Below are 214947 nucleotides of genomic sequence, written 5' to 3'. Positions count from 1 at the left end.
TTGTCACCCAACGGCCGAGAGGGGAGGCAGAGCTGGCCCCGGCGGGAGCCGGGCCGAAGCCTCCGCCCGTGAGCGGCAGGGCCGGGGCGGCAGCGGGCTGGCGGAGGAGCTGGTGGGGCTGAAGGTGCCCGACGGGATTCCCGCCTCCCCGGGTTCTCCCCGGGGCCCGGTCGTGGGCCCAGCCGCCATCTGGCCTGTGCCCAGGGCCTCGGCCTTGCCTGCGGTCCCGGCCGGTCTCCAGGCCCGGGGAGACATCCCTGGGTCTGCGCTCTGCTAGGCTAGCCTAAAACTAGAGTTAGTATTTATTATTCAGGGAATGAGTATAAGTGACACCAACAAAATAGTATTCTGCTGTATAATGCCGAATTATACACACAGGAAGCAGGTGTGACCAGGATGGGTGGTGGAAGGAGCCTGTCCCCACTGAAGGATCTCTTCCCCACTGAAAGCCAGGAGAGCCTTGGTGCCTTGGTCTGTGTTGATGGAGGAGGGTGTTTAATTCTTCCATCTAACTGGGAGATCGTGTCTAAACTCGGGTTTTTACCAATAAAAAAGTAGATTTACATCCTCTTGAGTGCATGTAAAATCACAGAAAGCAGAACTGGAGTGGACAGTAGGATACTAAGTCCCATCAAGGGCAGGATCTGTTATAGCTCGCCTTTCTTATGGCGTGCATACCCTAAAAATCAGTCATTTTTAAACTGGATCGCAGTTGTTGCCACAGTTTTTCAGGCCTTGCTATCAAAATACATGGTATGGCAAGGCATGGGATTCTGCATTTTGTATTGAATTACAAACTTGAAATAGGGAGTCTTTGAAAAGTATTCATTTACATTTTGCCCATTTTGATCAGTTAAGGTAAATCTTCTCAGTCTTTGCTGTTGTAAAAAGCAGGCTTAAACAAAAGACTTAACTTTTCAGCATTCCCAGCTTGAGACATTTAGGGCTTTCTTTTCATGGGTATTTGGAGAACCCAGAACTGCCGATTGCTTACAGAATTGCTGTCTTAGTGAAAAAATTATCAAAGGACTAACTATCACTCAAGGTACTTTTCCAAATTTTTTAGCTCCTGCTTAGGCTCTTTTAGAAGTAACTGGATAATATAAGCATACAACGCATAAATCCTTTTGAAAATCTAGTCCTAACTGTGGGAACTGAGCTCTTGAAACTCTGTCCTTGTGTGTCTTCCTATGAGTACCCCAAACTACCCATATAAACAGCTACTTTCATCTTGTTCATGTCAAGGCAAAACTCTCACGTGTTTTGATCGGTCTGGGATCAAACCCTTATGCATCACTCCTGCTGCAAACAGAAAGTAAGATAATATCAAGCTTCATATCTGTTGTACCTATTATTAAGGGATGAATATCATATCACTTCCATAGCCAAAATATTGACTATTGGAATCGCAACATTTCAAAATCTTTGTCAGAACTCCTGGGCTTAAATATTGAACGGATTTTAGACAGTAGTTTGAAGAATAGAAAAACTCTCAAGGGGCTCATACTTTTTTTTTTCCTTCTTGTTCTGCAATTTAAAGCTGTACTGGCTTTAGAGGTATGATTCTTACTTAATCATTCCTTCTTCTTCTGAACGGTAATTGGACTTGACATTTGCAAAGGTTTATGTATTATCTAGTCACAATGTCTTGGAACCTGGAACAATTGGGTAACTTCCTCTGTGCCTCCCAAAATGTCCTGTTTAATTCTAATCACTTGTAGTTCTTAGAGCCTTGATCTCAAAGGATTTTCCAACATGACTTGGCTAAGCATTAAAAGAGGTTTAACAGTGGTTTGCCATCATAGAAACAGGTCTATTGCAGTGGCAGAACCAGCAGAGACCAGAAGTCCTGAATTCCAATCCCCATGCTGTAATTGTTAGACAAGAGCAGTATTAATGAGTCAGCGAGGCATGGGTCAGACCTAGAGAGCTGCAGGTGGGCAAAGACTACTTCTGAAATAAGTTTCTCCAGAAATAATAACACTCCTAGAATCCCATGTGTTTTTATCAAATGTATTTGGCCTAAAAGTCTTAACACAGGTGTTTTCAGCACCAGTACCACAAGCAGCAGACACAAAAGTTAACGGAAGATGCATCTTCCTGGAGAGTGTGTGCTGTGTTAGTACAAGCTGGAGGAGTAGCTGTTCAGCTTGCACTCTGCCTGAAATGTAATCTTGCAGGCTTACTGAAAAAGCTAAGTTTGCAGCTTTTGTTTAAACAGTAACATCCAGTAACAAGCAGTAAGTGTGTACACTGTGTGGTTGTCTTGAGACCAGGAGTAAACTGAGGGGGACTGTGGTTACTTTTTTGCAAAGAGTATAGTGAAGTAATAGACATAGCACATCTTGGAGAGAAGTATTTTCTTTTTGCCTGAGGAAAATAAAATAAACAAGTAGCCAAAGAGCTAATTAAATCTGTTTTCCTAATAGATCTGTCTTGTGGTTGACTGACTTCAATGCTTATGAATGTTCAAGTTCCAAATGAAACTTTTCCTACTTTTTTTTTGAGCATGTAGAAATATTTTTCTTTGTGTGCCTTAGCTTTTTCTTTTTTCCTTTAGTTTGAAAACTGAAGCATCTATTTTCATTAGGCCTTGAAGAATGTAATGATCACTGTCTTTATCCGTGAAACTAGTCCCAGATCCTAGGTCTGGTTGATTTACCCTGTCTATGTCCCAACTCCCTGTCAGGGCAAGACCACATTACATACACTGTACTACCACTTTTAGCGAAGTACACAGCTTTGGGGGAAGTCACTGCATACTCCAGCAAGTCCCTTGATAAGGATGATCAGAGGGCCAGGGCTGTGATCAGATTGATGAAGAGTGTGATCACAAAAGCTTTGTATTCATAGGAAGTGAGATTAATAAAATACAGAGCTAATTTCTTTAGTTTTGAATGGTACAAGTTACTATTGTTTTATTCAACAGCTAATCCACTTCTACAAAAAACAGAGTCTTTAAAAAGATAAACTAAAGTTCTGGACTTGCAAGGCCAAGTCTACATCTGGTGTGAATTCTGTGGAAACAGGCTGATGTGTGGGAAATGAGAAGCTGGCCTGTAGCGAAGAATAAAAATGGAGATCAAAAAGGCCCTCTGAAGTGTGCTGTTTCCCATTTATGTTGCTTTACTGGTCTACTGGCCACAAAAAAGTTTGATTCCATTGTGCCCCATACGGTAGGAGTATGCAGTGAATTACAGGCCCTGCTCCCCAGTGTAGTTCACCTCATAAACCACCCACTGTTTAATTCAACTCATCCAAGAAAGCTGAGTAACAAGGTAGATTTGGGAAGCGTCTTTGTGGGTTGCCAAGACTAGACTCCACTGAACTTGTAGAGGAAGAAAATTGCAGAACTTAGGACCTTCTGCCTGACCAAGTAGGAGAACTAATTTCAAAAGCAAGAGCTTATCTATCCCAGATGATGCTACCTATAGGTGTTACACAGTGAAGATTTTGGTAATAGTCTGCTTCATTGAACAAACCATGAAATCGCATTGTCTTTAGACGAATGCAACAAGAATGGTTTGAATGTGGAGAGTAAACATATGACGAGGAAAATCGTGTGTTCTTAACTCCAGGTGAAGCCCAGGGAAACAGAAGTTGCACACATCTTTAAGGAGGGACTTGGCTGCTTATGACAGCAAACCGTGGGTTCATTCAAAAGGCAAGTAATGGACTTGTCCTTCTAGGAAAAGAAAAGAGGAAAGCCAGAATTTATTGCTTGTACTTATATATTTATAGGTTTGCCGGAGTTTGTCTACTGTTTTTCTCACTTTTTTAATTGTTTAAAATAAAACTGTTCAGAGTTTCCTAATGTTTAAACACTTTTGTTGAGATTGATGGGTCATTAACATTAATTCTGCAGATACGAGTGTTTGTAGGCTTTGGTCCTTTCTTTTTAATGCAAAGCTTTTGGAGAAAATTTACATTCATCTAAGTATTACCATAAAGAGATTGGTTAAAAATCCCAAACCAGTCATGCTCTTTGCTTCAAAAGTTATTTTGGAATGCAAGGAATTCAGTCTGGAACAATTACATTATTTGCAATGGTAACTTCTTAGCGAACCCTGGAATAGTTTATGTGGTTAAAAACCTTTTCAAGAGCAATTGAAAAATTATGTTATCCCATCTATTGTTTAAAGAATTCCATGTGGTATAGTTCTTTGAATATATAGGAAACAAATGAAGCCAAAAATGAAAATTTGGCAGGCAAAAATCGAAGTGCTTGCATTGGCCCTACATCTAGATATATGCACATTAATGATCTCATTTGAAAGATGTCTATATTAAGATTTGAAAGCTCTCTGGGTTCCCAAGGGGCAAGCTCATTGAATCAATATCATGATGTACCATGAACCTAAACAATTTTTCTTGCTGCAAAATAACCAAGGAATCAGAAACTCATTCTGTATGCATAACAAAAGACACATTAAGAACATAGTCTTTTGGGTAACCTTGCTCAGCAATACTTCATTACAATTATCATTGCAGGGTGGCACAAAACCAACACTGCTTTGTACTTACACAGTCCTTCATTGGGAGATATAAAAACATGCCATAACCCATTCAGACTCACTATACCTGTATTAACAAAGTTACCTGCATCTGTCTACAGACACACAGAGAAGGATGCAAAGGTGCTCAGCAAATATTCTGGCAAACCTTCCCATAATGGTTTCAACTGCTGGTGCCCTATAGCCTGTTCTGCTTTTGTGTTAGGGATAACTGTTGTGGTGAAGTGGAGAGGATGGTGCGTAGGATTGTGCTTAGCCATGCAGTGTTTAGCCTTAGCCCAAATCTGCCTTCATCAGTGATTTAAGTAGAGATGCTGGACTTCGTATTGTAGTAGTTGAAGTGTAGACACACACAATCCCTCCTGCCAGCTCTGTTATGGTAGCAGGATTTTATAATAGAGGCGAGCGGGCACTAGCAAGGCCCATGTCAGTCACCACACACTCATCAGACCTCATGAGGCAAAGCCCAACATGATCCAGCAGCAGGAACAACAAGGCTAATGGGACCCCAGAGAGAACTCTCTTGTTTTTCACTCTGTTAATGAGATTATACTTTTCTTAAAAAAAAAACTAAAATAGCAATAGGGGGCTCTGCTTTTTGAGGCTGTTTTGCATGTAAGTATTGCATATTGTAGTATTTTTCAAAACAGACCATGTTAGCAGTAGCATCTCATGCATTCAACTTCCTAATCTTGACAAGACCAGTTCATTAACATCAATAAGATGAGTCACGTCAGATGTGCAGGATTGGGCCATTTATCCCATTTTCTTCCTCTGAGGCATAAGCAGATCAGATATCCCATAAATTCTAATGATTGCAATGCCCACTTGCCAAGAGAAGGAGGGAGTGTTGCAAGTACCGTAAAATTCATTATCCCATGTGTGTTGTATTAAATGGTGTAGCCAAAAGATTTCTGTGTTAAAACTTCAAGAGCAGTACTCATTTTGGAGTGTTTTATTAATCCAACCACTGTTAACTCTCAGCATGTCCCTTTCAGAACTGTCTTTGGAGATATTTAGAAGAACATGATACCTAAGAAGACTGAGAAGTCTTTCTATAAAAAATGGACCAGGCAGCTGAAGAGATGCAATAGGATTTCAGAGGATCACCAAATCTTTGCAAATCCTTCAGCTGAACAAGCTCATGCTCCTGAACACTTTAATCCAGATAGGATTGCTCGAAGCTCCAAAAGCGTAGCTCGAGGCCTTCCTCCAAGTGGGACTCTTCAGCGATTCCCAAGCCTCTTCTGGGGCTCTGCCTATGCCCATATGTCCAGAAGTGGACCACCCAAAATACTTGTTAATACAAACTTACATCACACATCTTAGGTCAGTGGGTAGACCCAGCTAATCCAACTGTTTCTCATAAATGCCATCCCATCCTTACCTATCCTTTTATTCCCTATTTTCCCTGATTTCTCCTAGGTGTTACAGTGGTCTCTGTTTGCCTCTTTATTTTACTGGAGTGCTTTTTCCAGAGCTATGTCCCTTAGATGCAGACACACAAAACATTTTGTACTTCTATGGCACCTTTCACTGGAGAAAGAACCTTTTAGTAGAGCCAGAAGAGAAGGAATTATCTCTGATTTATAGGCTGGGAAGACCCAGAGAGATAACCTGATTTGCCTGGGAATACACAAAGGTCAGCAATAGGCGGGGAAAACCGAACATGTATCTCCTATCTCCCTGTAGCTTTTTTGCCATAAAGTGTATTTCCTTTGCTTCTTCATCATACCTTTAAAAATATCAAAAAGCTTCTAACCTTCTTTGAAAAACAGCTGAAGACAAACATCTGTTGTAAAATGAATATTTCTTAGCAGGTAAAAAGATCAAATGAACCCATTTTCTATAGAGTTTCAGTTTAATTCTCTCAAAAATGTTTGCTGCTGAGATATGCTTTCCTGCCTTACACTTTCACCGTTCATGCAGCATTAAGAAGCTCCCTTCTCCTCTGAGACCACAGGAGGTTTCCCATTAAGTTGTTAACCTCCTTCAGATCATCTCCATGCACAGGCCAAGTTACATTTACATGCAGACGTAATGTCATTCAGCCCACTTTGTGCCACTTCCATCTCTCTTGTTGCTATGGGGAACACTGATAAGGAACCAATTAGCAAATAAAATATTTGAGGAGGAATGTGAATGTGAAAGCCACTACCTGGTGGATTTGTGTGTAATAGGCAGTGACATTTTATTTGGCATTTTTCCATACCTAGCTGAGCTTCTTCCACTGTAGCTTCAGCTACATTCTGTGTAGTCAAAACATGCTCTTCCCACAGGATTTAGAGGCTTAGACATGTAACTGTATCTGACCCTGGGGAATTTTTACAATTCCTGTAAGAAGAGGGAGTTTGCTTGCTTTGGAAGTGCTTCTGCTCGTATGAAAGTGCAAAGAGCACCATCCAGTGTCTAATCAGAGTAAATACAGAAAAACTCGATGGCATTGACACAAAGGCATCTCTGCACATCTCATAGTCAAGCTGGTGGGGTGCATGATGATCTAAATAAAAAGAAGCTACAGTCAGTTATAGAAGAAACTTCTAAGAGAAGACTGGCAAAGTTGGAAGACCACCTCATTTAAAGAAGAGCTGTATTCTGAGTTGGTATAATTGATGATTGAGGGAGCAAAAGACACAAGCAGGAGGAAGTGGAGGTGGCAATAGATGGGGCTGGTGAAGAAAAGGATGCAAATTAAATCCATGAAGGGAAGGAGCTATGGCAGAGAGAGAAAATTGGTCCAGATCCTTATTCTGTAATCCTTCCCCTTTGCAGAGTATCATCAGCAAAAAGAGGCTAGGAAGTTTCACCAGCAGCTGAGAAAATAAGGCAGAAGTGACTTCATCTGCCACTGCCCAGTCTCAACAGCCTTGTATCGCTTGACGAATGTAGGTAGTCCTGGATTTCAAGAAGGAAAATTATTTGGAAAAAGATTTTGTACAGAAGCGTGCAATAAGTAGTAATTCCTCTTATTACCTATGGCTACAGGCTTTTGGTGGGCTAGAGAGAAGGAACTAATAGGAAAACAGGGAGGCTAAAAATGGGCACAGGCAAAAATTGATATTATCTGCAAAGAAGCGATACCCAAATAGATGTCGCAGAAAATGCATGGAACTTTTCCATGGACCAGTAGTTGCGCAACAATCTGTCAAACTCTAGGTAAACAAGGAAGCAGGAACATTTGGTATATTATGAACAGTATATTTATTAATAAAAGATGCAGAGTGCTCCAGTTTAGCACAATGTTTGTAGTAACATATCACTAATATATTGTCCCTAAAATCAGACTTTGGGCTGGCATAGTTTAGAAATGCTGTAATCCAAGACAGCTCCTCTGTTGTGTTCAGTGTTCCCAGGAACAACTTAGCATGTGTTTGCTCTTACTCATTTTATATTGAACTTGCAGAGCAGAACTCACTTCTTTGATTAATACTAAGCAGTGTTTTGTTTGTGCCCTGTGGCAGAAGTGCCCAGATGGAGTGGTTTGAACACTGAAAACATGAGAAGCTTTTGATGTTCTATGGAGCTCTGTTAAAGTTGTCTGAATAGGACATCTGGTATCAAATCTTTGGCTAAATCAGTTTCTGCAAGTATTTGGACCTGCTCTGGGTCTGTGCTTTGTTCCAGCTTTACATTCCCTCTCTTGCTTCCCTGTTTCTAGAGCCGGTAGAGGATGGTTTATTGCCTGGTGCAACCCATTAAAGTCCCTTTGTTGGGGTTTGGCAATTAGTTGAGCAGAAAGAGTATAAAAATCACTTTGGCATCTGTGGGGTTGAAATGGCAACAGTGACTTCAGATCTCCCTGAAAGGCTTTTTATCTGTCCTCAAGGTGAAGGAGAGAGAAGAAGGAGTCATTATCCAGATGCTTCTATCAGGGAAGATACTGCCTGATGTGTCTGCAAGAGTGTAGCCCTTTTGGAGAGTTTTTGTATAAAACCTCTCTGCCCCACATAGGGAATGGGGGATGTGTGGATATATCCCTGCAAGACCTCCCTGCCAGGGGAAATGAACAGTATCCCACTGCTCAGCACTGACAGATCCCACTGCCAGTCCTGTGTTATGTGCAGGAAAAGCTCCTGCAGAGTTGAAGAGTGAGAAGGGGAAATGGGAGCTGTTGTCATGTTGTATGACTGAAGCTGTACAACAGATGGAAATGTCCGTGCTTAGGAGATCCACAGCCGCAGTCTTCCAAAATACATGCCACTGCTGGGCACAATGGGGGAGGGTAGGCTCACATGTTTTTCACTTCAATAACTGAGACAGCAGAGGTAAATCAAGGGCTGATGCATATGGACCGCCTAATTTAGAGGTGTTTGAGATCAGCTCCTTTCACTTTAGGAAATGTTTCAGCTAAGAAGGGCTGAGCACACAGAGCTCCCATTACCCTTCCCGGGACTTAGGACACTTGGCTCCATTCCTGGGCAGATTTTCAGATGAGTGGTGGTGTGAATCTCCCAAATTTACCTGTGCAGAGGCTCTGACTCCTGAAGCTATTACCAAAGCCATGAAAGAGCATCAAATGTGAATTCCTAAGTTGCATTCAGAACATTGTGAAGCAACTGTTTCATGAGTAGTAACCAAGAAAAACATCTCACAATGTAACATTTTGTGCTATTGAGGATGTAAGATATTTTGAATTATATTCCTTTACGATGTCTTGCTATGTTTAAAGGGCTGATTTTCTTCTCTTTTGTCTTGTTTTTAGGCTTGATACATCAAGCAAACTTCAGCAGAGTTATTCTTGCCTCTTACCAATGGTAAGAGGAAAGAGAAGCAAGTTATTCATGTGTAATGCTATTTTGTGCCAGATGTTTTGCTGGTAGAAATCCATAGCTCCACAGGCACCAATTTCTTCAGGATCTGGAATGTCTGGTCCAATTTCTTTCTCTATTCTGGATGGTCTGTGAAGGAAACTGCTTTATTTTGCAATATTGAATATTCATGCTGGGAAGTTACAAGCAAAAACAAAATAATGAGAGACAGGGTCTCTAATAAGCTTCCTGTCACATGAGGCTCTGTTTCTGTTGAAGCAGATGTGGTTGCTGACTTGTTTCCAAAATGTTTGTTGAGTGGTGATTAGATTCTGTCATACTGATGTTATCTCTCTGTGATCTCATTCAATACAAGTAGTTCTGCAAACAGTGAAATCTTTTTTCCTATGGATTTATATCTTGGATTGTGTTTCGGCATGGATTCTCTGATGTTTAATGGGGATTGAGTTCATTTTAGCCTGTTTCTTCAATGAGGGATGAATAATCTGTCTTCTTTATGTGGCCATCTACTTTCACAAAACTTGCAGGAATTAAATATCTCAAGTATGTCAAATTTGAGTGGGAATTTTGAACCAGTTCCAAAGTTATTTGGGGCCAAATCATGTAAACAAACATGAACATGAGTCTCATTTTCTTACAGAAGCAAAAGGTAAGAATAAATTTTTTAGTATTTTGTCCTTGTATGTTACCTGCTTGATTATATTCTGTTTATTTGTGATCAATCATATAAGATATGCTTTACTTGTAAAGCTGTATGAAATATGGGAATTTTTTGCCACATTGAAATGCATCATTAATTTATACTTGTTACGGGTCACACAAGATAACTACATTCTTTTTTATTGTCCTTGCTGGAGCATGGGAAAGAAGTGACATGCATTTCAACTTACATGTTTGCACAGGCAAGTGCAGAGAAAGAACAGATTGTTTTTCTTTTAGAATCAGACCTCACTAGTTCTGGTTTGGAAAGGAAGAAAGGAAACCTGGAATTGAAAATTACCTTTTGGGTTGCTGAGTCCAGTCTTCTGCTTCTGCAGTGAGATGAGTTCCCAAGCTTTTTCATAAATTGTTTGTGCTATTCAAAAATATGCTCTTTCCTCCTTGTTTTCTCTCCTATCCTCCCAGTTTCCTACTTTATTTGGGTGTTTGCTCCAGAATTTCCTTCTTTTGATAGGAAGAAACCTTCTAACTTCCATGGTCAGTTTATGCATGTTTGTTCTTGTTCCAGGAACATCTCTTAGATTTCTTAGTTCTTTTCTACACCATCTAACTAAACTGAGACTGTGCACATGCTCTGCTGTGCCAAGTCCAGTAAAGTTAGTCTTCATAGCCAGCCTTTCAGTTATTTCCCTCATCTTTAGCCGCTTAGAGCAAATTCTTCATGCATTTTTCATAATATGGCACATTAAGCAAAGAGAAAGTTCCTGTGGATCGTAGATAACTTGAGGATCTGGCCAAGTGAGAATGGTGGTAGGAAGGTTGGCAGCAGTCTCAGTTCACTGACTGTAGGAGGATGATCTGTTGCACATCCTAAGGGAGTCATATGAAAATTAAGGATACCATGAAAAAAGTGAGGAAATCATAGCCATTTTAGCTTGTTTGTACTAAATAAGAGGCCTGAAATCTTTCCCTGTTCCTTCCATGTTGATCTTTCAGATGTTGATAACATCCAGTAAAGGCTTCATGTGGTTTGTCAGGGGTTCCTTGGGGCCTGACCTGGGAAACTGTAAGCTGCCTTGAGTTTCATGTGAAGGGTCAGGGTTCTGTACCTTCAGCAAAGCTAACTTTTCTTTCACGTCCTTCTCAGTGATAACAGAGGTCCATCTTGATTTTATTCATTTTACTAACACCTCTGATTGACCTTATCATCATCTCTCCAATGAGAAACCCTACTAGCCATTCAAACTCTCTGCTTATTTTTTATATTGGAAATGTAACTTTTGCTTCTTCTAGATTAAGAAATGCTTAAATGGCTATTGCAAAACGACAGCAGGATTTAAGAAAAAAACTTCAAAAAATCACAGTTGCATCTTTCAAACCTCCCTGATACATTTTAAGTTACAAAGAGTAAAGAAAAATGACACCTCTCCAATTTTCTGCTTACATCTTGAGAACAGTCCTGTAAGAAAGACACTCTGGAAGTCTCTCTCACTGTCTTTTTAAACTTCTGCAATGATAGTTTAGTTTGCTTAATGTAAATTACAATTAATTTAAAAATGAAAAGCATGAAGAGGGAATGCAAGAAAGAAGAAAAGCATGAATAATTCAAGAAGTAGAAGAATTAGATGACACAAGAAGGTAAGAAGTAGATCAGACACCATTTTATGTGTTCAGCTTCACTTGTGCCAATGTAAAAGGCAGCATATGTTTATGGTTAAAGAGGAGTTGTCATGTGGAAACAGAGCAAGAGCTAGAGATCAGGGCTCACTCATCTTCAATTGCAAAGTAGCCATATTTCTTTATTATATTTAATAATGGTAGATTAAGCCCTTGAACCCAAGTTGGATCTTGGCAAGGTCCCAAGAAAGATGGCACTGGAAATTTTAAACCCAAATTTTGGGACTGTCCTTGTTCTTGCTGTCGAGCTTTTCCTTCACGAGACCTTGTCAGCTGGAACCGGTTGTCTGTATCATGAAGTGACCCACATGTCAGTGCTAAGCCGCCATGCTTGGACACTGGGTGCAGAGGCCTTCTTCAGATTCTTTAGATGCAAGTGATTTATGAACAATGCTCATCCTGGTCCCCAGGAAAACATATCAGCAGCCAAAGATAACTGGAGTGGAATCTGGCTAGACTCACCACCTTCCACATTGGTCCCCTTCCTCCTCTGAGCCTCACCGCGTCCCAGGGGACTGCAAGGGTGTGTGTGGCAGGCAGCCATCACCCAGGAATCTCCCCTGTGCCTGGCAGGTTAAGATTGGGAGGGATCTTTCCTGTTTTCTGGCCCTTCTCAGGACTGACAAAAGGAAGTCATACACAGCCTGGAACTTGTGCCAAAGTCTTCCAAGTCTTTGTTAACTGGCAGGATGATGGATATTGGCCAGTGGTGTCTGGGTGTAAAAGAAAAAGGAAATCAGATGGAGTCTCGAGTCTAAGAGGAGCAGCAGATGGTTGGGGACGAGTGTCTCAACTTCCTTTTTTTCTTTTAATATTAAACTTCAACAAATGATGTAACAAAGTGCAATCCACAGCCACGTAGCCTATGCTCATATCACCAGAACAGAAGCACACACACATTCCTGTTCACCACAGTGATCTGTAAGCTGCTAGTGATCTCTTTGCCATTATTCCACCTTCATACTTAACTTTGATTGTTAGGCTGGCTATAAGAATATACTGTCTACCTGTGTGTCAGTTTGTTTCTCTCACCTGTCCCTTCTTAAGCTATTGACCATTTTCAACCACATCTGATAGAATGAGAGAAGTCTCAAACTTACGAAATTCCTAAAAACTTCATTAGTATAGGTAGCCAGGTCTGTACAGAGAATAAGGGAGGAAGACCCTTTTAAGAGGATAGAAAATCTACACTTGGGTAAATCCTTAAGACACAAGTCTGTTGGAAACTGGGCTTCAACAGCACTTAGCATAAAATATTTGTTTATCTAATACTACTAGGTTTTTCTGGGACTGGCAAATGAATTATTTAGTAATGGAAACTCCATGTGTATCTGTTTGGCTTCTACAGGTTCCTGTTATAGAAAACTGTAGGAGTGTCTGTAGGGATCACAACTGCCCAACTTTGTGTCATAAGACCCTGTGTCTTAACAGGACACAGAAATTCCCATTTAGCTGAGTAGAGAAGAGAGCACGGAGTGGTAAGTCTTAGCTTTTATTGCTAATGCTTCATAGAATAACCTTTATGGTCTGCAGACTCAGACCTGTGCAGATCCGTGTGACCTGAGATTTATTACATCACTACCATATTTGTACATCTCTCTCCAGTTCCTGGATATAAGGTACAAAAGTTCAGCTTTATGTTAACAGATCCACATATACCCAATATTTAACTTTCCTGGACAAAGGAACTGCATCAAGGGTTGGCTTGTCCTGTTACGTTGTGAAGGTGTCAGCACTGTGTGCTGCAAAGCTTCATGCAACCTTAGGGGAAAAAAAGAAAAAAAAGCCAAGTGTATGCTCAATGGAAAACAGATGGAGTTTTTATTAGATACTACTTTTAATGATCTGCTTTAAAAGTAAAGATACACCATTCCGAGCAGAAGGAGGGCCTCCTAATAGCTTTGTTTAGGTCCTAGGCTCATTATCTTAGCTACAAATAGGATCACAAGATCTTTGTATCATTAAGAGTTCCAGTCAAACTTGCCTACCATTATTAGAATTCCAAACACAGCAAAAAATTTTGGGGCCTTAACAATATTTTTCCGTAAGACATATCTTTATTTAATGATTCAGAGTTATTATTATGGGCCTGGCAGTTGGTTGCTCAGTTTCTGGAGTACTACCATTTAACCTAGGTCAGAATAAAAATCCTGGCATGTTCATTGCAGGGCAGACCTTTTGCTTCTTTGATGGCCTGGTCTTCACAGTCAACTTGGGTGTGACTCCTCCAAGTGGTCTTACTGGCTGTGAGAGCTGACCCCAGCAGTCTAGAAAGCCCGAAGATCCTTCCTAAAAAGATGAACCCTGCAATCTGTGCCTGTAGGTACTAAATCAGCTTTTGACAACTAAAGAACAATGCAGTCCCAGGGTTTTAGGAATAGATGGTTGCTGCCAAACCACAATAAATGCTTTTGTCTGGAACTCATGGAACAGTAACATAGCAATGGAGGGTGTACCCTTGTCTATTATTCCCTCTGAGCAAATTCTCAGAGACATGTTACCAGGATTCAGATAGATTTCATGGAACTGGTAGAGAAATAGACTTTCATTGCCTTACAAAGGGTGGAAGAGACAATGGAACTCAGCAAAACATATGGCATTTTTTTTGTTCCTGTCTGAGAGTTATGCAAGCAAAAGCCAGTGCCCATCCTAAGACAGTACTCTCTAAAGTGAGACTCACGTGAGAAAATTTGTGTTACTTTTCTTCTGTTATGACTTGACAAAATTGTTTTAATTCCTCTGCATATGTATTAACACAACCTCTGTCTTCAACTGATCTCCAGATGGAGACCATGAATCAGAATCCAAGCTTCTCAAAGTTTAAGGATGTTTGGAGCTGATGTTCTTGTTCGTTGTCACCTCTGTAGAAAATACCTACATAAATAAAAAGTACTTGCATTAATAAAAAAGAAATAAGCCCCTTGTTTTCATAAAAGAGGGACTAGAATGATCAAGTCCAGTGATACTCTATCACAAGCTATTAATTAAGCACCATTCTGAAACCAGGTAGGTTTTTCCCAGTCCTAGGCAGAATGGTCTAGCCTGTTAGCAACATCATCCCTGCTGATGATTGCTTCTGTTATCTTGTGTCCAGGTAAATACAGTAACTTTTCTTTCTTTGTGATATATTTCCAGAAGTCAAGCATGTGCCCTCTCTCCTTTGTTGCTAGAGTGAAAAAAACTGAAACACTTCTCATACAATTGTTTCTTTCTTCTTCAGCCAGTCCTTTTCTGAGTCAGTGTAGCTTCCTGAACATGGGTGACCAAACCTGTACACCATTTGCACAAAGCCAGTTCCATCAGACTTCTGATTATAGCAAGAGTTAGGAGGTTTCCAGATACTATTGTTTATAAAGAGGACTGATTTTCTGAGGATGAATTCTCAGCAAATTCTAAGCAGGTGCCTTCACAAGGTCTCTAGTTATGTAAGCCTCAGTCACTCAGTGGGGAATCTTGTCCTAAGTAAATAACATAAGATGGATCAATGCAAAAATATACACTTGAACTGACGACGGGCCTGCTTCGTACATGTGAATTAACTCCCTGAACTGCTTGGAGTAGTAGGATATCTTTTATTCACAAGTGCAATAGTGTCTGTGTGTGCATGAAGAGCGCTGACTAAAGCTATGTGAGTTACTGTTGGGGTTCTTCTAGCATCTCAGGAAAGGCAACTTCTCAACAAGGTAAATTGATCTGTCGGGGAATCTTTGCTGCACCATTGAAGTATTCCATCAGTTAAGACTTCTGGAGAAGCGGTAAGAGGAAATACTCACAAATGACCTCCAGAGCAAGATACTCCTGTTGAGAAGTTGAGTAATTTAAGATCTGATTTTAAGAGGTCCTGGATACCTTCTGGAAGTTGCTTTCTTAAAGTGTCTGCACATCAGCACCCTACATACTTTAAACTGAGCACGCAAAAATACAGCATGGATGGGCACTCTTAAATGTGGCAGCCTGCGTGACTTCCTCATAGTCGCTTGGCAGTTCAAGAATAGAAATAGGAACACAGGGTCTCTTATGTCTATTGTGTCCATTAGAACAATACTGCTGAGAGCAACTGAGACCAAAGGCCTGGCCTTCAAAATATAAGACTTGAAAGGAAAGCTGCATTTTTTTGGTAAGGTCCAAATGTATTTCATTCGGTTTTGCTGCTACTCCCAAAGTTTGGTTGTAAACAAGTATGATTTTTACCCTGGAAGCCACACATCTGGATTGCAGTGCCTGTAACTGTTTTCATCATCAGAAGTAGTTATTTGCTTCATAATGTTCTGTGTGTGCAGAAAACAGCTTGTAAGAGGTAACCTGAGCAAATGCTATTTTGTAATTGAAGAGCTTAATTGTTTCAAATCACCAGTCTGCAAAGATAGTCACAGCCATTAATTTTCTATATATGATCCTGAAGTCTTAAAATTCTGCATTTCTAGCCCTGCAGAGTTCTTCCGATTCTGACTATTCCTTATCAAATTTCCATGCTGACTCTTTGTCCAACTGTCCAAAGCAATGATGTACCACCTACTTTTGTGGGAGAAGAGCGTGAACTTGAGTAGAGCTCACCTATAGTTATAAAACTTTTTGTAGCTACACAGCAATAAAACTTTGAAAATAGTTTCTGTACATCATAAATATGGTCATGTAAGCTGTCTGGATTATCAATACTCAATGCCAAGTGACAAAATAATGTTGCAGCTGAATAACTTCTGGTTAAGTAACAGGTTGTCTTCTCACTGCACAGTTGGTGTATCCTAGAGTCTTTGGAATCTGCACTGTGGAGTCTCAATGTATTTGAATTAACTAATATTTGAAATGTTCTGTGTCCCTGATTCCAGCCTTAGTTTCCCAAACTGTGCCAATGCAGGTGATCACAGAAAAGCTGCTGGAGCAAATAACCACTAAATTCCAGTATGGAAAAGGAACCACAGAAAGGGACAGGGAGCTTGGAGGCTTCCAATTTGTGCACAGTTCATACAAAGCAGGAGTTGGGGGGTACATGGCTGCTGACAGAATGAGAAGAGGACATGCACTGTTCACTTTAAGGGACTGAGGACACCCAGAGAAGCCTACATTTGTTTGGAGGAATTGGCAGACTTCACTGGTTCTCTGCCTTCCCTTACACTTCTTGGAAAGGTCATCCAAAAAGCCTTTCATAGAATAGAATCATAGAATAGTTTGGGTTGGAAGGGACCTTTAAAGGCCATCTAGTCCAACCCCCGTGCAGTAAGCAGGAACATCTTCAGCCAGATCAGGTTGCTCAGAGCCCCGTCCAACCCAACCTGGAATGTTTCCAGGGATGGGGCATCTGCCACCTCTCTGGGCAACCTGGGCCAGTGGTTCACTATCCTTGTTGTAAAGAAATTCTTCCTTATATCTAGCCTAAATCTGCCCTCTTTTAGCTTAAAACTGTTATCCCTTGTCCTGTCGCTACAGGCCGTGCTAAAAAGTCTGTCCCCATCTTTCCTATATGCCCCCTTTAAGTACTGACCGGCTGCAGTAAAGTCTCCCCTTGGAGCCTTCTCTGCTCCAGGCTGAGTCCCCCCAGCTCTCCCAGCCTGTCCTCCCAGCAGAGCTGTTCCAGCCCTCGGAGCATTGCTGGGGCCTCCTCTGGCCCCGCTCCAGCAGGTCCATGTCTCTCCTGTGCCGAGGGCTCCAGAGCTGGACGCAGCACTGCAGGGGTGTCTTCCCAGAGCGGGGCAGAGGGGCAGAATCCCCTCCCTCACCCTGCTGGCCACGCGGCTTTGGGTGTAGCCCAGGATACAGTTGGCCTTCTGGGCTGCGAGTGCAAACTTCCACGCGTTGTGGTAAGGTCCTCAGTGTGGAAGAGTAAAATAGAGTGCTTTTGCTGCAAACTTCCTGTTATCTTCTGGTCCTAAATTGTTCCTACTCCTAGTTAAACCTGTGGCTTGACAACTGACTTCCATGTAACTTGTGGCTGATTGCCTCACGTTCCCAGTTTCCTTTACACTTGTCTGGGCAATTCTTTGCTCTCACAAGCAGAAGTATGGACAGAGCTGTAGACCAGTCACTTATTAACTACATTGCTTCAAGCAAGCACTCGACTGTGCAGCCCCAATCTGTGTAACGCCGTGATGTGGCGTTGTTTGAAGCTCTGCAGTTACTGATAGCACAGCAAAGGCAGGCTGCAAAGGGCAGAGACAGAGACCTAACGTATGTTCATCTGGCATTCTTATACCCCTCTTGTAACTTGGTGTCTCTGTTCACCTGTTTCATAAATCATTAATAAATGATACTTCTGAATAAATACTTTCTCTGTATCTTCTCCAATACTAAGGATTAATTTTGCATGGGTCTATGCATTTACTCTGTTCTTCAGCAGTCACAGACATTAATCTCTTGGCCAGATTTTATGAACAATATTCCACATTTATTACATATTATGACCCTTCTAGATGATATAAAGTCAAGTCTAGGGATCTGTCTTTGGTTCTCTCTAACAGTATTTTTCTTCTCTAATGAACAATATATTGCAGTAAATAGGTACCTGTACTTTACATCCCTTTTTTGAGTTTAAATAAGATCATGATTAACTTTTTATATGGAGCAAGGTGGTGAATAGGAGAGTTCATTGACTTTTCAACCCTGGAATCACACAAACACTGGTTTACATTCCACATAAAATATTTGGTGGGTTTCACACCAGTCTTTACCAGTGCACATCACAATGTTGCTGTTGGGAAAACCTGAATTTATTAAGGCAGTATATTTTAAAAATTGGCTCCAGCACCACACAGCTGGCAACAAGGAAAAAATAATCTAAGGCAGCATGTAAAAAACTTGTTCTCTAGTTAGACTGTGAATTTTCCAATAACTGCATCCAACAGACCACCCTGTGACACTGATTGCAAACATATAAAGCCTAATCGTTTCAAAAATTATATAAATAATATGTAGATGTTGAAATGCCAACCTCCTGCTATTCACCTCCAACCTTTTCATCTCTTACTGCTTATTTTGCTTTTTTCTTTCCTGGTGTCCTTCCTCTCACTGATGTTTTCTTTCAGTACTCCCCCTCTTTTCCTCTCAGAACCGAGCGGAGCTTTTAGCTGTAATGGCGAAATAGGAGCCAGCAGACAATGAAAAGAAGCTGGGGCAGCAAATTCTGTGAGCACACCAAGCACCCTAGAAAAGAACAATACAGGTTATTTGTGTGTGCACACAACTTCACATGCCTGGTACCAACCTGAGCAAACCAGCATATCACGGGAATAGTAATCCTCTAAAAAATGAGCCTAGCAGAGAGTGTTTTGTTTGCAGCCATTAGTTTTACAACTTGGAACTGTTCTAAGATCTTCTTTTAATCTTTCACCTCACATGCCTTTGTTTTAAATAAAAAGGGGTTAATAATCAAAGAGAAAAATACCTGGGAAAGTACAAAAAACTGGAATGAAGAGGCTTTCAAACTAGCAATTGTTTATTGATTTTGAGCATGATGATGTAGAAGTGCTTCAAGCAGGATATGAAAATAATTGAAAAATCTTCTCCTACCTGAAAGCAACAGTAAAAGGAACTTATTTTGAGCTGCTACAGCCGCTCATTGTTACACCACTACAGTGAATCCCATTGAAGGGGACTGAAAGAAGAAAGCGAGTGCCAATTTTTTGCCTTGAGACCTGTGGGCATTTTCAGGAGGCCAGAGCAAGTCCTGCACTACAGCTAACAGCAGCCTGTGACAGTGGACCACACCCTGACTGCTCTCGGCTCTCACTGAAGCTTGCCAGAGAAAACCCTGGAGAAAGCCCCAATGGCACACGGTTTGAAGGCCAGGAGAAAGATATGTCAACAACTGAATAGATTTTTGAGGCATCTCATCATCTTGGAAAACAGAGTATTTGCGCACGGACAGGCTACTCATTACTCAGAAAAGACCAAACTATGAAAATAGGAAAAATAGTAGGCTAATTAACCTGGATCACTGAAGAAGCCAAGATGCTCTCACTCCTGTTATCTTGAACTAAAACAGATCAAGTACTTCCTGTTTTATAAAATACTTTCTGTAAGGGATGTTTACTAAAAGACAATATTGGTGAGAGGACAAGGCAGTTCTAACAAATATATTTGTAAAACAGCTGCAGCTCAAATGCAGCTGCATGGCATGAATATGCAATGAAAAAAAAAGTAAAACTTAGTGCTGTGGGTCAGACATAGTTCTGACAGGCCACTGTTTTCACACTTTACAAGGTGAGCTGCAGCACAAGGTGAAATGGGATCCCCAAGGATTTCTGCAGTTCCTGCTCCCAGTCCCTCTCTCCTTTAAATTAGCTTCTGAAAAAAAGAAGCGTGTGTCAGTATGGATACAGGCTTCTGTTTTTCATTTGTCATTTCTTTGGCTATTTGGGTCAGTGACAAGTTTTGTAAACGTCTCTTGTTGGAGCTAATTAGCATAAAATGTACTACAAATTTATCACTGTTTTCCTCACTAAAAATTAAGCAACTTGATAAGAGTTCCACAAACCGATAATTAACTTTCCCTTTGAGAACAAAAGGGATGTATTTTTAAAATATTTTTATTGCTTTAGTACTGCATGTTACAAAAAAATGTCTGCCACAGCAAAACACACTAAGAACAGGGATGAGTGCAAACCAAACAAATCAGAAAGTAAATTATCTATGAAACCACTTATTTCAATGCACCAAGGAACAGTGATACAAGTTTGGAAACAACTTTTCCTCCTCTGGAGAATGCAGAACTTTTTTTTCCTCTACTGGCACTCCTGACATAGGTCAAAGTATTGCACTACACTGAGATTTCAGTTCTTTTCCTCCCAGAGAGACCTAAGCATTGTCCCCACCACCACGTTTATTTTGCTGGAATACAAGACGAACGTAGTCCTGAGAAAGACTGAAACCTACTCTGTCTTGCCAAGGCAATAGCTGTGAAATGTGCTCTCTTCAGATGCTGGAGAGAAAGATAAGGAGAACTTGGAACATAAAAATGTGGATTCCACACCATGACTACTTCTCAGATCTCTATTCCAATCAGTTTGTACTGACTTCCAAAAGCATAACTTCCCAGGAACACAGCACTTTACTCGGATGCTTCAGCAGAACTCCACAAATCTTATTTTCTGTCAGGCTTCCTTCTCTTAGCACCTCTACAAAAAGGGATTCTGAAGTGAAGGGATGACCTTTACCTTTTGGTCCACTCTGACATATTAAACAATACCTTCCTGTACCTCTGATACCAAACGAAACCAAAAGGCAGCTAAAGTTACCCAAGTTCCTGGACGTGCAGCCATCTCTTTGGCACCACAGTTCATCTGATGTCAGCACTTCTTTTTTTCTGGTTTAGTCACAAATTGTGCATTATTTTCTCTGAAGTGTTTATAGGCTGGCAAATTCTTGTTGTGAGGACCTGTTCACAGGTTAGTATAGCTTACAAAGTGAAAAAAATCCTTTTTCTTCCCTGTTCAGTATTTCTTTTGATGTTATGAGATAATTGACATTTCTTCTCTCTCTCTGCTCTCATTTATTAAGGTGATAATGCTTCTGAAGTATTTCATAAATTCCATCCGAACGTCTTCAGGATCTTCTTCTAAGTTGGAATGTATTAGTTTCAGCTTGTTCAGCGGATAAGCTTTGAAGGTAAATAAAAAATAATTAGGTATATTCCTTTTATAAAAGAAATATTCACCATCAAGCTCATGGGACAGCTCATGCTGAAGTCAGTTGGAATTCAGTAGTATCTGGTGTTTGATACCCCAGATAACACTCGTGAAGAAGAAATACATCATAGCTTGTTAGCATTACAAACAAGTACAACTTGTTGCTAGATTAGATTTTTCGAACATTATTATTGAAACTTGGTTTTGGTCTTAAATTCAGTTAGGCAAAATCAAACAATTCAGCACTGAATTGCAATTTTAGTATTGAAGTGATATGATATTCTTTCATTATTTCAAAATTATGGAACAATACTGTTAATAATAATTTATTATAATAAATATTATAATAAATATGTATTTGTTTGAACACTGGAACAGCTTACCCAGAGGCAGTGTGTGTTCTCATTTGTATAAACAGCCACAAATAATTTTGCAATATATAAAGTACCTATTACTAATTTTAAAAGGAAGATCATTAGATGTTTATTTCAAAGGGCTCCTATTCTTTCGATTGACGAAATGCAGGCTTAAATGGCCTCAAACATGTCAGTTAACAAAAGATAAAATTCAACGTAAGAAACAAACTACTAGGGATGATGACATACAGCTACAGACATCATGAGTTCTAATTCCTGGCTCAGCTACATACTCACTGTGTGATCTTAGAGAAGTCAAACGTTTCTTGCTTTTACTTTTCCTTTTGTGAAACAGGAATATTGCTCACCTTCTAGACGACCTTTGAAATTCATTATTTGTTTTTGCAAAGCACTCTGATATTCTTTGATTGGCAGATTTAAATGAAAAATGCAAGCCATAAGGTATGAACTATTTCAGAGATAAATAGATCAATAAAAAAACCTCTGAGTTAGAGGTTTTTTTCCATCTTCTTACCCAAGGACAGATTTTCTGTGTCCCCCTCACTGCCTGGCTTGTGATGGGCAACTAGGAGACACTGGCTGTCAAGCAGTGGCTGCTGCTGCACGAAACAGGAGTACCACATTTCAATTTCTTTCAGGTGACTGGGCAGCTCAGGATTGAAGATTATTATTATGCCGTGAGAGTCCTTCATCAGAGCTGGCCAGCATGTTTCAAACCTTGAAAAACAGGTGCATGGAACATGGTAAGATTGATAGCTGGAAAACAGAAACATGCATGCAAACTCCCTCAAGTTTTTTCTCCCTCCTCAAGAACACTTCTCAGTACTTTTTCTTTATTATAACATCAGTAATGTTGACAGTGATCTATCATATTACAAATATTTTGACTTACCTATTATGTTAGTTGGTCCCACGATTTGCTGACAATGTAGTATTTGGTCAAATGCTTATTTAAATTTTTTTCCATAAAATGGATCTGTCCAGTTCTCAGTTGTATCTTTTGGAAATTAAGGCCCAAATCATATATATACATTGTTTGAAGTCCACTCACATAATAACTTCAAGGAGATAAAGTCAATTACAGAGTGGGCCTCTGTCTCCTGTCCCCGTAGCTTCATTCTATGAGTGACAGACTTTACTATTATACTCAGTCAGCTGGGGTCATGGCAGAGAGTACCTAATATCACATGCTTTACAGCAGAAGTTATAAAACAATATAATGGGGTAAAGAGGCAGCAATATTCCTCATCTCAAAAAGATCATTGGTTTTACGCTGTAAGTATGAATATTTTGTGTAAATAGAACTATTATTAATTAAGTAGCCTGGAGGAAGTAACGACAACGCTGGCTTACTTTTGATCACCACTGCAATCCCACAACTCAAATCGACACCCAGCTCCCTTGCTGTTACCGTTCAAGTTCGGCTTCTCATACTCCAGGATCCTGTGAAAATGAGTGCATATACAATGTGGTATCACTCTACACACCACCACAACCAGAAAGTGGGACTTTCTGAGGGGCAGAGAGCTGTCAGGGGGTTGGTTCAGTCAGCATGCCATGAGGTTTCACTCACCTTACACCTTGTGTTGGGCTGTAGCTGCCAATCCCTTCTATGGTCTCCGAAACAAAGTTTGCCAACACCGATTTTCCAGACTGACAGAAAGCGGGAATGAAAGACACCCATAGGAATTTAATGTGCCAAAGCCATAATGCAGAGAAGAGCACGGTGTTTATCCAAGCACCGTCTTTTCCCTCCAGCTAAGGCCCCTGTGCATGCAGGCCTGTCCCCTCCGCCCTCCCGCCTCCAGGGACCCTCCCAGCCTCCACAGCCGCATCCTCTGTATGGCGATGCCGCCTAAGGCAGGCCGCTGGGCCCGCGGGCCTTGGGGAGGGCAGTCAAAGGGCCAGGACGGAGGTAAATACGGCCTCGGAGGCGGGCGGGCGGGCGGACGGCCGGGGGAGCCTCCCGCGGGCCCGGGCCACGCTCACCTCGCGGGGCCCCACCAGCAGCACCTTCGCCTTCAGCATGGCGGCCGCTTCCCCCCCGCCCCCGCCCGTTGCCCAGCAACGCGGCCGCGCTGCCCGCGCGGGGCGGGAACAAGCAGACGGCGCGCTGCGATTGGCGTTGCCGCCGTCACGTGCTGGGGGGCGGTGCGCGCGCGGGGCCGGTCACCGCCCGGCCGTGGTGAGATGGTGTCCCGCCAGGCCGGCGGGGGGCGCTGCTGGGTCCCCGCGGCGCTCGGCCGAGCTGCCCGCGGCAACTGGTCTTTCTCGCCGCTCGAGCGCGCGGCCTGGTGGCGGGTTTGCCTCGGGCCCCTCTGAGGGAGCCGGCGCTGTGGCAGCGGTGGGCGCGGGCCCTGTGCGCACGCAGGGACTCCCACAGGCTGCCCGCAGTGGGGCTCGCAGCGCCTGTACGGCTTTAAACTCCAACCAGTGTGCCCTGGTTGTGTGTCAGGCACTCCTGGCGTTTGTGTCCATCGGGCGGGACTGGATCCTCCCGCCTGCCCTGTTTTGGGGGAGGCGTCCCCTTGGCCTTTCTGTCCTCCAGAAAGCAAGAGTCAGGCTAACGGATACTAAACAGGCTTAAAAACTGGGCTCATGCACTGCTCTCGCGTCCCTCACTAGCTTGTGAAGTGCCGTCCTTCCCTGAAGTTTCACTGCGATTTGAACTGCAGATGCGCCTTGAACGGACGGTGAAGCAGGCTCTTGAAGATTCTTGTTAAGGTTTGTTAGGGGAAGCAAGAGGCTTTTTTAAATTGCAGCTTCTAAGAAAAAAACATCTGGCAGACAGATGTACTGCTTCAGAGCTGTTTAGTGCCCAGGTACAATAGCAGTTTTAGACAAGCTTTCAAATAGGGCCTCTAGGCGCTACCATAATGTAAATGTTTATTACTAGTACTACTAATAAATGTGAACCAGAATTGCTCTGCTCTCACTGAGTGGGTAGAGTCTTTTCCTTCACACTGTAGACTTATTTGCAGTTTTACTCCTTACATAGGGGTAGTTTAGGATGGTTCAATGTGGCAGTGGCATCACAGCATTCACACAGTATTTTAACCTTTGGAAAACCCTTTGTTTTCAGGCTGGTGGGACAAAGACAATGAAAAAAATGGTAGTTGCACCTAGCACTGGATTTGATTCTGCCGTAGCAGACGGGCTGTGTATTTTCTGTTTGTGAAGATCCACGTGTGATTCAGGACCGAATTCACAATGAACTGGAACAACTTGTAGGTAATCCTTCCTGCAGCTATATTGTTTTCCACATTTCAGCCTTACTGACTTCCGAAGAAAAGACAGGGTGACCCAGAGAGAAGAGATTAGGACAAACTCTCTTATTGACTGGCATATGTTATTAGCTGCCACTAGGCATGAAGAAAAAAGTGTTATAAAGGGTCCTATTGTGGATAGAGCACAGAAGAAGGAGGGGAAAAAAAGAGTAAGAGGTAACAGAAACTGGGTAAAACTGACTGTTTGTGCAGCTGCCCTGAAAGCAATTAGGATTAATTTTTAGATGAAGTGTCAGATGGGGTCTTTGTGTGTTTATATTAGCCACTGAAAAGTAAGGAGAGCACAGCTGACTAAGGCTGCAATTTTTGGATTTATCCGCGTGATTTAGGGTTTTAAGTCACTTTAGAAAGCGGGAATTAAGCTGCCAAGCCACTTAGGGTGATGTTTTCAAAGGCATCTAAGGCAAGTATATTTGATGTTATCAGCATCTGCTTCAGGTGTATGGGTAAAGTTACGTTAGTTACTGATGTATTGTTTGCTGAGACTACACGTGTACAAATCGGCAAGGCCATTTTGTTTCACTTATTTAAAACTCTTTGTTAGACTGCAGCAGAGAGAAAACTCCAGCAGTAAGTGAACTACTTCCAGACTATACTGGTAATGGTCTATAAGTCTTGCATTTATTAGATGGCTGGTTTTCCACCATAATGTTTTGGTAGCAAGCAGAAGTGATCGTCTCCAGATGATTCTCCGTGGACAGATCTTCCTCCTTCCTTCAGAAGCCAAAGGCAATTGCAGGCTATCAATAATATTTCAATAAAACTGTTCTTCACTCTAGAAATGTCTGTGAGAACTCAAACTGAGAGACACATTGATTGATGTATCAAGGCATGTGATGCTTGTTGCCTGAATTGCAGATAAGAGGACTTTGCCTCCAAGTTAGAGGCCCGCAGGGTTTACTGGAAGCAGCAGTAAAATGTAGTGCCAGTCACCTTTCAGATAATACTTTAGCACTTGCAAATCATTCAGTCTTTTGGAGAACAGTATCTTAAGTTTGCATTATACTTCATTTAATGTGGCATATAAAAATTTTCCTATGAAAACAACTCAAGAAACCTTTCATAAGATTTTGTGGCTCAGTACTGGTACTTCGTTTAATGTACTGTAACGATGTTTCCAAACTTTGGAAAACATACCCTAGAGCACTCACATCAAGTTGTGTGTGAAAATAATGCCTTGGTTAGAAGTATAACCACATGGCAAGACTCACCATGAGAATGAATGCTCTGCCTGTTTGTTATGTGTCGCATGACATTTATTGTGTGTGTTCAGAAGCAGCTTTCTAGTGGGTGCAGGCAGAGACCTGCATTACATCCTCTGTTTATTTATACAGGTTCATTTGGGGGCAAGGCATAGAACAGAATAATTGGAAGGAAGAAACACCTATTTTTGTGCGCTGAAGCCTGTTATTAAAAATTAAGGAGAAAATCAATATTGTTGTAAACTTGAAGCTTATTGCTTAAGAAGCTCAGAGAAGGAGTATCTATTTGAGGTTCAAAGCCTAGCTGATTAAGTAACTGATGAAGGTGTGGATGAAGTGTGGCTTTCCTCTGGGTAAAGTTTTGGTAGAGCTATGAAACAGGACCAAACGGAAACAGGACATTAAGGTGCATTGACAGCGCAGCTCTTTATCATGAGTCTGTTTCACTGAAAGTGGCTACTAAGGAGGTGTAAGCACTCCATTCAGTCATTCTCAGAAAAGCTATTCTGGAATTGATAGGAAATGGTCATGCAAAACCTGTTACTTGGTTCATGCCAACAGGTCATCAAGGACTACAGCTCTGATTTATCTGTGGCCTCAAAGTCCTTCCCAGAGGAGATCAGGATCTTTATTTCCATTTTATAGATGGAAAAACAAAAGCAGAGAAAGGTTAAATGACTTGCCTGAGGAACGCATCTGGCTGACAACAGATCTAGGATTAATGAAAATGCCTCTAAGTATCAGTGCAGGCTGTGGCCTGTCACAGAGGAGGCAGGGAGGCAGACAACTCAGTGGCCAATGTATTTTCCTGACCAGTGGACATAAGCTCAGTGACACCTTAAGCAGCCCAGTTCTCCCTATGTACCTTCATCAAAGTCAGTGGAAGTTCCCAAGGGATGAATTTGAGTTGCTCCATTGATGCAGTGATATATAAACAAAACGCAACAGTCTACCTCCGTGACACTCCCCTCCCCAAAGAAAACACACCAAAGTGCTCTGATTTTTGAGTCAAAAGAAGTAGGATTTAGTTCCTACAGTTTAAATCTTAAGGTGCAGATGATGTCTCATAAATACTTATTCTGAAGTGGTTGCTCTGATCACATTCTGTGGAGCAACAGTAACACCTAGTGGCTAAACATGCCAGTCCATTGCCTCCTCTCTTCCTTTCAAGAAGTACGATTTGGAGGGGACATGGTGTGATTGACAGTTTTGACTTGCAAGGCCAATACTTAGGATCTCCAGGGATTTGCCATTTTTCTTCCCCCCCCCCCCGCCATGTTCTGTTTTCTATTAAAAGTGGTAGATGAAATATGAAACTCTTCCTCCCACCTCCCAACCCCCTCCACTTTTCTGGCTCATGGAGGAGGTTCTTCCAGTCCATCTTGATCTGTAAGTGGGTGGGCTGTGAGTGGCCGAGCCTACTGCTTCCAGCTTGGAACACTCAGATTTCTGTAAGGAATCCAAGCTTTTTTCTTTTTCTTTTCTTGTCTGAAAAGGATCAAGCAGATCATCTGATGGAGGTTGGTGACCTCAGTGCATTTGATAATGTGGTGTTAACTTGCCTGCGTTAAGGCAGACCAAACCGATCTGTTCCAAGAAGTACCATTTCTTAAGATGTGGTATGCAGGGTTGTTTGCCATGATCTACTGGGACTGCTAATTCATCAGAGAGGGACCCCATAGAAAAATAGCATTTGAGAGGAAAGAACCCACAGATGTTTATTGTGTTAGCAGGAGAGCCCTTCAGAGGGTCTTCTTTCCCCCCTCAGAGGGGAAAGTTTCAATTTTTCCATGGAAAAAAACATTAAGCAAAAGTATTTCTGCTAAAGCCCAGATCATTTGCATTTATAAATAGAGACTCAACTCTCTGTGAGAATTGCAGTACTGAGACATTATGGTCTCATCATATTGATACTGTCTAATTTTAGGCTTCTGGTTTAGGTGTTCTGAGTTACTTGTTGGAAGCATCTATTTAGGAGAGTCTCCACTGCCTGTTGACAGAGCCTGGAGTCTTAATTTATGCTGTGGATGCATGCTCTTTTACATATGACATAAACTTGTATCACCACCCACTCAAAGAAGTAGTATTGCCTCCATCCACAACCCCAGCTCTCTGTCTAGCTTCCTTCCAATTACCTATTGAGATGGAACTGATTCAATTGAAAACTAGTCTGATGCCTCGGGGTGCAAAAAAATCAGCTCCCTGGACCTGTTCACTGTATAACTGCACAAAAACCTGGTGCTAACAGAAAGAAGGTAATGAGGACCAGTGGGGTTGTGGCCAAGTGGGACAAGGATGGGACCATTTCTTTCAGCTACTGTGCAGATGTACACTGAATTAAAGCATGCATATAGTCATACCATTAGTCAGACCTCTTAAATCTGGTGTTTTCAATACCTGTTTGTGAGAGTGGTCAAAGAGAAACACAGCCTGATGGTGAAAAATGAGAAATATTGTGCTGGGATGTGTTGGGCACCCTTTACTCTTAGAAGAGAGCATTGCAGCCTTGTTGGGCTAGGTGAAAAACCATTCTTTATGTTTGGTAAAAATGGTTTCATGGGTGGTAGATTAGAAGGTACTGAAACAAGACAATCAAAGGAAAACTGTTATTTATGATTCACGAGGGCTCATGGAACCTTTTCTGTTAGGCCAGTATGCTCTTTGTTTTGAATATAAAATTTCAAAGTAAGTTTTGTTTCTAACTGACAGCTGTGGTGTCTGCCACCCCTGTTGGTCTGGAAAGAGCCTGCATTTATTAACATTGTCTGATCTATTTATTCACTCAAGGCCAGACCTTCAGTGACTTCATAGAAAGCAAGCAAAAAAGCTAGAGGGACTGCCATGTGGTCCTATAGGGGAGGAGATCTTGCTGACAGGAAGATTTTTTTTCCTCTCATTTTCATCCTCTGATTTGACTTATGTGTTACTTTGGAGTTTATGGCCAAACATGGGAGTTCCTTAACCCTGCAGTCCTTCCAGGCATTATGTTTCTGCTAACATCCTGGGCCAAATCAGCTGTGTTTTCAGATGTCTCACATTCATTTTCATTTAAGGATCAATTACCTCTTGGCAGTATGCCATGAGAGACAACAAATTTATACCAGTCATTAGTATGTTTTGAGGAGTCTGGAACAAGATCTGAAACTTGCTCCTTTGCTTAGGTACCTGGATACAGTGATGAATGCTTGACTCTACACCCTCAGCTTAAAAATCTGTAGCCTTGATAATTTTGCCTCGATTCCCTTTAAAACCGGGGAAAAGTAGTACATTGGTTTCTGATGCTTGACTCACTTGCAGACTCCTCATCTGAAAGGTCCCTGTTAATGTCTTACGGCTACAAATATACGTATGTGTGAGACCGGCACTTTGAATGTGGCCTGCCGCTGTGGACTTGCTGCAATTGAAGATCCTTTCATTTATGCAGGTAGGGCTAGAGTTAGAAGCAGGGTGTTGTACTATGTATTTTAAACACCATGAGGAATTTCTTAGAAACATAAAAAGCAAAGTAGACTGAGTACTATGAAAGAGTTCATATTTGGTACAGATTGTTGATGATGTAGTACTAAGTGGTTCGTTATTTTATTGTTCCTCAAAAATTTGAAAACTTAAATCATCTCCTTTTGGCTTGGCTAGTGATGTTGTCTTGAGCTGGGTTATAAAAATACTATGCTTCACCTAAGCACAGATTGTTATAGTTTTCATCTTAATTAGCAAGCTCCAGATTTAGATGGATTAATACAATCACTCTTTCTTTTGCCGTAGAAGTTCAGAAGTATAATCTGTCACTTGCGAGAACATAAAGAATTGGACTGGAAGCATTCCAAACTCTTTACTGTAAGTGTTCAAAGATTTAATGGAGTCCTCAGTCATAAAATCTTTAATTTGAACTAGACCTTTATATTCTCCATTCTTAAATTTACTATTTTTACATCCAGGGGATTTCCTGTTATCCAAGTACGTACGGAGGCCCTTTATTTCCCTCTGTGTGTGTTTTTTAATTCAAATCAAATGTAAATGTCAGTGGTTGATTACACTTAACCTCCTTAGGTTCATATTTCTTATTTAATTGCATTACATTTTAAGGTTTAAGGCTATATATTTACTGCTGTTAATAGCACACCATATTTTAATGAAGCTGTTATCTTCTGCAAATATATACAGAACAATGGAGATTGATTATACAGGATCTTTTGAAGAAACTGTATCTCGAAGCTGTTTAAAATTAATAAACACAGTGGAGAGTTTCAGTTAATGTAGTTCTTTACCTAACACAGCTTCGAAACTAAGGAAATGAATGGTTGGGTTATCAAGACCATTTGGTCTCCTATTCCCCAGTCAGAGACTGCACCTCAGTAGGTCGCTAGCTGTAACTGCAGTGTGCCAGGGCATATGTTACAAGCTGTGGTTGTTCTCAGAGATGCTCCAGAATTGCAGCACTGCTTTTTCCAAAGTCCACTCACCTCCTCTGTAAGCTGGCCAGGCTCCGTCTCTGCCTAGCCTACAACTCAGCTCTGTAAATCTATTGTCAGTCAGTTCAGGGAAGGCTCAGAACATGGAAAATAATTATCTAATTTTCTTGAAACATCTAAAAAAAAGGCAAGTATTACCTAGAGATCATGTACAGAAAATCTGGGACAAATCTACTGTGCTCCAGTACAAAGCCAGCCAGCTGAACACCTGTTTTCAATGCAAAATAGTGCATCGCCCTACAGTTGGGGCACTGCACTCACAACAATCTTAGAGTTAAATACTCAAGATGTGAATTGAGCCAAAAAATGTTTTGCTGTGAGCCACTTCTTTCCAGGCACACAGTGAGGCTGATAGTCTTGTCCTACCATTCCATCACATACCAAAAATCTCCTTAGTCTGGTCAAAAGCTTTTATTTCTTTTTTTGGGCAACAATCAGTTTAAACATTTCATAGTATCTTGCAGACTTTATAATTTCCTTTCTGCCAAAAAAGAACAATTTATCTTTCTCTTTAGATTACATCTCATCTTGCTGCTTTTATTTTTTTCTTCTCTTCTTTCATTATTTTTACTATTTATACCATATCATTTTTATTCCATTTCTATTATCCTTACAAGAGCCATGATATATAACAAAGCACTAAACCCTGTGTTATAAAGGGAGGTACTGAGAGATTGCCTGATGGCTCTGGCAGGGCAGGGACTTCAACCAGACTCTTTCTGGGTGTAGACTGACAGCCCATGTACCCTTCCTGCCTGAGACCCAGTGGCATGAGGGGTTGTGAGCAAGTGCAACCCCAGAGGATTATTTTGGGATTGGTGAGATTGATCTCGCTTAGGCAGAACAGAAAAGAGAGAGAGATTAAGAGTATTTCTTATGGTGAAAGAGAGATCTGCATTCTATGTGAGGAGGTGGGTATTTGCAAAGTACAATTTAGTAGTTCCAGTTTGGGTCATTTAGAAATGGAAGCGAGGAGGGGACGGAAATCTGCGTACAACCAGTTCAAGAAGGTGCTCAGACTAAGCTTGTTTAACAAAACCACCCAGAGGCCCTGGAAGAGGGGTGGATGTTGGATACCAAGCCCATTAGGTCTGGTATCCATTGGTGACAAATAGAGTATACTGTCACCTAAGTGACAAATAGAGTATACTAACACCTAAGCTAGCATTACTGTACATGTGCATAGCCAAGAAATACTTGGATCAAATTGCCTTGCAGTGACTTTAGTCTTTAATGCCTACAATGATTCTTTCTTATTTAGCACCTTAGTTGCCTTTTTATTGATTCCATAGAGGAGTCTGTAAGAGAGGAGATTAGGTAGAGAGCCAGCTAAAGAGCAAGACAGTGCCACTGAACAGTGTTAGGGTTTACTTATGTGATTGCTCCCCTTAGAATGAATAGAGCAAAATGTTCATAAAGGTAAATTGATAAATCTGGAGAATATTCTCTTTAAATAATCCCCAGAGCTCTCAGCCTAACACACAGCTGTACAAAAAAGACCCCAACAACCGAACCGGATGTTGGATTGCATTACTGTAAGAACAGAGTATATATCAAAAAGGTGTTATTGTTATTACATAAAACACTGGTGAGTTCTTGTTGAGAGTGCTCTTTTCAGTACAGCTCACTCTACCTAAGAAGGATATGATTAAGGGGATAAAGCAGGGAAAATGAGAATAATACTGTGCCTTTCAGCTCTGAGTTATAAAGCAAGACTGAAGAGCTTTGGTATTATCTTGTTTAAAAAGAGATCTTGCTGTGATTCAGTCAGTGATTTTAAAATAATGAAGGGTATTAATCACATTGAAACAGACAAAGTCTATGAAAACAAGGACCCTTAATTTGAAAAACAGAATCTTGGGAAAAGAATGAAGACAGAGAAGGGAGAGGCTCATGTGAATGCTTCAAGAAATATGCAATGTCAGTTATCAGTGGGGTCCTGTGAATCCAGATGCACAGTGCTTTAGAGCACAATAAGGTGAAGATAGAACTGTAAGGAAAATAGCGGTATGACAGTTGGATTGTGGCTGACTGTTTACCAGTAACACACAGGCAAAGATGGTGCAGGAGGGCACTGACTGGCAAGAAGTTTGCAGTGTGAAGACAGATGGCTGGTAGGTAAGGAGTTTGTGGAACAAGGTAGAGCAGAGAAGAGGGAGAAAGCATATGGGCTAAGATATGAAAACTAGCTTAGAATTATGCTGTGGATGGTGGTCCATGTACAATGGTTACAGTGCAGCAATTTTCAGCTTGCAGCCCACAAACTTTTGAAGGACCACAGCCAACTTCTAGGAGGCCTGTGAAAGCCAGCTAAGAAAAGCAGACTATTGTGGTTAGGCCTCATTGTCCTGGCCCACAGGGAAACTTCCTAGGAGATTTGGAAAAAATCAATAAAAGCTGGAAAAATATGGATGGAACATACATATTTGCTGTGTGGAGGAGAGGGGACTTCAGTCTCCCCACGTGCATCCCCCTTAGTTCTGCCTGCCTCAAGTCAGGCAACCTGGGCCCATGGGGAAATTGAGAAAAGTAGGAGGATTTCAGCACCAGAGCCCAAAACTGAGACATTCTTTGGTCATGAAAGTCCTTGCTTCTCGGAGATTCAAAGAGATTCTGTGATTCTGGATGGATTTTCAAATCAGCTAAGCATTCAGTTACCACTGAATCTGGATATCCTATAGTCAGTGACTCCATTGAAAATTGCAGCCTGGTACTGGTAGCTCCTTCCACCGCATGTTTTAAAATACTTTGTTTTGTCGTAGAAGTTCAAGACCATCTGTGGTTTGGAGAGTTTAAAAGTTCAGTGTTTATGTCCTGTACAGCATCAAGCAAGTAGGCAGCCCTCAGTGACTGAATAATGTTTAATGAACAGTTAATGAACAGGAACATAGTTTGAGGATACAGACATGGAGACAAACCTCCCAATGTTTTCTTTAGTGACCTCAGTGATGGAAGAGGGAGCATGCTTATTGAATCTGTAGATGAGGCAAAGCTGGAACCAAATGCAAGAACACTGGAAGACAGGATTAAAATTTCAAGTGATCTTGACAAATCGGTGATACGATCTGAATAAAAGAAGATGAAACTCATTAAGGACAACTGCAGGGCACTATGCTTTGGCAGGAATTATTTTAACGAGCAAATACAGGATGGGGGAAAGTCAAGCTAGCAGTTCTGCAGAAAAGGTAGAGAAACCCAAACTAAACGTGGATTAACAACAATGTACAGATGTCAAAAAGGTAAATCCTCGGCAGGGCAGAGGTACTGCACAGAGGTATAGGTTATGGGTACCATAGTATGAGATAGATGTACACCAGCTGGAAAGTCCAGAGGAGAGTACCAAAAAGGATCAGAAGTATGTAACACATGACCTACAGGGAAAGTCTGAAGAAGTTGGCAGTTTTTTGCTTCTAGAAGGCAAGGAGAGGTGTTAAAACATTTTTAAAAGTACTTTGAGGAGTTAGAAGTCTGTTCAAAGAGAGGAGGAATAGTTTTCCACATCCATAGTGGAGCAAGGAAGACATTAAGAGCTTAAATTGCAACAAAACAAACTGAGGTTGGATGTTAAGAAAAACTACCAGTACAGAGTGCAAAGCATTGGAGTATGTTTTCAGAAAAGCATGGGAAATTTCTCTCTTGAGGTCTTTGAGAACAAAGCAGGAAGATTTGTGTCAACAATAATCTCTGTGTAATAGATCCTGCCTTCTAGCAGAGAGAAGGAAAGGGGATTAAATAACTCTTGCAGTCCTTCCTGGCTACTTCTGAATGTATTTCTACTCTGGCACATTTGAGTGCAAAAAGACCTGGTGCTATTTGTACCTTGGTTTTATCACACCTGTGTGAATCCTTGCTTTGTTGCATTCTTGATGAGTCTGATGGATCAAAGGTGTGTCCAAAAACTCTCTGTGCTTGTGCAGATCAGTCTTCAGTGCATGTCCAGTTGGGAGAATTTTTGCCTGGCATCAAAGGTGACAAATTATTCTTCACAGGACACAGAGTATGTGTAATTCCACTGGATGTAGTGATTGTCTCGCTGATCACTTGAGTCATCACATTTTGCATCTGCTGAATTATGTTTCAATCTGAGTTATTTTATCCAGTATATTACTTTATAATACCCACACAAGTGTTTCACTGAGGGAAAGTTCTCATTTAAGGTTAGAGAGTTTTGCCAAAGTCATAACTTCTGGATCATTTCTTGTGCTTCATACAATATCCCTGTCTATCATGTTTACTGTATGCTAAACTGCTTGCGTGTGTGATGTTTTTTCAGTTCTCTTCCACTTTGAGTTCAGCTGTGATTGATTTATTCCAGGTCAAATTCAAGAAATTTTCACACACTAGCTACCTCCTAGCTTAAAAGAAAAAACACCACAGTCCCCTAAAATTTTCGGTTTGGCTCAGGTTTGGTTTGACTCCCCAGTAATAGACGTGTTACAATAACCTTAGTAATCTTATAATTTAATTTATAATAGAGGTCTTGAACTCTTTCTGTTACTAACCTCTTATCCATCTCTTCTAATTTTCCAAGGTTCCTTGACTGCTTTGTTATATCACAATGAAATAATCTAGGTGTCTTAGGAAGTTAGAAGGGGGTTATCCAAATTATTTTTGGTTTTAGATGGTCTTATCAATGACTTCATTCTGACTTCATTATAACTTCAAAAGGACACTTCATAAATTCTAAAGCTCCACAAGGTTTTATCAACTAGAACAAAGCTGCTTTTCCTTTGGTCTCATCTTAGTATCCACATGAAAAGTGCACTCACAAAATCCAAGGGATGGGCCTTTCAAAATTTGTTTGCCGTGATTCTAAAACTATGACTTTTTTTCAGCTAACTAATGACATTTTAAATGGTGCTGAACAGTTGAGATGGCATTGCAATTCTGGAGCTGGACTCTGCTTACAGGTATGACAGTGCTTTTCTGCCTTTTTGAGCCACCTTTCCAACTGAAAATATTGTAGAAAACAAATCCCTCTTTTGCTGTATCGTTCCAGTTTTTTCCTTTGCAAATGAAGAAAAATCAGACTAAACTTTGAATATTCCTTTTATTGTCTGTGTTTTGCCCCACTTCATTTATTGTCTGGCTTGCATGAGATGTATATGTTTAAAGACATTATGGATGTTTTCACAGAACAGTTTCTGATGTCTTACATCTCAGGTATGCCCAGTGGACTAGGAAGCTGAAAAACACTCCAGACCATGTGAAACCCCATGTGCCCACACACGTCCAATGGATTAGTCTCCTGACATGACAGTGTAAGGCTGTCACTTGCGTGGAAGGTGAGCAGTGTGTGGGAAGAAGGCCCTCCAGAGACTGCTTTTTCATGATAGCAAAGTCAATAGGATTGGTAAATTGAAAACCTGGCCTTGAAACTGCTTACTATTTCCCTCTCTGCTTCCATCCATTGTGGCTTTCAGTATGTACCCTGCCTCTTCCATCTTGAACTGAATTGGTGAAATGCATCCAAATAATTTATTTAGCCCTGATTGCCTGGGCAAATCGTTAATTAACATGCTTATGCACAAGCATAAAAAGTGTAGCTTTATATTTTGAAATATATTATGTCTGGTTTATAAGAATAGGACTGGTCAGATTTCAAGGGTTCTCTTCTCAGAGCTAGTCCCTCTGATAAATTGAATGGATTATGCTTTTTTTGGCTGCCTTTGTTACCTCCATCATTGTGTTTCCAATTTATCAACATAGTTTTGAGAAATTGTTAGAATATGTTGCACTCGTAAGCACCGTGGGGAGAAAAAATATTCATTTATTACTGCTATTGTGTTTGATTATATTATGCATATCCAAAGGACTAAAATGAAATGTCATCTTTAATTCTCCCCTTACGGTAGACAATATCACCCTTTCTTCTCTCTTTCCAAAACTAGCTTGGAAGTTAATTCTTCATTTTCATTTTACATCAGTGATACAGAGTAGAAGCAAGTTTGCATTAGGGACAGGGCAGAAGTAATGGGAGCCTGGAGATCTGAGTTCTATTTCTGGCTCTGCCTTTTAGCTCTTTGCAGTCTTGAGCAAAGTCATTTGACCTCTGGTCTCTAGTCTCTCAGTTCATGAAATAGGACGAACGTTAGCTTCCTACAGATGTCTCTAATAATTTGCCAGAATCATGTCTTGTCTAATCACCTGTGTTTAATATCTCCTAGGGTCTTGCAAAGTCACTGAAGGCTGAAGCAGCAAATTTTGCACGCAACTGAAAAGAAAATGCTCTTAGACAGTGAAGACTTGAAGACTATGAAGGGCTTCTGAAGGGGCTAACCCAAGCCAGGAGAATAGGTCAGAAAGCCACTGGTGCCCTTCAGTGCTGTTAAATACTGATAAATGATCTATCCCAGCCTCTCAGAAGCAGGAACTTTGTGTGTTTGGGACAAAAGGCCCTCAGCACACAGCCTGGGGTGGGATGCAGTTGCAGGTGCACCCAGTTTGGCTGTATACACACAGCTGAGGGTGATCACTCAGATTAAAGGGCAGGGGAGCCTCAAAGCCCTGCTCAGTTTTTTAGGTGTGTAGCAGCTTCTGAATGTTTTTTCCAGGAGGGTGAATTTGGGGCAGTTTGTAGCCCTGTGAGAAGGGAGACCAGAGAGCAAGCCTCTTTTTTGTTATCCTGCCAGGCTGAGCAGAGGTTTCCCAAGGGCTGACTGAGCAAAATGGCTGAGTAGCTGAGCGTCCTCAGGTGAGTTGCTGGGAACTGTGTGTTTTCTTGGGGGTGGGAGATAGGCAGGGAACAAGTTCCCCTGCTGAGGGTGAGGGGAGGCTGAAGGGAAGGGTGCTCAAGCTGACCTGAGCCAGACCTGGGTACAGAGGGCCTGTTATGTCCCAGCTCCAGGCACTGAGGGCTTTTTGTAAATACATAGTGGTTGTTTCTGAGCAGGCTTGGCAGCTCAGTGCTGCTGGACCAGACCTTTTGAGCTCCCTTTGAGCTCAGAGAGTGCTGATCCATTGCCTGCTCTAGCTCTAGGTCTGGAACACCCTAAGGGAAGCCATGCTGAGCTGCAGTGCCGGCTGCACCCCTGCCTCCTTGTGTGATTTGCTCCAGTGATTAATGACAGTGGCTGTTTAAAAACCTGGTGCCTCATTTGCAGTCTAAACTTGTCTGGTTACAGGCTCCAGCCAGGGGCTATTTATCTCTATGGGCAGGCTCTGGAGGTGGGCACTGTGGGGGAAGGGGTAGGTGCACACTTGTGGGTGGGGGGTGAACCTAGCCATTTTCCCAGTATCTTGTAGGACTATGTAGCTGCAGAATTTTCCAGCTGCAGAATCTCACAGGGATTGTGTTGCCCTTGAGGGCAAGAGGTCTCTGCCTTTGTGGAGCCCCACAAGAAAGCCCCAGGCTCCAAGGATACACAGCAAGATTTGTTTTCAATGGTAAATCGGGGCTGTCTTTGGATGGCCCCATAAACAGCAAAGGTGCAAAGGGGGTTCTGTGAGTTTGCAGGATCTGAGGGTAAAAAAACCCCAAAATCCACAACTTAAACAACTTGGAAACACAGTTGGGTAGTCTTAGAAATCAAATTCCTCCTTGTGGTTGGTTCAGAGCTGTTTGCCCAGTCAGTGAGCTGCAGCAGTCTGGGTTCCTCTGGAGCTGGGAAGGGGACACTGAAAGGCCAACAAATGGGGTCTGTGACACTGTCACCAAATGGGGGATGTACAAGGGTTTTAAGCACAGACTCAGCAGCTGTACAGAGAGGGAGCCATTCTGCTGGCTTCCTTCTTGGGGTACAGCCCTTGCGAAACACCCTCATCCTTCCACAACTGCAAAAATGTTCGTGGGGGCTGGGCTGAGTGTGTGATTCTCCAAGCTCGGGGCCATCCTGGGTGCTAGGCAAGAGGGGTGTACATGAGGCGGTGGCAAAGGGAGCGCTTGCATGTGATGCCAAAATGAGCAAAGATGCACATACTGAAGCAGGGATTACTTTTGCACTGCTTAGCTTGCAAATGAAGCGTCTTAAAAAATACTTATTTCCTACTTTATCTGTGCAACTTCTGCAGCAGAAACGTGGCAGCAGGCACCAGCTTTTGGGTTTTTGGGGCATGCTGCTGAAGCGCAGCAGGTTTCCCTTGAAGCGGCTGTTGGAGATGCGGGGCCTGGTGATGGGTGTTGGCAATGTTTCGGGTTTGGGAGCAGTGCTCCGCGGGTGTGCTCCCTGCCTGCTGGCGGGGGTGGCTGGAGCCCAAAGCTGCTGCTGAGCCTGGGCTTCCTGCCGCGATGCTGCCAGCTCTGCCCGGGTGTGAGCCCGCTCCCCCGGCGTGTTTCGTGCCCACGGGTGGACCGCGCTCGGCTCGGCCAGGGGTCCCGGGGTGCCCGGCCGCCTTCACCGACGGGGAGCCCCTTCGCAGCGGGGTCTGCTGCGAGGCCTGGCAAGGGTTAACGCCGAAACCCCACGCCCCCTTTGACGGAGTCGGACCAACCTCGCCAAATTTGAAAAGGCATCCGGGGCCGAGTGTGCGCCCTGGGCGCAGACAGCCGCGCCGGCCCCGGACCCCCTGCGTGGGCAGCAGCCGGGGCTCGGTTCGCCGAGGGACGGGGCTTCCCTGTGGGAGCCGGCGCAGCGGTCCCGGTGCCCCGGGCACCCCGACCCCGCCGTCCCCGCTCCCGGGGCGCCTCCGCGCCGTGGGATCGCGCCGTGACCCGGGCTGGGGGAGGCACGGCAGGGCCCCGCGCCGTGTAAGGGGAGAAAAGGGTGGGCGGGAGGAAAGCCCCGGCCTCGCAAAAATGCGGTTCGCTCTGTTCTTGTCCTGGTGCTGCTGCCTGCATGGATGTGCGCTGGGGACTGGCTTCCTCTATCAATTCCCAGCATCAACCCTGCAGCACAACTACCCAGAGCAGAGCTCGGGCTCGCCGGGCAGCGGCTTCGCCAGTCGCCGGTGAGTAAGTCCGGGTCCGCCTCCCGGGGGGAGCAACGGGCACGGCGAGCCCGCGGGCAGCAGTCCCCGCGGAGGCGGCTGCCCCTCGGGGGGGGGCGGGGGAAGCTCCCTACCTGCCTGCAGCAGCGTCCCTCTCCAGGGCAGGGAGCAACTGGGGGGCCTGAGCTTCATCACTTGCAGCCCGCTAGCCCTCTGCTCCTTGCCTCCCCCGACCCCGCGGGGAGGGGAAGTCGGCTGTGCCAGGCCCACGGGGCAGCGTGTCCCGCGTGGTGCGCAGCTGAGCCCGGGACACGGATGATGCCGGCAGAGGGAACTGTTACAGCCCTCGGCTGCGGGGAAAAACTTGTTCAGCTCAACAAAGACCCTAATTACAGAGCTCTGTTCAAGAGCTGCAGCTTTCAAATAGCTGTTTAGAACCAAACCTCCCACTCTTCTACTCCCCCAACTCCCCCCAACCCAATTTCTTATAGACTTAATGTAAATCAGTTTTGATGTACTGTGTCTTGCTGCTTCTGCAGAGCAAACAGTTTAGGCTTCTCTCCCTCCCCTCTGTTTTCTCTGGGTATTTCTCTAGAGGTGAAACAGCTGTTGAGATGAATGAGCCGCACTGTATAAAGTGAGTGAGTGGCTTAACCTGATTCCAGTTGTTCTTGAATTTCACGATTTTTTCTTTTTTTCCTGCGATTCCCTTAAATGGGGTCTTGGGAATTTAATATTCAGGGCTCGTCCATCCTGTCTCTACTCCTTTTTCCTCCTCCCCTTGCTAATACCTCATATGCATGAGTTATGCTGCTGTGGAGGAGGGCTTAGGTAAGCACTGCTTATTTGGGCTAGGAATTGGGATAAGGCATCTACGCCGCACGCTCACATTGGCGTGTCACAGAAGTACAAGAGTGGGTGCTACCCTTGTGCCTTGCACGGTTCTCACATATGGTGCATATTTCATCTCCAAGTGGGGGTGGTTTTGTTTGCTGGCCTGTCAAACAGGCCTCAGTCTGTAGGGGGTGTGATGTTAAACTACAGTAACTGTCAAAGGGTTTGAAATGGCAGAAAATTATAGGAGAGTAATGGGATAAACCTATCCCAGCTGGATCTGTTCCAAGGTACCCCCTCCCCAAAGCATGAGCTGCAATGAGAACCACATGTCATTTGTCTTACATATCTATTAGCCTGCAGATCTTTGTTCAGAGCTACCATGCTTACATGAGCGCTGACTGTATCTCTGCTCACCAAAGACCTTCCCCCGTTCACACTCTTGCATGATTTTCCCATGCCTCAGTTGTTTGGATAGCTGATGCTTTGTCAGGGGAACGTGTCCCTCTCCAAGTCTATAAAGTGTTGTATAAAACCATCTAAAGCTGATTTAAACAATGATGTTGGGAAAGATGGTAATTTTTTTTTTTTTTCCTAGTGGAACTTTGCCATGTGAGAATCTCCCATTCTAGTTTAAAGCAGAGGGGGAAAGAAAAAGTTGAAGGGAGGGAAAAATCACGGGTGGATGTTTTGAAATAAGAATTCAAGTGCTTAGTCAAATGTCACACGTTGAAGCAATCTTTGTACATTTTAATTTCCCCTTGAGTGGTGGAGTTTTGTTGTTGGCAAACGTCTAACAGCTTCACTTTCTGATGGGAAAATTTGTGTGGGAAAACTTTACCCAGCCACAATGTTGGACCGTCGGGAGGAGCCTCCTGCAGGGTGCAGCTTCAGGTTGGGATAGCTGTGCTTTCCAGGATTGAATGTGGTACTGGATAAGAATGAGGCTTTTTGCTCTAAAGTCTAATGTTGATCTATGTGGGTGTGAAGCCTTTTTTTTCAGGGGACTCAATCAGACTGGTACAAACTGTTGTTACTCGCTCAATGTCCCTTTTGTCATCTAAACAAGGGATCTTAGTAGCACCTCAATTATGTGAAGCAATAGCAGCTCCCTCACAGCAGAGCTTGCTGGCCTCTGCCCTGAAGAGGCTGTGGAGGACACAAGATGGTGGGTAGGCGATTACTATTAATGGCACTACATGGCCATTCTCACTTTCTCTTCTGTAACCTCCCCCTGAGTGCTTTGTCCAGTGACTTCTGACACTTCTCCCAGGTACCATCAGCCAAGTATAAGCAGGCTGAAGCCCTGACAGTTACTGCTGCAGCTCCAGGTTTTTGTACTTTGCAGCACATACTGATGTGATGGTCTGCAGCTGCCAAGTTTCCTTGACATAAGACACACGGTGTTCCTGCAGTTGTCTCTTCCTGTCCTTGATCAACAAGTGAAGACATGATTGAACTGAGAATCCCTCTTTTTTTTTTTTTTTTTTTTTTTTTAGCTGACTTGTCATAAAAGGTGTGTTTCTCCAACGGGAGGAAAAAAACCAAAAAACCCATGACCCCAAATTGCTGGAATCTTTTGTCTTCCACCTAGAAAACTATTCTAAACTCAATAGCTGATATGGTCCTTGGTATCCAGGTTGCAGGCTGTTTCAGAAATGGGCTTCTGAGGCCTGCTTAACATTTTTTCTGCCAGAAAATTAAGGTGTTGGGCAGTGTAAAAAAAACTTGGGGGATGGTGGTAGTGGAGGGGAATTTGGAGGGGGGAAAAAAATTCTTCGCATCCTTCAAAATGAAATTGTGGAATACTTGTTCTGGTGGGATATTGCTTGTTTTGTTTCCTTTTTTAAAATTAAGATTCTAGCTTCTGGTTGGCTTCAGTTGGACAGATCTTAGTTATTAGACCAAAGACACTTGCAGTCTATCTCTGCATGTGCTTGAATTGCTTTGAACTTCTGTAGGGGCATGCGCAAGTACTAATGACTGAAGTCCAAGCAGCAGCGTTTGTTGGTGTTACATATATTGTAGCAGCCTCACTTTTTTGTTCAAAATTCACATTTGGCACGTGCATTTCTAACTTGCTACTGTGTGAAGGCAATGAGAATGTGAAGTAGGTCTTACCCAAAGCATAAGAATGGAGAGGCTGTCTGCCAAGCAGAAACTGTTGTCGTCCAGCCTTGGACATGAGAAGCTTTGCTAGCTGAGTTAAGGGAAGCTTATTCCTATGCTGGAAGTAGCTTGGTTCTCAAAGAACTCCTGCATCTGTGTTAGTTGTCTTTGGAAATGGTGTTCTCCCAGCTTAACTTCTCATCCTATTTTCCTGTAGTTTCAAATTAGTCATGCATCAAGTCCTTGTGAACTCAAGTGTGGGAGTTAGAAACTTCTGAGCCTAGATGCAGTGCTTAGACTGGAAACCTCTTTGGATCTGAGGTGGAGATAGCTGAAAGAAAAACCCATAAACACGAACCGGAGAGCAACGTAGGATAACAACTGTTTTGTTACTGCTAACTCTACAGTAGCATCACAGAAGTCAGCTGGGGTGGATACAAAGGACAGACAGACCTTACAAATGCTTACACCTCAGCCTGAAAATTTCTTCCTGTGAATGAACATTAGAACCACAATGTTACAAATAACAGGACTGTCCAAGTAGGTGTTCTTATCCAGACTATAGAGGTAATTACAAATGAGTACTTATTTTGGTCACATAGTAATTCCTCATGCTTGCTACAGCAGTGATGTTTCTTGAGGATGGATATGGAGAGGAAAGTAGTATCAGTAAATTGAAGTCTGTAAGTGCAACTTCCGATTGCTAGAGGCACAGGTTTCAACGTGGAAGGACAGGTTGCTCCGTCCATTTCTTGTTGCCACATCCATGCCTCGGAGCACAGCCCAGGAGAGAGACTGGAGTTCCAGCTGTGCCTCTACTAATGGTTTACTCCATGTCAGAGGGCAAATCACTTTGCCCTGGATTCGGTGGACCAATTAAACTTGTTTGGTGTGCTTTGACGTGGGGAAAATATTTAAACCGACACAAGCTATAGTACAGGAAAGCTGATACTACTTCCTCCCCCTGAAAAACCTGAAGTGTTGAGGCTTTCAGATGTTGGTGATGCTTTAAATGTGTTGTTGATTTATTCTTTGAGGCTAGCAGTCTCCTAATAAGTCACTTGAATGGCTGGCTTTTAAGATCAAGTCTGGGTGGACCTGTTAGAGGTAGATATGTTCTTTTCAAAATAGCTGCCTGCATTGTGCCTGATCCTACAGCTACATATTTGATAGCATGGAATTGCCCCTTCCCAGCCCCATTTGAAGGACTGTGCACAACTGTGCTGTAGTACAATGACCTCCAGCCTCCTAGGTGAGGTTTTAGTACTTTTAAGTAAGCATGGATCTCTTTATGCGATAGAAGCCTGTTCTAGATATTAAAAGGTGACCTATAAATCAGTATCCTGATTTATGCAGTCTGTCAGGGCACTTTCAGAACATGTATCTGGAGTTTTCCTACCGGTTGTCTGTTAATTGTGTCTTTACAAGAGAAGGATGGTTTGAACCTGATTTCAGCCCCAAATTCTAAACCTCTTGTGGCTCTTAAGTGGGTGTGGAATATAAAATTATACATATTGGAGAAATGTGGTTCTTTTTCCTTTTACTGACATGATCTTGCTTTGAGTCATTCCCTCCATCACCTAATAGTCTGTTCATTGCCTGAGGTCGCTGGTTTTCTATGGTTTGCTATGGACTGTGTGAGGATGTCAAGCAAACAAACTGGGATTTGTGTCATGCTGAGTCTTCTGTGCTCATTCCCCTTTGGAGTGCCCTACCCAGGTAACCAAGAGGTCAGAAGGTCTTAAGCTCATCACCAAACCCTTGAACTATCCGGTGTTTGTTTTCTGGACTCTGCAGCCATATGATCTTCATCTGGCTTGTGAGGTTCAGTGCTGTAACTTTGCAATTCAATTAACAGTGAAGCCAATGGTACTGTAAGGACTTAGCAAACTGGAATGACTTTGAAATACCAGACGTGACTCTAGTTACTGCAGTAAATAGTATTCGTTTAGGAAATCTCCTACTGTCTTGCCTTTCCAGCTGCTTGTGTGAATCATTTCCTCTCATGTAGGTTTCATTTACCAGCTCTAGGAAGAAAAAGGGAGTGGAAAGGCAAAGCAATGGGTGGCAGTGAACTTGTGCTCCCCTTGGATAAATTAACAAATGTGTCTCTCAATAACCCTTATTTGTTCAGTTTCTCAAAGCTGAGCTTGTTAGTGTGCTTAACTCCTAGTTGAAACATGTCAGGTTAGAAACTTGACAGCTTTGCTTGGGGGGAGTGGTTCTGTGACACTTGGATCATTGAATATTTACTTACATCTTTGTTTTACTGGGCTGGGCCTTGATACAGGGGGGAAAAATAAATAATGGCTTTGAGGTAACAATGAAAGCCTCAAAGCATAGAGAGCTTTAGGTCTGCCAGATTAGAATAATGGAGCAGCTACTCATGCTCTTTCCTGCATTAGACCTCTAGCATGTCTGGAAACGTTATTGTTTTGTAAAGCATAGACTTTACAAACCTACAACCTGCTCTTGTAGGTTAATACTAAAATTCATCCAACCTCATTTCTGAAATGTGCTCAAAGCTCTGAACTCACTTTTAATTAGAGAGACATAGACAGTGCTTGAATTCGCTTTCACTGAGGCATAATGTTTATTTTGAGGCTTTGAGCATAAAGCTAGCCTGTGCCAACTTAGATACCACAAAGACTCTATTAAGGGTTATAGCTGCAAAAGTTAAAAAAAAAAAGCATAATGCTACTAATTGGGTTACTGTCCTGCAATTTTTCAACTTTTTTATAGTTGAATAATACCAAAGCTGCTGCTTTGTGCATGAATACACTATGTGGCCCTCATCTGAATTGGAGTCCTTAATGCAGAAAGGAATGAGGGTGGGAACTGTGATATTGTTCCTTATTGGTTTTGTTCCTTACCTCCTTTTTAGGAAGAAACAATTATTTCTTGACTTGTAATTTATTGCATGGAATAACATGGTTTAGATGTTTTGACTGTTTTTGACAAATCTAACATTTTCCTCCTGGAAATGGACATATGTGTAAGTAAAGAGTGCGCTTGGGTGAAAGTGTTGCCTGTAACCTTTAGGCTTGGATATTTGAAAATAGTTGACTCTTTTTGAGAGGACCAACAAATAGGAAACTACTTCAGGTTTGAGACTCCTTTTCAGCTTCCAAAGCAGAGGAATTGCAGCTCTGGCAAAGAAAAAAAGCTTTCCTTATCTGTTTAGAAATGGCTTCTGCCCAGAGGCCCACACAATGGATGCTACTGAGACAAAAGCTGAAGGCAGCTTCAGCATGTTTCATGTTTGGGACAGATCAGTGTCCTCTTCCATAGATATGTGGTTTATCTGGAAAAGAGAACCTGCCACTTAAAATCATAGTAGCTGATTTTGAAACCTCTTTGAAGCTGAGAAGAGCAGGTATCTGTGATCTTCTTTTATGAAGGACTCTTCCCTTTACTTCTCTGTAGCCTGCTGTGTGTCTCCTGTCTCTCCTGTGAGATCTGAGTAAGGCTGCCGTTATCCAGCCACCTTCCTTTGCGCTAAGCAAACAAACCATCTGTCAAAACTTTAAAGCTAATTGTGAGGTACCACTACATAGAATTGCATCTAGTCATGTCCAATCTTGACATCAGGTTATGTCGTCAGATGTCTTTTTAACCAGTTCCAACTTTTTCTGCCCCTAGGAACTGGGTGGAAGTGATGTTCCTTGCAGTATTTGCATTAGATAGAGGCATGTGTTTGCTCAGAGCATCTCAGAAATGCCAGTGCAATGAAATCATGAGGCAAGGGAATATCCCCCTGGACATGGTCGTGTAACCAAGCTATACTGAGTCTGTAGACTTAAGAACAGGTCTGGTCCGGTTTCTTCTGGGTGTCCCTCCCTGCCTTTTTTTTGTGTGTATGTGCGCTCTAGCAGGGAGTTGGTTTTGACTTTGCAGATGAACAAGACTCTGGATTCATAATTTTCACTTCTCAGTAGACTAAGAAAACCAAGTACATGTGGTGGGAAGAGAGTGCTTCATGAAGGTTGCGTAGGCAAAAGTGTTTTATGAAAGATACCTGTTTCATGTGAGGACAGTTTTGGGGATGGGCCCTGCAGAGGTGAGGAAAGGGGTGCAGCGAATGTGATTGCAGGATCCGAGTACTAAGGTTACTGGTCCTCTGTTGTTCGTGAAAAAACGGAATAGGATGTTCCTTACCCTGTGCATGTTGGATGTTAGAGCTGTTCAGGACTAAGAAAAAGCAGCAGCATAGGTGCTAAATGAGCTAAATACTCCTTTTGCCCTGTTGTGATGACCTTGTGAGCTGGAGTTGCTCATTTAAGGCACTGCACAAACACTTCCCTTCTGTCCTTGGCTTGTTTTGTGCCGGGGGTCAATCAACATCTGCTTTTTCCCCACAGGACTTTTCTTATTTAGCCATTCAAAAGTGTGGTGCTGGGAGCTCTCAGCTTGGTTTGAAATGCTTCTTCTCATCGTGAAAAGGCTTGGGGCAGATGGGCTGCTGCGGCTGTTGGGATGACATAACGTCTCCGTGCTGAGTCTCCCATTGGCCTGGTGCTGCGGTGCTTGGTGGGGTGTGGTAGCCCTGAACGGAAGGGCAGACATTTCTTTTTTGCTGTGTGCTGCTTAGCCCTTATTAAACTCAGATGTTTCTAACCCCTTCCTCCAGGCTCTCATTATTGCTGTAAACACAGCAGAGCACAGGGAGCTTTTTCAAATCCTGATTTGAGGCAGCAATGGGTGACAGCTCTCCCAACAGCTCTCCAGCGTGCCTGTGTGTGAAGGGGGTTGACATGAATTTAACACTCCAAGCCAAGGGAGATTCTGCTTGTGTTTTCCCTAAAGAAAAAGACTTTTTTTTTTTTTTTTTTTTCATCTGATGCCACTTCTCTTCCTCCTGCCTCAGGTTGCTTGGCTTCCTGGCTTTCTTCTTGGCTGTTTCCCTCTTCTGCTTCCCCAGAACTGGTCTGGTTTCTGCCACCCTGCTCAATGTGGGCTGTCTGGCTGCTTGTCTCATCACTGTATCTTGTGCAACCTTTGAGTTGTTTGTATTTTCCGGATACGGTGGAAGTGATACCAGCTAAAATAAGGTTTCTGTTGCTGTACTAGGATGGCTAAAAAAGGCTCTCCTTGAAAACATCTAGGTCTGGCTGACAGCAGCTCTGTATCTCAGCTGTACTTGTTACTGTGTGGGTCTGACAGAAATTTATTTTTCAGCCTTTTGTGAAGGGAGAAAGAGAGGAGAGACTGCCATGGTAACAGGGTTTTAGATGCTTCCTACCTATAAACCCCACTTCACACAGTGTGAGCTACCATACCCCCTCAGGGGAACATATGAATCCTTTGTTTCTCTAAATATAAGCCATTAACTTTAAGGTTAACCAGGCTATTGATAAACTTCTTAAGCATAGTTCTGCAAGGACTATATCCTTTGCAAATCTACTTACGAATCTCAAATATCTGTCTAATATTCTTTTTTGACCTGAGAAATTCTTGGCTCAGTGAGGTATCAGAACTGCTTTGTGCATGGCATCTGACTTGGTAAAAATTGTGTTCCTGCAAGAACTCTGAAGATCTCTGTAAGATCATCTGTATGACATGTTCTTGTCATGGCTTTGCATCTGGCTCTAGTCTTGTGTACCTTGTTGTAAAGTGAGCTAACAATCCTGGTTCTGAACTGTCAGGAGCCAAGTCAGATGTTGGGAAGATCATGGCCATTTTGATGCTGTACCTAGTTGCTGGATGCTAGATTTCCTTTTGGAAATCTAGGCTATCTTAAGACATTTGAAGATGAGCTACCCTGTTGCAAGGTTCTCAGAATCTGGTCCCTTGAGTCTCTGGCTTGATTTAAATTGACCTTCAAGAGTTTCTGGTGCATGTGAGGTACAGAGAGCTTTTCTCATTTGGTACTCTAGAGCTGTTCAGGACTAAGAAAAAGCAGCAGCATAGGTGCTAAATGAGCTAAATACTCCTTTTGCCCTGTTGTGATGACCTTGTGAGCTGGAGTTGCTCATTTAAGGCACTGCACAAACACTTTTTCCCCAAGAAAACTCTGATTTAATTAGTGGTCATTGCAGCTTTGAGGTGAACTTTTTATGTTGCTCTTAATAAACTTAAAGCTAAAATGGCAGTGATCCTGAGAACTGAGCTGTCAGCTTGTGCCTGTTGCTGGCACTAGCAGTACAGGACAGAGAAAATCTGATATGCTCAAGCTTCAGTATTTCAACGTGGCAAACCCCACTAACCTAAACACTGAGGGGGGAGCCGCATTCTTTGCTATGCCTAATCTCTGTATTTTGTTAAACATGCATTCCTGCCAGAACTTTATTGGACAGAACAATAGTGACCAGCTGGGCAAGTGACCCTGGCTTTTCTGGTCGGCAGAGGAATTTGGCATCTGAGGACTTCAGATTCTGATGTGCAGCTTAAAGTGATCTGGATTTAGTTGCTTTTAATTATCAACTGGCTGATTCATAAGGATTTGTTTTCCACCCTCTTTCCCAAGAAAAAGACCATTCCCTTAAATGCTCAGTTGTATATTCTATAGAGCAGCACAGAGTCTGGGAACTGAGACTTGCAAGTTCTGTCTCTTTTTCTTTCCTCTAAATAAAATGGGAATAGCAATACTTGCCTTCATGTAAGAGAAGGCTCTGGAGAGTATTTCATGAGGGTGTGGTTAGATATTAGAGTAAAAACTGCAAAATCCAAAGTATTGTATACGAATATATGCAGAAGTTTATAATAAGTCTATGAATGATAATACTTGGCACTTGTATAAACTTCCACTCTTACAGAATAGAGGTCATTGTGCTCCCTTTTTACTGCACCTCTCTGAGCCTGGATGACTGAAATTAGTCTTCAGGAGCTAGTCTTTCCCTGATCTTTGCAGAGAAGTTTTTAGTTTGGAGGGCAAGCTGAAAGGTGGGAGAGGGAGGTACTGATAGGGCAGGCTGGACTGAACAGCAGCGGAGGATTGGGTGATGGCACAGGCTGTGGTGCTTTCCTTTCCCCAGCTGCAGTGAAAGGTTTGTGGGAGGCTGAATGTGTAACATACCTATAGAAGCAGCACTGACCGACAGGGTTAGTGCAGAAATGCCTGCAACGACTGGTGCTACCGAGCGGTACCAGCCTTTGAGCAAAGGCAGGTCTGGACTGTGATGCTGCAAGCTTTCTCTTTTCCTGTGCGCTGTCTGAAGTATAGTAGAGAGCAAAAAGGCAAATTGGCTCGGTAGGATGTTACAGCACTTGGCTTAATACTGCTGTAAATCAGTGTAACCTGCAGCAAAATATATAGTCTCCCTGCAGTATATTTCAGGATACAGCACTGAGCCAAATGGTTTAAACTATCGCATAGTAAAATGCTGTCTCTTGGGCCACTGTTACTGGAAGTCACTAATGTATATCACAAATGATACAAAAATTTTGGATTACAAAGTTGTAGGAATTCTTAGGCTGTAGACCTGTGGATAAGCTTTGAATGAGTGTGCATTGCAAGCAGAAATAATAGGATCCCATTGTGCCAAGCACCAGAAAAAATACTTGAGTCCTGATAGTGTAATTAAGTCTGCTAAAACCCTTTCAAGACCTTTGCAACCAAACCCATTGGAAATTTATTGCAAGGACCGCAGCAACATATTCATTTTCTTGGGCAATGTCCTTTGAAACAATCAAGCTCTCTAATTATGTCTGTCAGGCCCAGCCAAGTGGTTATTGGCGTCTGAACTAGAAGGTCTTCAAAGAAGCTTCTACAAATGACTATAGAATTTTGCTGAAAGTAAACTTTCAGCTCCCAGATACCTTTTGGAAGAGTTGCTGCATTCTGCTTTTGGGAAAGTAAGGATGAAGCTGTATCTGCCTGCACTGGATGGGAAGAGAGGGGAGAAGTGGGTATGTAGAAATGATAGGAATCATCGCAACTTTTCTCTTGAACTGAATGCAACTAAAAACTGGATTGGTTTGTATTGGACACTTCAGCTGGTGTCCGGTTGAGCCTGGGAGTTGCCTTGTGCTACTAACGTCTGGGTTATTGATTTGTGTCTGAGCATCTCTGTGGCCTGTGGAGGCAAGACTTGCTTTGCAGGTCACATCCGTGAGCTCTGATGTGTGTGGTTGTGTTTTGTTGTTTTTTTTAAAAACAAACAAACAAACAACCCAACCAGCCAACACCACCTCCACCCCCCCAACCCAACATCAAACCCTGTGCAAGCATTTGACTGGAATTGCATCTTCCCCGCATAGTTATGGCTCAAATATTGCCAGTAATAATTGAATAAGTGAATAGGCGGCCCCCGTTGACGTACCGACAGCAAGGGGAAACAGTTCAATAGTTGTTGTTCTGCCACTCCCTGCTGCATGCTCTGAGGGTCAACCAGCCTTTCTGATTTGTGTTTGCAAGAGTGGTTTCAACTGAAACTCATACCAGGGATTTTTTTGCTGCAAGAAGTACGTGACACAAGTCTGTCACAGACATTTCCTTTGGCACTCAGCACTGATGTGTACGGTGACGTGGCTGTTGTATGACATCCCTATATGCTTGCTGTATTTGGCATCATCCTTTGCTGAGACACTGCATGTAAAAATTTCTCCAAGGTGAACTGAAAGGTGTAAAGGAAAAATCTCATGTGTATATGAGGGAGAAAAGCACAAACAAGTTTTAGCTGTGGTGTGTGAAGGCTGTTTGCATATGTACTCAGTGTAATAATAAACCATAGACTGTTGCTGAGCAGCCGCGTGTCATTCCCAGTTTTACTGGCTTGCCTGCAGTAAGTAAAGCAACAGTATGGTGTTCTTCCCAAACTACAAAAAAGGTAGCAGAAATACAGAATAACTGTCACCCGTCAATAACATTCAGGCCATAACTCCTTGTTTTAATCAAACTTGTATCTTCTACGTTGTTCTTTGTATTGTTCTTCATCCTCTGAATGTTCTGGTTTTGAAGAAGTCTGTGTAAATAGGAGAGGCAGGGAAAAAGGTTATTTGTCTTTAATGGCTTTGCCTTGAATTTGTCACAAGCTTTTGCAAGTAGTATGTGTCTAAAATGGGATGTGAGTTTATCTAGTGTCAGTCGCTGCTGCTTTGCACACGTAGACTGAGACCCTTCTCACCAATAACTCTAGACATTCCCATTCCCAGCAGAGCGGTGAGGAATGCTTGTGAAGCCTTTGCTTTAGGAGGTTGGGTTGTTTGTGTGCATCAGTTTGCACCCTTACCAAATCTGTGGTTAAAATACTGTTGTGGCGTTTTCCACTTTGCCTTGGTGGAGACAGCTAGGTTGCACTGCCCTTTTGCACTGGCAGGTAATTTTACACTTCAACAACAACCAAAAAAAACCCTACAAACCCCATCTAATGGAGTTTGCCATACTTATAATTCCTCACAGAACAGGGCAGGAATTTTTCTGGCCAAATGTCTGTATGTCTCCTTCGGACCTCCTGCTGTCCCCTCTCTTGCTCAGTGCTGCTTTCTCTCCATCCGGTTTCCCACGTGTGTACTCGGGATTGTTTCAAGGCAGTGTTATCATTCCTAAGGAATCTACTGTGCGTGCACAGGCTATGGAGTTTCTTTTTCGGCTGTTATTACTTGGCCAAATCAAACCCATTTTCCACCTGGATACTGAAATGTAGATCTCCTCCCTCAAGACCATCTCCCTTCCAAATAGAGGCTTCCAAAGCACCGAGGCACTAAAGCAGTTTCTTAGATTGCTCAAGAATTTTTTAATAATAAGGAAAGGTGTTAGTGTTTCTGTTCACAAGAGAAAGGCTTTTTTTTAAGATTTTTTTCTTTTTCCTAATGAACAAACTGGATTGCAGCAAGGTTTAAAAGGAGAATACAAATAATTGTTCTTGGCTAGAAATGAGGTATGGAGACTGCTTCCAAAACCAGTGAAAGCTTAGGAAGATGTGTTAAAAGCAGAATAACCTTTTAAATTGAAAATAGGTAGTTAGAGCACTTTGTTTCTAGATGTATTAGTCCAGTCTATCTATAAATAGATGTCAAAGTGCAGTGGATTCTGTGTGATTGAAACGTATACCATCTGCTTAAGAGTGAGTTTAAAACTTGATGAGGCAATACTGAGTGTTTGCTAGCAGGGGTTTGAGACTACTGTGTGCAGAAGAGCTGATCTACAGGAAATGCTCCGTAGTTACTTCTTACGGCATTGGACAGATGCGGTCGGCAGAGTGTAAGAGTGGGAGTCTGGAGAAAGGTGAAAAGGAGGTTGCTGGAAGAGCAGGTTATTGCGCGCCTGTAACTACTGCATCCAAACTGTATTATAGTCACATGGAGCTTTGAGTGAGGCTTCCACTTTGTGTGGGGAAAGCACTTTGAAAGGGCCTGTGACCGGCAACTGGGAAGTGTTTTAGGGCAATTCATTGCTGCATTTAGATGGGCACTGGGAATGACTGACTTGACAGGGAGGCAAGGAAGGGAAAGATGTGATCACCTAACCACCCATGGGTGTGGACGTGTGCTTGTAAAGGGTATGGCTAGTTTACTATACTAAAGATGATTTTTGAGAGTTTTAGGCTGTGCAAGGAGGAATTTATTAACCTTAAAGCTATTGAGACATCCTCCTGCCTTAGCTCACTGCCTCTGATCTCTCTCCCAACGTGCACTTGAATCAAAACTGCCTCTTGTAAAGGGCAAACTTAGCTCTCTGATCACACAACAGATCTCAGTTTTGATGTTCCTACTTCCCTACACATGAAACTCCCATGGGTGTGACTGGAACAATAGGATTATTTTCCAAATTATTTTTTATTGTAGTAACGCCCAGGACAGCCTTGTGCCAGACATGGCAGACATGGAATAAAAAGTTTTCAATTTAAATAGCAAATTAACACACAGGCTTTGGGTTTTGTTTTTCAGACTGATTAACACTTTGGATACCCAGGCAGAGAGGTTTTGTAAGGCTTTGTTTTTATTGAACTGGGGCCTTGTGTGGTTCATCTTGGGGATCTCTGAGCAGGGCAAGAGAAAGAGAGCCTGCTTTATCTACTCCACACAACACAGCCTGGTATTCGGAATACTGACCTAGCGTATCAGTAAAGTGGTTACTAGAGAAAAGCTCTTTACTGGAGTACAGTTACGTTGGTAGGGTACAGCTGTCCCTAAAAAAAAAAGTCTTCCTGGAGCACCAGCAGTAGTCTTGTCTCAGGCCTAATGCAAATGCTGGCTGATGGGTACCTGAACTTCAGTTGCTTCACTGAATGCAAGTGGATAACCTGACAAATCAAAAAGGGAAAAGAGAAATTGTTGTTCTCAAAGCAATATAAGTAGATTTGTCTAGACTGGCTTATTTCTAATCACCTCCTCCAGCGCTGGAAACATGAGCAAGCAGTAGGGTTTTCTTGCATTTGAGGAAAGGTTGTTTCTTTAGCAGTTTCAATGAGGATGTTGTCACATCTGGCTCTTTGCATGGCAAAAGTCACCTGAAACAGAAGTGATGTGGAATAAAGCTGAGCCTGCACGTTTATTGCAACTTCACTTGAGAAGGAGGTCGCCTTGGCTCATGACATCTAGTTCCCAACAATGACGGGCAACCACACAGTAGATAACAACTCTAGAAAGGTCTGCTGCATAGTCCCTTGTATACCAGAGCCCACAAACTCCTTTACAAGTTTCTGAGCAAATTGAAGACGTAGACTGAATGAAATGATTGTTACATGCCACAGGAAAAGAGGAGGGAGGGCAGGTGGGAGAAATCTTGCTAGAAGAATTCTGGGTTCTGTTTACCTGACACAGCTGTCAATATAGGTATTTCCAGTTGCATCCCAACACTTGTGAATCTGAAGCTGATGCTCTAAGCTGCTTCTCAATGTCTATTTGGGCCTAGAGGACACTGCTCGGAGTGTTGAAAACAAATCTGTATTCCCTTAAAGAGGAAAAAGCAATGTTTTGTTTGTGGGATCTCCTTCAATATATTTTTTTCTTTAGCTATCAAAAGGGTGTACCTGATTCCAATGACAGAAATATCTCTACTGTTCAGCTTCAGGAAAAAATTGAAACATGGATGTTACATGGGCAGATTAACATCATGCAATTAATAGGAAGCAATGACGTGTTCATGCCATCCTAATTTTTTTCTGATATGCTCAGTGCTCTCCTTTTGACATTGCCTTTTGTTCTTGTTGCAATTTGTGGGTTTTGGTGCCAGTATAATGCTAATGAAAAACACTGCTTCATTTAGTCAAAGTCCCTGTGTTCCTGTCGTGCATGTGGCTTTCATTGCTGCTGGTAAGTGCTGTGAGTTTGGCAACAGAGGGCTGAATGCGAGGCACAAGGATACACTGTTGTCCATACAGAGATCTATAAGGGAAAAATAAAACAACCAAAATTGAGGAGTAGACCCTGTTCAATCCTTGAGGACTGGCTCTTGATGCATGCAGATACAGGCCCTGTAGGGCTAGGTATGTGATTTGAAGGGATGCTGAAAACCAGCAGGAGCCTGACTTGTCCCTTTTGGAGGACTTAAATTGTGCAAAGTGTTGTTTTGTTATGATGTAATATAGTGAGGGGAATTAAAGACAGCAATGGGTACTGACTTCATGGATGGTGGAGGAGACTCTGTAGCCACAGCAGCAGTGCTAGTAGAGCACAGGATGCTGTTAAAGGGTTGCTGACTCCTTATGCTGGTTTTCTTAACGTTTTTCTCTCCACAAAAGTTTTGAGGACAAGTAGGCATGTGTGTGTTCTGGTTTTCTACTTACAATTCCCCTTCCACCTACTGCTAGTTCAGAGTTAGAGTTAAATTCTGAATTAATTTATGTTGGCATAAACTTAGAGGTACTGACTTTGATAAAACTTAATATTGTACTTTAATGAAGATCTGGGCCACTGCCTGCAGCTTAAGGAGTTCTAGATTAGATGTGGCAAATGTCATCTTTGAACACGAGGGTCTATTTCAGACAACTAGTTGGTGTTCTAAATCCTCAGCTCTATACTTTGAATCAAGGTCTTAAGGATATTTTTTTTTTTTTAACCTCACCCCTCCCTTCAGGGTCAGGCTTTCTAGGAATGAACTAACCAGTACTACAGATGTAATGGCAATATGAAGGCAGGAGACCTATGTACAACCAGGTTATCTGGCTGTGCAAAAATGTTTAGACTCAAGTTTTTCTTTTGAAAGGCTCTAATTCAAGGAGCTTTTATGTTGCAAAAATTACATACTTGGTTGTAATTGGGCATGATTTCCACGCTGCATGGATATTGAATGCCAAATTCCATCAAGTCAGTCTAATTTAACAAAGAGTGATTCCATGGATATTTTTGTACGTTTCCTCTTTCCTCCCTGTGTGAACACTGGAAGCTACTGTCTTCTCATTGATTGTGATAAGCTTGGGGGAGGGAGCAGTAAAACCGTTCAGTGCATAGAAGAATGCCTGTAAAAGCAAAGCACTTCAAAGGAGTGAACCCCCCTTTTATTTCTGAGCACTCAGTCATGGACTAAGTCCTTTCATTTTCACGATGAAGGTAATTATGGTTCTGGTCAACCATATTTATTTGATTCAGTTGGAACATGCCACCAGCAAATTGAGAGGAGTTGGGTAGTAGTTATAAATCGGAGGGACTTTCTCCTAGAGAAATACTCCTTGTGCCTTCTCACCTCTTTCCCCTTATGCATGCAGTCAGGTACGTAGGCACAGAGGTGCATGTGTTAAAGATGATTAATTTATTTCTGATACTACCTGCCTGCTCAACTATTTTTAAGTCCTCATCTGCCTCTGTTATATTCTGCATTTGTATTACTGCTGATATACAGGGTGGATCTACTGTATGAATGTGTAATAGACGAGTGCTGTCACCTTCAGAGGCCCTCCTTCATTAGTTACAGCAGTTGGAAGGTGCCCTGTGAATGAGGTGGGGGGGGGGGGTTGGAAGGGAAGAGTAATGGTCTCATGGCTGAGGAAGCTGAATGTTGCTCTGGGGAGCTGGATTCCCTCTTTGTCTCTGAAAAAGAGTTGCACTTGTGGCTCCATACCATTTGGCTATTCTGCTTCTAGGCTTTTAATAATTCCAGTAGGAAGAGGTTTTTCCCTTAACCCCTGTAACTTCAATGGCTGAAGAAGGATAAGGCAAAGTTTTGTGCAGTTGCCTATGAATTGAAGCGAGTTCAGCCCTCGAGGTAATGCTGTGTGGAAGGTCAACCATGCACGCAACAAAGCAAGGAAAGTACAGTTAAATGTGCTTGGCTGCAGAACTTGCTGAAGATGAAAGCTGTTGTGCAGACTGAACTGTGTTTTCTTCCTAAGGTAAAGATTCCTCTAGGACTCTACTCCCTCCAGCAGTCTCTAATAATCCACTTTGTGTAGGAGAACTTAAGACTAATGGGCAACGGAGTATTTGAAGTGCACTTAAGTACAGAATATATGCCCCCTGGGGAAGGGTTATGCTATTGGGAGGTACCTAGATAAATTGTCCCATCTTACTCTGCTAGCCAGAACTTATTTTTATGGCCACTTTCTTCAAACTCTCGTCGGGGGGGCAAGGGGGATGGTGGAGGGTGGTGGTGTGTGCAGAAAGATTGGAGTTCCTTCCAATCTTTGTCTGCCCAACATAGCGGAGTGGGAGATCTGGAACTTACCTTGTTCCTGTTTGTGTTTCTGGCTCTCTGCTGCTTCAAATGGCTGCTGCTGTCTGGCTTCAGAAACACCAGCAGTCTTCCAGTTTTATTCGTTTGCCAAAATGAATGGGCTGTTACAAAGATTTTTCTCTGTTTTTCACAGGAGTCAGGGTAACCTCTATTAGTGACTATGAAGTACTCAGTGGGAGTAAGGCATGCATAAAACATCAATATTGACAACAAGATTACTGTGGCTTGTCCTGTCTTCTGACTTGCAGACCTCTTAAAACTTTGTAATGGAAGAGAAGACTCTGCTTTGAACTGAACACCTTGCCATCATAAGCTTGTGTGCAGCCACTCCCTTGCCCCTGCCAGGTGGTCTTTCATGGATTCCTTGCAATGGCCCACCAATCTACAGGCCTGAATCAATCCATCAAATCTGAACATCCTAATATTGTGGAGACTGGTGCTTGCAATTGAATTTTGTAGCTGGCTCTTTGCTGGACAATGAGCCTTGGATTCTAAAAAAAGTAGTTACCTGGGAAGAGCACAAATATGGTCAAGAACAGGAGAAACTTAAGCCCAGCTTGGTTTTTTATCTGAGCTTTCTGTTAACATGTAACGGGACTGTTTCCTTTTTAGCCAGGTCACAGCAGTAAAGAGTAATCTGGTCACAGCCAACTGAATTAGCTGGTAAACTTGATCCTGAAGGGAATAATGTACTTATGTAGAACAGGACAGTTCAGGAAGAGATACCCCAGAGAGCCTGGCAGCCTTTGAATTTGGATTTCTTGGCATGTAGAGGGCAACTTCTGCTCCTGGCCTCAGTGGAGCATATAAGATAACTAACCCCTCCTAATGATGGGCTCTAGCACACAGCTTATGGATTACTGTTCTGGCAAAGCAAGTGGGATGCTGTACTATTTATACAGAGAAAAGGGCACAGTTTGCTTTCATGGAGTCAGAGTGGCAACTTTTTCCCAGTGAAAGTCAGTGACCTTCTGATTTTATTGAAATTCTTCTCTAGGATTGCAGGGAAATTGATAGCTCCAGTGAAAAATGTTATGAGGAAACTTGGGGAAATCTATCTAGCTATCAAAACACTCCTACTGTTTTCTGTGCCCTAAATGTTGATCTCTGCTAAGTATAATACACAGTGTGTCATCCTTATGGAAACAAAACGATAATTCAGTGCAGTTGTTTACACAGAACAAAGCTTTAGGGCAAATCACAAGCATCAGAAATGCCAACCTTATTGAGAGACTTCTGTAGCATTTATTGGGAGTGGGGAGGGTCAATTCATGCCCAGACACATGCAACAGGTGCTGATGAAACAATCCTGCATATAAAGTCTTTTTTTTGCTTGTTTGTTTTTCCCCTCCCAGAAGGATGTTTCTTGCTTCTGTCTTGACCAGTTAAATCTTGGTGATTTGAACTTTTGTGTTGTACTGTGTGGCATGTGCTTTCATCAGAAGTACTAAAACCACACTAAATCTCCATTTTACTTAGCTCTACAACAGCATAAATGGCTTTGCTCAGAGTCTTAACTTGTGGGATTGTCTCTGCTGAAAACACAGCATTTCGTGGTGGGAGGAGCATGGTGTGCTATAAGGCCACATATATCAGGGGTTGTAGCCATATCCTTCACTCCAGGCGAACACATAAGCCAGAAAGTCCTGTGTGTGGTAGGTGTTGCCTGCTGTAGGCCTGTCCTTAACAGGGCATGACAGCAAGTCAGTTTTGTGTGTGGAGCTCAACTGTGGTCCCACTGGAAGAAGTGATTAGGCAAGAATGTAGCTGCTTTCATTTTCATGTTGCATGCTCCTGATTAAACAGGCTACGTGCCGAGTCCTGATCAGTTCAGCCCAGTGGTTTCTGACATTGTTCAGTTTGTGATCACTTGTCCGATGAAATAAAGCCTACTAACAACCAGTTGGCTTTCCTCTTGCAAAACCCCTCAGAGGTCCTCTAGGGACCCCCAGGAGTCTGAGAAGCTTGGATAAAAGCCAGCAGTTTGGATTAGGAAAGAAGCAAACATTGCTTTTGGGGATGGCTCTAAGTTTATTGTGGCATGAGTCTTTCTAAGCATTCACAGTGGGCGAATGGGTGGAGGGATCCCTTACGTACCTTTTGAGTGGTGGGTGAGCTTAGGAAACAGTACTGTGCAAATCCAAATGGTGAGAAGGGGGGAAGAGGAAGCTTGCTGTCTGTCATTGTCTTCTCATCTGTGAAATGACTGCTCTAAGCTAAGTATTTGTTACCTTACACTTCTCCGCTGTCTGCAGTCCCTTCTCTCTCTTGGTGTAGGATGAGACATCCAGCATCTCCAGGGGATGAACTGTGCATCCAGATAAGGCTTCTGACGAGGTCTGCCACAGATTCAGAAAGCTGGTGGGGTGCAGAATATGGTTTCCTCCCTGGTGTCTGCCTACAGAAGCAAAATGTAGCTCAAGCTCCCTGTGTAAGTCCAGCTGCCCTTTGAGGTCCTCTCAGCCTGTCCTGTGCATGCCCTGGAAAGTTAGGTTTTCTTGTCTCCTCCGGTGTCCATGAGCCTGAAGCTGTGCATCGCTGCTCTTGCTGAATCAGCAGAGAGTGGGCAGCTCCCTCCCAGTATCTGCTGAGGGAAGGATCTGTTTAAGATCAGAATAGTAGTTTTCAGAGTATCTCCAAATGGAAGCAAACTATTGAGTTTGCTCTAGTTAGCCTGAAATATCCACAGTAACATCCTGAACCTTCACAGTAAATAAGAATGCGTATCTGCTGGCATCAACACTCTTATTCCCTCTGGAATGACATGTTGTCAGCTGTGATAAAGATGTGAGATCTTGGTCTGTAGCCCTGGACTGAAATGGTCTAAAACAGTAGCTTGCAGGCCATGGTCTGCAGATTCTCAGTTGTCCATCAAAGTCTTCCAAGAATTAAATAGGGTGGGAGAGGCGGGTGCCTCTTTAGAATGGAGCAAGTCTCTTTGCTTCTCTAAGCAAAGCAGTGGAAGACCAATTCCACAAGATGCTGCAGGGCATCGTGCTAAATATGCTGGTGATGAGCATGCATGAGATCTGACAGACCCAGCCCTAAAGGAGCTGCTATTTTGATTATTTTGTCTGCTTGATTGGAATATTCTTTTTGAATAAGCAGCAATATATTCTCTAGCATCCCGGATACACGCCAGTAAAAGTCCTAAACTTTTCTTACTAGTATCTGTATATAATATAAAGGGTCATTTGTAATCCCTGTAAGCTATTATGGGGCCTTCTGTCACTTTGAAGGCTGCTTGCATTCTGGAGACTGTTCTTGCTGACTTTTGGCTTGCAAAGAGAAATCTTTGGGGTGGTTTTGTCTGTCACTGTTCTATTGTATCTACAGTGAGTCCCAGCCTATATATCCTAATGCATCTTACAATGAGCTACGTTCCTGCTTTTGTCTCACCTGCTTCTATGCCGCAGTAAAAACCAAACACCTAAAAGTTGCATCTGTACAAAAATTATACTGTTTATGGGAAGCCAAGAGTGTGATGTTTTGCAAATGGGAGCGTACCTTTCACTCCTGGGTGGGTACCTTTGTAACCAAGTTCTTCCTTTTGTTGGTAAAGAGAGAAGTTGGAGAAATCTGTGTCCATGTTGGATTATCTGAGTATCTTTGGGGTCTGACCTTTTTTTTTTTTTGCCCTTGTGATCCATGGTGTGGTGGTTCTGCTTGTAGAGAAGGCTGAGAGTGATAAGGTGACAAGTGGTGTGATACTTTATCACTGTCACTGCACTCTCAGTGCTCCTGCTGAGGAAGGTGGAAGGTTGCCCCTAGATTTGAGCAAAGCATCTGTTGTTTTGCCACGGGCTATCAGTCTTGTTCAACCTGGCAAACCCAGGTGGTGGCTTCAGGCAAGGAAAGCCATGCATGGAGAGCCTCAGGGAAGCTTCTCACTTCCTGCAATGATTGCTTCCTTTTATAACAGGTCCCTGAGCAGGTCATTTGAAGAAATGAACCTGGGAAAGTGTTGGGTTTCTCTCCCCAGCAATGTGCACTGCAGTGCGGGAGCAGCCTTTACCTCCAGCCGCTGCTTAAGGCTCTGATACTAGATTGTAACAAGGGCTGTCCAGCATGTTTCACTTCTAAAAAAAAAAAAAGGCTTTTCCAAGGCAGAAGTGACAACTTAACTGTCAAATTCCTTGGACTTGTGAGGGGATACGTATAGCCGAACAGCTTATTCCAAGTATCAGGCAGAGCAAAAGTGGAGACCTACTTGAACCGCAGCAGTTTTGGACTTGCTTGGAAAGAAAATCTGTGTGCATGCCGGCAGCACCCACTGAACTAAAGCCTTGGGAAAATCGGGTTTGTAGGTAGCTTAAAACTATCAACCTTTCTTGCAGTTTTTGACAGGCAGCCAGCACAGTGCCACCTGTTTATCTCCAGATCCACAAATGTAGTGCTAGACTCCCAAGCTGGTTAAAAATAATCCTTGAAGGAGCAAGACTACGTTAAATTTGGGTCTATGCAAGGGAAAGCTAAAGAGAATGAGGGCTCGATTTGCAATGTGGTGCTGCCGTTGTATTTTAACCAGAACAGATAGGCTGCCAGATTCCCTTTAGCATGTGCAGGGTCTGCCTCCAACACCTGCCTTTCTCTTCTGCATTGTCCCGGGGTGTGTGGTGGTGTTTGTCTTTGTTCACCTTCCCACCTCATTTGCCTTCAGCAATATGAAGCTCTCTAGTTTCAGCATCAGGTATGGAAGATTTTTCTTGGAGTACATTGAATTTTTTTTTTTTTTTTTTTAATTTGAAACAGAGGTGCTTTGTGCATACCCAAGAAAGCGGGACAGGTTGTCTCAGAAGCCCACCAAAATCAGTATTAGGGTGGAAGAATCAGTGTGGGGTAATCCCGCTCCACACCATGGAGACAGTACTTCATCCCAGATGGCTGTGATGGGAGAAGGCCAGAAAGACATGTATGCAAGCTACATAAATCAAATATTTATTTACACATTCTGTGCTCTAACTGTTATTTGGATTTCATTGACAAGCTAGCAGAATGGTCTTAACATGAGGGGAGACACTCGAGTCCTTGATAATATGCTCTGGTTTAAAATGTTCAGTAACTTTATTCTGGATTTGTTAGTATCCATGTCCCTTCATGCTCTGTTACATGTTGCTAGTGTGAATACTACTACTTCATTCCACTCCTGTGGTGGGACCAACTCCTTTCCTCATTGCTTATTAATGAGAAGTTTTGTTTTTCATAGTTTTAGGACATATGCTTCTGCCATTATCCTGTCAGGTTCTGTATATGTGCAGTTTGTTTTGCCTGACATGAAATGCTTCTGCCCTGAGGCTTGTGCAGAAGTATTGTATTGTCCTTCTGATGGCTGTAAGCACTGCACTAAAAACATGCTCAAGGTAAATCATACAGAGCTGTGGTTTCCCTAACCGCTCTCATACGTGCCCTTTCTCCTGGCTGCTTTTCTTTCCATGCTCAACTGGCTGTTCCCATGGCATGAGGAGATCTTATCCAGCAATACCTATCTGAACAAACGCCATGGCTAAGGCTTGGAGAGATGAAATGGCTGACTGCGCCATGTGTGCATGTGAAATTAGAAAGAAAACTTTACTTTGAATTATCACATTTCTGGTCTTTAGCTCCTGTCTTTGTTTCTTCTGGTTTTGCTCCCTAAACTTTGTGCAGAAGTTGTGTTAAGTCTGTTAAAGGCTCTGCTGTCATCAGGTGATCTGAACCTTCATTAATCTTATCTCCTCTTCCCCGCCCCCCCCCCCCTCCTTTTGCCCTTTGGCTCTGTGATGTAGATGTTAGACGCATTTGGGTACTAGGGTGTCTGATCCCTACACCACAGATCCTCAATAAATCTGAGAGAAGTAGTTCTGTAAGACCTCCCCACCAGCCTGAGGGTCACCTGAGATGTGACTGTAGTCCATGCTTCCTGATGAGGAATCGCAAGCGGGTTTACAGCAAGCAGGAGCAGTGTCGGCAGGGAAAGCTGCATAGCTCTGCCGTGGCACAACTGACGGGGCCCAAAGGTACTGGGTAGAAAACCACCCTCTCTCTGGGTGCCCCAGCTTGCCTGTCTGGCCATAGCCAAAGGTTCGGTGAGCAGCCTGCTGGCCCCAGCTTGCCCATTGTGGTCTGCAGGGCTCGGCTCAGCCGCTGGCACGCGTACCTCCTATTCATGGAAATGAGAGTTATCCAGAGAGCAGGGAGCCTCCTGCAGAGATAGGAGGGGAATCCAAAAAGGAAACAAAAAGCAACAAATACTGTAAATGGCAAATACTGGAAAAATTAAACTGCCATAGGGGAAGGTGGGTTAGGGAAGGAGAAGGGGATGTGCAGGTGCCTGTTTACACTGTGAAAGTAATTTGATTTTTGGTATGCGAGGTTGGGGAGCCGCTGTGATACTGGAGAAGAAATCAACTGTACTGGGGACTCTGGATGGATGAGGAGCAGGACCCCTCTGCACGTGCAGGGAATGCTTACACAAGTGCTTTATGTGTTTTGGAGCATAAGCTGGTATCTCCACGTCCCATTAGTGACCCCAGTTCTGATCCCTGATCAGTAGGAAAGCAGCTCTCAAACCTGTTAACTACGCTAAGGGACAAAAGCAAAACTGTGAACCAGTATTTGGCAAATATGAATGATGCTTGCAAGGGGAAAATAACAGCATCCTTTTTTCCCTGCCCCAAGCATGATACTGGAACCTAAAAACATAGTTTTCAGAGAAGGTGGAAGGGGTCTGTGGGTGTCTGTTCCCAGGGTTGACATTGCAGTTCCTGCCTTCTCATATGCTTTATGGTGAGGAGGTGTCTCTCACTCTTGTTTTCTTAGGAGACAGCATAAGACACTAGTCCCTCTCTGCCGTGCATTTACTTTTGCCCATTTTTAGACTGTAACCTCACCGGGACAGCAATAGGACTTGTTCAGCACCCAGCTTGTTTTAAGCCCTGCTGACAATGAGCTCCACCACACCAAAAAGCGGAATTTTCCAACTCGGATGTTCAGAATGGTAGGAGGCTGGGGAATGATACCATAACGAGCAGGATGAAATTAAGACCAGTACAATGGGAACTGACTATCAGGAGATTTGGAACAATTTTCCCCCCCCTTTTTTTTTTTCCCTGAAGTCCTATTGTTTATGATAACTAACAGAAGTAAATTATGTACTATAAAACTCCAGCCTCTGAGGACCAAGCAAGAGGCGTTACTGGATCTCTTGTGGTTCAGGTTGGCAGAAGCAGGGAATCTTTCTGCAGCTATTGGGAGGAGAGGGTGGGGTGAGAAATGAAGACTGCAAGTTAGGTTAGCTATGGCTGGCAGAAGAAACAACCCTACCCCCACGTACTTTGCCTGTTTTTACTGCAGTCTGATATGTGTTGGTTCAGCTTGCTGTCTTACTGGAGCTAACAGTGTCCTTTTCTCTGCAGGCATTGGTGTCACTATACGGTTACACGGACAGTTTCCTGCCAAGTGCAGAATGGGTCAGAAACGGTGATCCAGCGAGTTTATCAGAGCTGCCGGTGGCCAGGACCTTGTGCCAACTTAGTGAGGTAAAAACCTTCATGTCTCATGGTGCCCATATTTTCTTTCATTTCTTGTTAAACTGGTTACTTATAGGTACTGCATAGAGGGTTGAGATCAATGGGTCAGTCTAGCTTGGGTAATGCCAGTTTATACTTTTCCACACAGGAGGCTGCTGCTAGTCAGGCATGAAGTTAAATACATATAAAGTCCAACCTTGTGGAGTGTGACTGAACAGGGTTAGCAGAGATGCTTGACCAATGGCACTATGGGGCTTATTGGTATTGAGTCCTCATGCTTGGGTCTTTAATGGGAATAGTGATCACATACACTGGAAAGCTTTGATCAAATTCCTTGCAGCTGATGGACAAAGGTAATGTGCCCTGTACCTTTCAGAGTGGAATTTCCTTACAGCACCTCTTACTCCTGCAACTCAATATCCTTTAGAGACATGCATGAAAGCACAATGTTCCCTCTCCCCAGATGAGAAACTAAGCTTAGAGACAGTGGCTTGTCAAAAACTTGCCCTGAGTCTGCTGTTAGCCTGCTTTGCCTTTCAATCACTTACAGTCTTGGGACCCACCTACATTTAGGAAAAAAACCCAACAATAGCTATCTCCAGCTACCACCTTTCAGTACGCAAAGTGTCTTTGTATTGTTGAGCTTTGCCTTCTCTGAAAGACATTCTCAGAGCAGGATAGTGTTACCCACCCATCTGGGAATTGGTGCAAAAATGCCATTATGCTCTAAATTTACACCTAGCTTCTATAACAATTTCCTGCGTAGACAAACCCATAATTTAGCTCACAAAGCTTAGTCATTTTATTGCTATTGTTACCAGTTCACCCACAGGGCACTGATTGAGGTCCTCTTGTAGTTGATAACCTGGCCAGAATGTGGTTGAAGTACCCAGAGATCCACCTTCCCAATCTATTCTTGGGACTCTTCATCTGGAATTCACATTTTCCATGTGGCAGTTACCACAGTTGGTTCTCCAGTTTCTACTTGGCCACTGGTCAGTCTAAGTTTTTTCACTTGTAATATATCTGCTTTGGTGTCTCTTTGGTCTTGTTTTATGCAAGGCTGTGGTTGAAACACTTAATATTTTATGCTGCCGTGGCCAAACTTCTGTTGAAGCTTTTTAATTTCCCAGACTTCTTACACACATAATTGTCGTTACAAACTTGTGAGCTTTCACCTTGTCTCCTAAACTTGCCAAAAATCTTGCTTATTTTTCCTTGTTAACAGAACTGTAGTTTTGTAAGTACCAAACAATTGATCATGTTACTAGTAAAATCCTTTTTGTGGGCTCCTGCAGTTACTCATATACATTGATTCTTACACTGTTAACCCAGAGACTTTAGGAGTAGTGTGTGCTGTTGTGACATTGTTATTGATGGAACGTTTTCAGTTTCAAATGTAGTTCGGTTCATTTGCCTGACGAGTCCAATTGTTTGGAGACAATGCAGAATGGCAGCAGGCTTCTCAATTTTTCTTGCTATGTGAAAATATCATGGAAAGCAGCTGGGGTTATTGATATTTAAGATCTCAGCTGGTGAAAGCTCAGCTGACAGAAGCTGCGTTTCTGGAAGATGATCACCATGAAGAAACCTACCAGAAAAGATGGGAGGATACCAATGCAATTGGGAGGAAGCACAAATGAAGTGAATGTGACCCTTCTAAAGAAATGACTATACTGTCTGTCCTGTAATCGTGCATTGTGGGACATTCTTGAATGAAGTAGAGAAAGACGCTGAACCTCTCTTTCCCAAGGACCTCCAGAAAGCTGCTGACAAATGCTGGATTACCCCCCAGTTATTGACCCCCCAGTTACCCCCCAAATGTAAAGCAGGAGCGGCATGTGCTCGTTCCTGATCGTTTCCTGTGCTGCCACTGTACAAACAGGAGAGCCCCAAGAACAAGTAGGAGTGAAATCAAAGTCACTGAGGTCCCGAGAGTTGAGTGGGTTGTGGGATGTTACCCCCATCCCAGACATCTTTTACAAGTGGTTGCTTGTTTTCAGCAGTGCATCTGACTTCTGATAACAGAATGAGAAACAGCCACTGAAAATTATGGATCTTGTGATACATAACTACTGTGGGCAACATTTGGTAGCCCTGAGTCATGTTGTATGGTTGAAGTCTTATTTCCTGGGCCTTTGTGGCAGCCTAGCAATGTCACATTGCCAGCACTTAGGTATGTGTGAATAACTGGCTTTCTCTATCTCGGAGTCAAGCTGAGGTTTTAAAAAAAAATTTTTTTAATGATGTTTATCCCCTTCTTTCACCAAAATTAATATTGACTCTTTAGGAAACACCAGTCTCTCCCCTAATCCTCTTTTCAGATGAAAACTCCCAAAGAGAGCAATGAGAAAGACAGTCTCCAAAGTCACAGGGCGGTTGAGCCCCTCTTCTTTTCAGCACCTCACTTGCTAGTGCAGTTCCTTGCAAGTTATACTCATTTTGCTTATTTTTCTGCTAAGGAACTGGCTTTGAAAGGGCTTGTAAGCTTATACTAGCCACCATGCTGCACAAGGTCCAACAGGTCTCTGAAAATTCCTACAAAAGATGAACAGAGCAGAAAACTCAGGTGCTCTACTTTTATTTTTTTCCCCTTCTCCTCCACCCTTTACTTTTTCAAACAAAAAACCCAGCTGAAACCCCAAAAGTTATCTTAGCATGTCTCAAAGCTTTGGGTGACACTGCTGTTTGCCTGGGAGCTGTCCTGGTTTACTTGGGAATCTCTGTTTTCTTGTGATGAGCATGCTGTCTGTGGTGCAGGGTGAAGACAACTGCTCTGTGGTTAGGGTAGATGTTGCCTCTTTTGTGTTTCAAACTAACTCTCCCAAAAAGAGAATGATGGATGTGGCATGGCAGAACTTGAGCCCATGGGATTGCCACTTTGCCACCATGGCCCTCGCTAATCTCTATCCATGTTTCCTCTAATCCGGCTACTGCAGGATTGAAGTCCAGAAATGCTGCAAGCCCTGATACCCTGCGACATCAAGGGATTCCTCTCTTGGGGGTATCCTAAGTAAGGATATCTTCAGTAGATACCTTCAACAGGGAAAAGCAGTATGACTGATCGTGTCCTGTCCCAATGCTTTGCAAAATACAGGAGAGGGATTAAGCCATCTTTCTGAAAGGGGAAGCAGAGAATCCCCTGTGTCACTAAACATCTTCTCTAGGTCATCAGTCCTTGAGTGTGTTCCTGTAATATGAAGGAGTTTCTCTATTTTGTCTATGGCCTTTAATGATTGCCTGCTTGACTTTAGCTGCTCTACATGACATGTCCAGCAAGAATGCTTCACAGGGCTAATGCTTCACAGGGCTAATGCTTCATTTCCAAACAACGTAGTATCTGTTTCTTCCTTAACTTCTCTGTACCAGCACTTCTGTCTCTTCAGGTTTTCTGAAAGTCTAGCTTCTGGGGACATTGGGCTTACTCCAGGTCTGATAGTGGCTAGCAATGTTTATGCTCTCTATATCCCTGTGGTTGTTCAGGTAATATAGATACATCTGCTTTCCTTTTGCCAAAACGACAATCTTAAAGATACTCTGGCCTTCTCCTGTTCTTCTCTAGTGAGATTTCTGGTGCCTGAGCTTGAAGGGGGTGGCACAGCCAGATTCATATGGTGTTACGCTTGACTGTAAGCCGTGCAAAATGTCAGTAAGCCCTTGGCATTATTTTGGTTTTATAATATTTTTCCCAGCTGCAACTTGAAGCAAACTGTTTTCATCCCCTTGTTTACAGGGAGTCAACCAGATCTGGGAGAGCTTTCATTCTGCCAGCGCCCATTATCAGGCTGCTCGCTAGCAAAAGGGACGCCAGCCAAAAAAAGGCATCTCAACCTCATGGTGACAGCTGAGAGGGGCTTTCTGTTAGAGAGACTGCTTACAAGCAGACATCAGTGTGGCCAGACACGGATTTAATCCATTTCCTGTCTCCCATTCATTGGTGTTATGTTTCTTTCCCTTATTGCACAAACTGCAGCTCAGGGTCAAGCCTTTGACAGAGGAGTATCTGTGAGTCCCCCAGCCTAGCAGCTTCAGTTGTGTGTCGTCCTTGCTGTCTGTTCACTTGCTCTTGGGAAGCTGGCAGCTGTACTTCTTTTGTAGGCGTGTTGTCATCTTGGCTGGGCTGGGATGAGCTACTCTGTTCTTGCCCTCCACCCCAGACTCTATTTAGCCTGGATGCCGAGTTGCTTTGGAGCAGTCTTGGCTGGAGACTTTCCCTCAGCAGATCTGTTCTTGAACTCTCTCCATTTGTGAAGTGAAGGCTTCAGCTTCTGCGTGCCATAGGATATGCCTTTGCTTTGTCACGGTACGAAGTGAACAGGCAACTTTCCAGCAGTCTGGCTGAAGCTCCTAGTGTACTTACAAAAATTGCATGCCATTTATCTGTCTGAAGGAAGGGATAAAGTCTCTAGCTTAGTGTTTCAAAGGCAACTTAATCTTTGTGTGTCTGCTGCCTGGATGGTTGCACCCAGCTCCCGTTAAACCCAGGCATCTGAATTGTAACCCTTCTCCCGAGCAATCCTTTTGCTGCAGCAGCTGCAGGCTAATGCATGATCCTAACATGCTTAGGACACTAAGCTCCTTGAGGCTCACAGAGGAGGGTGGTCTCACAGGCCAGGCAAGGATTTAAGACCTGCAATCAGTTGCTGGAGCTTTCATGACTTCCTGTGCCTTTGGTCAAGCGATGCCACTCACCTCTAAGATGAAAACAATACAACTTTTGTCTGACTGTGTTTTATGACTTTGAGTATAGGACAACATCTTGCTATACGCTAATTGGCTGAAATCAGCCTAATTTTGATTAGGGTATTTGTGTATGACTTGTGGTCAGTAAATCTGTATCCCAGGAGGTAAATGAATGTGATGAACAGCCTGGCAGATTATGCACTGTTACAGTCTTCAGAAGACAAACGCGTTCTGCTTCAAACTATTGTTGCTGTGAAAATCCCTATCTCATCTCTGGAAGTATGCCGCTTCCGATTGTGGCAGGATATTCTGACTCCTCTCCTACTTATTTTATTCTAGAAAAATGAATGTTCCCATCAAAGTTTTGTGAGGTTTTTATCCAGCTTTTTTTTTGCTGTACTCAGTGGTCATGTCACTGTGTCACTCTAGCCTTTGAGCATGCTGTCTCTGCAGCACTTTCTGGCTTCAGAGAATCTGGAGATTCCCCTGGAAACCCATAGCTGGCTTGTACAGGCATGGGCTTACCTGGCCTCTGTACTTTAGCAAGAGCCATTGAAACCCCACCCGTGAAGCCGCTCATCTGTCAGCTTCAAATATCACTCAAAGGGGAGAGAGATGGAAGGGCAGAGCACTCTTGCAACACAGTAAATCTGGGCTGTGATGCCCTTTCCAACTGCTAGTCACTGCATCTTTTTTCCTTTTGGTATTCTAGCCTGTTTGGCTTATCACAAATGCTTTGTGCTTTTAATGACAATTTTAATGTAAGCAGGCTGCACATCTTGCATGGATCATTCTTGCTGTTTGGTGTGTTTGATTGTTGGGTTTTCTTTTTTTGCTGTTTCGTTTAAACTGCGCACATTTCTGTTTGTGGAGCGTTTTTACAAGGTAGGAATAACAAAGAAGGAATTCTGCAGGCTCATCCATTTTGGTCTTCTCTGCTTTTGAAGATTCTGTTGCTACAGGGTCAGTAAGAAGTTGGGGATTTGTCACCCAAGAGATTGGCCTGTAGCTGATGTTTCTCCTCAGTTTCAGAAGTAGTAATGCCACAGGGAAACCCTTCTCTCTCTTTCCACTCAGTTGAATAAGAGAATCCCAGAGCTTATTCCAGTGTATTAGGATTGCTATCTGAAGTCCTGTTACACATGAACTTTTTTATGTATTCCCTTATTTCTCCCCAAGATGTAGAGTCATGTGCTTGGAAAAAGATTCCTGGTGTCTCATGCACATATGGGATGAACTGTGCCCCTGCAAACAGGACAGATAGAGGCTCTGGGTGTGTAAGGGATTAGAGCTGTAGCCCACAGGTGTGTTCTCAGGTTTGGGAACGATGTGGATGGATGTGCTTTCAGAAGGGGACCTGTGTGCTGCTGGCTGAGCATAGGTGGAGGGCCATCTGCTTTGTAGATTGTGCATAGGCGTCCTCAGGCGGCTAATTGAAGGCCTTTTGATCTTGCCCAGACATGCTGTCTGGGCACTCTTCCTCCTTGCTGGTAGAGAAGTGCAGTGCTGCTCTGCAGTAGCACTGAGCTCTAAGTATTAATAAAGGCAGGAGCTGGTGCTTACTCTGGTGGCATGGAAACATCTGTCTCTGTGTTCTTTGTCTTTTTTTCTTGGGACTGAGAGACTGTAAAATATTGCTCTGTACAACTTGGGATGGGAGATGTATAAGTTTCTGTTTTCTGGGTGTTAGGCTCTTGATAAGTTGTGCAAACCAGACACGCTCAGAGTTAAACAAAGTCTTCTTCCTCCTCTGCAAAGGCAGGACACGTACAATGGCCTCTTACACGCCTGCAGCTGCAGGTTTTGTTTTTTGTCCAGTGTCTGCAGGAGCATATTTGAAACTCCTCTGGTTACGTTCATCCCTGGGGAACTACTGCCTTTGTGCTACGGAAGCTGGAAGAGCTGGGGCTGTGGGAAGAAAAAGAGCGCAGGTCTGATTCACAGGGTGATGGTCTCTGCCATGCTTGTGAGTACAGACATGATGGCAAAGGTACTTCTTGTCCCTTCGTCAGCTGTGGCACTGGTTTGAGGTGACATTATCTTATCTGTATTCCATAGAGAAGCTACCTGGTGTAATCAGTGTTTGGTAGGCTTTAAAAGGATAGTTATGATGGTTTGTCTGGAGTGGGGATGGTGGCATTAGGAACCAAATATGTTATTGATGGCTTCTCTGAGAAATAGCCTCTCTGGGTACACCCATAGGATACTCTTTTCTATGTCAATGCTTGTCCAGCTCCTTCCAACCTTCCTTCTTTCCAGGGCAGCCAAGTACTTCAAGATTAGGTTACTTAACCTGACATATTTGAACTCTGATTTCAGAACACAGATTTTTCTATAGGGAATTTTAGATTCTTGGTATGTCTGTAAATCAGGCCATGGGTACAAAAAATTAGAGTAACTATCACAAACCTTGTTTTGATCCTCTTTTAATGCAGAGGTAGCACTTCTATTTATAAGATGGATTGTCCATGTTCAAAAGACAATGCGCCAGTTAATGTACAGGGTTGGGCCCACTCGGTTGATATGTGACTTCATTGCCGTGAGAGTAGTAGGTAAAAGAAAGCTTGTTTTCCAGATTCTTTGCTAGTCAAAAAGGCAAGTTCATTCCTCTTGTTATCCTAAAACCTACCAGTAAGCGATGTTGAAACTTTCAACCTGAAACTTTAATAAAAATGAATAGAAGCCTCTGAAGGTCACCAAGGTCTCCTCAGGCATAAACTGCAGTTGCTGAATGAATCACACTAACAAAACCATCTCTTGTGATGTGGAAATGAGTTTCACGCCTTCCCTCTCATGTGGTCTTCATGTACAAACAGCTTTGTTTGTAAGTGTCAAAGGGCAGGGGAAATCCGTAAAGGGGGGAAGGTATTTCCTGTGTGTGACAGGCTGTCTTGCTTGGGTCATGGCAGAGATCACGCCTTTCTCTTTGACCTGATTTTTGAGGCTCTGATCCAAGAATGTGACACGCTTTCCTTTTCTTGTGTCATGCCTGGCTGTTGTGTTCAGTGACACTTCCTTGAGAGCAAGGGGAACATATCCTTGTGTGCTGAGGCATGAGACTTGTTGGCTGCCATCCCTCAATGTGTCCTGACCTCTTCAGTATTTCTAGCTTCATACCCCCAAAACAGTTAATTAGTCATCTTGTGCTCCCTCCCCAAATTACCACTTTCTGCGTGGTCAGAGAGACGTAAGCAAGAGACTCTTGTTTCCCAAATGATGATTGCATGCGGATGGGCTCCTGTAGCTTGTCTGACACTGATCAGGCAGTCTCCAAGGACAGCTGGGTGTTTGACCTGATCTAGTAACAGCAGTGGCCACTAGCTGAGTTTTCTGGGTTCTTCCCGCCATGTTGCCCCACTCCCTGGGACCTTGCTGTGAGACTTGGCAAATGTGTTGGTAAATGATGCGTATCTCTTGCTGTAGGTCCTGGTAGTTTGCTTTTCTGTGAAGTGTTTGAAAGCCGCCTACTGAAGGGGACTGTGTATGCTGAGCCCAGCCTTTGGCTGTCTGGGAAGCACAGAGGTAGAGGTGCAGGTTGTGGCTTACCCTAACCTCTTCTTTTACTGTGGTTTTGCAGATTTCTATGCTAGTGTTTGTGGCTTGGGTGATATCCAAGGGAAAGGCTTTCCTATTCTGCCCCAATCCCTTTTTCTGCCTGTTTTCCATTCTGAGGCTTCTGATCTTTATCAGGTATGTTCTTTTCCTCTCCTTCAATTGCAACATTTCAGGTATCAGACAGTGGTGATGCTTTGCTAAAGGAGTTTTCTTTGTTCCCCTCCTGGAACAGCAGTCAGAAATCTGCATGATACGATGTGATGATATATGTAACAACAGACCTTAATGCCATGTCACATGGTTGAGGAAAAATGATGCTATGAAGAACAGTGTGACTTTAGAGCAAATCGGAGCTAGCAAGCTGGGTCCACTTCGCATGCCTGGCTGCACAATGCTGAACAGAGCTGCAAACGTCAGGAGACTTCCAGGAAATTCAGGGTGGGTGGTAGGCTGTGACAGCTGAGCTCCATGTTTGTCATGCCCTGAGAAGTCCTTGCTCGTTTGAGGATTAAACTATAGCTACTTCCCCGACACAGAACTGCTGCCAAGATTCCAGTCTGGCTTGAGCCACTCTCCACACTTCATAATGAAGTTTGAGAGAGCTTTAACATCTTGGTGTTGGCAGAAACATGGTTTTAAAATCACGGTGTGGTTGGAGACTAGCTGGCTCCGGACACTGGTAACAGGGCTGGAGACTTTCATCTCAAGGTCAAATCCAGCTGTGGTGTTAGTGACAAAGTCATGAACTTCTGACTGATGGTTTGGGGCTTATGTGTGGAAAGATGTCTTGAGTCCAACGCCAGGACTGGGAGTCAGGAGTCTTGGGTTCAGTTCCTGAACTTTGCCAGAGCTGTTCTGAGAGACCCTCAGCAAGACACAAAGTCTTCCTGCGTTAGGTCTCTCAGTGTGAAAGCACTGGAGGTCTACCCACATCAACGTGGTGCCAAGTCCTCAAACTCACTCATGAGTGCAAACTCCTGAATACCATTGGATGCAGAAGTGCAAAGAACTAGGTGGGATGAGCTGGCTCTGTCCAGCCCCTGTTAGACAAGTGCCTGGATCACAGTTGTCAGTATTAGCAGTAACTGGCGTGCCTTTTGGCAGCTCGGAGGGTGAGGACGTAATGTTCTCGAGAGACATCGTTGCTCTCCCATCGCTGGGCGATGCCGTTCCAAGTGCAGGCTGGCCGCATGCTTGAAGCTTGAGTGGCCCTCCTTTTCCAGTGGCTATAGGAGAAGTTGGTTTCTGTGTTTGGCAGCTGGCACAAAGAATCAGCAACAGCTTACTGAGAAATTGGTTTCCTGAAGTCTGTGTTAACCATGACTGAGCTCCTGCCTTCCTTCCAAGACATACATGGGCAGACTCTCCTGGCAAGCCTTTGTTACTGCTCTTCAGAGTAACTACCAATGTCACTGCAGTGCCGTCCTGGGTGTACACCTGTGCCTGCTACCCCTTGGAGAGGTTTCGGATGCAATCCATGCGGTTTCTAGCTCCGTTTTGGCCTTGTGCCCGGGGCAGTGCTGCAGGCAGAGCAGGCTGGGGCAGCGCTCCGTCTCCTGGCGGCTCTCAGCACTGCGGGAGGAGGCTCTTCCCCAGAGTACACCCGGCTGCTCCAGGCTTGTGTCTGCCTGGCCTTGAGAGAGAAGCATAAAGCTGCAGCCTGCAACACTGTAATCCCAAAGCTTCAGCCTCTCCCTGTGCGTGCCAAATTCCTTTGGCTGTTAAATAAGGGTAGGAATTTCGAGGAGAGCTTGTAGAGTATGACTTCTGTGTTTGCTTTTCAGCTTCATGAATAGCAGCAGTGACTTGTCTGGCTGTCCGCTGGGAAAATTCTGATTTGCCAGGTTTGAAGGGCTGCTGTTTTAAAAGGAAAAACTGGCACTTATGCAACTGTCTGTTTTGTGTTGACGTCTGAATGACTGGTGCCTTGCACAGGTCTGCTTGCGTCTGCAGGTAACCCTCTAGTTTCCACTGGGGCATGGCAGTACTCGTGCTTGAATTGGGGACCCTGGGGGTGCTGTGTACTGTACACAGAGCTAACAAACGCGTCCTGCAGAACCTCAGCTGTGGTGAGGAAGAGCGTTAACCCTATTTCAGATGGGGAAAACTGAGGTACAGGTCAGCTGGCTGGAAAAAGGCTCTGTGGAGATCACTGGTGTAGTGTTGTGTCATGATGAACTTTGTCACACTGATGTGTTGATACACCCCAGATCTGAGTGGTAGGGGTGGGAGAGGGGAAGACACCTGAGATATTTATGCCGTTTTTGCAAAGTTCTGGAAACTCTGTTGGTACTGAGTGAGGAAAGGCTAATGCCAGCCTTTGTTTGATGTCAGAGAAATCCACACGGAGCTAGAATGAGGAAGACAACAGTCATCACCTCTGCTACTTGTAACAACCTGGTAGCAATGAGATCTCCACAAAGCAGACTGATGTTATTTGGGGAAGATGTATAGGAAAGAGCCTGAAGAGTATGAGGGCTTAAGGAGAAAAATAAGGGTTGTTGAATAGGATCTGCACTGTGGTAAACCCTTGCTCTGTTAACTTTGTCTGTCTCCTTTTTCTGCAGCTGGGGGTGGCTGGGTGCTCTGGGGATAGCACGTCCTCCTGCCTGGATCTGTGAATTAGTAGCAATGCTGCCCTTGAGTAAGTTAAGTGCATTCCACTGACTTCTTGTTTGTGTTAGTTACAGGACTCTCATCAGGCCCACGTACAAAATGTCCTATCGAACTGTGACCACGCTGGAGTGGAGGTGCTGCCCTGGCTTCACGGGGAGCAACTGTGAAGAGGGTAAGTTATACAGCAATACATCTGCCCTTACAGAGCAGCAAGGGGATGTGTGGATGAACTGGCTGGGTTGAGTTGGATATTGTTCCTTAATTTGCTCTATGCCTCTCAAACACAGGAACAAATCACCTATTCTCTTAACTCCCTATCATTATCTGAATGCTCACACACAAGCTCCGAAAGGTGGTCTTGCAAAATAGACCATAGTGAATGCCTGCAAAGAAGCCTGAACAAGGAGGGTGAAAGAAATGAAGAAGTGGGTACTCGGGGATGACCTGTTTATAGATGTGCTCATGCTTGGTGTCCTCATTGCACAGTCCTTCAGAAAATGTGCTTTCTCCATGTCAGTGTGTTCTCTTCTCCACATCCCGTGGTCATCACCTACAGCAACTGATGGTGATGAAAGCTGGTCCCTGGATGGGTGCTTTCCAAGAGTTATGCCTGCAAGTTCTGGACATAAATAATATCTGTGTTCCCAGAGAGCTTTGAATTAAATAAGGCAACTTTTGGTTCCCCTTTCTAGCCCCGCCCCAGCTTATTGGTGCAACGTTCAAGTTGCATAGTGCATGTGAAAACCCAGTTCTGGGTTTGGCATCTGATCTTTCACACAGAGGAAAACACAGGGCTCTTTCCAGAGCTGGAAGAAAAGAAAGTCTCTTCCCTTTCTCATCATGATGGACAAAAAAGGGCATGTTTTGCATTTTCCTTCCTGATGTTTTCTGCTTTACCTGTTGATTCTGGGGCTTTGAAACAAGTCCTGCTTCTCTATCCAAGTTTTGGGTTTAGGCACTAAGGCATCTGCTGAATCTGTCATGAGTGTTTGTGGCTCGTGAAAGGGAGAGAAATTAAGCCTTGAGTTTTCTGTTCATTTGCATCAGGTCAAATGGCGCTGCTGGCTGGTGAAGGGTCATCGGGGATGTCCAACATCCTAAGACTCTGTTTATAGCTGTGCCTTGTTTTCTTTGTGCTGCGATATCTTGGTCCTAATCACACAATTCAGGCAAATCTCAAACTAGGAAGTTGTCTCGTTACAGTCACAAAGAATGATGGGTGCAGACCAGCAGCTCCCTTCAGGCTGCTGAGGAAACAATAGCTTCCCAGAAGCTCAAGAAAAGTCTTAAAAAGTGACAAAGCTACCCTAAATTGCAGTCTGCAGGAGAGAGCTTTGCGTTTTAGCATGCTGCTAAAAGTGAACCTGGGAAACAGAAGCTGCTGTGTGCAGCTTGTATTTTTACCTGTCACTGCAGGGGAGAGGGATGCTAAGGATTGTGGCAGAACTGTTATTTCCAAAGTAGCTGTGGCTCAGCCTGGGTGAGGATCTGACCGGGGACCTGAGAAGCCTGTGTGTGCAGCCCATTCGTGCCTGTAGGTTTGGACAGGTGTGAGTAATTACAGCTTAGTGGTGCTGCTGGTGTAAAGGAGAGAATCCAGTTCCCTCCCGCAGTGCCAGATCTGTCTCAGTAGAGTTCAGTGGAAATAAAAAGCCAACATAAGCTTGTTTGAGAAAGTCAGCAGCGATCTCACAGGAGCAGGTCTGTGGAACGAGGTGACAATTTTATGCAGTCAGTTTTCAAGGTGGAACTGTTCTTTTGGGCTTGGATACGGTCTGTGGAGTGTGAGCAGAAAGCCAGTAGCAAGCCCTCACTTTCATATATGAGATTCTTTTTACCTTTTTTTTTTTCTTCACTAAAACATCTGGTGCTACCAACAGTCCCATATCCTTAAAAGAAGAGGGAGGGTGGGGGGGAAGACCCCTTTCTAGTACAGCAGGGTTGTGCCCCTTAATTTCTAGCAGCAATATTGACCCTAGTGGTATGCACAGCACCTCAAGCTGTCCAGAGTCATCAATTTTAAAACTGAAATATTTACTTGCTCCTTATGTTAATCCTTAATGTTAGTATCACTTGGAATTGTAAGTAAGAGTTCTTCTAGGGCTTTTTGGCAACCTGAGATAAAGCCCTTTGTACTCTTTCCTTTCCGCACTCTCTTCTACTACAAATTCTGTTCCTCTGAGAGGGTAGGATGCTTGCATCTGCATGGGTCCTTCCTGGAAAGAGCAGACAAAACAGAAAACTAAACTGAAACAAAACAAAAACAGAGCAATTATGAAGCCACAGCGAATTAGCAGGGTAGAACCTCAAAATGCTTTCATCTTTTTTTTGGTATTAGTTAGAGTTCACCTCAATATTTCATTTCATTTGTATGTGCAGCTGGTGCTTTTGAAGTTGATGTGAGGTAGGTATGATTGAAGGCAGATTGGACCTGCCCTATTTTGAGCTTGCCTCTTTGCTGTGTTGCTCTAATTCTCTGATAGTCACTATTGTTCTCCACTGTCAGCAGAATGGCAACTGCAGTGGTTCTGAGCTTCCACTTCAAGATGTCTCCTGTTTCTGGAGACTGACGGAAAAAGTTTTCTTTCCCAGTGGGCCCTGGGATGGTAAGGTTGCGTTTTCCTGAGCAGGAAAGACTAAGCCAGGAGATAATGGATTGATCAAGCACAGAGCAATTTTGGGAGTTGTGTGTGCATGGGCATGGCTGCGAGGATCCCCTCTTCAGACTGATGATGCTTTTTGCATTTTGAGGCTTGTGAGATCTTATCCATTGATTCCTTCTTTAACCCCCAGTCAGCAGGGTTGATACGTGCTCCTTTTCTGCGCTGTTCTGGACTGTTCTGGAACAGTGTCCTTTGGGGGGGAGCCACTGTAGCCTATCTGGAGGATGGATTATTTTTATTAGCTGTCCTTTTATGAGGCCTTCCTTGTCCTTTTTAAATTAGTTTTATTTCTTTTAGCATTTTATGGGGGAAGATAGGGTGGTGGGAGGGCAAACCAAGGAAACCAAGTCAAAGAACTATTTCTGACATACACACTTTCTTGTTATCTCACAAATGGCAGGTCAACTTTTCTTTTGCAAAGGAAACAGTCCATTGTGGATGTCTAGCCCCAAAGTATGACAGACTCCTGATGAGACTGGCTTGCTGTAACACACCTTCAGTGAGAAAATGCCCCTTCCACAGTAACATACTGCACACTGATAGAGCAAGCTGTTAAATGCAATTTGAGTATTACAAAGCATCTTGACCCTTAGCTAATAAGTTTAGCTTGAGAAAGTAACCACTTAACTGTCACCAGCTGGCAGGCACCTACATTAATGCTGAAGGCTGCACACTGTTTAGATTTAAATTATCTTGAGAATTTAACTCACTTTGTAGCTGATAAAGAGCAACATCATCTGGAGGAAGCCCAGCTTTAAAAGTAGGTGGAGATTTAGCTACTCAGTGGGCTATTAATTTACTGAGGTGGGGATGGCTGCTTCCAATCTGTTTCCTTTTTTTTAAGTTGACACTGCTTGGGACTCTCCCCTCTTCCCTTTATTGCTTTCCCTTCACCCAAAGGTTTGTCAACATTTGAAGGGTTGTGTGGTTTTTGGTGTGTTTTTTTTGTTTGGGTTTTTTGTATTGTTTTGTTTTTTAGAACTGTGACCAGCTAGTTGAGTAGATAGTTAAAAACCACCAGTTGTACCAGGGCTTCCTGAAGGGTTTCTTGCAACTTCCTTGGATGGAGAAAGAGACTTGATGCAAACAAGTCTGGTGAATTTAACTGTCAGTAGATGCTAACTTTTATTTTCCAGTTTCAGGATTTTTTTGTTTTGTTTAAACTGGAGCCCAAGCCTAGGACAGGAAATGAATCCACTGAGCCACCCAGTCTGCTGACTGCTGATATAAAGAACATATGGACAAGAGCAGTGCAGAGGTGAAGTGGTTTAGCTATTGCAATCATGCATCAAGCTGATTGATTTGAATCCAAGATGATGCTGACATTTCAAGACAGCCTTTTTTCTATACGGCTGAAAGTTCAAAGGCAAGTGCAATCTCTTGGGAGAGGAAAAGTGTCCCTAGCAAGTTCAGGGGCTCAGCACTGCCCTAGAGCTCTCCAGCTAGGCAAAGTCTTACTTCACTTCACAAATCTAACATGGATTTCTTTCTTGTTTGTTTGTATTGCTTGAATTTGGGACAGAAGCCAGTATTCTATTTACCCCAGAAGCAGATTGATGGTAGACAGCTTAGCTGTTTGGGCAAGAAGCAGCTCCAAGAGTAACCTCAGCACCTCTAAAGTGATGCCATTGTGATTCCAAGCTTGCTTTTTTTTTTTCTTTCCCTAAGAATACAAGTAGGATAGGAAATTTGAGCAGCCTTGCTCAAGTAATGGCTTAATTTGAGAAATCCGCCCCCTTTCAGTTCTTGGAATATTTTTATCTACTTTTAACAACTATTGTATGCGTCTTGTAATCCTGATATTTTTTTCAAACTTCTTAGATTCCCATGTGTTTACAGTTTTCAAAGTGGCATAAGAAAATGAGGACTTTCCTCTTGGTATGACAGAGTGCAAAAACCCTCTCCTTTTTTACTGTTGGTTCACTAAGTTTCTTGGTCTTAGGAGGAGAGATGCAGAACACTGCCAGGAAAATCTTAAACTAGTAAATGCAATTATGATACAAAATTTGATGAGGCCATGAGAATGAACATCAAAACTAGAGACCTGAAATTTTGAAAGCCCATTAAAGTGCTCTAGAAGGAAGAATATTCAAAGTGGTGTTGATGTGACCTCACTTCTCCAGGTCTTGGTTTGCTCCCCTGTGAACTGTTAAACATAGAACTGTCAATCTATGTGAAAATACAATGTGAAGATTATGGAGTAACATTTCCCATAATATCACAGTAGTTCTCTTCAGGAGTTGAGCTTTTATGAGTTTTCCTTTTGTCAAGCACTTAAGTTCCTTCTTGTTTCTCCCTCTTCATTGTAGCCACCATTTGGAAGCAAGAGTTAAGTCTGTGTATTGCATACAGTGAGTAGCAGAGCTCTTTGCTGCCACTGAGAACTTTTCATGTTGCCCTCAAAAACTGAGAAAATGTAAGAGAAAGCAGTGGGGATCAAGAAAAGCATTGTTGTATCTGTTCCCATTGGTGCTAAATCCTAGTACAGTGATTTTTCTCCCTCTTTGACAGAGTCTAACTCCTGTCATAATCGAAGCAAAAGCTTCCATTTGGACAGTGAAATTCTTCCAGAGGTGGTTATCTTGGTGCTCTCTGGTTAGCAGGGCAGTTCTATGCTGTGAATGTCTTGTAGACTGAGGTACCTTCCTTTCATGTTTGGATCTAGCACAGGTCCTTGCACATATGTAGTTCTCTAGTAGAAACTGGCTCAGTAATTCCTTTAGTGGAATGTGACTTCGCTCTCATTTTGAGACCTTTGTTTCTAAGTTCAACACTTGGTTCCACATAGCAAACTTGCTTCTAAAAATATCTTATCATTCCAAAGTTACTAGATATAAGTGAATTATGTGAATACATGTTATAGACTATTAAGTGCAACCTGAATTTACTAATAATTATCTAGTTAGTAAATTGATTAGTAAGTAGGTAATAAAATGTGGTAACTAACTCTGTAAACCTACCTTCAAAAAGTTTTCATGAAAAAAACCTTAAAACATGTTGATCACCCTTGATGGAATTGCTGAAGCATGAAAGCGGCTGAGTAATGATATTTATGTACCTATAGTACACAGGTGTTGGATAGTATCGACCCTGATATTTTCTTCCATAGCATATGCCTCCTGCTCCTTCATATGTTACACCTCCTTCTGCTTGTGTTTCTGGTGGCCCCTTCAATATAGGGCAGAAGGTCCACCAGAAGTTTCCCAAACTACTCTATGATGTGTCACCCAATTCCTATCCACTCCCATCACCATGCTGACCATTGAGCAACCTCTGGCTTCAGGCGTAACGTGTGTCACCCTTGATCAAATTTTCTGAGGAGTTCCTGGAGTGTGTGGTCACTGTTGGAAGAATATGCAGCCTGCTGAGAGCGCTTTCTGGCATCAGAGCTGAGTGACTACTTGAACAATTTCTAAATGTTCATCATCTCTTTCGATGAGTCAAAAAAAAAAAAGTTTAAAAAAAAAAAAATCCCTGTCAGATTTCCAAAGATTTTGACACTGCATTCCAGCATCTGAGTAGTTTAATTTTTTTTGGACATTTTTAATCTGAACAGGCAGAATTTTATTCAGCACCTAATGTTAAAATATTTGGAGTGCTAAATATCTGCAGATGTTATCTTAACATAATTGGAAAAGCTGTATGCCATATTGTTACATTGTCCCAATTTTTTTTTTAGCTCCCATCAAATTACTCTGGTACATAGAAAATCTTTTTTTATTGTGATAAGCTATTTGTTTGCTTCCCCAAATACATTGGATGCTTTCTGTTTCGCTTAGCTGTGTATTTCTTAAGTCACAAGTGACAGACCCACCTATTTATAGTTAATGGCTTTCCTATTAATTTGCTTTATTTCCAACTGGGAGTGAACATAACCTTACCTTGGGTGGGGCTGACACGGGCCCAGGCTCTGAGGCTCTGTGTGGATCAAAACTGCCCAGATCTTTTCTCGCCATGCTGGCAGGATTCTGCCAATTACTGTCAAAAAGAGACAAGCATGTGGGGCTTCTTTAACAACTTCTGCCTGTCCATGGGTGCTGGTATAATTAATTGATAAGCATGTATTCTGCCGTGTGGTGGGGTGCAGCAGAAGGTTAGAGTTGAGAAGGAAGTCCTGGGTAGCTGACTCGAGCTTCTGAGCTCCTACTGCTGTGGCAAAGCAGGTTCTGCTGTTACACAGAATGAATGACAATGGCAAGGTATGGCTCTTAACGTCTCTGCTAGCGTTACTGCTTCCCAAAGAAGCTCCACCTTCTTCTTCCATGCAACTGTCTTTAGTGTATGAAAACAAGTAGCAATCATGATCCTGGAATTGCTGGAAAGACCAAAAATGGTCAATTACTAGAGTAGATGGTCTATGAAATTAGGATCTTCATTTTTGCCTGTTAGAGTTGGCATGGGTTGGTTCTGCCTTGAAGTTGGGAGTTTCTTGAGGTTCTTTTTATGTGCTTCAGTGACAGAGCAGGTAAGAGCTGATGAGCTGGGCTACACTAGAGGCAACTGTTGTCAAAATTACTGTCAGTCGGTGACTGGTGCTGCCATTGGGAATGCAATTTTAATGGGTTTCATTAAATCCTGTTCGAGTACCTTATAATCCTGTAAAGACCATAGAGTGGCAATCTTGAAGCACTCGGCAAAGCAGATAAACTAGGAAAAGGTCCACAGAAGGAAATTGCTTTCATTAGGGAGTTAGAATGTGCTGATCACGGGAGTAGATGAGCAAAATTCTCAGGACGTTCCTGGTAAGGAGGCCAGCCAAGGGGACACAGTGCTCTCTCCAAACTCTGCTGTGAGCCTGTAAAGAGAGCTTGAGGGGGGGTGGAAAAGGTAGACATTTGATTTCAGTAGTTGGTTACTGAATGGCAAATGCTGCCAATTCATATTTATCTGTGGTGCTTGTTGTTTGGTTTTTTTTATTTCCTTAGCAGGTTCGGACTTCCTGATGAGATCAATTTGATCAGCCAGGAGAACAAAAGTATGGAAATACTGGGTACTGCGTATCTCTCTCTTGACCAAAGAGTCACTGATGGTGAATCTGACAGCCTTTAAGTAGTACTTTCTATTAGATTTGTTTAAGCACTCTCAGACACATCTCTGGTGTTTGATTAGTGAGATATTGAAATCCTTGCACGCATGCAATCTCTTGAATTACTTGGGAATAGAACTTGAGAGGTACAGGATTTGAAAAGCCCATACAGCCTCTCAACAGTGTCGTCTTCCTTTCATAATCCTTTACTACCTCCTTCAACCCTATACTTTTAGCTTGCTACTTTCTCGTGTAGATGTTCCTATCAGAGCTCCTGTCTTCCCCCAAAGTTATCACTTGTTTCCCATTCATCCTCACACTGATGAACCTTTTATTTGCTTGAGGCCATTAGAAGGGAGTTGTTTTTCCCTATGTAACACTTGCATTATTACAGCCTCCGGGATAATAAATCTACATTGTGAACTTCTAAATCTGGGAATTGAAGGGGATTTCAAAAGACAGCTGACCATTTCTTTCTTCCTCTTCCCTGTTCCCCACCTCCCCATGCCCAAATCCTTGAGGGCCATATCCTTCAATGGGTTTGGAGTTCAGGTTCGTTTTCAGCTTTTTGATTTGTTTTGGTTTTTTTGTAATATATTTAGTATTGTCAAATTCCACAAACTGTGACAAAATCTTGCAACAGAAGGATTGTCTAAGAAATATACAGATCACCTTGCTTTCATCAGGTTTAAAAATGCTTCTGATATAGAAGCAATTCTGCGTTTACTGCAGGCAGCTGGAATAACTAGTCCATGCTAAACTAACCCTGATGTGGACAATCATCAGCTCAAAGGGCACTGAATGGACAAGATGGACATGATGTTTTTTCTTTTATTTTGGTAAGCCACAGATTGCAGGATGATCTTTTGTGGAAATCTATCTGCAGAGGCTGTCCTAATATCAGTTGTGCAAAATGTACTCCTGCCCTTTTGGAGAATTCTGGGAAGTGTATAATGATGAGATGGCTAAGGAGGGTGTTCATAACTTCGGGAAATATCCCATGTGGCATGTTTGCTACTTTCACAGGTGGCTGGGTTGTGTGAGAGGCCTGGATCCTTTGATTTCCGGTATCTAAATCTGGAGACATCTTGTGATGGCTGCTAGTTTTTGCCACCTGCCTTCCTAACCTTTGTAGGGTGAATTGATGTTTCTGGTTCATTAAGAATAGAGGAGGGATGACACTGAGGATGCAATTTTGTGTAAACAGACCAGAACATTGCTATATTATTAAGACTCATGTGAAAATAGCCAGAAGGTTGAAGGACTTGGCGAAGCCATCAATTCTGTCCAGGATAAGGACTTTGGACTGATGCAGAGCACACTGGAAAGTTCATGAAGCTGCTGACATGAAGTGTAGTGATGTCCTCCGGAAAAAGGAGGATGTGACACGTTATCCTGTCAATCTTGCAAATGTAGTTAGTACCAAAATCATGGAAAACAGTCTCCTGAAAAACTCTACCCTGTTTCTCTTCTCTATAGAGATTCCTGTTAGAGGTGGTGGAGGAAGGGTGGAGCTGCGTTTATAACAAAAGTTAGCGATTTTTGGACTGCATACCGCACTACCAGTCACATATGGAAGTGCTAAATGAGAGGAATAGTTCCTAATTGGTGTCCACTGTTCATTTTGATGACTTTCAAGTGCATTATAGATAACAATGAAGGAAGAATTAAAACCACCTGCTGAAACTGTATCTGAGCTTCCTTGCTGTTGCAATAACTTATCTAGACTTTTTTTAATCAGGAATAGGAAGTGAGGCTTAGGCTTCTAATATGAAATGCCTACAGTTGGAAGGGGTGGCAATGAAGAGGTGCATCTTTCTTTCACTGAATTTGCAAGGCAACTGCCCATTCAACAAGCTGTTCTGTGTTTAACTTTTGAGCATAACACGAAATTACAGCTCCCTCCCCATTGCTTTTCAACGGCTTAGTTATGAAATGTGTGGACTTAATGGTGCTGTCAAACCATGTTGAATGGGATGGTTCCTTGAGGAAGAACTTGTTGAATTTCTTCCAGGAGAATACTTGAGTAGCCAAGTAATGCCTGGTATGCAGTGCTATCTCTTTTCTTACGAGTGCAGTAATTTATTTACTTTTAATTATCCTGGATATCTGGCCCTAGCAGCAGTGGAGGCTTGTGCAGATATGAATGTTGGTGAGGATAAGGGAGAGATGAGGGGAACGTTCCTGGTTTTCATCTCTAGATATAACCTTTACCTCCACGTAAAGGTTATATATATATATAGGTTATAGATGTACCTTTACCACCATGGGTTCATGGTGCTGCTGCCACCTCTTGTCTTTTCTCCAGTATGTGACAAGACAGAAATGAGAACATACTTTGCTCCACATGAGTTCTAAGATTCCTGTGCAGAGTTGTTCTAATAATGAGTTGTTGCTTTGTGTGACTGATGGAGGATTATCTCGTACTGCTGAGGTTTAAAGACATGAGCGTAAAGGAAATTCCTTAGGATGGGAGAGCTCATTGCCAGCTTTGCACAAATGGCAGATGGACAGGCCAATGTACTCTTTTTGCAAAGAGCTTTCTAATAATTTTTAACAAAGCTATTGACAGTGCAAGCTTTTTGCATAAATAAATGGTAAGAAGGGTGTAAGGTGTTGCAAGACAAAGGAGAAAGACCAAGGAAAGCCATAGAGTATACAGGGAGCAGTACAGTTGGTAGCAAGCTGAAACTGGGGCCGAGCTTTGGGGTGAGGCAGGTGGAGATCTTTCTGTTTCTGCCTTAAGGATTCTTGTCCTTTTTATTTTTTTAATGTAGGTTTTTAATTAAATGAATTAATGCAATTAGTACAATAACATTTGTGTTTTCTGTGGTAAGTAATTCTGGTTGTGAGCTGCTCCAAAATGTCAACATAATAAAGAGTTCATGCAAGTGCAGTACCGAAGCAGGCTAAGCCTTATCCACACAAAACCTTTCTTCAGGCCGAAGAAGAGATTACTGGGGACTTAAATACCCAATACAATTGTTATAACTATTCTGGAATGCTTTGCCTTGTGGAAATGGGATTGTAAGAGCAGGAGTAGGAACAGAGGTGGATTTGCCAGAGAAGTTTGAGACTGGTTTCATGTTTTGTAGAAGACTTCAAGGTGAAAACAAGACGTAGGCGTCAAATTCCCATGTTGCTGAATCCTAGACTTTATTCTTACTCAATTCCTTGTTATTAAAAGGGGAACAAAAAGTGTTCCTCAAATAATTCCTAGTGGAGGTGAGTTTCAGTTTAACAGGGAGAAGTGCTAGGCAAAAGCATGTTCAATGAGTGTCATTCCAACGTCATGTCTTCTCTCTGTGACCTAGTTAGCAGGATAAAGGCAGCAAAGTTAGTGAAGCTACAGGAATGTGCATTAGATGGAACAACTTGAATTGCACAGTTCACTGAAAATAAACCTTTTGCTGTAATTAGTAAGGGCTCAGATTCTGTCAGTTTGGGTGGAAGTGTCAAATGGAGTTGTACCAGGGACTGTTCTCGGTACAGTATGGCTTGCTATTTAATTTTAAAGTTGGTGTAAGGAATGGAGAGAGATCTCTAATCAGATCTCAGTGTGTTAGAGGGTGAGCTGTACTGCGAATACATTGTAGAGTAGGATGCTGTCAAATCTTGATTAAATTGTAGAGTTGGGCAGAAATCCATAAAGTGAGATTTGACCAAGGATAGTCACAGAGGCAGGAATAATCAAATACACAAATTTTGAATGGAAGGAGACTCTGAAGGTAGCAGGATCCCAGGGGAGGGAATGGAGTTTGTGGAAGACAGAATGAAGCTCTGCTCTGAAATCAGGAGAAGAAATGCCATCCTGGAGTCTGGTGCTACAAATACTCTGTGATGTTTACTAGCAATACATCCATGAGACTGCCTGACACACATTTTAAATGTTTTGTATGTTTATGGACATGAGTGCCTGCATGCGTCTGTTTTTCAGAGAGCTCAGGCTTCAGCATTTACTGTAACTGCAGCCTTGCTATTGCTTAATTAATGTGAAAGCTAGTCCTAGCTGGTGTTGCACATCTAGCTCCAAGATGTCCAATACTGTAAGGGGAGTGTTGCATCTGTGAAGGGGAGTATTTGACTGGGAAAAGAATATACCTTTTCTAGTTGATGGGATTTGAACGTGTTGTACTGTTAAATAATTAGGTTGGTTAACTTTGATTACCAGCTAGAGTAGTTAGTAGGTGCATGTTAGATATACAACTGAAAATACCATCAGCATGAATGAGCTTTTCTAAAAGTAACATAATTGGTAGTCATTAAGGGCTAACTCATGTTTTTCAAAAACTGGACAAGGAGTAGGTATAGACTCATTCTAATGACTATGTGCACATGATTACAAAGAGTAGGAAACAATCAGTTCTTAAACATGTGTAGCTTTATGAGATACCTTGATTGTCACTTCAGCGTAAAGAAGACTTGTTTGATGGGTCATTAGCAACTTTACAGTTCCTAGATAAATGAGGGCTGGGAAAAACTTGCTGGTGAACTTTCTTCAGAAAACAGCTATGATTCTATATAGCATGAGCTAGATTTCAAACAACACTTATTAAAAGACTTTATCAAGCTGTGAGAAAGTAAAACATGACCATCTAAACAGGTTGTACTACGTCCCTCAACCACCAAAGCAGAAAAGGCATTAAGGAATGGCTCTGTGAAAATCCCCTATCAGGAAGTTCATTGAAGACTGATAAATTTTATTTTGGACTCATAACATATGCTTCTTGCTTGGGCTCCTGATTTGTCTCCTCCTTGGATAGTGCATCCAAATCCACAAGTAACATGCAAGTTTGCATTTCATTTTGAGCCCAGCAGGCATACGGCAATGAGGTTACAAGACCTTTCCAAGTGAGCCTGGAGGGACTTGTTGGCTAGAGTTTGGATTTCTGGCAAGCAGCTTACTCCAGCTCTTTTCTGTAATAAACTCAGGGTTCAGTCCCTGGCCTCTTATAGATACTGAGCACTGTTGCGTGTCTCTGGATAATCAGTCACTGGAAAGGCACAGATGTTTCAAGATGCGTAGCAATGGGTGCAGCATATAAGAGAGGCAACATCAGGGTCATGCTACAGATGCAACCACATCTTACATGTGTTCTTTCTTGACAGGAAAATTCTTGTAACATTTGCGGTTTTCTGGTTGCTAATACCATCAAATGAATAACGCAAAACCTAATAATTCTTGTGACTTTTATTTGCTGCTCACTAAGCCTCGCACTGCCATGGATGGCTGATACCTCTGCTGCAGGCTAGAAGAGCATTACAGTAATGAACAGAGTGGGGTGCAGGATTGCCCAAGGCAGTGGCTTAAATTAATTTGGGCAGCAATTCTAACAAAGTCACAAGGATTATAGAAACATGGGAATAGAAGATGTCCTAGTCCTTACCTAGTTGTGGAGATACTAAGAGATGTATTTTTTGTTTTCCTATAAATGAAATATGCTCCTTGTTACACAAACATAGAAGAAAACAAAAGAAAACAGACCCAATGAGGATTAAGAATTCGATGTTTAATTTGTTTGTAAATGATGACTTTTGTAGCAGTAATGCTAAAGAAGTCTTTGGTGTGTGCCCACTGTGGAAAGTGCAGGGGCCTATGTTGATTGCTAGGTGGCCCTTAATTTTAAAAACCTTGAGGAGCATTCATGGCAGATGGACTTGAATTAGCCTACTTCTGGCTGCCAGTGCCTACTTCAAATGTGGCTCCCCAGATGAAGTGCTAGAGGTTTCTGCTGAAGGTGTCAGGTCTTGTTCTCATGGGAAGAGGGTGTTTTCTATAGCACAAGCTGTAGAAACTGCTGTGGTACCATTGAGAGGCTGAGGGAAATTGTGAAGTATCTTGGTTAATTAGTTCTTCTCCAGTGGTCTGTTTGGGCAATAGATAGAAGCCTGTTGTTGTTGTCAGCTGGTGTTTTTTAGCTTCAATGGCAGAGGCCTGTGCTTAAGTAACAAAAGGTCTGGTTTTCTCTTTATTGGTGGTGAGAGTTGTTAAATCCATATGGCTCATAGTACTTGCGCAGTGTGATGGCTCCAAATGCTGCAGTTAGTTGTATTGCTGCAGGGCTTTGCACTGTAAAATATTATAGCCCGTTAAATAAGGGGAACAAGCTACTCCTAAACTTGGCTTATTTGATCTTTTCAAACTTACCCTCAAGTGATTAAGCAAACAGTGGCTTTTCAAGCATTCTCCAATTGTATTATCTGCTAAACACATCTCACAGTGTGATCTGCCAAAGATGCCTTGAACACTGTCCTTCTGCTGTGTACTTGCTAGTCCTTGTGGAAACATAAATAAGAAGTTATTTCAATTGCATCTAGGCTGTCTGGGTGGGATGCAGATGATGGGTATTGGTTTATGTTTAACATAACATAAATGTGAAGATTCTTGCTTTTGTCTTAATATTAAAACTCGCAGCAAGACAGCAGCTTTTTATTAGCTATGCAGGAAAATAAACAGCCCTACTTGCTATGTGAGTAGATTAAGTCTGTTTATAGTATGATGTGTCTGTACAAAGGTATCGTTCTTGCCCTGCGCCTGTCTTAAACAGAATGACTACTAGCAGTGGTAGTTGGGATGCTGACCATAAAACTGTGAGCTTTTTACAGAACAGTGTAAGTAAAGAGATCCTTTATATACTTAATGGAGAACATGAATGAGCATTTAGATGGCTCTATTCATGCCTAGTGGAGACTTTTTTTCTAGAGTGAGTGTCCTTTGACACTCAGCACTGGTCTCCTAGACCTGGACAAATGTGAATACTACAAAACTCTGGAATATAAACCTTCGCCCTGGAATCTGCTTTTGCTACAAGTTCAGCTGTTAAGCTTTGGTCTTCATTGATTTAAGCAGGAAAGACAGTAAAAGTAAGTTCCACTCTTCAAACTCATTAAAAGCTGACAGGAGAAAGAGAGGCCCATTTTCCTGAAGTCTATTAAAAGCTAAGTATTGGGCCCCTCACTACAAGAAGGATGCTGAGGTGCTTGAGCATGTCCAAAGAAGGGCAACGAAGCTGGTGAGGAGTCTGGAGCACAAGTCTTATGAGGAGCAGCTGAGGGAGTTGGGGGTGTTCAGCCTGGAGAAGAGGAGGCTGAGGGGAGACCTCATTGCTCTCTACAACTACCTGAAAGGGGGTTGTGGCGACGAGGGTGTTGGTCTCTTCTCCCAAGTAACTAGTGATAGGACGAGAGGAAATGGCCTCAAGTTGCGCCAGGGGAGGTTTAGATTGGATATTAGGAAAAATTTCTTCACCTTTTTCACCATTGAGAGAGTGGTCAAGCATTGCAACAGGCTGCCTAGGGAGGTGGTGGAGTCACCATCTCTGGAAGTGTTCAAAAAAATGTGTGGATGTGGTGCTTCGGGACATGGTTTAGGGAACATGGTGGTGCTGGATTAATGGTTGGACTTGATGATCTTGAAGGTCCTTTCCAACCTTAGTGATTCTGTATTTATCAGTCCTTTGTCCTTGGAGTTGTGATGATCCCAGAGTGAGAGAGTATCCTTTTTCCAATCCACCTGGTTTTGTACCTTGTTTATATCTCAAATCAGCAGAAACTCTGACCTTCACCGGGCTTTTTATGGCAGCTTGTAGAACTGTAAATGCAAATACACTCTGACAGCAAACTCTAAATCAACCTTTGGTCACTGCAAGCTAGAGTGATTTGAAAACCTGTGTAACCTTTTGACCAAACCTGGGCTGATGTTCAACATCTTTAACAAGAACTGAAGACAGAACAGCCCTGATGACTTCAAGTTTTCATTATAAGCCAGCTGTAGACCCTAAAGTACACTCAGGTTGGGACAGAGGATATAGTGGGTCAGCTGCAGTATTTGGGCAGGAATGTGCTTGCTCCCTTGGGATGCTGTGAGCATTATCCAGTATCCACATTTGTCCGTCTCACCGCTGCTCTTTACTTATGTATCGTTGAAAAGCAGTGGTTGCTTGCTTCTCCTTTTTCACCACTGCTTATGAGCATCAGCTGTCTCAGGGCAGTCTTAGCTAGCATCTACCATGGTTTTCCTTTGCCCTCCAACTCTAACTATCGCACTGAATGATGTGACACTGTGGGCTGCTCTCTGAATAATCAGTATAGTTCTGCACAAACCCCACATTACAATGGTCTGCTGGATTTGTTGGTCCGGGTTTGAGTCCCTGGTGTGCATGTGATTTGAAATGTTATATGTTAAACCCCTTGTTCTGGCACAGATCCTTACGTAACTTGACATCACATCAATGTGGATTGATCCAGGCAGGGATGCGATAGCTGTGCTTCTGCGTTAACCAGCTGAATAGAAGTTAGCTTCGGTTTGGGTGCAGTAATCAGCCTCTTATCTAGCCCTATAAGCATGGGCACTCTCCCATCTGCTGTTTGCTGAAATGGTTCCCTGTTTCTGAGTGGGTATTGGGAGAGCTAACAAGTAATCACCAAGCTTCTTTCTGACTAATGAGATGAGTTGGACCCCTTATGTTTATATCCATAGGAAAAGTAGTATAACAAAACTCTGTGGGACCTGTATGGAAGGGGAAAGTGATCTTATTTCAAAACACATAAATATGTTGTTTTTGTCCACTCACATTCTTGTAACTCTGAGCATTTGTGTGGTCTGGATTGAAATCACTTGTGTGACATGGAGAAAAAGGGACAGTGGTTGTCAAGTGCTGTGTCTTTTGGGTCTTTTCTGAGTGGTGATGACAGCTGGATTTTGGACAGTCTTTTATGCCTTTTAGATGTCAACAATAGTTATGATGTATCCTTTTGACTTAGAGGATGAAGTAAGCAAAAGTCTGTAACTCTTATCCAGGGCTGCTGCCCATTGTCTTTGACCTTATTTTTGATACCTTCAGGGATATAGTTTGTCGTCTTATTGAGTTAACAGGAAGAGAGGCATAGTGAGTGCTGTGTGGTGTAACCTTCCTGTGTATTTCGTTCTTATCAATGTTAATGCTTCTGTACAAAAAAAATAAAACACACCAAACAAAATGGTAGTTGGACTAGGTGATCGTTGTAGGTCATAAAAACTTCCTTGTGCGTGACATACCTGTGCCTTGTGAGATGCATGTAACGGACTATGAGTTCCACCCAATGCACATGTAGATCTGGGTTTCTCTTTAGGATCTTTGGGTTGCCTTGGATGTGGCAGCATGGGAGTTTCTGTGCTTGCTGCCATAAAGACAGTTTTGATGTGCACTTGAGGCGTCCTTCTGTGTGCTCTGATCCTAGCTCTTGCTCCTCCTTGGCTGGCTCAGGCATCCAGTGTTCCTGTGTTTACAATGCTAATAAAAAAACAAAAACAAAACAAACAAAAAAAAACCCCCAAAACCCCACAACAAACCCACAACCAAACCAACCAACCCAAGACAAAACCAAAACATCATTTAGTGTTCAGGTTGCACTTTTTTTTCCCTCCATTACAATGTTTAAATTCCTCTTCATTGACACAATAGGATGCTTCAGGCCACACTCCAGGGCTGTGATTGCAGTTCCTCATGTGATTAAAGTCACTTGGCCAGTAGCCCTTATCACCACAGGGTTCATTCCTCTAGTAAGAGTGGTCGGTGCGTGTTAACTACACTGTGGTTCCAGCTTTTGTAGCCTCAGGATTTATGTCTCAATAGTGAGAAGACGCTGGTATTTGTTGTTATTCCCACCTGAGACCCACAGGCTTATTTTACTGTATTTGGATAACTGGTTTATCGTATGGTCATACAGCAGGGCCTAGTGTGTCTGTAGCCATCAATCTCTGTAGGCATACAGTAGATGTTTTTATTGCCCTTGCTTATCTGGCTGTCCTTCACTGTTTTAATATGAACCATACCAAATAAAGCTGCCTGAGAACTGAAGATTATCTATGGTATTCATCACTCTTAGGAAGGGCAGTTGGTTTAATGCTGGCTTTTAGCATTTGCTAGGCCTTGTCTCCTTGACAGAAAACAACAGACTAAAACGATTACCAAGAACAGCTGCTTAGAAGGGGCTTTGGGTATTTTTTCCGCTTTTGCTGACCTGAACCACAGCAATTATAAGTTCTGGTTATTGTAAACTTACCACAGAACACAAGGCATACCTTAAAATGATGTCATGTCTAGACACACAATTCAGGTATAAATTACGGAGAGAAAGTAGCTTGTTCAGTGGTTAAACTGTAAAAATTTAACAAGATATTTCTATGTCTCTAGCCTTCACTCTTGCATACGTATTTCTTTACCTCTTACCAGGAGAATTCTGTGACTGCCTCTTAATTTTTTTGTGTTGGGAGATGGAATTTCCTCCCTGTTCTCCATTTCATTTCCTATTTCTGCCTTGCTGGGTCTCAAGGGAAGCAGTGAAGCCCATCTACTTAGAGCCCAGAACTTAGAGGAAGACCCTTGGGTCCAGTCACAACTCAGGCAAGGTCACAAAGAGGGTGATATACGGCAACCTTTTAAAAATCTGTCTTGCTATTTTGGGTAGCTTTGTTTTATGGAGTGGTAGGGGAAAGGGAAGAACTCTGCTGTGGTGCCCAGATGCTTGATTTTCAGAAGTATTCACTATTTACAGCCTCGGCAACATCCCTGTAGTCCCTAGCGGGATTGCATGGGCCTTATGTTTAAGGGTAAGTTGGACCCTATTTACACCAGCCGTGTCTGTTTGGTTATGTTAGTTGAACTTCTGTCTAGAGTCCCTGCTGCTTGCTGCACGTGAATGGTGGAGTGTAGCTAAGAGGTTATGGGCAATCTTGTACCTGGGGACTAAACCATTGCAAGCTCAGATGGCTACTGCAGGTGCTGCATGGGACAGCACATGTAGAAGTCACTTGTGTCCCGTCCACTGTCAGTTATTTGGGCATAACTCCACTGCTTCCCAGGGAGTGCTCCCCTGCTAACGAGGGCCTAGCTAGTCTCTTGACTCGTATTAAAATACAGTTTCCCACACTTGGCCTTGGCTTAATTTCATGATGAGATTGGAATTGTTGGCTTACCACCTGGTGTAATCTATACCCTTCAGGTACTTGCTATGAAATGCAAACCTTTGGAGGTGGAAGAGGCCTGTTGGGTTAACAGTGTAGGACTATTCTCTATAGCATATTCTGTTGTGCTTTTCCTGGCCTAATTACACAATCCTCAAGTAAAGGAATTTGGCAAGAATATTATTCTGTTTCAACTGGTATTTGGTCTCAAGTCTTCTAGTAGGTTGTTTTTTTTTCAGTCATTTCCAGTATGGCATGCTGCTATCTAGAATTTCTTTGTCCATGTAAATGGCTGTTGCAGATTTACTCCCACACGTGATGCTGCTTCTCACCTGAAGAGCACCTTGCTTCCCCCAAGATACCTGCTGTGCTATTTGTATGTTCCCCCTGAGGGCAAGGCTTCTGCTTCAGACGAATAACTGTCTGGATCTAACTCTTATCAGACCTGGGCCTCTCATGATCTTTCTTAATCTATAATCACATTAGTTTGTTTCCTGGAGGCTGACTACACTGTGGGTCTCTGGAGACAACTTCTAATGCTCAGCAAGCAGAGATGGCAGTTGATGGTATAGGAGTTGTTCCGTACTTGCTGCCATAGAGACAGTTTGAATATATACTGAAGAATTATTTCACTCTGTTTTCAGTGCATGCAGCAATGCCCGTGTTTCCAAAGGGGCACACGTGTCTGTCTCGTTAACTTGAAGTGTCCACACTGGCAGCTAGTGTGCTGGGAAGGGAAGACTCTTCTTTGGTATCCATAAACTGAAGTGGACAAGCCCTGATTCACTCCCTTGTACTTAGCTTCATGATAACACAGCAATCAAGTCAACTTTCCAGTATTCCATATAGATGTCAGATCTGTTGCGGAACCATGACTTTCCTGTCCTGACCTGATGTTTGTGATCAGTAAGTCCCAATTTGCCAAAGCCCTTTTGCTGTCCCGCTTTTCAAGATCATAACAAGACTTGTTTTCATTTAGATGCATTTGTATCAGTCGTTTCTCCTGACCTCTCTGTCTGTATCAGCAGGGAGGGACCTTTTTACTGCATTGTTCCTCTGCATTTGCACCCTGCTACGCTGTTCGCAAAGTGTTATGTGGAAGGTGAACATAGCGTGCAACTTGCCAGGTGCCCAGTGTCCTTAGAGTGGTTAATGCTCTGTGCAGAGTGTGGCTAGGTGACAAGACGTGTGATACTTACCAGTGAGCTGCACCACAAACTGTTATAACATCTTCAGAGATCAATAAACAGAATGATTGTGTGCAGCAAGGCCATAAAGTGGATGCTTCCACTGGAATACTTTGTTGTATTAAGAGTATTCAAGCAATTAAAACTTCCACTGCACCCTTCCAATCCATTGCACAGGCTGAGGTGGCCTTGGGGCCCTTTTTCAGCTTTTGATTGAGTGATTGTTTTTGTACATAGATGTCTGTCTTTTTTTAATGGCTATTAAGCATAGGAGAATGTTATTACACTCTCAATGCTCTGTCAGCGAAAGTTTTTCCTCACTCCTGCTTCTAGGATATCTACTTCCAGTGTCCCAGTTTTCCCGTTAGTGGCTTTTTTAGAGGGATTTTTTCTTTTGTGAGACTCTTGACCAGTTCAAGTACAAACAGATGGAAAGCAACAGAGATCCAGCTCCATAGCAGCACCCTGGCCAGGCTCTTAACTCATCTGAAGTGTTTGGTGCTCAGGGACAGAGGCTACAGCCAGGAATTGTGTAGCCTGGGGCAGGATGCTGTAGATTCTTCCATGTGTTGTCCCTTGCTATCCCTATATCTCTTCTTCTCACCCCACTTCCCTTTTCATCCCATCTTTCCAAGTCTGCAGCCTGGTTTCACGTTCTTGTTTGCCCAGGCGGACCTTGCTTCCTTTGCTGGAATAAGGAGATGTCTCCAGGGGCTGGTCCAAGGGCAGGAAGCTACAGACTCAGCTGGCACTTGTCCCCTCCCTGAGCTGGCAGGGACAGGGAGCGGAGGCTGGTGGTGCATGGGAGCTGGAAGAGAGTTATGGAGAAACAGTTGGTGCTTCAGGCAAGAGTCTTCTTGGCACTCTGTTCTAGTTTGTTTTTTAGGAAACGCTCTGCAGTGGAGGAGCGGTTTCTTTGGATATTGGATTCTGGTCCTGCTGCTCAGTGTGTGTTGTAAAGCCATTTTCTGTTGTTCCTGGAGTCTCTGCTTCAAATGCCCACAAGGCAAAAACAAACCTTTTTGAGCCCTCATTAGCATAGGACACGGCCCATTAGTGACAATTCTGCCTGGTAGGGCTGGTTTTGATCCCGTGAGTCAACCCAGTTTCTCAGGAGTAAGGCTGCCCGCAGAAGCTTGCCTTTGTCCTGACTATGTGCCAACAAGGAGGATTGTCCAATGAGACCACCGCGTGTGTTTCTCATGTAGAATTACCATCATGTAACTTTGTCAGGGTCTATGTGAGCCTCCTTCAAACAACTGTCATATGAAAGTTTGCAAATCCCATTGTCCCAGGGAAAATTAACTTGCTCCAAAGTGCTGAAGTGATGCAGGAAGCAAAACTTTAGACTGTTCTGGAATATTGAATTGTGTGGAAGTTGGAGAGTTTTCCCACTTCTACTCCATGTGGAGTAACTTAGCTTTTTCAGCACCTTAAGGGCATTGACATACATCCAGGGAAGGGAAAGTAGGAGAAATGCAAGAAATGAAAATGTGAACCAGAGCTGCTTAGGCAGAGACCATGGCCTGGATATGAGATTCCCTTTTGCTCCAGTTTTTATACGATTTTTATGGGAAAGGAAAGGGATATTTTATCTGGGGAGAACACACCTATTCTGCAGCTTTTTACTCAGAGATGGCCTTTAGCAAGTGTGTATAATGTATAGATAACCTCTTAAAATATGTTCTGCTTCACATTAATTTCTTAACCACATCTCTTTAAGCATCATCACTGGGAGTTCTGCAGTGAGGATTATTTTTTTAATTTTAGTAAAAATAGTCTCTTTAGGGAGTTTAAAAAAAAAAGTTTAGGTAGCTGTGGGACTAGCTGCTTCTCACTAGTACATTGTAGTTTGGCCAATGCTGGGTTGTGAACTAAACATGCACAGTGGAAGTAAAGCAATGAATGGAGTGTAATGTAAAACCTGCTGTGAATCTGATCTTGAATAGATGGTTGTGTTGCCTAACACAGAGTAAAAATTTCTTTTGATATAAGGTTGTAAATATACATAGAAAAAAAATACGTGGCATCTGTGGATACATTTCTTTGCTCACAGATTTTCATGTTCCATGCTTGTGCGATGGCTGACAAATCACTTTGTCATTTTGTGTCATGTAATTGCATGACTCTTTAGGGCTATCCTACTGTTTCAAGTAGTGCTCTTAACCATACCAATAAGCCAGGCTATGAACATTGTGAAGACAGACTGTATCACTCTTTTTTTTTTTTTTAATAATCTCTGCTAGTTCCTGAAGTGGAGCTTTGAGTGACTGGTGACAGATCTACACTAAGTTTGGAAGCAAATGCAAATTATTTCAGAGAAAATCTTTTTCACAGAGCAAGCCTCTGCTGGCTGGGGAGGAAGGATCAGATATAGTCACCTAGGTTTTCTCATCTAGCCAGCTTCACATTCCTTTCTCTCTTCTCTTATGCTTATTGTTTCTACTACCTGCCTGCCCCCCGCCCCTTGTCTTGTTCCTGTTCTTTTACAGTGGTTAAGGCACAGCCTGGGGCAGGAACAGGCAAAGCATACAGTTTTGGGGGGGTGGGCTGATGTGGGCTCCTGATTCCCAGCCTTGGCTGCTGTTCTGTGCCCAGTCTTTGGCTCACAGTAGCTCTCACCAGTGGCATCATCCACAACTGCTTCTGGCTGCCAGTAAGATGTCCCAGTCCACAGGGTCAGGTATTCCAAGCTCCTCTGCTTGTACTCTAGGCCTGTTTTCCCCCTTCTAAATTGTTAGTGGGGAATAATCACATCACATCCTAGGCTTCCCTAGAAACTGGGAGAAGGAATGGGACATAGTTGTTTCCTCTCATCGCCTCGGCATGTGACGCCACAAACCTCCAGATGTTATGGCCAGGCTTCTGTTCTGTACGTGCTATAGGACAGCAGCAGTACCTGGAGAAGGCTCTCTGCAGCTGGTACTAAACTGAATTTCACGTATGCTGCCAGGATGGTTGGCAAAGGATTGTCTCCACCTTACCTGCCACCTTCCTCCAGGTTTCCAGAATTGCAAAGGCTGCTGTCCTGTGCTTGCCTCTTCAGGTTGAGGGAAGGTGAGTGAACTGTCATAGCTATCAAACTGGGACTGCACAGTGGTCTGGAGGCTCTGCCTCTTAACTCTCCTCCAGCTGCTCCTTGTGGAAAGGAACTAGAGGGTAAATCCAGCACTATCTTCTCTCCTATCCCTCAGCCACCTGAAGAAGGCATCTTCTGTGCATGCTTTCTGCAGCTGCCTTCCCTGGAGGGCTTTATGTAAATGCTGGAGGCCTGTTGGCCTGTGAGAAGGAAAGTGATACTCTGGAAATTGCTAGGCTCCAGGATTTAACCCTTTAGCTTCTGGAGTTCAAAAGCACTGACTGCTTCAACATGCCAAGTAGTCCTTACTTTCCAAGTGTCCCACAACTGAGCTGCAGGCTTCTGGGCTAGTGCAAGGCAGCCCCTTTCCTCCCCTGGATCCTTAGCATCCCAGCTGTGCAGATGAGAAATCAGCAGGGAACAACACAGCAAGAAAAGGAGGTGAGAGCAAGGGCCTGAACACTGACAAAGGAAACTCTGGGAGTGGCTCACCCCCCTCCCTACCTTTCCTAAAGCTCAGCAGCACTCGTGGAGCTGGAATGGGGGCTGCATTTATCAAATTCCTGTCTGCATCAGCAATGCAGTTGTTTTAGATTAGTGTACAAATAGACATTAGTGTAATACATCTGTTGTTAATCCACGTCTTGGTAGAAAAGAGATGCCAACACATCATTTATTAGCCACGTCGATCCTATAATGTCCTTTCTTTTGTCTTTTGAGTATGTAATAGGTTCCAGGATGTCTTTTATTTCATTGTATACCACATTTCCTCTTGTCTAACATAGCAGGACATAATGTGTTCCAGGATGTAATTTATGCCATTTTGGAACTGGACACCACACAATGTATCCTGAACTTTTCGGAAAATCTTCAGTGTGTTAGTTGTGCTCTGCTCACAGGTTAGTCTTTGCAGAATTGATGGGTAGAAGGAGCAGGAAAACTAGTAGGAAGAGAAGCAAATTATTTGTAGTCCAAGGTGAGATAAAGGATCATCAGGAACTCTGGATGCTGGTATGGCGGGCTGTAACTCTTACACCCTTGGTTTGTTTAGAAAGTCCAACAGGGAGGTGGTGGCTACCTTAAGAGCCTAGCCTTGACTGCTAGGCATGTAAGATGACCCTGAGAGTCTCAGAGGAAGTCCACTTTGAAAAGGAACCAGTTGAAGAGTAGCTGTGATGGAGACATCTCTCCTTTTTCATGGAAATTGAGGGCTGCTGCTGGAGCCTGTTTATCTGATTGTATCAAAACTCTGTGCCAGTGCTAAGTGGAAGAATGAAACCCCCTAACTGTTTTTTTCCTTGTTTAGCAACGTTAATGGGTTTTGAGAAGCAGATGACATTCACAGGTGATGAGGGAGGCAGGGACACAGTGCCTGCTGAAAGTTGGGGAGGCTGGTGGTAATTTGCTTGTGGTATGATCATGTGGGGAGGAATTGGCAGTGGCCACTTGCGTGATGGCTTCCGCAGGAGTCTATTCCTTTTGCTTTTCTTTGTCTTAGTCATGAATTAAAATCCCACCCAGAACGATGGAAGCACAGTCTTACAGACCCTCAGCACTGCATAATCCAAATGTCAGCTTTGGCCTATGCCAGATGTTTGCTGTGCGGTGGAGTAGGACACTGGAGCAATAGACTGGTCCAGGGGGACAGCACAGGATTTCAAATTAGCTTCTGCAGGGATGGAGAAACACCATTAGCAGGACCTTTGAATTTTAGGTTAGGCCAACAGTTGTTCTAAACATGTGGAAAGGTTTTGAAGAGAAAGTATTTTGGCAAAATAAAATGTTTTCCTCCCTTTTGTTTTGTTGTTCTTTTCTTTCTTTCATCGCAGGATCTCACAGGAGACAATTTACCTTGCACTGTCCCGGCTTCCCTGCTTTGTACCCCATTCTGTCTGGTATGTGTCTGGCTTCTGATGCATCAGTCTTGAGGCTTGAGGACTGTAGGGGAGTAATGACAATATTAGCTGCAGCCCTGAGTTCTTGCTTTATCAGAACTTTTTCTTTAGTATGTGATGGTTTTAAGCACATGAATAGTACAGGGAGTTTGTGAATAGGTTGCTAGGGGTAACCAAGACGTAAGACTAGAGGGAATAATGTTAATAAAATAAATTGCTGACTCTGAGCAGTCTGATAACTCGGATGGGTGAGTTCTTAGGCTTGACATCATGTTTTTCTCCTTTACTCCCTCTCTGCCTGTATCAGCTGCCTCTCACTTGCAGGCACTCTCATTCATAGGTCCATAGTTGAGTTAAAACCAATACGGTGTCATGCCATTAGCACACAAGTCTCCTGTGCCAGGGTCTCTTGTTTCCAGGTCTCCAGAAAACTGAACGTTAAAACTTTTTAAAAGGCAAACTGTTATAGAAATGGCAAGCTTTTATCCCCCTTCAAACAGCTCAGCACTGTTCTTCTGTAAGAGGAGTTACAGCAGAATATGAAAGAGCAAATAGCACAGATGCCAGTCAAGCAATCAATTTCCTTGTCAAGGCATAGGAATCCTGGAGGATAGGAAGGAGGGGAGAATGCAGAGTTATTTGTGTTGTGAATAACAGCCTTGGGTCTGTATTGTGCTATAAACACAGAACAGAGCCCCCAACTCAAAGACCTTACTGTTTGCTGTAATTAAAAGATCATAAAATTAAGGCAGCTGTGTGATTGTGGTTTTGCATATGAACAGTCTTGGATCTCAGTATTTCAGGACGCAAATACAAACAAAATTTCTGTGTGGTTCAAAAGATGTTCAGAACTTTTTACTATTACTGAGACTAGATCTGGTTACATCAGAGCAGATAAATCTACCAGAGCATAGCCCAGCAGGTAGATAGTGCTTGAGAAGAACCTTATCGAAGAATAAATTTTGTTTTCTTTTTGTTAATTGATGTACAGAGGTTTATGCTTTCCTTTTAAAGAATCTGATCCCAGCCCTTTTCAAAAACTTTCTCCCTGGCATTTCCTATTGGCAGTTATCTTTGGCTGCTATCTGAAGCAGGTAGGAACTGTTGAGGGCCTAGATGGCCACGCTTCGTTCTCCTACCATGAAATTTAAGAGATCTTTAGGAGGAATGCTGTGCGCTTGTACACAGGGGAGATAGGAAAAGCAAGCACCACCATGCTTTACATACTGTACAGGTTGGGATGTTGAGGGGGGCAATGTGCCTCAGGTGACTTGCCTGTGGTTAGCAAACAGGTGATCAGTAGAAGATACTGGTGCTTCTCAGCTCTGTGCTTCGATCCAGTTTGTATTTTCGTTCCCTGAAACAGAAATGGCAAATACCTGAGTGATGGAAGTTGCTTTGTTCTCATAAAATTATCCCTCTGTCTTTTTTCTCCTAGACTAAGCCTACTTTCTGTAGTACTGCTGATAGTCCAGTGAAATATGCCTGGCCTGGACCCGGGTGCCCCTCAGTGCTGCACATTGGGGCATGTGTTGCCCTGAACACTTGGCCTCTGAGCTAACTGGTTTTCCTGGGGTCTAGGTAAAACTGGCTTATGGTTCATATCCAGTCCTTGGTCCATCATTGGCTGTTCTTTCTCTAAAATCATCTTTAGAGAAATATACTCTGGTTCAGTGGCTTATAACTGCCAAGTGAGCTGCTGTCTAGGCTGTGTGTGCTCCTGTCGGGTCCCTGCAGGCAGAAGGTTGCAATTATTTCCTTGCTCTTTCAGAGAGTTCATTATGTTGCTCCATATGCCTTCATATGGTAAAAGACGCTGTAGTTCTAACAAACTTGGCTGGAATAATCATTCCTTCTTGGCAAATACTTCCCCTGACTTGAAGCTGCGCAGTGAGACCAAAGAGTCATCTTTGTCTCTTGCTGTGGGGCGGCAGTGCCGGGTGCTGGTCACTCAGCTCTGTCCCTCCATGTTGCCGCTGAAGCGGGTTATCCATGCGTGTGTGAAGGGAAGGGAGGAAAACCCTTTTGTTTTGGCTATGCAGCCAGTGTCCCCAGTTCAACAAGCGCTAGGAATGTGCTGTTCCCATGGTGATCTCTGGGCCCGTTGGTGCTGAAGTCGCTGGTGACGTGACTTCCGAAAGCGCTGTAGGACTGGGGCAGTGGGTTAAGAAGAGTGTGTATAATTACGCGTAGCAAGCACCAGTTGGTACAGAGTTGTATAGGCAAAGACAGCATGCAGTGAGGGAGCAGGATGTAGGGAAGTGTAGGCAAAGCGATCAAGACTGGAGACTATTAAAATACATTGAAGGTTGATTTTCCTCTTGTGCTTTCTCAGATGAAGCTGGTGCACTTTCAGGTACTCGTGCATCCCATGGTCCAGCGTGTTAAATTTGGTTCCTTCCTTGCCCTGAAGCCTCTGGAACCGCTCCGAACTTCACTGGCAGAGCTGAGGTCAGGCTTAAAGTAGATAGAAAACTTGGCGAGTTGTGCAGGCAGGAATTGGCTTCATGGAGGCCAGGTGTGACTGCAGATCTGTGTGCTTCTGCCATTCTGTGCATCTAGTCAGAGAGGAGGTTTAAAGGGGTTAGAAAAAGGAGAAGTCATGGTGTGATGCAGTGTTTTGGCACCGCAGAGCTATTTTGCTTAATAGTTTGGAGATGATTTAATCTCTGAGATAATTAAATTGAAGGTGTCATTTCAAAAGATAACAACGTCTGTATGAGCTCTGTTAGGTTTGGCATAAGCTTCAGCTTGTTTTGTAAGGATTGAGGGATTTTCTCGTGTGGAACATGGGGAAGGAAAGGCAGGGCTAGTTTGATGGTAGCTATTTCCACACTTTCTTCCTATAAAATAAATTGATATAATGCAGAGCAAGAAAGCAGCCCCTGTGACCTCAAGAGGGTGACAGCAACATACTCCTCTGGACTTTAACGTAGCTTCTGACAATGAAACCTCTTAGATCAAGTCCCATCTTTGTGGGTCCACTCCTGTGACCTGCCAAGGGACAGAAATAGGTCTGTGAAACAGCCCAGGGGGTCAGGAGGAGGCACAAAGCACTGTGAGCTCTGCAGGGGCTGTTCTTATGGGTGCATGGTTCTAGTGTCCTGTCTGTGCCACTCTGTAGAGGCTGCTGAGCTCCCAGAAGGGTACTCTCTTCTCCATTGCCACTTATTTCAGCTGGAAAGTCACAGAAGCACACAATCATTAAGGTTGGAAAAGACGATCATCAAGTCCAACCATCCAAGTCTTTGTACCTGCAACCAATATGGCTTGCGACTTGCTCTGCGCCTTTCTTCTAAGAGGAGAAGCAGCTGTGTCTGACTAGCACCTCTGCTAACCCCAAAGGAGGAAGCTCCCTGCCTGGTGTTGGGCAACACTCAGTTTGTCTTCCCTCTAGGGACATGCTAATCCTTATGCTTCAGGTACGTCTCCTCCAGAGCTGCGTGTGATGTGGTGGACTTACCCAGCCGAAGTTTAACACTTGGCTTTCTGGTATGCGACCTACAGGCGACTGGAATGCATGTTCCAGCAATGAGGTACCAGCCTGCTCCTGTAGACCCTGTTGCATGGTTGGAGGGAGCCAGCCTGCAGTTTTCTCGGCTGAAATCCCTTGGAGTTGGCAGGGAGCCCTCAGTTACACGCATTGCTGCTCTGCTCCATCCCTGCTGTGCCCCAAAAACCTCTGTGTTACACAGGGTGCGGCGGGGGGAGCTGGGCTGGCAGGGAGTGATGCCTGCTGGCAGAGCGCCTGCCTTGGTCAAGATCTCCCCTGACTGTCCTTAAAAATATTCCCTCAGCCTGTGCCCTGCTCAGGAGTGGGCTTGTGCAGTGATAACTTAGTAGCAGTTTTCCTTCTCTTTGAATATTCTATTGTTAGTAGTATTTTACCTAGTTGCTACATGCTGCATTTAGTTCTCTTGGTCTCGATGCTCTACTACCACCAGTTTAACACCAACTGTGTCACCCTCAAAGAAGAAAGGCTGTATGTAATATGTGTGTGTCTGTATTTTTTTTTTTATTATTATTATTCTTTTTAGCTCCAATGTGAAAAGTCCTGTTTGGGCATTTGAGTGGTGTGGCTTGTGATATACTCCAGTTTTTGTAGAAGTTGGCAGGGAATTTTTTTTCCTTACCAGCAGGAGAAGCAAGGGGACTTGAGACCCCCTTCTGGTGAATTACTTAGAAAAACAGCCAACATTTAAAATTACAGGTTTGGAGTTGAACTATAAATTCCAGTGAAGTAAAAGATCCATGGATAATATGTCTTTAGGCTGAAACATAATTTGTTTGTATGTTTTAAGCAGTAGAAAGGAAACAGGATATAATTCCTATTAGTAACATATATATTTTCCCTAAGCAAGGAACCAGCTGTCCAATGGGAAGTTTGTGTTTGCTCCATAAATGTTTTTAACTGTTTGGTTGTTTTGGGTTCTTTTTCCAATGGTACACAGAACTTTAATCTCTCTTGGTTCAACTGGTTTGATATGTTGCTTTGAGTTTGTGATTGCATGTCCTCTGCAGTGTAGCTCATCTTTTCAGTGTGAGCATGTCATCAGCTACAACAGATTCAACACAAGATCCAGAAATCAAGTGCAAGTTTGTCTGTTTGCTCTAATTGGCATCTTGAGAATTATCAAATCAGACTTAAAGAGCTTCTCCTGTCTCTGCCTACAGCTCAAATCTGACCAAACTGTTCTGTGATTTGGAAAAGTCTGATGAAACACGAGGAGCTATTTTTACAAGAGGCTTTTGCATTTCTCGCATTGCGTTGGACCCAGTGTAATTATAGAGCGGGTTTGTGTTTTTTTTTTTATTGGGGGCCACGTTGTGATTTTGCTTATGCCAATAGACATCAGAGTGAACTGGATCAAAGTTGTTGGATTTGCTTCTGTTTGAGACAGAAATTGCCGCAGATCCCTTCCACGGAAAGGTTTAAGGCGCTTGTGGCGCCCTTTGGCGTTCGCCCTTTCGGCGAGCGGAGGTGGATGCTAGCTGAGGAATTTGGAGTTTATCTGATTTTTCTTTTCCCATCATCTGTCTCCTCACTGAGTTGATGATGTTGTGACTGTACCTGCTTATCTCACAGCAGATAACTGTGGAAGGCAAAGGATTACAGAAAACCATTTTCTTTAGAATTATTCCAGTTTAATGTGTGGGGTCACATCTTGTGTTTAAAGTCACTTTGATTGGTTTTGGAGGCTATACATATGTGACTTGATTGCAGCGAAGTTATGCTGGTTCCAAACTGGTGCATCTCCTGGCTGAATTGAGGCTCACTTGCGAAGAGCTCTTGTGGAAACAGGTCCTGAAAGGGCCTGAGCTTCCTGCAAATCCTAATGACCTCGCTAAGGCTCTGAATTCAGCCTCTGAGAGATTCAGAGATTAGTCTAAATGAAAAAGATGAGCTAGGGACTGACTGTGGTCATGCAAAAGCACCTTTCCAAGCACTGATAATTTTTTTTTAAGATATCTGTCCAAGAGCTGAAGTGAAGCCTTGCATGGATCTTGCAGAAGGATAAGTTAGAAAGCAATTTGCTTTCCCTAATGTAGCTAAGCAGTGCCAGTTTTAGATGCCCTGGAGCATGAGAGACAGCTGTTGAGGGCTGATGGATATGATCCCATGGCTGATTGATATAATCTAGAGGCCTCATGTCTTTCTGGAGCAGGTAGAGGCCAGGTAGGGTGCTCAGTGGCACATAAAGTGGCATGAAATGCCTGTGTTTAGGTGGCTGGATGGCAGCCTTGGATGTGCATTTTGTGGTTGGATATAAAAGCTGAAATGAAAGTGAATTTGTGAACAATACAGGTAATAGAAGCTGAGTTGAAGAAGTTGAGATACCTTCCAGGTATCTTGTTTCCCACTCAGCAGACCCTGTGCACTGCACCTGGTGCCTCCAGCACCATGTCCTCCCTCTGCTCCATGTCTCAGGTGCACTGAGGTTAGACAATGTGGTGAGGGCACAGTGCTGCAAATTGGCGAGGGCCAGCAGTGAGCTGGAGATCGTGGTGTGATTCAAATGGTCAGGATGAGAGGTGTGATGAAGCTGCCAGACACCTCTGTTAATCCTCTAGAAATGCCTGCTGAGGGATGGAAGCACAAGTGAGAGTGATTTAGCAGCATTATTTTGGGAATAGGACAGGGAGAAGATTGAAAAGAGATTTCAAACCATGCTAACAACCTTTGGTGTGGAGAAGAAAGCTCATTTCTTTTTGTTTTAAACTGTTTTCACCCACAAAAAGTACTATCTGGTTTAGAATCTCGACATAGTTTTTAATTTTAACTGCTTTCATGTTTAAACCTTTCATGCGTGTATGAGAGTTGGGGGTTTTTACACATCGTTGGGCCACTGATAGTCTCTTTAGCTTGAAATCTTTTGAGTTAATGTGATTTCACACCCCACCCCCAGGACTAAAAATAACAGTACTGATGTATTTGAATTTCTAGCTATTGAATCTTGTATGCAGTGTTGTCTAGATAATCTGCATTAAAGATATTAATTTGAAGAGAATTAAACTGTATTAGGTTATCATATAAGCACTCTTATTCAGAATTGAATTGACCTTAATTTGATATTGTTTGGAAATAACTAGAACTAAATGATGGCCACTTACAATGAAAAAAGTCTACACGGAGATCAGTGTGGTTTACCTAATTCCCTTTTTAAGGTCAGACTTCATTGATAACACAACTTTTCTGAGTATCTCTGTGTAGATGAGCCCTTTCCTTTTAAATGTAGCATTAATTTATTTCTTCTGAGTAGGATCAGGTTGTTCCAACGTGTTCTGTATTGACATCTGGCACCGCATAAAATACGAAGGTACTGTACCTGTCCAACAAACACATGCATACAGTGAATAGATAAATGTGGGAGGTCCTGATGGGTTCTCATTTGCTCTGACTTGGAAGCAACTCGGCCGAAGGCAGTGGGAGAGTGTCAGTGTAAAGTTGGCATAAATGGAAACGTGGTGGAGACCCGTAGCACCCCTGCGAATCCTGGGCTGAGACAAGAAGGAGTTAAAGGGCTCCCGTCCAGCAGAGTAAGTGCAGGAGCTGCCATTTGGTGCTGACAGACAGGGAGTCACTTGCTGCCTGCAGCTTCTATCAATTTCCACTCTGTTGTCAGCAGGTTGTAAATAAAATAGCTGCTGCGCTGCTCTTTGTGCTGGCTCTGGGACCACGTCCGCCTCTGAACGAGCGTACAGGTCTGATGGATAATGAGGAGGCCCGATTGCACCTCCAGCCCCATCAGTCAGGGGAAGGGAGACGTCCGGCTCTCGCCCAGCAATGGCCTGACTGGCTTTGAGAGGTGGGAGAAGGCAGAGGGTCGGAAGTGTTTCGGTTGGGTTGCTGGTTCGCCCCAAGGAAATAAACTGCTGTCTGATGTGAACTGGGTTTGATTTTTTTTGGCAGCTCCAAGAAAGAAATAGGATTAAAAATAAATGGAGGAATTTATCTTTTCAAAAAGAAAAATGGAAGAAGAGGGAAAGGGTCCAGCTAGGCATTAAAACTTGAAATCAGGATTAAGGTTGCTGCCTGCTCTGAGCTCCTCAGGAGACATCCAAAGAGCTAGCTTATATATTTTTGAATATACCGTGGCCCAGCACTGCTAGCGAGCTCTGAAATGGAGGCCCCTGACTTCTACTTTGTGGCTCTGCAACCAACTCCTGCATGCAATGTGGACCAAATTACGTGGGCCAGCTCTTCAAAAGCAGTCAGCAATTTTTGGGATGTCTGGTTTGGGAGTTGCCAAATCTGAGCAGCTTCCACTGGCTTCTGTTGGTGGTTCAGGGTAGGGAGAGCCTTAAACAAACAAACAACCGCCACCCCCCTGCAGCCACCACTGCTCAGACATCCCCAGTGAGGACACCCGAAGTCTGCAGTTCCCAAGTTCATTTCCCACACTAGAAAATGTTGACTTTCATCATTGTCTGTCTGTTTCTTCATCTGTAAAATAGCAGTGTTACAACCAATTGCATAGCCCCGATAGTCGCTGTAAGGATAAATGATGTTTGCAGTTAGTTTCCTCAAAGGAAACTTGGTTCTCAAGCAGACTTCATAAATCTGGCACCAAGACTTTCATGATGGCCCTTTCTCTATGGGAGGCGAAGATGCCGTGTAACTATCTGTTTTGTACTTATTTAAAGCAGTTTTTTGTCAGGCTCCTGTGAGTCTTGTCCTCTCTGAACATGGGTGTTCCCATTCTCCAGTTTGTTTTTCACATCTGTGCAGTCATCTGGAACAGCCCTATTCCGTGGGGGAGGCTGTATAGGGAGTATTGAATTTGAGTGGTACGGCATTCATCCCAAGGAAATGGTAGTCTGAGGTTATGCCAAAACAATAACCCCAGGAGGACGTTGGCAAAGGTACAGCAGGGACTATGTGTTTGAATGGCAACCATGAACCCCAAGTCTCTGAAGCAAGGCAGAAAGTTTAGCTAATGTTGAATGGGCATTTTTATTTGGATTTGCTGCTGCGATAAACAGTTCTCGTCTCCTCCTGCCTAGAGGACAGAGTATTTGGTTCTGTAACTTTAGCAGTTCAGTGTCTGGTTTGTTACACCCGTCCTCAAGAAGGGAGGGAACTCAGCAGTAAACTTTCCAGGTCTGTCTGCAGTTGATCTGCTTCAGTCCTACTGGCATTTTTGATGGGAATTTTATGACAACTTTCTTATAAGTTTGGTACGGTTTTGTTTTCTTTGGAGCCAGTATTGGCTCCTCTTGCCTTTCTTTTGGAAGCTCCAGTGATCAATGCTTTTGGTTGTGGGAACTCTTGCAGAGAAGAAAGTTCTGTCATTGTTTATGGGGGTACAGGAAAAACAGATGAAGCAGCATAATATATGCCAAATATTATCCTCAGACTGCTCTTATCTGATATCTACAGCTGTACTTGCTTAATGTTAATATTATTTTGCTTAGCTTGACCTTTCTTTAGAGAAAACTAAAAAAAAAAAAAAAAAAGATGGAGTCCTCTGAAATCAGGCATCTTTGTTCAGCAACCAGAATTATCTGTGGTGATATCTGCATGTATGATTCACTTTTATTGCATCAGGATGGGGCCTGTAGTACTCATTGTCTGTGTTTTCCAAAGTCACCTTTTGATGAAAGCCGTCAGATGGATAGGAGCTGTTACGGCTTCCGAAGTTAATTGGATGCTCTTTGCTGGTCAGGTTTATAAGATACGCCTTTATTTTTAATCTGGTGCTGCTCTGCCATCTATACTGGCAGCTTAGGTGGGCTCTTGGAAAAGAGAGTAGTTCCTGGATAGTGTGAGCCAGAGGGACAGAGTCTCCATTTGTGTAATTGTCACACTTTCATGGCATTTGTGCTGACTTAGTCTAGGTGACCATCTGCTCCTGAGCCCGTTAAGTCATCTGAGCATTTAGTCCAAGGCTCATTCATCAACCATTGAATATTTATGCTTATTTTTGGATCTCTTTCATAATAGTGCCTGGACTTCATGAAGGGAGTACAATGTAAATGCCAAGGCAGGTAAATGAAATAAGCAACAGTAAAAGTTTTTATATTCCCCCAGTAACTTCTGTAATCAAACAAACTTATTTTGGAGACAATGTATGTGCACTCAGCCTTTTAAGGGAATCTGTTGTTCTGTCTGGTAATGCAGACTAACACTTCATCTTTAATTTCTACTGCAGCACTGTTACGACCCAAGGCAAGACATCCATCCCTCTTGCAAAAGAACTGTAATGCAAGCCCTGACCATTCATGATTGTGATGATAATACCGGAGCTATTAAAGAGCATACTGCATGAAGCCAACAGTTGCAACAACGTTGTTAATAGGTGCAAAAGTGCCTTGTTATATTACCTGCCTGCACAAATAAGTTTAAATCGGAGTAATGAGTAGTGTCTCTTAAATGCACCAGCCTAGGATTAAAAAAAAAAACATTTTTTTTGAAGTGAAAAGCTTAAATAATTTCCCCAGAAAGCCAGTTTGTAACATAAGCCTTCCCAGGGAATGATCCAACGTGCAGTCTAATCATTTTATGTGACTATTTAATCTACTGTTTAACAAACAAAAATACTTGCAGTACCATAGCAACTACTGCACAGTTTGGTGCCCTTGGGACAGAGATCAGCTTCTTGATCCAAAACAAACCTGCCTACTCTGTACTTTAAGATATACTTAAGGCAACCTTGTAGAATCACAAGGAAAACTTTCCAAATTCACGCAACAAATGGTCTCTCTTTTTGCTATGGATGTTGCATTCACTGGTCCAGATATGCTCCTTGCTTTGGGATAAATAGGCTTTCATAATTCTGCAAGTCTTCAAGGACACAAAAGGTTCTAGTCTCTTTCCAGAATGCACATGTATTATAGATAGAAATCACTTTATTTGTGCCTAAAACTTGTGTGTATTGATTTCAGAGGAATGCCCAGCTATTGATTCTGTATTTAATGTGTTAAAGCACATCGTGAGCAGGAAAAACTTTAGTAGGCTTCCTTTTCCATGCTGTGAAAAGATCTCCTTGTAGAGGTTAGTTTCTTTCGGTGTTGAAACAGAAAGGAACTTCTACTCTAATTATGTCTGAAAATATTTCTTAAAGCTTCTTTTTCATAAAACGCTAAATACCAATGCTCCTGATTCCCCTTCTATCTTCTGGATGTTTATTCCACATCTTGACTTCTGCAGCTGAGTTTTTTTCTGCCCCAGCCTTTCATATGCTTTGCTCTGATGCTATTGGATCAGCACCATGCGGAGGAAACTGTCCTGAACCACAGCACATCTCAAAAATGTGAGTTTATCATGGCCACATCTCACTCTCTTGCATTTGTGCCTCCTGATGAACGTGCCCTGGATCTATGGCTGTCACAGTGGATAGCCTTTTTTTCTGGAGAGTGTAGTTTTATCCTTAGGCTAGAAATACTTCTGAGCCTCCCACAATTTGTCTTGCATCTAGAACTGGTCAGGATTTTCCCAACAGAACTGTTTTCTGTAAGAAAATGCTGACTCCATGGGATCTCCTTTTTGTTGTTTTTGTGAGAGACCTGTCAAAACTGTTGACAGGAACCAGACAGGCAAGAGTGATGTTGGTGACCAGCCTCCCGGCTGCCCGATCTCTTGGTGGGCTCTGTGGCTGCCTGGCTAATGGGTGGTAAGCGGTCGAACCGGGGTGAGCTGGGCAGCTGGAAAGGTGCCGGTCGGCTGGATGCCCGATTCATCAGCTGCCCGCAGAGCTGCGGGCAGGCAAGGCCAGGCAGGCTGGAGGGTCTTGATGCTCTTGATGCATCCGTGTTGCTGCAAACTTGGCAATATTGGTGTTTTCCTTTCTCCTGTGGCACAACCAACCAAGTATTGGCAATTTGGAATGCTCCTTGAAACCCAGATCCTTCTCTGGTCTTGTTAGCAAGGTAGGTCTGAGTAAGATGAATGAGCTAATGACTGCCACTACGTGCTATTTACTGCCCGGGACTGCTCTCGTGGTGCGTTTCTCGTTCTCTGGTTGGGTGCCTTTTAGAAATCCTTCTACGGGATTCCAGCATGGTTTGCAGGCAGACAAAAGGGAGACATTTTGGTATTTCTTAATACTCTCATGAATGTGAGTTGTCATAAAATTTTTTGGGTAGTGATGCTCTAGTCTTCTATATGGTAATATTTTTCTTTTTCCTCCTCCCCCTTTTCTGCTTTGCTTTTCTCTTCCTGTTACTCTGCAAACGTCTGCTTCTGCTGTCTCCTATTCTGCACCAAAGCAAGCTGTTAGTAAGATTGCCTAAGAGAAGTGTATTTCTCAGATATTTATGTGTAAAGTTTGAGAACCTTTCTGGTTCAAAAACATATGTAAAATGCTAGGTTACCACAATCCTAAAACAATATACTGTACTTCATCTAAAAAGAATCTGTTCCACATTGCAAGATCTCTGGGCACTCTATGTAAAATGATACCCTACTAAGAAATATAAATTATTAATGAAAGTTTTGACAGAGAAGATTTCATTTTGAAAATAACGTTCCCCAAAGCCTTTATAATAATTAGGTTTGAAACAAGGCCGTACAGACACAATAATTTCCAGGCTGGGTTATCAGATAGAACTCTCTTCTATTTATCTTTCTTTGTAGGTTTTTTTTTTTTTTCCTCCCCTCTTCTGTCCCCCAAAAAGCCCCCTCAAAAGCCCCCCTCACAATTGGACCTGCCATAGATTTTTATACTGGAAAGTCCCAATATGGTGTAACAGAGGCAAAAAAAGGAAGGTAAGTCAGGGGGAAGCTTCCTCAAAGCTTCCTTTGACTTCTCGTTCTCAAATTATCCTTGTATGTAAAACAATTTCAAATCAAAATTGTACTTTCCTTTGCAACCCTAATAAACTGAGATCTAGGCCCTTTCTCTGTGCAGCTCTGTCCTACCCTTCTGCCTAATCCGTGCCTTTATACTGCACGTAGCTTGTTAATACCTGAATTATGCCAATGCCCTGCCTTGTCATTTTAATTGCTGTATTTAAAAAAAAAAAAAAAATCTTTACTTGCATACTTCTGGACTGTGTTTGTCTTGTACTTAGTTTTCTTTGTTGGATTGATTACTCTGAGCTGTGAATTGATGTTTTCCATTTCATCCCTTAGGATACGATGGGAAAGGTTGCTTTCAGTGATATGCTGGGACGTTTCGGTGGCCCAGCCTGTTCTGTCTACAGCAGGTCCCCATCCATCTCCCTTCCCGCTTAGAGCAAAGCCGCAGGTGAAGCTTGCGAGGCAGCTATTAAAACTAACAGGGGTCAAGCAAATGAAATCTTAAAATGGTAGAGATCTGGGATAGCCCCTTTGGCCTCTGACTTTAGATTGGGTGTTGACTTTTAGGGCAACAGAAAAGTGGTTGTATCCAGGTGTGTACCGGCTTAACTAAACCAGTTTGAGATTGCTGGAAGAGTTCGCAGACCTGTTTTTCTCTTATGTGTTGATCAGAGACAATAGTGTGTCCCTTACTTACACGGTTTTTGGGGATGTGGCTGTTAATGTCACAGATTCTAGACGAAATACTCTTAGAAATCTAGTAATTGGTACAGGTAACTTTGCCAGTTTCGTTGCTTGGGCAAATCAGCTTATGGTGATTAAAAGTATCATTCTAGCAGGGGGAAGGAGCTGCTTGTCCCCTCCCAAATTTAGATAGTATCCACATGCAGATATTTAACTTGAAATGGCTGTGGTAGTCTCTTCATTTAACTAGTGTAAATCCCATGTAGACTTGCTTATCTTGGTTTACATCGAGAGCGTGGATGGATATCTATTGTTCTCACTGCAGCGTAATGAGTTACAGGTCATCAGTTTAGCAGACTAGCTGACGTTTTGTACTCTCTCTGCTTGTTGTGAACACAAAATACAATCAGTTGGATAAAACAAACATGAGAGAGTGCAAATGGTTAGTCTAACTTGAGGTGCTGAGTAAACAATTTATTAAATTGTAGTAAATTAATCTTTTGCCGTTTCCCATCCAGATCCCCAGTCAATTACTGACCTAAATTGCAATGGGGGCACCCACGCAATCTCCATACTTGCTTTAAATTTTGGTGAGTGCTAGCTTTTTTGGAGATAAGACCAACACTGACCTGGCTGGATGCTGTCCTCTTGGAAAAGGGGGTTTGTGCCAGTGGGATTTGGCAGTGACATCTTGAAAAAAGATGAGTGTTTTGCTGTTGCAGGACTGTGAAGCTCTGCACGGGTGTACTGCAGTTCATGTACTTACGTGCTTTCCAGGTGAGTTGTAGATATACTGAAGGCCATCTCAGTTTTAAAATGGTTTGCTGGCATAGTGCTTTCTCTTCGGGCCCCTGACATTAGGATTTATCCTATACCTTGAATGGAGTAGCATTATCTTAATTGTTTTTGGCAGAGTCCAAGATAGATACAGCATTTCAGGCTTTGAGCAGGAGGAGTGAGAACTTCTGGGGACAACACGGGTGTTTTTCTGTTGTCTGGCTAGTTATTTAATTGCCTGGAGTTCAGCTGCCTGAGCGGCTGAGTTTTATTGCATGATTTGTGCTTTGAGGTTTGTCAAGAGGCCTAGATCCTTGAATCAGCATGCTTTCTTTTCTTTTTTCTTTTTGATTTTGAATAAATCAAACTAAATTATATTGAAACTTTCTTGTATTTTATCGCTCTCAAAGCTTCTCCAAATACTAAGCCAGCTAACATCTCAGACAGTGAGGTGAAGGGCATGAGTTTCAATCGGTCTGTCTAATGAGTAAGACTGATAAATTAAGAGACTTTTTTATGCTCTGCCAAAGATACTGGTCACAGAGTTGGGAACAAACTGAGTCCTTTGCTGCAGTCATCAGACCACCCTTCCAACCATATGCTTATGTTTCAGTGCTCAGTCTCTTTGCAAACACTTGCAATTAGTGAACTGTGCTGTTCATGCTATCAGAGACATCTCCATTTAATTTATTATCCTGCAAAAGATCTAAGCTTTTACATAGTTATACCCTGGCTGCGTTCCTTTGAATTATTTACGGTAGTATTTTTGGTCTTCAGTCATTCAGTTTTGGCTAAAACTATTCTTCCTCCAGTTTCCTGCCATTTATCCTTCATGTACTAAGCCAAACTTTTAGATTGTCCGATTACCACATTTCAGATGTTGTCGTTAACCTCTACCTTGGAAGGAGCAGCTTTATCAAGCAGGCATTACTGAAGCGGTAGGCTTGCAGAAGGGAAGCAGATGATAATTTTTTGCCTTTTTTTAAAGGGGTGGTGTCAGAAGCTATATATTAAAAAAATTAAAAATCTCTGCTTTTGATAATGCAAGGTTATTTTGTAACATAGGGAGGAGACTTGTTTTTTAAACAATTGCATTTTTGCTATTGATTTTGTTGCCACTTGAGTTTCTCAGTTGGACAATGAAAAATATCCCGATTTTAACCAGATCTTACAGTAAGCACTGCTTTTCACTTCCATCAAGAAAAGTTGCGTGGGAAGGCTGTAAGGGATCAGATATTTTATTTATTTATGTTGTTTCCTTTTCAATTCTCCTGCTCCAGGACAGTCCTATGATCTTTGCATTGGCAAGCGAATATTGCTGATTTTGTAAAACCCAGCAGAACTTTTCACCAGGAGTTACAACTTCTGAGCTTCAGAAGAACAGTAAAAGCTTACCTGTGGAAAACTTACATTTGAAGACAAACTGTACTACCTTTCCTCTGAGTATAATGGTGACTGAATAGCTGCTGGAGACATGATACTAATGGGCTGCCTGAAGTTGCTTCATAACCAATGCAGCTGTAGAAAATAACCTGTTTTCTTTCTGAAGGCAAAGAGGGAGAGAATTACCTCTTCTGATACCTGAGAGATGCTTTGTAAGTGCAGGAGACTCCTCACTAATAGGGATTTTCTGAGTATTTTTTACTCTAAATACAGATATGATTACGTAGGCAGGATATGAGTAAGTGGATGATAAGGTTTCAGTAAGGAAAAAAATGCATTAGACTCTGAAGGGTCTCTTTTATCGCAGAAGGGCACCGGAGGGGGAGAGTAAGAAGAGATCTGTGCATGTGTGTGGGCCTGTCTCTTCACTTTTTCCCAATACCACGCAAATTGAACCTATATAATTTTCCTTGCACCATTTTACAAGTTGTGCATGAGCTCACATATTGCCTCTAGTTTGTCTTCGGCATAGTAGGATTACGGATGATGGACTGTCAGGCATGTCTTTGTTCATTTTGATAGAGAATGGGAACCTTCTTCCTGCAGGTTACTTCTCATTTCTCTTTCTGCCTTCTCCATTGCCAAGGAAGAGGCTCTCAGTTTGACAAGAAGATCTTTCTTTCATAGCAGTTTATCTGCTCCTGCTGTTTATTCTGCACCTGGAGTCAAGACATGTGATTTGTGGCATTGCATAATCCCATTCACAGCAGCCCACTGGGACAACTTGAATGGTGTAGTGGAACTCCAGGTGGGAAGGACACAGAGTGGGGGACTATCTTTGAAAAACTGGAAAAACCTCTCTTGTGAATACCCTGCAAAATAGAGAAATGCCCCATGGCATCAATCCTGTGGGTTTGGCTCCTAAGATTTTCATCAGCAGTTCCTATAACAATAGTGAAGGATGCGTTTTGAGAAAATGTTTGGCAATCTTTAAATGCCCAGTGTTGTCTAGAGTTTATCTTTGTAGTATGGCTTTACCCTGAACTACCCTTTTGGGGATAGCTCTTTTCCCCCTCCTCATCTGTTTAGCTCCTTATCTTTACCATGCAAAACTGTAGGTCTTGGTCATGTTAAAATAACAGTGGAGATTATGAAGAAGACTGAACAAAAAAAAAAGATATCTTTAGTGAAGTGGCTGTGGGTCCTTGATTACTTCCATTCTATTTTGTCTTTGGGCTGTTTATTTTTGCTTTCTTGGGTTAGATGTTTTATGGATATTAGTATCAATTTTCATCTTAGAGACTTGAATATTTTGGTACCAAATAGTGCTAAACTTCCATTCACATCAAAAGAAATTTTGCTCAGCTAATGACCAGGGAAATCTGGCTCAGTTGCCTTTTGTAATATCTGCAGGTTACTTTGCAGTTTGCTTTGTTTTTCTCAGTTTTTATTGCCCTAGGTGTCATCTGCAAACTCTTTCATGGTTGAGTTTATACCAGTGATACAACCAAAAAAGGAAGAAGCTTTTTAAAACTTGACGTTGAATAATCCAACTAACCAGATGTGTGAAGAGAAGCTCAACCCTTAAAATAAGACACTCAAAACTTTCGAGGTCAGAGGAATAAACACTATTGTTTAAATTGTGTGTTCTTTGCTGCTTTAGCAGAAACAGCTCTGTGGACCTCTAGTGGTCTAAGGATCAGACTTTTAACCACTGGTTTTATGTAGGATTTCAGAAGTCCATAAACCTGGTCACTATATGTAGAACTGCTTTACTGAAGAATTGCTGGATTCTGCTTTGGCATTTAAATGTCAAAAGCTGCGCAACATTTGAAAAGCCAACTAAAAAAGTGCTACCCAGCAAAATGGGAAAAATAGTCCGCCCAGTCAAAACAAAATGCAGACATAAAGGAGCAAGCTAAGGTCAGATTTCGCCCCAAATTTAGGGCCTGTATTCTCAAAAAAAAAAAAATCACGCAACATTTCTCTCAGACTTGGATTTCATAGAACATTTTTTTCTCCGAAAAATGTTCTACCAAGAGAAATGTTTTTCCTCAACCAAGACGCGTGTGTGTAATACAAAACATGGTATCCTTTACATCCCAAGCGCTCCCACATTTTGCTAGTACATTAAGACCCAGTTCAGTGAAACAGGCTGGGAGTTGTCAACTAGAACAAGCCACCTTCTAGAAGGAAGCAAAATCTGAAATCGTACAGCGTAAAAAACGTGGAAAAAGGAACGCTTTCTCAAATTCTCCATTTTAATAATGTGAGTGGATCTAAATTATTGCTTGAAGCGTTACTTTTTCAGTGTTGAAATGATGTTATCTCTGTTACGAGGCAGTTTGTGAGTCCGGCTGGGCTGCGTGTGGGATGGGGGAGGAATGTGGAGGCTGTGTACCGTGCAGATTGCACCTGGCCTCCTGCTCTCTGCTTTAATACAGACGTGATGCTATGAAGACGCTGGGGAAAAGGGGAGCCAAACCTAGTTTATGGTATGCTGTCCCAAGCAGTTCATAAAACAGCTTTTTTTTTTTTTAAATTGCAAGTTAATCTTCACAAAAGAGCATTGTATGACCACTTAGTTGTATGTATGCTTTCCTGCATTTGGTTGTCTGCTTTTCTAAAACTAGATTTTTATTGCAGCAATAACTACAGAATACCCAGAGCATCAGAAATCAGATACCTGAAAGGATGACTTTTTTTTATATGTGATTAGGCTGTGACAATCCCCACAACAAATTAGAAGGGGGAAAATTTTGGTCGTCCTGTGCTTGCCCAGCTTGCAGCAGATAGAGACAGCAGACAGAGAAAATGTAGCAGAAACACACTGGCTGCACCACTCCTAATGTGCAGTCGTGGCAAGGGAGAGGACTGTGAACCTGGCCCTAGACCATTGTTTCATTTGGGAATGTGTTCATAGTAGTTACTGTAAGTTTTCATAGAGCTGATCATGAATTTTCCAGCAGTTCTTTAAAATGAAGCTGCTGTTGGAAATAAAGGTGCAAGTCGTTCAATGTCAAGTCATGCTTCAGAGAATTTGGAAGCAGCACTTGTATTCAGGTTGCCAGCGTTGTTTCTCACAGGTAGCCGTTGCTCCACAGAAAATCTTATTTAAATGGAAATGGGATGGGACGGGTGAAGGCACTGACCTCAGTGTCAGGATCTTTTGTAATCTTTTTAACATTGTCAAAGTGTTTGTGTTGGGTTTTTTTTCTTTCTAACTTCAAGTTTTCTGATAGATTGGATATTTTTTTAAACTGCTTAGGATTGATGGGAGGTGTTTGAAACAAAGATGGGGGACCAGCCTCCCTGATGTCCGTGGGCATGGCTGTGTTTGCCGTTTTTACTTTTCAGGTTTTTTTGGGCTCAGCTGTTGGGACTAGGGAAATGAAGCAAAGCAATGCTGCCCAAGAATAACTTCAACACTTTGCGCTAGATCACCGCTTGCACAAAGAGCCCCAGACTTCAGGTTTCTCTAACGGTCATATCTCATTCTGGCTAGGGCTGCTGCTGGCTTTCACAAAGCCAGCTGTGATGATTGTCTTGCTCTTGAATCTTGCCTTGCAATTAGAAGAGTTCACTCTCACCTTTAGAGGCAGTGGCTTGATTCTTTTCATCCTGAAAGTGCCTGAGTTTCCTGTGTAGCCATGACCACTGCTTTTGGATATGGAGTTTGGATCTTGGCCCATTTCTAGCTGACTGATTCAGTGTTTGTGATGTGAGGTGGCCACAATTAGTAGGTGCGAGATTGGTGCTGGCACAAGGAAGATGAGAGAGAAGGCAGCTGAATGATAGGATGCCACTCTCCATCTAAAATGGAAGATAGAGATCTGGTGTGCGAGCTGTGGTCTTTTCCAACAGGAAAGTGGGCCTTTGTCTTATGGGACAATGCTACGGCACAAAGCCATCCTATATGCTGTGAGCGGGGAGCTTAACAAATGAGCTCATTTCTACTGAAATTCTAGCACTCTAAGCATGTTACTACTATGGATTAATGTAATTTATTTTTGTCACTGACTGATTCATAGGGTGTTCTCTTGCAATTTGCAAAAGCGCCTCGTGAATCATTTAAGCAGGAATTATAAAATTAAATGCTTCTTTCCTCTTCTGACACTAGCCCTTGCAGCCAGGCTATCTGGGGGAGGTGTGAGGGACGGGTGTGTGTGCACAGAGAGTCACGTCAGCAGTTTCTCCCCTGTCTACTTTCACATCGGAGCTTGGGGGACATTAGGATGTCAAGGAACCCACTAGTTCTGCTTAGTGCACTCATGTTGCAGAGAGAGTTGACTCTCACTCCACAGCTTTGAGCTGGTTGTAGTGGATACCCATTTTATGTGGCCGTCTGTTTTCTGTTTATGATCCATTGCTACTCGGTGCGTTACAGTGCTCTCCTGTCAAACTGAAGGCAACTTGCAGCCAAATTTCCCCAACAGGCACCAGCTTTGTACTGTCAGTTTTGGGTGTCAGGCTTTAGCAGATACCTCTAAGCATAGCCACCTCCCTTTGCAGACAGTGGAAACAGGCTGTGGGCACCTCAGCCTGCCCAAGCCACCCAGCCTATGGACCGACAAGTGTTATCTATTGCTCACATGTGTTGGTCTTCAAAACTCCCTGTTGATTGCCATCATGCTGTTGTGTTAAGATCCAGGTGGCTGCTGCTCTATGAGCTGTTCTTCTTTCACCTCTGGAGCCAGTATTTCAGGAATTGTTGGCTCTCAATCTTCCTTCCTTTCCCTCCATCCTGCCTCTTCTTGTGGTCCAGCGGCTGATCCTGTTTGTGCCCCAAAGTGCTTCAGTCCATTCATATTTTTTTCCTTTGGTACCACCCTGAAATTTTGGCATGGTGTTTTGGGACTGGGTTAGGTGATGTGCTGGGTATCCCCACTAGTACTGGACAGACAAACACATGGGACCATCCCAATCCCAAAGAGTACTTCTACTGTCCTTGTTGTGAAAGGTGGATATTTTATTGAAGTAACTGAGACCTAAAAGGATGGATACCTTCTAGCAGGTGGGCAAATAGGCATTGCTGACTCCTAAGAGAGGCAGAACACTTCTAACAATGTGGTGTCAAAAATACAGTGTCTGAGAGAACTTGATTCACCAGCCAGAAACAGTGAATCTGTTTTACCTTTAGTGTACCTTTTGCAAAGGGACTTCGGAGGGTGAAAACATCAGCTGTTGTTTAATTAGACTATTCCTCAATTTGTGGGGTTTTATCTTTTTTAAAAAATGACTATACTGTAGCTTTAAAAACCCAGAATATTATAAACATATTGCAAGCATATGCTCTCCATGCAGAAAACCACAAAACAATAAACCTAATGTTGAAAACCACATTAAAACAAGGAAAAATCACTTTGCTAATGTTTTGTTTCATACAATTTTTAAGGCTTGGAATGGAGTTGAGTCCGTTTTCTTGGCTGCTAATCAAAGAGCTGGCATGCTTCACATAGGAAAAATGTAAACTTCAGAGGACCAAGGTTTTTACTTTCAATGCCCCTTTCAGACAGTGGTTTTTATGGGTTAACAAGTGTTAGCCAATACTTCTCTGACAGGGACAATCAGTACGTGGGTATCTGAGAGTAGCTGCCTTCCCTTTGGGGGACCTGCAATCATTTAGATCATGTTAGCCCGGTGATTATGGTGGTTGAATTCTCAAGTGTGTCACCATTTTTGTAACCTGTTAAGGAAATAAACAATATTTACAAAGGGAAATAAATGACTGTGGATTCCTCAGTTAATTGCATTCATGTCTTCCTAAATCAAGATGCTTATTTGCTGGAGGGCTACAGTTCTTGTCAAAGGCTGATTGATTTGGACTTTTCTATGCCTTCATCTGGATCCGATTCCCTCTTGGAAAGTCGACTAACAACAAAAGCATCTGATAAAAAGGCTTTTCACTTGGAGCCCTTTACAACTGTTATTGCAAATTATCAGCCTGAATTAAGATAGGGGAAAATTATTAGTAAAAAGGTACTTGGCTGAATAAGCTCCATGCGTTGTAATTTTGTCTAAGAATCTTCTGCCTGCTTTCACATTACATCCTCTGATTATTCAGAAGCATGCCTATTGGTCTCAAACTCTATTATATGATCTCCTTGTCCATGTGATCATCTCTAGTTTCAGCATTTATAAAAACCTTTTGAAGGTCTATAAAACTTTTAAGAGGCCAGAGTGCAATGCTGATCACACATGCTATGCGTTGGTCTCTCTTCACTGACTGGATTATCTGCAGTGGGGAGAACTCACTTGAGTGCACAAGGGATTAGGAAAGGCCACAGGTGAGTTGACTGTACAGTTAATACAAGACAAGGATATCGCAGATGCCCTATTGGAAGTAGCCAGTGGTCCCATTGGCATTTTGATGTGCCTCATGGAGAATCGCCTGGGTACCCAGAAATGTGAGGAAATTAGTGGGCAGTTGTAGCGTTGTACACAGTCATTCATCAAGAAGCCACTTGCTTCTTGCCTGGGATTAGGATAAGCAAACAAAAGCAAGTCGGAAAGAGTCATGCCACGGAAGGCATTACCAAAGGGTGCTCTCATGCCATGAGGATGTGTGCGGTGTGAGAGTAGAAGCTGTTTTAGCTCTTCAGCTTCTTGTGTTTAGAGTTTCATGGAGGCTGGGCACCTGATTCTAGCTGCACTGCTGGATTTCTGTATAAAGGATGCTTTCTTGAAGGTGTCAAGTCATTTGCTTCATGTGGGATGTGATCCAGAGACTCTGAGAACCTTGAACTGAGCAGTCAGTAGATGTCAGTAGAAACTGAGCCATTTCTCACCCCATGGGACTGGGCTTTTCCTGTGAATTCACCAGAGCTGGTAGCGTATTTGCCAGCACTGAGAGTGTTTTCACATATTTTCTTAACTACTTGGCAATTCTTCAATTGGTCAATATTCTTTCTTGTGTGTGTACTCCTAAGCAAACCATATAAGCATAGATTCTTCAGTTTCCTTGGCTTTATTTCCTGGGCACCAAACTTCTGTCTAGCTCTGCAGCTGAGCATTGACCCTTTTGTTGACTGGCTTTCCTCGGTAGGGTACAAGCTGTTCAGTGTTCAGGGCTATAGCTTTCGTGCCTTGGTATTGTTGTCCTTCTCTCAGATCTCCCATTTGGTCCTATGATGAGCCTGGAGGTAGATACCTTTAAGATGAATATGTGTAATCTTTATAAACACATACTATTCTTCTGTAGCCACATTGGTCTGGTGGAGTTCTGCCTTCCTGTTTTGACTCCTAAGCCTGCCTGGATTTCAGTTTTAGTTGTTCTGGCTGTTTCTTAAGTATTTCCTACTTTTCTGTGGTTAATTTCTGAGACATGCTATGGAGTCCTCATCAGTATTCTCCAGGGCCCTTTGAATCTAGCTGCTCTAAAGGGAAAAAAAATCTGTATACTCCTTTCTCAAGTGCATACCATCTCCTCAAGAGCTCATCAGATCTACTGATAGCATCAGAATGCTTCTAAACATGTGATGGGTGTAACTATGCCTAGCATGATTTTTGAAGATTAGGAGCACCACAGTATTTGCTCATGTTGGCTGCTCAGCAAATCACACTAGGGAGTTCCTCTTCTCCTGACACACGTTCACCCCTGCCTTGCTGTGCCATTAGTGTCATCTCAACCAGCATCTGAGTCATTAGAATTTTGGAATGATCAGACTCCTGGCTTCTGCCTCTGGGATTTTTCTTTTTGTTGGTTTGTTTGTTTGTTTTAAAGGTGTGAACGCCATCCCTAATCCATAGCCCAAATTCAGTATCCTGAATTTCTGCCCAAAAATTTGTCCGATGAGAAGTCTTTAAGTCATTTCCTCTTTTCTGTGGGTTCTGTTCTCCCATCTGTGGGAGATAGGCAATAGGCGTTTGCTGTCCCTCCCTTCAGGGAGTCTCTGCAGCGACTGCAGGAGGGGATGGCGTGGTGTTGCCACCTTTTTAGAGGATGGGGCCTGGCATGCTGGTGCTGCTTACCTGCTATCTCGCTGCAAGCATTCATTTTTTTGTTAAAAATTCCAGAAGGCATTTAGTTGCTTTGATTGAAAATACTGTCAAACAGTGAATGAAGCTTAACCATTGCAGAATAATCTACTTGCCTCTTCAGGGAACTGTGAGCAGGTGCTGGGATGGGAGGACGGGCTGAACTGTTGCTGAGCACAGTCCAGGGAAGTTGCTGACCCACAAACCAACCACTGGAGACTGGGAGGGCTTCCAGTGCAAGTATCGCTGTGTGCTTGTCCTCTTATATACTTCCACAGGCAGCGGCTATGGGCTGCTGTTGAAATTGGGATCCTAGGAAAGCTGTGACATGGGTCCGACCATATTCTTACAGTGATATTTTATATGTTAAGTTCCTTATCTGGAAGAGAGAGGCAATTCTGTTAGTTATTATGACTGACATCTTGTTTAGCAGGTGGCAATTTGAGCTATTGCTTATTGCCTCCAATTCACTCACAGTCAATCTAAGCAGCCTTAGCACAATTCCTAGGGTTTATTTGAACCTTTCCTTCTTTCTTCATGCTGTAAACCAAACCAAAATAAGGGATTGCTGGCACTCAGTTATCCCTTCCTGAATATGTTATTTTAACAACTTTTCAGGCAGGACTGCGGGACTTCTTTGTGGGTGATACTTTGACGATGATTGCTTCTTTCTTGCATTTCAACTCTCTTCACTATGAACCAGTTTCTTTACTTAACCCACTATAACACGATCATCATATTCTTATACAGAAGGATAATTTGCGTAACCTTAGGTATCTCAAGGCCCTAAGTTTTGGGCCTTACCTGTGTTGCTCATATACTTTTGTTCAAAATAGTGCTGGCTTAGGTGGTGTTGTATGGTGAAAGACAGCAATTGTGTGTTGGAGGAGCTGTTGAGTGGCAGCTGCCCGACGAAAATGTCATGATTCGTGAGTGTACTGGTTGTGATTTGAGGTAGACCCAGATCGAGCTTACCAAGCCAACTCAAGTACCTTGAATTATGAGGATATTCAAAGCTTAAGAAGATGTAGTTCAGGTCTGTCTCAAAATGTATCTTGTGCACCAGATATATAGAGTGTGGTGGATTTTTTCCATGCAGTAAATTTTCCCTACTATTGCAGTTTTCGGTTGGATCTGTGGTCTTTTTTTTGGAGCACCTTTCTTTCCAAACTGTCCTTGACCTGTGTCCAAATGTACATCCCACAATCCAGATGTCTGAAACAAATACAGCCTATGTGCAAATTGGGCAGGAGGACTGCTTTCTGCCAGTTCCCCCTTTTGCTTGCCCAAGGACAAGGAAATCCCTTGTGCAAGTCTGGACAGTATATCGGTTCTTTTTCTTATTCCACATTGACTCAGCGTGATTTCAGAGGAAGCCTAGATTTTCATCTGGCATGGAAGGAAGAACAGTTGCCTCCCCATCACAGTTCTTTGTAAAAAGGATCTAAATTACCATCACAGCTGTGTATAATGTCCACGGAAGAACAGGATACATCCTGCCACCATGCCGGCTCCCCTGCCGGCTGCCCTCAATTCCTGTGCAGATGAATAGGAAGCGAGTAAGTAAGTGACAGCCTGTTGCACGCCGTCACAGACGCTGGAAGCAGCTGTAAGTGCAATATACCATGTAGCTGTATTGCATGGAAGAACAGCCGTCACTTACTCCCTTTTGTATAGTCTGCTTGGGTCACTGATGTGCAGTTCGTCTTTGATCTGAGACTTGGCAGTCTCTGGTTTCCTGGCTCATTTAGCTCCTTTTCAGAGATAGAGGCAAAGATTTTTTTTTTTTTTTTCTTTAAGGGGTGTGGAGGAGAAGTCACTTGCAATCCATAATTTGGTTCTCAATTGAGAGCAGCAGAACTTCCCAGGAAAGGATGAGTCCCCATTTGGCATAAAAATTAGTGGATTTCATTGTTTCTGGTTTGTTGCCTGACTTTTCAGAGGTGGCTGAGCGTATGCAGCTCTTACCAAATTCACTGGGATACAGAGAGACTATGGACTCCTGATGATCACACCTTCCTTGTTTAACTTAAGCTCATCTTGATCACTGGAGGAACTAAACTTCAATAAGTGGCAGATCTATGCCATCCTTAAAGTGACATGCACCTCACACGGTATTTCCTTTTGATTAATATCAGACAATGATTTAATCAATGCTTTCAGTAACAAACACATTTAATTCCTGGCTGGAAGTTGCAAATCAGAAATCCCTACGAATGGGTGTAAATAGAAACCTACAGAATTAATTCGTCAGCCAAGAGGTTCTTATTTGTCATAACTGTTATTCTACCAGGAGAATGTGTTTTTACAATTAGAAAGAAATGCTTACTCCAAATGGTATATTACATTAAACAGAAAAAATATGTTGTCAAATTGGAACTCAACCTGGGATTCTGATGGAAGTAACTAAATAAACTAATGAAGGAGAGACTAAAAAAAGGATTTTTCTATGTAAATCAATTCAGTGAAAGTGTTACCCAAAATATCTGCATGTGTAAATGAATACAAAACAAATACAAGGTAAACCAAATAAAAGCAAAACAAAACCATAATCAAGGTGGTAAGGAATAATATTAAAGTAAATTGCCAAATTGAGAATTTGGGAAAAAAAAAAAAGAAAAAACCCCGAAAACAACAGCGGATGAAAAGCACTTTCTAAGGAGTTCTTACAGCTCCTGGCATGGCGAGTCTGGCAGTGCTTCCCCGAATTTCATTTTTTTGTTGGTTTTAATTTTGTGCTCTTTGTGTTTTTCTTTGTTTCATGTATTTGGTTAAATTATGAGGAAATCGATTGAATGTAATTAAAGAAGAAATTGATAGAAAGAGTTTGAGTTAGATATAAGCAGTAGCTAATAAATAATTTGGAGAAAGATGGTCAAAACCAGATACTAGTATAACCCTCATTAAAAAAATGAGAGTTTATAGCAGCTCAGACCTCAGGTTGGAAGGGCTCAGAGTCCAGGGAAGTCTCCCCATGGCTCACTGGCGATGGGAGCGATGCGGCTGCACCCATGCTGCTGCTGGGCGAGCCAGCACGGAGGGGTGCTGAGCTACATGGGCTAGCCCAAGGTGATCGGAAGAAAGAACTCTAAGAAGTAAAAGAAGTTGTGGCCTTGTCAGTGACCCAATTCAGTTAAGTGCTTGATAACTGGAAATAGTGGAAGACAAACTGATGAACTGTGCAGATAAAGTAATTGCACATTTTTAAGGAACTGGTTAAACAGATGTATGAATCTCAGTGCAAAGCAAGCAGATGAAATCTTTGCAAGATCGCAGCTCAAACTGCAGAGTATAATTTACGTTCCTAGCGTGGTAAAAATGTGAGCATTTATGTGGAATGAGCGAAAACCTGGGGGAAAAGTTGGGATCCCCCCAAAATTTTGTGGTCCACAGTGCAGTAGGCTCCTCAGCTGAGGGAAAATTGCTGTGTAATTGTAGGTTTGAGTGATTAAACCTCTGAATCGTTTGTAATCATTAACCTAAACATGCTTTCAATAAACCTGTGTATCTGCCTGGTCTGCAAACTCTTCAGGGCTCAATTTGTTGGTTTGCAACAGTGGGTGCAAACACATGTGCGTTTCTGGGGTGTGCTGAGAACCGCTGCTAGGAGCACAGCAGCGTAGGCGGTGGGCACTTATGTACATGTGCTCTCCAATCTTTCAACATTGGTATGCATGTTTTAAACATTTTTTTTGGACTTAAGTGAGCAAAATTAAATGTAGCATTCAATTTGAGATGAGCTGCTGATTTATATAAAACACACACAGATTGCCTGAAGTGGTTGTGGAGCCTCCAGTGTTGGAAGTCTTTAAGAACCACTTAGGCAAACATGTCAGGAATGATAAAAGCAGAGCTGATCCTGCTTTGGGACAAGAGGCTGGGCAGATGGCCTCCTAAGGTCCTGGCCCCACGGCTGGAGGTCAGGGAGGCATTTCAGAATGCAATTAAAAAACAAAAATCAGATCTCTGCAGATCAGCTCTGGCCAAGAAACACGCCCATTATTAGCAAGTACAAAAGAGGAATTTGAGCCACTTGCACTTCATGAGCCTAGAAAAAAAAAAAAATCCTGAAATAGCATCCAGTTGTTTTAAGTGACTCAGATTTTTGCTTTGACAGTGTGCTTGGTAAGCTACATTGTTTTAAATGATTTGCTGCTCAGTTCTGTGACATTTATTGCTTTTTGGATGAAAAGGAGAAAACTCCCCTAGGTCTGTTTAGAATTTGTTCATCTGTAATTTCCACGTATGTTTCCTTATTTAGCGGTTGGAGTTGGAAGTGTGTGTTGGCATTCGCTCCCTTTAAATTTATTGAGTTACACTCAGAAGAGCCTGTATTCCTCTCTGTTGGGCAATGTGTACGAAAAAGCTTATTCAGCAGTTGCTAAATAGGTGATAGGTATGTGTGGTTTCTTTGCCTTTAGTTCTCTGTCTTGTCCCCAGCCATGCTCACAGTTGTGTTCTGGAGTCGCCTCACTGCGCGTTGGGAATGGAGAACATGCTTTGAGGAGTCACCCAAGAAGGTCCGTGTCTGGTGCCAAAGTGCAGCCCACTCATGGTGTTTCAGCCACACAAACCCCGTGGAAGCGGCTGGCAGGGCCATGGGGCTGGCAGTGGGGTGTGCCGGGGAGGGAGCTGCTGGCGAGGCTGAGCTCCCAGCTGCGGGGAACGGAGCCAGCAAGGGCTGGGGAAGAAGTTGATGTCATTGGGTTGACCTGGGAACACCCACACACATGCCCAGCCCCACCGTGGACATGTGGGAGATGACAGTCATCTTCCACTTGTGCACTACTCCTGGAGCACCTCCTCCCTTTTGCTCTCGGAGGTATTGTGGCTGGTGACTTGCTGCTTTCAGCCATGGGAAGGATTTGGGATGAGGCTTGTAGGTTCGGGAAGGTCAATGTCTTCTGGTGTAGTGATCCCAGTCCTTGTTGCTGTTTTTCATTAGTGTTTTGTTGTCTAGACAATCCTCTCCAGCACATTTGTGCCAATATTGAGGTCTTGTTTGTATGTGTCTAGTGGCACCTGTGCTGCAGGTAGGACAAGCAGCACACCTGGGCTGATTTCTGGGGGTGTCGAGAGGACAGCACCTTTGCAGCAAGGCTCTACTGCAGGTATTTTCAGTCAGTTTTGATTTCTAGCTCTGGCTGTTGATGGACTGCATCAGTGTCATGCTGCAAAAATAAAGCCACATGTAGCTTCTCAGATACAGTTTGAGTCTTTTTTTTTATTAGTCTTTTTTTTCCCCTTAGTTAAAGATTCTTATAAAGGAAGGGTTCAGAAGTCAGATCAATGTTAAGGCAGGAGGGATGTTGATTAGGTCTTTGTTGAGCTATTAGCGTTCACTCTAAGTGCCTTGTCCTATTGATAAGAAGTGAGAGCAGCAGAAACTATGCAGGTCCCTATAACAAGACTTGCTCTTGCAGAGAGAGAAACTTCGGCAAACAATTCCACGACAAGTTACAGTTACTTCAGACTAAGAGTGTGGCTGTATATGCCCACCTTCCAGCTGTCTTGCTGATTGAGGAAACATCAAAGACCACATAAGCAGTAAGTTCCAGATAGAGCCCATGGGCTCCAAAAACCTCTACCAGAATTGTGAGCAGAAGTATAAAAGTGCCAACATTCAAGTAATTCTTTCCAAAATGCTGCCAGAAATGATTTAATAATGTTCCTCCCCTAGCAGTTCTTCCTTGTTGCTGTTCATTTCTGGAGAAAGTCCTAGTGGCGATATACATTGACTGAGATCAGGCTTGAATTTCATCTTTTGCCCTCGCGTGTTATTCCAGTCCATTGCGAACCCCCATTCCCCATCCGCCACAGGCTAGTGAAAATTTCCATTCTGACCACAGTGGTGTTAGTAACTGATTTAAGCTCTTGTAATTTCCTCTGACCACTGTCTGTCAAAGCAAAAACCTGCAGCAAGAGGCTGTGGCCCTTTTTCCGTGCAATTTGTCGGTGTGTTTTTTTCTCCTAGGGGAGGCCACTGCATGGGTCAGCCAGGAGGATCTAGTATTGCTGGAGCTTGTATGAGATTTTAAGCTAATTTATGCCTATGTGCTTGTATTACTTCGTTATAGGTAGATCACTTCTGACTCTGCGGAGGTTATTTGAACCGTATAGCTTAACTTTTTTGGTTAAGCTGCTAGATAGTGACTCAGAAGAGCCAGTGTTTAGTCTCAGGCTTTACCGTTTGCCTCCTAAATGACGCCTAATATTCTCTGGTCTGTGATGATGAAGATGATCTGTGATGATGAAGGCGAGAGATCCCCCATCTTGTGTGGCTGTGAAATTTCTCTGCTCTGTTTAGACAAGCAGTTCCTGGTTTTGTGTCTGACTTTATTTAGCTATTGCACATGGCAAGGTTAGAGCCAGCTGTTCAGTGAGTGGCGGGTGCTTATTATAAATTAACAGGAAAATACCTAAGTAAGAAAATACACTTGATGTATTGGAGTACAGCTTCTCTGCAGTAGTTTGAAGACACTGCAATTGAATTATTCTCAAGATCCTACCTAGATGGTGGTAACTTTTGAAGTAGAAGTTTAGTCCATTGGCCCCAGTGTGTGTGTGTGTGGACAATCTCATTGCATACACATGGGCTTAGGTTCCTCCCTTTTCTTCCAGTGTAGCTGATAATATGAGATTGCTAGCGTTTTTAGCTTAAGGGAATTCAAACCCTAAAAACTTACTACATGTAGGGAACTCAGAGCATTTTTTTTTTTCTTGTTTGAAGTGCACAGTACGCTGTAGGAGTGGAGATCCAGAAGGATCCTTGTCTGTAGGTTCAGGGCAGGGATCCTTGTTTTCAGGGGAGTGTTGCCCTTATGAAAGGATCAAGCAGCTCAGAACTCTCAGCTGCCTCAAATGTGCCGAACCCTAGAAATTGCGGACATTTGTTCTGAGTGAACACTAACATTGTCAAAGACTGAACAAAACCACCAGCAGATGAAACACTTGTGGACAAATGCTGACCTTGTGGAAGGGCGCGGGCTGTCTGCCCCAGCCTTTCAGCCTCTGTGCAGGAGGGACTCATGGCCCCTCTCTTCAGGAGCGTCAGCAGGATTCGTTAGTGCCGAGACTTGTCTAGAAAGGCTCTCTTTCTAATCAGAGCAGGAGGAAAGGTTTCCCCAAGGGTCTGTTCAGAACAGGAGCTGATGAAGATCCAGAAGGTGATTTCACTCGTCTGTCCATTGATCACAGGCAACCTAGGGAGACCAGACCAAACATAGACGTGTAGGCTGTGTCCCAAGGTTATGTGATACAAATACTCTTGCTTAGAAGAGAGGTGGATTTTTTTTGAACTCCCCTTGATTATGTGGTCAGTGTGTTTAATTCCTTTCTCTGCTGCATTATGAAGTGGGATAAAATCTCAGTCTCCCTTGCTTTCCAAGGGTATTTCCTGCATCTCCCTTCCTCCCAAATGCCCCATTTCTTCTTGCCGTATGGTTTGAATATGTTGGAATAGGACTGGGGTGGTGTGTGAAACCACTAATACGCAGCAGCATTTAGGAGGATTGGGGATCCGTGGTCCAGAATGCGAATATATGCTTTAAAAATGTTCCACTGAGTAGGAAAGGAGAGAGGATTAAAGCTTCACTTCCTTTTTATTTTTATGAGCCTAAGTTATTTGTCAGTTGGAAACATGATAAATTAGACAAACATTATTCTTTCCCTCCTCCAGGTTGGATGTTCTGCTTTGCATTTTACAGTGCAATGAATAACTAAGCTTCATTATCACCAAGCTGTCAGTGCTGAAAAGCTATTGCAAAGCTCTTTGCCTGGTTAATTGAATTGTGTGCTGTGTGCCTAATTCATCGTTCTGTGCATTTGTCATTCACTGTGTGTAATGGCAACAAAAGATGACTTTGGTTGGAGCATTGCCATTGCCTGGCATTGTGTTCACAGTTCCCTTTTCAAAGTTTTACCAGCATTGGGTATCTGTGTTTGTGCAGTCTTGAAAATGGTATCATGGAATAAGTTCACCAGGGACCATTTCATCATCTCAATTACGTGATTGAAAGATGTGGGGAGATCCAAAGCCACTGAGGTTAAGAATGCCATGATGTATAAATAGCCTTGGATAAGTGTAAGCATCAAATTGAATGCAGATGGGTTTGTGGACTTTGCAAACGGCTTGCTTAAGAATGTCTACGACATACACCAAATCATGCATCCATCATGGTAAAACTTCAGTGTTTGTCAGCAGGTCTGAATTATAATAAAAATACCTAATTTGTACATAGTATTTTGCATGAATCTCTGAAGTGCTTTGCTGTAAAGGCTGGCATTGTTACTTCTGTCTTACATCTAGAAAAACTGTGACACGGAAAGCTCTGGTGATAAAACAGGTCAGATGGGAGTTGGGGAGAAAACAAGGTGCTTCTGAGGCAGCTTTGTTCCCGTGCCTGGGCAAGGGTGAAGGTGCTCAGTTTCCCAAGGAGCATCGTGGCATGGAGGCTTCCTTATGGAGCTTCTCGCTACAGTAGCTGGTAGTAGAAAGTAAGCTGTTGGACAGAGGCAGTGAGATCTGCTCGGGGACTCTCCTCAACCTGGGAATTGGTGCAGGGTCCTTCCCCACTGCTCTCCCTCTGAAGGTGGGTGTGGAAGCACTGCCTGGCATTCTGGCATGCTTGGAGACTACCTGGAGCTGCTGCTTCACGCTCTCTGCATTGGCCGTTCCTGGGTTCACTGAGTTATGGGTCTGCAAGTGAAGGCTGGGGGGTCTAAAGGCACGGCAACGCCTGGGCCTCTGCCTGGCACGGCAGCATTCCCAGCCTTGCGACAAGAGAAATGGGCTGGGATGGAGACAACTTTTCAGGGTAAGTCTGGATCGCTGACTTGTGCCGTGCCGAGGTTTCGTTTCTCACCTCAAGATTAAATCTGAGATTTAATCTTTGTTTTTGCAGTGACTTAGTCTTCCCAGTGTTTTTGGCAAAATGGTTAGCTTTGATGTTGGTCTTAGCCAGACGCTCTCATGAGATGAAATGCTGCCCATCCCAAACTTCCCCTGTGGTTCCATTTAGCAAAGGAATTTTTGAGTAGGGTCTTTCAGTTGCCACTTTCAAGTGGTGAGTGTAACCCTGAATTTATAAAGCCTCTAAGTCACCATCAGTCACGTGTTCTTTTAGTACGTGACTGCTTTTTCCCAGACTGGAGAAACAAAATGGGGGGAGGATGGAGTCAGCCTTTGGAATATCTATAAATGGGCCATGGCCATCTCCAGCTGAGATTGGGATGAGGGTGTCAGCTGTAGAGAGATAGGTTTGGACTAGACTTTACCGAGAGATGCTGCTTTGAGACTAAAGCTTGCAAAGATGTATTCTTTCTGCAGTCTTGTTTTCAAAGGTATTGGGCAACACAGCAAGAGGAAGGCATTTTCACAAGGCTCCAATCCATCTGAACAGCAGCAAAATTGGTCTATCTGGGGCTTTAATTTGGCTTGTGAAGAAAGGGATGTGCTCCAGTAGCTGGGGTTGAATGTAGAAGCATATGAAACTTAGAGTTGCAGCTCTGAAGATTTAGGGTAATAGCTTCGATGCTTCTCTAAAATGTGTTATTTTTAAGCATCAATAGCAAGAAATGATCTGAGCAAAAGGAACTTCTTGATATATAGGTGGTATAGACTGCATAGATAGGAAACATTATATGAAAGGAGAGGGGAGGGGAAAAAAAAAGGTGAAAAAGGAAATGGTAGGAAACCAGTATAGTAGCACTTGGTGAGCAGTTGTTCAGTAATTTAGGGAAGGTTGTACCTGTTCTAACTCAGTGTTGAAATAAAAATCATGGGGTAAGCTCTGAGTTGTAACGTTCCACTGTGGTTAGTAGCAAAGTTTATTCCAACAAGCTAATGTTTGTTTTTTTTTTTTTTAAAGATATCTTTGGTCTCCTAAAGTCAAACTCATGGCTAGTATAAAGTTTTATGGCTGTCTGAGGTACCAATTTTCATTTTCAGTATATTTCCATGCTGTGTAGTTTTTATGGCTACACTAGAATTACTGATGTTTGTGCATACTTACCAAGTTATTTAAATATCCTGGTGACTCTCAGCCCAAAACACACACACATGCTCTCCTGGGAAGTGCCTGCTACTTGCACACAGTTAACTCATGTGGTGTATACATAGAAGAACAGATTTTAAGTACAAGCTAAGAACAGAGGCCTTATGCTGAATGATTAAGATAAATTATGAAAGTTATGTTATTTTTACATACAGGAAACCCTGAAGTTAGTGAACCCCAGGAAAGATCAACAAATGCAAGATGCTCTTTGTAATTTTCTTTGTGCATTGTTTTCAGTGTTTTGTTTCCTTATTTCTTCTGCGTTTGGTTTTTTGCTTTGCATCCTCGCTCTCTATTATAGCCCCAGGCCACCACCAAGCTACCTTGGTGAAAGGCAGTGGGAGAAGAGAAAAGCTTGGGATGCCTCCTTCATCTTTATCTTATGATGAAGATAAAGGACATGATGAAGATAAAGGTTCCCTGACCTCTGTTGGGATGCAGAAGAGTAAAAGTAAAAAGAAATGCTTAAATGTGTTGTGTTTTTAAAGTTTCATTTAAAATAAATGACCACTAGCTCTTTGTGTAATTGGTGAACTGGAGATTTCTTGTATGACTTAGGTAGATATTAACTAATATTGGAATTTTTCTGTCAAATAGATTGTAACAGTGAATGTGGCATGGGAATCTGTGTCCCTTTATTTAATCATCATATTACCCCCACCCCCACATTAGTCTGTCTAGCAATGCTATTTAAAAAGCAGGATAAATTTTCATGCTCATTTTCATGAAAAAGTTGGTTCCCTGTACAAATTTCTGAATCTGGTCCTTTCCAAATAAATACAATTATTAATATCTCAAGGGAAGAAACGAGCTGATGTCTAATGACCTTTCAATGCTGCTGGGAACATAGTTCATATTTTTAATTTTATATGATATCAGCACCGCTTATGGGGACTGGCAGTGACTGATACCTGCCACGTACTGTGGGTGAGCCCAGGAACGCTTCAGAGACCAGATAGGATTTTTAAAACAGCCGTAAGTGTTTTGACTCCTGGGCACTAAGGGAAAAAAATGTGCTTTATGAAGTAAGCCCATCCACAGTGCTTGTTTCCCAGGCTGCCTCATTTATTCAATAATTTGAGACAGTGTTGGATTAAATTTCATCTTCCAAGCCCTGTCTGCTGAAGCTGCTCGCCAGCACTGTCATTTATCAAGGGTGCTACATGCTGTCCTCATTTTGATTGCTGCTTCTCTGGAAACCACTGACCGAGGGTGAGAGCAGAAAGAAGCAGGGAGAAAGAAAGAAAAATTCAGCATTTTTTCTTGGAGGCAGAGAGTCCCTGGCTAATCTGCTGAGCCCTTCTGTCCCCAGAAGCTGACCCCTAACCCAGCGTCCTGTCAAAAGTGAGTTCTTTCCTAATGAAATACTGAGGGAGGAGAAAATTTACAACTTGCTCAGGGAGAACAAGAAGCCTTTCTGTGGTTGTCTATGCTGGACCTGCTCTCTCCATTTCTGGTGGTGTTTTTTTTTGTTTTGGATGCCTCTCCAAACAATCATTTAAGATAAACAACATGAGCAGGAAAGCATAGCCAAGTGGCTGAAATTACTGAACCTTTGAAGACTAAACACATGCAGGATCAATCTCCCTGTAGCTGTAGCCTTTCCTACTGAAACTGGATCGTTTCTTGCTGCTACAGTAAAATTTTCTGGAAATCCCACAAGGCCTCCCTGAAAGACTGGTAATCCCTTACCTGCAGCAAACTAATGTGTTTTCCCTCAACCAAACTTTCAAGCCTTCCTTGTTGGGCTGCATTTCTTTTTCTTTCCAGGTTAGGAAAGGGTATGGATTTGCCTAACAACTCATGGGGTCATCCAGAAGTTGTTAAAGCTACTGATGTCTTTTGAAAGCCTTGTTTTCTGAAGCAGCCACGGTTTGTGCACAGCTCTGCTGCTGCTACCAGTGACTCTAGTAATTGCACAAGGAATCTTCCTGTGGTGACCTTTATCTGCGCTTGCCCAGATAATTTTCAAATTCATAGAGACTTTTTTTAGCCAGGTCACATATATATGTTTGCCAGCCTCTGTGTACCTGGTTTGGGAAGGGTTGCTGCTGTGGCACGTGTGTAGGTACAGTAATGGCATGGGAAGAGCTGAGCTTTTATTTCCAGTGTTAGCTTTGTACAGAGGCTTCATCGCCGCGCTCTGCAGTGGCTGCTGAGATACTGTGCAGTGATGCTCATAAATCAACGTGTCACTAATGACTGCAACTGAGCTGAACTGGTTGCTACTACCACCTGGTGAGATAGGAGGTCTAGCAGGGAAAAATGGGAAATAGAAGCAGTGGGTGTCTCAACTCTGCACAGCCACCGGTGTGCAGCCATGAGCAACCTGCTTCAAATCCCTCTGTTCTGCTTCTGGTCCTGGGGTATTTAGGTGGAAGGTGCCACCAGTATGCAAAATAATTGTGATTGCAGCTTCAGTCAGCAAAGTCCTTAGCTGCTTTTTACCAGGAATCCTGTGATACCACTGTTTCTATCTTAATTTCCTTTTCTGAGCCATTCTGAGATGCAGCAAAGCTCCACAATAGTAAATACACAGTAAATAATAAAAAGCATATTTATCTGTTAAATGAACCTACATGTATTCGTCCATTCTGATTCTGCAATTGGTGAAGAATCGCTGCTGTATTAGGAGTTGTTGCAGCATGTGTGTGTTTGTGTGTGCTTTTGGCCATCCGCAAACCTTGTTTTATTCAGGTGAACTGCAGTTTTCTTACTCTCAGCACTATTCATCATTACTGTGCCTGAGACTGACCCTCTGCAGCAGCTAAAAGATTTCAACCAGCTGTGTCTCATATACTGGTTGAATAGGTGTCTATCTGACCCTTCTCACCGAGTGCAGCCTCTGCCTCTCGAGGCACTGTTCTTCCTCCATTAACTTCTGTCTGTGGTGTTTCCACATTTCCTCCCTGAGCAGGCTCATCCCTCAGCCTTTACAGCAAGTTTTTTCTGGATTCTAAATCCTGGGTGTCTCCTCCTCAGTCTTAATCGCTGCAGAACATATGTATAAATTTTGAGATTTGGTCACTTTGTGCAGAGGCAAAGAGAGGTCTGTTCCAGGTGTCATCTGCTGTCTAGAAAGCCCTGTCTAAATAGATCAAAGGAAGCGTTGCGATGTTAAGACTTGGCCACAGTCCCAATCCGTTATGGTCTTGAAGTCCATCCTCCTGGAGCAGCTGCTTGTGGAGCTTCCACCAGGTGCCTACAAGGATTTGACACAATGCCACTTGGCACTCAGCCCCAAGCATATTATAGGCTAGAGAAAGCAGCAGGGGCTTATTCCTGCTAGAGCAGACACTTTCCAGGTACTCTTTCCTTGATCCTTCTGTCTGTCTTTTTTATCCCAAAGAGCAGGAAAATCAGGATAGAATTAAAATGGGATTTGCTTGCTGCAAAATCCTTAGCAGCTGTCTCCTCAAAGGCTGCATGGTTTAGCAACCCTCCTATGAGGGTCTAAGAGGTCAGTGGTGAAGGGCAATGGTTGGTTTTTCACGAGATAAAGACTCATCATATCCCTTTTTCTTTATGCTGGCAAGTTCCATGCGGGAATCCTAGGTAGGTTAAAAAAGAACCATGTCAAGCATTTCTGTTCTTCCTAAGTTTGCGATAAAGAACAGAAATTCCTTATCAGTTATCCTTCTCTTGGAAGCTAAGGATAGCAGATGGAGTATGAAGACTCAGGGATCACATTGGATCAGGTCAAATATCTGTCTAGCCCCAGTTCTTGTGTCTGACAGTGGCTGGGAGCTGATGCCTATGGAAAAGTGTGAGTAAAAAGGTCAGTGTGTAGTCTGACTACTCTGCTAGCCTGTATCTGGCAAGCTGTGTCTCTAGCATATCCTTAGCTGTGAGTTGATTTCTTTCTACTTTGTAGCCATCAGTGTATTTTTCTGTGTCTTGGTCCAACTCTTTTTGAATCTCTGAAAAATTTAGTCAAGTGCAACATCCTTGGCATGGTGTTACAGTGCAACATTTGTGGCAAGCTGTTACACGACTTAACTGTATGTTGTATGAAAGAGCAGTTTTCTGCCACAGACTCTGATCTTGGTCAAGGCATTTAGTTTCCCTGTATATAAAACAGGAATTACATGTTTCTGTTTAACAGGGATTTGAGAGCATAATATTAATAGGTTGTTCAGATACTAGGGCTGCGAGACTCAAAGAAACAAAGATAAAAAATTAAGCAATTTGTTCTTAATCCGATTCCTTTCTGACTTCCAACAGACAAAACCATAAAACCATGCTGCCTTTCTTTTAATTCTTTGTAATTGAGTTTCCCTTTATCACAAAGAAAATAAAAAAAGCATAGGCAGATGTCTGTTGTCTTTATCATAGCTAATATTTCACAGTATCGTAAAATCTTTGTGTTGGAAGGGACCTTTAAAGGTCATCTAGTCCAACCCCCATTTGTTCTGGACTGTCTCTTAACGTGGGTTTTCCAGTGTTTGAGATACAGGATGCTGTTGTACCTTTCATGGGATATCATTAATAAAAACTGCAGTGGAATACTAAATGTCAGCTTTGTGAGCAGGGTGCCTGACGGCTGCTAACTAACCCAGCAGACAATACTTCAGTTGAGGTCATCTTCAAGTGATGTAAGCTCTTAGCTTGGAGTCAATGAGCACTGAGACTCTTGAATGAAAGGCACAGGCCACCTGAGAGTTCCCAGGTTCAGCAAGAATACACAGTCCTCGTCACATTCAAACAGGAGACTCCTCCATAACAGAGTTTAAAAAAAAAAAAAAGTAGTCTGGTGCTTCACTGATTAAAGAGTCTGAACGTCTCTCCTTCCCGTGGCTGGCTCAGGCTGTAATGCTTATCTCCAGAAAGAAGAAAAGAAAAGAGAGAAATAAATGCCATCTTGGTGTCGGGTCTGTCCTGGTTGATGGAACATTCTTCAGGGTGGGTGACAGTGAAATGGTTTCAAAATGATTGAGTGCATTCCTGTATTTCAGTGGGTTTTTAATTAGTTAAAAAAAAAAAAATCTACAAGTATTTGTACTATGAAACATGAAGTTGTTGCTCTGTCTGCTCTGTTCATGCAGAGTAGAAACTCTGAAAGGGCTGATTTATCCGTGCCTTCCGTTTTCCTCATTTAAAAATGAGAAGGCATTCCTCTACCTTTTCATTTGTAACTTCATGGCACTCTGTGTTTGTGGCAGAAATTAGATCATCTAATTGTTTCATAGTCAATCAGTGACTGTAAATCCCTTGCGTTCTTCATGAGCAATTTATAGAGGGCTGAGAGTTCACCACCTGAGCTGCTGGGTAGGGCTTCAGCCTGGCCCAGAGGCTCAGTGGCCACAATGTGAGGTTAAAACTGGTTAGAACCACCGTACTTGCTATCATCTAATGTTTCAGATTGCAGGAAGGTGTTAGCTCTTTAGTGGAAATGGGTGGCTGATGAGAGCAGTTTCCAAACAGAAGCGAATGCCCGCAGACTGTGAAATCTGAAATGGAGAGCTCTGATATTGCAGGTGATGGACCAGTTCTGGTCAGGGCCAGGAGCTGCATTGATGGGAGACACCAGGCTACAAGTGATAGTAACGCTTCATTTTAGCTCTATGTTTATTTAGCCCAATCTACTGCAATAACAGGAGGTGAAGGTTTCACCCTGGCTGCTCTTGTTCCTGTTTGAGATGAAGATTTGGGAACGTGGCTATAAAGGTGGTATGAATTGTTTATGCTTGTCTGTGTTGCTATTAGTGCCTATAATTTCATTATACGAAGCCCTTGTTATTGCTTTAGTTTTGATCATTTGAACAACTGACAATTCATTTAAAATTAGGGGTCGTCTCTGCTTCTTCCCAGACCTGCCGTTGGAAAGTGTTGGAAAAAGCAAATTACACCCTCAACCCCCAAACAACCTCAAACTCATCTCTTTCTGGAAAAAGATACAGGGGAAATTAATACCTATATATTGGTGTACCAGCAAGCATCAGCTTTGGATCCAGCCACACAGATGAGTTTGGTTGCTTTGTGTTCTTCCCCTGTTACCAGTTACATCCTATGAATTTCCAAGTGAAGCCCAGTTATGATCATCCGCACACAAAACCCTATAACCCTTAGTTATTAATTCCCTCTTCCCACTGACCTGTCTCTCCATAAATCTTAGGCCTGGAATCTTTCTTCCTTTCTTCTCCCCCTACTCCCACCTCTTTCCCTCTCTCTCTCTTTTAAATTAAACACATTCCAGAGAGAGGCCAGGAGCTGTCAGGAAGCTCCACATTGATGCGGCTTCGTTTGGGATGTGCAGGCTGATGAGACGCCTGCCTGTGCTTCTCCAGCCTGCAGCAACGAGTAAGGGAGATATCAGCCTGCGGCATCTAGCGCTCCCCATTCTGCTCCAGAACCACTTTTTGCATGCCTAATTCATTAGCAGAAAGTCAGTAAGTATTTGAGGGTCCACGTAGATGACAGTCAAGAATAGGATTGCTGGAGACCCAAGGGACAAATGTGTCAGTAGGCTTCAGAGTGGTCCCTAGGCTGTGATCAGACAACTTGCCTTTGCCATGCTTGCTGTTGCGGCAGTGGTATCTCTCTAGACAGATGGTAAGTTGAATTACTTTCTGGTTCGCACAAAACTAAAGGGGATCGATTTTACATGGAGTGAAATATCTGAAGCTGTATATAGCTGAGGCTTTATCTGTGCTGAGGACAGCAGAGCCCTTATTTCTGTTGTCTGTGTGCCCATCATCCAGCCCCGTGTGGGGCTCACCTTGGTCAGAATAGTGCGGTATTGGTGTCTAAAATTTAACTTGTCATCCTCTATAACGTGAGGACCTTTTCTTCAGAACCAGTGCTTATCCAGGCATTCTTCATCCTATGAAGATGCAGTTGGTCTAACTTGCGATTCTTGCTCATTTTGAAAGTCATTCTCTTTTTTAAATGAGAGAAGTTGCCTGAATAATCTGCATTTTTGTCTCAGATTATGTTAGGGGTTCTTTCTTACTGTATTGTTTTGTTCAATGCAAACGTTAATATTTGCTTGTTACCATGTTATTAATTATTCTATTTGTATAGGTTTTCCAGTTTGTATTAGAGTTTGTATTTGTTAAAATACAGAGCAGAACCTGAATTGAGGTGGAGCCCTGTGGAGCCTCATTCAGTATGTCCCTTCACTTTGACAGGGAAACTTTGATAGCTGCTGCATGATTCTGTGATCGGTTTGCCAATGTTGCCCGTGGCCTTAGTTAGATGTTGACCCTGCATCCTTAGTCATCTTACAAAAATGTCATTAAAAAATTAGGACTAAAGCCATACCAAAACCAAGATATGTGCAAACTACTATTTTGACTCTGTCCTCAAGGGGCCTGGTATTTCATCATAGAAGGAAATTAGATTAGTTTGATATGATTTGTTCTCAACAGATGTATGTTGGCTGTTAAGTGATTTGATTCTTATCTTCCAGGTGCTTATAAATAGTCTGATTATTTACTGCTGCATTTTTCTTGGTATTGATATCAAAATGGCTGGCTTCTGTTTTCCCTTTTTAAAGATAAGCATCACAGTTCCCCTCTGCCCAGACTCCTGGTCTCAGTTGTCCTCCAAAAAATCTTGAACATGTTCGCCTGTGGCTCACCAGAAGACTCTCTAAGTGTTCTCAAGATACTGTGGCTCAGGTAATCAGAAACTTAGAAATCGCCTTGATAAGTGAATAATTAACAAGATTTTGTCCTTTGGGTGATATGTTTGTGAGCGACACATGGTAAAGCCTCTCTGAAAATAGGGAAACCTTTTCATTTTTTAACTTACAGCACTACCTTGATCATCCCCAGACACCAAGCCTCCCAGCTGGGTGAGTCTGTACCGATGTGTGTGGTTTTTTTCTCCCAGAAGAAAGTATAAAAGACCCTGAGAAGCTGGAAAAAGGATCTTAAGGACACTGATTGAAGTGGACACTGACTGAAGTCAGCCCAAGTATGGCGAGAGAAAGCCCTGGGGTTATAGGTAGTGGAGGCCCAGCTAAGGAATAATGTAGTGAACATTATGGAATGGAGCGGTTGGTCTTGAGAGTGCTCACAGGGCACCTGCAGGACAACCAAGGGATCAGGCCCAGCCAGCATGGGTTCGTGAAAGGCAGGTCCTTTGGTTTTGTGAACCAGATCTCCTTCTATGACCAGGTGACCCGCCTAGTGGATGAGGGAAAGACTGTGGACGTTGTCTACCTGGACTTTAGTAAAGCCTTTGACAGCGTCTCCCACAGCATTCTCCTGGAGAAACTGGCGGCTCGTGGCTTAGACAGGTTTACTCTCCACTGGGTGAGGAACTGGCTGGATGGCCGAGCCCAGAGAGTTGTGGTGAACGGCGTTAAATCCGGCTGGCGGCCGGTCACAAGCGGTGTTCCCCAGGGCTCGGTTCTGGGGCCGGTCTTCTTCAATATCTTTATTGATGATCTGGATGAGTAAGTTTGCAGATGACACTAAGTTGGGTGGGAGTGTTGATCTGCTGGAGGGTAGGAGGGCTCTGCAGAGGGATCTGGACAGGCTGGATCAATGGGCAGAGGCCAACTGTATGAGGTTTAATAAGGCCAAGTGCAGGGTCCTGCACTTTGGCCACAACAACCCCATGCAATGCTACAGGCTTGGGGAGGAGTGGCTGGAGAGCAGCCCAGCGGAAAGGGACCTGGGGGTGCTGGTTGACAGCCGGCTGAACATGAGCCGGCAGTGTGCCCAGGTGGCCAAGAAGGCCAACAGCGTCCTGGCCTGTATCAGGAATAGTGTGGCCAGCAGGAGCAGGGCAGTGATCGTGCCCCTGTACTCGACACTGGTGAGGCCGCACCTTGAATACTGTGTTCAGTTTTGGGCCCCTCACTACAAGAAGAATGCTGAGGTGCTGGAGCGTGTCCAGAGAAGGGCAACGAAGCTGGCGAGGAGTCTGGAGCACAAGTCTTATGAGGAGCAGCTGAGGGAACTGGGGTTGTTTAGTCTGGAGAAGAGGAGGCTGAGAGGAGACCTTATCGCTCTCTACAACTACCTGAAAGGGGGTTGTGGCGACGAGGTTGTTGGTCTCTTCTCCCAAGTAACTAGTGATAGGACAAGAGGAAATGGCCTCAAGTTGCGCCAGGGGAGGTTTAGATTGGATATTAGGAAAAATTTCTTCACTGAGTGGTCAGGCATTGGAACAGGCTGCCCAGGGAGGTGGTGGAGTCGCCATCTCTGGAAGTGTTCAAAAAACGTGTGGATGTGGCGCTTCAGGACATGGTTTAGGGGACATGGTGGTGCTGGATTAATGGTTGGACTTGATGATCTTGAAGGTCCTTTCCAACCTTGTGATTCTGTGTGATTCTGTGAACCAGCGGATATCCTATCTATTAATTTTGCACTTTGTGTTTAGGTTTACTGGATTCTTTTTACTGTAGCACTTTAATACAGTAACTGGTGTAAAACATTTTAACTTTCTCAAGAAGTCCAAATACTTTTAACAGATGACTTGATCTTTCGTGCCAATGAGCGTATGCTTTAGTCTCTGTGCAATTTCCCTTTGAAAGAGTGCCCAGTCCTGCATGATAACAGCTGAAGGCACAAAGTAATTTGATCAAAATTTTCAGACATCTTGAGGGATCTAAGGTTTGTCCTACCAAGAAGGACCACTTTTCACCTTTCCCTCACTTCCACCTCTTCAAAATCTGTAAGGAAGAATGGAGAAAAAAAAAACCCCAACCAAAACCCAACCTTTAATTTATATTTAGAAGCTGACTTTTCTCTTTGAATCCCTTTCTGACTCAGCCAGACTCAGAGCCCAGGCTGACAGCTGTGAGTTTGTACCATCGATTTCCATGTAAATGTTCCTCAGATAATTACCTGAGGGACTACGTTTCAAACCGCAATGCGTGGCCCACAGCCAAGGCTATAGAGATCTGGCGTTGTGTGGGAAGAAGGGTCAGTGCAAATCAAATACAAGCCCCATTCCCACATGAAAAGGAAATAAAACCTCCACATGCAGGCATGTGGAGAAGCTTCATGTTAGTCCCTCAACTATACATAACCAAGCAGCAAAAATAATGCTGGCAAGAAAATGCAACTATGTTTATTAGCCACTGGGTGCCCAGCAGGTCTCAAACTCTTCTGTATTGCATTTTTCATTAATGCTGCATTGGAAACCTAGCTGCCTGTTAGTTTTAAGAGCTGAAAATCTTTTATGTGCTGGAGGTATGAATAAAAAGTTGGTAGCAATGAACATAAAAAGCAAAGGTTAACATATATCATGTATGGCCGTGAGCTCCTTGGGTGGAAATCTGAAAGCTGGAGTTACGATATGTTCCCCACACATTCAACGCAGAAAAATAGGTTTCTCCAGAGTGTATGAACTAGCTTGGAGGTCTGTCACAGAGTGACGTGAGTCACTTGCTCTTTGCCTCTCAGCACGAAGACAGGCGGCTGCTGCTTCTTGTGAAGAAGGGTGACTAGCTTGGACTTAAATGTCTAACTTTCAGGTGCCTGAATTAGGGCAGGTAAATCCTACACTTGCAGTGCAGGCAGGGATTGATGTCTTGCAATAGCAGGACTTCACAGGCGATGTGGGTGTCGGGATATGCCATCGTGTCCTGCCAGGCTGGTAAAATCAAAACTGTCAGGAATGGCTCTAGAGGCCCTGAGTTGCTGGGCATGTTCTCCTTGTCTGGGATGTAAAAACCATCATCTGGTTTCTCTTCTGCCAACAGGAGCAAAGGGGTAAACCCAGTTTTCATGGCCAAATTGTTTCAGTAGCTTGTTCAACAACAACGTGGTCCCAGCTGTAAGCTTCCTCAGCGTCACTCCTCTGTCACTGTTGATTTTTGATGTGTGTGGAACGGCTCTTCGCTACAATGGGGACCTGCAAGTATGGTCAGCTTGTGTTCAGTGGGCTGGAGGAGAAGAAAACCTCAAGAAGCATGATGTTACCTTGACTTAGCTCTGACGTTTACTCGCCACATACTATCACTTGTTCCATCCAGGAAAGTTACAGACCCCAAACTTGGTGGGACGTCCTGCGAGTCAGCTGTGAATCCGCTCAGGGAGCGGAAGGCAGAAATTCTTCCCATATAAAAGTTCTAGGCAGTGTAATCTAAATAGCTATATTTAGGCATTTAAACCACAACTAACTGAGTGCCCCCAGTGTAACAGAGCAAAAGGAGTGTGAGGAAGTAGTAAAGTATTTGTCGCACATAAAGACTAAATATTCATTATCAGCAATCTCTTTGGCGGGCTTCCTCTGTTGTTTCTTTCCCTCTGGAGATTTGGCAATTGGATTGATTTTCTGCCTGACTCACTGTCGTAGATTGAGATACTGAGAATTGCTGACAGTATTAATAAAATTAGCGTTAGGGAGGATGTTTGAACATTTGCCTTTGACGTTTTTAAGGGAGAGAGCTGACATTTAGTCTAAATTAAAAAGTTACTGAATTGCCTTCCCCCCCGCCCCACCCAAAGTCTTGATAGTTTTCATATGAAAACTTAGTCTGGAATTAAGAATTAAGACCAAAATTGCAAGTTTTGGTCTTTCTCTTTGCTGAGAACCTCTGGTTAGTTAAGAAAGCACTAGATATTTCACAAAGAGTTCTTGGGAGAAATCTTTTCACAAAACTGCAAAATAAATGTAATACAAGTGTCTGTAGCAGTACTGTTTTATGATAGTGAGGATTATTTTTTTTCTGTCTTAGGTGACTTAGAGGTCAAACTAAAATAATGGGCTTAATGTCAAAATCTAGGGACAGGCAAAGATCTAGTTTTTATTTTTCAAGGATGGTTTGCATCATTACTTTTAAATGCAGTTGCCTAGTCTCTAGGTTATGCAATTAACTTTTACTCATTGTGGGAAATGACTGAATTCAGGAGACCTTTGTTTCATGTCATAACTGCTCTTTGTCTGTGCGTCCTGCACTCCGTTTCCATGTGGTATGGTTCATCCCCAGGTAAAAGCAGCAGGCTTAACTTTGGTTTTGCTCTGGTCTGCAGGAAGATACCTTTCCAATAGTCGTATTGTAAGCAATTTTCAGTAGCCCTTAAAATTTTCATTCAGGTGTTTGTTGCTGCATAATGTTGCCGCAAGCCGCCTTTAACATTCCCTTTCCGTAACCCTTGCAGCAAGTGTTGGAGCTGCTGCTGCCGATCAGCGTCCACATAAAATGTGAAAGCAGTTGAAAGATTTTTCAGGTGTTAAAGCTAGTTTGAAAGTTACATCTTTTCAAGGGACAGGGCAAACGACTGCAGTTTAAGAAAGTCCGGCTCTGCTACAGAGCAAGTGTGCTGCAGAAGTCACCTCCCTGTCCTGCCAGCCTGTTCCCTTGACTGGTGGGAACACAAGCTTTTGGGCTTTGAACTGGCATTGCTTCAGGCATGTATCATTTTGAGACGATGTATGCAGGTTATGTGCTGTTACTAGGAGAACTAGTTACTCTTCCGTGGATTTTTAGGTAGGGAAATTGCTGGCTGTGTGCAAGCAGCAAGCCCGTGCCAGTCGTAGCTGTACATGTATGCGGTTGAATTCCTGCTACCTTTAACGAAGGGTGAGTGCCAGAACCTAAAGAACTTTCCCTGGTCCCCTACCGACAGCATTGCTTGTTCTGTCCGACAAAAGGTTGTTATTCTCTTATTCAATTTTTCCCTTTCTCTGACTACAAAAAATATAAATTATTTTAGTGCAGAATTTTGGAAGGTTTTCTCCCCCTCCCCCATTTCCTGAAAAGCTTGCATACAGAGTGAGACGCTCATAAGCTTTTCCGAGATAAGAACTTAATTTATTTACGCTTCATTGTTCCAGGCATGGCTACAGACTGGTTTGGAAATTTGCTGTTCCAACTTTAACAGGTCACCGCGTGGAAAGGAGCAGCTGGATTTTCCTCCAGAGCAGCCGTCAGCTGTTGGAAATCTCTTGATACTTCCCTGGCTTCTCCAGATTCAGCATTAACTTCTCCTTCCTGTAACAGGAATTGTGCTACGTGCTGTAGACTCTCTAGCTAGCAAAAGGAGGAAAGCATAGGAAAGGAATAACAGCATCAATAGCAGTTTCTGGTGGGGCTGGCAGAGGCCACACCATTGCTCTCCTTTTCACCTTCATAAGGACAAAGGGTAAGAGGAAAACACTCTCTAACTCCAATGTGTCACGGTGTTTCTGAGGTAACTTCTGTGGCTCAAGCAAGTAAGCAATGAGTGCAAAGTCAATAAATACAAACTCTTCTGCATGCTATTACATTGCTTTTCCTTCTCACCTCTTCCCATCTCAAAAAGAGCCTCCTCCATTACGTAGTCCAATATTCCAGTCAGATAGCTGAAGGCAGCAGCCACGTTTGTCATCCCACACCGACTCCATGGCAGCTTAATTCTGTTGGCTTCGATGAAGTTAGTCCCGATTTACGCAGTTAGAATGACCCATATGTTAAATCTGTATGATGACGAATGTAGGGTATGTAATATAGCCAAGTAAATTTGCCATGAGAACACTGTTTCAGCTTCACTGTCTTTAGAATACAATGGTGAAAACATCATCTTGCATTAAGTAGTACTTAATTAACGCAAGCCATGAGAGAGAAATTGAAGCAACTTGCTGCTTTGATCTGGATGTTTTACTGAGAACTAAGTCAGAGTGATGTAACTGGTGACTTGCTGCAGAAGTTGAGCTGTTGCTTGCTTCTCTTCTAGGCTCAATGGTCCTTACTGAGATTTGTCCTTCAACACCAGCTGAAAGAAATTGAAAACAGGTTTTCTGCTTGATCCTTCACATTCTTTTTATCAGAACCCTTATCAGAGTGCTGCTTGCTATGAACTTCGCGCTGTAATTTGTTGGTCTTGAACTCTCAAAAGGCTGTGGGCAAAGCTGTGATACAGCAACTGCAAAATGCAGGAGTGTCCCCAGGCAACCAGTGCTGTAGGCTACTGTCAGCTTACAGTTTTAAAACTTTGTAGGGGTCTGATGGGCGTTTTCCATATAGTCACAATCAGTATAATTTTTTCATATAACTAGAACCTGTGGGAAGAGAATAAAGTGAGAAAGGGAAAGAAAAAAGGAAAAAACCCATACAGTTATCACTGCTGGTGAGCAGAACTTGCCATTTATGACCTGTGAAAAACACAGGGAAATAACTGAAAGCCAAGAGGGAAGAGTTACTAGCCATGACATCATTAACTTAGTTAATATAAAACTTTATGTTTATACACTCGCAATGGGAGACTTGTCTGTTAAGTTGGGGGTAAAAGAGGGTGGATTCCACCTTGGTGTAAATTGGCATGGTTCCACCTTGGATGTGTCAAAATATTCACTGGCCTTTTGTGTGGTTTTGTCCAGGCTAGGAGATCCTCAGTTCTGCAAGGTAAGCGTGACCTTTTCCTGTTAGCCTTTCAGGTTAAGATATGCAAGAGAGGATGTAAAATTTGTTGCTAGCCATATAGGTAGCAAGTAGCTTGAAGAAACTCAAGAGATGAAGTTTCCAGATTCTTTTGATGCATTGTTGACTGTTTTCAGGCAATTTGTCTCTTTCCTGTATTCTGAACTCTGAGCTCTTCATTAAAAGAGAAGAAAGAAAAAGCAGTTTCCTCTAGTTAAGGCACTTAATCATATTTCGAAGATCCACAGATGCAACCCCCTGAATGGCCTGTTGAATTTGAGACTTTTAGCTCTCCCCGGAGGATATTAAGGGATCATCGTTCACACATCTAGCTTCTGTAATGATGAATGGGATTATTAGAGAAAATCCCCTTGTGCATCGGTGAATCTAAAATCATGTGGTTCTTTTGCCTGTGCATTTAGACTCCAATTCACAAAATAAAACAGCTGGACTAGTATAGGCAAGGCCAAGTTATCTGGGGGAGGGGTACATTATATTTTGCTAGCAAAGCGGTCGTAGCTCGGGCAGCATTTTGTGGTTTGTCCGAATCTGAGGTCATATTGGTTTATGTGGGGGAAGGTCATCACAAAAAATGTTCTGAATACTGATTGTTTTTAAAGTTTGTGTCAATGTTCTCGTATGAGATCTGACTTTGTGGTACAACTTTCCTTCTGAAATTTTTGACAATGTGCTCAGAACACCCCATATCCTGGCCAATGCTAAACATAATCGCTTGTTAATTGAAAAATGATGAGGGAATTTGGTAGCCCTCTATAGAATGAAATATTCCATGGACATCTGGTGTTAGATGCATGTATCCAAGGGGTGTGAAATAAGAAAGCAATTGTCTGTGTCCTCGGGGAACTGTAACCCTGTCAGTAATATTTTTTTGTTCAGGGAATGTAGCAGAGAAGGGTGCCTTCACTTTTGAAAAGTATGGACATTAGTATTGAAGTAGAGGATTCTTCTACCTACGCTCTGAGTGAGCGAGAGTTGAGGACACGTCGTCTCTTGTAAAGGCTGATGTAAATGGAGCAATCTGTCCCATCCGAAGCTAAACAGGAGGTGGCTGGGCAGATATTTCAGCCATTGACTAACTGAAACATCAACCAAGCTTCAGAGATTTTAAACAAAAAAAAAAAAAAAAAAAAAAAGTAATTTACCCTCCTGTAAGCAGAATGAGAATTCCATATGCATTCCCATCCCATGATTTTGAGTTAATCTTCTACTGGCTTGTGATTTCTGAGGAGCTATAGATTGAATCCAGGCACGCTAAGTCTAATTTCTGAGTTGGGGGTACTTTTTGTTTGGATTTTTTTAAATATTTTTTTTCCTTTCAAATTCTTTCAATACCAAAGGACAAATGCATTCTGGGGCACTAATTTAAAATACTGCTACTAATAATAACAACCTAACATGTGTGCTGTTTGCCAAAAGTTGAGAATCAGCAATGATGAAAGATGAAACTGCCCCAAGTTTCTTGGCAGAAGTGATGTAGGCAAATATTTCAAAGGTCATTTCAATTTTGAAATTTGCTTCCTTGGAGATTGTGCTGTGGTAATGTTTGCCTTCTAGATGTTATCAGAGAAGCACTGGAATTTCATAGTAACTGAAATTAAAGAATTTTAGGATGTAGAGTCTGGCCGTTAAAGATATCCCCTGTCCTGCTGTTCTCATTAGCCTTGCTAGGCTTACAGGCATTTGCTGATCCGTCCAGTTCTAGCATTTCTCAGTCAACATGTTACATTGCAAACTCAAAATTATTTGGTTGTCCCCATTCACTAGTAACACCCTTGACTCTTGTCCTATTTGTCATCTGTTGGCCCTTCAATAAGCTTTTGTGTTATTTAAAAAAAAAAAAAAAGCAAGCAACATAAACCCAACTTTGCTTGTATACTAATTGAGTTTGCAAGTTAAATAGTGCTCTGTTATTTAACAGCAATGCTTCAGTAGCACCGAGAGACCACTCAGGCCAGGGCCCTGTATGAGTGTTGAACAAACTCACAGATACAGCAGGACCTGCCAGGTGGCAGCTTCTGCAGCCCCAAACATTCCTTTTTTTGCATGGGAATAATGGAGACCTCGAAGAAGTGCTGCGTTAATAGATTGGGCGAAATGTGTCTTATGTTAAGGAACAGTTACTAACCGCCGAAAACTTTTCTCTCCCAGCCTTATTTTTTCTCCATATAGCAGGGATACCCAACTGGTGTTTTCTGAGATGAGCTGAGTATCTGCTTTGAGGTCTGCCTATTTTTACCGTGCTTCATTGGGTAGCCTCCTGCCAAAGGCGCTGGCTGCTGGCACTGTCTGCCACCTTCACTGATGGCATGGGAGCTGCTGTCCCTGCAGAGTGGAAGAGTGTGCTGCAATGTGGAACAAGGGATTTGTGATTTGATCAGAGCTGGTGTTGCTGTTCCAGACTTTGATTGCCCTGTTGTGGTTGGGACTGGAGAGGACTTGCTTGTTTGAACGCAGTTCTGGGTTTTGGAGAGCTTTCTTAACAGGAGATTGTGCACTGCCTGATTGCTTCCCCAGGTTGTGTGCAATGTATTTCTTTTTCATGTTGAAACCAGCTTGTAAAACCTTCGAGTCTGCTATAGCTGAAGGGTAGCAATGTAGGAAAACAAATATCTTCTTTGAAGTTTTCTGTGCACCTTTTGATGCTGTCCTAATTTTAATGTTGCATAATACAGTTGCAGAGCATGAAACTCTTGCTGCCTTTGGTTATTACGAGAGATGAGTTCGGCAATTCCAACTTTATTCAGTATTTCCAGTCTTGAATTCTGACCTGTAGCTTACTGGGTGAGCAGGAAGGCTGTAATCCAAGCACTAGTGAGAAATTTATTTGTGCTTTTTCGTTAGGACGTGCAGCTATCTTGAATCTCACTGCCACTCTCAGGAACAGCATCATGAGAGCAGCTCTTGGTGTGTTGTGCTCTTGCAGTTGACTGCCTTTCTTTGGGGTATCTTGTACCTCTGTGAGGGGGAAGTGAAATCTCCTTTCATTGGAAAAAGAGGGCATGTACGAGAGCTTTAACTCAGGGAATGGCCTTTTTGTAAGAGACCATGAACAGAGACTGCTGCAAGTTGACCTGTTCTCCTAGAAGTCCTCAAGTGGCTACGCTGGTCTCCAAATCAGAAATGAAGTGCTTGTTTCTCTGAGCAGATGAAAATACTCCAGGGTATGGTCAGATTTCTAAGAAGTTTCAACACCTACTTACGGTGTTCCTTTCCTTATCTCCCTCCAGCAATCGGAGGTCATGTGGAACACCTTTTTTCATGGAGTTGAGCCGCAGATTGAAAAACCCACTGCAGTACATTGTGAGCAGGTTTCTGTTTTGACTTTTCAATTTATATTGCTGAAGACAAATTTTATTAGTAAAATCTTGGGCAACTCAGCAGTGGATTTTTAGGCTCTGACTGGGTGCCTGGAGCTGCATTTCTTTGAACTGTCTTTTAGAGGAACTGCAGCTGTATAAATGGATGAAGACTGTGGAAAGAAACTATAAATTTGGCTTTATTAAGGTGGGTTTTTAAATCAAAGTGACTTTTTGAAGTATTTTAATGAACCTTAAAAACTATTTTCCAGTTCTTTCCAACAGCTATGTTACTTTTCAGCAACGAGGTGGGGGGGAATGTTACGGAGGGAACTGTGGCCATTGCATATATGGCAGTGGATGGGGCAGTGCCTTTTCCATGAGACTCTTTAACCTTGACTGGACAGACAGCTTAAAATGATTGGGGGCTAGCATGCCTCTGCTGCTACTAATTTTCATGGTCCAAAATGTAGCGAGGTTTTACAGGGCTGGGCAGATACTACTGGTATGATGTTTGGGGTTGAGGAGTGAGGAATTTGTGGGCATTTGGAGACATTTCCTGTTGCCCTGCAGTGTTTTTCAGTGGGCAGTGGTGGATTGTGCCTTACCAGGTATGTGACAAACTCGGTCAATATATTTTCTTCTTGCTGGAAGTTAATTGAAAACAATGATTTAGCATATAAATGTGCTAGCATAGTTTGATAATGGTTTAGTGCCTTATATTCCCCTCATGTTCTTGTCACAGATGGTTTAGAGTCTCTTTGCTTAAGTACACGTGGCAGGTATCTGAAGTCCACAGGCCAGCTGGTATTTTGAGTTGGCTGTCCTGGGAGTTAAACGTGTGTTCAGTAAGCACCACTGAACTCTTGTTTCCTTAGCAGCTGGGAGCTAATGAAACTGTAGAAGAAGCTAGGGCTTTACTTCAGAAAAGATGTGTCCATTCCAGCTTAAACGCAACTTCCTCTCTCCACGTCTCGATGACTCCAAAGTTGGCTTCAGTGAAAACCAAAGAGACTTAGACTGAAACAGGGCAGCCGAGAGAGTGGAGCAAGGGATAGGTGGAGGGGCATAGGTCGTCATCGGAAAGTCAAAGCTGAACCACTGGCAGTTCTGTCTTGCTTATTCTCTGCCATAAGAGCATGTCTTTGAGGACAACACTGGACAAGGTTCTTCACTGAAGCCCAAGGCCATAGCATGAAGGAAATCATTCAGAAAGCTTCTCAGTAGTAGTCCAAAGAGAGTAAAAATAGCTGTGATGGAAGTGGTTTTCCTCTCGGCACAGACACATGGGTATGTTCACATGTATATGCATCTGTGTAGATGAATGTGTAAAAGGAAAGGCGCTGGAGTACATCATCCAGAGGTGGTCTGAGCTAGGATTTCCATTCAGCACAGCCTGACATGATGAGGCTTTGTAGCAACCACAGTGTTCTGTTTCAGGAGGCAAAGGTGTTCCAGATACACCGTACCATCATAGCATTTTTGCATTTTTGTTTTTGGCACAAAGGTAACTACCCCTTTTTTTTATTCAAGTGTCACTTTTTACCCGCTTGCAGTTTCCTGCTTGTATGTTTTGGCTTTTGACCAGGACCTCGGGCTATGTGTGCTCATCTGGTTTTGATAAAGCATTGAACTTAGACAATACATCTTCTTGGACATTTCTTCCTGTTAGATTCAAGTGTGATACAAAGCAACCAGTACTTGATCAGTAGCAGACACTGTTTTTATCAAGCATTGTTGGATGTTCATTAGCCATGAAAGTATTGTAGAGAAAACTTGCCACGGCACAGACCAGTACAGATAGGTGCTTCCTCTTCTGAGCCCTTCTTTTAGCCACGAAAGTTCTAGGCTATAAAGTATGATGCCCTTTTGAAGTCCATATTCATGTACTAGGCTATAACATCTAAGTTATTTGGCTGGTGTTTATCTTGCTTCTTTTACGATCTTGTTAGTCTGCTGAGAAAGATAAAATGCTTGTGAGATATTGAACAGTGGCAGATGAATGGGAGTAGCAACCTCATTAAAAACCATCACTTCATCCCGACATTGAGGTAGCATTTAATGAACGTGAGAATTTGCAATGCAGTAATATATGGGGTAAAAAGCTCTGTAAAAATAGCATTTCTCATGGTTTGCCCAAGGAGCGTATATGACCTCTGTTACTACAGTGAGTCTGTCAGCCTCCATAATACATTTAATATCCATAATGTATGCAAGGAAAGGATGTACCACACCCACATTTAGTAGACAGTGATCTAAAACATGAAGAAATGTATTCATCTCACTGAAGTTCATCTGTCTGTCTACCTGTGCATCTAGTGCTCATTTACACCAGTCATCTAGGCTCGCCCTTGGAGGAGGGGGAGGTGGAGTCGGGAGACGTGGAACAGGGGTATCTCCAGAGGTTTGAGCATCCCTGCCTGATTTGCATGCCTGGCTTGGACTACTGTGTATTTCCAGTGTCACCACATGGTGCAGCACTGTGTTAGCGTTGCTGACTGAGCTTGGGTTGGCTGCTATGTCTGTGTGTTAGCACCATCCTGCACAGAGAAATTGCCTTAAATCGGGGTAGCGGTGTCATTCTGCCTGCTAGCACAGCACTGCATGTAGCCTAGTTGGCTGACGTGGACACAAGGAACTGCTGGTGGGGCTACCTGCTTGTTATCTCAGGATAACAGCCTGCCCATAGCCCTTCCTACCATGCTGTGTTTTCAGTGCTGTCGTACCGGTAGGCATACGGTGCCCAACTCACAGCACTTTTACAGCAGGAGTGGTTTGTATGTGGGAGCACGCAGGTGAAATGGGTGATGGGTGAAACTCCATGGAAGCTATCCAGTTAAGTTGTTTCTTGTGCTATTGGAAAGCCTGTGTTGCACAGGAAGATAAAAGATACTCAGACTTACAGACCACCATTGTTGGAGGTTTTAGGCTGACCTCAGGGTCTGACAGACATGTTTATCCAGCGTGAGAGAGGCTGGGAGGCACCGCACAGACCTCTTTGTTCTCAGCTTTTTTATCTCTTTATGTCTCATCTCCCTTTCTTCATCTGGTGGACTGAGATGAAAGTTGCATGCACCCCTCTGCAAGCTTCCTGATAGATCCAATTAAAATACCTCATTCTTGTAGCATATGTGAGGGTTGAGCCATTGAACCTATTCAGCTGGAGGGTTACAATCCTGGAGTTGTTTTCTGTCCTGGTTCTGGGATTACGGGTATTCAAAACTGAGATTGAACACTTAAACTTTTATGGGAAAGGCTGGTAGAACTTAACATGCTATTTGGTTTTCAGCAAACTTTTGCTCAATGTGGAGTTGAATCTTGCAATCTTAAATACTATACTCCAGTGAACAAATGTGGTAGAATCCCATTTAATTTGTATGAGTTGCACCCCCTAAAATCCTTTAGGCTATTTGAACAGATTGCAAGCCAAAACCCAGAGCTTTTTTCCTAATTTTCCAGCTGTGCAAATCTATCTTTGGATGTTAAAAAGACTAGGACTTGTTATACATTTTCTGTCTCTTGTATCTTGACCAATTTGCTAGAATTATCAAAGATCTCGTTCTCAGAGTGTTCTAACAAGTGTTTTTTTAATCATGTATTAATCCTCAAAGGCAAGAGAGAACTCTCAAAGTAAGCGTTGACTACGGTTTTCTCAGTGACACTGAAACGCGTGGTATACCCCCATGAGATCTGTCTCCACGTCCTGAGATTATAAGGCAGCTGACAATGTTCCATTAATGATACACAGGATGAGGGGGGAATCCTGCTTATGCTCCCTGTTTTGATTGTTCCACTGATTATGATGAGATTTTGTTTTTGCTGGTACTGTATGTATATGGAACAAGGAGAAATATACAACATAGGTTCCATTTTTTTTTTTGAAGCATCACTCATCTAAACCATCTCTTGATTTTAAAAAATGAAGTTGCTTTTACAGAAACCATACAAAACTGTTGTCAAGACTTATATGAAATACTGTTGTGTCCTAATAATAACTTCTAGCTGAAAAATCTTGGCATCCTGCAGTTTAAGAAAGGGTTTTAAAATTCACCTTCAGTTTTTGGGCAACATGCAAAACATGTGGCTCTGTTTAGGAGCTATTTTCGTTAAAGCTTGACAATACAGGATGATAAAATACAGCTGCATTGTTTAAACTTTCAATTTAATTTCTGGTGTGTGTCCAAGTTGTTTCATCAATATGGCGCCATTCATTTCAAAACAAAGCTCTTGGTCTCCATTACCCCACCATTGATCAAGAGGGTGTTAAAATGTAGAGCCTAATTATGTTCCTGGCCTGTTTGGAATTCCAAAATTGGATTTTTATAACTGTCAAATTTGCAATCAGGGTAACTTTCCATGACAATTATTCAGAATTATTAGAGCTTTTGTTGCCAGGGAGTTATAACTAATGGTGGTGGTTCACTTTTCAAGGCTCTGTAAGTGTCAAAGGCAACATATATCTTATGGAATAGCCATTTGACTACAACATTGTCTATACTTAACTGCACCCAAATGTCTACTACTGTTACAGTCATTTTTATCCATTCTCCAGGGCTGAGTTGTTGCCACAACCTCTATTGCAAGCTCTGCAGATATAATTAACTACTGGGTTCTGCCTTGTTGCAAAATGGGACTTGTGAAACATGAGGAAGTTCATCCTTGAATGTTTCACTCAACCTTAGCTTGGTAAGGGCCGGTACTCAAAAGGCTATTAACGCTGCTGATCTTGGTCAATTATTGCTTTAGATCTTTAAAATGAGCCAAACACAAAAATACAATGTGTCTGGATGAACGCTATCTCTTCTCAGTCTGACTGATACCTCACAGTTAAAGTGTGTGTAATGTTGAGTATGTGCTGAACTTGAGGTGTTTGCCTAGTCAGGACTTCCTTCTTGGTATAACTTTGAAAAAGTGAAAAAAAAAAAAGCAACAAAAAATGCTTTCCTTGCCTAGTGTGCAACATCTATTTGAGAGGCGTCTGTTCAAGATGGAGATGACCTTCTGTTGGCCTACTGATGTCAACAGGTTTTTGTCATCAGCTTCAAGCTTTAGATCAAGTACTAACTATAAGACTGCTGTCTGATACTGGCAGACAATGATTGCGTGCTCATCTTCGCATTTAGTTTAAAGGAACTGCTTTCCAGTGGCAGTTAAAACTTACCCGCTTGCCATGCCTGCTGTTCCTCCCATCCCTGCACCGCCCTTTCTGTTCTGCTGACTCAAGCATCTCCGCAGCCGCGTGATTTAAGGAATTGATCCCCCTGAAAAATAATGAATGAGTTTTTTTCAGATTGGGGCTTTTTTCAGCTCTTTCGTATCTGGTGTATTGTGCATCTGTGTGGTGCAGATGCACTCATTCTGAAAACAGAGGTGGCAACTTCTAAGCTTAACTGGTTTAAGTAGTAGTGCTGCCTGGTGTCAAACTAACACCTCTGGTTTTAACCAGGAAGCCAGAGACTGGCTTTTGCTTTTTAACACATATCTAGAACAGTTCTGTGTCCACTGACATGTATTCACCTGAATTGTCAGGTGATCATTTTTGACAAAAAGATCTGGAATATAGCTTTATTGGTACAGGGTCCAAGTTGTTCAAACCCTTAGTCCTGCAGAAGGTTTGCTCTGGAAGAAAGAAGGATTGTAATCAATTTTGTTTAATTAAATCAACCTAAACTAATTGTCAGCTAATAAAATAGTGTTGGTCAGCTCATAAAACAGAAATGAAGATTAAAAGAGTAGTTGCCATGAACAGGTGGTAACTCTGTTTCCAAGTTAGACCACATTACTCTCTGGCACAGGATCTCTGAGAATACCTCATATTCTAGTTTTTAAAAAAAATGTTTATGAAACTTATAAAATATAAGGCTCATTTTATAACCAATTTTCTATCTCACCTGCCAAGAGCAGTGGGGGTTGAGCCAGCACAAGGCGGATGCAGAGTTTTAGGCAGTTGTCCAGAAATGGATTCCCTCTGCAGGGCTGTGGAATACATTTCTACCTTTTATTGGCCTTTCCTTTGCAATCCTTGTGATTTAGTTTGCTCTTTCTTGTTGTTGTTACAGAAAAGATCTTGTAAACTTTTTTTTTTTTAATGTCATTGATCTTGACCTGGCACTCTTGCGCAAAGGGAGAAACTTCCTGTGCCGCACTGTGGATGTGGGCTAACTCTAGGTGGATCTTGAGGTAGTAACAGGATCCCTCTGGATTTGGCCCTTAGTATTTCTGTTGACTCTGCAGTTCTTACAGAAGGTATAAAACATTTATCTAATTTTATCTGGAAAGACTAAACTGGAATCTTTATCTGCTCTTCAAAGTAGAAGCAGAGCTTGGTGGTTTGTAGTTGCTGTTAATGGTGGAATAATGAAAGAGAATTTATTGCATAGTGGTTATTATTCAGTTCATAGTGCAAAGCTATGTGGTTCTGACAATTTTGTTACCACTTGCGGTTATTTTGAATGCTCGGTAGTGATGCAAGGCTTTCAGCACCCAAGTGACTTGTTGTACTGCCTGTGATGTATCTAATACCAATTTTCTGTGACCACCCATTCCCAGAAGTCTCATGCAGGATGCATTTGGTTGCTCTTATGTTAAGTCCTCAAACCTGGTAAGGCACCGAAAGACTAAATGAATGGTCTCTTCCACATCAGTCCTCTTTCAGAAAATACAATCACAAAACAGTGTGCAGCATTGATACAGCTCTTTGGGGTTCTGGCTGCAATGACAATCTCAGTTAAAAGGGGATGTTCCAGATGAAGTCCTCACCTGAGAGTTTCAGCTGTGAGAGCACAAGACAAATGCTGTGTGGCCTTGTAGCCTCCAGCATCTTGTTTGGGGGCTTGACCTGGCTTTAATTTTCTGTCACATATTCCTTTGGGACCTCAGCTGGCCAGGCTTGGCCTTAGGGTTTGAAGAAGTGAAGCTTAGCTCTTGCTTCTCTGCCCTACTCTTGCATCTGATGTGCCCTTCCCTGACATGGAGGGCAGCTGTGGTCCAGGATAACTAATTTCTAGGCTCTTTGAGACTTGCCTGTGATGCTTTCTTTGGGCTAGTAGATGACCTGGATAACCGAGCTTTGCTTTGCCTTCTGTCAGAAGGTGAAGGATAGCAGTTCCTCTGGCTGGCTGTCCTGGGGAGGTGGGGAAGGTGCTGGAGCTGCCTCCCAGTCCTCACTTGCAATCCTGTGTCTGCTGCAGTAAAGACAGGGAGCAGAGTGTTCTTGACTGGTCTGTGAAGCAGGGCATTGCCATGGCTTAAGACAGGTTTGTTACCTATAGCAAGAGGTACCAGAGTTAGAAACCTATCAGAGTTGGAAGGGTCAGGAGCTGGAGTATCTGGAGAGAGGTTTCTGTGGGAGGCTGGGACTCCCCTGTTTGGCTCCTGCCAAGTTTGTCTGGGAGGTTGCAACTGCTGCTCACATAGAAGCAAAACTGGCCCAGGCCACACAACAGGAAAGTTGTGCTTATAAAGTACCGTGTTTTCTGTCTTTGCACTTACAGCACTCCTCTGCTCCAGCGGCGTTGCTGCCCTGGCTTAGGATGTGTCCCAGATCCCCACTTGCTTGGTCTCTCCTCTGCAGCCAAAGATGAGGTTGCAGTACATGCTGACATAGCTTGAAGCCAGCTGGCACTGGTAAAGCTTGTAGGAGAGGCTGCAGCATGGCCATCACCTTCTCCTTACAGGATTTCCCAGTGGCAGGCATTGCCTTCTGGCTTCCACTGCTTGAGTTGTTGGGAGTAGAAGTGGTGTGAGTGGTGGAGCACATGCTGTGGTTCCTCGTCTGAGCAAAGCTGTGGTGGGACTTTGAGAACATCCCTTGGGGTCTCTGATCTGATTTGCCATGTCCCTGCCGAATGACAATCACTTGAAACCAAAATCTTGGGTTAAACCAGCTGAAAAGATTCCTCACATTGGCAATCCTGTGAGGGGCTTGGGGGTAGGTCCCTTTGAGACAGAATTTCTTTAAGAAAAAGGGAATAAAATAGGGTTGGTGTCCATTCAGGGCAGTCTTCTGTTCATCCCCATGTCCTATGCTTGCCCAACATTATGGAAGGAGCTGCTGGGAGTTACACCAGCAGCCAAGTCCCTCCATACTTCCCTCAAAGGGTAGCCTTAGGAGGAATGTCACACTGGTGACTGTGGGACCGGACTTGGCCTGTTGCCACTGCTTGTGTGCTCTAGAGCTTGAGGTCATACAGAAGAGCTGTAGGAATATTAAAGCATCAGCCTTCCAAAGGTATCCGTGTGGATTTTCGTGAGTGAGGGTCTTAAGGGACTCCAGGCCTTGTCCAGATTTGCACTGGTGTAACTGGACCAACATCTCCCATTCCTTAAATGAAGATGAGTAGGAGGACAATAAGCAAGCCTGCTGCTCAGCTTTCAAGGCATATGTGCAAAAGCATCTAGGACCCCAAACTAACGAAAACCATATTCAAAGCAATTATCTGATCTTGTTTGTTTGTTTTTAATGTGATGTTTCTAGACACTGGTACAACAAACACACTCTTGTAAAATCTTGTAACAGTTGTTTGTAGTTAGTATCTTCAAGATTTTATGTGTGCTGATCATGACTAATATACTTCACTTCAGTGTAACCGTCATCTTTCAGTGCTGTGGGAAATTTTTGGTACTAAGGCAATTATTTCCTCAGCTTGGTTCTTTTTCCTTTTTTACCCTTCTATGCAAGAAAACACAGATACTGATTTGCTCATATATTGTGCTTTCCAGATGAAAGTGCTTTGTGGTTCACAGACTTAAATAATTAGGTCTTTGCAGACCTCAGACTGGTTTACCAAGGCAGTTGGAGTAGTCATCTCTGGTTTTACACTTGGAGATAGAAAAAAAATCCCTAGAGGCAAGGTAAGCGGGCCCTGGCAGAGCTGGGGGAAGACACCCTCTCTGAAGTTTACTCCAGTTTTCTAAATATTAGGTGATGCTGCTGTGCCCATGCTGCTAAAGGCCTTCCGCCCCCAACTTGATTCCTTCTCTTCTTGTTGTCACAAACTTGTTTTTTAGCATATGCACCAGCTGCTGGGAAGGTGCTGGGTGGTTCTTCCCTGGCTCAGCCAAAACCATGGCATCTGCTCTCCCTCATCGAACCTGGGACCGTTTTTTCCCCAGAGCGTGCAATTGAGGCAATGACTGCTGTTATAAAAAAAACCAACCCCAAACCACCCCTGAGCCCATTTCACATTCATCCAGAATGGATTGCTGCAGCCTGTTTCATTCAGTAGGTTTTTCTGTGGTTGTATTTCTTGGAAGCATCATCTCCAATAGAGGCACGGGGCTCTTTTATAGGCTTATTTCAGCACTTTGAGAGCACGAGTGTGTGCGTCTGTGCATGCATGTCTTGCTGTGGGTGGGAAGGGGGGAAGTGCTGGCAAGACTGCAAACGAGCCGAGCGGGGAGAGCGAAGGCGCTTTCATTCCTTACCAAGTTTTGCTCCGCAAGCTGAGTAAACTTTTTCTCTGCTGAACCAATGCTGTGCAGGGCGAGGGTTTGACACGTTCCCGGTGATAATTGCCTTGTCTCCCCCCGCAGGTTCATCTGGCCGCCAGCACGGTTACTTTTCCAACCAGGACCGTAAGTGGGCAACACGAACATCACGGAAAAGCAAAGCCTAAGAGCGAAGCGGGTTGCACTCCTGGGTGGGGGCCGTGGCAGCCAGGGATGACCTTCGCTTGTGGGGGGAAGCGTACGGGAGGGGGTCTGTGAGTCTCTGCCTGCTCTTTGCTTTGGTTTCCCTCACGTATCTGGAGGGCACAGAAGAGGGGAGCTGGAAATGCTCCGCTCCTCGCAGGTTCAGGGAATTGCCTGGGCGGCACGCAGCGAGCACCTGGGAAGGTTCGCCCGTGCTTGCGCTTTTCTCATTTTCCCTTGGGTCACCGCCCGAGAGGGGACACCAAGCTCCACAGACCCTGCGTCTGTCCCAGGGTGCCTGTTGCACTCTCCTCCCTGCAACTACAACTCACCCCTCTGTTTTCCCTGACCTGCTCATGCTCCTCATCCATCTTTGGGGGTGGTCTGTCACGAAGAGCCAGAAACGGGGTTGGCTTGATGAGGCGAGTGCTGCGGAGCGCTCATAGGGAAGCTGGCTGTGACCTTGTTTGCAATTGCGGGACCTCCCGTGAGGAGAGTGGTTCATCAACATTGGCATCCAGCAGCCTGGTGTCTCCTCATGTCCGACTGTTTCTGTGATGCTCATGTTGATGTCTCTGAACAGCCTCCCCTGAGAAAACCGAGATGGTTTTAAAGGTTGAAAATGAATGAGAGATTATTTGTTGCCTGTCAGTGCATGAACTGTATGTCCCCAAGCTGATGGTAAAAGTGACTTGAAAGCGTTCTGGTGCATGTGCAAAAGCCCAACCAAGGTTTTGGATTCAACAGTCTATCTCCAATGACGGTTAATCAATAATAAACAGGAATTTACTTGGGAGTCTTTGTACCTGATGGACACATGCAGGTTTTGTGGAAGATGAAAGTTGTGGGACCTTAGAAGCAGCACATATGCTGAGCAGACGAGGTACTCCAACGGGCTGGTTTTGTGAAAGCAGCAGTATGCAAGGGTATGAAGAACTCCTACTGATCTGCCTCTTTGCTCTTTGAGGTCTGGGAAGGGGAGATGGCTGTTCTGAAATGAACAATGAAATGTGCAGGAGGAATTCCACAACTTCCCTGGAGACTAGATAAAAAACGTTGTGTAGTGTAGCGTGTACGTGGCACCGCATGACATGAGGATTTGCTCTTCTTTTTAGCACGAAACATGGCAGATAAGTAGAGAACAGGTAGGCTCAGGACAGGAGCCACTGTAAAATCAGCTCCTTCCAACTGCAACATTCATTAACTTTGATATGAGCAGGACCAAGAGGGAATTATGGACAGCTGAAAATGAGGTGCATTTTAAATTGCAATAGAGATCTGGCTGCAGATGCTTTTCTATCTTTTCAAGCTAAGGAAGCTGAAAATTTTCTAATGCAAGTGCCTGGGTTGCTTGAATTTTATCATGGGCTTTTTCCACCCCTTGGTGAGCTGCATCCCAATACCTTGAGAGTTTTGCTCCTAGCATCTGGCCCACTGTCTTGGGCAAGGTGGGAAGGTAATACGGTGTTATCCTTACATACTGGAAGCACTTCAGAAGTGTGAGTTGCTGCTGTATTTCTAGAAGGTATGGAAAAGGTTGTCTGTTTTCTGTAACTGTGATGTTCCTCATAAGCGCTACAGTATAAAGAGATCTGCAGATGCTTCACTCGGGCACTTTCAACCCTACCCAAGGTGGGTGTCTCTGCCTGGTGTTTCCTATTGGCTGTTCCTACATATTCAGCCCATCAGAAACTTTAGTTTCAGGGACTAAAGTGGAATTTAAACTATCTGAATATAGTCCTTTGTGTCAAATCAAATGATTTGTTAAAGCGAGGCCAGATTTGCAGGGAGAATCAATCTTCTTTATTAGATCAACTGATGTGGAAAATGCAGACAAACTTTCAGGCATATTAACCCTTCTCCTGGCCTGCCTTTGTGTTACAAGAACGGAGGGACCTGTCTACCAGGGGAGACTGTGCTTTAGCATGTGTGTTCACACCAACTGTTCCTCAACAGTCTTGGTCTGAACGCAGACATGGGTGGCATTTTTGGGCATGCTTGTATACTTTTTTGGGGGAAAGACTTGTCTCCCTCTGTGTTTGGACACTAGATGTTACTACACAACAAATAATGGGCTCTGCTGTGCAGCTGATTCATTGTGTGAGTCTGGGGCTAATTACTGAATCCCTCTGTGCTTCAATTTCCATCTGTAAAATGTCACAGATGCCCACCATTCATAAATCGCTTTCAGATTTCCAGATGAGGTGCTGTGTAAGTGTAGAATGGTGTTAGTTTATACATATTGTGCTAGAGTATAATACGAAACACATGCAACAGAAGAGCCTCACAGATGTGTCTCTTTCAACTGCAAAAGGCAAGGCCTGGGCTGATGATTTAGCACAGCACTAATTGGGCTAAAATAGGAGATTGCTTTTGTACTGATGCAATTGTCACCATTAAAGTCCTCATTTACCAACAGTTTTTGGAGATAGCCCAGTTATTTCCTATTGAGGAAAACTGTAGTGTCTTGGGTCTCAGAGCACAGCAATTTATAGCAAACATCGACGTTTTTATAGCATCCCCCACGCTGGCTGTCCTCACACTTCTGGAAGGGGAGTGTTCCATTGTTTAATTTGAATGTGCATCTTGCTTGGCCTGTAGCTGCATTTAGCACTTTTTTTTTTTTTTTTTGCTGCCTGCAACCTTTTGGGCATATCCTAATCTTGAGCAGAGGCATTTGTCTGAGTCATTTCCATTGCCGTTACTGGGTGTTGCATACACAGGAATCCCCGTTTGTTGATAAGAAAGCTGTTCCTGTGGCTGCAAGCAAAGGACCGCCTGGCAGCTGTTCAGCATTAAGTCAATTCTCCAAGTTTTAAAGATTTGTGGGCTGCGATGGTTTGGGTTTGGGCAGTTAACTTTGGTGAAGTGCTTGAGAGTGTCTTCCAGACACATTTCATGGAGAAAGATGAACTTAAACGCTTAAGAGATTTAATTTGATTAAGTGCCGTCGAGTTTCCTGATTGTGCAGTTGGGACTAAACTCTCAGTGGGTATGAAACCTCGGAGCTCCTTCGACTGTAGGAGAATTACGGTTATTCTTCCAGTCAGTCTTGGTCTGTGCTTGTTTGAAAGTGCCATCATCCCTATTGTCAGTGGCATCACGTGGCAGCAGGCACCGGTGACTGCGTTGAGCCTCTGAAGCTATCCTCTAGCTGTGCAACTTTAAAGCCCTGGGCTGAGCTTATTTGCCAGTGTATTGTTGCCTGGTGCTCAGAAGTGATTATTGATGCTGAGCTGTTGTGAGAAGAAGGTGCGGGGTTGGGGGGATGAAGGTGTATCTGGAGATATCCAGTTCCTTCTTGCTGTATTGCAGACAAATTGCATTCTGCATTTGTCCATTTTGGACTCGCTGGCTGTTCTCCCCATTCCTCATCAGTGCTCAGAGGGAGGGTCAAAATTCATTGTCAAATCCTCCACAGCTGTAAAAGTAACATAATATTGAGGCTGAGTGCATGGGGTGACAGGCGTGGGAGAGAAGATTGGCTGACGCCCAGCCTTACCCAACGCTTGCCATGTTCCAGGAGAAATCTCCCCAGATGCTGGACCTTCATTCATGGGTCTAAACTTGCTATTTAAGGCATTTTTTAGGAGAATTTTGAGGTGGAGGCAGCTAGAACCTCAAAACTAAGCTTCTCAAACTACCACCAGCATGATGTCTCTTAGGGAACGCTTATGCTACAGTGCTCATTGTTGTGTTGATATCATAAATCAGAGAAAGCACAAATGAGCAAATTGTGAAAAAGGGCTCAGTCCTATCAGAAAGGAAGTGGATCCCCAGATTTGGGAAGCATGTGGTGAGTTTTGGGATAAAATAACAGGATGTGGGAATTATGGAAAACATTTTGATTATGGATATCCCCTGATTTTTCATTCTAAAATGAGTTGGAGAATTAGCCTGGTGTAGCTATTTTGAAGAGTTAAAAATCTGAAACTGAAAATGAGATGTGCCTGGCTAACCCCAAGCTGATATTTCCTTTAGTAATTTTTCTTCACCCAGAAGTTAACAAGGAAACAACAAAAACAAAACAAGAAGTCCTTTGCACAGCCTTGTGCTAGCCACTAATGTGATGCAAATGTTACCTTGTTCTACACATTATGGGGACCAGACGATACGAGGGATTTGCTGGGTCTCCTGACCCCCCTGTGTCCCTGGTGTCTCAAGAGAACAAAATTGCAGCTGCAGAGAAATGTGGAAGGGATTCCTCTTTCTGCTGCTATAAGGACCATTGCCGGGCTCAGGGATTTAGATAAAGGCCAGCAAAGGGTAATGAGCAGAATTAGGCAGAGCAATGGTCCTCGAGAGACTGACTGTCTTGCATCCTTGAACCATTTCACTCCAGCTCCCAAGTGCTAAGTGACAGTCCTCAGCCTTGTGCAGAGCAATGGGGTGTTGAAGAAGGGCTGTGGGGTGCGTGCAGAGCCCCGGGGAGGAGTGCAGGTGTGGGAGAATGGACAAGCCGTGGTGGGTTGAACCTGAAATGTTGACATGGGAAATGTCAATAGCATAATAAGAAAGCATAAATGTCAATAGCATGTCAATAGCATTATTAAGCATAATAAGAAAGTGCCCCGGCAGTAATATTAATAATTATCTACTTTGCTGTAGAAAGCATGGGTATTGTAGGAAAGCATGGGCAAGCATAGTATTTTGATGTTCAGGGAGACACATTCTGAATTCAGACCATCCTTTTCAGTTGCTTAAATGATTGTTTTCTGTATTGGTTGTTCAGCTAATTTTTTGTCTTGATGTGCTAAATGTTCTGGATGAGGAATCACTAGTGCTTGACTGAGCACCCCAATTGTGACATGTTTATGGGTTACAGGGACTTTGTGTAGAGAGAAGGCGCCTAACCCTAGAGGTGTCTTGCAGGCTAAAAAGTAATAAAACTCAAAGCAGGGGTAGAATTTAATATCAGAAATCCAAACTGGAAACAAGATGCATATTTTTTATACAATGGTTAACTTTGGATGCAGTTCACTAAAGAAACCTAGGCTGTCTGGCTCTAGAGTGTCTTTCTGAAAGACATACTCCAGTTAAGCACACGTCGTTTGGCTTGAGACTGTGAGAGATTCTCTGACCTGTGATACACAGGTGTAAAACCGGTATTATAAGAGTCCCTCCAGACTTTATGGTGAGCCTCTATTAGAATGTTTCCTTTTGTCCTGTCTGCTTCCTTATTTCATGTTACATTATGCCATATTTTGACTGCATTTTTCCCCTGATTGCTTCTCCCAGCAGGGAAAAGCAGTCTCTGCTGTAAGGGATGTGAGACCATCTCAATCCGAGATGAACTTTCAAGCGTAGTGGGGTTCTCGTGCGTGCTTGGACTGGCGTCGGAAGAGTTAGGCAGGTCCCATTAAGTATCACTCCCTGTCATAGATCAGGGAGTGATAGAGGAATGCGTCTGGCTCGGTGATGGTGGGTATCAGGTGCTGGATTTTGGCATAGCGAGGACTGGACCAGCTATAGGAGGAGAATGTTTTCCCCTGGGAAGGAACCCCAGCCCCTGTGGCTTCCTTGGCAGGAAGGCATGTGGGCTGCCTCCTTTTCGCCTGGGGACTTAATTTAGCTTGCATGTTGCCCTGGCTTGCTATGAGAGGTTTGTATATACATATCGTTCGTACTACCTATGAGTCTTACTTTTCTGGCTGCTTATTTGCTTCGGTGTGCTTTACAGCCATGCAGTGATATAGTGGTGAAGCAAGGGAGTAAAGGGCTCACGGGAGGATCAGAAGTGCTGAGCACCCACAGTACCACCGGCATCGCTTGGGAGCACCGTGTTCAGCAGCTCCATATGCAGCACGGCTTTAACAAAACTTGTGCTGGATAGGTAAAAATCCTTATTATCAGGGTCATTTCAGTCTTCAGGAAACTATTCCAGGCTACATTAGTAAAATGTCCTTGGGTGTTTCTAAAAATAATGGCTAATACATTTCTAGCAAAGTGGGTTGCATCAAAATCCAGCCATTCCCTGCTAAACCTTACTCTGACAGATGAAGATGGATTGAACACGAATCTCACAACTCGTGGTTGCCTGTGAATAAATGATCATGATCTAATTCCATATGCTAACAGAGCACAGGCCTAACCAGCAAAATAGACTTTGGCGCTGCGAAAGAGCACAAATCCCCAGGCTAAGAGCAATTATGTATAAAATTAGTTAGTGGTATGGGAGTGTGCATGTGTGAAATTTTAAATAAAACAATGTGAATGATGTGAGCTGTTTAAGAATAGACCTGGGTGAATAACGGAGGGGTTTTGGGTCCATTTGCCAAACCAAAAAATTGGAAAGAAAAATGATTTGGGAGAAACTAAAATGGAAATTTTGAAGTTTTTGACACAACATAATGACTAAAATATGGTTTTGGGTCAACCCAAATTATTTTATTTGACCCAAAGTGAACCATTTAGTTTCACTTAAGACTGATTAATTAGTTCATTTTTAATTTAGGTGAGTTTTGAAATACATGCTATTTCAAAACTTAAGACTGAAACACGTCATTAAGAAATGATGAAAATATTTTTTAAAAAATCTAGAGAAAATATTGCAAAAATTTTAAAAATTGCACCCACTTTTTTTCACTTGAAACTATGTACCAAATTTTATGTGGATTCTCGAATAGTAGTTCTTATTCCAAAAGTGCATTTTGTGGTAAGCTTTCTTTTCACTCAGTTGTGCTCAGGTGTTTTTTTTACAGACCCTTCAAAATCACAGAATATCATGATAACAAAAAAAATAAATTATTGCTTATTTAGGGGGAAAAAAAGCCTTTTCCTGTTTAAGAAGGTAGAAGACAGTAGACATGAAAATGAAGTATGAATATTTTACAGGCAGAAAAGATCAGATAGCAGTTCTCGTAAGAAAGGAAATTTGAGCTGCTTTTTAAAGATAGCCAGTAAAGTTAAGGGTAAAGGTTATTGTAATAGAGATACGGGGGAGAGAGATTACAAATGGAGAAGTTTTGGCAGTGATCGGGGTCTCCTAGCAGAGATGGTGAATTATCTGTAATGATGGTAAAATGGCAAAACTATTCTCTAGGTGTTTCGTTTCACGTTGATAGGCAGCCTAATAACTCACCATTTACAGGTGCAAATAAAACTTTCCATCCTGCAAAATCCTGATGTGAAAACTGTGGGAGAGAACACGCCCTCTTTAGTCAATGAAAGTCTAATTTTCTCTGAGTCTCCGGTTCCTTATCTGTGAGCTACATTAATTATGCGAATGGTCCTGCTGAGCGGAAACGTTGTAGGGCTTTGCCAGTGCTGGTTTTGAACTTGGGATTAGAGGAACTGTGTGTTGAAAGTGAGTAGCCTGTGGGTTTCGGTGGTAGTTTGACCCAGAAAGGGGGCAAAAAGGAAGACGGTCTCTCTCCCTCCTCCCTCCTTCCTTCCACGTTTCCCCGTGGGTGAGACCCGCTCTCGCTCGGCCGTCTCTGCGGTGGGAGCGGAAGGGACTGTGCCGTATGAACACAAGGCTGCCGGGGGTGGCTGTGTCCTGCGCGTGCCCAGCCTACGTGCGCCTAGGTTAGAGCGTGCAACGTTTGCAATTCGGCAAGAATACAGGTTTCCCCTGCAGCTGAGATGTTGGGAGAGGAGGGACCAGATGAGCTTTTCTTTTTTCGGTCGGGTGCCTCGCACTGCCTGTGCCAGCATCGCTGCTGTGAGACCCTGGCCGTCTGGGGCTCTTCCCTTGCCACTGTCTTTGCCAAAAGGTGAAAATTTGCAATGCACCCAACAAGTAAATACCATGGTAGTAAACTGAGAGACTCTTCCAGCTGAGTCTTAATGATCCTACACTAAACAAAACTCGGAGAGCTTCCCCTGACAGAGAAACAGTTCTTGCTCCAGCTTACTGGGACCTGAGCCGTGGCCAGGACGTACGATATCCCAGTAGGAGCCCGTCCCTCCCGCAGCTCTCCAGACCGTTGATTCCTGTTTGCTCTTCAGAGCAGAGGCTACCGGGCGACACAAGTGTTCCTCCTCTCCACGGTTGCTGTCAGCCCTTTGCCTTTCACATGCTCAAATCCCGTTACAGACCTACAGACATGACTGATTCTAAACAAGTACAATTAATAAAGTCTATCCTAGCCAACATCTGACTCTCATTAGAGGAAATGTGTTGAAAAAACAGATCCCAGGTTGGCTGTGATTTATGACTTGGGCCTGCTATCCTTCACAAGCACTGGCGAAAGCTTTTGCAAAGGGCCAGAACATAAACTACTTAGGGAAACTCAGTATCCATGTAAAAAGGCTGGAAGGGTCAAATCAGACAAATCAAAGAGGGGTGGAGATGTACGCCCAGGCTGGCTGTCCCCTCCTGAGGGCCACCTAGGTAGTCACAGGAAATCTGTGTTCGTATTTCTGCTGTGGAACTTGACTTGAACTTTCTCCTGTGCCGGAGTCTCAAAGTGTCACCATGGGGTTTTTTTCTGGCGAAACTGTGTGTATGTGTGTCGCAACAAGTGGATGGAGGGGTCAGTGGTCTGGTGGTGTATCTCGAGAGTGTCCAAGTGTAACATCTCTGGTGCATAACATCTCAGGTGCTTGAAAGAAGTTAGCTGTGCTTCCTACTTCCCTCGGCAGTTTCGAGCTTCATACTTTTCTCCTTGCAAAGAAACGTGGTTTCCTGGGCTAATTTAGCTGACTTCACCCATGCTCTTCCAGACTTGTTCAGAGACTACTCTGAACTTCTCCTGCAGAAAGGCGTCTACTAACTGAGAAAAGCTGGTCTCCTGCTCCGTTTGAAAGCAACATTTTCTTCAAACTGGACCTACTCAAGTTGTGTGTTACTGATTCATAAGACAGCGTACTCCGAACTGTGACAGCGCAGTGCGTGAGACCTGCATCGAGCAGTCCCGATTGTGCGGTTGCTGGCGCAGGGTTAAAGCGCCATACAATGTTGTATGTTGTGGAGCTGCTGTTGTGTTTCCAGCGCTCTAAACACGAGCTGTTGGCGCGGCCTTGCTGCGGCTCTGGTTTGCTCCCCCTACCCTGGGGATAACCAAGTTGGTCCTCTCTGTGCGTGTCCGTTTCTGAAAAGTGCAATGAAAGTGGGGGACTTTATTAGCTGGAGAGAGAAGAGCTGCCAGGCAGGCTTTATCACAGAAATCAAATGTACTCATTTATTTCTCTGTGTGTATGTAACATTTGGTCCTTTTCATCCTCTGACCTCAGGTCCTTTACAGGAGAAACATTGCACTAAAAATGGATGAAAGGAAAGTGAGACTCGGAGGAGGAAAGTGCATTGTTTAGAGTCCCAAGCAGGTCGAAGCATGAGCTGTAAATGCAATTCTTATGTCCCGAAGCCTGACTGCATGCTACGCCCCATTGAATTGCAAGGTTGAAGTTTCTTGAAATGGCAAAACATGGTCTTGAAAACACTGACTGCAAAGATTTTATTTGTTTGAACAAAGGCTTTGTGATTCCAGAATTCGCTCTCCTTTCATATGCTATAAACCACCTCCTCCGCCTCCTCTCTGAAATATGAATTTTGGAGTAATCCATCAAGAAAAAGAGAGACAGAGCCTTGATCCCTTGACTTCAGTTGAGCTGTGCAATTTATATTTACTGAGCATCTGGCTGTAGAGAAACCAAAAGCCCTTTTAATATTCTGCAGAGACTCTGGGTATACAAATGAGCGTGGGCTGTCAGAGCTGAGAAATGGGGCAGAGATGCCAAGAGGTTTCTTTGTGGTTTTGCACAAAACTGACCTGCGGCCCCGTGGTGAAAGTTGGCCCGTGGTGGGTTTTTTTTTTTTTTATTCCCCTCAGTGCCACTGCGATAATTGTGCTGAAATCATTAGAGCCCCATTGGTATAAAGCCGTTATCACACCTTTCTCGTTAATCTCGATTCAGGTGAGGGGTTTGAAGGCTTGTGGGGCTTTCAGCCTGGAGCAGCTGAAGTGTGCAACTATTTAATCATGAAATTATGTAGACGCTGCTTGAGCCCTGCAAAGCAGGAATGCCAAGGCGAGGCACCCGAAGTCAGTCACTCACCGCCGTAAGTTGCTTTTCGCAGGCGCGTTGCTGTAGGAGTGGAAGCCGCGGGCTTACAGCCCGATGCCCGTTTGCAAAGCTGCAGCGCTGGAGGCGCTGGCTCAGCCTTTAATGGGAGATCGGTCAGGTGCAGCAGCCGTTGGCTCAGGGTTAGGTGGGCCGCTGCTGGCACAGGGTACACGACTTGCTATTTTCCAGCATGCCAAGTGTGCCAGACCTCAGATACGTTCCTCCACTCCGGTCACGTTGCTTTACCCATGCAGATGGAGAGGGGGAATTGGAGAGTGGCGAGGGAGAGGTGTGCTAGGACGGTGACAGTGAGACATTATGGAGACGGACTGGGTGTCACACGATGTGCTGGTACAGTCTCATGTTCATTATCTCAATTATTTATCCTCCTTGCTGGAACACTTCTAAAACAAATCCTACCATGTGTTTTGAGGTTGGGCTTCACAGAGTGAAATCACAACTCCTTGCTTGGAGTTTAGCTGGAAAAATACAAATCTGCCAACTAGGAATATGAGGGAAATAAACTGTGGTTCTGTGTAGCAACAAGTGATGGATTTCTGCAGATATGGAAAGTGTCTGCTCTGGAGTTCCAGGTCGGGGAGTATGGGTATTTGCCCCAATGTTATATTCCTTGCACGTGAAATAATGATGTGACACTCTCAAGCTCATTTTAATAAAGCAGACTGCTTTCACCTTGATGAGAAAATCCAACTTCACAGTCCCAGGCCTTGGAACCACTAGCCATTGAGATTAAACACTAAATACTTCAGTGCATAGTAGTCAGGGAAGATATTTATTGGCTTGATTTGTTACCACCATTCTCAGGCTTTCTGCAAGGACAGCTCAAGACCCCAGACCCTGAAGCAGCTTGGTCCTCGGTGGGTTGTGAGCAAGCTTTGGATGTAGTTTCTGCAACTGCAGTATTGAACATTCATCTCTGTTTGAAAGCATTGTCCGTCTGTTGGTTAGCTAAATAAATGTCACAAGGGTTTGTTGGCAGGATGGCTTGCCTTCGTAAGAAGATCTTTTGCATTAGAACGTCCACTTTCTGGACTAGCCTGGATCCAAAAGATATTTAACTAAGTACCTTGGGTGTGCATCTGGGTTTCTAGGCATTTCACAAAGGAAAGGATCAGAGTTCAAATCCAACTTGAGCTTAAGTAGTTTTCTTTCTGACTGTTTTTTTCCATATGTTTCAGTAAACATCCCTGACATGAAGACAATGTTGGTATAAATCTTGCCATGCAGTGGCACTGCTGCTTCCTCCCCCCTTCTGTCATTTTGGTCATTTAAATCTATGTGCTGCAAACGCACCTGTGAGGGCTTTTTGAGACACTCTTCAAGAGCAGAGAGGGCTGCTGGACTGGTGCTGTTCGTACACTCTGGCCGGCAGAGATGATCGGAGTATCGTCCCCACTGAGAGCTGGTTGATTCACCCCTGTGCAGAGGGGTAGTACAAGCCCTTTTTTATGAGCTGAGCTCTCCAAAGAGAGCTTAAATGATCAGTCCATCTCAAATTATGCACAAAGATGGTTTTCAGACAGCTCAAGTCAATCTCTCGAAACCTATGGGAGTTATTAATATGTGCAAGCCAGCAGAAGGGAGAATAGAACTCTGTATTTTATTTGCTCTGTAACGCATCTGGTACGCCTTTTGGCTCTTGTGAGCACTGGATTTATTCAATCTTATCTTTCTATGGGGATGAGCAAGATCAAAAGCATGAAGCTGGTTACATGCAGAATGTAATTCCCTGTTATACACACAACAAGCATATCCAGACCAAACAAGCCTCACCCATTTCCTTCCCTGTGGGACAATGCACTTATGGCACTTGCGTATTCATGGGCCAATTCAAGCCAAAAAATACTGCCCAAGATCTACTGCAGAGAATAAAAATAAACAAATGTTATTTCCTGTTGGGTAAAAGAAAATCCATGTCAGTATTGACCCGTGAGGAAATCCCTCGATCTAAGTGTTCCTGAACCATCAGATGCTTTGTCTGCAAAATGTCGGGTGTTGTGATGCAGGAGCTCTATGTCTAGCTCCTTTGGGAAGCTACCCAGTTCTTCGAGGAGGGTCGGTGAGAGAATTTTTTTGGAACATTTATGCAATGGGTGACTGGTTGCCGTTAGCACTCAAGCAGTCTTCTTGGACTGTAAATCACTAATATGGAACAGCCAAGCTTCCTGGCCCTCTGAGCCATGCGCTAAAATCTTTGCATGGCTAAGAGCCATCAGTACATACCATGTGCTTTGTAAAATTGGAAAGTGTTTGTGGATGAAGATTGGAGAAATTCCTTGGGGCTCCTTGTGCAAAAGGGGACAAAGCTTGTTAGGGGGGACAACTGAGTCCCAGGTGTCGGGGTGATGTTTAGTCAGGCCAAAACCCATGTTCACCCATTCATCCCCATAGGTAGGCACTGGGTTTACTCAATATCGCCTGCATCGGTACAACCTCAGCCTGAGCTGCACCTGAATGGTCTATTAAGGGGCTCAAGAATTACAGGTCAACCTCCCCAGCCCTATGGAAATACCAGGATTAAACACTTCTTCCATGGCCAGTCAATGAAAACTGTCTCTGGCCCTTAAGGAGCCCAGAAATGCACACAGTGATGTATTTCTCTTCTGCGGGACATGAGATGGCAGTGATTCATCACCTGAATATGCATGGTTTATTCTCCGAAATACTTCATGCTGCAAGTCATTTTGTCTTTTTAAAAACTGCTGTGCTTCAGAAGTCATGGTAGGCGAGTGGTCCGGTCTGGAAAGCTGCTCTGAGGGCTGGGAATGAGCAGTTCAACACTGCTGTAAAGCGCTGGGAAAGTGCCTTGTTCATTACATCTCTGTTCAGGGCTTTTTCCTCCTTCCCTCACTTTAAAATTGCTGAAATGAAAACAGAGGCAAAGCAGCAGGCCTTCTGTTTAGATAAGGGATGTCCTTTGTATCAAGCAATCATTTTAAACTGCACTCAGAGCCCGTGACATTAACGTTTGTTCTTGCTAAGGCATCCTATCGAGCCCCCTTTGGTGGTTGCTGCCTGTCTGTTGTTTCTGTGCAGCAAAGTGAGATGGAAACCACTTCGTGCTGCAGCTCTGGTCTGCATCAGCCCTGGAGCCTGTCTTGGATTTTCTTGCTATCACCGAGACAGATGATTTGTTGTGGGAGTGGTAACAGGGCCTGGGAGCCCAGGGATGGAGCAGGACTCCACCGAGATGGGCATTTTGTATATTCATTGATTTTTCTCTGTATTTAACCAGGACCTAGTATAGGAGAGGGTACAGCACAGAGCGAAATGGAAGTAGTGGTTGTGCAGCTTCATGTCCTGTGAGGTGGCAGCATGTGCCACACCAGCTTGCACCAGTAGCAGAAGTGGTGTTTCTGCTGGTGACAACGGGTCACGCTGGTTGGCATCGTGAAGTCTTAAAACTAAGTAACCTATTGGGAACTTGGTTTCACAGTCTGCCCCACTAAACATCCCCAAACAAGGTTTGTGTAATGCGGCTGTGGCTGTTTACCTGTGCAATGGATTTCAATACTTATTTTTCCCCCCTTAACTGATCTTGAATCGCTTTTCTTTGTGCCTTTGATCAAAAAAGGATCAGGATCTGTAGACTAAAAGCCGTGGATTAAAATGCAAAGTACATAGAAATTTAACATCATTTTGTTTTGTTCTTTCTAGAATGCATGAACTGCACAAGACTAGCGGATATGACTGAGAGGCTAAACACACTTGAGGCCAAGGTAAGGATCTGCCTTTATTCTTCTCCTTGGCAAAAATTTCCAAGAGTTGCTGCTGAAGAAGATGTTGAGTTGGCAGCCCTGGAGAGATCAGGTGTCTGTCCTTCTGCCCACAGCGAGGAGGATGCTGTGGCGTGGTCCTGCCCCAAGGAACGAGGGCAGCGCTGCCGTGCCCACGGGCATCGCTCACCTCTGGCCCAGCTCCTTCTGCTTCTCACGCATCCTCTTTGGCTTCGCTCCGCCACACAGCTGCATCTCTGACTCCCTTCTTCCCTGCTGTCACAAATGACAGTTGCTAATAAAGAATAAATAGCTTATTGCTCTTGACTGGAACACGTTGACTCAGGTTTTGCTCCAGAAACAGCGCAGGTGGAGCTGTACAAAAAAGCTCTTGCCTTCAGCTGTTTGATAATGTGGGAATATAAAGCAGTGATTCCCCTGGCTCAGGAAAGAAGCGGACTCTGATTCTGGTGTCTCTCACTAAAAATACCTTGTAGAAACCTCACCAATGTAGAGTGCAAAACAGAGGAGTAACGGTATGTAGATTTTTGTAAGAAGAGTTGTTCGTTAGCCTGCTCTTCAAGTGCTATCCAGTCCTGCTTTTTTATCCCTTTTCTGAAAGGTGGGAGGCTTTCACGTATGGTTTAGCGGAGACAAATGTTAAAGGGAGACCTTCATGTTGTCCCCCCCCCCCCCCCCCCCCCCGCAAATTGTTTTAATTTCTATCTCCTGGGATTTAGATGAATTGTTCCAGTCTAGCAACACAGCAGCTGAATCAGCCTGTCCCCTTTGAGCTGTGGTCCCTCCTGTGACAGCCCATTCCTGGCTGTTACGTATAGTGCTTTGGTCCCTTTAAGGCATTGTGCTGCTGTTGTTATTCATTAACTGGTGGTTATCAATGACATAAAAGAATTTGGGGAGAAACCTTTGTGGAGGGGGGTGGTGGACGTGTGGTGTTTTTGAGGCCAGTGCATGATATTATGGTAGTTTGGGAATTGTCTGTGCTGAAACGGAGTGAGCAATGTTGTCTGGAACTTCCTCAAAGCCTTCGCAGCTGTATTTCACTACAGGAGAATGAAGGAGCGGGGGGAATGAAATTCTGGGGAGCGGAATCGTGCGAGAGAAAACAACTGTTGTAGCGCAAAGGACAAAGATGAGCTGGGTTGTTTTTCCAAGCAGCGGGACCGGGCAGGTGGGTGTTCTTTGGCAGCGAGGAGCTGGAGGCGTTGGGAGAGGGGCTGGTGACTGACCTCTGTGTGTGCAGTCCCGAAACCAAGACAGACATGGGACCAGCCTCAGAGGGACGTACATCAGCCCTCTCGTGCTCAGCCTGTAGCCAACGGTGCCTTCCTTCGCTTTCCAGGACTTTCTGTATTTAGCTCACTGGAAAACGATAACCAAAGATTGTCCTGACACCAGGGCGCCCGTGCTCTGCTGGCTTGTGCTGCTCAGCACTTGTGTCAGGTGGCAAAGCATTAGGAGCCTAATGGCAACCTCAGCCGGGGCCCTGGCAGGGCTTCATGGAGGTGGAAGGAGGTCCTGCCTGCCCAAATCCCCTCGAAAGTCTTAGTGCAAGAGTGGAACTGTACCCAGGTCAGTGGGTTTGCCTTATGGATATGAAGCTGGTTTAAACTGGGTGGCATTCCCATCACCTGACGGCAATCTGCTCTCTGGCGTAGGCACCAGCTGCCCATTGTATTTGGGAAGTGCTACCTGCTTGCCTCCTGCATGGGAGCTCTAGCGAAGGCAGGAGCACGCCGTCTCCTACTCTAACCTAGGGCACTTGCTGTGCAGTAACTGGCGTGTGTCTCCTGACTGGCAGACCTGACGTGCTCTCCTTAGGAAACGCTTCCTATGTCGGCAGCCATGCGGCTGCCCCCTGCTCCGCGTTCAGGAGGGAGCGCTGAGTCATCATCAACAGTGTTGATGGCTGAAGACTTCGTAGTCCTGCAAACCTTCTGACATGAGGAGCAGTGAGGCAGATGCCTGCAAAGTTCAGCGCCAAGACGTAGCCAGCCAGACCCTCTAGGTGACACTTGAAGGATTTTGGTGCTGTCTCAGTCCCAGCTACAGCCAAGACCACACCACCTTCTCTCTGCCTTCCTGAGAGTGGGGCTTTGGGTAACTTGATTCTTGTCAGCTCTTGACCTTGGGCATAGTGCATGATGCCTCTGTCTCAGTGCAGCAGCGAGGCAATTTGTGTTGTTGCTGTGATGGGTTTCCTTCTGACTTTACTATACTCCCACAGAGACTCAAGTTGGAAGCAAAGCTCATGAAAGAGTTTACTTTTATGGAGGGAGATGAGTTATTTCTTTCTGTTGTGAAGTAGTAAAGACTGTGTCTCTGCAAGGGTGCCTTCTGCAGCCCAGGCCAGCAACGTCATAAATCTTTTGGCTTCAACTTTGTTTGAAAAGCTGTGGGTGCTGAGCAAAAATTGACTGTAGGAATTAATTGGAGAGTGAAGCAACATTACATGAATGCTGGTGCTGTTCACAAGAGAAATATGCTGATTCACCCTTTTTTCAAGGTTAATTGAAGTTCAGTTTGATCTATGTAGCAATGTAATGACCTCAGTTACTGTACTCGATAATAGCTAGTACCATTAAAAAGGTGCTTGAATTTGTTTAGGATTTTCTGTATTCCTGCTCTGGATTTTGGAGAAAGTTCCCTATTTTGCTGGATGATCTGGATATAAAGCTGTCTCTCAGCTCTCCAGACTGTCTTGTAATGTCTCATTTCACCACCAGAACAGCCTGGAAGGCATTCAGAAGAAGACAGGAGTGACGGAATGGGCACACATGTCCCTTACCAATGTTGGAGACTGATCCACCCCTGATTTTTGCTGTCTTGTTCTGCAAAGACAGATGTGGAAGTTCACCCTTCCTGTGAGTAGAGATGGATTTTCCTGCCACAGTCCTGCACCTGGAGACAGCTGAAGTTGAGGAGCTTTACTGCTTTTGCTCTTTTAAATTTCAGCCCAGCATGACTGTGGTGAGCTCAGGGAATGGCAATGGGTGAGATCAGCCACCGCAGCACAAATGGCCGGCTTCAAGCAGGTCAGGCCGTTGGCACCTGCTGTAAGGGCTTTGAGGCACGTGGAGCCTATGTAGACTTGTTATATATACTTCAAGGTCTAAGGGTGAGAGCAAATGTGTGGAAAGCTACCTCTGAAGGCACTGTGGACCTGGGCAGATCGGTGCTGGGTGAGAAGTTTTGCTTTAATAGAGTGGCTTAGGGACAAGTGCAAAACAATCTCTTCCTCACACCTTTGCAAGGGGCACAAGGAGCCAAAAGCCTTTCTTGGTTATGTGTGAGGATATATAAAATGCATGTTTGTCCTCCGGTGGCTGTGAAGGGCAAGTTAAGGAAACGTAAATTCAGTTGTGGAAGAAGAGGCTAAAAGCCTGTGGCATCTTCTTTCCCCACTCCTCTTCTGCAGGCTTTTATTGCTGTCCCCTAAAAAATGGGGATATAACCAGAAATGGTCTCATCTTTCTTATTACAAGGATCAGTTGGTTCATCCAACTTGTTAAGATCAGCGTCCAAATGAGGTAATAAAAGTAACCCTCTGATTTTTGTAATATGAGAGTTGGATCAGAAAGCGAGAAGCAAGAATAAACACAGAGCAAATGGAATGAAAAATGACTCAGTAGGGACCGGTGCTTATATTCCCCTTGGGGAGGAGAGAGTCTCCGAGACCCGGCTGAACTGCGCGGCAGAACAAACTCTTTGCATGTCTTACATTTTCCTTAACGCAGCTTTAGGTTGTCCTGGTGGCTGTAGGAGGTGTTTCTGCAGGAAAGGAAGTGAAAGGAAATGGAATCAGGTTCCATCCTCATCTCCCCTGTTTCGAGTTACCCTGTCATCTCCCCAGGATGGAGTTGCCCTGTTCCATTTGCTTGATACCAGCCCCATTTGGGTGCCAGAGATTTGAAAGCTTGATTGATGGTGTTGAGCTTGAAATCTATGGGACCCTCTGTCTGGGAGGATGGTGTTGGGCCCGGGGTCAAGGACACAAAAGTGTGCAAGGCAGGAAGAAAGCTATCCCCTCCCCAAGCCCCAGCATGCCAAACCTTACTTCTTTCCCATGACATCTTGCTTGACATCACTACAGCACCCCCTGACCTTGCGGGGAGCCTCACTGGTGGGAGGGCAGAACGAACCCTGCTTTTATTTCAGATGAAAGGTTTCCCCTTCTGCCAGCACCGCTGCTTAGTGGGAGGAGTGTACAGCCCTTCCTTTCTGAATTTTCCGAGCCTGATGCTGCCCTCCTGTGTCACAGGACTAAGCCCAGACAAACTCCACCAAAGCTCCAGAGAGCTGCGGTGTCAGGAGAGAGCGGCACCGCTGCCCGCGGCGGGCAGTGCTAGCAGGAAAGCAGGCAGCTGCACAAAAATTTCTGCCCCCCCTCACCCCAGTTTCTTTTAATAAACTGCACCACAGAGCTACGGGCGCTGCGATATTAATCCCAGCTTTTGGTTGGAGCTTGAGTGCAGCATTTGATCTGAGTTGATACAATCCAGTCTTATCTCCTGACACCACTTTTGAGAAGTTTGTGGTGTTTCGCTTACAGCTTCGGTGCGGGGAGATAACGTTACATATCTAGTGTCTGATTGATTCATTGTGTGATTGATAAATGACGTGCATATTTTTTGCATGAAAACAGTCCTTGTAATGTGATTCCCCACGCAGAAGATTTTGAAAGGTTTTAAAGAAAATCTTTGTACTGTGCACAGCGTTTGATCAATATGTTGCTATTTATATGAAATCACTCCATTTATTTAGAACAGATTACCCCACGGTACCTTCACTACCCGGTGTCTTTTGATTATGAAGCACCATTACTTGGCCTTTTAATTGTAATCATTGTATGAAATGTTTTCTTTTCTTTCTCTGATGGACAATAAAACAATTTCCTGCTCTAGTGGAGAAATACTGGGAAAATAGAAGATGTTTCGTGGTACTGAGACGTGGCTGAGAGATTGGGAGGGAAACCCCAGTTGCGTGGCTCTGAGGCTACTGCTGGTCCTATAGAGTGGACACTAGTGGCTGCTTGATATTTCAAGGACTTCCATGGATTTTCCACCTTGTGTATGTGATTGCCACTAACAGTTACTTGTTTTCTTTCTGTTCTGAACAGGAAGGTGGCTTACCTAATCTCTAAAGTTTCTTCATGACCCTGTGCAGAATCGGCTCCTCCAGCTTCAGTAATGCATTGAATTTAAGGAGTATTTGGGCTATTTCACAGGTAGCTGTATAATAACTGGCTGGTTTCTAGTAGCAATAGCAAATTTAAATCAATCTTTGTAAAATTTTTAATTTAATGCTGAGTTTCTGTAGGTCAATTAACGTAACAAACATCCCTAAGAATAAAGTGCAACTTCCTAACTGATTTTTACACAGGGGAACCATGGACCAAAACCGGGTGGGGAAACTGAATTTTGTTTCAGTGTTCGTATCTGAATGTTGCATCTATCTCATTGGCCTTTTTCTAATCAGCAATAATCATGCTTAGGATTAGGACACTTGAGGCAGTTTGGGTACTGGCCTTTCTCTCATTTGGGCAAGCTTCCGTCTTTCAGAACGACAGTTACAATCCTTTCGTTCTCAAGTCTGGTAATTGTTGGATCTTGTTTCTTATCACTGTTGGATTGAAGGAGCAATCTATCCCCTAAGACCGTTCCATGTGTTTGGCAAATGCTGTAGATCATTTGCCAGAACCACAAAAAGGCTTTAAAGACCTCCCCCTCCACCATTCCCTCCCGCAAAGTCTTTTAGTTACAAGTTTGGCATTTGTAGTCAAATATAATTAATATTTTCATAAAATAACTTTGAAAAATTCTGTTTTCCTATGACATGCAACTTAATGTGCCAAGCAAATCCTACGTCTGCATTAGGAAATGCTTTTCGTGTGTTTAATACCTGGGAACGTTGTGTACAAGCTTTGTTTTTTAAGAGAAATACTTCTGTGGACAAAAAGTAGATTTCAGGAAGGCAGGTATGTGAGGAGCCTAAGGGATGTAAGTGCTCCCATCCTTTGGTAATCTCGTGCCCAGACGTGCAAACTACCACTTGATTCTCAGTCGGAAATTCTAGTGGACTTTCACAAGGAAAGTACGATTATAAGAGAAAAATTACTTTGGGTCCTTTTTTTCAGCTTGCACCAAGGCAAGCCAGGAAAGGACCAAGACCTTTATTTTTTCCAGTTGTGCTGCTCTCTTCTTGCAGCTTTTCGTTTTGAGTCCAGCGCAGGAGGAGAGCACACGAGACATCTCAGCCTATTTGAGCTCGCTGATGTGAATGTCTCAGCCAGAGTTGAGGGCTCCTCACCTGGTGAGCAGCAGAGAGCTGCTCTCAAAGCCATTGCTTTGTCAGGACTGAGTTCATCTCAGGCTGGCCTGGCTCTGCGTCCGTAGCACTGCTACATCCCCAGCAAGTGACGAGCAATAAATTGCACAGAGGAGAATGATGTGATTTTGAGGGTGGAAGGTTATAGCTCCGATGTATTTTTATCAGGTGCTTTAAAGCAATGGTGGGGAATCTGATTTCACTCCGAGCTCCTTTGTCCACTTTGCTCTGCAATGAACTCTTAGCGCAGCATTGAAGGACTGCAGGAGCCTTTCCACATCTAGCTTCTTGCCCTGGCTCTAACACTTCGGGGTGCCAGTGATGGCAGGCGGCACGGGCTCACAGCAGCAGAGGTAAATCTCCAATGTGTAGCAATATCAGAGAAGCTCCCCAGTTGCCTCTGAGTGCAGTGACCCGGTAGGACTGCTGCCAGTCTTTCCCTCGCTGCTGCTCTCTCAAGCAAAGCCTTGATGGTCTGATGATCTGCTGAACATTGCCTGCGTTTCATCTAAACTAGTAGGCCAGCCTGTGCTTTTGTGTCTTCTCTACTCTGATTCACCCCCAGAAGATACCTGCTGATGAAACAGTCACTCTTTGCGTCCTCTTTCTTGGAAATCCTCTAAAAATGTACAAAAACCTTTGCAGAAAGAGCATGAACTGCGCTACCTGTGGATTGGCAGAAGCCTTTGGTCCACAATTCTGTCTTCCATGCAACAGCTGATGACATAAACCTTACCTTTTGGTCTACATTGGGTCACTACAGTGACATCAGCTATTGTTCCCCACATAATTTATCAATATAATGAAAACTCCTCCATGCACTAATTACCTTGTCCCCTTTGGCCAAAGCCTCCGAGATGTAATAAGTATGAAGTCACCCAAGTTCTCTCTGGGCATCCGGTTCATCAGATTTTAGTGGACACTTACTGAATGTCTTTTGGCTTTTGAAACCAAGCAATTGCGTCTGCGTTGGAGCCTTGCGTTCACAGGTTTCATATTCTACAAGAGAGATACCGTTCTCCATCAGGTTTTGTAAAACTCCCTGTTTAGTTCTGTGTCTTGATGAATGATTAAAAAACTCTTACATTTTGCCAAATAATTTGCTATAAAGTAAGATATGTCCAACAAGTTATGCAATTACCATTATTAATCAGCTTGTGTCTTTACAAGATCAAGGGAATCTTACTTTACACTGGAATTTTTAGTTGATGAGCTGGATTCATGCAGTTTCTTTCCCTCCTCTTCAGAGGAGGATGGAGGGGAGTTAATTCTGCCAATGCTTCAAGAGACCAAATATCCCCTGTTTATTAATTAATAATATCCATCTGGATTATGTCAAATTATTCCCTCTGCATTTCCATGGAATTTTATCCAAAGAAAAAGCATTCTGAGCCCTGTTGTATCAATTCTGAAATCTTTGGAAGCGTGGCTGTTCTTGCCTTGTTTCTAGCACCTACTAGTTACAGGACATCAGGAATGCAAGCGGAGGACAGATGATGGGAGGAGGCTGTGCTTGTGAAATCTTCTTTTGATGTGTGGGAACAACCAAAATAGGGTTCTTGAAAGCCACTACAAGCCAAAAAAAGTCCTCTGACACTGAACATCTCAAGAAGATGAAAACCTTCCTCCTGTTTCCATTGTCCCTGGCCTGAGCTTTTGATCTGATGCAAGAAATGTGGTATGTGTCTGAAGTTTAGAAAGTTTATGCTGGCAAATAGAAAAGGGGGAGGTGGGTTGAGTAAGCTGGGACTGAACTTCAGGCACATAACACTGATGTCCCTGCTGAGGGCCCTACGTGTGAGCGGGCCCCACAGCGAAGAGCCAGGCTGTGAGCCACGGGAGAAGAGCAAGCGCCAGATCCTGTACAGAGGTGAGCCCGGCGGCTCTGCGGGACTCGAAAGGCCCCGGGGTGAGTTTTGCAGGCAATGACCTCTGCCGCTGGCGCTGGCCTGCAAGCTCCTTGGCCAGTGCAGTGCGTCATCCCTCCTGCGTTCCTTTCGTGTTCACACGCCGTCTCCTGCGTTGGGCCCGTCTCCTGCTGCGGTGTTGGCAGGAGACATGGCCCCATTTCAGCTCTTTCCAGCTTTCTGACCCAGTTCAGCTGCATCTGAGAGGTGGGGTCTGGAAACCAGAGACAAGCCCTCATGCCGGTGGGACCTCTGTTGCCAGAGGCTCCAGTTCAGCGTGTCCATTTAGGCTCAGATTTGACTTTTCATTTCCATACGTGCAAAAAGACAAAAGCCCAAGTGTTTTGCTGAGTTGAGGCCATCCTTCACCTCGTGCAACGCAGTGCAAACTGGGGAGGAGAGGCCTTCATGTCTTCTGTGGGGATCTGCCCTCCTGACAACACAGGCAGCAACCCCAAGTGCTGCCCTTCAGCTAGTTCTCTGTACCTGCTCTGGTTGCTGGGTGACTATCGTTACCATGGCATCAAGATGTATTTCATCTATGACATGGAAATTTATTTAACGGTGGCATTAGGATGTTTTCTGCCTCCATTCTTCCTTTCAACTTCTGCGTTGAAAGTGGTAATAGCAACAGAGGTGGGCACGGCTTGCAATGAGGCTTTCCAATCAAAACCACACGTTGTTCTTCACTTTGTGTTATCCCTCCCTCTACCTCAACCTTATTGACTAGAAAATACAAAGACTTTATTACTGAGCCTTTAATACATTGCACATTTTGCTAATTTGCTTTCTGGCTGTGAGCCGCTGTGGTATCATTTTCCAGCAGTTTACTCGGAGGGATAGAAACTTTCTTTTTTTGTTTAATGAAAGTGGGAATTCTCCTCGAGTCCCTTGACTACGGCAATGGCAGCCTTAAGAAAAACAGAACGTGACAGAAAATAGATGAATGGCTCCAGTGCTATTGCAGTAATGCGTAAGGACCCCATTTGTGCTGTGCTAGCTTATGAGAGGACACGGACACTCCGTGTTGAAAGAAGTGTGTATAGTTTGAGATTTTGAATGTGACTAAATCCCTCGTGCTTTTCCTTCTTTAGTTTAGCTCTGTGAACCTCACGGATGTGAGAGCTGTTGTCTCTCTACTTTATTTCTTTTGGGCACTTCTTCAGTCCTAATCATAAAAACTAGAATTTCTCAGCAATTTCAGGTCTGGAGATTTCCTGACCTCTATCGTTTTGTGCCCAGGGAAAATAAACTTGTTACTATGGTTTGAGCCTTAATGACTGCTAAGTATGTAGAGTCAATTTATAAAGGAGCACACTGGATTATTCTGTGCATGCCTTTAAACCTTTTACAACGTTTATCAGCAGAGTGCTCATTTAAAACATGTTGTTTTAATGAAAAGGATACCGTTGCCACTGTTCTGCGTTGATTATGTGGTAACACATTTTTATTATCACCCATAAAAATGATTTGGAGCTGTTCCACTCCAGATGCAACCTTCGGCAGAGCTGTGCTAGCGCCGCTCACACCACCCGGGAGGGCCCCGGACCCCTGCGGTTTGCTGGTCTCTCACCATTGCACCTATTGATTTAATATCACCTCTTCCCCCAGCACTGCCGGGCTGCGGCAAAATACTGTCCAAGACAGCCCTTGTCTTAGACAAGGTCCCTTCCTCGCAGCAGGAGCATCCTAACCCTGCCCTGGCTGTAGCCCCTCTACTTTGCCATCTCCAGGATTAGTTTTGCCTCTGTGGCAGAGTACCCCTTGGCAACATCCGGGTGTTTTGCTGGGGAAGTAAGAGCGTAATATAATAGTATAAAGTGATTCCGAAAAGGTCTTCAATGCACACTTGAGTCCCACGTCAATGGAATTAAGCACCGTTATGGTAAGGCACGTGCTTAAGCGTTTGTTGAACTGACAGCGTATTTCCTTGAAAGCCTGACAGATTGTTGGGTAGAAGCACAGAAGGGCATGCGAGAGACCGAGCCCATTCCTTCCTTGCCTGGCATCAGAGAAGCCCGTTGAATAAATGCATTGTGGCTTGATTCCTTTTTGCTTTCTTATTACTCAAAAAGCAAAACTCTGGATCCATGAATAAAGATCCTTGCAATAAAGGAAGAATTTTGCTTGTTTGCAACAGCAACAGAGGTTCAGTTCCCCTGCACTTAACCTAGCTCCCAGTTTAATTAGTTTCTGATTCACTCCTGTCAGGCCAGTGCATTCTGCAGGAAGTTCATCATTTCTGGCGCTGCTGCAATACTGGCTCTCACCATGCCTTGTAATAAATAAGTGATAAACCTTGTAATAATTGCAAGCTAAAAACAAACAAGAGGAGCCAAGTCACTCTCATTTATAATTGCAGTGTGACTTCATTATGTAAAGACAACACAGCATGTAAAAGCTGACACTTCTAGGGATTTAGTGGAAAGTTTGAGCTGCGTTCTCTTTTATTTCCCTTATCCCTAAAATCAGTATTTGCTTAGGTGGTTTCTAAATAGGAAGAGACAGTGCTGTAACAAACCACAGTTTTGCACTCCTTGAACAATTTTCCCGTGCAGCTTTGTGCATAGAAAGCAGACGATGCTGGAGATGCTGGATGCTTGGATCAAAACTCTTGCGCTGGAAACCTCAGCCCTGCCCCTGCCCGATGGGCGTCCTGCGTCCATCCTAGGCAGGCAGCTCTGCCAGGGATCGATGCAGCTGCCAGGTGAGCGGCAGGGATGCTGCTGCATCCCAGGCATGGCTGATGCTTTGGCTGCCCCACTGGAAACGTGGGTGCTGCCTTTGGCCTCTGTTTAGCTTCTTTCTAGCAGCTGGGGCAAAATCCGTTTGCAGCAGAACACGTGGGCTTGGCACCCCAGGTCAGTGCTGCCGGTGGGTGTGGAGTTGAAGGGGTAGTTAGGCTTTTTTAAAAAAAATGTTTAGACTACTTTGTATGCCATCCTTGCTTAGTGGCTGGCAAGACAGGGGGATGAAGCATTTAGATTAAAATAGGAAAAAAAAAATCCTAATTTTATGGAAACTTTAATTGAAAATGTTGATTTTAAAGTGCAATTAATGTTCCCCTGGACTTAACTTTGTCAGTGAGTTTGTCAGTGGACAGAGTCCACCTGGGTCCTTCAACCCTCTACTTCTTGTGGGTGTTTAGGTTTTTATGCAGCCATGTTAAAGACTAATTTCCAGTTTCAAACGGGCCACCAGTGGCCAGGGGAGCACAGCTTGATGAAAAGCAGTGTAAATCATACAGGGAAAACAGGGTCATTTTGCCAAAGAGCTTATCTTGTAAATGGCCTAAATAGCTCAGGGACGCACACTGGGATGTGGATTTATTTGAAGGGAGTGTGTTTATAAGGTATAGAAACAGCTGTGGGTTTTAATAATATCCTATTACTTCTAAGTAGAGCTCTTTGAGGAAATTGCCTACCTTTTTTAATTCGCTCCAAAACTAAAGCACTTCAGCTCTTTAAAAGCTCCAGATTCTCCATTGGGCAGTGTTGGTACTTCGACTTGCAACCAGGGTTTTTCCTGAGGCGCCTCAGTTTGCCACCCTGGGCATCCTACAGCCCTTCACCTTGGACCAGCTCTCAGTAGTTTCTGACCCGATGACTCTGGACTTCAGCACGTAATCTGGCAGTGAAATGCTGTGTCCCTTAACGCCAGCTCTGGTCCCTGGTTTCATGTTTGTCACCAGGGAGACAATCCCACGTGAGGCTGAGCCTCTCTGCAAGCAGGGAAGGCCCCTCCAAGGAGGGTGTGTGTGGGACCCTCTTGCAACTTTAACAGCGCAGCTTCCTACACTTAATTGCTGCCGCTTTCCAGAAAACCAATAGAGCTTTAACACCAAAACCCTGCAGTCTGTGATGCAGTTATCCACAGCTCCTGCTGGCAAGGAGAGGAGTTTCAAGACTTCTTGGGATTGAGACCGCGTGTGAAGCCATCCTGCTGACCTTGTCTGCCTTGCCCGTGTCCCCTGTCTAGATCCTTCTGCTCGAGGCCGCGGAGCGAAGCCCGCCGTTGGAAAACAACCTGCCAATCGCTGGGACGACGGCCACGTGGTACGACGATTTGCTACCAGATGCCTTTCCCCTGCTAAATCCGGGGACTGTCCTGAGGAAAACAGTGGGATCTGTTGGTAAGCATAACCTGCTCTTCACCAAATCGCCCACCCCACGTGCACGGTTCCTGTAGGATATCTAAAAAGGAGGCTGTGTCAGTCTGCTGTAGTAGTGGAAGCTGCAGGGAAGAGAGGTTGGAGGGAAATGCTGGCAGCTCCTTCCCTCTGCTCTGTAAAGGAGAAGAGGGTTAAGATTTTCAGATGGACAATTCCCCTCTCCTTTTTTTTTTTTTTTTTTTTTGTGGACACGTTTGCTGCCGTGTGTGTGATCCGGCAGGGAGCCGTCGATGGTAGCGGCCGCACTCCGGCTGTGTGGCGCTGCCTGAGGAGCGCAGGGCAGGCAGCCTTGCTGGCATGAGTGGCTCCATGTCTGCGCTTTGCTTTGCGCCCTCGGCAAAAACGATAGCTTTGGTTTTTGCAAACACTCGCTCCAGGATGGGATTGTGCTCAGCAGGAAAACCACCCTGTGGAGAGGCGTTTTGAGAGCTTTCAGCCTCTGTTTTAGGGTCAGAATCAGCATTATTTAGTTCTAGAGCCAGGATGGCTTCAAACCAGGGGCTCTTCACTCTAAGTGTTTAACGTTGTCTCGTGTCTCCGCCGAGCTGTGAACGCAGAGGTGGTCACGTGCCAACGCCGATGTGGACTCACAGACAAGGAAGGAATTCAGTCCTCTCCCATCCCACCGCAGAGCATCCTTTTAGCTGCAGGGAGCTGCATGCAGTTTCCTCAGGGCCCCTTCCTACTGCCCGTGCAGGAGTGAGGATCACCCCTTCGCAAAGAGAGGGACTTTCAGCTTTTCTCTCTGTGTCTCTGCCCCTCCTTGAGTTAAGCCAGCACAGGGCAGTCGTGTTCCTGGAAGAAAGCAGCTAAGCTTAGAAACTAACATGTTAAGCTCCATTTTGCCAGCCTTAACGACCTGTTGCTAGTCTCGATTTCTGTTGGCACAAGCATCTACTGAGAGCTGAATTCTGGCCTCTGGAAGGGTAGATTTCTGTTAACCTCAGTAGGGCCGCTATGCCTGCCTGCATGTTTCGGTGTACGTGTTTTAAGTCCAAAGACTGTGGATTTTGAGGCCTGGATAGGTTGAAACATTCCTGAGGAAACTCCAGAGAGCCATCGGGATCACAGGGGGACAATTCATACTCACCTACCGAGCGCCGAACGCAGTGTTTCCCTGTCTGGGAGCAGTGTGGGGAGGTAGAGGACTGGGGTAGGGTAATTCTTGGTTTTATTAGGACAAAAAACTTTCCCATGAATAGCAACATCAGTTGCACTCTGCATTATATTTTTTAAATTTACCATAAACACAATGGGCTGTTTTATGGTCCCTCTTGTGGCATGAAAAAAAAATACACTTATAAGACAATCTCCCTCTGAGCCCACTTGGCTAGACAGATCCCCACGCATTGAATTTCCTTGACCTTGGCATTCCCATTTCAAGATCCCTGCTCTCTGCTTCCAAAGCCCTGTCTGTCAGTTGCTTTACTTGCTCCCAGAGCAGTTCTTTAGTTCTTAATCCTCTATAGGGCCTACTTTGCTTTTTTCTTCTTTTTTTTTTTTCCTTTTTTTTTTTTTTTTGTCAGAGCAGTTTCTATGGCAGCCCTTCATGACTGCAGCAGACTTGGAGCAACCAACATAGACCAGATGTCGTCCATGTTTATAATTTGACTGGATGCCACAACATGGAGGGAGGTTCACTAACAATATGTTCTGCAAAGTATTTTCAGAACCACAGTGACAGCTGCCAGGAACTGAATTAAAGCAGTTTCCCCCAGTGTCCATTATATGCTTATTCTGCCTTCTCTATGTCATTTATTCTTGCTGTTGCAGTATCTCTGCACCTGCACTTCATTGTACTAAAGTCAATCCAGCAAAAGTACTGATGCCTCTGTACCTTCTATTCAAAGTTCTTTCCTCTTGGAGGCTCTGTACACATGATAACCTCCTCCTGCTCAGCAAGGAGCAGCAAATGCCACTCACCCAGGCAGTGATGCAAAAAGAGAACGATCACCTGTAGCACTTGCATCAGGCTGACTCCATGGTCCAGTGTCAGCACCCTCTACTCCTGCACTAAATCCATGAGGCAGCTAGTGATCACCTCCAAAAATCAGGTGATGATATTCTCTGAGCTCTCCACGAGTCTCGTCAGTCGGACTCCCAGGCTGTGCGCACAGCCGGCCGCGTGCGTTACAGCCCTGCCTGCTGCTACCCGGTGTAGTCCGTGCTCGCTGTTACCCTTTATTTTTCTAGCCTTGCTTTATTTAACCTAGTGTGGAATAACAGCTCCAGCATAAAAACTGGGGATCAGGTATGCACTGGACCATTTCAGGTCAGGACGGTGTCTTTCAGTAATTAGAAGTAATCAGTTAAGTTGCTTATTGACATGTGATTGCCTCTCAAGCCCTGTGTGGTCTTCCAGATGCTTGCTTTGCTAAGGAGCTGTGGGGATGTTTCATGGATTTGGGTCCACATTTGCGTGCCTTCCCTCCCCACACCAGTTTGTATCTACAATTCAAAGCCAGCCAAAAAAAAGCGTTGTGGATTTTGGTGAAATGTAGGGAATTTCACACAGTTGGTTTAGAATGGTGGGGGACTGCCCGTTTTGCATGATTTTGACACTGTACGGTGACTTGTTGCTCAAAGGTGGCCCCAGGTTGACTTACAGAGATTGCAGACCTGAGGAGATCTTTCAACAAGTGTGATGTTAGACCAGGTGGAAGTCAAACTTGAGTGTCTTGTGTGGTTTGGGGTTGTCAAAAGGTAAGCCTCTGTCCCTCCCGTCCCATTCCCCAGAGATTTTTATGAAATATTGCCTACTTTCCCCTGCTGCTAGTTTTTCAGCCAAAGCAAATGCAAATCCTAGCTTGCATGCCACCAAGTTTCTCAGTCGGATGGACCAAGGGCAGAATGTTGGTGCTAACGCAAAGATGGTTGATGGGGACTAGATGCTTTGAATGGTGGAAGTGTTTCTGGATGACCTTATAGCTCTCGGTTGGCTGACACCTCTGCAGGCTGAAGTCCAGGAAAACTTGCTACCGTTTATTAGGGTAGTTATTTCTTCTGTGAGTGACAGGGCTGAGAATAGACAATCATTTAAAAGCAATCAGAGCTGTTGAGACAGCTGCACCACTGGCCTTTCTGATCAGCTTGTTAATCAACAGGATACATTTTACTGAGTACTAAGAAAATATATATGCTCTGGCTGAGCCAGTTGGCAGCAACAGACCTAATTTTTCATATCTTTTTCCCTTCACCCCCCTCCCCCCCCGCCTTAACTAGAGCCTAAAGGACACAGAGGTGCAGAGGAGCAGCTAATACCACAGGGTAAGTCAATGGTTTCTGCTATTTCCTCTTTCAAAACCCAAATGTTGCCATGTCCAGTCCTGTACAGGACATGTCACAAAAAGCAGACGTGTCCTGTGGCCAGGAGTCCTCAGTGGTACAGAGGAGCCTCGCAGATACAGAGGGGCTGGGTTTCTTCTTTGGGTTTATCTGATCGTGGACCGCTCTGGTTAGAGGGGCAAAATGCCAGCTTTATCATCTTTGAGACGTTCAGTTCCCCCAGCACCCGAAGGACGGAAACCGCTGCCCGATGGAGAGGCAGTTCACTGGAGCACACGTGGCTACAGCGAGCAGGACACGTGCTGAGTGGTGGGAGAAAACACCGTTGTTACCCTGTTGGTATTGCCTGCCAGCGGCGCCGAGAGCTGCTGGCGATGTTCTGGGCATCGTTCGGCTAAGCTCCACAGAGAGAGAACACCCTGCCCCTGCACGGAGAACACCGTGGGGAAGGAGGGGGAACAGATGGTGTGTTGCAGGTTAATGACAGGGCCAGGAAGAAAATCCAGGTCTCTGCACGTCTGATTTGGTCTCCAGCAGTAGAATACTCACCCTGCCACCTTTTTTCTTCTTTCCTCATGACTTTTTCTTTCAGATTTTTGGAGGATAAATACTTGCCATGGCCTTCAGCTCCCTGAAAGCAAGGCCACTGCAGCAGAGCTGATTTATGCCGGCTGAAGATTTGACCTATTCATTTCCCGCCCCCTCCTTCCCTGAATCCTTCCCTCTTTCTTTTCCCTTTTTCACTTGTCTCTTTTATGCTGGTAACACTATTTGTCACCAGTATGAGCATTTGCCTGGCACATTACTCACTGCTGCCTCTCCTAGTCTTTCCTTCAGCGCTTTCTACCTTCGGGGAAATAAGTGCCAGTTATCTAAAGCTCCACTGCAGCAGCGTGATCAAGCATGCTAGCAGCAACTGATGGCTCTTGGTCTGCAGAAGCTCCCAGGATTGAGTTATAAAGGTTGAACTGAAGGATTGAGGCTGATTTATACAAGCGAGGAAATGTTTTGACCCACGCTCAGCAACACAATGTGTTGTGCTTGCAAAACGGTGTTTCTGCTGTTCTTCCCTCTATGCTGGAAAGAATTTGCTGCAATAAAGTTTCAGGTGTGCTGGGGGTTTTTGGTAGGGGGGAGAAGCTGTTTGCAATGCTGTGAACAAATGCTCTTGCTCTTTTAAATGGGCTCATGATGGCCTGCCTGAGCTTGCCAAGTACAGCATCCCCTGTCAGGCGAGATCCATTAAAGGAGCCCCTCTATTCACAGAAAAGTCTGCAGTTTGTGTCTTGTGGGTAAGCAAATTGATCCAAATTAAAACCTTACCTTAATTCCTTGTTCAATACTCAAATCGGGTCTTTATTGATGACTGACTAAAACAAAAGTACAAGTGCACAATCCCACACAAAGCCTTTGAAAAATCTCGCTTCTTCAGTCTGGCCAGTTTTACCATGGATTAGAGATGGATGGATTTCATTTTTCTAAGAAAAAATATTTTGGATATTTCTCCAGAGTGGCAAAAAAAAAAAGAAGAGAGGAAGGAGAAATCTTTCAAGGGGATCTTGGGGGATCCAAGGGGATAAATCTTGGGGGATTAGTGCTTTGTTCTGAGAAACGCAGAGAGTTTGGATGAATGTCTGGGGGGCTGAGGTTTTGTGCCCCAGGTGGGCTGTCCCACATGTAGAGTGGGAACCAGATCCAAATGTGGGAGCTGCAAATCCTGTGAGCCTTGGTTTTTATTATGTAGCCCCGTTGTCTTTGGTACCAGCTGTGAAGGTGTTAGCTGGCCAGCTCGTTTCCTTTTCTCCATCTCTCCTTCTATTCCCATCCATTCTTCCCCATCCCCTACATGCAGCAGGTTCTCCTGGCACTGGTCTTGAGGGTCCAGTACCTCTTCTGATAACCAGGGAAGGGGAAGGACACTGCTTAAGAGTTTATCACAACTTCGCTTGCGCTCTGCAGGGTTATGGTCATACGTCATATACAGACTAAAACTTGAAACCTGAGTGCCCTGAACTTTGGACTCAGACCTTCCGCTGGCTTTGTAGCTTGCATCTGCCACTGCTTTCCAGTACTCAGAGGCCTTTGGTAGCCCAGAAACCAGGAACACGTGACTCTCTTGGCTTTGACAGTTAATGCCTTTATTGTAACCATTAGCCACTTCATCTTGAGTAGACAGACTAACTCACCCACCTCTCTAAGGTATTAAAGGCTTCACTGATGCTTGCACAGTATTTAAGTGTACCTTTCCAAAGCACCCAGTACTTTTGTGAGCCAAAGATGCTCGGTGGTTTTCTGAAAAACACTATAAAATTGCCAAGTGTTGTTATTACTTTGATAGTCTAAAGAAAACACCGTTAGGATTTTATTTGGTGTCATCAGAAATGGACACTTTCAGATTACAAACGCTGCCTGCACCTTTGGTGGGCTTGCCGGGGGTCTGAGTGGACTTGCCAAGAAGCATTACACTGGGCTGTAATTATTACTGGTTTTGTTACTGTATTACTGTAATTGTTACTGGTATTTCCAGATGGGTTTGCTCAGCACCCTAATCATTGATATAAATTAGTAACATCTAGTTTCTTCAGAAGTGTGGGTGCATTAATTTCAGTTTGGGATGAAAAATGCTTGTGCACAGCATGGTACACTTGTTTGATGAATGAAAACGTGAGAAAACAGGGAAACATCTTTGATGCAGAATCTCTGGGTGGTATGTATAGATCAGCCAGAGCAAGTGGGAGACAGGGTTTGATTTGCTTTTGCAAATGTATTTTGTGTATTTTGATACATTGGGACTACCAAGGAGCTGGTGCGCGTGGCTGGACGAAGCTAGCGAAGGAGTGCTTGAGGGACCACCAGACCCTGCCCAGAGCCATTCAGGCCTTGGGAAGGGGACAATGCGGGCTCACTTTGGCTTTGACCAGCACATCCCAGGTGGAGCTGCACATCCTGCTGACTTTTTGGGGTGGGTCTTATACGTGGGGATATGCTTGTTTCTTTAAAGATTGGAGGAAGAAGAGAAGTGAGGTCCAGTCTGGCTCTTCTGCCCTACCTACCTGCCAGCTCTTGCCACCAGTACCACCCTGTCTGTGCAAAGCTGCGTTTTAGGTCCCTCTCTGGTTTCTAAATTGCTCAAGACCTTCTGATGTTAGTAGTGGCCTAACCTCCAACTAATTTCCTTTCTGAATGTTTTCAGGGCTGCCAGGACAGGCTGGTCCTCCAGGCCCGGTCGGACCAACTGGTCTTCCAGGACCACCAGGGCCAAAAGGAGAGAAGGGACAACCTGGTGAGAGGGGCCCCGCAGGGCCACCAGGTAAGTGCTGGAGGAGGGCAGTGCTACCATCATAGGAGATATTTCACTTTATACAAATTATCTGTGATGACAGATCATAAAAGTCTGGACACACAAGATGTTGAGCATCTTCAGTTGGTATTGAGTCTATTCCTGAGAGTCCCCTGGGCACTGAAATCAGCCAGCAGCTCTCAGAGCGGGCAACCACCTGCACGAGCAATGACGGTCCCTGGGATTTCCCGTGGAGCTAGAGAGAGCTTGTCCCAGAAAGCTGTAGAGCAGGATCATGTTTCCCCATCCTGCTCAGGAGCTGTAAAACAGAGTCTCTGATCTGTCAGCCTTTGGATAAGAGCATCCCCTGTTTAACCCTCGCGCCTTGTGCCTGTTTTAGCTCCCTTTTTTCTCCGCCATTTGTGTCAAGCTGTCAGATGCCAGGATGTCAAACTAATGATGCTTTTGTACGTTAAGGGAAAAGGTTATGAGGCCATTCTTTCAGAGTACACTCCATTCCTGAGCTAGGAGACTTTCTTCATCCCCAAAATGTTCCTAAATCTTTTGATGAAGGCGATACTACACAATAGGTGCCAGACCTTGGGCTCTGTGCTTTGTATGCATCTAAAAGGCTGTGCCTTGTAAATCTGAGCTCAGGAAAGATTTGAACCTTGGAGCGTGCCTTAAACGTGAGAGCAGCCCTGAAAGCTTTTTGGCATTTTCTGACAACCTGTCAATGGCTAACGTCTGGCCAAGGACGTGTCTGCCTTTTGGTTTCTCAGTTTGCAGTGAGAGCCTTCCAGCCCCACACGAAGCGGAATCGGTCTGCTACTGGACTGACTGGGTTCCTGTTGTTCTTTCTGTGCTTTCCTGGCAGCAAGGTGACATCCAGGTGTACGTGGAGGGGAAGAGAAAGAGCAGTGCTTGACTTCGCACCCTGCTGCCTTTAGTTTCTTGTTCAGCCTCAGGGAGGAGGGAGATTTTACTCTTTCAGGAATTAAGCTTCGTAGCACCTTTGAGCCAAGTAAGGCTATCTGCTTTGCTGAGGAAGATGCAAAAGGCAAATAATGGAAAATTGGGAAGCTGTTCCTATTTTCCATACCGCTAATCTCCACAATTATAGTTCAGGACAGAAATCCTTTGTCTTCTTACTGCCTTTTTACATGGTAGCATAATTAGCACATCTTCAAATGCACTAACACATCCTCTCCTGCCTCTGCACAGGGCTGTTGGGACCTCAAGGACCAAGAGGACTTCCAGGAGAAACCGGGATCCCAGGTCCCCCAGGTCCTCCAGGGCCACCAGCTACTCCAAGCCTCCCTCTTACCTTCCAACAAGGGGTTCTCTACTCACTCCAGCCCACAGCTGAAAAAGAAAGTAAGTTTCCTCCTTGGTTCCCATTTTTTTCTGGTACATCAGCAGAGTGAGCAGGCACAGAGCAGCTCAGCTCTTCCTCCCACCTCCCAGCCAGGGCCCTGCCTTCCCTGGGAGCAGCTAGGCGAGCTGCCTTCATTGTGTGGGTCTCTTAGAAGTTCCTATTCAAGATGGAACACATAAGACACAGAAGCTAGAGGGGCTTACCTCTCCAGAATGAGGAACTAAGTCACTGCTCTTCTAAAACCATCAGTGAGAACAGGGTTTTGGGGATTTATGGTTATTCCCTGTGCCCGGTTTTCTGGGTTCATCACAGCTTTGAGGAAGCAGCTTGGTGTCCTTTAAGCTTCCGTCATGAGTAGCTGCTGTGAAGAGGGTCTCTAGTGAAATGTCAGAGCTGAGGTTGGCATCGCGGAAGACGAGTAGAGAAATACAGCTGTCTGGCCCATTGGGTGCTGGTGCAACGAAACTGTGCTGTTGAGAGACCTCTTGGTGCCGCTGTTGCGGTGTTACAGTGCTCAGGGTTGCTCAGAAATGAGTAAGTACCAAAGGTTTGCAAATCTGAAATTATAGAACATAACAAGGACATCTGTTAAATGCATCTCTTTTCCTGCCCCCGCAGATGTGTCTTCCACCCGCGTTTCTGGTGTATCAACATTATCCCACATCCACGCAAAACACAGAATTACAGACTCAAAAGCCCAGACCAAGACTGTGATTTATGTCTTCCCTATAACTAGAGGGTCAGAGTTTCCCTGAGCCTATGGTGATTTGAAAATATATTTATTTGATTTGGGCTGTGCATGGCAAGAAAAGGCTTTCTAGGAAAGGCACATAATGCGCTTTTATCTGAGTGCTCTCAGATTTGGCTTGGTTGTTCCAGTCCAGTCTGTGTAGCTGGCATCTAATAATGATAAAGCAGAGCCCAGCTGTATCTCCACTTGGCTTGTAAACTCCTGGAGCCCCAGCTCTGTCAGGTCTCCCACCTCCATTGCCCCAGACTTCAGCCGTGCCTCTTCCCCAGCATTCTGCTCACGTCCAGCTTCAAACTCAGTTGTATTAGTTACAGCCAAGGATTAATAAGTCTCCCTATGTCTGACAGTTTTCTAGAGCTTTCCTCTCTCTTTCACCCACGCTGCTCTCCAGACTCCTTTTCCTGAAAGTGAACAGATGTATTTTTAATTTGGGAAGAATTTTAACAGCTCGATTTGATATTCAGTTACTTAGAGCGTAGGGGCAGGATGAAATTAATTGTGGTTCAATACTAAGATTTTCACAAAATGTAGATTGATGTGCTGCATTCACGAGCTTTATAACAAGAAGGTTTTGCATTACAGTCACCTCACTGCCTTACAGGGTGACACCAAATGGTGCCATTCTGTATTCAGCCTTTTATTCCAAAGGATCCTTAAGGACAGTTTGGGTACTGCTGCTCCCTCCCACCATCCTTTAAATTAAACTCTTTCTTGCAAAGTAAGAAGTAAATTTAAAAGTGTATGTAGGCATTGATTACATGGGTTTCTCAGCTGATATGTGCGAAGGGTGAACTCTGTATTGTCCAAAAATGGAAAGCGGATAAATGAGTGGATAAATATCTGTATCAACTCTGCCAACACTGGGCAGCAACAGGCTCCCACATGGACTTGAGAACCGTGAGTAAATGGTGACTGTTACATGCCTGGGGCAGCCCTGTCCTTTCCTCCTCCATACCTGTGGTGGATTTCTTGGTTTGCAGAAGGAGTAGCCCAAAACTTTATGACAATTTTTCTCATTGTAAACATTTTTCTCAATACAAGTTTCACTGCAAGTATAAGTTATCTATGTGGTCATGATAAAGTTATGGCAATATCAAGACTATTTTCTTACAAAACTTACCATTTTGCTTGTATGTTGGCTGATTTTTGCCTACCACAGGTTGGTGGAAAGCTGATCCTCTACAACCATTAAAACTTAGCTTGTAAATTCTGGATACATTTTTTTATTTTATTTATTTATTTTGAATGGAGCACATCTGAAAACTATAAACACAATATTCCAGCTGCTGACAGCAGGGGGAAGCATATTCCTGGTAATGGGCATGTGCACCCATGGAGATGTGAGAAAGCTGTATCAGATTAATATTAGTAGTATAGTGTTTGGTTCTGCCTGAACACGGTTAATACATGTGCCTTTATTAATTGCAACAAGTTCCTGTTGGCAATGTTTATTGTCAGACAGAAGCCAAAAATGGGGAGACAGATATTTTCTCACAGTTTCACTGTGCTGTGGTAAAGAAATTGGTCCCAGTTGTCTCCCTCCAGATCAGGTAGCAGAAAGAAATTAAGACAGGATTACTTCATTTCCATCCTGTCTCAACAAATCAAGCCTATAACAGGGGAATTTATCCCTTACTCAGAAACATTAGACATAGGCCAAGAGCTAAACTGCCATACCCCACTGCTGAGGCTGCTGCTACAAGGATTGCTTGCTTTCTCTGCCACTTAAAGATGAGTGGATCAGGTATGTGGTGTAGAGTCAGCTCAGTCTTCTTACTTGTGCTAAAGCTAAGATAATTTTTAAGGAAAAGTAAGAGAAAAGAAGGCAACTTTCACTCTGTTGAGGGCTGTGTTTTCTTACCTCTCAAAGATTTCAGTTTGCAAAGGACACGGGAGATAACTTTAACCTATTTTGCAAGGAGAGCAAGGGGAAGCCGAGGCGCCGCAGGCTGCCTGTGTGCCCGGCACGTCGTCGGTGAAAAAGGGCGTAGAAGAGAGATTTGCGAGGTGACACCCCGGTGCCTGCTGCCACGCGTAGGCACGGAACGGAGAACAGAGCAGAGGTGGCAAAGGGGAAGGAGAGGAGGAAGAGAATGGCACTTTAGAAAACCATACTGATTCCTTTCAAAGCTGTTCAGGCCTGTGCCTCTGAGGTGCCTTGCCGCTCTGGCTGGGCAAGTTTCACTGCGCCATTCAGGACCTTTCTGGGCTGTTTCAGGTGTCCCCTTTGCAGGATGTTTGTGCCCTCTTCCAGAGAACGTAGGGGCTCGTGTGTGGCCGGGTCAGGCTGGTTGTGCTCTTCCCCTTGGCTTGGCTAGGCATTGGAAAGCTGCTGGAGCTCCTCGTGTATCAAGGTCTTCTCAAATGAGGCAGGCAGTTGTCTGCCTTCTGCTTTAGTATATCCAGAAGCACTGAAGCAAAGTCCAGCCCTTGAGCCCAGCAGAGCCTGGGTCAGTGCAGGAGAAGGCTGAGAAGGGAAGATTCCTGCTACCATTTGTGGCTGCTATAACAGCTCCCAGCTGCAGTGAGCCCCAGAACGTGTCCCTGTTTATAAGGAGAAGGCAGTTTATAAGGAGATAGGAGTTCTTCCTGCTGCCTTACAGGAATATGGAGAGAGTCCCTTAAAAAAAAGTGAGGGTTGTGTTTTAACGCACTTCAATCCCATTTCATTCACAGTATGTTTCCTTCAGTGCTCATCCTGGAAGGAAACCTTGATCTGAGTGAGGTTTGCCTGGCCAGGCAGCTGAGGAAGGAGCTGCTCTAGATTTCCTGCATGTCCATACGTCCATGCTGCAGAGACCAAGTCAGGAGCTACTGAGCTAAAGGGCTGTTGAGTTCTCTTCTGTGTCACAGTTATGGAATCACCTTTCATAAATAACTTTGAGTCAAATGTCAGGATGGGTGGATTTGCGGGAGTAACTCTGACATCATAATAATGTACCATTTAGCTGGAATGTTTTGTAACCCAAATCTTTATCCATGGCTTACCTCCAGCTGTAATTAAATCCTGGCTGTTTGCAGCCCACCCTTTCCCCCTCTCAGTGGATACGCATTTGATTTTGTTGGCCACTTGTTCTTTAAAAACAAAAGGCTCTGCAATTGTTAATGCCTTCACTGCTCTTCGATGTTCATTTCCCAATTTCATCTTACTCCTAGGCTGTGATGGATTTTGACATGGTCAAATAAAACTCAAATTAATTGGATTACACACTTCACTTGGGTACCTTTCCTTCTGAACACGAAAACAGTCTCAGTTGTTTTGTTTCAGGGCTGTGAAGAAGGGAATATGTATGGGGTTAGAAACAATAGTCAAAGAAATACCTGTTTGCTTTCAGGCTTTAGGCACGAATTTTGGTTCTTGGAGGGATCTGGGTTAGATCTTGTGCTGTTCTGCTGCCAGGAAGGCATTGCAGAGAGATACTGTCATCCTTGGCAGTTAAAGAGATTTCAGTTTTCCTTAGGAACTGCTTTTAAACAGCTAGCTTGAAAGTTCTCTCTATCATTGCCAATGCTCCAGAAGTTGAAAAGGCTTCATAATGTGTCTGATAACGTTTCTGGAGAATTCACTCTGCGTCCTTTGGGCTGTATTCTGCAGAGTAAGCAAACACCCTTCTGATCTTCCTGGTGTCACTTGATGCTTGCATCAATATAGCAGTGAGACATTTACGGTCTTTTACTGCAGAGGGTTCCCCTGAATTTTACTGTGATGAGTTAAAGGGATGGGTGAAAGGAAACATGAGTAAGTTTGAGGTCATGGGCAGGAGGAGATGGACGGTATTCCTGCATGGTGGCCTCCACCTATGTAAAATGTGGACTTTGCAGAGGCTAAGGAGTGAATGTCTTCATCCAGGTTAAATGCAACAGGAAATATGTTGTTGGTCCTACGGTGCTGGTCAGGACAGTGGATTGCAAGCCTTAGTAGCACCAGGACATGGAGGTTCCCTTCCTTGCTTTGTGATCTTGTTGTCTTGGTAGGTCATGGAATTTTTGCTCCTAGGTTTCCACAACTGTCAAATAGTGTTGTGGGATGCTCAGATGAAAGATACCATACAGGTCCCCCCACAGATTACTGGTATGCTACAGTACAGGTCATAGGGAATAGGGTTGTTAAATATGGTTTTGGAATTGCATTGAATAATAAGGGTTGCTTTTTTTATATATAGTTGTTTTTTTTCTATTCAGTTACCAACTGAAGCAGGAAGCCTACTGGCTGAAGGGTGAGGGAAGATGGGGACAGCTACAGGCTCCTCATTTTTACTTGTATAACAGGAGAGGACTGAGAAAGATGTGCAAAAGCACAAAATTCCTCTGGTTCCTGCTGATGGCTTTCCCTTCCCTGCTCCACTCCCATTTCCATCCGTTTCCCAGAACTCAGTGGACCTGTGCAAGCCGGCCAGTTGAACGCCTGAAATAATCCTAAATGGCAAGAGAGTTTCCTGAGTATGTGGAGGGCGCAGAGCACACCCTCTGCCCGGGCTTTCCTACATCCTTAAACCTACGATATCTCCCACCACCAGCTCACCCTGCTGAGCTTGCTGGGTTGGTGGGGATGTGCTAGACGGCTGGGTTGGCTCAGCAGTTCGCTGATGCCAGGCAGGAGGAAGCTCCAGATCCGTGTTGGATTTCTCAGGTAGCCAGAAGCCAGACGTGTCTTGGGAGATGGCAAATTTTGGGTCAGTTATTGGTGTACAGTGCAGAGCTACTCTTAATCTGCTTTGGCACTTAAAGGTAGGGTCATATAGGTGGTGTGCAGGAACACCAATTACTTGACAGAAAGGACAGCTTTTCTGGCGTTATCAGAGGTGAGATGAGCAGCTCTGCAGGTCTAGAGGACACAGCCTGTGCCCACAGAGAGCAAAGGGCAATTGCTCCAAGAGCCCGGATTTTGCATCCTGAAGCACTGCCTGCCCTTGGCCAGCAACTGGCGCCAAAGGATTTTGGAGGGAAGCCCTGCCTGCTGGGAATGGGCAGCTCGACACTAACTGCTCTGCTCTTTAACACAGATGGAGAACCCCAGCTGGCCTCCACAGTCATAGACACCATCATGGCTGGCCTGCCAGGACCACGGGGAGCCCCAGGCCCTGTTGGGCCACCAGGTAAAAAACTCAGTTGAGCTCCAAAGCTGTAATGATGGGGAAGATTAGCAAAAGAAATTTTTGATGGAGAGTGGAGTGGTCTGTGGGATGCCTGCAGGCAATTAAGTGGCCCTCACTGGAAGGGCAGTAGGAGCAGTGGGTCCAGGAGTGAGAAGGGTGGTCAGTAGTGACCAGGTTTCTTATCTGTTGATAGTGGCAGGTTGTTTTACCTTTGGCAGGACACATCTTGCGAAGGGAATAATTAAAGTCTGTCTTTAAGAATGGGTTGTCCAGTGAATTCCTTTATGAGAGCAGAGTTGTTCTCACCACTGCTGCAATCCTGTCCTGTCGCTGTGGAGCTCCACTGAGCAGGATGTGGCCAGCTGCTCTGTGATGTGTATGCAGACTTTGCAGACTTTGGAGCTAGTTTGAGCTATCCGGATTTTCACTGGTATAACAAACCACAGTGTGAGATGAAAATTCAGTGTCAAATCTTCTTTTTCTCTGTGCTGATGGGTGGTTTAAACGATAATATTCCTGCACACATCAGCACTTCCCTGTATGATGCATATTTAGGAGTGAACTCCCATTAGTTGCAGAAAAGGCTTTTCCTTTCATTATGAGAGCCTTTCATTTATCCTTCAATTCCTTTATTCTTTGACTTAAGCATTTGTATGGTGCATTAATGATTGAGGCTGATTCAGCTGTACTTTGTGTATAATGTCCACATTGTTTCATCTCAAGGGTTGTGACAACTAAAGCAGAGAGGAGTATTGCTAAGTTCAGACTAAGCAAATATCCTGTCTCCTATTTGCAGGTATAATTTAACAGCTGCTGTTGAGATGAGATATAATTATTTTTCCAAAAGAAATGAATCTGTTAAGTGACTGTGTAAAGCAAGTTGACCTGTTCAGACAGTGTTTAACTCATCCTGGAAGCAGGCTCTTCTGTGGTATAGACTTTAAAAGAAACTATTGCCACTGGAGTGAGCAAAGAACAAGACAGAGCTTTGCTTTGCTGCAGTCAGCCTCTCAGGCTATCTATGTCCAAACCCCGTCTCCTTCGTTCATCATCAACTTTCTGACAACACTAGAGAGACAGACCATAGCAGGCTTGTGGACTTCCCTTGCCACCTACAAGGCACTGTTTCAGGAACAGCAGCTGTAGTATCTTGCTTTGACGTAGCTGTTTCATGGATCTAGTTTAAGTTTTCTCAAAAGTTGTGATTTTAAACAATGGAAATACAGCACGTTACTGACATCCTTCCTGCCTGTTTTCACCTTTTTTTCCTCCCAGAGCTCTAACATCTTCCCTAGAGCACAGGGATATATTATATCAGGCTGTGGGTGTCCAATATCCAGTGTGTGATGAAGTGCTTACGCTGTAGTCCCGTGATCGATGGAACGGCTCTTACCCGTTGAGAGGCTAAGCAGAACAATGACAGGAAGTGCATGCATTTGGAATTTAGGTCCTTCCTTCTAAGTCTCTTTAAAATTGTCTCAAATGATGATTCCCACCAGGACCACCAGGTGCATCAGGACCCAAAGGGCCACCAGGACCTATCGGAGTCCCTGGATCACAAGTAAGGCACTTTACTGCGTTGGGGCTGAGGGGCAGTCGGGGTTTAGGTGCGAAACATCTCGCTGCACGAAGAGGGAGAGTAGTTTATAAGTCTTAGATCTGGTGTTTTGTTCCCCATGAAATTCTGTGATTTTAATACCTTTTTTAATTCTGAATTGTGTTGAGGGGTTGAAATGGTTGCGCTTTCCAGATTTTCCCTTATCATAACAACACATCTTCCTGTTGCAGTGTCAAAACATTTCACTGCGGCCTGAGCTGATGCAAAGGATTTGACATGGGCTTTACTAACAAGTGATAGAAAAATACTGCATTTCCTGTGGAACACATAAAAAGAACAAAAGTGTATCAATGGGAATTCACCAATTCACCAAAGTGGATTTTTTAAGCCTAGCGTTTGAGGAATAGTGCTTTCTATTCAAGAAAAATATCACAAATCCCCATCAGTTTGATTATTTATCGGTACAAAAATTGTGAAGGGAGAGGTAATAATGGAGTGTGATAAACTCACTCCAAAGAAGATAGGAGAACGGCAACAGACTCACATGGATGGAAAAAGCCATTTAAATGGAAAGAAGTGAAGTCATGATGAATAGTGAACAGCCAAACTACTCAAAATTGTAGTTGGCTGATACAAAGGGACTCCAGTTTTGGGAAGAGTATTACTTAATGTGGAGATAAACCAGTACCATCAAATATTTCAAAGGAATCTAACATGACTAAAGAGGTAAAAGTGACTGAAAAGCACAGGCAGAGAGAAACGTTAAGTAACTTAACAGAGGGCTGTAACTTTGATCCTGATAAGAAGAGGTTTGGAATTGCTAGAAATTAAAGAAATGAGATTTTTACCATGTATTTATTAATCCACTCGAAGAAGCAATGGACAGCAGGTTAGTGAAAGTTTGCCAGTGTAGCAGAATCATTTCAATTAGTGCATGCTCTAGAGAACGATGAGAAACTCCAGATAGATATGAACACAGTGGGAAATTTGGCAGCAAAATGACAGATTCAGTTTAACATGATTAAATATAAGGCAATTCACAATTCATAAATAGGTTCTGTAGTAGAGTCTGGCTTTTTCACATGCAGCACACATTATAAATTTTTTTTTTTTTTTTTTTTTTTACAACAGATTTGTGGAATTCTGTGTTCTTGAGTGTCCCTATGCAATCACACGCTGAAAGGCACTGTTGAGAGCTGTTAAGAGCAAAGGATGCTTACGGACACTTAAGCTTTGTTCATGCTGCATGTTTGACATGGGGCCAAGTCTGGTTGGTGCCCTAGCTCCTTTGGCAGCCCTACTTAACCTCCTAAATAAGGCCTGAGTTTCTGAACCTTTTGTGGGCCCAGGGGAGACATAGCTAAGCTGGAGGCCAGGTCCCTGAGCAGCTTGGTGATGAGCTGGTAGGGCTGACTGCAGGCAAGGAGCAGCGTATTAATGGTGAGCGTTGCTGCCTCCCAGCTGAAACTAGGAGAGCGCTCCTCCTTTGGACCCGTAAAACATTAATGCTCAATCTTGTTGGGCCACTTAACCAGACGTTGAGGCTCCTCGCAGCTATGCCTCGAAAGCCCATTTTTCTAGATGCTGAGAGGTGGGGGCTTCTGGGGGCTGTTGTTAAGCAGGTTGGCTTCGATCATCAGCGGTCTGGCGTGGAGCAGTAGTCGCATTTGCTGCAGTCTGCAAGGCAATGTGCAAGTCACTTGAGGTGGAAAAAAGCATCTTGCATATGGTTGTGGGGAGCTGACATGCTGAATATAAACAAAAATTTCTGGTTTATAGCTGTGGCTTCACTGGGTGGATAAGTTAAGAATTTGGATTGATTTCTGCAAAGCAGTTCAATTAGTAGAAATCTGGAGACTATGCTGTTCTTATCCGTTGGTGACTGCTTTATAGATTTATTCGACCCAGGGAGCAAAATTATTAGTAGAGATTGGGCTTAATCTAAAAATTGTTTATTAGGGTGAGTGAATAGCTTCAAAATAATTTTCACTGCACAATCCAATTAATTTTCAGGTATGTATACTTACTCATGCCACCCACTGAGGCAATTATGAAGAGTGGTAAAGTAGTGGGGATTTTTAAGCTAACCATACTATCTGTGTATTAATTTCTTCTTGGTAACTGAGGTCAAGATCTCTCCTGTCATACTGACCCCTTAAAAAACATTATATCAGTAGCCTGCAGTGCATTAAAAGACCCACACAGAGGCATATGCAGAAACTATAGGTCTCAGGATATCGGGAAACAGAGCTTCCATAGCTGTTGCTTGAGGGTAAAAGACAATCCAGCCCAGTTGCTTAATGGGTGTATGAGGTTTTCAGGATCTGAGGATCACTGGGAAACGTACTTACTACACCTACACAAAGGGTGCACCGTATAAATTTATTTCTTCTTGTTCTGCATCTCTTCTAGGGCTTACCAGGCTCTCCAGGACAACCCGGGCCAAAAGGCTCCAAAGGAGACCGAGGAGAGAGAGTAAGGTTTTACATACACAGAGAGATTCTCAGCAGCATCTGGGGTGATGCCTCAGAAATTATGTACAACATAGGTCTTTCAAATTCTGTGGGACCAGAATTGAACAGTTGAATGTGAATGAATGAATGAACAGTTTTAAATGTAGAGTTTCTAGGCCTTCTGCAAGAACCAAGATCATGATTTACCGTACAGATAAAGGGTTGAAATTGCTTGCAAAGTATGGCGTTCCCAAGAGATTCAGGTAGCAAATACATGGTATATAAAGGCTTGTGGAGACCAACTTTCTTCTTGAGAGCCAACCAAAGCTCTTAAGCATGGAGTATTTTGGGTGGTCTAACTGAATTTTTCCTTCTGTGGCAATAAGGTAGTAAAAGCTCATCAGACTTTTCCTGAACCAAAGCCATTCCCTAGGTCAAATGATGTTCCTAATATATTTAAAATATTGAAATGATGTTCTTAATATGTTTACGTGCTATACCTCAGTCCTTGATGGGTTGTCAAGTGCTAGTAACTAAAGATTAGATAGAAGGGCTGTTTGAATGTTATTTATTTCCAAACTGGTGAAGTTTAGGAAATAGCAGAGAAAAATCTAACAAGGATATAAATATGTCCGATTCCCAGTCCAGCATTCAAGCACTGGGAAGAATTTCAAAGTGGCATTTGGGCCTTCAGCGCCTTCTGTTCAGCTGACTCGCCAGAAGGCCATGGTCTTTGAAATCTCCTCTGAGAGACACCAGGAGAGCAAATTCATTTGAGAATGTAGTATGTGGTGGAAGATCATTCGGCAATTAGATCTGAAAAATGTAGAAGTGGGCACAGATGGACTGTGGACCACCACTAAGACCCTAGTGTGGAGCAGAGTCAAAGAAGGCAAGAAGGATAAGGAGAAAAATATTGGCTGGTACCTCTGAAATGATGGACATCTGCAGTGGTGGCTGCATGGACATAGCCATGTGCCACAGCTGTAGGAAACAAGTTCCCTTTTCTTCCAAGTGCCACTTTTACCATCACATAGATGGAGGTGAACGTGGAGGTGGTCACCACCTGTACATGGGTGGCTGTAGATGACACGCATCCCCCATATGACAGCATCTCCTCTTCATTTCTGCTCACTCTTCTAATCCAAAAGACAGAGGGATGTCTGAAAGAGCTAAGACACATGCAAATTGGTTAATTCCAATCTGATGACTTCCCAAATTTATGAGAATAACCAGCAACAGACTTAAACTATATTTCTCTATCCAGACAGCATGCAAGGAGACCAAGTCCCAGTGACTTGTTCCATTCCCTCCTGAGGCACTTCGCATCAAGGAGCAGCGGATATCTGAGGGTGGAGCACATATGCTTTTAAAAAGCTCCATTTTATTTTAGTATCTTTGCACATTGTCTTGGGTGCTGTGTCCCTGTTCTTACATCAGGAATCACTTGCAGCTCCCTGAAAGACAGAGACCATTTTGATAATCTTTTAATAAATAACAGTCCTTGTGCAGATCGCCACTTTGGGCATGTATTGGCTTTATTAATAGATTACAGACTAACGTATTTCTGGGACTAGAATTTAAGATTCTGATAGAGAGCAAAACCTTAACTGATGAGATTTCAGGACAGGTTACTGACTATAGCTCATTACCATTAAATGTTAATTTTCAGTTAAAGAGGGGGGAAAAATATGTCAAATTTCCATCCAGGAAACCGATAAGAGCTTTTCCTCAATGATTCATTTAACATTTTGCTTTAGTTTGTGGTTGACTATATTGCTAAGACTACTCTTATTTTGAAACAAAAGCTCTGTTGCACCGTGTCCGTTCAGTACAGACGAATCCTTTAGACTTTGATTTTGGTCCCTCCTTGTTAGATATTCTGAATTGTAACTCTCCTTCTAGGTTTGGGACAAATTAAATTTTCAAATATCAAGATTTCTTGCTAAATAGAAAAAATAAGTTGTGTTGCCTGTCCTTCCTCCTTTAGCGTGGAAAGCGAAGCCAGTTGCTTTTTCTGGCAGAATTTCTGTAGGATGTTCTGTGTGCTTTTTGTCTTTTGTGAGTGTGGATTTGAATGCTGGTTTTGACAACTACATGCTGCAATTTTGGGTTTGGTGGATACAAATTAGGGCTCGCTTTACAGGAGCTGTGCAGCTGCAAAGAAAAGCAGAGGAGGGTTTACAATATCTATTGAGATTTGAGAAAATGTTATTATACATTCTTCCTGCTTAATCTCAGAGAGAACAAATGTAGGAGAGACCTGAAGCAGTCTGAGCGCATCCCCTGGATGGCACATCTATATGCGTGCCGCTCACGATCAGCCTCCGTTCATCTTATTCTTAAACAATGCCAGTGAAGGACAGAGCACATCATCTCCAGGCAGTCTTCAGAGGTACAGCTAGAGAGGGCCTGGGATAAAAGATACTTCTAACATCCAGCCTAAATGTCCTTTGATCCCCTTTAAGCTGATAACATCCTTTCTGTTCCTCCTGGACATAGAGAATGGTCTGTTTATGTATTTTGAGTGCATTGTTATGTCTCCTCTCTGCGATTTGCTGCTTGCCTGTGCTTTTTCACAGGCCTTACTCCCTCCAGCGCAGAATCCAAGTATTTCCCTTTGAAGATGCTCAGAGCACCTGACAAACTGGGCCTTCCTCCCCGCGCTCTTCGTGTCGATACAGGCCTCTGTCTGGTGCTGGCTAGCTGCTCACCGAGCACTGCACCGCGCTCCGTAGTCATGTTTTTTAGATGCCCAAGACTTGTCGTTTTTTTAAACAAAGCAGCAGTTTGATGGACACGATAACAAAGCAGGTCGTCATTTCTGGCAAATACTACAAAAAGCTGCTGCCAGCTAGCTGGTTTTGGGGGGAAAAAAGGATGGGTTTCTTTCTGTGTATGTCTAGGGGAGAAGAGCTAGGTTAAATATGTGGCTGTTTCATCAATGGATTTCTAAAGATGCTTTTAAATTTTGCTGCTTCTTCCCCAGCTTCTGCTTTCTTACAAAATAATCTGTAACTGTTCTTCTGGTGAGGGATTCTGCCCTGCCCCAGCACGCTCCAGGGTGGGAAACCAACGCTGCAGAGGAAAACAGGGGGAAAAAGAGATGCTCAGTTTGATGGCATTTCATTCTGCCCCAAACCAACACATACCATTTCAAAACGTTTCTGTTTAAAACAACAACAAAAAAACCAACCCCAACCCAAAAAACCCCACTGAGAACAATGTGAAAATCGGCACAGCAGGAGAATGAACCAAACCGACCAAAAGACTGTACGTGTGTTTTGATCAGTGGCTGTTGGGGTTAACGCAGGGATGTGTGTGTGGAGCAGGAGGCAGATTAAATCAGTGCTCTGTGGGAGTCCTGGGCTCTGCTTGCTGTCTGGGGCAGCATCAGCCCCTCAGTTTTACTAGAGAGGAGAATGCGGTATCTTTGCAAGAAACAAATCTCCAGCCAAACTCCTTCCTGGCTATAATGTAACTGACTGCTGTAAGGTTCAAAAAATTGCTAATCGTCTTACTGAGAGGGTACTGAGCTGAGCAGGTCTATATCGAAGCAAACTTCTCCAAAGTGTGATGGGATTTGGAGATGATATTTGACAGAAAACCGTGACCCCCTTTTCCTGTCTCTAAGTGATAATGTCAAGGGAAAGGAATTTTTTCCATATTATCCCAAATGTAAGGTTTTTCATTAAGCCATCTTAATTTCACTAGTAAAACTTACACTGTGTTCTTGTCAAATGGAAAAATATCTCCTAATGACACTTACTTTATTTCCAACAGGGGCAAGCAGGTCTGACTGGAGAGAGGGGCATTAAGGGATTTCCTGTAAGTGATGTACTTGCGGGTGTGTGCAAGACTCAGATGTGTTTGGTGCCTGCCTCGCACCGTAAATACCACCTAGCTGGACTGCAGCTGGTCCAGCCAGCTCTCTCAGATGCAATGCTTAGCTCAACTGTCTCCAGCTTAGACGTTTGTTCAATAGGCAACCTCACCTTAACGTATTCCTCTGCAAATGAAACGGTCCTTGGCATGTTAAGCATAGTGCTGAAATGCCACGATCAGAAGGCGTCATGCCAGCAGAGGAGATGTGCTTTGCTTGCAGATCCCCTCTCACCAAACCTTGGCAGACAGAAGCCCTGTCCCTGCCCAGTGAGGTTCCTGGCACGACCAGAGCCCAAAGTGCATCAGTTGTACTGATACTGTTGACCAACCCAAGTACATCAGCTGCTCTCAACTCCCTCTTGCACCTTGGTCTGCCAAGCTGAGCTGGAAATCCTTTAATGAGGTTAGGAGATGTCTCCAAATGATTTCTTGGCAATACCTGAACAAGTGCACACAGGAGATGATGTCTGCATCAACACATACGGCTGAGGTGCAAACAAACCAGTGGAGATGAAGGTTGGCTGAAAATGAGCAAGTTGGGATTTTTTGGCTGGCAGCATCCAGAGAGGTCCTAGGTCCTCTGGAATGTTTCTCTTCTCTCTTCTTTCATTCCACCTCATCGTTCTGTACAATTCACACCACCTTTTCTTCAGTCCTTCCTCTCATGCCCTCCCCTGCTTTGCAAGTATCTCAGGGATGACCAACAAGTTTGAGGAGCCCAGGCATTCCCACTCTATTTTTTTCACCAACTTGTTGGCCCTTCCCTTGTTTTATGTTTGGCTTGTGGTTTAATCTCTCCATGTCATCTGTTCTTTGAGAAATGCATGAACTTCTTGGTTAGGGGGGAACATCAGACCAATGTTCACGGCACACAGGGATCTTTGTTCAAGAAAAGCTTAATGAGCATCTTCAGAGGCAGAAAGTGATATGACTAATTAATGAAAGCAGAATGGAGGATATTATGTTCTAAATAAAAGAAAGATGGACATGTGCACGTTTGGGGGAGGGGAACAGTATTTTTATCTCAGTGTGAGATAAAAGCATTGCTCATTGAGATCTTCATGAGGCGTATATAGTCTTGTTGTGGGCCCAGGCCATGGCAGCCAGACCCTCCTGCAGTTTGGCCACTCCTGGCCAAGTTCATCAGTGTTAGGAAAGGTGATGACCTCCTGGGAAGCTGATGGGAGCCAGGACAGTGCGCACGAGAGCACTTTGGCCCTTGGCGTAAAGTGCTAGAGAGTCAGGTTGTTTTCCGCTGGTGAAATGCTTCTACCTTTAATTTGTTCCTTTGGAGGGAAGGGATGCAAGTGATCCTGGACACGGTCCTCAGTCACATGAAAACAAATTTCTGTTTCTTGTCTGTTTTAGGGTGAACCAGGCAAGAAGGGTGAGGAAGGTGACAAAGGTGCTGATGTAAGCATGTATTTCTACTGTTGTTTTACTTTCCTTTTTGTCTCTTTACTGTACTTCAACCATATTCCCTTTGGCAGGCTGCTTTGGGGAGGGCAGGGGTCTTGTCCACAGTTGAAAGTGCAGACCAAGAGATGATTTGAACCTTGGGTTTGATCTTAATACATGCTAGAAATCGCAGTCTTTGAGGTTTCCTTGGCCATGTTGTCAGCTGCCCTTCCCACCATGCTCTCTGAACACCTCCTCGGTCCCCAGTGGTTGTTTTGCCACACAGAGCTGCTACAAGGTGGGGAATTACTTCCCCACTGTCTCTCCCACAAGCTCAGGGACAGACTCCCAGAAAAATCAAACTGTGTGTACACAGAGAGAGTTGGAGTTCTCACATCTCTGCTCTTCCACCCTAAAATACTTCCCAACATCTATCTGTCCCTTCAAGCCCATATCTAAGGCAATGGGGGCAATAAGCTACAGCTTGAGTGTACATGAAAGTATGTGGACAGGCTTCAGGCAGCCTGTGGCCCAGCTGGGAGCTCTGTGAGAGGCAGCATGGAGCCCGTACGGATGGGCTGGCATGCCCCTGTGCCGGTTTATACGGGAGCAACAACATGGTGCTAGCCACACCTCCTGGTTTCCTGGCGTACCAACCAAGAGAAAGCCCAGGTAGCTCACTGATGTTCAGACTAAATGTCAAATGAGAGCAAAACCTGTTCTCCAGGTAGCTCAACATACTTTCTAACTTAAGCGACACATTATAAAGGTTTGACAGGAATATACACCCTGGGTTTGGCCCACTGCAGAAGCAGGAACCAAAATTAAAGGCTTGGCTTTGGGTCAGAGGCTTTGCAAACATGGGGTATAACCGAGGAGTTTTTCTTTAAATAGGGATTTCTCCTGCATTCCTACTTCACCCTTGCAGCTGATCTCCCCTTTTACATCTTTTCTTCTTAAAACATTCACATTGCATAGTTTGGCGTTATGGAGGCAACTTTATGAAGAAGCAGCCTATTCTGCAACGTGTACCAATGTTAGTTTTCTTTTCCTTCTTGCAGGGGGAAGGTGTTCAACAACTTCGAGAAGCTCTGAAGATTTTAGCTGAGAGGGTATTAATTCTTGAGCACATGATAGGAATTCATGGTAAGCGTCACTATGGTTTTCTTTTCTAGACAACCGGGGCCTCTGTTCAGGCAGCTGCTTGATGGTTAAACATCCTCCCAGTCTCCTAAACTCTCTGTCTAGTATCTATTCAAGCTGGGTTTTCAAAACTAGGTACCCAACATGACTTAAAGGACACTTAAAACCACTGAGGACCTAGAGCTTCCACCAACTGCACGAGTTACTCCAGCTTTACAGTAGCAGGTGAAATGACCACCCCCGGTAATTTTTATTACAATTCAGAGAAAGCCAAGTCACGAGCAGCAGCTCAAGCCATGTGGCACAGATCATTTACCAGCTTCCCAGGGAGCTCCTTGTTCAAGTCTTTAGGCCAGACCATTTAATCCTGCTTAATAGTGTCTTCCAAGTGACTTTAACACCACTGAGGCCCTTGCCTTGTGTAGCACTATAATTTACAGAGAAAGCCCAAGCAGTGCTGCACGTTGCCCTGAAAACCAGTGATCCCTGAACGTCTTGTAATTATAGCTTACATGTAAATCTGATTGTGAAAATAGGTTTTAAGAAAGTCTCATGTGTTCTTTGTTCGGATAGATTTTAAGTTTTTTGTTGAGGCTATTTACCATCACTGGTACAGTGTGTGGCATCGTCCCTTAATGAGTGTTTTCTTCCCTTAACCAGAGTATGGGCTTGTGCAATTGTCACAGATCAGACTTCTCCCTTTGGGGTACTTAAGGATCAACATCTCACAGCTGCCAAAAGCTGCTGTGCCAATTTCTTCCCTTTCAGAAACACAGTAGAGGCAAAATGTTGTTTAGATCTACTATCCCAGCCTGTGAAAAGCAAGCCTGTTCCTTGGCACAGAGATGAGCATTTTTTAACCAAGTCCCATAGCACTTCTCTTATTTTCTCCTTGACGCATGGCACCTCATTCCTGGCCTCACTTATAAAGCAGGCTGCTCACACCTTCTTTCAGCCTGACATCCAGTTTTATTATGAAGTCGCCTTCGGATATTGATTTAGCCTATGAAAATGCTAAATAGCTAAAATGTCCAGCCGTTCCTAAGCCAGTGACTTAAAGCGCATCTCTTACTGTGCAGTAAGGCAGCGTGCTTCGAGAGCCCACAAGCTCCTTCTGGAGCCAGCACAGTGCTAAAATGAAAATGCCGCCGGGCACTTCAAAGCTGAAACAGTGTTGGTGCATGCTGCTCCGTTATATGGCTGCACTGGCTCGGGTCTCAGCACTGCTCTTCATTATTCAATGGATGTGTGTCTTTTAGAGGCGCAAATACTATTTCCAGAAGCAACAGGCAGCAACAGCTTAAGCCTTTCGGGAAATCATGAATCACGAACCCATGATTTAACCACAGCCATCCTGACCTTACCTCTGCGTTAATCCTAGTTTGCTTCATATTTTCATTGGATTTATACACCAAGGGCAGGAAGAGATGTTTTTATGCTGCTTTGCTTTGAGATGGTGGAGATACCAGGAAGATGCCCACTAGATTACCTAGGCAGCAATCCACGCCCAGCCGGTATGTTCTCCGGGCAAGAGGGGAAGGGGAACCCAATCCATAAGCACAGGGCAGTATATTTACAGCACCCAGGGCCGGGCCCTCCAGTAGTTTTTAATTTGTACCTTCACTCACACAAGTATAAATCAAAATGTCAGCTCTTCAGGAAGCTTGCATAGACACTGGGGCTTGGACTGGGGAGTTCACGCAACTTTGTCCCCGCAGAACTGCCTAGTTTATCTATTTTATACTTTGTCTGCTTGGCAATACAGCAGCAACAAGGCATGCACTGCCGTTAGTTTGAAGCGGTCATTTTGGCAAACCATTTTTACTGACATAAATGTATTTTCTGTTATTGCTTGGGATGGAGGGGAGTTATTTATAGCCATGTATACTTCTACACTAGTGTAACTGCATCAGCAAAAACGGATGGGTTTTAATTGTACAATCTAGTTAAGGCCATATTTAAACACCTATATTGTGTGACGTCTTTATATAAATAGTTCCTCTTTTTATCCAATAACAGTATAGATGATTATATTTTTACTCTGTGCTTTTGAGATGGTTCCATTCTTCAACTTAAGATACATTTTAGGCCCTACAAAAATACTGTTTACAAAAAGAACTTGGAAAGTAAGGTGTTTTTTCCTTGTGCAATTTATGTTCATCTCTTTATGGTTTAAAAAAAAAAAAAAAAAAAACAGAAAAAGACATAAAATAACAAAACAGAATATCCTTGAGCACAGACCTCCCTGCACTGAAAGGAATGACACATGTTTAAATCACCCAGGACCAACTCTCTGGTCATATTCCCACTGTAGGTGTTAAGGATTTTACCACAGGTTCTTGGGCAGCCCAACTCAGCCCAGCTTTAAAGACCCACGCAGAAATGCCAATCGCACACTCTCATTTTCCCAAGAAACTTGACAATCGGTGTGGTTTCCAAAACCACAGCCACCCAAGCAACAAGGCAAAACATACCAGCAAACAAAGCTGTTCTCTGCGATAGGAGGGCAGTTTGTGATTATCTGACGCAGCAAACTGCAGAGAGCAGCCCAGCAGCGTTTACTTCCAGCGAACGCAGCACAAATCCTCCGGCAGCCAAACGCTCACTTGACACAGAAATGCTGCCTCGTGGGATCAAACCAAGGCAAACATCCTTCTCTGAAGGCAGAAGGAAGCAGCAACTAGGGCATTAAAAACAATGAGGCAGCATCGGGTTATCGGCATCTGTTGCTGACTGCTGGGAAAACAGAAGAGTGGCCATAGTCAAAGGTATATTTAGCTTCGTAGGGCAGGACGCTGTAGAAAGAGGTGTGTGTTACTGTGACACATGCTGGGAGAATGGACGGCTAATATTTATTCCCAGCTTTATTGCTAGTCTGGCTGTAGCCTAGGGTGGATCAATCCTTCCGTTCAATCTTTTCAGTGCCTCAAAATGTGCTCCTTTACAAGGAGTGAGGTGGTACTTACGCCCTCAGGAGCATCACTTCCCAGTGACCACTTGGCCTCATCCTTCATTGGACAATGCTGAGTAGCAGCTATAACCCAAGAAATTCATAAAAGACCAGTGCTTTATAAAAGGATTCACGAATGGGAACAGGACCTGCTGGGCCACATGCGTAAGAGTACCTGCCCCCAAGAGTTTAGACAGAGCAGAGGCAAAAGACCTAACATAGGAGTAGAGTGATGGCAGCAACCATGTAAGCACCACAATTGCTTGCTGGATGAAAAGACAAGAGGAGGGATGTCACTTCTCCCAGAAGACGTACCATTCAGAAGGGCCCATTTACTCTTTCCTTAGCCTCCCCTTTTTAAATAGCGCTCTCCCGTGACTTTCTCTCCTTACAGACTCTTTATCTTCCATTGAGCCAGGCTCTGGACAAGATGTGATCCCCGGCTCCCCTCTGCGAACCAGCATCAAGATCAAACGTGGAGGACCCCAGCAGCCACAGGCCTACCAGATCCTCTCTTCACTGCTGGATGACAGTGAAGCCAAAAGGAGAAGCAATCGGATGAAGTAGGAGCATCTGTCTGTTCTCCGTGCCTTTCACCAGTTAAAGATACAGTATCCCAGTGCTTAATTGCAGAGTGCAAACGAAGTAGGTAGGAGGCTGCAGTGTTGGCAGTTCGGTCTCCTTACCTGGGCTGCAGTGTTGGCAGTTCGGTCTCCTTACCTGGCCAATACTACGCCCTTATTGCAGGGAATGTCTTATCCATAGCTCAGAGAGGGTCTTAGGAACATTTTTCTTGATTTTGTTGTTTTGCCTTTGGAATACCAGGTGGCAGATATCCTCAGAAGCTGTCTACAGAAATGACACCTCCTGACTGTGCCTCAAGAGTTTAATCCCCCCCTTATTTCCCCACTGTCCTTGAAAGTTACTCAAAGCACTGCTTAGCTGGCTGAAACAATCAGTTCCATCTAGACTCAAAGCCAAGCCTTAGCCTTGTCCATTGGTATAGTTGATGGCATCTGCTCTTATTTCATGTGGTGGTGTCGCGCTGAGTTCAGGTGAAGATACCACTTTCATAGGCCATTGAAGCATTCTCACCTGTAAGGATTTCTTTTAGCAAAGAACAGACTGTTACTCTGAAAACT

At 43.7% G+C, this 214947-nt stretch overlaps 2 protein-coding genes across 2 annotated transcripts; one reads left to right on the top strand and one right to left on the bottom strand.

Annotated features, from left to right (window-relative positions):
* Nucleotides 1-21060: 21060 nt before the first annotated feature.
* On the bottom strand, nucleotides 21061-23642 carry IFT22 (intraflagellar transport 22; the record flags this gene model as incomplete). Its single annotated transcript, XM_082008607.1, has 5 exons — nucleotides 21061-21209; nucleotides 22129-22331; nucleotides 22968-23057; nucleotides 23188-23267; nucleotides 23604-23642. 5 exons carry the CDS (start codon nucleotides 23640-23642, stop codon nucleotides 21061-21063), a joined length of 561 nt encoding a protein of 186 aa, XP_081864733.1.
* Nucleotides 23643-39306: 15664 nt separating this feature from the next.
* On the top strand, nucleotides 39307-214372 carry COL26A1 (collagen type XXVI alpha 1 chain; the record flags this gene model as incomplete). Its single annotated transcript, XM_082008622.1, has 16 exons — nucleotides 39307-39458; nucleotides 64326-64448; nucleotides 75362-75465; nucleotides 160359-160400; nucleotides 174144-174205; nucleotides 186436-186589; nucleotides 189851-189895; nucleotides 193107-193223; nucleotides 194418-194570; nucleotides 200326-200418; nucleotides 201918-201979; nucleotides 204389-204451; nucleotides 208213-208257; nucleotides 209683-209727; nucleotides 210774-210858; nucleotides 214200-214372. 16 exons carry the CDS (start codon nucleotides 39307-39309, stop codon nucleotides 214370-214372), a joined length of 1518 nt encoding a protein of 505 aa, XP_081864748.1.
* Between the last annotated feature and the right edge of the window lie 575 nt (nucleotides 214373-214947).

The sequence above is a fragment of the Phaethon aethereus genome (assembly GCF_964289735.1).
Source record: "Phaethon aethereus genome assembly, chromosome: 19".
In the NCBI taxonomy this organism is placed as follows: Eukaryota; Metazoa; Chordata; class Aves; order Phaethontiformes; family Phaethontidae; genus Phaethon; species Phaethon aethereus.
Note: the sequence above shows the minus strand (reverse complement) of the source record. Positions and strands in the feature narration are given on the sequence as shown.